At 39.4% G+C, this 230,612-nt stretch overlaps 4 protein-coding genes across 7 annotated transcripts in view; 3 read left to right on the forward strand and 1 right to left on the reverse strand.

Annotated features, from left to right (window-relative positions):
- Positions 1 to 18,115, forward strand: part of LOC114660789 (epidermal growth factor receptor kinase substrate 8-like protein 1) — a 60,515-nt gene extending 42,400 nt beyond the window's left edge. For both annotated transcript variants that reach the window (XM_051934142.1, XM_028813687.2), the window contains exons 13-21: position 1; positions 80 to 224; positions 2,226 to 2,266; positions 4,348 to 4,444; positions 12,268 to 12,417; positions 12,515 to 12,620; positions 13,240 to 13,420; positions 13,500 to 13,632; positions 16,058 to 18,115. The exon at position 1 is cut by the window's left edge and continues 148 nt beyond it. In XM_051934142.1, coding sequence (XP_051790102.1) covers position 1; positions 80 to 224; positions 2,226 to 2,266; positions 4,348 to 4,444; positions 12,268 to 12,417; positions 12,515 to 12,620; positions 13,240 to 13,420; positions 13,500 to 13,632; positions 16,058 to 16,144 — 941 coding nt within the window. In that variant the 3' untranslated portion in view covers positions 16,145 to 18,115. The remainder of the gene's footprint in view (positions 2 to 79; positions 225 to 2,225; positions 2,267 to 4,347; positions 4,445 to 12,267; positions 12,418 to 12,514; positions 12,621 to 13,239; positions 13,421 to 13,499; positions 13,633 to 16,057) is intronic.
- Positions 18,116 to 35,740: 17,625 nt separating this feature from the next.
- Positions 35,741 to 157,162, reverse strand: mis18a (MIS18 kinetochore protein A). The gene is made up of 5 exons (XM_028813689.2): positions 156,927 to 157,162; positions 102,034 to 102,100; positions 68,539 to 68,661; positions 58,620 to 58,719; positions 35,741 to 35,955 (listed from the first exon to the last, which is right to left on the reverse strand). The coding sequence occupies exons 1-5, from the start codon at positions 157,039 to 157,041 to the stop codon at positions 35,881 to 35,883; spliced, it is 480 nt and encodes a 159-aa protein (XP_028669522.1). The 5' UTR covers positions 157,042 to 157,162; the 3' UTR covers positions 35,741 to 35,880.
- LOC127529680 (E3 SUMO-protein ligase ZBED1-like) lies at positions 115,862 to 117,088 on the forward strand. Its single transcript, XM_051934189.1, has 2 exons — positions 115,862 to 116,265; positions 116,482 to 117,088. Exons 1-2 carry the CDS (start codon positions 115,875 to 115,877, stop codon positions 116,733 to 116,735), a joined length of 645 nt encoding a protein of 214 aa, XP_051790149.1. The 5' UTR covers positions 115,862 to 115,874; the 3' UTR covers positions 116,736 to 117,088.
- A 7,510-nt stretch (positions 157,163 to 164,672) lies between the features above and the next one.
- slc6a16a (solute carrier family 6 member 16a) lies at positions 164,673 to 205,155 on the forward strand. 3 transcript variants are annotated; one of them, XM_051934146.1, is made up of 13 exons: positions 164,673 to 164,752; positions 189,401 to 189,654; positions 189,780 to 189,937; positions 190,102 to 190,228; positions 190,767 to 190,942; positions 191,039 to 191,149; positions 192,810 to 193,051; positions 193,359 to 193,533; positions 195,905 to 196,106; positions 197,381 to 197,540; positions 197,658 to 197,820; positions 199,366 to 201,057; positions 204,195 to 205,155. In XM_051934146.1, the coding sequence occupies exons 2-12, from the start codon at positions 189,426 to 189,428 to the stop codon at positions 199,723 to 199,725; spliced, it is 2,103 nt and encodes a 700-aa protein (XP_051790106.1). In that variant the 5' UTR covers positions 164,673 to 164,752; positions 189,401 to 189,425; the 3' UTR covers positions 199,726 to 201,057; positions 204,195 to 205,155. The 3 variants fall into 3 exon arrangements, with proteins under 3 accessions (XP_051790106.1, XP_051790105.1, XP_051790104.1); XM_051934145.1 differs by lacking the exon at positions 164,673 to 164,752 and adding an exon at positions 170,988 to 171,343 and having other exon boundaries at positions 189,355 to 189,654; XM_051934144.1 differs by lacking the exon at positions 164,673 to 164,752 and adding an exon at positions 170,989 to 171,343.
- Positions 205,156 to 230,612: the final 25,457 nt, after the last annotated feature.

The raw sequence follows: 230,612 nt of genomic DNA on the forward strand, positions 1-230,612 counted from the left end.
GGTATGCTAGCAGAGCCACTGTGAAAATCCAGAGTTTAAAAATATTTCCCTGTTCATTGTGTCCATTGTGTTTCTGAAGGTCAGAATTCCCAAAGAATTCTAGTATTTCAGCCTATTTACCAAAATTCACAAGTGGCTGGGAGCCATTGCAGTTAGATCCAGATGGTCATCCCTGGGAAGACTCAGTAGAGCTGCAGCATAAACATGAAGAACTGCGTTTGCAGGTTTGGAGATATTCACTCTCTTGTACTGTGATTTTTCTCTTCTATACTTAAGCTTCTTTCCTTTTTGCATGCAATCTCTCTTCCTATCTCTATCATATATATACTTTCTAATGTTTCTCTTTGTTACATTTTCCATACAAAAAGTCTTGTTGATAGTACATTTTACAGTTTTTTTTTGTATTTAGGATACAAGTGTATGTTGTGTAAAAGTGCCCACTTGGGTAGTAAGAAACTTGGCACAAGTTAAAGTCCATTACACATCACAATGCTGGTTAACCCCATTAGACCTCATAGAAATTAGTCCAGTAATGTTTTACTTTTCAAACACCAAGGCTTTTGTTTAGAGCTTATCTGTGAGTAAAGTAAGTTAGTGGAAGTACATGGAGAAAAGGCTTAGCAATAATGCATCAACAGCATTCTCATTTTAAAATTTGGTATGAACATATTTATGTCTACTTTGTAAAATATGGTGGAGTAGCTCTGTGAAAAGTGCTTCAGTCAGTCATAAATTTATTTCACTGTTAATCCTGTTGTTATTGTGTGCTCATTCTCACAATTGCAATGACTTTGGTTTCTAACCAGTAATACTGTTTTCTTTTACTGTTTATAAAATTGCAAATGTAAACTTTTTATTGGATGTGAATGCATGATATTCATTTGAAAGTTTTTGATATTTCAAAATAACTCCTCTCCATTATGGAAGAGATATAAACTACAACCTTGTACAATTTAAATTTTACTCCTTTTCAAAATACATTTCCATAACTCTCTTGAAACTGAAACCACAGTAAAGAACAACTAGTATAAAGATATAATTCTGCCTGTAGACAATTATAAAATGTATTCCCACCAGAACAGCTGCTATACATTTTTTTGACCTAGGCATATACACACAACTTTCTAAGAATTTTTATAGTACATTCCAAATTACAAAACTTAAAAAGATTCAGGACAAATTAGTTTAAAAATTTGGTTATTAGTTTAAGGAAAACGTATACTGTATATATTGCACTCAAACACAATTGCATCTTTTTCTCTTAAGTACATAATGATATAAATAAACATTAAACATTTGTATGCTTTAAGTTACTGGTAGAAGAAATGTTATATACTGCAGTGATAATGCCGTCTGTGTACTGAATTGAGAGACGTAAAATAAAAGCCTCATGAACCAGTAATGCTATGTGTATGACTTAATGATAATAAACTTTCTGTGTGATAAATATCAAACCAGCTACTCCCAATACCATGCTGTTAGAAATGCGTAGCCCATGTTCTAAAGCGATTTTAAGTAATTGCATATCAATCTGATAATTGTGCATCACAATATTTATGAATCTGACTGTTCATTTTTCTGCACCTCCTTTTTTACTAGTCCTAAGGAGCGGGAGCTTACCTAGGTAGGTACACAGCAAGCAAGACCCAGTTTTTCATGATTTGCCAGTCTGTCTCTGAATAAAGACTTAAAACTGGCTCTATATGAGTGTGACAGCATGTCTTTACACTGTGGAAAGAAACCCACCAAAACATTGACAGAACTTATAAAATTCCACATCAGTGGTGTCATTTGATGGAATCAGGGGGCTTCAGGGGCTTTAGCCTCTGATCTCCAGCGTCCAGCGATGATCTTCGAGAGGGGACTAAGCCCCTAATAAGTGCTAAAGCTGTTAACGATCCTGCTCCATACAGAAGGCACTGCTGCCAAAATTTTAAATGAAGTCCAAATTACATGAGACATTTAAACTCCATGCTGTGCCACATTCTACTCTGTAAAATACTTTGATATCCCAGTTAAAAGTACAAATCAGTAGCACATTATTAGAACTATCTGTAACCATATTACTGTGAAAGTGTCAATTATGGTGTACGGGAACATTCTCACAATTCCTGCCCTCTTTGCATAGAGATCTCACCATTTGCAGTATAGTGGATGTGAGAATTGTACCATTTACTTTATGGTTAATTTATACTATACCCCCTTTTTTATTTTTTTAAACTCAGCAATCTATGGACCAGGCTGCACAGCCACCAATCACAAATGGGTAAGTCTGACTTTGCTGTGATCAGCAAATCTTCTCTTTAGAAACAAATTTTAAAGATATTAGTCTTCCCATATAGCTTTTATGTTTACAGTGTTTTTGTTTCCTGTAACACTGTTTGATGTGCTTTTTTTGTACATTTTGCTTTTTTCAACATTTGGGTCTATGTTTTATCACATATTTAAAGCATTAAAATAATTTAGCTTATATGTTAAGGTACAGCTGTAGATGTTAATGTGAGGAGGTTTTCACCCAGGGAGAGTCCTTGAGTGGAGAATTGCTGCTTTGAAACTAATGTAATAATGACAACTATTTTTATTTCACATCTTTTGAACCCTTGTTTTTCAAAGGATATTTAGGGAATAATGTTATATACAGTTACAATTTTTTTTGTACTTCACATTGTAGACTTTTTTTTAAAGTGGGATGGGATGGATGTGCACTCCATTCAGAAGTATTGAAACTGCTTCAATTTTTTCACATTTTGTTTTGTTGCAGCCTTATGCTAAAATCGTTGAAAATATTTTTTTCTTCTCCCCACATCAACCAACACTTTATACCCAAGAATTGCAAAGCAAAAACAGGATTTTTAGAAATTTTTGCAAATTTATAAACAACAAAAAGCTGAAATATCCTTTGGCATCGATTACAGCCTAGAGACTTCTTGGATGTGATGCAACAAGCTTTGCACACCAGGATTTGGGGATTTTCTTCCATAAGTCTCTGCAGATGCCCTCAAGCTCAGTCAGATTTAATAGAGACCATCAATGGACAGCTATTTACAGATCTCTACAGTTTATTTCAAATTCAGGCCCAGGCTTGGCCTTTCACAAATGTCATTCCTAAGCCACTCCTGTGTTGTCTTCGCTCTGTGATTAGGATCATTGTTCTGTTAGAAGGTGAACCTTTGGCCCAGTCTGATGTCCAGAAAATTTTGGAGTAGGTTTTCATTAAGGATATCTCAATACTTTACTCAGTTCAGCTTTTAATCAACCTTTGTCTAGTTTCCTAAATCTTGTGGCTGATAAACAACTCGATGGCAGGTTGCTGCCACCACCATACTTCAACATTGGAATAGTATAGTGCAGGTATTGAGTGATGCCTGGTTTACTCGAGACGTGATGCTTAGAACTGAGGCCAAATAGTTCAATTTTGGTTTCATTAGAGCAGAGAATTTTGTTTCTCACAGTTTGAAAGCCCTTTGGGTGCCTTTTTGCAAACTTGAACCAGTCTTTCATGTGGCTTTTACTGAGGACGGGCTTCTTTATGGCCAGCATGGTATAAAGCCCAGGTCAGTGGAGTATTACAGTGATGGGAGAAACTTGCAGAAGGACAGCATCTCATCACGTGTTTTTTTTTTTTGTTTTTTTTTTTTTTCAGCTAGAGTAACTATCAAGTTCTTGGTCACCACACTTACCAGGGCCTTTCTCCCTTGATTGCTAAGTGTGGCCAGGCAGCTAACTCTAAGAAGAGACTTGGTAGTTTAAAAATTATGAAGACCACTGTTCTCTTTAGAACCTTCAATGCAGCTGAAATTGTTTGTAGCCTTCCACAGATCTGTGCTTCGATACAATCCTGTCGCTAAACTGAGCAGGCAATTCCACTGACTTTATAGTTTGTTTTTTGTTCAACTGTGGGACCTTCTACAGACAGATGTGAGCCTTTCTTAATCATGTCCAACCAATTGAACTCTCCACAATTGGACTCCAAAAAAAGTATAGAATCATGTCTGTTTGTAGAATGGGATGTGCCTGAGCCAGATTTCAATTGTCATATCAGAGGGTCTGAATACTTTGTATCAATGTGATATTTCAGTTTTTTATTTTTAAGAAATTGGCAAAAAGTTTAACATCCTGTTTTTACTTTGTAACTCTGGGTTATTGAGTGTTGCTTGATATGAGATAAAATAAATTTACAAAATTTTAGCATAAGGCTGCAGCTTAGCAAAATATGAAAAAGAGAAGGGGTCTAAATGTTTAACAAAGGCACAGTATTTCATTTTTCCACATGTCCTGCCTGATATTGTCTATAACCTTAATTATTCATGGAAGGTTTAGAACTCATTCTGTTGCTTACTTTTGTAGACTTCAGGAGATACCCGAAAAGCAAGTGTTCTGCACCTATGACTTTGTGGCCCGGAATAGCAATGAACTGTCTGTGTTACAGGGTGAGCATCTTCAGGTGAGTCTGTGACTGTAGGATCAATTTTTAAAGTTACCTACAGTACTGTCAAGTGGAACTTACTTGTCAGCACTGCTAAAGCTGATGCAGTCAAATGGCTTGTTACATACATACAAGGGACAAATCAGTTTTGAGTCTGATCTATTAAAAGCAACACTGGTGAAATCAAACAATTTATATTTTTCAACATAATCTCTGTCAACACTAATACACTTGTATTGAAGAATATTGTAAAGCAAAACAGTGTAACACTGACTAGTTATGTGGGCCTTATGAGGCATGTGACCAGTATAGACTAAATCCTCAACATTATAAAATTTTATGCACATAATCATACATGGCAATGATTTGGACCTTGAGTTTCTTTGGTGTTGGAGGAAAATCTCTATGCTTAAATTGTCATTTGAAGTAATAGTTATATGAAACCTCATCTCTAGTCATGAAATGCTTCATAATTTTTTTTTTTAAACTTTCTCAGAAGCCAGTATGTTGCTTATGTTTTACTTTTCATGAGGAACTGACCTATAACTGATCTTAACAGCATCTATTATCCCATACACCATCACTCTTTGATTCTGTTCGTGGTAGCAACATTTTTTTGTTTTGCCAAAGTGAACAGCTGGTGAGACCTTGGGTTATGTTTGTAAGACATCCTGCTATAATGGAATTCTGCAGCCTTCTTATTGGTATTGACTGTGCCATATGAAGTAGACTGGACCTGGTACACATTGGTTAAGGGAGAATGTATCTTCAAAAGTTTATTGTTCTGTATTGTGTTACTCAATTTTGCATTTTTTTGGCATCCATGTAGACTTGAATCTAAAGCAAGAAACATACATTATAAGACACAAATGCTTAAAACTTGTAGATAACATATATTAGTACACCACAAGGGGGCTTCGCCCCCTGCTCGCTTCGCTCGCCTACCCCCAGCGTTTTGAACCCATGCCCATTGGGCAGGCACGTGTGAGGATGACGCACGTTTAATACTCCACTGGTAATACGGAGCCCCGTCCGTACCATTATGTGGTGCATAGTGGAGTACTGCAAACCCCGTAGTGTTTCCCGTTTCAGTTTGTGTTTGTGTTTGGCCCACTCGTTTAACCTGTTTATGACGTTTTACTTTGCTTTCCACTCTGTCTTTCATTTGAGACCTCGCTTTATTCTGTTTTTGTTATAATGACACCTGGTCCGTGGCGATTATATTTCCCCTTTTTCGAGTAATAATTTTCATTTGTTTGCGATACTGTGATGTTTATCATACTGTTAATAATGCATCACTGTAATGTGATTCACCTATGCCGTATAGTTTGGACGTGTGAGGATGACGTATGTTTAATACGGAGCGTTCGCCCGTGTCACTATGGGTCTCTCCACTGTTAATACGAAGCTCTTTCGGAACTATTATGCAGTGCATTGTGGAGCACTGCGGACTCTGTAGTGTTTCCAGTTTCACTTTGTATATCATTTAGTCAAGCTCTTTTCTTTTTGGAGGAGTCTCTGCCTGGTTTGCGTCATTTCAGACGCACGTTGTAGGCACTTGCGTTCATTAATTATACCCAGGCAGGCGCGTGTTTGTATCTCGGTCACTCGAGCTGTGTCGTGTTGAACCCGTGCCTGTTTTGCTTATGCAGTTTGAGACGCACGTGCGTAGTCTCTCCCGTTTCACTATGGGGGGGGGGTTTGTGTGGCGCCTGCGCACTACGTCTTTTGCGTCCACAGCCCATGTCCCTGCGTCCATATCCGGTTTACCATTCTCGTTTAGTAATATGGATAGCTAATCATTGGATAATTACAAACTCGGCTTCAACAATACCCTCTTCAGGTTCAGAATCAAATCCTTCTGATCATAACTATTTGCTAATACTTCAGCAAAGTGCATTACAAACTATTAAACAGTAAAATTAAATAAATAAGGACATGTACTTGAGTAAAGACTACAAAGCATCACCATATATCCAGAAATCTTACAATAAAACATAAAAATAATATGTCACAAAGGTGAAGAATATTGGGTTTATACTGTATTGGAATAGATAAGAAAGCACTTTATCTAAATGGATTTGATAACTTACTTTCAATGAGCCTAACAGACAGCAGAGATTAACAATTCTTTGTCAAGAAAAATGCAGCAATGTAAAAATAAAATTTGTTTAACATCTGTCAGGGTGGCATTGTGTTAGTCGTTCAAGGGACTGGGTTTGACTCATAGTCTTGTCAGAATGATTAAATCCCATCCTTGCACCCAGTGCTATTCAGATAGGCCCTGGCTCCCTGATTTGAAATATGCAGTTTCTGAAAATGAACAGATTTGGCACCCTTAAGTACCCTAGGTTCTTGTCTATAAGCCGGACTCGTGTATAAGCCGGAGACCAAAAATCATACGAATTTTTAAAATAAAATCTTATCATAGATAAGCTGGACTCATGGATAAGCCGAACGTACTTTAACCTATAACTAATAGAAGGGAGGGAGGTCAGTGGTCTCACTCGCTCGCACCCATTTAATTTCTTTAAGGGGGGAGAGAGTGTGAGATATTGGCGTCTCTCTCACTCCCCGCATGGTGCGGCCGGAGCGCGTTCTTTCTGCTCTGGGCGTCGCCGAGTCAACACGCGCACGTAGCGGTCATTTAAATTGTGATTTTATATGTAAGCATATTTAAATGTATATCGCGGATTTTTTGCTGGTTCGCGGATTTCTGCGGACAACAGGTCTTTTAATTTCTGGTACATGCTTCCTCAGTTGGTTTGCCCAGTTGATTTCATACAAGGGACGCTATTGGCAGATGGCTGAGAAGCTAGATTGCTTACTTTTCTCTCTCTCTTGCGCTGACTATCTGTGATCCTAACGTATGGGGATTGAGCAGGGGGGCTGTTCGCACACCTAGACGATACGGACGCTCGTCTAAAAATGCTGAAAGATTATCTTCACGTTGCTATCTTTTGTAAAGCTGATTCCTGAAACGACATGCTGCACAGTGCTTCGCATACTTAAAAGCTCGAAGGGCACGTATTGATTTTTGACTGAAAAACAAACTCTGTCTCTCTCTCTCTCTCTCTCTCTCTGTCTCTCTCTCTCTCTCCCTGCTCCTGACGGAGGGGGTGTGAGCTGCCGCCTTCAACAGCTTTGTGCTGCGGTGCTTCGCATACCTAAAAGCCAAGCAGCACCATTGATTTGTTTGCTAGAGATTGTTTTCTCTATCTACTAGGGGGCTCCGCCCCCTGCTCGCTTCGCTCACCAACCCCTGGTGTTGGGAATGACAAAGAGCGCGATGTATGAATGAGATATAGAATAGTGTGACGGTGTAGATGATGCAAATAGAAAGCAAACAATAAAGTGTGTGGCACAGTGTAAAGGTTTATTTGAAAATTTCTTTGTACACGCCGTTTAAGTGTAAAAGGTAATTTCAGGTCAGAACTTGTAAGGTCAATGAAGATGGTTATTGTTGTGATCAGAGTCAAGTTTGTCAGAGCTTAGAAAGAGTTGTGTCTCTCCAGGAAGTAATGGAATGACTTGGGTATTTATGTTTTGCACATTAATATTTTTTGGACCTAATATAGTGCGTTGTGTTAAAAGAGGCATTTGGTCTAATGAGATTGCTGTTCCAAATCTCTCTGTAACTAAGTTGTCGCAGATAAAGGCTTGAGGAATTGTAATAATATGTGGCTGAAGTCCATCTGTATTGGTGAGTGTACCATCTCTCAGTTGTAATAAGCAATTGTTATGATTTGGTTCTGGACATCGTATCTTTTTTACTAACTGTATCTTTTGAAAGCAATGCCAATTGTCTGCGTATTTTAAGGTGCACTGAACAATAGCTGAGTGCAAGGCATCTGGAAGAATAGCTAAGCACTGTCTAAAATCTCCTCCTCATAAAAGTACCTTTCATCCAAATCGAATATTATTATTCATAAACGTTTGTAGAAGTTTATGAATGGTGTTGAGTAAGTGACTTCATGCCATTGTACATTCATCAATAATTAACATTTTTTTCAAGACGGATGTCACGTGCAGTGCCACCGTTAATGTTCATAGTGGATACCGATTTGTAGGATCTAATGCAGTTGATAAAGATTTCACTTTCAGGTACATCGTTAGTTAGAAGCTTCTGTAGATATTCAGGATATGAATGTAAAGGAGGCAGTCTAATTTGACCCTTTTGACAACAACGTGTAAATGTCTTACTTGTATTGCCAGTTGTTTCTTCAGGGAAGTGAACTGAATGACAATGATTGCAAATGACATTCATTAATCCGAATGAATTTTCCTGGTGTATATTTTGCTTGTGCCGTTTGAGAGGCGCATTGTTGCATGTGTAGTATTTGGGACGTGTTGTTTTGGAGCTGTAATCGATTTGCCTGTGCTGTGTGAAAAGCCTGTTGTAGCCTTCCTTGCCGTTAACGTATGTCTGAGATGGGAGGTGTTTCGTTTTGAATCCGTGACTGTTGCGATGCAGCACTTTGATTGATAGATTGCGTCATGTGGATCTAGGATGTAGATTTGTGCATATTTGCGTTGTTGATTTGTTTCAGGGTGCACTGTTCCAATGCGATTCAGTATTTGTGCACATATGCGAAAGCAGTATGGGCCATTGCCTTTTGGTGGCCTGATTTTTACTCCGTTAGATGCAAAAGCAAATGAACTATTGTAGGATCTAATGCAGTTCATAAAGTTTTTACTTTTAGGTACATCGTTAGTTAGAAGCTGTAGTTGAGCTTTGCGTTTTTGGAGTCGAGACATTTTTTCTTTTAGAAATATGGATAAGTAATAAGGAGTATTGCACTCACTGTTAATATGGAGCCTTTTCTGCGGTTGAACGGTTAATAGTGCCTTATTGTAATGAGATCCACCTATGCTGCATAGCCGTCTATTTTGTTGTTTCTTTCGTGTTCGTGTGTTTGTTCCTGTTATCCTTTCCTTTTCGTTTTGTACCCGTGACCGTGTATTCAAGACTTGTTTCTTTCTCAGCATGCGAAATATGGATAAGTAATAAGGAGGATCGCAGTCACTGTTAATATGTTTCCTTTTCTGCAGTTGAACGGTTAATAGTGCTTTATTGTAAGGAGATCCACCTATGCTGACACCTATGCTGTCTAGTGTGAAGGTGTTGACGTTCACTTTAGAATATGTGGCTTTTGGTGTCACTTCTTATGGATGTATGTGTGTGTGTTGGGGGGGGGGGGGGGTGAGGATTGTTGTTGCGCGGGGGGTGAGGATTGTTGTTGCGCGAGCGTCTTCTTTCTTTTTGTGTTCCTGTGTCTTGTTGAATCCCCCTCTTTGTGTGTGTCCCGTCCGTTGCTTGTAGGGTCTGTGGGGTGGTTTTGTTGTGTTCTTTTTTTTGTGTTCCATGGGCTTGTTGAATCCCCCTCTTGGTGTGTGTCCTGTCCGGTGCCTGTAGGGAGGGGGGGGGGGGGGGGTTTGCCTTGCTGTTGTGCGCGAGCCTCTTTTTTTTTTTTGGGTCTAGTTTCGTGTGCAATGTGTTTCGTGCTTTGCCTGCATTTGACTACTTTTTTATGTGCCTTTTCCTTTTTTCGGTGCTCCTTGCGCGTCATTTCTCCTTTTTTGTCTTTTTTCTGTGCTCACTCCTTTTTTCTGTGGTCTTGTCCGTCTGTCGCGGCCCCTCATCCGCCTCTCGCGGCCTCTTTTGTCCCCCTCTTGCGGCTCCTCATCCGCCTCTCGCGGACTCTTTTTGCGCCTGCGCAGTACGTCCTTTTGCAGCTACGGCCCATGGCCGGATGTGCCTGCGTCCATCATCCGGTTTAGCATTCTCGGTTAGTAATATGGATGTGACATTCTGTGCTCCTGACACACACTCCTTTGAAGAGGAAGATATGTTTGCATTCTTTTAATTGTGAGACAGAACTGTCATCTCTGTCTTGTCATGGAGCACAGTTTAAACTTTTGAAAAGGAGACAAATGTTTGTTTGCAGTGTTTGAATAACGTTCCTGTCTCTCTACAACCTCCTGTGTTTCTGCGCAAATCTGTGACCCAAGCATGACAATATAAAAATAACCATATAAACATGGTTTCTACTTCGGATTTTCTTATTTCGCGGGTGCTCTGGAACGCAACCCCCGCGAAGGAGGAGGGATTACTGTATAAGCCGGACTTATGTATAAGCCGATATTCTATTTTTTCATTTTCACAACTTTTTTCCTTAGATAAGCCATAGACAAGAACGTAGGGTATTTCCAAATATAATTTCAATGCCCATGGTCTCAACACTCCTTAGAGTACTTGCCATCACTGCTTGGCCTGCAGCAGCAGCATCTTTAAAATTTTTTAAGAGCACATTTCCCAGTTCTATGTTTAGAGTGTAACTTACTGCATACACAAGCATGATATGAGTTGAAAACATAGGTAAAATACAAAATAGCATTCTGTTAAGCACATAATGTATATAAAATTGAATTGGTCACTATACAAAAAAACATACACATTTAGTGCTGCTGATGTTCTACTTTGGGACTGATGACCATCATATTTTCTTACAAAGATGACAGATAATGGTGAAATCAAGACACCAATGTCCAATAGCATACAACTTGAAACGTAGTTGTGCTGGGCTTCATTGCCTATCACAAAGTTACCTCAATTGCTGTTTGTTAGCAGCTGTTGATTTATGCAGATATACTTTAAGAAGATCCTTATACCCTTCATATATACTTTTACAGCATATCTGCCTGGTACAATTTTCCAGCAGGGCAATGCCTGATCAAGCATGGCTACCCTCTTCAGAAAATACCAAAGTGACACTGGCACTGTTAGGGCATACTGTATATGGGACATTCTGAAGCACAAAGTACAGTCTGTTCCATACAGTTTTCATTGACCATTGTTTCCTCGGAGAATCAGTTGTGCAGTGCTTTGTTGAATGTGTCACAGGACTGTATGTCACAATGTATGGTTGTTTGCATGACTGGCCATTCGGTTTCATAAAGTATACCCCAAATTTAACCAAATTCTGGAGCAATATATTATTTACCTGCTATGGTTTAGGGCCCATTTCTAACTCAGATTTCACAAGTTTTGGCTGTCATATAAACTGATTCACAGCTTCCAAATGTAAGTATACTTTTTTGTTACTATGTACAGAATATTATATGGCTGCCACATTGATGAAGTATAGCGTTCTACCACATGAAGCTCAAATGTCTTTCCTGTTTTCAAGTACGCTTCATCTTGATGTATTTCTTGTAACAAAGTTGAGATGCTTATTGGTGGCACAATATGTGTCAGTCTATATAACCTGCATCACATTCAATGCTGTTTTCAGCCTTTATTTGTTTGTTTTTTCTAATCATGTTAATTTATGTTTAAATATGTTTTAAAGGTAGTGCATACTGTGAGGCAACACTGCAGTGCAGCAAGTAACAGCACTGCCTCATAGTTCATGAGATCAATGCTCAGTTTCTGGCCAAGACACTCTCTATGTGGAGATAGCATGTTCTTCTTATGTTGATGTATTTGTATTTCCTCCCACATCCCAAAGATGAAAATATTAGGTTAACTGGCCCAACAAAGGCATTATATTTGACTGTGCCCTGCAAAGGCATTCTGTGTGGAAGTTGCTTTCTACTTTGCATATAGTGCTGCCAGTCCCCACACGACATTGGATTAAAATGATTCAGAAAATGAATTATAAGATGGAATTTGTCCATGGAATGGTGATCTCCCACGAGGAGAAATTTTCCAAAGGTATTTTTTAAATTTGAAAAGTTGACGTTTTTCCGATTTAAACCAATGTCTTAATAGGATCATCTTAAAGTTTCCAAGGATCATGTACAGTATGTCTTTAATTTTTAAATGCTTTCTCTCATAGGTGCTCGATGATTCCAAACGATGGTGGAAGTGCCAGAACCGCTATGGCCAAATCGGTTATGTTCCTTTCAACATTCTTGAAGTTGTGCCTCCTGGGCAACTTAAAAATCGCACAAATGTGGAGAGGGATGACCCAGTAGCAGGTCTGAAGGTAAGTAAGCCTTTCTATCAGTATGCACTTAAGGAAACAGTGAGAAACACATACTAAATCATCGCTGATGTATTTTTTTTGTTTCGTTTTAATGTAGAAAACGCCACCACCAACTCCACCAAAAAAGTCACATCGTCCCCACAGTAGCTCACAGGGTAGCTGGGACTCCACAGATGGCCTACCACTTGATCAAAAGGACAAAGGTAAGCTATTGTAGACCATTACCACACTGTATCTAAAGTATTTCCTGTAAGGAAACTCTAAATATCTGTTGTCATCTTGTCCATCTTATTTTTAAGTTGTTATCTAAACTTGCCTCCAATGCTGAGGGTTACTGGTAAATTATCTCATCATATACCAAACGGCTTTAACAAGCAGAAGAAAACCCATGATGTTCATATTGGAAAAGACTGGAGAGGCGATAATCCTGAAAAGCAGGGACACCAAGAATTGGATGTTTTGCTTTCCAACATATGGTCATTATAGAAACATATCATTGAATCAGATTAAAGCTAAAGATCAAATGTGTAACAGAAATGTAAAGAAATTAATACTTGATTCTGAATAATACAGCCTTAATTTTAAGCAGAAGGGAGTTTCGATAAACATTGTTTATTCAGTGAGTTCAACAATTTTCACAAGCAGTATTTATTATATTCTGATGATTCATTTTCAAATCTGCAGATTTGAATTAGGCATGTTTTAAAAACACCTAGCCCCTCATATTCTTTATAGGCATGACAGTTTTTGTGGTTAGTCATTGTCACTTTGCCACACTGGGTTTCCAGACTCTTTGTATATCAAGGTTTGTTTATGTTGTAGACCGACAGTCCCAGATCGCAGTAATGAATGATGAGCTGCTGCAACAATTTTCTAAGCGAAACACTGTTCACACAAAACAACTTCATATCCCCAAGTCGTTGGACACGAATGTGCCGCTAAACTACGAGTCAAACCCATCTGATGTCAAGAACTGGCTGCATGCCAAGGGCTTTAGTGAAATGTGAGTAGAGCCTTTCAGTCTCTGGGCAAAACTGATTGAAGGGCACATAAAGCAGCTGATGTGTGTTCTGGCTTTTTAGAACGGTCAACTCGCTGGGAATTCTGACAGGAGCACAGATATTTTCTCTCAACAAAAATGAACTACGCACTGTTTGTCCAGAGGAGGGCGCCAGAGTTTATAGCCAGATCATGGTGCAGAAGAGACTGCTTGAGGTAAGAATCTTCCAGCAGAAACAGTGGATTCCAAAATTAAAGCAAGGCAGGTTGGCATTGTTAGTGATAATTAGATAGATAGATAGTAGTGACTGCAAAACTGTCAATAGAAATAGTCACTCAAAATGATGTTTTTAGTTTTAGGTAATTTCACTTTATTTCTAATTGCTGGTTTTTTCCCTTTGGGGCCTCTGCTTTCCTGCCTGTCCATCCATCCATTCATGTTCTGACTCATTTAATTGAGTTGTGAGTCATGAGGGGCCAAAGCTTATCTTGGCCACAGTTGATTAAGGGGAACAACTGAATGGAGTACCAAAATACTCACTCACATACAGTAACCACCCTCGTACTGGGAAACTTTACACTTTCCAGTTAATCTTGCAAATTCAATACCAATTGAAAAACCCACATAGATAATGCAGAAAACATGCAGACTCCACATAGATAGTTTATCAGCGAGGAAGTTGAGCCCAGTCTCCAGTTGTGATGCAGTAGCACTAAGCACAGTATCCTATCACTTTTGCTGCCCCATCCTGCCTCTTACTGTGATAAAATCTACAGAGTTTTGCAGTTTGATGCAGAGTGCTGACTGTGGTCATTTATGTCTGTCTTTAGTAATTCCCATTGTTTCTACTTAAAAATGACTTCAGTGTAACGGACAAGCAATTCAAGGTAAATATTCCCATCCCAGCACAGAAATAAACATGTCAACATGAACCAATATTATACAAAAGAAATGCTCATATATTCACCTTATTAGGAAAGAGCAAAAAGGTAAGAAATAATATAACACGATTCATAATAGTATCTAAAAAGGCACATGTTTTCAGTATAACCTTCAGCTGGCCTATCCAACTGCACTTGAAAAATTTTATATAATAAAATCAACAAGCATGTTCCAAGTAACAAAACATGTAACAAATTACCAGGAGCAGATAACATTTATCCTGAAGTGTTTAAGGAGGTTAGGGAGCACATGTTTAAATACTTGACACAGATTTTTAAAGGTCACTGCATACTGAGAAATTCCAAAGGACTGGAAAAAAGCAAATATTTTCCCCTTATATAAAGAGAATGATCAGGCAGGTCCATGTAACTATAGGAAAGTAAACTTAACATGCATTACAGGTTAATTAGTAGAAGGAGAGGATGGAGCAACAAATGCCACGAACAAGAGTCAGCATGGGTTTAGATGAGGGAGGTCCTGTTTCACTAATATGCTGGAATTCTATGATGATGTAAAAGAAGGATATGATTGGAGTGGTGCATATGATATCAGTTTGATTTTCAGAGAGCTTTTGATAACGTTCAACCTGAGAGTTTAGGCATAAAACATAAGTGGGAGTTTAAGGTATAGTGTAGTGCCTAAAATACAAGTGGTATCCTTCAAGGACCATTGATGTACCTGCTGCTATTTTGTAATATCCAATAATTATCTAGACAGAAATATAAACAACAAGCTGGTTAAGTTTGCAGATGGTACCACTTTAGGTGGATTGGATCATTTTTATTGTTAGATCATTACAGAGAGTCTTGGACAGCATATAGGTTTTGGTCAGTTTTGTTGCAGATGAAATTTAATTCAAGTGTAAAGTGCTACATGTAAGAAGTTAAAATGTGTCTATCGAATAAGCAAGGGAAGGTCAGAAACTTGAAAGAAGTCTTTCTGAGAAGGACATGGAAGTGATCATGGACTCATCACTATCAACTTGCAGACAGTGTTCAGAAGCCATTAAGGCGGCTACCAGAATGTTAGGTTATATAGCACGATGTGTGGAGTACACGTCCCAGGAGGTTCTGCTCAAAAGCTTTGTAATTCACTGGTGAGGTTTCATCTGGAGTACTGTGTGCAGTTTCAGTAAAAGACATAGCAGTGCTAGAAAAAGTGGAGTGAAGAGCATCTAGGTTGATTCTGTGACTGCAGGGGATGAGTAATGAGGAAAGAATGAAAAAGTGAACTTTTTCAGTTTAAACAGAGATTAAGAGGTGACATGATTAAAATGTTTAAAATTATGAAAGGAATTAGTACTTTAAAATGTGTTCAACAAGAGTACTGGGACACAGGTGGAAATGTGTTAAAGGTAAATTTTACCCAAATTGTAGACTCATGGAATAAGTTACCAAGTAGTATGGTGGAGAGTAGGACTGAACTCTAGGGACATTGAGAATCCAACTTGATGTTGTTTTGGAGGTATTAGGTGGATAGACCTGGCAGGCCTGTTGGGTTGAATAGTCTGTTCTCATCAAAAGTCCTTCTAATATTCTGTTCAGCTGGCCTCTGATTTATGCTCAGTCAGAGCAGGACAAAGCAAACCGCACAAATGCTGACATTTCAAAGGAGATGTGTTCAAAGTTTCATTTGTTGCAGCCGTACATTTGGAATGTAAGTAAGGAAATAATGATGTTCTTGTTTTCTTTTACACAGGATCAAAAGCTGGCAACAGAACTTGAAACTGTAATGAATAAACAGAAGAAAAAAGTAGATGAGATGACACAAAGCGGAATTCTCTAAAGTCTAAGTAAAGGGGACTCTGCTGTTTGTATATTTATCTCTATTTATATATATATATATCTGGAGAAAGAACCAACAAAAAAGCAACGCTATAGGATATCTCATCTGAAATCATTATTTTGATATAATCCCTGCATGATGCTTTGGGATGTTTAATCAGATCTTTTAGTAAATGCATTTGAATCCTGTTGCTGGGAAACTTTAGCTGACTTTAAAATCCATTCTTGTTGGGACTTTTAAAGTTTTAAGATACTTAGATTTCTTGACGGATATCTTTTTATTAGTTCTTTTCTCCAGGTTTTGCACAAGTATTTTCCTCCACTGTTTATATAAACCCAGCTGTTGCTGATATTGCCCAACTATTCCAGTTGAATTGACCAGTAAAGTGCATTATGGGAGACAGCAAGGAGCTTGTTCCCAGTATATTAATAAATGTATATAAACCCAAGTGAAACAACATTCTCATTTCAAATTGTATGGTTCCCTCCTTCATGTGTTGCAACATTTTATTTAAATTTCTGCGTTTCAGTTTCATGGTTCAGGTAATAGATGGCCGAGTTCACTGATCAACTTGCATACTGGTGGAATTCAGTACCTTTTATAAAAGTGCTAATAAATCTTAGAGTTTTGTAAACTGTCATTAAATTACCTCCTAACCTTCCAGAGAGGACCTATCCTGTTTGGCACAGTTGTGGTCCTAGAAAGCTTCCTTAGGCTGTTGTTTAATTTCATCCAACCTTGTCAGGCTTACACTTGTGTCCGTAAGGTACAGTTGTAACGCCTTCCTAATTGAGCTGCTGCTTTTACAGTATATGACGGTTGGGTCTGCCGCAGGCTGGCTGGAGCATTTAACTCGCCTGTCACTCTGTCTCATTGCTCCATCACTTGTTTTCTCCTTCTTTCCTTGTGGCTCACAATTTCATCTGAAGGAAATCTGAAGAAAAACAAATTTCACGAGCCAGAATTATGAAGGTTTCTGCTATGCAGGTCTTTTGGGAAGACTGAGCAGAAAATGTGTATAGGACTTCAAGTGCGTTGTCTTTGTGCAGCTTGTGCAGTGGCCAGCCTTAAATATCTGAACTCGGCCTGAAAGTGTCTGAGTAGACAGCTTCTTGCATGTATCTGTATGTCTGAATTGTATCGCAGTATGTATTGCTAACTGACTGGCACAGACAGTAAGTAGTATGTATGTTCATCCATCATATACACAATGGTGGCATCAGACAGTACAACCATTAAACCAATGCTGGAGTGTTCATAATCATTTACATATCCTAGTAGCCGACAAAATGCCGAAGACTAAACTGGAAGAACCAACACTGATTAGCAGAGGCAGTTCACTAGAACTGGAACAATGAAGTACTGGTGCAAGTGTTACCTACAGGACGCTGTGGTCAAATAGCCAGGGAGGGCAGAAAAAGTAAAGAAAAAAACCCCAGCTGGTGAGATGATGGAGGACCACAGGGGTTCTAAGGGGAAAAAAAACAAGTATACTGTATGTGCACAAGTAGTTCCTGCTGTTTTTACACCAGAAGGTGCAATACAGTGGGTCTCCTCCACAATTGGAGTGTCCATATTAATTCCAACATCATAGGCTGCTGCAGAGAACTTTGATCAGATGGTGGTGACGCAAAAAAATGGCACCACAGAAAACTGAAAAAGAATTAACAAGAAAAGTAGAGATTCATAATGTTTAGATTTCAGGAGTGCCCTGCCTCTGCCCACTGCACCTTTTCGTAGTGCCTCTGCTTGGTTTCCAGCAGCCCAGCCATCTGCACTCACTGTAATAATGTTCAGAGATCACCCACCTTTAGGAGCTGGCATGCAGCTTGGCACAGAGACTAAAGCAATAAATGTGAAAATAGTTCAGTTCCTATCTGTGACTTTGACATTACTTGTGTTCCATTTGTTAAAAAGTATGAACATTTGTACTGATCTTGTAAGTTATCTTAAATAAAGGTGTCAGCCATCTACAGCCATACTTCAATATTTTTGAACCCTTCCAAGGTGGTCATTATTTTAGGTGATATATGCCATGTGAGATTTATATGTAAGTACAGTCTCCTAAATAAATACTTTCTACACATAAAAAATGGATTTTAGGGCATGGTTTATTAGACAAATCAAGAGATTTTCTTTAATGCAGACGTACAGTAAATGAACCCTTTTAAGTCAATAAGTTTCCCTTCAGCAGCAGTAACACAATCACCTCCTTTAACATTTTACATGCCTTCTATGGATATTGGCCTGCTGGTCACAAAAATCAACTTTAAATACTCCTAGCATGTACTGCTTTATTGTGATCACCTATTTTTCTGATTTCCTCTCATATTTTAAGTGTATCAATATGTTGCCGAAGAAGTAAGCTGTATTGTTCAAAAAGTAAGCTGTATTGTTTAGTCCAGACATGGCTTTGGGTTGTGAGCATGACCCACAATAATGGGGTCTTTTTATTGATTGGTCACTCTTAGGCCTGAAAGCCGTCTTGTTCCACAGTGGCAATGCCCACCCTTCAATACTCAGTGGCTATCAGAGGTGGGTAGAGTAGCCAAAAATTGTACTCAAGTAAGAGTAGCGTTACTTCAAAATAATATTACTCAAGTAGAAGTAAAAAGTAGTCATCCAAAAATTACTCGAGTAAAAAAGTATTTGGTGAAAAGACTACTCAAGTACTGAGTAACTGTTTGAACATAAATGATTTATTTTTTAGAAATGTTGTAATAAGACAGACGAAAATGTAAAATGTGCAAATTCTGCTATTTCCAAGTAATAAAATAAAAAATGAGTACAAATAAGTAACATCTTTACAAAATAAAGATGCACAAATAACACAAAGTTCCAAATCTCAGTTTTTCACAACAAAGCTTTTGAAGTCAATACCTACAGTAGGTCACATGTGTGTTTGAACCGTGCAGACTACTTACAGTGACAAGATATACTGACAGTAGAATACTGTATATTCACTTTGGGGTGTAATGGGTCCGCAGCTTCAAAAAAAAAAAAAAGGCCAGTTTCAAATCCATCGAGCTGTGTCACTCTCTGTAGGCGCAATTGCACAACCGCGGGGGGTTAATGAGGTAGCTGGAGCGAGTCACACCTGCACGTGTGGGTGCCATCATTCTCACTTGCTTCATTGGCTTTCTGCGGTGTGTGATTAAGGCCCACAGAGACGGGAGTGTATATATACGGGTCGGCACAAAAAAGGAAGGGGGAATCAAAGAAAAGAGTGTAGGGACTGGCATCGTCACACACTTGCCTTCCAAATAGCACAGCTGATAGAAAATAACATTAGAACAAGGCAGCTTGTGCACGTACAAGAAGTCTCATTTTACCATGACTGCCTGTGTCTGTGCATGTTTGGTTAAAACCTGCTTGTTCTTCACTCAGTGAAGTGATGGTTAAGCTTCAGCCACAGTTGGCTGTCAAAGTTCTTGCAGTGAGGCTGTGACCGTGCTCCGCATGACTAAAAGTCTCTCACAGGCTGCAGACACAGGAAGTTTGTGGGTGATCATGTGACTGCATGGCTACGTCTGATTGGTGAAACAGAGTCATGCAATTATTGTTGCTATGTCTGATTGGTGAAACAGTCATGCAGTAGAACCACTGGCAACTTCTATTGGCAAAAATATAGCGTATATAATGGAAAAAAAACGATTCGAGTTTTGCCCAATGTAGCAGAGTAAGAGTAGCGTTTCTTCTTCACAAATGTACTCAAGTAAAAGTAAAAAGTATGGTGCAGTAAAACTACACTTAGAAGTATATTTTTTTAAAAATGTTACTCAAGTAAATGTAACGGAGTAAATGTAACTCGTTACTACCCACCTCTGCATTGGCTATGCAGTACAAATAAAAGAAACGTATGGAAACATGAAACAACTCCATCTGGAACATCAGTGGTGAGCTAAAAGTGGTGGCACTGCTACTAGGAATGCAGCTCAGATATACCAAGTCCTGCTTCTACATTTGTGAATGGGCTGAAGAATCCCCATCACGTGGAAAGGAACTGGCCACTCCAGACTTCAGGCCAGAAAACCACTTGTCCACCTCACAGTGATTTTTTGCCTTCTCTTCATATAAAACTTAGACTGCTAAAAACTTCCTTAAAGAGAAAAAGTATGTGAAGAATTTCAATATTTGGAAAAAAGCTTTCCACATATAACTGATGCCAAGACTGTGAAAGGCATGGTTCGAAGATCTACTAGTGGGACTGGCGGAGGCTGCATGGAAGGCAACTCAACTTCTTCCAGTTGGTTGACACCATACTTCACGCATCCAAAACCACGAAGTGCAACATGTCATGCAAGAGGAGTTTTCTGCGATTGTAATGCACTGAGCCTGATTGATGAAAATGAGTCAATTGCGACCTCTCACCATCCTGATCTCTAAGGCAACAAATATAAGGTAAGACCAATATTACCACATAAAGCACCTCGATGTATGTTCCCCCTGTAAAAAGTTAGCAATTCTTCAGTATGTAGAAAACAAAGTTACAAGAGAAATTGGAAAACCCAAGTGAATATGTTATATGATCAACAAGAAACAAAGATAACAGTAATTACCTTTCTTAAGACCCAAAACAACCCCCAGTGCAAAAGAGCATATGGACACACCACCCCTCCAGACTTTCAAGGGTCTTCTTTAACAGAATGAAACTTTTGTAGGCCAGTGAATGACTCTGAGATTCAATGTAAAATATTTGAACAGTAATTGCTACCCCATAATGATGAGACTACAATGAGCTAACCCAGGATTCACTAGATGAGGCCAGCAGGCAGAAGAAGTTAAGAGAATATCATCCCTGGTGACGACTGCTCTCCTTCACCTACCCAGATAGTCCGTTGATAGTTCCTAGTTATTTTAAACAGCTAAAATAGTTGTCAATCCGTGTCAATCGGACAGATCCCCGAGAAATGGATGTACAAATGAGATATCCTGCCACTCTCAAGCGCCAGGCTTCTTCACTATTGAAAGGCATGTAAAGGTTATCCTCGTCACACCCAGTGCAAATCTTAGCATCTTTATCTCTGCTACCTCCAGCTCTGTCTCCTGCTTTCTGGTCAGTTGCCACCGTCTCCAACCCATATAACAAAGCTGGTCTCACTACCGTCCTGTAGACCTGCCCTTTCACTCTTGCTGATACCCGTCTGTCACAAATTACTCCTGACACTCTTCTCCACCCATTCCACCTTGCCTACACTCTCTTTTCACCTCTCTTCCACAATCCCCATTACTCTGTACTGTTGATTCCAAGTATTTAAACTCCTCCACCTTCGCCAACTCTACTCCTTGCATCCTCACCATTCCACTGACCTCCCTCTCATTTACACACATATATTCTGTCTTGTTCCTACTGACTTTGATTCCTCTCCTCTCTAGAGCATATCTCCACCTCAACCTGCTCCCTACTATCGCTACAGATCACAATGTCATCAGCAAACATCATAGTCCTCCGAGACTCCTGTCTAATCTCGTCTGTCAACCTGTCCATCACCATTGCAAATAAGAAAGGGCTCAGAGCCAATCCCTGATGTAATCCCACCTCCAACTTGAATGCATTTGTCACTCCTACCGCAGACCTCACCACAGTCACACTTCCCTCGTACATATCCTGTACAACTCTTACGTACTTCTCTGCCACTCCAGACTTCCTCATACAATACAACAGCTCCTTTCACGGCACCCTGTCATATGCTTTCTTGAGGTCCACAAAGATGCAATGCAACTCCTTCTGGCCTTCTCTATACTTCTCCATCAACATCCTCAGAGCAAACATTGTATCTGTGGTGCTCTTTCTTGGCATGAAACCATACTGCTGCTCACTAATCATCACCTCACTTCTTAACCTAGCTTCCACTACTCTTTCCCATAACTTCATGCTGTGGCTCATCAATTTTATCCCCCTGTAGTTACTGCAGTCCTGCACATCCCCCTTATTCTTAAATATCGGCACCAGTACACTTCTTCTCCACTCCTCAGGCATCCTCTCACTTTCCAAGATTCCATTAAACAGTCTGGTTAAAAACTCCACTGCCATCTCTCCTAAACACCTCCATGCTTCCATAGGTACAGTATGTCATCTGGACCGACGGCCTTTCCATTCTTCATCCTCTTCCTAGCTGTCCTTACTTCCCCCTTGCTAATCCGTTGCACTTCCTGATTCACTATCTCCACATTGTCCAACCTTTTCTCTCTCATTACTCTTTCCATCTGCTCAACACACTCTCCTCGCTTGTGAGTATGTTTCCATCTTTATCCTCTATCACCCTAACCTGCTGCACTTCTTTCCCAGTTCGGTCCCTCTGTCTAGCCAGTCGGTACAGGTCCTTTTCTCCCTCTTTAGTGTCCAACCTTTCATACAACTCATCATACACCTTTTCTTTAGCCTTCACCACGTCTCTCTTCACCTTGCACCTTATCTCCTTGTACTTTGTCTACTTTCTACATTTCTCTGACTATCCCACTTCTGCTTCACCATCCTCTTCCTCTGTATACTCTCCTGTACTTCCCCATTCCATCCTCTGACCTTCTTCATTCCTCTCCTTGACACCATACCTACCCATCACCTCCTCGTCTCCACTGTTCCCTTCACCAACATGTCCATTGAAATCCGCTCCAATCACCACTTTCTGTCCCTTGGGTACACTGTTCATCACTTCATCCAACTCACTCCAAAAATCTTCTTTCTCACCCATTGCACACCCAACTTGCAGTGCATATGCACTAACAACATTCATCATCACACCTCCAACTTCCAGCTTCATAATCATTACTCTGTCTGACACTATTGACATACTGTTCCTTCAGAATAACTCCTACCCCATTTCTCCTCCCATCCACACCATGATAGAACAATTTGAATCCACCTCCAATCCACCTGGCCTTACTTTCCTTCCTTTTAGTCTCTTGCACGCACAATATATCAAGCTTCCTTCTCTCCATCATATCTGCTAACTCTCTCCCCTTACCAGTCATACTGCTAACATTCAAAGTTCCTACCCTCAGTTCCACTTTCTTTACTTTCCTCCTCTCCTTCTGCCTCTGGACACATCTCCCCCCTGTTCTTCTCCTTCTCCTTCTCCTCCTTCGACCAACAGTAGCCCAATTTCCGCCAGCACCCTGTTGGCTAACAGTACTGGTGGCGGTCGTTGTTAACCTGGGGCTCAATCGATCTGGTATGGAAATTTGTATTGTTGTCCGCATATTGATTTGGCAAAATTTTACACCGGATGCCTTTCCTGACGTAACCCTCCCAATTTATCCAGGCATGGGACTGGCATGAAGAAACACACTGGTTTGTGCATCCTCTGTGGCTGGGTTGTGTAAGTGTGAAACTGAACCAAATAAAAGACTTTGTCTTTCACTATTCTGCATGCATGTACACATTTAATACAGATAAAATAAGAATGTTTGATAAAAAACACCATGAAATAGGTACATAGAAATAAATACTATATATATGTATCTATATCTATATATATATATATATATATAAATATATATAAATAGATTGCGGTGGGTTGGCACCCTGCCCGGGATTGGTTCCCTGCCTTGCACCCTGTGTTGGCTGGGATTGGCTCCAGCAGACCCCCGTGACCCTGTGTTTGGATTCAGCGGGTTGGAAAATGGATGGATGGATGGATATAGATATAGATAGATAGATAGAGAGAGAGAGAGAGAGAGAGAGTGTGGACGGTAGCGGAGACTCCAAATCCCCAACCACCACACACAACCCAGCCAGCACCTTTGTCTTCTTCCATTCTGAGGTAGCTGAGGTGCCCTCTTTGATGCTGGACCCTGGAGTACTACGGACGTTGCCCATAATTGGATATCCAGTCTTCACAGCGACCCCCTGTGTCACCCAAAGGCCTTGACCGGGTTGCCTTTCCACACGACTAGTCCCAGGCAGCTCTGCAGATGTCCAAACTGAGCCCCATACCAGGAGCACTGCCACTTCTTGCATCTTGCTGTAAGAGCCGACCCCTTACCCAAACCGGCCACTACACTACCAAGACTATTCCTTGGATATCCTGAGGCTTCTTTATACTAGTATCAAGCCATATGCCTTATGGATTGTCTTATTTTTCCTGACACAACGAAAGAAAGAAACAGTAGACAGATATGTAAAACCAAATACGGATATATTGACAGTGATAGATATAAATATACACGAGGATAGACAAATATTCAATAATATATGTGTGTGTGTGTGCACAAAACACCACTATCCCAATGACACCAGTGACTAATTATATAAAACACGAATATACAAATATTTATAACGAACCCTCCCTTGCCCCTAAACACTAACTGAACAAACACAAATACAGATGAAATGATAAACGGTGGTTGAAATGAAAATGATAGAGGAGTCCAAAAGCTAATAAATTCCGGCAAACGTTGGATATTGGCTGGTGTGAAATTTTACTTCCTCCCAACAATACAAAAAAAAAAAAAACAACCTCACCGTAAATGTCCTTGGCAGTGGTTGGCAAAAGTCCAAACCCCGGGGTTTCTTGGTGTTGGCAGTTGTGTTAATAATCCGCATCCTAAAGAAGCAAGTAATGGACTTGTATGATGTTCGGAATTGAGTTGAAATATGCATAAAATGATTCTTTTCCTTCCTTCCTCTCTCTCTCTCTCTCTCTCTCTCTCTCTTCACCTCTCTCTAGCCTTTCGCTCTTCTTGTTTAAATGCAAAATGTTCCGGATGTAATTGGTGGATCCAACAGGTGATTTCCTTCTCGGGGCTGTGGTCTCCCTCCATCATCCTGCCCCATTTCACTTACGGGGACACCATTTACTGATACACACACATAACACAGTAAATGGGACGATGAAACGAAACGCAACTCAGCACAAACACAGAATATACCTATCATTATGTAGCCCCGCTACATTTCCCATCCCCCCCTTGGACGAGAGATGGCCAGATGAATCGTATCTGTCTTGGAATGAGTGCCGATATCCCTTTGAACTTGGAAATTGGCCGGACCAGTTTTTGATATGATTGTTGCTGGACCTAACCATTTAGGCGCAAGCTTGGCGGAGAATCTCTTGCTGGCATCAGAGAGATGGTGAGCTCTAATCCCAACCAAATCACCCAGCTGAAAGTGCGCTTCCTTACACCGGGCATTATATAATTTGGCTTGTCTGGATGTCGAACCCACCAACCTCTGTTGGATTCTCCGCCGAAATTCCTCAAGCTTAGTTAAATTATTGTAAATGTTGGTTTCTGGACTCTCTGGGAAGGAGTCGGTCAAGCGGGCCCTTCAGCTGTCTGCCCAGCACAACCAAAGCAGGAATCTCACCTGTGGCTTCATACACCGCGGTGTTCAGGGCAAACCGGAGCTCGGGCAGCCATTTATCCCAGTCCTGATGGCGTTCAACCACATGCTCTTCAGGGTCCGGTTCACTCGCTCCGTCATATTGGCCTGGGGATGGTAAGCTGTTGTCAGGCTTTTCTTCACTCCTCAGGCTGTATAAAGTTCATCCAATACAGAGCTTGTGAACTGCGGACCCCGGTCCAAAACGATGTTCTTGGGCACCCCCCATCAGGTGAATATTTTGTTTTTCGGGGTGGAACATATTTTGTTGGTCCTAGCATCCGTTAATGCGAACAGCTCCACCCACTTTGAAAAGTAATCAACTACCACCATCAGGAGGTCTTCCTCGAGCTGGTAACAGGAAATGGCCTCATCAGGTCGACCCCCAAAGTCTCCCCCGATCCATCAGCGATCGTCGATTGCAGCCATCCTGCCGGTTTACTAGGTGGGTGTTTGATCTTTTGGCAAGAGGCATTTTTTCACGTGGTGGCACACGTCTTTCCGAACAGATGGCCACCACACAACCCCCAAGATCTTCAATAATGTCTTCGTCCTTACAAAGTGACTGCTCAAAGGGCTGTCATGGTTATAGTTTAAAAATTCAAGGAAGAGCACCTCCGGAACCACTGGTTGTTGCTGTAGACCCCCAATGGAGGATGGAATAGATCTGTACAGGATTCCCTGAAGGTCCACAAAGTGGATCCCATCAGTGCGTTGCTATTCCAGTCCCTTCCTGATGTCTTGACAAAAGGGACTGGTGGCTTGGGCTTGTGCCAGGTCTTGAAGGCTCTTTGGCAGAGAGAGGACCACCTTCTTTGCCTCTGCCAAACACACCATCCCCAGTGGTTCTGACGCCCTGGACAGAGCATCAGGCACGATATTTCCACAGTCCTTCCAATAGGTCACCTTGAAAGTAAAGTTTTGCAGGCAGAGTACCCACCTCACCTAGTCGGGAGGAGGTCTCTGGGGGGTTAAACACCCAGGTCAGAACGTGATGGTCTGTCAGTCATTTTCCAACCTGCTATATCCTAACACAGGGTCACGGGGGTCTGCTGGAGTCAATCCCAGCCAGCACAGGGCACAAGGCAGGAACAAATCCCTGGGCAGGGTGCCAGCCCACCGCAGGGCACACACACAGAACCCACACACCAAGCACACACTAGGGACAATTTAGGATCACCAATGCACCTAACCTGCATGTCTTTGGACTATGGGAGGAAGCCCATGCAGACACGGGGAGAACATGCAAACGCCACGCAGGGAGGACCCGGGAACCGAACCTAGGTGTCCTTACTGCGAGGCAGCAGCGTTACCAGTACGCAAAAAACTGTAAATACTCATATCAACAAAATAGTTTTTTTTTGTACATGTTGTCTCAAGGCATTACCATTCAGACCAATGGCACATAAATAGGTGGCGCAGGTGCATTAATGTGTGATTTTTCTGATTTCTTTGTGCTCACTCAACTTTGCAGAGAAGGTCTTTGGAGCAGCATGTGGAATGTGCCATTGCTGAATGTGGGCAGGTTAAACATTTAACTACCTGTAATTCATAGACAAAGTCAGACATACTTGGGTACTGCCGGGCTCCATGCTAGACAGAAAAAAACATGACCTGCATGCAAATGAAGAAACTGGCACATTTATATAACTTTGTTTACTTGACAGTCATCTTTATTCATGTCACATAAGCCCTCCTCAACCCTAACCTTAACAGTAGTGTAACCAGGTATAAGACCCTTACAGTCACTGCAGCCTGACAACTGTCACTAACACAATACGGAATGCTGCGTGACGTCTGTGGACTGTGGGTGAAGTTAAATGTTTAACTCGACCTCCACTTAGACATGCGCCATATTGCAAGCTGCAATGAGGGGTAATTGGGAGTTTGCCATTTCTTCTTTCGATTTCAGGCAGGCATGCTCTGTGCCAGATGGTCTGTTTCTAGCCGCTTATGTGCAGGTGCGGTGACACTCACTCCCCCACACTGCCCTCTTTAAGTCTACATTTTGAGATTAGGTGTATAGTTTTATAAGGTCATTAATGCCACGTGTACATGGAAATTCTTACTTGCATGAGCTAATCAACATACAACACGTCGCCACTGTCCAGCACCATGATTAAGGAGTATATACAGTGCATCCGGAAAGTATTCACAGCGCATCACTTTTTCCACATTTTGTTATGTTACAGCCTTATTCCAAACTGGATTAAATTCATTTTTTACCTCAGAATTCTACACACAACACCCCATAATGACAACATGAAAAAAGTTTACTTGAGATTTTTGCAAATTTATTAAAAATAAAAAAAAAATTGAGAAAGCACATGTACATAAGTATTCACAGCCTTTGCCATGAAGCTCAAAATTGAGCTCAGGTGCATCCTGTTTCCCCTGATCATCCTTGAGATGTTTCTGCAGCTTAATTGGAGTCCACCTGTGGTAAATTCAGTTGATTGGACATGATTTGGAAAGGCACACACCTGTCTATATAAGGTCCCACAGTTGACAGTTCATGTCAGAGCACAAACCAAGCATGAAGTCAAAGGAACTGTCTGTAGATCTCTGAGACAGGATTATCTCGAGGCACAAATCTGCGGAAGGTTACCTGCTTTGAAGGTCTCAATGAGCACAGTGGCCTCCATCATCCGTAAGTGGAAGAAGTTTGAAACCACCAGGACTCTTCCTAGAGCTGGCCGGCCATCTAATCTGAGCGATCGGGGGAGAAGGGCCTTAGTCAGGGAGGTGAACAAGAACCCGATGGTCACTCTGTCAGAGCTCCAGAGGTCCTCTGTGGAGAGAGGAGAACCTTCCAGAAGGACAACCATCTCTGCAGCAATCCACCAATCAGGCCTGTATGGTAGAGTGGCCAGACGGAAGCCACTCCTTAGTAAAAGGCACATGGCACCTGAAGGACTCTCAGACTATGAGAAAGAAAATTCTCTGGTCTGATGAGACAAAGATTGAACTCTTTCGTGTGAATGCCAGGCATCACGTTTGGAGGACACCTGGCACCATCTCTACAGTGAAGCATGGAGGTGGCAGCATCATGCTGTAGGGATGTTTTTCAGCGGCAGGGACTGGGAGACTAGTCAGGATAAAGGGAAAGATGACTGCAGCAATGTACAGAGACATCCTGGATGAAAACCTGCTCCAGAGCGCTCTTGACCTCAGACTGGGGCGACAGTTCATCTTTCAGCAGGACAACGACCCTAAGGACACAGCCAAGATATCAAAGGAGTGGCTTCAGGACAACTCTGTGAATGTCCTTGAGTGGCCCAGCCAGAGCCCAGACCTAAATCCAATTGAACATCTCTGGAGAGATCTTAAAATGGCTGTGCACCGACGCTTCCCAACCAACCTGATGGAGCTTGAGAGGTGCTGCAAAGAGGAATGGGCGAAACTGGCCAAGGATAGGTGTGCCAAGCTTGTGCCATCATATTCAAAAAGACTTGAGGCTGTAATTGCTGCCAAAGGTGCATCGACAAAGTATTGAGCAAAGGCTGTGAATACTTATGTACATGTGATTTCTCAGTTTTTTTATTTTAAATAAATTTGCAAAAATCTCAAGTAAACTTTTTTCACGTTGTCATTATGGGGTGTTGTGTGTAGAATTCTGAGGAAAAAAATGAATTTAATCCATTTTGGAATAAGGCTGTAACATAAAAAAATGTGGAAAAAGTGATGCGCTGTGAATACTTTCCAGATGCACTCTATAACCATGTCTTGAAAATTCTGTCTTCTTAAACATCTCAGAATACAGTTTCTCTGTTTTTTCCTGGTAATTAACTAAATTGTTTAATGTAATCTTTCTAATGGTGATTAAATTATATTATACAATCATGGCCGAAATAATCAGCACCCCTGGAATTTTCCCAGAAAATGCACCATTTCTCCCAGAAAAGTATTGCAATTACAAATGTTTTGGTATACACATGTTTATTTCCTTTATGTGCATTGGAACAACACAAAAAAACAGAAAAAAAGCCAAATCTGACATCATGTCACACAGAACTCCAAAATTCTGCCGGACAAAATTATTGGCACCTTTTCAAAATTGTGGGTAAATCGTTTTATTTCAACCATATGATGCTCATTTGAACTCACCTGTGGCAAGAAACAGGTGCTGGCAATATAGCAATCACACCTGAAGCCAGTTAAAATGGAGAAAAGTTGACTCAACCTTTCTGTTGTGTGTCTGAGTGTGCCACACTAAGCATGGAGAACAGAAAGAAGAACAGAGAATTGTCTGAGGACTTGAGAACAAAAATTGTGGAAAAATATCAACAATCTCAAGGCTACAAGTCCATCTCCAGAGATCTTCATGTTCCTTTGTCCACTGTGCGCAGCATAATCAAGAAGTTCACAACACATGGCACTGTAGCTAATCTCCCTGGACGTGGGCGGAAGAGAAAAATTGATAAAAGACTGCAACGAAAGATAGTCCGAATGGTGGATAAACAGCCCCAATCAACTTCAAAACATATTCAAGCTGTTCTGCAGACTCAGGGTGCAACAGTGTCAGCTCGAACTATCCGTCGACATCTGAACGAAATGAAACGCTATGGCAGGAGAGCCAGGAGGACCTCACTGCTGACACAGAAACATAAAAAAGCCAGACTGGAGTTTGCCAAAATGTACTTGAGGAAGCCAAAATCCTTCTGGGCGAATGTTTTGTGGACAGATGAGACCAAGGTAGAGCTTTTTGGTAAAGCTCATCATTCTACTGTTTACAGAAAACGGAATGAGGCCTACGAAGAAAAGAACACAGTACCTACAGTCAAACATGGTGGAGGTTCTAAGATGTTTTGGGGATGTTTTGCTGCCTCTGGCACTGGATGCCTTGACTGTGTGCAAGGCATCATGAAATCTGAAGACTACCAAAAGATATTTTGGGCGCAATGTAGGGCCAGTGTCAGAAATCTGGGTCTGCGTCAGAGGTCATGGGTGCTCCAGCAGGACAATGACCCCAAACATACCTCTAAAAGCACCCAGAAATGGTTGAAGACAAAGCGCTGGAGAGTTCTGATGTGGCCAGCAATGAGTCCGGATCTAAATCCGATTGAACACTTATGGAGAGATCTCAAAATTGCTGTTGGGAGAAGGTGCCCTTCAAATCTGAGAGACCTTGAGCAGTTTGCAAAAGAAGAGTGGTCGGAAATCCCAGTTGAGAGATGTAACGAGCTTGTTGATGGTTATAGGAAGCGCTTGATTTCAGTTATTTTTTCCAAAGGGCGTGCAACCAAATATTAAGTAGAGGGTGCCAGTAATTTTGTCCAGCCCGGTCTTTGAGTTTTGTGTGACAGGATGTCAGATTTGGCTTTTTTTCTGTTTTTTTGTGTTGTTCCAAAGCACATAAAGGAAATAAACGTGTAGACCAAAACATTTGTAATTGCAACAATTTTCTGGGAAAATTCCAGGGGTGCCGATAATTTCGGCCATGACTGTACCTTCTATATTATCAGGCTGCGGTGGGCTGGCGCCCTGCCCGGGGTTTGTTTCCTGCCTTGTGCCCTGTGTTGGCTGGGATTGGCTCCAGCAGACCCCCGTGACCCTGTAGTTAGGATATAGCGGGTTGGATAATGGATGGATGGATATTGTCAGGATAACTGCATTACTTAAATGTCTAAAATATCCCTTCATAAGAAAGGCAATGCAAATAAATACATGTATTGTGAAATGTAACAAGTAAGAAATGATAAAATTACATATAAGCAAAAATAAATATCACAAAATGTTTTGACAAAAATATTTTTTATATACTTAAATTACTTCATCTATTTTATTTCAGTGAAACCACTGAAATAAGCAAATAAATAAATGCTTTGTGAAGTGTGACAATAACTGCGGTAAATAAAAACAACGTTGTAACGGCCGACCCCTTACCCAGACTGGCAACTACACAACCAAGACGTGTGGGCCTGGCATAACTGAGGAATCTAAAGACAATAGCAAGCCGTACCCCTTACAAGCAGCCCTTTCCCCCCAGTCGACGAATAAACAGGCAATGCAAATCAGTGTGTAAAATTAGTGCAGATATATTGAAATGTGTAAACTATTATACACATACATACATATATACAGTATCTCACAAAAGTGAGTACACCCCTAAGTGAAAAATGTCCAGATTGTGCCCAAAGTGTCAATATTTTGTGTGACCACCATTATTTTCCAGCACGGCCTTAACTCTCTTGGGCATGGAGTTCACACGAGCTTCTCAGGTTGCCACTGGAATCCTCTTCCACTCTTCCATGATGACATCACAGAGCTGGTGGATGTTAGAGACCTTGAGCTCCTCCACCTTCCTTTTTGAGGATGCCCCACAGATGCTCAATAGGGTTTAGGTCTGGAGACATGCCTGGCTAGTCCAGCACCTTTACCCTCAGTTTCTTTAGCAAGGCAGTGGTCGTCTTGGAGGTGTGTTTGGGGTCGTTATCATGTTGGTATACTGCCCTGTGGCTTCAGTATGTCACGGTACATGTTGGCATTCATGGTTCCCTCAATGAACTGTAGCTCCCCAGTGCTGGCAGCACTCATGCAGCCCCAAACCACTGCACTCCCATAACCATGCTTGACTGTAGGTAAGACACACTTGTCTTTGTACTCCTCACCTGGTTGCCGCCACACACGCTTCACACCATCTGAACCAAATAAGTTTATCTTGGTCTCATCAGACCACAGGACATGGTTCCGGTAATCCATGTCCTTAGTTTGCTTGTTTTCAGCAAACTGTTTGTGGGCTTTCTTGTGTATCATCTTTAGAAGAGGCTTCCTTCTGGGACGACAGCCATGCAGACCAATTTGATGCGGTGTGCGGCGTATGGTCTGAGCACTGACAGGCTGACCCCCCACCCCTTCAACCTCTGCAGCAATGCTGGCAGCACTCATATGTCTATTTTCAAAAGACAACCTCTGGATATGACGCTGAGCACATGCACTCAACTTCGTTGGTTGACCACAGCAAGGCCTGTTCTGAGTGGAACCTGTCCTGTTAAACTGCTGCATGGTCTTGGCCACCGTGTTGCAGCTCAGTTTCAGGGTGTTGGCAATCTTATAGCTGAGGCCATCTTTATGTAGAGCAACAGTTCTTTTTTTCAGATCCTCAGAGAGTTCTTTGCCATGAGGTGCCATCTTGAACTTCCAGTGACCAGTATGAGAGTGTGAGAGCGATAACACCAAATTTAACACACCTGAGACCTTGTAACACTAACGAGTCACATGACACCGGGGAGGGAAAATGGCTAATTGGGCACAATTTAGACATTTTTCACTTAGCGGTGTACTCACTTTTGTTGCCAGCGGTTTAGACATTAATGGCTGTGTGTTGAGTTATTCTGAGGGGACAGCAAATGTCCAGTTATACAAGCTGTACACGGACTACTTTACATTGTGTCAAAGTGTCATATCTTCAGTGTTGTCCCATGAAAAGATATAATAAAATATTTACAAAAATGTGAGGGGTGTACTCAGTTTTGTGAGATACTGTATGTACACACACACACATGTAATTCCCCACTATCCCAAAGACACCAGTGAAAGACACACACACATATATTATATATACTGTATATATATATATATATATATATCAAAATATTACAAAGTCTTCCCTTGCCCCTAAAACAATAAATGAATATAAACACAGAACATAAACACGAAACAAAGATCAAAAACAAACTGCAATTGAAATGGATGAAATAAACCGAGTCCAAAGTTATTAAAGTCCTGAATTAAATGACATGCTGGTTGATATTTTTTTTTGCTCCTTCCTGAAATAATTCAAAAACAATCTCACCGTGCGAGTCCTCGGCAATGGTCGAACTATATCCAAACCCCGGGGTTTCTCCACACCGGCTAACTTAATGATGTTCTGGACAGTAAAAACGGCAAACGATAAAGTTGCGCAATGAACGTAAACGATGATTTGTAAAATGAATGCGAAAATGGCTCCTCTCAATGTCCTTTTCCTCCTCTCTGGCTCCTCTTTTGACACTTCCCTCCTCTCATTTAAATAAAAATATCCCGAATGCAATTGTTGCAGTAACAGAAAATGCCAGTATAGGGGTTGCTGCCTCCCTGCATCATCCTTCCCCGTTTGCTTCCTGGGGCCAACATTTACATAAACACACAACGGAGTAAACAGGACGATGTAAAAAAGACTCGGCACAAAACACACATTAAATATCCACAATTATGTAGCCCTGCTACAACGTGAATGTAGTTACTTATGTCATGAAATGGAGGGGAAGTTCACCATCTCAATTTGGCACCTGCCCAGCAACCACAGGACTAGCAAAGCGTATGGTCAAAGACCTCTGTGTTCACCTGTGGCCAGAATTACTTGCGTGGAGCAACTATTTTAAGTCAAGTAGCGCTGACATCATCATCCTAATGTGTGCCGTCTTCCTATAAATGTACCATTTGATAGCCAAAGATGTATGCCCATTCTTGGAATGACTCACCAATCAAAACACACTACATGCTAGACGGTTTTCATTTCAAGCCGTATTTCACATTGTGTGCTATGTCACTGAAACAAATCCACAAAGAAATAAGCAACAAAAACATATTTCACGACATATTTAATTACACTTACATCAATGCATTTTTATGTATTTATTGTCACATTTCACAATAAATATATTTGCATGTTTATTTATTGACTTAATTTTGTCCAACATATTCCTCCTTAGACTACAGTTACCAGCAGAGAGCAACTGTCAAAGCACAGGCCTGTGTTGTGGGGGAAGTTTTGGAGAGGACATTGAGGCCCTCTAAAAGTCCTTCTCTAAGAAATTCTGACAAACCATGAAGACAGCAGCTAAGTAGGCAGAAGGTTGCTCATACCTTTATCAGCAATGGTGAGAACTGAGGACCTTCATCTATACCTTGTGGCAAGTATTTCTTGGAGATGTTTGGCAATAGATCCAGTGTTGAAGTTGCTGCACTGGTTAAAAAGTTGGGTGGTAGCAAGACCACAATGATTGGTAACGCATGAAAAGAAATGCTGAAAGCACTGGAAATAGAGGGTTATTTTTTTACATGCCTCTTCAATACTATGTGGAATGCAAGGACAGTACTCCAAGACTGGGTATGGTACCTGGAGTGATGGGGACAACTGAGCAGGTTGCATATACCAAGAGGTCGGACTCCTCAATCCCATTGGAAAAGCTCATGCTGGGGTACTGAAAAGAATACTTGAACTGGTAGCAGAACCTCAGATCCAAGAAGAGCAACCCAGATTCCTGGCCATGGAACACTGCACCAACTCTTAGTTTATATTCAAATATTTGAGGAGTCATGGAAGTTTGCTAATCCTGTTGTCACATATTTTGTGGAGCCAGAAAAAACTTACGATTGTGCATGTTTGTGAAAGGTGTTGTAAGTGTATGGAGTTTTCAAGGCTTTTGCAGTGCACAATCCAGTCCCTGCAATTTTGCAGTTGCGTTTATATAGTTGGTGTCAAGTGAAGTTTATCTGAGGAGGCTGTCAAGGGTGTTAATTGTTTCCTCTCCTGTTTATGATTTCTACAGCCAAGACATAAAAGTTATGGCCAAGATTTAAAGGTTTTGGAAAGCTAAGCCTTGTGTCACCAATGTGTGTAGATGATGCATTCTCTTGACCTCATTCGACTGTGATTTTCAGCCTGCACTGGGATGATTTTCTGCTGGGCGCACTGTGCCCCAAAAAAGAATTGGCTCCTCCAAATGTGACTCTCCCTTCAGAAAAATGGAGCAGTATAAGCACCCAGAGTTTTGTTTGTTCACAAGAGATTACACCAACAAATCTATACCATGAAAGCAATTTTGGGACCATGGAGAATAAGCAGAATCCAAGACCTCAGATGAAGTTTTCAATTAACCAGTCAGTCTACACTTGCATCCTCACCTGCAAGTGGCCGAAGTTAAATTCCTGTGCAGGGCTGCTGGGCTCACTGAACCTGACAAAGTGAGGAGCTCAGCAATTTGAGGCGACCTTGGAGTAGAACTGCTACTTCTCCAGATCAACAGCAGCTGGCTGAGATGGTTTGAGTATGCAACTGGGATACCCGGGTGCTCACAAAACATGCTGTAACAGATTATGTTTCTCAACAGGGCTGAGAACAACTGGGAATTCCCCTGAAGAACCAGGGAAAAGCTGCGGAGTATATCAGTGGCCTGATCTGTACAACTCAGCATTTTGCCACTTCTACTGTCATCAGAAAAAGTAAATAGAAAGTGATGCAATGATGACATGCATTACAAAACGTTTTAAGTGCTATAATGCTGTAGAAATTAATTTCAAAACTGGTTTATTCAAAGCAGACATTTAAGTACATTTAAAGTAGACAAAACATTTTTGGGTGAAAATATAAAAGAACTTCAACAGTAGAAATTCAAGATTAATCAGAACAGTATCTTCAAATCAAAAACACTTAATTTTCACAGAAGTTGAATTCTGACTCCAAAGCAGACAGTCGGGATTCCATCACAAGAAGCACTTCTTTCATCTATAAAAGAACATAAATACAGCATTAATGTCAAGTCAAAACCTTCTGTCTTCCTTTAAATTATTTTGAACCTGTTTTTTCAGTAAAGTATCATTACATCACTCTGGATGTAAATGCAGTCTAGATCAAGGGTACACAGTGTACACAGGAACAACAGGCAAAGTTCACACAAAACCAAAACCATCATAAATGAAAACCACAACTTTTTTTCAAAATTTTATTTATTAATTTTATTGTAATCATTCCATGCAAATAGATCAATTTATACAAAAAAAGAATTGAAGACAAATCAAACCCCACCCTTGAGAAGGAGAGCATGGCCAAAGGCGAATTGCTTAGGGCTTTTTAATAGGGCAAAAATAAACAAAAGAAAGGAAAAAATATATATAGGTAAATAAAAAAAATGGAGAAGGGAAAGAAAGGCGGAAATAATTATTTCTTCTTATTCTAAAATATTACTGATTAGATCCTGCCAGGTTTTGAAAAAATTCTGTACAGATCCTCTAACTGAGAATTTGATTTTTTCCAATTTCAAATAATATAAAACATCGGTTTCCCACTGACTTATCAGAGGAGAGTTAGGATTCTTCCAATTTAACAAAATAAGTCTGCGTGCCAAAAGTGTAGTGAATGCAATCACAGTTTGCTTGTCCTTCTCCACTTCAAGTCCGTCTGGAAGAACACCAAACAAAGCTGTTAATGGGTTAGGAGGGATTGTGACACCAAGGCTGTCTGAAAGGCACTTAAAAATTTTGTTCCAAAAATGATGTTAATTTGGTGCAGGCCCAGAACATGTGATCCAGTGAGGCAGGAGCTTGGTTGCAGCGTTTGCAGGTTGGATCTTGCCCAGGAAACATTTTGGACAGTTTTAAGTGAGACAGATGAGCTCGATATATCATTTTTAGTTGAATAATTCTATGCTTTGCGCATATGGAGCTCGAGTGAATTCTCTGCAATGCTACCTTCCACTCCTTTTCTGATATATTGATTAACAGATCTTTTCCCAATGTCCTCTTGGATCTTTGAAAGGAACGGACTCTAATAAGATTTTATATAATGCAGAAATGGTGTTTAATTCCTCGAAATTGAGCAGTATTTTTTCCAGCATGGTGGAGGGTACGAGATGAGGAAAATCTGGCAGTTTCTGTTTAACAAAGTTTCTAATTTGAAGATAGTGAAAGAAATGTGTAGCTGGGAGGTTGAATTTGGAACATAATTGTTCAAAAGATGCAAATATGTTGTCTATATATAGATCTCTGAGCAATTTAATCCCAAAACTATTCCAGGTATTAAAAACTGGATATACTTGCGAAGGTTGAAAGAGGTGGTTCTCTTGCAGAGGTGCCAAAGATAAAAGATTTTCCATCTTAAAATGCTTTCTAAGTTGGTTCCATATTCTGAGTGAGTAAAGCACAATTGGGTTATTAGTGTATTTGCGATAACTTGCATTTATTGGAGCGCAGAGCAGGGAGTATAAAGACGTACTACAAGATTTTATTTCTATTGCTGGCCAAGCCTGTGTATGTTCATTTTTTTGTGTCCAGGTTTTTATGGCTTGTATGTTTGCTGCACAGTAAAAAACCTGAAAATTATGTAAAGCCATGCCGCCTTCTGCCTGAGGTCTTTGTAGGGTCACTCTTCAGATACGTGTTTTGAGTTCCAAATAAATGAGGTTATAGCTGAATCTAATTGCTTAAAAAATGATTTATTGATATATATTGGAATGTTTTGAAATAAAAAAAGAAGTTTAGGAAGGATATTCATCTTAACAACGTTAATTCTTCCGGCTACAGTGAGATGAAGGGTTGACCATCTATGCAAGTCTTGCTTCAAAATTTTGTTGATAAAGAGCTTTATGTTTACTTGTGATATTTACCCCTAGGTATTTAAACTGATCTGCTATGGTAAAAGTTAGGGTGTCCAGTCTAATATTATATGCTTGTGAATTCACTGGAAAGAGTATACTTTTATTCAGATTAATTCTGAGATCAGATATCTTTTGAAATTCTGTGAGTGCTGTTAAAACTGCCGGCACAGTGTTTTCTGGGTCTGATATATATAAAACCATATCATCTGCATATAGAGAAATTTTCTGTTCCAGTCTTTCTCTTATAATCCCCTTTATCTGATAAGAATTTCGACAGTGAGCCGCCAGTGGTTCAATGGCGATTGCAAACAGCAGTGGTGACAAGGGGCATCCTTGTCTGGTGCCACATTCTAGCTTGAAGTAGTCTGAACAAATGTTGTTAATACAAACTGAAGCTTCTGGATTGGTATACAGTAGTTTGATCCATGCACAAATATTCGGGCCAAACCCAAATTTCTCCAATGCAGTGAAAAGGTAGTTCCATTCAATCATATCAAATGCTTTTTCTGCGTCTAATGATAGTAATATCTCTGGGGTGTTTGACTTTGCTGGTGAATATATTACATTAAACAGGCGTCGGAGATTGGAAGATAAGTGTCGGCCTTTAATAAATCCAGTTTGATCCTGTGATATTACCGAGGGCAGCACTTTCAAAAATCATAGCTAGAAGGATGGAGAGAGTATCTTAACATCATTTTTCAGGAGTGAAATTGGTCTGTATGATGCACATTGTAACAAGTCCTTATTTTATTTAGGAAAGACAGTGATTAATGCTTGACGAAAAGTTTGAGGTAGAATTGGATTGTCTCTAGCTTCTTTAAGTGTTGCCAATAAGACAGGAGCTAGCTGAGTGGAGAATTTCTTATAGAATTCTATGGGGTAACCATCAGGGCCTACTGATTTCCCGCTTTGAAGTGACTTTATAGCTTCTAGTAATTCTGATAGGGTCAGAGGTTTATCTAGTTCCTCAGCACTTAAAGCATCTATTTGTGGTGTCTGTAATGTATCCAGAAATACATTAGATTGGGTGTTGTCTTCTTTGAACTCAGTGGAATATAAAGATTTATAATAATCTCTAAATGTGTGCATTATATCTTTATGGTCAATGAATTCTTCTCCATTCGTGTTGGTGATTACTGGGATTGCATTGCGAACTTCTTGTTTGTGAATTTGTTGAGCTAAAAGCTTATTAGCTTTTTCTCCGTGTTCATAGTAATGATGTCTAAATAAGTTGTTCAGTTTCTTTAGTTGTCAAGATGTTGAGTTCTGTATGCAGAGCCTGCCTTTTCCTATGAAGAGCTTCACTTGGACGCCTGGCTTGTTCTTCATCTATTCTAGTAATTTCACTTCTTAGCTCTGATGCTTCCTTGGTTTCTAATTTATTTCTGTGGGAAAGATATGAGATAATCTGTCCTCTTAAGAAGGCCTTTAGAGTTTCCCAGAGTGTTCCACACTTTTTAAATACATATGGGGACATGTTACAGAAAGCGTTACAGTATCTTCTGAAATTATTACAATTTTAGATATACTTACATGCTACATCCAGTTCATCACAGTTTTCTCTAGTGGACTTGAATACTGTATGTAATTCACCATATACAGTGCATCCGGAAAGTATTCACAGCGCATCACTTTTTCCACATTTTGTTATGTTACAACCTTATTCCAAAATGGATTAAATTCATTTTTTTCCTCAGAATTCTACACACAACACCCCATAATGACAGCATGAAAAAAGTATGAGGTTTTTGCAAATTTATTAAAAAATAAAAAAATTGAGAAAGCACATGTACATAAGTATTCACAGCCTTTGCCATGAAGCTCAAAATTGAGCTCAGGTGCATCCTGTTTCCCCTGATCATCCTTGAGATGTTTCTGCAGCTTAATTGGAGTCCACCTGTGATAAATTCAGTTGATTGGACATAATTTGGAAAGGCACACACCTGTCTATATAAGGTCTCACAGTTGACAGTTCATGTCAGAGCACAAACCAAGCATGAAGTCAAACGAATTGTCTGTAGACCTCAGAGACAGGATTGTCTCGAGGCACAAATCTGGGGAAGGTTACAGAAAAATTTCCGCTGCTTTGAAGGTCCCAATGAGCACAGTGGCCTCCATTATCCATAAGTGGAAGAAGTTCAAAACCCCCAGGACTCTTCCTACAGCTGGCCGGCCATCGAAACTGAGCAATCAAGGGAGAAGGGCCTTAGTCAGGGAGGTGACCAAGAACCCGATGATCACTCTGTCAGAGCTCCAGAGGTCCTCTGTGGAGAGAGGAGAACCTTCCAGAAGGACAACCATCTCTGCAGCAATCACCAATCAGGCCTGTATGGTAGAGTGGCTAGACGGAAGCCACTTCTTAGTAAAAGGCACATGGCAACCCGCCTGGAGTTTGCCAAAAGGCACCTGAAGGAATCTCAGACCACGAGAAAGAAAATTCTCTGGTCTGATGAAACAAAGATTGAACTCTTTGGTGTGAATGCCAGGCGTCACGTTTGGAGGAAACCAGGCACCGCTCATCACCAGGTCAATACCATCCCTACAGTGAAGCATGGTGGTGGCAGCAGCATCATGCTGTGGGGATGTTTTTCAGCGGCAGGGAGTGGGAGACTAGTCAGGATAAAGGGAAAGATGACTGCAGCAATGTACAGAGACATCCTGGATGAAAACCTGCTCCAGAGCGCTCTTGACCTCAGACTGGGGTGACGGTTCATCTTTCAGCAGGACAACGACCCTAAGCATACAGCCAAGATACCAAAGGAGTGGCTTCAGGACAACTCTGTGAATGTCCTTGAGTGGCCCAGCCAGAGCCCAGACTTGAATCCGATTGAACATCTCTGGAGAGATCTTAAAATGGCTGTGCACCGACACTTCCCATCCAACCTGATGGAGCTTGAGAGGTGCTGCAAAAAGGAATGGGCGAAACTGGCCAAGGATAGGTGTGCCAAACTTGTGGCATCATATTCAACAAGTCTTGAGGCTGTAATTGCTGCCAAAGGTGCATCGACAAAGTATTGAGCAAAGGCTGTGAATACTTATGTACATGTGATTTCTCAGTTTTTTTATTTTTAATAAATTTGCAAAAACCTTAAGTAAACTTTTTTCACGTTGGCATTATGGGGTGTTGTGTGTAGAATTCTGAGGAAAAAAATGAATTTACAGTGATCCCTCGCTATATCGCGCTTTGCGGCTTCACTCCATCACGGATTTTATATGTAAGCATATTTAAATATATATCGCGGATTTTTTGCTGGTTCGTGGATTTCTGCGGACAATGGGTCTTTTAATTTCTGGTACATGTTTCCTCAGTTGGTTTGCCCAGTTGATTTCATACAAGGGACGCTATTGGCAGATGGCTGAGAAGCTACCCAACTTACTTTTCTCTCTCTCGCGCCGACTTTCTCTGATCCTGACGTAGGGGGATTGAGCAGGGGGGCTGTTCGCACACCTAGATGATAGGGACGCTCGTCTAAAAATGCTGAAAGATTATCTTCACGTTGCTACCTTCTGTGCAGCTGCTTCCTGAAGCGACATGCTGCACGGTGCTTCACATACTTAAAAGCTCGAAGGGCACGTATTGATTTTTGATTGAAAAACAAACTCTGTCTCTCTCTATCTCTCTCTGCTCCTGATGGAGGGGGTGTGAGCTGCCGCCTTCAACAGCTTTGTGCCGCGGTGCTTCGCATACTTAAAAGCCAAACAGCCGTATTGATTTGTTTGCTTTTCTCTCTCTCTCTAACATTATCTGCTCCTGACACGCACTCCTTTGAAGAGGAAGATATGTTTGCATTCTTTTAATTGTGAGACGGAACTGTCATCTCTGTCTTGTCATGGAGCACAGTTTAAACTTTTGAAAAAGAGACAAATGTTTGTTAGCCGTGTTTGAATAACGTTCCTGTCTCTCTACAACCTCCTGTGTTTCTGCGCAAATCTGTGACCCAAGCATGACAATATAAAAATAACCATATAAACATATGGTTTCTACTTCGCGGATTTTCTTATTTCGCGGGAGGCTCTGTAACGCAACCCCCGCGATGGAGGAGGGATTACTGTAATCCATTTTGGAATAAGGCTGTAACATAATAAAATGTGGAAAAAGTGATGCGCTGTGAATACTTTCCGGATGCACTGTAACTGAAAGAACTCTGCTGGGTGAACTTTATCACTGACTTTGACGAGACTTGTTATAGGTTACGAAGTTGTATCCACTGAGACCAGAGGTATCAGTGACATTGAGCAGTATTACCATCCTCACATTATTCCACCATGACTTTTTTTTCCCAGCTAGGAAATATAAATGCAGTTTTCCAATTTACAAAAAAGTTAACTAATTTCAAGTAATACTAACATCAGCAAAATTAAACTCAAATGTTATTTCAATTGTTCTGTTACCAATCTATATTTAATAGTAAGGTTTCTTAATAACACATTAACTTCAGTTGTATGCTGTCTACCAGATAAGACCCCAATCCTACTCTGAATGCATAAACAACTCAAATTTCTTGCTCCCCTCCCCAGGGCTATCCAACAAATGTCTATCCAAAAGCATAACTGTGACTGAAATTATACAGTTTTACCAACCACTCTTATAGCAATGCTTTTATATCTGAATATTATTTCTAATAGACCAACACAATGAAACATGCCCATTAAAATACACACACATCTACAAACTTAATATTGGGCACCAGTAAGCTGGTGACCCAGACCTTCCCTATGCATTTTATACTGTGTGATGGACTGCGCTAAAAGTATGAAAGTGTTGTATCAAAAAGCAGTGTCAGTGTCGTTTAACATTTTATTTGCATTTGAATTCATTAAAACAAAAGTTTAAACCCTCAAGGGTTAATGGTATTCTTTTACTTTTTCAAAATTATGATTCACTTAAAGAAACATCAGATTCTTGACAAGGCTACTCATCCTCTGCACTACGCATTTTTTCAGCAGTTTGAAAAGTAGTACAATCCTACAATAACACAAATGATACAAGAGACCATTGGCACCTTTATTATTAATGCCATTTAATAATTATGGGTAAATCAGGAACGACTTAACACATTAACATTTTTCTTTTACCTTACCGTATATATCTTCTCTTTGTTTTGTTTGATTCTATTTGTTATATTCTAACACACATGACCAAATTAATTTCTCACCTTGACCTTAAGAGGCCACAGGAATCCTTGTAAATTGTTACTGTAATTTGAAAGATTTTCACAATTAAGTGTCTTCATTGGATTTAAATATCTGATTCCAAAATCCACAGGGCTTTTAAAATCATACCTACTAGAAATCCTGCAGTACAATATTTTAACTATGTCTATTTTGTGAGTCTAATTCAGTTCAATAACAGCAGCACTTCAGAGTTAAATCAAAGTTGTACTGACATCTCTCCAGAGGCCCCTCTGCCGACTTCTTGAGCCAGAAGATGTTATATAAACTCAAGGGAGTAGGAGAAGTACTCCTAGGTCCAACATAAAAGGTGCTGTTTCACCTCACTCAGGGGTTTCAGTCATGAGGTGGACAAAGCTTGCAAATGAGAATACATGCCTGGAGACAACTGTGATAGTGCGGGTCGGGCCTCACACTACCAGATTCTACCGTGAGCCTCCTGAACCTGCCACCGCCGATAACGTCTCCGAAGGATGAGCCGAGCAAATGAGAACACCACACAATAAAAGTGAACTGTGGCGGTTAAAATTCAAATAAATAAATCCATTAAAAAAGGGTTAAAAAACTGGCAGGGAACTGTCCTTTTCTAAAAGCCCAGTGCATGTTTCTTAAAACTGAAGTCTCCTCTGCTTATCCTATACGGGCCTCGCAGCAGAGGGTTCCTGCCGTTCCATGGCTACAGTAAGGCTCCCTCTCTGGACATAGGCTAGGGTCCCCAGAGGATATGGCACTCACTCTGGGGCTCTCAGTCCGAGCCTCATCATCCCCTTCCCGGTCTTCTGCAGCGAGACATTCCTTGTACATGTTCAGCCAGAATGACCCATTTCAACCACCCTGAGTGTTTGCACACATTTCCCTCCAGGGGCTCTCTTTCCAACTGCCTGCCTTCTCTCTTTGAAGCTTGTTCTCTCCAGCTCACTCACTCTTGCTTCGGCACTCTCTCTCCCTCACATCTTCCTGTCCTCTTCTCTTTCTTTAACTTCCATGTCCTGGTCTTCATTCTAGTTTCCGTCCGTTCTCTCCTTATCTATTTCCGTGGGGAGTAGTGCCTCCCTTGCACACCACAGAAAGCCAATGAGGCAGCTGTGAAAGACCGCACCCCAACGTTCAGGTGTGCCTGGCCTCAATTACCTAACTAATTTCACGCAGCTGTGCAAGTGTACATCCACGGAAAATGAGCCGGACATTTCATTATTTATCAAAAACTTGCTAGCCAGCCACAGACCACACTTTACCACAACAACCCATTAAAAAGTGAGTAGTGAATAGCAGCAAAATCCTGTGCTGCAAAGACTACATCGACAGGGCTTTTTCCTAAAACACCTACCTCCAGTTCATTCCAGTCCTTGCATTTTAAACAACCACCGGGGTATCGTAGAGTGAGAAAAAATGTACTGAACAAAAGACTGGACAGAGAGAAAATAAAAAGCTAAAATTGCTGTTATCAGTTCAGGAGCTCTGTAGCACAGTTAACTGAACCTTGATAATTATTGCTCACATTTAAATTAGCGCTGCAACAATGGAAAGAGAAAGACAGACACACACGTAGACTATCACAGATACTGGGATCCATAAGTTTGCTTAGTGCCTCTGTCTGGTACGATATCTTTCTTTAATTTTGACTACACAATCACTATATGACATCACAACAGCAATGTAATGGTGTGGGTCGGCTCCTGGCTCCCTCTTCTATTGCTTCTTGAACCCATCACCATAAGTACTATAACCAAGATGAGCTTGGTAGAGGAGGACAAACCACACTTAGAGTTAAGGGGATGGTATAAAAGTGATCAGTGCTTTTATTAAAAAACAAAAAACAAGTGTTCAAAAAGTGCAGTACTTCAAGATATTCTCAAAATAAATAATCCAATTAAAAACAAGGTGAAGTGGAGGTTAAAATCAAACTAAATAAATCTAATAAAAACGAGGTTAAAATCAGGCAGGAAATTGTCCTTACTAAAAAGCTTGGTGTCTTCTTCCTCACTGGTGGCTCCTCTGCTTATCCCATATGGGCCTTGCAGCAGAGGAGTCTCCCTACTGACAGTGGCAGCTAATCTTCCACAGGTCCGGGTCCCTGCCGTCCTATGGCTACGGTAAGGCTCCATGTCCAGACTTAGGCTTGGGTCCCCAGTGGCGCTCACTTTAAAGCGCTCCTCCCAAGCCTCTTTGACCCCTGCTGTCTTCTCGGTCTTCTACAGAGAGTCGTTCCTTTTAGACGCATATCACTCTGGCTCCCGATGTTGCTCAGCCAGAGTGATCACTCTTTCAGCCCCCAGGCGTCATCCACTTGGGGTTCTCCTTTCTAGCTGCTTGTCATCTCGCTCTAAAGCCTGCTCTCTTAGCTAATTTGCACCAGCTCCTTCCACCTCCTGCCTTCTCTCTTTCTCGCTTTTACCTCTGTTAAAATCTTGTTTACCTTACATGATTCTCCCTCTCTTACACTCATGCTTCCCCTTTTAAAATGGGGACATGGCACAGCTGTGGAAATCAGCAGCTTCCTGCATCAAGTATGGTCGTGGGTGATCCTACACCTGTGCAGTAAGTGCAGTGCCGTCTGCGCCCGCATCGCGCACAGGAACTGCTCTTACCACGGTCCCATGAACCCCCCCAAAGAAGACGTGAATGATTCGATTATTTATTCAAAATGCCAAACAGCCATGGACCTCACTTTACCACAAGTAAACAGAGTTTAGATAAGCAATGTGGTCTTTGGATATACAAGGTGTTAAAATGCAGTGGATATTTTGTCATGGCATTTTTGCATTGCAAATTATATAGTAATATTAAATTTCTTTATTCATTCATTTAGACGTTCAGTAAGAAGGTGAATGAAGTGCAGCCTTCTACCGGATTTTGTAGGTGTCATTAGGCAGATTTGTTGATATGGGTGTTCTGAATAAGAAATCTGCATCTTCTGGGGCTCTTCATTATCAGCTGTCTTAAAAGCAGCATTTTTGACAGAATGTTACATATTCATATTTTGTAGTTCATAATTTCACAAACATAGATGCCGATTCTTTAACCGTAAACTGACTCCTACACTATTGTTATAACCTCAAACAAACACACAGCACCAGCGAGAAAATATAGTTCACATTTACCATTTATCCACTGATGCCATCAAATGCCAATGTATAATCTGATGCTACAGAAAGGTTTTTCCCTAGCAACAGGTTGTGTGTCTTTTCAGACCAGGTATTGTTTATTTTTAAAATGTTTAATGTGCTCCTGCACACACACAATTTATACTGTATGTCTAATAGGGTTTTTTTAGGAGACTTTTCAACTGCAGATGGTTCATTGTAAACGGAAGCTTGTCGTCTGTAGGTTAACAAGAGCACCTCTGATGTTTGCAATTCAAAATCACTGCCCCTACTTTGAGAGCCACCTTCATGAGGATTGGTTTATAAATGTGACACTCACTGACACATCTAATTGTTTCCACCCAGTTTTAAACAAAATCCGCTCAGGGTTGTCTCCACAAGTATACATTATAATGGCCACAGATGCTATGTGTATTTTGAAAACTGGGAATTACAAATAGTAGATTCTACTTGCTGTCAGCTAAAAGGACAACTAAACAGACTCTGTTTATAAAAATAGAGAAAAGCCAAGCAAAATGACACCTTTTATTGGCTAACTAAAAAGATTATAATATGCAAGCTTTCGAGGCAACTCAGGCCAAATTAAATAGTGTTTTCACACGTTATTCAAAGTACTATAATGTAGTGGACAAATTACACAGTCAACAACGAGAAAGTAGCTTAATGTAAATAATCAATTTAATGTTCAATCTTCCTTGTTTTTTTCTTAACCTGCCTTCTATTTTTTTTTTCTTTTCTATTTTTTACCCTTTTTCATTATAACCCTGCTTGGAACTGCTGTTGCAGACATACTTCACCTAAGCATAAGCTCTTTTAATTTGTCTTATATCTCTCTATCTTATGTATGAAAAAAGTTGAAAAAACTGCAATTCAAACAAAGAAAAGATGTGCTGCCTCCAAGGTACGCTGGAGGACACAAGCTGATAGCGCACACAAAATGGCTTTTGCTTAAGATTCGAAATCAGTAATTTCTCTTTAAAATAAAACAGAAAAAGAGTTGCTGTGGATTTTATTCCATAATGGTGTTCAACAGAATTTAAATGGAGAAATCTCTGCCCAGGTCAAAACTAACAGGACAGTGAGGGCAGATGGTATATAAGGATAACGTTTAACATGCAAATGTTATAGAAACACCCTGCGGTGGGCTGGCGCCCTCTGCCTGGGGTTTGTTCCTGCCTTGCGCCTTGTGTTGGCTGGGATTGGATCCAGCAGACCCCGTGACCCTGTGTTAGGATATAGCGGGTTGGATAATGGATGGTCTATTGAAACAGTTAATCATAAACACAGATTTCTATGGTTTCCAGATTTAGAAGTTTAAGGGAAAAGGCCAGTAGCACTAACTTGCATTCCAGTGCTTAGAATTTAATGAAAGGTATCTACTAACAAAACAAGCAGTTTGCTAACTGCACAAACAGAAATGTTGAAGATGAAGTGTTGATTATCTTAATATCTGATTTCTTGATAAGGCCAGCATTTCAGAATACTAACACTGAAAATTTTATCCACTTTTAATACTATTTAACCTCAAATACTGATTCATAAATTGTGTAATATCTTTCAATCAATACATTAAACTCAGGAAACTGGAACCATTGTTATTCTGTAAAAATTATTCTGTAAAAATTAATAAATTCAGAATTTATTCTGTGAAATGCAGGACATCTCAAAGTCGTGTCCTGTCTTCTCTGTTGTTTAAACTGCATACTATTTTTCTGTTATGAATTATGAAGATGACACTATAATCCAAAGTTTGGTATAATGAATCAGAAATGGGAAAATTTTACACAGAACTGAACTGAATGTCAAATTACAGCAGCTCAAAATATTCATGTTTAATTTTTAGTGTGTTTTTGTATATTATACAGAGCAATGAAACACTCTGGTCATTATTTCAAGTTTTATGTTTATGCGGCTGGTTGATGCATATAACGTTGGGAGGTGGAGGTTCAAATGTGCAGTATACAGTCTCCTGTTTGCTATTTGGAAGACTTACCCTTTTTTCCATTCTGGTTCCCTTTGCTTGATCGTGCACTCATTCACTCAGTGCTGGAGTAAGACAAGCAAGAATGGGGCTAGCTTGTGATTCGTCTGTGGGATTCAGCTGTGTTCTGTTTGTTTAAAGATCTTCAGACTCATTTCAAATTATTAAAAAGGCAGTAATATAAAAAGGAATTTAAATAGTGGTTTGATATAAACTTCATTAAACTAGATTAAAATCTATTTATTCAGCATAGAGCAGACAAGAACGTGCCATTCAGCCCAACAAAGCTCATCAGTCCTATCCAAAAAAAAAAAAAAAAAATCATCAAGACTAGTTTTGAAAGTTCCTAAAGCTTTACTGTCTATGGTTCTCTGTGTAAAAAAAAAAAAAAAAAAATCCTAACACTTGTGTGAAATTTACCCTTAACAAGTTCCCACTGTGTCTCTGTGTTCTTGATGAACTCATTTTAGAATAAGTGTCTTGATCCACTGGACTAATTACCTTCATAATTTTAAACACTTCAATCATGTCACCGCTTAATCTTCTTTTGCTTAAACTGAAAAGGCTCAGCTCTTTTAATCTTTCTTCACAATTCATCCCCTTTAGCCCTGGAATCAGCCTAGTCGCACTTCTCTGGACCTTTTCTAGCGGTGTTATGTCCTTTTTATAGCCTGGAGACCAAAACTGATCACAGTACTCCAGATGAGGCCACACCAGTGCGTTATAAAGCTTGAGCATAACCTTCTTGGACTTTTACTCCACACATCGTGCTATATAACCTAACATTCTGTTAGCCTTCTTAATGGCTTCTGAACACTGTTGGGAAGTTGATAGCGTAGAGTCCACTATGACTCTCGATTTTCAGACCTCCAATTGTGCATTCAAACCTAACATTTTTACTTTAAATTTCATTTGCCACAAATTTGCCCAAGCCTGTATGCTGTCCAAGTTCTTCCGTAATGATTTAACGTAGTGCTGGGCGGTATACCGGTTCATACCAAAAACCGTTTTTTATTTTTTTTATGAAATGGATTTTTCTTATACCGCAACACCGGTTTAAATTGCCTAAATGACGTTCGGAACGTGGCGCAGCGGGAAACTGTTCAAGTGGGGACATTTTTCACTGCTACACCGCTAAACACAGATTTGTTTCACTAGGGCTCTTTTTCCCTGCTACACCACCAAATAGTGGGCGGTAGCATAGGAATGCTGCGTGGTGAAAATGGACAGAGAGCTGAAAAAAATGAGTCACATCTGTCGCCTGGAGATGCTTTAGTTTTAAAAGGTCAGATGTGTAAATACTGTTTCTATAGTACTGGATAATACTGCAAGCCAAGTTGTACTTTTATTTGTTTTCAATACAGTGTAATGTACCTGGGTACTGTGTAATATTGTGACGACATGTTGACTTTATTCTCGTACTTTGTCATTAAAGTAGAACATCGTAAACTAAACATCGTAAAATGAATATTTAATTTACTAGATTTTCTCAAACTCCGTCATAAGTTATATACCACATTAAATGCTTTGTGTTAAGTGTTCCCCGAGCTTCTTAAACTGACTTCCTCTGCACTAAGAGGAGGCACCGGCACCAGCAGCGATCGCCGCACAGAATCCATTCACATGATATTCATGCTCTCTGAACATTTAGAATGCCAAGATAAATACTTGATATAAATAAATACTTGATATAAATTCTAAATTTTCAGAGAGCAGGAATATCTGGGACAACGGGGTCGGGGAACACAACACAAAGCATTTAATGTGCTACATTAACTTATGACGGGGTTTGAGAAAATCTAGTAAATTAAACAATGATTTTAAGATGAAGTTTAGTTTACGACATTCTACTTTAATTATAAAGTAAACTATAAGAATAGAGTGGAAATGTCGACTTTATTCTCGACGTATAGTTTTTTTTTTCTTCCCTGTGTCTGTATTTTTTTTTCTTCACCATGGCCCTAATACGATTCCGTAGGGCTATACCACAAATACAATTATAAATGCAAGTTGCAGTTGTATTATTTATGTATATAACTTAGCTTGAAGCAAGGTCCATATTAATGCAGTTTGCCTAAATGATAGTTCAGTTGGTAAAGATGTCATAATAATAATAATAATAATACATTTTATTTATATAGTGTCTTTCCCATGCACAAGGCACTTACAGAATATAATAAAGAACTGCAGCGTATACAGTATATAGCATTGTACAAACCAGATAAATAAAGAAGATTAAGACAGTGAATTCTGTCATCACCAAGATTGCACTTGTTTTATTTTATTTTAATTTGGTGAATACTGTGTAATGCACCTGGGCTTTTGAAGCCTTGAAGTAATAGTGCAACTATCAGTAATAATACAGTTATTTATTTTATTGTTATTATTTATTAGTTTAAATATTATGCAGTTTAAATGATGGTAAAGTTGTTTAAAAAGTCACTAACGTGTCAGTGGACAGAGATTGTTAACATTAACAGAAAGTGTAGTTGTTTTACAAAAAATATTTATTTATTCCTTTTCTAAGACATGTTCAGTACAATACAACTTTTGACAAGCACGTCTGGATATTTTCCTAAGTCTAAATACCTCTTTGGATGGTTGAAAATATGTTGTCAAAATTATAATTTAAGTTTTTGCAAAATTTGTTAAATAAAAAGGTTCTATATTTTGACTGCATCTGTCATGCAATGTGATTTCCTTCTCTTCATTAGTGCCACCCCCTTGAAAAGTATCACTTTATGGGGCAAGGCAAACCTGTATTAATACTTGTGTGCACATTAAAATGTTTTTTTTGTACAATGTACAATGCTCTTGACAGTGGAATAGGTTATTCTTAGCCAGTAATTGCAGTGGAAAATGTGTTTAACATCCACTCATGCATGGGAAAAAAATACCGTCAAATACCGTGAAACCGGGATAATTTAGAAAAATACCGTGATATAGAATTTTGGTCATACCGCCCACCCCTAATTTAACGGCTTCAAAATTATCTGCCAATCCACCGATCTTGGTATCATCTGCAAACTTAACCAGCTTGTTACTTATATTCCTATCTAAATCATTTATATATAATACAAATACCAGTGGCCCTAGCATTGACCCCTGTAGAACACCACTCTTCACATCAGCCAATTCCGATAAGGTTCCTCACACCATCACCCTCTGCTTCCTGCGTCTGAGCCAATTCTTCACCCATCTGCAAACATCACCCTGAACTCCCATTTCTTTTAGTTTGATGCCCAACCTCTCATGTGCCACCTTATCAAATGCTTTCTAAAAGTCAAGATAAATAATGTAATTTGCTCCACTTTAATCGTATCCTTTTGTTGCTTCCTCTTAGAATTCTAGTATGTTAGTAAAACTTGACCTCCCTCTTCTGAACCCATGCTGATTATTCAGAAAAACTCTTGCACTTGTCATGTGTTGCTCAATCTTATCCTTAATAATTCCTTACATTAATTTTCCTGTGATGCATGTTAAGCTTATTGGCCTATAATTGTTTGGATCTGCCTGGTCACCCTTTTTATAGAACAGGATAATATTTGCCATTTTCCAGTCCCCCGGAATCTCCCCAGTATGTAGTGACTTCCTAAAAATGTGATTCAAGGGTTTATATATGAACTCGCTGTTGGAGAGAAACTTACAAATATTCATCAGTACAAGGCTAATCCACAGGAAAAAAGAATTCACAATCCCCAAATGTGACATTTGCATAATTAATATGGGAACAAAAATACATATTTGAATAAAAAGTGAATAATATTCAGAAAATGTTTAGAGCCAAGTATCATGCAATCTGTCATTACCTATAATAGAGCTGTCTGGCTGAGTAGCTTGACAAATCAAAATTTAAAGAAACTGCAGCAGGTTTCCAGATAGGCAGACAAATTTGTTAAAGCACAAGTGTGTGTATGAGGGCAATTCTGAAGAAACTACAAATTGTCTCTAGCGATAACAGCAACTTCATTATATTATCACTTGAAATTGAGCAGGTCAGTTGTTCAGAAACTATGTATGACTGTATAATTTTAAGTCTTAGGTGGTATATTTTACACAAAACCTCAGATTTACAGTGTACTGGGTGTTTTTTTTTTTAACCCAATCCTGCTGCAAGTTTATATCAATGCTTCATCTTAACAATTCTCCTGAGACACTCACTAAACAGTAGGGTACATATTTATTGTACATGATGCATCTTTCTTCATTGTCAGCTTTTCAAAGTGGCATTCTATCGAGAGACAATTCCTGTGCCCACACGATACAGGTAACTAAGTATTGGTTTCATTAAAATAACACTTTAAAAAATAAAAACTTGCAAAGAATACATGTCTTTTAAATATGCAGATACATTTAGCTCTGTTACTCAGCTTTGGTGCAACATCATAAGTACAAACAATGTGCTGACTGATAAAATTAACTCAGTCATGCAATATGCCTCTAAGCTGGTTAAATATCAGCAACAATATACTTTTTGTGCATAATAATTTGAAGTTGCAAGTTACTTTTTCAAGTGAAATAGAAAAATGTGTCAGTGCTATAAACTACAACAGTACTGATGTTAGTATGGCTAACAATGGAAATGAATTCAGATACTATTATATTTTTTAATCTGTCAGGGGCATATTTAAATACTTATTTCATTTTTATCCAGCTAAACCCTTTTTGCTGAAAATTCCTTTTTGTGTTTCATGTTTGTTATTATTTGTAAAAATGTTTATTTGATATGATTGTAGTTTATCATTCAGTTTTATTAAAAAGTAATTGTTCAATTTTCTGTTTTTTTTTTTTTTTTAATTCCCAGATTAGCACTATGCAAACCATGATGACTTTCACTTTGATGTCGGCATGCAAACTGCTGTACTGTGTCCAAATCATAAACATGTCTGAATGTCTATTAGTTTGCACCAAAGAAAAACAAGAGCATAGTAAATGTTAGTGGGCTGTAAAAGGAGCTCAGATTCATTGTATGGCAACAATGCTTAATCTTGCAGTACACCTCACTTAACCATTATTTTTTTTCTTTTCCTAATGGCATTTTTGACCACTAGCATTAGTGTACTAGGAAGCAGGGAGATTGCATTCACTAGAAATGAATTATAAATATCTCAAACAGAAATTTTTTTAATTCTGAAATTTAAAGTTTAGAAATGTTTTGAGGGGCCCTCATACAAAAAGAGCTCTTTGAAACAGGAATTTCTAAAAACAGAAAAACTATCAGCATTTACTGCAAGGACTCACAAGCAGGAGATGTGAAGTTCAGTGATTGGTGACTGAAACTTGTGCCTGTACGATCAAGTACAGATGTGTATGTCCTAAGACAGAAGGTATTCCTGTCAGGCCTTAGTTCTTGTCTTGCAATTTTTTAAAGTAGGAAGTGTCCATATTGGAAATAAACATCAAATCTATATGTAGTACTTCTGTCCTGCATAAAACATTTAGTCTTCTTACACCAACCCAACAGTCTTTTTCAGAAAGGTAAGACTGATGTTAAAATGAACATCATTGAGTGCTGGGTGCAAACTTCCATAGTATAAATGTCAGCAAAGTAAAAATATATTCTGTATTTTTTTTTTCCCTTTCAGACAGAACCACTAAATTTTGCCTCTACCACTGCTAGAGAATCATGGAACTCATCTGCTGACATGACCAATCCACTATTGCAGAATTGGGTTAATAAAATGTAAGACTCCTACATGAATTTCTCAATTTTTTATACTCATTGCTACACTACACACTCAATGCTAATAATTTAGGCCTCACTCGCCTGGTTATCTCCTATAGGAAGGAAATACAGGATATAAAGAGATAGATAGATATATATATATATATATATATATATATATATATATATATATATATATATACATACATACATACATACATACATACACACACACACTTATATATACAGTCATATGAAAAAGTTTGGGAACCCATCTTAATTCTTTGGATTTTTGTTTATCATTGGCTCAGCTTTCAAAGTAGCAAATTCCTTATAATATATGACATGCCTTATGGAAACAGTAGTATTTCAGCAGTGACATTAAGTTTACTGGATTAACGGAAAATATGCAATATGCATAATATAATTAGGTGCATAAATTTGGGCATCCCCACAGAGATATTACATCAATACTTAGTTGAGCCTCCTTTTTTCAAATATAACAGCCTCTAGACACCTCCTATAGCCTTTGATGAGTGTCTGGATTCTGGATGGAGGTATTTTTGACCATTCTTCCATATAAAATCTCTCCAGTTCAGTTAAATTTGATGGCTGCCGAGCATGGCATCCCATTGATTTTCGATGATATGCAAGTCAGGGGACTGTGACAGCCATTCCAGAACATTGTACTTCTCCCTCTGCATGAACGCCTTTGTAGATTTCGAACTGTGTTTTGGGTCATTGTCTTGTTGGATTATCCAACCCCTGCGTAACTTCAATTTTGTGACTGATGCTTGAACATTATCCTGAAGAATTGGTTGATACTGGGTTGAATTCATGCAACCCTCGACTTTAACAAGGGCCCTAGTCTCTGAACTAGCCACACAGCATGATGGAACCTCCACCAAATTTGACAGTAGGTAGCAGGTGTTTTTCTTGGAATGCGGTGTTCTTCTTCCGCCATGCAAAGCACTTTTTGTTATGACCAAATAACTCAATTTTTGTCTCATCAGTCCAAAGCACTTTGTTCCAAAATGAATCTGGCTTGTCGAAATGAGCATTTGCATACAACAAGCAAATGTATTTGTGGCGTGAGTGCAGAAAGGGCTTCTTTCTCATCACCCTGCCATACAAATGTTCTTTGTACAAATTGCGCTGAATTGTAGAACGATGTACAGATCCACCATCTGCAGCAAGATGTTCTTGCAGGTCTTTGGAGGTGATCTGTGGGTTGTCTGTAACCATTCTCACAATCCTGCGCATATGCCGCTCCTGTATTTTTCTTGGCCTGCCAGACCTGCTGTGTTTAACAGCAACTGTGCCTGAGGCCTCCCATTTCCCAATTACATTCCTTACAGTTGAAACTGACAGTTTAAACCTCTGAGACAGCTTTTTGTAGCCTTCCCCTAAACCATGATACTGAACAATCTTTGTTTTCAGATCTTTTGAGAGTTGCTTTGAGAATCCCATGCGGTTACTTTTCAAAGGAAGTCAAAGGGAAGCACAACTTGCAATTGACCACCTTAAACACCTTTTCTCATGATTGGACATATCTGTCTATGAAGTTCAAGGCTTAACGAGCTAATCCAACCAATTTGGTGTTGCAAGTAATCAGTATTGAGCAGTTACATACATTCAAATCAGCAAAATTACAAGGGTACACAAATTTTTGCACAGCCAGTTTTTCACATTTGATTCAATTTCATACAACTAAATACTGCTTCACTAAAAATCTTTGTTCGGAAAACACTCCAGTACTCAGATGTTCCTAGGAAATGAGACATACCACTGTTATCTTTTTTTGTTGAAAGTAGAGTAAATTATTACGCAGGCTGAGAGGGGTTCCCAAACTTTTTCATATGACTGTATATTATATATGCATATGTATATATATGGAAAATTCTGTTACAATGAAGTGCCAGGGCCATAAAAAATATTTTGTTGTAATGAAAATTTTGTAGTAATGAGATTCTGTATTTGTCAGTATAGTGCTTTCTTTAACTTGTGTCCAGGCGTTTACGATCATTTCAATAGCTTCTTTCACATTAACTTTAATCTCCTCCTGTCTACAATTTATGCTGATGAGAATTTTTGTCAGAATTTCCTTACGATAATACACTTTCAGGGTGCGAATGATGCCCAAATCCAATGGCTGAAGCACTGCCGTGCAATTGGTTGGGAGGAACTCAACACGAACATTATCTAAATGTGGCAGCATGTTGTGGGCAGAACAGTTATCAATCAGAAGCCGAATCATCATTTTCTTCTTCAAATTGTGAGGTTTCTGAACTCTTTTGGGATCCCCCCCACGGGATGACATGCTGAAGTGCGTCCCGAAGCATGATTGCCGCATCTGTGGAAGATTGCTTGTCTGTTGCCAGGGCCGGGCAACAGCAGGCTTACAGCATTGCAGTGAAGCATCACAGAAGCAAATCCTAAAAGATCGTGGTTGTGCTATAAGTCCCCGTCTTGCATCCCAAAACACTAGGCTAAGTCTCAGTACTTTAGCAAAACCAGCAATATTCAGCTTAAAACAGGAAAAGCATGGTTATTTATTGTAGTGGGATCTATCACTCTCCTATACACAGAAACAGCAGCCAGGCAGGGTCGTAGGCAAGTTAGAGGCCAAGTAATATTGTTACCTGCATTTACAATGTTCCTTGCATCACCAATCGAGATCTTTTCTGTTTGCTTCGGCAGCGACCTGCAGCAGCGCTGTGAGCCTGCTGTTGCCCTGGCAATGGATAAACAGTTTTCCACAGGCATGGTGATCTTTGGTATGTCGTCCCAAGAGAGTTTAGAAACCTCACAACAGTGACTTTGCTTTTCTTGAATGAGTGGCACACTAATAGGAATGTTTCTTAAACGAGCATCACTGAACCACATAAAAACTGCTTTGTCGACGTCTTTAAATGCAGCAGTTCGTATATGTTTGCAGCCCGAGATTTTTCTTCTTTTTTTTCTCTGTCTTTCAAGAAAGTTGATGGTGAAATTCCAGATTCACTGGCAACGTTTTTTTTTCTTTTTGCCGGAATCAAGAGCTGCAAAGGTTTTTTTATAATGTGAACTGTTGTCGTTTTTTTTTGTGTCTGCCATTTCTATTGGAGGGTGACAATAAGTTAAATTCCAATGGATGTATTTCAAATGTTGACTAGCAATAAACAAGATGTATCACCGAAAACCAGAGAAAACAAACACAGCAAGAAAACAGTACGAGGAAAGTCTGAAGAAAGAAAACATTTTTACAATGTTTCTGTTTGGGGATCATTGTGCACAACTGAGCTGCGACTAAAGAACTAACTGGTCTGTATATGATTCATTCAGGCATTTCAAGGTCTTTTGGGCACTTTGTTGTAATGAAAATCTGCTGAATGTATCATGCAGTAACAAGATTTCTATAGACTGCCATGACCATAAAAATATTTCGTTGTAACGGAATTTTGCCTGTATATACACACATATATACAGTGTGCCCTATACTATTATTGGCACCCCTTGTAAAAAAATTTGTAACAAGGGTTAGAAAAAAAATCACTGTTTGCTAAAGAACCGTAATCTTGAACTGAAAAAATGAGAAACACCTTGAATTGAAACAAGTTCATTCAAAACAAAAACAAACAAACCCACATCAAGAAATAAATATTTTTAACAAAAACACATGTGCCACAATTGTTGGCACCCCTGCATTTTATACTTTGTAAAACCTCCCTTTGCCAATAAAACGATACAGAGTCTTCTCTTGTAACCTTTTATAAGGTTGGAGAACACAGAGCATGGCAACTGAAACCATTCTTCTTTGCATAATCTCTCTAGATCATGCCCATTTCTATAGTTAGGGAAATAATAAAACAAGTAGTCATCAATTGGAACTGTGACAAACTTGCCTGGAAGAGGACTCAAGTTTACTTTACCCCCACGTACAGTGAGAAGGATGGTAAGAGAGACAATAATATCTCCAAAGATCACTGTTAGGGAATTGCAAGAAAAAGTAAAATCCTGGGGTTATCAAGTCTCTAGAACCACCATCAGATGACATCTCCATGCCAAAAGATTATTTGGAAGGTATGCCAGAAAGAAGCCTTTTCTGTCAGTTATCCACAAATGTAAGCGCCTGGAGTTTGTAAAACGTTAATACTACTTTGACTGAAACCGTGTTCTATGGTCTGATAAAACAAAACTTTTTGACAATAAACACACAATGTGGGTTTGGCATAAAAAGAAGAATGGATATAATGATAAAGAATATTGTCCCAATTGTGAAATATGGTGGAGGTACTGTGATGTTATGGGGCTGTTTTTCCTCCAAAGGCCCTGGAAACATTGTTGGGGTAAACGGCATCATGGATTTCAAGAAATATCAGGAGATTTTACATCAAAACCTGGCTGCCTCCGCCAGGAAACTAAAACTGGGTTGTCACTGGATCTTCCATCAAGATAATGATCTGAAACACATGTCCAAATCAACCCTGCATTGGTTAACTGACCACAAAATCAAAGTTCCGCCATGGTCATCTCATTCCCGACATGAACCCTATTGAAAACCTCTAGAGTGAGCTTAAGAGGAGAGTATACAGGAAAGGGACTAGGACCCTGGATGATCTAGAGAGATTATGCAAAGAAGAATGGTTTCAGTTGCCATGCTCTGTATTCTCCAACCTTATAAAAGGTTACAAGCGAAAACTCTGTGTTGTTATATTGGCAAAGGAAGATTTTATAAAGTATTAATGCAGGAGTGCCAATATTTAGGTTGAATTGACAACATATTTTAGCTCAGCACACTGAAAAATAAGGCTGCAAAGAAACTGTCAAAAATGCAATAATATGCTATATAACACTATTACTTCTAAAACACAGATCAAAAAAGTGAATGCTCACCTTTTTAATCTCCATCATTAAGTAGGACACATGTTCAAGAGTAACTGTATCTTCAATCTCAAATTCTGAAACATTCTCATTTGTAGACCCAAGTTTATAGCTAGAAATATAAAAGCAAAAATATTATACACATTAATTAACATTTTACCATTTCTCTCTATTATAATAAAAAAATCTTGGGACAAGACGTGACTTTTTGGAATGAAGTCCCGCGAGACGGAGAGTTTTAACATGAGATTCTTTCAAGTCACGTCATACTTACAACCTTTGGAAGCAAGTCCCGCGAGGCGGAGACTTTTGCCATTAGATTCTTTCAAGTCACTCCCTACTTGCAACCATTTTCAAACAAGATCATGGTCATCTAACTTCTCAGTCGTGTGAATGCTTTTGGCAGACATACTTCCTACGCTCTCAGCTATTATAAAATATTATCAGGACAATAATTTTATACATTCTAGATGACACGTCAATGACTAAGCAAAGAAGAAAGAGCAGTGCATCGAAAAGCGTTGGACAGAAAAGGATGCAAAAAAGAACAATAATAATCTATGTGCAATTTCTGAATATAAGGAAAGTAATAATCAGCCCAGACCAAGTGGGAATAAAAACATTGCAGGTCCAATTGGGGTCAGAAATAAAAAAACAGAGTAAAAGACAAAGTAGAACTTCATAAAGACGTTCAAAAATGTTAGCGTGATACACATGCAGAGCAGGATAAAGATTATGAAAGCAGTAAAATTCGAAAATATCAAAAAAAAAGATAGTAAAGATTATATTAGTGCTAACAAACGGAAATTATTACTCAGTGAAATAAGGGAAAGTAATAATCACCCCAGACCAGGTGGAATTGAAAACCTTGCAGGTCCAAGCAGGGTCAGAAATAAAAGACAATGAGTAGAAGACAAAGTAGAACGTAGTAAAGAGGTTCAAAAACATTGGGGCGAAACACATGCAGAGCAGGTTAGAGATTATGAAAGCAGTGGAATTTGAAAGGCTCAAAAAAACATTGCAATACACATGCAGAGCAAGTTACAGATTATGAAAGTAGTGAAATTCGAAAGTATCAAAAAAAAATGATAGTAAAGATCACATTAGTGCTAACAAACGGAAATTATTACTCTGTGAAATAACGGAACAGTGAACAGAGATCGAATATATGGACATAGATGATATGTCAGAAATATGTAGATATTGTAAGGCTTTAAAGTTTAAATCGGAGACTTGTAGATTGTCTAATTCATGTTGCCATCAGGGAAAAGTAGTGCTTCTTCCCAATGAAGAGGCATATCTGCCAGAATTAAAAGATTTGTTGTTTGGTGAAAGTGAAATCCACAAACACTACAGGCAAAATATCCGAGTCTACAATAATGGGTTTGTGTTCACATCATTCAATGCACAAAAAGTAGATTTACACAATAATGGATCATATGCTATGAGAAACTGTGATCCCGCAACAATTAAAGCTACGGCAAGTTTAATTTCAAAGAAACCACAATTCGGTCAGGTGTATGTTTATGATCATGGAGAAGCGATGCAACACAAAATCGAAAGAGTTACAACGATCGGATGTATTAGAAATTATACAGTCAATAATGGATACAAATCCATACGTCCAAAAGTATCGCACTTTACACAAATTTATCTGCAAAACACGGACAAAGAAATTTTCTTGGATTTGAAAGTCCAAAGATGGACTAAAACTTCAATGCGATCTTGAAAAGTTAATACCAAATATTATTTTTACTGAAGTTTTAAAGTAAAAGTGAAAATAATGAATTTGTAACAATTCCCATGAAAATAACAAATCTCTTTAAATTGTACAGTAATCCCTCCTCCATCGCGGGGGTTGCGTTCCAGAGCCACCCGCGAAATAAGAAAATCCGCGAAGTAGAAACCATATGTTTATATGGTTATTTTTATATTGTCATGCTTGGGTCACAGATTTGCGCAGAAACACAGGAGGTTGTAGAGAGACAGGAACGTTATTCAAACACTGCAAACAAACATTTGTCTCTTTTTCAAAAGTTTAAACTGTGCTCCATGACAAGACAGAGATGACAGTTCCGTCTCACAATTAAAAGAATGCAAACATATTTTCCTCTTCAAAGGAGTGCGCGTCAGGAGCAGAGTCTGTCAGAAAGACAGAGGAAAGCAAACAAATCAATAGGGCTGTTTGCTTTTAAGTATGCGAAGCACCGCGGCACAAAGCTGTTCAAAGCGGCAGCTCACACCCCCTCCATCAGGAGCAGGGAGAGAGAGAGAGAGAGAGAGAGAGACAGAGTTTGTTTTTCAATCAAAAATCAAAACGTGCCCTTCGAGCTTTTAAGTATGCGAAAAACCGTGCAGCATGTCATTTCAGGAAGCAGCTGCACAAAAGATAGCAACGTGAAGATAATCTTTCAGCATTTTTAGACGAGCGTCCGTATCATCTAGGTATACGAACAGCCCCCCTGCTCAATCCCCCTACGTCAGGATCAGAGAAAGTCGGCGCGAGAGAGAGAAAAGTAAGTTGGGTAGCTTATCAGCCATCTGCCAATAGCGTCCCTTGTATGAAATCAGCTGGGCAAACCAACTGAGGAAACATGTACCAGAAATTAAAAGACCCATTGTCCGCAGAAATCCACGAACCAGCAAAAAATCCGCGATATATATTTAAATATGCTTACATATAAAATCCGCGATGGAGTGAAGCCACGAAAGGCGAAGCGCGATATAGCAAGGGATTACTGTATATCCAGTTAAACAAACCCGGGAGTTGGTGAGTGAAGCGAGCGGGGGCGGAGCCCCCTATTAATTAAATAATACATTTAATTAATATTAACATTTTAAGATAGATATTTGTTAAGTATAAGATAGTAAAATAAGACAAGAGTACAACAATTTTTGTGTCAAGTTATGGTTTATATGTTTATTGAACACCGTATATACTCACATATAAGTTGGGTCATGAAACCCGAAAAATCAATCATAAAATAAGACCCCGACTTATACGTCGTCCACTCAAAAATGTGAGACTTAATTTTTTTTTTTTTTTTTTATCTTCTTGCCTCCTCCAATCTCACATCAGTTTCTCAGACACATCGAATTTTGTTGCAGCAGTGCAGTTACCAATTTCTTTCACTACTTCAACGACATTTAATTTAAAACCAGCTTCATATTTTCTTCTGATCGAACGCTCCATCAGAGATAAGGGATGCTCTTATGATAAAGGTGTATGAGGGTCTGAGATACAAAAAACACAAATTAGTGCAAATGTTAATTCAGAATAGTTTGGGTATTACTGTGTGGTCACATAGGCACAATAGAGAGAGAGAGAGAGAGAGAGGGGGGGGGGGGGTTAGGAGCACGTGCTGATGCAGAGCATTGCCACACCCACATAGGAACCACGGAGCACGCTGCCTTTTTTTTTTTTTTCTTTCTCAGGTGGGTGTTAGCATATTATAATCTCTTGGACCAATAGCATGAGTTTTCCACATTCGAATTATATGACCGACAGTATAAAATACCATTAATTATACAGTAATATCAAGTCCCGACTTATCCGTGGGAGAACTTATCTGTGAGTGAATACCAATAATAAAAAATTCACTTACAAATGATAAAATCATATGATGGCTCTACACATTTTCAAAAGCTACAGAAAAATTCTAAGATTTTTAAGGACATTACCAGGGGTAAATTGAAACTTTCAAGGATATTTATCAATATGGGTGCTGTAATTGACTGGTGCCACATCCTTTCTTGCCTTACGCCTTGTGACCCTGAACTGGAGTAAAGAGTTATATCCATGTGTAATTATTAAAAAAAACAAACAAACACAAGGTTATAAAAACACACCATACAAACACATTATTCATTTATTGCAATTATTACTACAAATCACATTTCAAAACAGGCCCCTAAATTGATATCAGATGAAGCCCCTCTGTCATCTCAAAAGTTTGTCTATTTCCTTCAGCTACTCAGACAACCATCCATTCTGCTATAATTACAGACATTCATTGCTCAACAACTCCTAATTTACTTAATGCCTTCCTCACTGCCCCTTCACCACCTTGTGAATGGAGTTCATCTACTGCACTGGGGGCCTCACATACAGGACCCTGAGATTCCATATTAAAATTGTACTTGCTAATGCTCTTAAGGCAAACTCTGAGTACACACAAAGAAAAAAATTGAATTTATAAAACAGTATACAGGTGCTGGTCATAAAATTAGAATATCATGACAAAGTTGATTTATTTCAGTAATTCCATTCAAAAAATGAAACTTGTATATTAGATTCATTCATTACACACAGACTGATGTATTTCAAATGTTTATTTCTTTTAAAGTTGATGATTATAACTGACAACTAATGAAAGTCCCAAATTCAGCATCTCGGAAAATTAGAATATTGTGAAAAGGTTGAAGACACCTGGTGCCACACTCTAATCAGCTAATTAACTCAAAACACCTGCAAAAGCCTTCAAATGGTCTCTCAGTCTAGTTCTGTAGGCTACACAATCATGGGGAAGACTGCTGACTTGACAGTTGTCCAAAAGACGACCATTGACACCTTGCACAAGGAGGGCAAGACACAAAAGGTCATTGCTAAAGAGGCTGGCTGTTCACAGAGCTCTGTGTCCAAGCACATTAATAGAGAGGCGAAGGGAAGGACAAGATGTGGAAGAAAAAAGTGTACAAGCAATAGGGATAACCGCACCCTGGAGAGGATTGTGAAACAAAACCCATTCAAAAATGTGGGGGAGATTCAGAAAGAGTGGACTGCAGCTGGAGTCAGTGCTTCAAGAACCACCACGCACAGACGTATGCAAGACATGGGTTTCAGCTGTCACATTCCTTGTGTCAAGCCACTCTTGAACAAGAGACAGCATCAGAAGCGTCTCGCCTTGGCTAAAGACAAAAAGGACTGGACTGCTGCTTTCTGATGAAAGTAAATTTTGCATTTCCTTTGGAAATCAAGGTCCCAGAGTCTGGAGAAAGAGAGGAGAGGCACAGAATCCATGTTGCGTAAGGTCCAGTGTAAAGTTTCCACAGTCAGTGATGGTTTGGGGTGACATGTCATCTGCTGGTGTTGGTTCATTGTGTTTTCTGAGGTCCAAGGTCAACGCAGCCGTCTACCAGGACGTTTTAGAGCACTTCATGCTTCCTGCTGCTGATGAACTTTATGGAGATGCAGATTTCATTTTCCAACAGGACCTGGCACCTGCACACAGTGCCAAAGCTACCAGTACCTGGTTTAAGGACCATGGTATCCCTGGTCTTGATTGGCCAGCAAACTCGCCTGACCTTAACCCCATAGAAAATCTATGGGGTATTGTGAAGAGGAAGATGCAATACGCTAGACCCAACAATTCAGAAGAGCTGAAGGCCACTATCAGAGCAACATGGGCTCTCATAACACCTGAGCAGTGCCACAGACTGATCGACTCCATGCCACGCCGCATTGCTGCAGTAATCCAGGCAAAGGAGCCCCAGCTAAATATTGAGTGCTGTACATGCTTATACTTTTCATGTTTGTACCTTTCAGTTGGCCAACATTTCTAAAAATCCTTTTTTTGCATTGATCTTAATTGATATTCTAATTTTCCGAGATACTGATTTTGGGACTTTCATTAGTTGTCAGTTATAATCATCAACATTAAAAGAAATAAACATTTGAAATACATCAGTCTGTGTGTAATGAATGATTCTAATGTACAAGTTTCACTTTTTGAATGGAATTACTGAAATAAATCAACTTTGTCATGATATTCTAATTTTATGACCAGCACCTGTATACAGCACACATTTTTACTCACATTGCTTTTTGGAAATCCACAATACATATCAGCTGCAGATCTGGGAGTCACTGAATAGTAAAAACATTTAATGAGGAGTGCCTTGCGCATATACTGGTGTAATGACCACGTCGGCTTTAGTGAAGCTTTTGTTAGCCTCTCTGATATGATCAACATGGGGTAGGGTAGATTCTGGATTGTTATAATACGTGCTGCATTACACAAAATATGCTTATCAATTTGTTACAGATTCTAGATGGACGCAATTCCACACAAACGAACGAGGTGCCCCATGTGAATCACTCATAATGTCTCCTAAACGTATTTGTAAACTAACAGACAAGTACTATGTAACTGTTTTTTTTTTTTTTTTTAAACTTTGGGCATGGACCATACGGGAGCCCCAATTACAATACAATACAATTCATTTTTCTATGGCCCAAAATCACACAAGAAGTGCCGCAATGGGCTTTAACAGGCCCTGCCTCTTGACAGCACCCCAGCCTTGATTCTCTAAGACGACAAGGAAAAACTCCCAAAAAAACCCTTGTAGGGAAACAATGGAAGAAACCTTGGGAAAGGCAGCTCAAAAAGAGACCCCTTTCCAGGTAGGTTGGGTGTGCAGTGGGTGTCAAAAAGAAGGGGGTCAATACAATACACAGAACAAAACAAATCCTCAATATGGTATAAAAAAAAACCAAAAAAAAAAACAGTAGATGATAACCCATAATATGACTTGGATTTGTTTAGAGTCCTGAAGACCTCAGCCATCAACCTGCCTTTGCCATTTGGACATTCCATAGCTGGGTCAGCTAATCCGATGAAAGGACCCCTCTACCCCACGATTCCTGCAATCCTCCATCAGGGATGACTTTACTTTAGGCAGGCAAAACAACTTGGCAGGTGAGGGTTAGTAACAAATTATAACTATCATGTTACACCCTGTGTTGGCTGGGATTGGCTCCAGTAGACCCCCGTGTCCCTATAGTTAGGATATAACGGGTTGGATAATGGATGGATGGATGTTACTTATGTAGTACTAATAGTACTAATGACTAACAACAGAGATGTAGTCTGTACAGTTAATCAGCAGCTCTAGTCAGGTTACGCTAAACTTAAGTAGATAGTCTTCATTTGGGATTTGAAAGCTGAGACCAAAGGGGCATCTGTTATAGTAGCAGGAAGACCATTCCATAGTTTAGGGGCCCTGTAACTATTAATTCTTGGAAACATTAGCAGATTCACATCTAGAGATCGTAATGTGCGCTCTGGTTTGTAAGTCATAATAAGTTCAGACAAGTAAGCCAGACCTTGGCCATTTAAAGCTTTATATGTTAAAAGGAGGATTTTGAAATCTGCCCTAAACTTAACTAGAAGGCAATGTAAGGATTTCAGAACTGGAGTTGTGTGTTTGTATTTTCTTGTTCTTGTAATAATTCTTGGAGCAGCATTTTGGATTAAATGGAGGCTGTATAAAGAACAGTTTGAACATCCAGTGAACACCACATTGCAGTAGTCATTTTTAAGAAGGAAGAAACCTGATTTGGACAACTTTGTAATGTGCGCTTTAAATGACATGCTAGAGTCAAAGATAACTCCTAGACTGCGGGCTGGTTCAGTAAAATTAATGGTGATTCCAACTGAGTTAAATGATGACAAAATATTGTTGTGATCAGCGTCATTCCCTCCAACAATTAACGTCTGTTTTATTGGTGCTTAAAGATAGGTAGTTCTAATCCATCCACTCCTTTTATTCACTAACACAGCTAATTAAAGACAACATCAGAGAAACTTCATTTGTTCTAAATGAAAGGTATAACTGGGTGTCATCTGCATAAGAGTGAAAATTAATATTATGTTTCCTAATGATAGATCCAAGTGGAAACATGTAAAGTGAAAACAGTAAAAGGTCCCAGTACTGAGCCCTGCAGGACACCATATCTCACTTCTGTGTATAATGATGGATTACTGTCAGCACATTTCTGTACATATTAGAATCGATTTGATAAATAAGAACTAAACCAAGCAAGCACAGTGCCAGTAAGGCCAACATCATTTTCTAGCCTGTGCAGTAAAATAGAATGGTCAATGGTGTCAAATGCTGTGCTTAAGTCTAACAACATAATTACAGTGGAGTTTCCTTCATCAGAGGATATCAGAATGTCGTTTACAACCCGCGTTAGTGCCGTTTCTGTTATATGACCAGTGCGGAAACCAGACTGGAATTTCTCAAATAAATTGTAATGCATAAGGTGTGACTGAAGCTGACTGGCGAATACCTTTTCTAGTATTTTAGAGAGAAAGGGTAAATTTGAAATAGGTCTATAATTATTAAGTATGTGTGGGTCTAGGTCTGACTTTTTAAGTAATAGTTTAATGACTGACACTTTTAGTGCAGCAGGTACTGTGCCATGCAATAATGAACTATTGATAATGTTTAGAATAGGTGCTGCAAGAACATTCATTGCACTTTTTACTAGTTTTGTTGGCACTGGATCTAGGGAACATGTAGTGGGTTTCATTTTAGAAATTAAAGTTAAGACTTCCTGCTCAGTTGCAGGATTAAAATTACTAAAGTGCTGAATGCAATGTGAGACAGGATCTGCTAAGCTAGTATGCGGTTGTACTGGGATCTTACATTTTTAATGTTCTCATTGAAGAAGTTTATAAAGTCTGTACTGCTAATATCTGTTGGTATTTTGCACCGTAGATCTGAATTCCCATTTGTTAATTTAGCCACTGTTCTAAAAAGTACCCGAGGATTTTTATTATTGCTATCTATTATTGCCCTCCCAGATAGCGAGGCTGCCCTGGTTTATTCAATGAGTATTATGAGTTCACTCATGTTTTTAAATGTTCCCCAGACAGGCTGGGTGACATTACTCAGGAGACTGGTGAGCAGTAGGTAGCAGGCCACCTGCTGCACTATTTGTAGGGCAGAATTATGGAATGGCTTCAGCCACTGCCCTACATCCTTCCACAGAGCCATAGCCAGTGACCAGGTCAGCCTCTCTGGGTGGAAATGCCATTTTCTTACATTAGCCACTTGCTGGTCTGGGGATGCCCCGTATTTCATTGTGGGAATTATGGATGGGACGGGGGACAGCGCTTCCTTCCGAGAGAGGATAGTAAGCTCCCATTTGCTTTCCCCATAGGGACCAGCCCAATCCTGTGTGCCCTTCCCAAACACTTCCTGTATTTTTTTTTCTGTGTCGTCCACGGTATTTTCCCACCTGGCTAAGCTTCAGGTCCTGTCCCCTTCTCTTCTGGGATCCCTGTATCCTGCCAGCTACACCACTGTCACAAACTTGACCAAGAACCATAGCAAGGTTTGGGGCAACCACCCATATATTATTTCCTGGCTGCAAAATTTGCAAAAATGATTGCACTGATATGCACGATTCAGAGTCCAAAATAGAACTGAGGGGACAGGGGAAATGTGGCGGCTTTTAAAGGCAAACATAGGAAATGACATCGGGGGTCGGAACTGGAAGGGTCTTCATCCATAGCCTTGGACCCGGAAGTGACGTCAAAGGGGTCGGAAGCAGGCTTGACATCATCAGGACCAGGCAGGATTTCCCGTCAACGGTCTGTAGAAAAGCGAGAAAAGGAGTCAGTTCACTCTGCTATGTCCCGGTCTGGCTCGGAATTACCCTCATTCAATCAAGCCTTTTAGCTGCCTCCCAAGCAATGCAGACTTTCGTTGATTTATAAACCTTGTTAATAAAATGTACAGATCCCTTTGTTTTTCTGATGTCCCAGTTAGAAAGTGAAACAGAGATGCCTCACTCAGTCTACTTTAATTTGACATCTCCGTTGCGGGCATCTTGTTGATTGATTTAATAAATACCACCATTGTGGAAGGCAAAACTGACCATTAACTGAGTGATTAACCTCCCTTTCCTCAACTTCTCTAATTGCATGTTTTTTTTTTTTTGTGGTACAACTTTGATCTAAAGATGTTGCATAGACTGTGCTTACCTGGAAAGAGCACTTACCTTAACAATACTATTGAAAGAGTCTAAAAGCAAAATGTAAACTTGGGCTCACTCGCTCTCTCTCAATTTTAGGATAAAAATAAAAAACAATCTGGGTAAACTATTTCTTTAAATAAAAATAAAACAAACATTTTATACCTTGTCACAGCGTTAGCGAATAAAAAGAACACATTTTTTTTGTAATCCAAATGTTTTGGCGTTGCTCTGTAAACCTTTCCCACAGTAGAAAAACAACCATCACACACCAATGGGAAAAATATGCTGAAAGACAGAAACAAAGAGTAGAACATGTGAGAATTAATTTGTGCTTCATATATTTTAATTACTTGCAAAACAAAAAAGAAAAAATACATTGTTTTACTTTTCTATTCAATGACACACACTTTAACTGCGTACCACTGGACACACTCAATACTGTACAGATCAACAAATACTGCAAATACACATATTGAAACAAAATCATATAGTGATGCTTAAAATTTGTACACCACCTAAATAAAACAATTATTACTTTTTCCTTATTTAGTGAACAATATTGCTTGCTTTTATTAAAGAAATCTCTGTTATGACAGGCTCAGGCATGGGGTCCCATGGTGGCTGCAGGATTTTGTTCCAACCATTTTTACCATAAGTGGATAATTTATCTGTAAATTAAGTCATTTAAGATAAGATAAAGCTGTTTTTTAATCTTACTTTTCTTATTCTTTAAGGACAAAACCACAGTAGTGTAAGATTTACTTTTAAAGGAAATTAGTAGTATTTTCCCTATAGTTTTACATTTTTAACCTTCCTTTAACATTTTCCTATTAATTTGCCTTTTTATATGGAGGTGTTCCCCTTTATTTGTATCCTAATAATAATTAATGGCAACTAAAGCTGAGTTCCAATTAAAAGCACAGGCTGGCTGGAACAAAAATTATGAGCACCAGTACTTAAGTTGAGTACCACTAGTTCAGATGAGCTGGTGCATGCAATAGAGAAATAAGTATATTATATATATATATATATATATATATATATATATATATATATATATATATGTATATATATATATAAAATAGCTTGTGTTACAAAGTTAAGTGAACTGTAAGGTTCTTTAGTAGCCAAGCATGGCTAAAATAATTAACCAATCATTGAGAAAGTGAGTGAGACATTAGTCTCAATAGTGTAGGAAGCTGTATACTATGCAAAATAAAATCATCAAATTGAATTTTGTCTGGTGCTGTTAATGCAGTACAGCCAGAAGCAGGCAGCATGTTGGAAGAAATTCTTCTTCCAATATGTTTTAGGAGAAAACCATTTTGCTGGCATGCTAAAAACGTTTTGCAAACATATTTAAACAATAAAACAAACAAAAAAACATATGAAAGTAAATGGAAACTGTGATTTCGTGTTTGTATAATGTGTACATACATAACACAATTAGTTTTTGCCAACATAAAAAGGCAATCTGCAGTAGTGTTTGGTTTTCCTAGCATAATCAGACCAATTTACTGCACTCATATTCAATAAAGGCAGCTGGTTTGAATGAAACTATTTTTGTAACTGTAACCAGTGACAATCCTTTAATGCACAGCAGGGTGTTGTCTTTTCACTCTCAAAACCATCGCAGAGCATATTGAAACTGCACTGTAGCACCTATCCAGTGTCACAGCATTTCACAGGGAAACCCCAACAGTGGTGCTAGATGCTTCATGGGGGAACCCATTTACCAGTTTATCAATCAGAACATAATGTGGAATCCTTCAAAAACTTTCCTCAGAAGACCAAGAACACATCCTAAAAGTTTCAGATCAATCTTGCTAGAGGTAATGGCCACACAATACATGTGAAATTGAATACCAGTGGCATTGCATAAAGCAAAAAGGAAAAAAAAAAAGATGTCGATGATGATATGTGACCAGCAGGGCAAGAAGGCTTTTTCAATTGAGCTTGAACTTCCCTTTTCTTCTAATCCCACAATATAACATTTCCCATCTCTTTCAAAGTTGTCCTTTGTATAATCATACTTTGTATATCAAAGTATAATTTATTTCTTTCTAATCATAGCATATATTAATTGGCCACATGAACTTGTGTTCTAAAGTGAAGGCTAACTTAGACATTTATAAAAATAACTAGTATACTCTTGCCTTTTATAATTGATGTGAAGGGTACGGGAATATTAATATGAAAAGCTTTACCAAATACATCAATTTTTCAAGCTAAAAATGTTAAAAAAAAAAAAAAAAAAAAAAAAAAAAAAAAGGAGTATTGATCTGTGTCATGAGATTACATAGCATATCAATTTTATTTTAATAAGGAAAAAAGCAAAACATTGTACTGACATTAAACAATTTTATATGAAGACTAACTGTGCATTTTACTCCGTCATTCATCCTCCTCCATGGTGATATTTCACTCTCAGGGCGTGGATTCACCTTGGAAAGTCATCACCAAGTACCTTTATGGACATTATTGACTGTTGATGCCCAGATGTGAATTACTGTCTCTGTTTTATTGTCTTATATATAAATGTCTACGTGTGGAAGTGTGTGTGTCTGTCCAGCCTGGAAGTGAGAGGTGGAGTCAGGGTAAGGGCTCCACCTCCGAGGAAACACAAAACTCGCTTAGCCGCTAATAACATAAGCGAGGTCAACACGTCATCAAAACGACAACTCAGAAGAAAGACAAAGTCGCTTAGCCGCTAACATCGGCAAAACGGTATCCCTTTTACTTTTTCTCCCGCCACTAATGCACAAGCAATGTGAGCACGTCGGCAAAACGAATCCTCGTAGGAGAGAGATGCCCAGAGTAGTTCCTTTCAATTACCTGACACCTCTACATTTCAGTTTTTTTTTTTCCCCTGAAGATTTCAATAGTTTCTAGGACCCCAGGCTTTTTACGGCACAGGCTTACACAGCTAGTAGACAATAACAACCGAAAACTTATGATTGCTTACATTCTTACACTATACAGAACCTTATTTCTTTATTTCCCTACTGTCACTGAATTGATAAATGCTTCTATGAGACAGAATACTGTAATGACAAAAGAAGTTTTTGGATTCTTCAGCAGCCACTTCAACCACGCTGCCGACATGTTCGACAGCAACACAAGCTCCCAGCTGCTTCTTTCTTTTGCCCAGTCATACACACCGCCCAGCTTTGTCTCACTAAGCTTACCCTGGGTGAGGGGCAACCCGTGTGCCACTCTTTCCCCCAGTTCCGTGAGTCATTTAAAGGCCAAGGTTCACTCAACAGCAGCCGTACATCAGAACCAATGAATTCTAGCAGGTGGAAGTGCTCCTTAAGTGTTGCATCTGCGCACACCCCATCCATCCAATCCCCCCCTTGGCGCCATCACTTGCAGAGCTTCTTTTATGCTGGCTTCTCCAGGTAGAACAGAGCTGTCATTCCTGCTTCACAGCACCAGAGTCTGCATGAGTTTTACATGTTCTCCCCATTTATTAGCAGATTGATTAGTTTTACTGAAATAATGTCAGTGAGTTTACTCACTGAGACACATTCTCTGATGCAATTTACCTTGCATTAAGTTCCTTGGCATTAATGCCAAATGCAACTCAGGCTCAGAATCTTAAATATATTTTTTTATTAATTTTATTTGACAAAAATAACATTCCATACGTTCAAGCCTAACTTAAACCAGAATTAATCGACCACACGAGAAAAAGAGAGAAGATCTAACAACAAGAACAAATCTTTAAAAACAAAAAGAAGGGGGTATGTCCTTTTCCTCAATATACAGTAAATGCTTATTCTAAAATTTTATTATCTTGCCATATTTTTAAAATGTTTTGAACAGATACTCGAAGTGCGAATTAGATTTTTTTTTCCCCACTTTCAGATAGTATAGAATATCAGTTACCCACTGGTACAAGAACAAAACATGTGGCCCAGTGAGGCTAAAGCTCAATTGCAACGTTCACAGTCTGAATCTGGCACTCTGTATACATTTTAGACAATTTCAAACAAGACAAATGTGATTGAGAAAAGATTTTAAGTTGAATAACTGAATGTATTGTACATATGGAGCTAGAGTATATTCTATGCATCCTTTCCCCACCAAACCCTTTGAAAGAAAGGGACTTTAAAATGTTTTTATATATTACTGAGATGCTGCCTAACTCTTCAAGACTGATCAGTGTTTCTTCTGGATTAGAAATGGGTGGAAGGCGAGGAAAATTGGGCAGGTTCCTTTTAGCAAAGTTTCTGATTTGTAAGTAGTAGAAAATTTGTGTTTATGGGAAGTTAAATTTGAAGCATAATTGTTCATAAGATGCAAAGACATTATCTATATACAATTCTCTAAGTGTTTTAATCATGGGCATTTTCCAGACATTAATTACTGTGTCCCCTCCTCGAACCGCTACCTTACCGTGGTGGAGGTTGTTTGCGTGTCCCAATGATCCTAGGAGCTCTGTTGTCTGGGGCTTTATGCCCCTGGTAGGGCCACCCAAGGCAAACTGGTCCTAGGTGAGGGATGAGACAAAGTGCGGTTCAACAGACCTCCTATGACGAATAAAAAATTTGGATGGCGTTTTCCCTTGCCCGGATGCGGGTCACCGGGGCCCCCCTCTGGAGCCAGGCCTGGAGGTGGGGCTCGATGGCAAGCGCCTGGTGGCAGGGCTTGCACCCATGGGGCTCGGCCGGGCACAGCCCGAAGAGGCAACATGGGTCCACTTCCCATGGGCTCACCACCTATGGGAGGGGCCAAGGAGGTCGGGTGCAGTGTGAGTTGGTTGGTGGCCGAAGGCGGGGACCTTGGCGGTCCAATCCTCGGCTACAGAAACTGGCTCTTGGGACGTGGAATGTCACCTCTCTGAAGGGGAAGGAGCCTGAGCTTGTGCGTGAGGTTGAGAGTTTCCGGCTAGATTTAGTCGGGCTCACCTCGACGCACAGCTTGGACTCTGGAACCAATCTCCTTGAGAAGGGCTGGACTCTGTACCACTCTGGAGTTGCCCCCGGGGAGAGGCGCCGTGCGGGTGTGGGCATACTTATTGCCCCCCGACTTGGAGCCTGTACATTGGGGTTTACCCCGGTAGACGAGAGGGTAGCATCCCTCCGCCTTCGGGTGGGGGGACAGGTCCTAACTGTTGTTTGTGCGTATGCACCGAACAGCAGTTCGGAGTACCCACACTTTTTGGAGTCCCTGGAGGGTGTGCTAGAGGGCATACCTTCTGGGGACTCCCTCGTACTGCTGGGAGACTTCAATGTTCACGTGGGCAATGACAGTGAGACCTGGAAGGGTGTGATTGGGAGGAATGGCCCACCCCGATCTGAACCCGAGTGGTGTTTTGTTATTGGACTTCTGTGCTCGTCACGGACTGTCCATAACGAACACCATGTTCAAGCATAGGGGTGTTCATATGTGCACCCTAGGCCTCAGTTCGATGATCGACTTTGTGGTCGTGTTGTCGGACTTGCGGCCACATGTCTTGGACACTTGGGTGAAGAGAGAGGCGGAACTATCAACTGATCACCACCTGGTGGTGAGTTGGCTTCGATGGTGGGGGAGGAGGCCGGTCAGGGCTGGTAGGCCCAAACGTGTTGTGAGGGTCTGCTGGGAACGTCTGGCAGAGCCCCGTCAGAAGTAGCTTCAACTCCCACCTCCGGCAGAACTTCGACCATGTCCCGAGGGAGGTGGGGGACATTGAGTCCGAATGGGCCATGTTCCGTGCCTCTATTGTTGAGGCGGCTGACCGGAGCTGTGGCCGTAAGGTGGTTGGTGCCTGTCATGGCGGCAATCCCCGAACCCGTTGGTGGACACCGGCGGTGGGGGATGCCATCAAGCTGAAGAAGGAGTCCTACAGGACCCTTTTGTCCTGTGGGACTCTGGAGGCAGCTGATAGGTACCGGCACAGGCCAAGCGGAATGCAGCTTCGGTGGTTGCTGAGGCAAAAACTCGGGCATGGGAGGAGTTTGGGGAGGCCATGGAGAATGACTTTCGGACGGCTTCGAGGAGATTCTGGTCCACCGTCCAACGTCTCAGGAGGGGGAAGCAGTGCAGTGTCAACACTGTATATGGTGGGGATGGTGTGCTGCTGACCTTGACTCGGGACGTTGTGGGTCGGTGGGGGGAGTACTTCGAAGACCTCCTCAATCCCAATAACATGCCTTCCAATGAGGAAGCAGAGCCTGGGGACTCGGAGGTGGGCTCCCTCATCTCTGGGACTGAGGTCACCGAGGTGGTCAAAAAACTCCTTGGTGGCAGGGCCTCGGGGGTGGATGAGATACGCCCGGAGTTCCTCAAGGCTCTGGATGTTGTAGGGCTGTCTTGGTTAACACGTCTCTACAACATCGCATGGACATCAGGGACAGTGCCTCTGGATTGGCAGACCGGGGTAGTGGTCCCCCTCTTTAAGAAGGGGGACAGGAGGGTGTGTTCCAACTACAGAGGGATCAAATTCCTCAGCCTCCCTGGAAAAGTCTATTCGGGGGTTCTGGAGAGGAGGGTCCGTCGGATAGTCGAACCTCAGATTCAGGAGGAACAGTGTGATTTTCGTCCTGGTCGCGGAACAGTGGACCAGCTCTACACCCTTAGCAGGGTCCTAGAGGGTGCATGGGAGTTCGGCCAACCAGTCTACATGTGTTTTGTGGACGTGGAAAAGGCGTTCGACCGTGTTCCTCGGGGAATCCTGTGGGGGGTGCTCCGGGAGTATGGAGTACCGGACCCCCTGATAAGGGCGGTTCGGTCCCTGTACAATCGATGTCAGAGCTTGGTCCGCATTGCCGGCAGTAAGTCAAACCCATTTCCAGTGAGAGTTGGACTCCGCCAGGGTTGCCCTTTGTCACCGATTCTGTTCATAACTTTTATGGACAGAATTTCTAGGCGCAGCCAGGGTGTTGAGGGGGTCAGGCTTGCGTCACTGCTTTTTGCAGATGATGTTGTCCTGTTTGCTTCATCAGGCCGTGATCTTCAGCTCTCTCTGGATCGGTTCGCAGCTGAGTGTGAAGCGGCTGGGATGGGAATCAGCACCTCCAAATCAGAGACCATGGTCCTCAACCGGAAAAGGGTGGAGTGCCCTCTCAGGGTTGGGAGCGAGATCCTGCCCCAAGTGGAGGAGTTCAAGTATCTCGGGGTCTTGTTCACGAGTGAGGGAAGAATGGAGCGTGAGATCGACAGGCGGATCGGTACGGCGTCCGTAGTGATGCGGGCTCTGCATCGGTCTGTCGTGGTGAAAAAGGAGCTGAGCCATAAGGCAAAGCTCTCAATTTACCAGTCGATCTATGTTCCTACCCTCACCTATGGTCATGATCTATGGGTAGTGACCGAAAGAACGAGATCGCGAATACAAGTGGCTGAAATGAGTTTTCTCCGCAGGGTGTCTGGGCTCTCCCTTAAAGATAGGGTGAGAAGCTCAATCATCCGGGACGGGCTCAGAGTAGAGCCGCTGCTCCTCTGCATCGAGAGGAGTCAGATGAGATGGCTCGGGCATCTTATCAGGATGCCTTCTGGACGCCTCCCTGGTGAGGTATTCCGGGCACATCCAACCGGGATTCCCGCCTTGGGATTCCCCCGGAAGAGCTAGAAGAAGTGGCCGGGGAGAGGGAAGTCTGGGCATCTCTGCTCAAGCTGTTGCCCCCGCGACCCGACCTTGGATAAGCGGAAGAGGATGGATGGATGGATAGATGGATAGAGAATTTGTTTATTTATTTATTTTTTTTTTTATATACATGCATGTGTCCAATACACCACAGAAACTACAATGTGAAAGTGGCTTTTCTCTTTCACAAATCTAAGGCTTTTATTAAAAACACAATGCAGTGTAATCAGTTCAGTTCAGATTTATTGTTACTTGTACAAAGTTTGAAACTTTGTATTTCATTATGATGACACTCAGCATGCATCTCGCTCCATAGGTTTTGTAAATTTTTTGCGATTTCAACTTTTGACTTTAATTTTTGGTGTGATGTTTAAACCAGTCCAGAATGGGTTGCTGATTTTGGTTTCATTTGATTGCTGGTACATTATTTTGTTCTCAATGAATTACACAGTACTACTCAGTAAAGATTTTCCACTTGAATATTTCATTCATCGAGATCTGATGTGTGATTTAAGTGCTCCTTTAATTTTTTGAGCAGTGTATTTACTGAAGAAAGAGCAAGTTAAAATTACAGAGGAGTTTACTTAAACAGAATATCAAATGTGATTTATGAAAAAATAAATGCTCTAAATAAGAAACTCAAGAATCTTCAGGTTAAAACTGAGGACAGTTTTAATCTTGAGAACAGATTAAATCGCTGAAACGTATATCTGAAAAACATAGGAAAATCTGTAGAGCATTCTAATATGATTGTTTTTCTGAAACATAATCTTCCAAAATGGATTCCATTGATTTGTCATGAACTTGAGATTAAAAGAGCACACAGAATTTATACAAAGATGACTAACTGGGCACAACCTTGTCCAACTATCTTTAACATGTTCTGCTCTTCAGATCAGGATCGTTTTTGGAGAGAAGCCAACAAGAAGGGAAAGATTATGTTTAATGGGTGGTAGATCTACTTCTTTCGTCACTACAGCCAAATCACATGAACTACTAGGCAGGCCATGAATTCAGTCATGTCTAAAGCCTGTCAGATGAGGGTTAACACTTTCCTCCTTTATCAGGTGATGATGAAGCTCTCCAAAGATAACACCCATAAATAGTTCAGACTCTCATAAAGCATTACCTATGCTGGATACACTTTCATCTATGGGAACGCAGCCTGTGGAGTCTTCAGTAACCTGTCCAAATTAATTTTGTTTTTTTCTTCCCTTTTAACCAACTTTTAAGCAATCTTTATATATAATACACTACCGTTGCTGTTCGTTTGTCTGTCCAGGATTTTAAATCACCTGTAGCTTGCAAACCATTTGAACTATTGACCTGAAATTTGGTACACATATACTACGTGACATCTACTATCTGCTTTCGGGGGGATGATTGACTTACAAGGTTATTCCTCTTTTTATTTTATTTTTTTTGTAGAATCAACTCTCGGCAGCGGCCAGCAGGGCGGCCATGCAGCGCTTGTGTACAGGCACCATTCTAATCCCTACCACTTTCGCTGTCACTTCCCCTACCTCTTCATATCTTACATCATTCTTGAGGCAGATTGAAGACTTAAGTGCCAGTTTAAGTGAAAAATTAAAGAAAATGGATTATACTTGTTAGTTATTTGTGTTTGGGTATGAAGATTCCACCATACTTTGTTGGTCCTCCTTATGGACTCTGTTTATGGCAATGAATGATAATATTTTAAAATGTTAACAGTGACTTTGACCGGTTTAAAAAAAAGATTATAGTAATTATGTAATTTGATTCACTGCAGTCTCTCTTGATAGTGATTTAGTAGTTATAGCTGCACACTTAAGTCCTTCAATGGGCTTTATTCTTTTATGTATATCCTTATGATTCAAGGGCAACTCTGTCCTTTTCTCATTCCCGTTTTCCTTGATATAGACCAGTAATTTCTTAATGCAGTTTTTGAGAACCTATTCTGAGGAGAGAACGATAATTGGGGGGGGGGTTAAGGGGGGTGGGGTTGAGTGAAAACAGCTGAAAATGCCCTTGTCAGAGAGAGTCAGGTGCTGTGTTGTATTATGTCTGCTCCATCTTTTTTCACAGTATGATTATTAATGCATTTGTGGGTAGATGGAGATTGAAGGTTGGCTAAGTGGGTCACTTGGTGCTTTCGGGTAAATATTACACTGGAAATTTATTATTATTTTTATTTTTATTTTTTTACTTCTGCCCGGAACTTTGTGTTCACACATCTGTCGTGCCATCTGCAGCATCTGCCTTGGACTATTGCTTTTTCCAGGATCACAACCTGTACAAATGTATGGACTGTCTTGTGTCTCTTCCTGTCGCGTGAGCAGTGTGTTGGATTTATCATCGCCATCATTAGAGGGAGAGCTCACCCACCCCCCGCCGCATCAGGAATACTGGTTGGACTGCTTATACATTTCTTTCAGCAAGCTGTTCACACCATCGCCAGTTTTTTCCTTCATTCCACAACATTTGTTTCCACTGCTTTTGGACTGTTTATGGACTTGTATTATTGTTAGGTGTTTATCGTTGTATTATTTATTGAGCTCTTTAAAAACAACATTAAGGCTGACCAAATTGCTGTACAATAAAACCCAACATATCAGACACACAATAACAAAGGGTAAAAGAAACAAAAACACAAACACATAAGAGCTGAAGAAATAGTCACCACATCATACTGGGTTAAAGGCCAGGAAGTAAAAGTGTGTTTTTAAATAGGATATAAAGACAGCAAGTGAAGGAGCCTGCCTAACGTGCAATGGCAAATTGTTCAAGAGTTTTGGAACTGCAACTGAAAAAGCCCAATCACCTCTGAGCATCGTGTCTTAGGAATACGTAAAAGCATCTGGTCTGCTGACCTGAGAGAGCGAGATGGTACATAAGGGTGCAGCAGTTCCGACAAATAAAATGAGGCACAACCATTAAAGGACTTAAAAACAAATACAAGGATCTTTAAATGGATTCAAAAATGAACTGGAAGCCAGTGAAACGAAGCCAAAATCGGGGTAACGTGCTCATGCTTGCTTATACCAGTTAAAAATTGAGCAGCAGCATTTTGCACCAGCTGTAGGCGAGAAATGGATGCCTGGCTAATTCCAAAAAGAAGTGCATTGCAGTAATCTTGATGAGAGGTTATAGAAGCATGTATCCCTGTTTAAAGGTTGCGTTTAGACAAAACAGGCTTGATTTTTGACAGCTGCCTCAACTGAAAAAAGCAAGATTTTACCACTGCGTTCACATGGCTATCAGGTTTTAAAGTAGAACCCATTTTCACATCTAAATTTATGATCATGGATTTCTCAAATTGAGCCACAGTGGAAAGGTCGATGCAGGGGGTCCCGCTGGTGCCATTGGGTCTAAACAGCATGACTTCTGTCTTGTTCTCATTAAAATTTAAAAATGTAATGCCATCCAACTCCTTATGTCAATAAGGCAATCAAGCAGGGGCTGGACAGAGCATGGACAAGGGCACTTCAGAGGGAAATAAACCTGACAGTTGTCCACATAAAGATGAGAGGAAATACAGTGTTTCCGGAAAATAGCGCAGAGTGGCAGCAGATACAAGTGGAACAGAAGAAGTCCCAGGATGGAGCCTTGTGGTACCCCACAGGGGAGGGCAACAGAGGTGGAAGTATAATCATCAATGCTGACACAAAAACTTCTATCTGAGAGACTGGACCTAAACCATTGGAGAGCTGAACCTGTGATGTCCACCCACTGCTCCAGCCTAGAGATGAGGATCTCAGTCAAAGGCAGCTGTTAAAACCAGAAGCATACAGTGCATCCGGAAAGTATTCACAGCGCGTCACTTTTTCCACATTTTATTATGTTATAGCCTCATTCCAAAATAGATTCAATTCATTTTTTTTCCTCAGAATTCTACACACAACACCGCATAATGACAACGTGAAAAAAGTTTACTTGAGGTTTTTGCAAATTTATTAAAAATAAAAAAAACTGAGAAATCACATGTACATAAGTATTCACAGCCTTTGCTCAATACTTTGTTGATGCACCTTTGGCAGCAATTACAGCCTCAAGTCTTTTTGAATATGATGCCACAAGCTTGGCACACCTATCCTTGGCCAGTTTCGCCCATTCCTCTTTGCAGCACCTCTCAAGCTCCATCAGGTTTGATAGGAAGGGTCGGTGCACAGCCATTTTAAAATCTCTCTCCAGAGATGTTCAATCAGATTCAAGTCTGGGCTCTGGCTGGGCCACTCAAGGACATTCACAGAGTTGTCCTGAAGCCACTCCTTTGATATCTTGGCTGTGTGCTTAGGGTCGTTGTCCTGCTGAAAGATGAACCGTCGCCCCAGACTGAGGTCAAGAGCGCTCTGGAGCAGATTTTCATCCAGGATGCCTCTGTACATTGCTGCAGTCATCTTTCCCTTTATCCTGACTAGTCTACCAGTTCCTGCTGCTGAAAAACATCCCCACAGCATGATGCTGCCACCACCATGCTTCACTGTAGGGATGGTATTGGCCTGGTGATGAGCGGTGCCTGGTTTCCTCCAAACGCAATGCATTCACACCAAAGAGTTCAATCTTTGTCTCATCAGACCAGATAATTTTCTTTCTCATGGTCTGAGAGTCCTTCAGGTGCCTTTTGGCAAACTCCAGGCGGGCTGCCATGTGCCTTTTACTAAGGAGTGGCTTCCGTCTGGCCATTCTACCATACAGACCTAATTGGTGGATTGCTGCAGAGATGGTTGTCCATCTGAAAGGTTCTCCTCTCTCCACAGAGGACCTCTGGAGCTCTGACAGAGTGACCATCGGGTTCTTGGTCACCTCCCTGACTAAGGCCCTTCTCCCCCGATCACTCAGTTTAGATGGCTGGCCAGCTCTAGGAAGAGGCCTGGTGGTTTTGAACTTCTTCCACTTACAGATGATGGAGGCCACTGTGCTCATTGGGACCTTCAAAGCAGCAGAAATTTTTCTGTAACCTTCCCCAGATTTGTGCCTCGAGACAATCCTATCTCGGAGGTCTACAGACAATTCCTTTGACTTCATGCTTGGTTTGTGCTCTGACATGAACTGTAAACTGTGGGACCTTATATAGGCAGGTGTGTGTCGTTCCAAATCATGTCCAATCAACGGAATTTACCACAGGTGGACTCCAATTAAGCTGCAGAAACATCTCAAGGATGATCAGGGGAAACAGGATGCACCTGAGCTCAATTTTGAGCTTCATGGCAAAGGCTGTGAATACTTATGTACATGTGCTTTCTCAATTTTTTTATTTTTAATAAATTTGCAAAAATCTCAAGTAAACTTTTTTCACATTGTCATTATGGGGTGTTGTGTGTAGAATTCTGAGGAAAAAAATGAATTTAATCCATTTTGGAATAAGGTTGTAACATAACAAAATGTGGAAACAGTGATGTGCTGTGAATACTTTCCGGATGCACTGTAAGTAGTACACAGTCACCAGAGTCCACTGTTAAAAGAATATCATTAAAAACCCTTAACAGAGAGGACCCAGTGCTGTGGTGAGTTTTAAACCCAGACTGGAACACTTCCAGAATTGCATGTTCGTCCAAGAAGAACTTCAGTTGGGTATAGATGACTTTTTCCCCCCAAGAGTTTGGACAAAAAAGGTAGCTTGGAAATAAGCCTAAAGTCTGACATAATCGTTTTTTTTCAGCAGATGTTGCACAATGGCATGTTTAAAATTTTTAGGCACCACACTAGAAGTTAAAACTACTATTAATAAGAAGGAACCAAGGTAGAAAAGACCTTCTTAAGAAGTCCAGGAGGGAAAACATCAAGGGGGAAGCCAGATGGCTTCATACTGGAAACCAGCTGCTTTAAAAAGGGGAGAGTGACAGGCTCAAAGTGGTCAAATACAGCCAAACAGGGTATTAAAATGGATGGATCATGAAAAGGTGGTGAAATATGGGTCCTAGTGCTTACAACCTTCTTCAAAAAAAAGTAAAGACATTTATCACAAGTTTCCCCAGAAGCTTCCAGATAAACAGGTTCATGAACATTAAGAACAGAACTCAGTGTGTTAAAAAGTACACGGGGGTAGTGAGAGTTAGAGTTAGAGCCAATAACTTCAGAAAAAAATGTTGATCTAGCAACTTTCAAAACTTTCTGATAACACCACCAACTTTCTCTCAAAATTTCAAAAGAAACCTGCAACCTGTCCTTTTTCCACCTCCATTCAGCTCTCCTGCACTCCCGTCTAAAGGTGCGGGTATTAGTATTTAACCATGACTCTAAACAGGGCTTTAGTTGCCTGCTTTTTAATGGTGCCATAGAGTCCAGAGCAGAATTAAACTGAAGTGTTAGCTCCTCAGTATTGGAGGACACCGAGGGCTGGGAGGTCACTTCATAATTAAAAAGAGCAAAAAACTGAACAGCAGTGGAAGATTTAAGGGCACGGCAGCACCAAACAGGTGCGTACGATTTAGCAGATTGACAGAGAGGAACAAAATCAAATAAAACAGGCATATGATCTGAAAACACTGCATCACCAATTTCCAGATTAAGAACAGATATACCGCGAGACAAGACAAGATCCAATGTTTTCCCATGTTCTGGAGTGGGACCATTTACAGACTGAATTAGATTAAAAGAGTCCATTAAATCTAAAAAGTCATTCACCAAATGGATTCTCAGTACAACAAACATGAATATTAAAATCCCCAACAACTAAAACTCAAAAAGACATTTTGGCATAAATTCGGCCAAGAAATCAGAAAAGTAACTTATAAAATCCTTATTAAACTTTGGTGGACAATAAACCACGGCACAGGGCAGCACAGGAGAACGACCCAACTCAAAAAGACTCCGTTCAAAGCTGGAGAAAGAAAGAGCTAGAAACCACTGTTTACAATCAAAGTTAGATTTGAAGACAGTAGCTAAACTTCCACCACAACCTAAGAACCGTGGGGAATTAAAATCCAAGCAGCCACACAGCAACAATTCACCTTATCACCACAGGGGAGCAGGGAGAGTGAAATGTTTATTTTCTGTTTTATATTTTTGTCTCATTCAATATATAGCTTTATTAGTTTCATTCTGTTATTTCGTGCCTCTGTGTGTGAGTTGTGAGAATCAAGCCAAGGTTCGGTATGTTTCTGAGGTGCCCACCAAACAAATCACCGTCCCTACGACGGTGTGAATCTGAGCGGCTCCAGACCGCTACAGAGTGACTATTATGCTGTTAATAGATGTTCTTTTTTTGACTATTTTACATTTTTCGGGATTACTAGGATTCTACTGAAAGGTATGTTGGAGTGGCAAAATAAGTGGGTTGGAGTATTGGGAGAAGGTTAACTTGCTTCAAAAAGTGCAATTCAGTGGTTTTTTTTGTTTTGGTTATTACTCATTTCTTCCCAGTTATTATCTGGTTGCACAGGCAGGGAAAAAAAGGACAAGCATCTCATATTTTATGAACTGGTACACTAGGGTGCCTAGTACCTCTCTGTATAAATTTTCGGAATGCCAAGGGGTGACAGAATGGTGCAATTTTTCTGTCAGTGCTCTGACCACCTCTCTTGATATTTAAAACACCAGTATCACCACAACTATTGATTTTGTTACATTTCTCAATTTGCCTTTCTTTAATATCTCAACTACACAAACAGGTTATTTCCATTGCCTCTATTGATTTAAAAATTGTGCTAATGTGTTGATGGAAATATCAGAATAATGTATCATTTTGGCACTCAACTGTTTCAATTTAATACATTTGGAAAGTTCAACTTTAAGAATTAACATGGTATCTGATAACATTAAAATGTGTGAGGCTATTACAAAGAATATTAAAAGGCTATGGGTACTCTTCATGGGTAAGTGGGGGATAGGGTTTGGTTTATGATCGCTCTCTTTCTCTCTAATGTCTAACATCTTGAATATTATGATTTTTCAGGTATATGTTTTTGTATTTTTTTCCATGTCTTACCTGTATGTTACTGTATACTTTCTTCATATTGTTATGTACTTTATCTTAATTTCAATAATAATTCATCAGCAAAAAAAAAAAAAAAAAATTTGTTCCCAAAGAAAATATTTAGTACTTTAGTGAAAAGAATATGAAAAGTCATGAATGGCAAAACATAACTTCATCTAAGGCTAAAATAAACATAGATCCACAAACTTCAGATACCTCTGTGGTGGATGGGTGAGCAGGCCGCCTGCTGCCAGTGCTGATTAACACATCTGCAAGACAAACAAGCCAATGAGGAGGTGCAAGGGAATTTAAGGTGGCCAGGCATTACGGATATTTTTGTAAGGTTCTAGTGTTAAAGAGCAGGCTCAGCTATAGGATGCACTCTGGACCCCATGGAGGTAGTAGATAATGGTAAGCAAAAGAAAAATTAAAACTCCCAGATCACCTGCTGGTAAAATTTGGTTATAAGGGTCTCGCTAATAATTGCAGCAGCTAGCTGTTCAAATGTTGTAAGCCCCAGAATTCTGCTTTCTCCTCCAGTACTGTTGACACTCAGACAATGAGCTGTGACTCGCCTTTTTACGTTGCTTTAATATCCAACCACTTCTTTTTTATTTCGAGCACTGTGCAACTTTTTGATATTCCTTTTTCCATGTGTCTTTGCCTTTGTCTTTTAACAAAACACTGAACAGAAGGGGCTATTTATACAGATTTGCACGTTCAAATTCTGGAAGGGGTCAGGGTGGGACTGTAGGCTCGTGTATATGCATTAAAATTCACGATGATTGGGATTTATAAAGGGAAAGTGCACAGAACTTTGTTTATGCATAGTTTTCTACATCAGAATTTTTCTGTGCATACGCACATTTCTAGTTTTGTCTGTATGCCATGATTTAGTGTGAATTCTACACAAGGCGTTATATATGAGGCCCCTGTTCTATAAACTATGCCCTACTATCTGTCTAATAGATACCATTCCCACTTGTTCATTCTTAAGTTAGTAAATTTATGAATATTTTTATGCTATGATTGTTGCTTGCTTTCAAGGATTTTCGTGCACCTGCTCCAAGACTTCACTGGATCAGGTTCGTTGAAAGTGCCTGTAATGGGAATAAAGCAATTGTGCTTTTTATAATTGGCTAAATATGACACATAATATTTAATTTGTGTGTTTATTTTATTGTATTTTTATTTTTTGATTATTTAACTAAAATGTAGCTTTAAGTGAACAAAACATCATTTCCCACTTAGTTAGCCAATGACAGAGGAATATATCGGGTAAAAAAGAAATTCAAGACTTAAGTTAAAGACTTGTTCTGTACCAACGAACACAAGCAACCAGGACTTTTTTACACTCCAGTTCTGAATAGCCAATGTAAAATGACAGTACATGAACCTGTAGGGTGCTGTAGAAGAGTCCTTGTGTAGGACACTCACACCCATGTGCAGAAGCTCTGTGTGTTGGCTTATCACTCTTTTTTGTTCCCTGCATGATCCTGCATAAATGATGGAGAACAGCGATTGTGAGCTTCTAAGCATCAATGAAGGACTGAAGGTTTTGGAGGAACAGACACTAAATCCTTGCACTTGTTACAGGTACCTGAAAATCCTTAAGCTACAGCATGATGTAGCAGGACGTCCAAATCCAGCTTCTTCTTCAACCAATTGCCAGCTGGCTTCAATTACACCCTAGCAGCACTTGAAGAAAGGATGTGTCTGTGCTACTCCTGTACCCACTCAGAACAGAGAACCAACAATAACTTAGGCCTTTACCTCAAGTGCCTAGAAAAGTTTTCTTATTTTGGGGACTCCATCTTATAAAACCTGTACTGTTTTCCTTCTGGCAAGAAGACCCAAGTGTCATGATTTCCTGGGGGGCACATTTAGGACATTGTAAAACATGCTGCCTGACCTCACGAAGCATAAAAATTTTGGCTATAAGTTTTAACGCACAGGAACAAACATTTGTAGTTGCAGTTGGAGCGCTGCAGGACACTGTTTGTGAGGGGTCCCGGAAGTCAAATGCACAGATCATAACCTATGGAGCACTTCCGATGCTCTGATGTTCAGATGAGGCCTTACTTCCTTATTTTTAGTAAATGACTGGTTGAAAGGCTTTTTGTGCTGATCACGTCCTTACCTTAGTCGACAATTTCAATTTGTTCTGGGAGCGACAGTGGCTTTTCAGAAGAGATGCCTAACAGGCACTTCCTCTCAGTTATTATAGCCAAGATAATTAAACCAGCTTTGACTGTTTGAAATCAATCTCAGTACTAATATAAATTATATTTCAAATCTAGCCAAGACGGTACTTGAATTGCTTAATATAAAACATATGTTTATTAGTGGTTACATGTTGTCTAAACACATTAAAATTGTATATATCAAGGGACTAACATCCACAAACTAATCATTATTCCTGTCATTAACTGTTAGGTAAAATTATGCCAGTGCATGACTAATAAAATGACCTTACGTAGCATCTGTGCACTAACTAGTAAATCATTCTATGTAAAGAATAATGATAATAGTGATGCCGAGTTGAACTATTTACATAGCACTACACTTGTTAACTATAAATCTGTGCTAAGATATGATCATTCTGCAGTGGTTTCACTTATAGATGTGCGCTATAGTAACAGACTTAAGCAAACAAAGAGGGATACAAGTATATAACTTAATTGCTATTTCAAAATCCCCCAACACTCAGGTACAGCTGTGCTCTTCCGAAACTTTAAATGTGGCATTACTAAATATAACAGCATTACGCAGTAAGACTCTTGACATTGACAATCTTATGGGTGATAAGAAAACAGACTTTCTTATATTGAGTGAAATATGTCTCAGTAGTGACACTGTGGCAGTGTTATTTGAGGCAGCACCTCCAAATTACAATTTTGTTCAGTTGGTTTGCCAATTTAAAAAAGTGGTGGTTTTACAGAGTATTTTCTCAAGCTGATTAAACTGTAAAGAGACCAGTTTTGACACTGACATGTCCTTAAAGTATCTTGTTGTAGTTACTCAAGGAGTGCCACAGTCTCTCATATTGACCATTTATAGACTCCCAAAACATAATACTTCCTTAATTGAGGAATTCTCAGATGTAATATCTATAATAATAACTGATTACAATAGGTTCCTAATTGTAGGGGATTTTAGTTTTCATGTGGATATTCAGGGTGATCCTAAGGCAAGACAATTTATTAACTTGTTGTACTCATTACATCTTAGCCAGCACATCAGCCAACTTACACAGAAGAAAGGACACACACTAGATTTAGCCATTTCAAAAGGATTAAAAGTTGAAGTGAGATAGGCCCTGATTATTGCTTTATCTGATCATCTCTGCATTCTATTAAAAGTAGCAGAAATTAACTAGAAAGAGCAGCATATTGTTAAAAAATGTTGTTTGATGATTCTTCAGTGTTAAAGTTTGGTAATATTCTCAATAACCAGTCCAAATTCAGTGCTTGTCCTAGCACAGCCAGCAATGTTATCATTATGGTGGAATATTATTTTTCTAAGGTGACAGCTGCAGCTGACATAGTGGCCCCTGAAAAAACCGTTAAGAAATCCTCCAGCACTGAAATACCTTTGAAAACTCAGTACAGTGGAACCTCGGGTCACAACCATAATTCGTTCCAAAACTCTGGTCGCAACCCGATTTGGTCGTGACCCAAAGTAATTTCCCCTATAGGATTGTATGTAAATACAATTAATCCGTTCCGGACCGTATGAACTGTATGTAAATATATATATATATATTTTTTTTAAAGATTTTTAAGCACAAAAATAGTTAATTATACCATAAAATGCACAGTGTAATAGTAAACTAAATGTAAAACATTGAATAACACTGAGAAAACCTTGAACAGAGAAAACTAACATTGCAAGAGTTCACGCTACAGCCTTACGAACCAATCGTTGTAAACACTTTTTTTTTTTCTTAATGAGTTTTAAGTACAGGGAAAAAAATGAACATTTGAAAAATCTTTAATTTATACAAAAACAAACCATAAAAACCAAGAAAACTAACCTTGCATGAGTCGAGTTCTGGCATGAAGGAAGTGAGGAGGAACTGGGTGGAGAGGAGATTACAGTTTCGTATAAGTCTGTGACGATGCGGGTTTGCTGCATACTCTGATCTCGCTTCCGGGAACCCTTAAACCCGTCATCGTCGGTAATGTTACTGATGAGCACAACAGTGAGGCACTACAATGGAGCAAGGGGATGGTGCAAAAACTGCCAAGTGCTTTTATGAAAATCAACAACAATCAAAAACAAAGTCCAAATTCAATAAAGTGCAGTGCTTTCAGAATCCTTCAATAAATAACCCCATAAAAACAGAAGTGAAATGGAGGTTAAAATCCAACAGAAAAAAGTCTTCATTAAATACAACGAGGTTAAAACAATGCTGGAAGCAGTCTCTTTAAAAACAAGCCCAGTGCATTCTCTAACTGGTGACCCCCCTGCTTCGCAACAGGGGAGCCACTCTACCTGCAGCTGTCCTTCCTTCTTCCTTCTGGTCTGGAGGCCTCCCAATCCCTGGCTTCGGTCGCGCACTCTCCAGACCAAGACTTGGCTTCCCTGGCGACCAGAATGCCCACGTCAGGGAATTCATCACCCAAGCCTCACGACTCCCACTGCCTTCTCGGCCTTACGTGGTCAGCCATCCCTCTTCTGGTCACTCCAGCTCCTTGATCGCTCAGCTGGAGTGACCGCTTCCTTCTGCCCCAGTGTCGGCCAAACACCCCTGCTTGGGCTCACTGTCCAGCTGCCTGCCTGTGAGCATGTGCTTGCTCGTTCACACCGGTTCTTTCCACACTGCTTCCTGCTTAATTCCTCACTCCGCAACCTCTGTCTTTCTTTTTCCTCCCTTTAGCTGCCTCACGTCTCGTACAAACCGGAAGGGAAACAAAATAGGCCATAAAGAGTTCACAGCGAATGCACAGTGAGAGACTGAACACGTGCGGAAATCATTGGCGCGTACGAACCGGAAGGGTAACTGGCTTGTTTGTGACCCGAGTGTGTGGTCGTGAACAGATGAAAAAGTTTGGCAAACTTTTTGGTCGTAACCCAGTTTGTACGTGTTCCGAGGTTCCACTGTATTGGATACCAAGAGGAAAATGCCATAGGGCTGAATGTAAATAGTAACTAAAGTTAAACTAAATTAACAGTCCACTATGAAATATTAAAAGGCATTAATAGTTGAATATAACAAAGCAATTCATCTTGAGAGACAGTACTATTTTTCTAAAATTATAAATGATTCTGCTGGAAATCAAAGACTTTTATTCTCAAAGATTGATCGTCTTCTAAACCCAGTTCATTCAACATAATGTCTCCTGAAAATCTCTAGGAAAACTTGCAAGATCTTTGTCACATTTTATAAACACAAAATAAATATTTGAAAGTAATTTAGTATATCCCTGCAAAATTAATCCTGTTGAACCTATGCATGCTCTTTATAGAGAATTAAATTCCTTCACTGAAGTAGGTTTTCCTCATCCCCATAGAATAATTTCTCAACTAAAACCTTCCACTTGTGTTAGTAAACAGTCCCCACAGGATTTTTTAAAGATGTTTCAGACGTGCAGACATAGTGAATTTCTAATTAGATACAGGGGTATTCCCAAATTATCTAAATACTGCAGTGGTTCAAGCCCAACTTATGAAAAATAATCATGACTCCTCTGTACTTGACAACTTTAGACTTATTTATATATTGCCTTGCTCAAGAAAAATTCAAGAAAAAGCAGGGTTTTTTTTGTTTTTAATAACATCACTAATAAAATAAACTTTCTGTTCTTGATAAGTTTCAGTCAGGTTCAGAACAAATAATGAAAAACTACACTGCTTATAATAGCAAATGTCTTGCTGGTTAATGTGGACAGAGATCACATATCTCTTCTTGTTCTGCTAGATCCGAGGGCAGAATTTGACATCATAGATCACAGTATTCTTATAAGTTGTCTTAGTCAATGGGTGGGCATCTTGCACAGTGTCTAAAACTGGTTTCAGTCTTATTTAACATGCAGAAAATTCTTTTGTAAGTTGTTTATATTGTAGTTCAGAGATTCATGTTATTATATAATTGCACAGCACAAGGATCTATTCTGGGCCTACTATTATTTTCAAGCTATATGCTCCCATTAAGCGAAATATCAATATCTCAAAACACAAGTCACCACAGCTATGCAGATGATACGCAGTTTTACCTATCTATAGCCTCTGATGAACCCCCATGAATAGTGATTTCTAGTGGTGCAACGGATCAAAAAACTCACGGTTCAGATCATGGTTTTAAGTCACGGATCGGATCAGTTTTCGGATCAGCAAAAAAAAAAAAAAAAAAGACAAGACAAATTTAACTCTCCATTTATTTAGTTAAGTATTTTTTGCCCATTAAAAAACATTCAACTCAAGACTCATTCCACTCAATTATATAAATACAAATTAAGGTGCAATATAGGGCATGATAACTATATCCTTTAATGTGGACACAATAAAAAACAACTTTAAATGCAATTTAAGGCATCATTGCTTCTTACTTTGAACATGGAGAGAGAAATAAAAACTAGCTTATGTCCACATCATCAAAAAAGAAAAAAGAAAGCAAAGCAGACCTGATCTTATAATTTCAATTTTTTTTTCAAAAACATGAGGATGTCTACATTTTCTGGGGAAAGTGTAGATCTCTTTGCTGTAACTATGTCCCCTGCTGTTGAGAACACCCTCTCGCTAGGCACTGAAGTGCCAGGCACAGCAAGATGGTGTCTTGCCATTGTGGCAAGGTGAGGGTATTTACATTCGTTGCTCTTCCACCAAGTCAGTGGATCACCATCGACTGGAATGCCACTTGCTGCCTCATAGGATACCACCTCCTCTTTGAAGGTGTCAGCAAAAGCCTTGTTGACCATGTACTTCTGTGCAAAAAGCTCCGCCATTGCCGACTTCTTTTGAGGAGATATGTCTGCTCCTGTTGGTGCTGCATATTGACAATGCAGGGAAAGTTACATTATTGATTAAAACTCTTTTTTTTCCCCCATAGACATTAAAATGTGGCAATAACTTAATAAACTTAACTAAAAACATTATCATAAAAAATAAAAAATATATAATTTCAAAATAGTTATTTTCTTTACCTCTTCACAGTCTTCAGTGCCAAGACTGCTCACAATCTCAGTAGTGAGATCACTGTATGTCCTCAGGCGTAGGGCAATGTCTAGGTGAGACAGCGACTTGAACCTTGGATCAAGTGCAGTAGATCTGTGAAGGTAGTCCTGTAGGGTTGGTGGTGAAGTGTATCTGGGCTTCAGGTCCTCTCTAATGGCAGTCTTGACATCTCTTGTGATGGTGCTGTCTTCCTCACTTGGGGCCATGGATTGTAGGATCCTTGTTTTCAGAGGCAGGATCATGGACACAGATGGTGCAGCTTCAATGCTCAACAGAGTTGTAACCATTTTGAGTGGTTTGAGCAGCTGGAGGACCTCCACTGCCACTTTAACATCATCATCATCAGACAAGGCGACGATGTCTCTGGCATTTTTCTTCAGGGTTTTGTCGGTTAGTGCAGATTATATAGCTGCCTGCTGCTCAAGATAACACTCCAACATATCATAAGTGGAGTTCCACCTTGTTGTGACATCATGTATGAGCTTATGAGTAGGCAGCTGTAGCATTTCTTGCTTGGTCTTAAGCACATGAGCAGCTGTTGAGCTTTGGTGGAAGTAGGAAACCACCTTCCTGATCCTCCCAAGGAGGCGGTCCATCTTACACATTTTCATTCCCTTTTGGGATGCTAAATTAATTGCATGTACAAAGCACCCTATCTGTGGACCCAGTCCTGCTTCATTCACTGCATTTATTTGGTTTTTGGCATTATCTGTTGTGACTGGGAAATTAGTATTGGGCCTCTCTATCCTCCACTCTGCCACTGCTTCCGTCAATACGTGTGCCAGGTTTGTGCCAGTGTGACTCTCATAGAGGGGGCGTGTCTGCAGTACAGGGCTTCGTATCTCCTACTCCGCTGTGATGTAATGAGCGGTCACGGTCACATAGCTTTCTGTTGCCCTGGAGGTCCACCTGTCTGTAGTTAGGGCCACAGAAGATGCCTGGGACAGTTCAGCCATAACTTTTGACTTTTCCTGCTCATACATACTTGGGACGATATTGTCACTGAAGTGAGTGCGCAATGGAATATCATAGCATGGCTCAAGCATGTGTATCATATGTGTAAACACCTTGTTTTGCACAACGGAATATGGCCTCATGTCTGCAGCAATAAACACCCCAATAGCTTTTGTAATAGCTTTAGCCCGGTCTGATTGGGCAGCAAAGGGCTGTTTAAATGCCGCGGATATCTTTGGTTGTTGCGCAGCCATCGTCTTGGGTCCTGTCACATCAGTGCCACACAGTCGACAAACTGTGGTGGTTTTATCCACCTCCTTTTTCCCATCAACATATTTAACAGAGAAGCTAAAATGCTCCCACACATGAGACTTAAATGATGCTGGAGGTTTGTTGAGCTCCTCTGCTTGAACTGCTACCGCTGGCCATGACCACGCGTATGAAGCGGCAAACCGGACAAAAGTCGAGCGAAAATGTGCAAGAGAGGTTGAGTTAGTGCGCGAGAGCTACTGAGATAGTGTGCAAGAGAAGTTTAATTGCAGTTCAGTGTGCGAGAGCTACCAAGTCAGCGAGAGAGAGAGAGAGAGACAGAGACAGAGTTAGTGCACGAGAGAGACAGTTAGTGCGCGAGAGAGACAGTTAGTGCGCGAGAGACACGTGCACAATACAGTGGAACTTTTTTTTTTTTTCCTTGGATCTTCAGATCATACGAGTACCGAACCGTGGACAGAAATTGGTTCGGATCACGAATCAACAGTGATCCGTTGCACCACTAGTGATTTCCTCAGTCTAAATAAGGAAAAAAATGAAATCTTAATCATTGGTAAAAATGGAAATAATGAACAGTATTAGAAATAAACTTGATCCCTTAGCATTAAAAATCAAGGCAGAAGTAAAGAATTTAGGTGTAATCATGGACTCTGATCTAAACTTTAAATCACGCATTAACCATATTACTAAGACTATTTTTCCATTTATGGAACATTAAAAAGCTTGACCTCTTATAACATTGTAAGATGCTGAGAAATTACATCATGTGTTTGTTTTTAGTCAGTTAGATTACTGTAAAGTACTCCTAACTGGTCTACCTAAGAAAGATGTCAATCGGTTGCAGTTAGTCCAGAATGCAGCAGCAAGAATCTCAGCCAGAAAAAGAAAATCTGATCACATCCCACCAGTTTTAGTGTCATTACATTGGTTACCACTGTCCTTTAGAATTGACTTTAACATACTACTAATGGTATATAAAGCCTTATATAATACTGCACCTTCCAATATGTTGGACTGCCTACCTCCCTAAATTCTAAGTCGTAACCTTAGATCTTCTAATAGTGATCTATTTATTATTCCAAGCGCCAAGCATAAAAGCGGTCAGACAGCCTTTTACAGTTATGCACCAGAAATCTGAAATACTTTACCAACAGAGATACGATATAAAAAAAGAAAAAAGTCCTGTTGGAAAGTCCACTGCAGTAAACTGTCAAGGAAAATCGGCCCTTTCACTATATACAGTAAATGCCCCATTGTCTGACACACTGGTTACCAGAGTCGGTGTCCTAACTGTGACCAACTGTTATGAGTTGCTACAGCCCTAGAAGTACACCATAAGGCCACATACATGGGAAGGCAAAGGGTCATAAAAGCACAAACCAAAGAATATATCTAAAAGTCAAACTCCTTTTCATTGCAAAAAGAAAACCCAAAAACGTACAAAATGGAGATAAATGCTCAAAACGGAAAAGTAGTAGTCGGATGGTGATGCCAAACAGCAAAATATAAGCAATCCAAACAATATGATTCATATCAAAACTATTTTAACTCATTTAAGTTGTATACATGGTAACTTACTACAATAAACAAACAGTCTTACCAAACACAGATTTCAACGCACATATCTAATCAAACATATTAAAATATACTTCAAATACTACTTAAGCAGTAATCGAGCTAGTGGCATTCCTTTTAACACTACACTCCCTGAAACCTATGAAAAAACTCTTAATCTCAGGCCACCTTAAAGTCCTTCACACCTCTCCATCAGCGTCTTTTCTTTTGTAAATGCGTTGATCAACACAAGCAGCCTGCTATCCCCCTCCCCCACCCCACTTTGATGGAGCTCAACTTGGGCAAAAAGTTCTCCCAGCTCAAGGCTCCTTATCTGCATGTGAGGTGCCTGGAGTTGTATAGGGTAAATAATACGGTATAACATTATTTCATGTGTGTTCTGTATCTACAAAGATCTGGGTAAGTGTAAGATGAAAGGAAATGTGAGGCAAGAAATGTTGAACACATACCTAATGCAGAAACTTTTTCCATGTTATACTAATAATGATGTGAAGTGTATAATGTGTGAAGACTTTAGTCCAAATATCAAATAAGCATGTGTGCTTTTATCTATACTAATAAAAGGCAAAGCCCTCACTCACTCATCACTAATTCTCCAACTTCCCGTGTAGGTGGAAGGCTGAAATTTGGCAGGCTCATTCCTTACAGCTTACTTACAAAAGTTAGGCAGGTTTCATTTCGAAATTCAAAGCGTAACGGTCATAACTGGAACCGCTTTTTTGTCCATATACTGTAATGGTCTGCAGCTCGCTGGCCGTGTATTGCGTCATCACGCCTCCCACATAATCACGTGAACTGACTGTGAACGCAGTACGTAGAAAACAAGGAAGAGCCCCAAAGAGTGCTGAGACAGGCTGTGTAAAGGCAGCTTCACAAAAAAACAGATCCTTAACAAATTGTTATTGGTATATTTTCCCTCAATTTAAAAAGGTTTTCTTTTCTTCTTAATTAAAATGTAAAAGCAATACTTCACCACTGCGAAGCCCGGGAATTTGGCTATATGCAGTGAGTGTGTACGCCTGATGAGGGCGAAACACGTGTCGCGTACTCTTTGCATTATTTGACAGTAAACTATTTTCAACCATTCTATGATCTGCTTCTCACAACTGAAGGCACCGTGGCTGATGTTAGCTGACTTGCTGGCCAACCATAAGCGTTACCTGGTAGGTAACCACCCATACAATCAGATTGTGATTCAGACTACGAATGCCGTGAATGTAATTATCCGATCTACATGCTGTCAAATAAACGAACCACACGCCGTGGCGCAATGTTAGGGGCTTCGCCTCTAGCGCTGACGTCCGTGGTTCGATTCCCGTAAGGGAGTGCAGTGAGTGTGTACGCCTGATGAGCCAAGAATTAGGGCAAAACACGTGTCGCGTACTCTTTGCATTATTTGACAGTAAACTATTTTCAACCATTCTATGATCTGCTTCTCACAACTGAAGGCACTGTGGCTGATGTTAGCTGACTTGCTGGCCAACCATAAGCGTTACCTGGTAGGTAACCACCCATACAATCAGATTGTGATTCAGACTAAGAATGCCGTGAATATATAAGTAGATATGTATGTATATATATATATATATATATATATATATATATATATATATATATATATAAAATAATATTACACACACACATATATATATATATATATATATATATATATACAGTGGAACCTCGGTTCACGACCATAATTCGTTCCAAAACTCTGGTCGTAAACCGAGTTGGTCGTGAACCGAAGCAATTTCTCCCATAGGATTGTATGTAAATACAATTAATCCGTTCCAGACCGTAGAAACTGTATGTAAATATATACATTTTTTTAGTTTTTAAGCACAAATATAGTTAATTATACCACAGAATGCACAGCGTAATGGTAAACTAAATGTAAAAACATTGAATAACACTGAGAAAACCTTTAACAACAGAGAAAACACTGCAATAGTTCGCGCTATAGTGTTAGGAACCGCTCTCGCTAAAAACACTTTTTTTAATGAGTTTTAAGCACAGGGGAAAAAAGGAACATTTGAAAAATCCGTAATTTAATAAACCACCAAGAAAAGTAACATTGCAACAATGCAGGCTATGAACCGATCACTGGAAACAGAACTGAAAACAAAAACAAGCCTTCTCTAACTTTTGCGTCCCTCAATCGCTCTGTGTGTGTGTGCGTGCGTCTCTCTTTTGCTAGCCTGGAGCGCCTGTGTGTATCTCTATAGCCCGCTCCTGTGTGTGTGTGTGCGCGCGCCTCTCTCTCCCCCCCCATACCCCCCCCCCCCCCACCCCGTGTGTGTGTGTGTGCGTCTCTCTTTTGCAGCCTGGAGCACCTGTGTGTGTCTCTCTAGCGCGCCTCTCTCTCCCCCGCCTGTGTGTGCGTGCGTCTCTCTTTTGCAAGCCTGGAGCGCCTGTGTGTGTTGTCACGCTTGGGTCACAGATTTGCACAGAGCCACAGGAGGTTGTAGAAAAAAAGGAACTTTATTCAAAGCACTGCAAACAAACATTTATCTCTTTTCAACAGTTTTAAACGTGCTCCATGACAAGTCAGAGATGACAGCTCCGCCAGGAGCACAGATTGTCTGAGAGAGAAAGAAGGAGAAGCAAGCAACCAATTTAACAAACTGAAAGAAGCCCGTGCAGGCTTTTTAAGAAGGTGGAGCACCGCACGAGAGGCATATTACGCGACAGAGCCAGCAAGAAGGGAAAGGAGGAATGTGAAGGTAGTCTGTCCATGTTTCTTAGGGGTTTTCCCAGGGGCGTCTGTATTCTCTGGGGGTGCGATCAGCTTTGCAGCTCACAGTGTGTCTGTCTAGAGTGCTCCTGTGTGTGTGCGCACACGCCTCTCTCGCGCGTGCTCCTCTGTGTGTGTGTGTGTGTGTGTGTGTGTGTGTGTGTATACAGCCCTCTGTCTCTTGCGCTGCCTCTCTGTGTGTGTGTGTGTGTGTGTGTGCGCGCGCGCTCTCTCTCGCTCGCTGCACAGGAAATGCACAGGGAGAGAATGAACATCAACAAACCGAAAGGGAACCTGGCTTGTTCGTATACCGAGTGTTTGGTCGTGAACCGAGGCAAAAGTTTGGCGAACTTTTTGGTCGTAAACCGAGTTGTACGTGTGCCGAGACGTTCGTGAACTGAGGTTCCACTGTATATATATATATATATATATATATATATAAAATAATATTACACACACACACACACACATATATATATAATGTAGATGTGTAAATTTGTATATGTATATATATGTATATGTGGATGTAGATATGTGTATACAGTAATCCCTCCTCCATCGCGGGGGTTGCGTTCCAGAGCCACCCGCGAAATAAGAAAATCCGCGAAGTAGAAACCATATGTTTATATGGTTATTTTTATATTGTCATGCTTGGGTCACAGATTTGCGCAGAAACACAGGAGGTTGTAGAGAGACAGGAACGTTATTCAAACACTGCAAACAAACATTTGTCTCTTTTTCAAAAGTTTAAACTGTGCTCCATGACAAGACAGAGATGACAGTTCCGTCTCACAACTAAAAGAATGCAAACATATCTTCCTCTTCAAAGGAGTGCGCGTCAGGAGCAGAGTCTGTCAGAAAGACAGAGGAAAGCAAACAAATCAATAGGGCTGTTTGCTTTTAAGTATGCGAAGCACCGCGGCACAAAGCTGTTGAAGGCGGCAGCTCACACCCCCTCCGTCAGGAGCAGGAAGAGAGAGAGAGAGAGAGAGACAGAGTTTGTTTTTCAATCAAAAATCAATACGTGCCCTTCGAGCTTTTAAGTATGCGAAGCACCGTGCAGCATGTCATTTCAGGAAGCAGCTGCACAAAAGATAGCAACGTGAAGATAATCTCAGCATTTTTAGACGAGCGTCCTTATCGTCTAGGTGTGCGAACAGCCCCCCTGCTCAATCCCCCTACGTCAGGATCAGAGAAAGTCAGCGCAAGAGAGAGAGAAAAGTAAGCCAGGAAGCTTCTCAGCCATCTGCCAATAGCGTCCCTTGTATGAAATCAACTGGGCAAACCAACTGAGGAAGCATGTACCAGAAATTAAAAGACCCATTGTCCGCAGAAATCCGCGAACCAGCAAAAAATCCACAATATATATTTAAATATGCTTACATATAAAATCCGCGATGGAGTGAAGCCACGAAAGGCGAAGCGCGATATAGCGAGGGATTACTGTATGTAGATATTATATGTATAAATGTATATATATGTTTACATAACCTCTTTAACACACTACTTCTCTCCTGCGAAGCGCGGGTATTTTGCTAGTCTATACTAATAAAAGGCAAAGCCCTCAATGACTCACTCACTCATCACTAATTCTCCAACTTCCCGTGTAGGTGGAAGGCTGAAATCTGGCAGGCTCATTCCTTACAGCTTACTTACAAAGGTTAGGCAGGTTTTATTTCGAAATTGTACACGTAATGGTCATAACTGGAACCTCTTTTTTGTCCATATACTGTAATGGAGTGCAGCTCGATGGCCGCCTCCTACGTAATCACGTGAACTGAAAACAAGGAACAGCCACAAAGAGCGCTGAAGAAAACATTCATTACACAATTGAGAAGGCAGCGAAACAATAAGAAGCGAGTGAGTGACTGACTGAACACAGCACGAGTGATCACTTCGATGAATCAAACCTGTTCAAAAAACACATTACACAATTGATAAGGTTCGAAAAGAATATGAAGCGACTGACGCATACAGGCATAAATTAAGTTCATAGACCTACAAAAGATTGCCATTTTTCTCCTGTACAACTATACGTTGCACTCTCAACAGTAAGCTTCCACGGCTTGATCATATTCCAACCGGAGTGCTCAACTGACAACGTGGTATACAAAGGCAACTATAACAATCGTAATAAACGAACAATGAAACAACGGAGAACCGTGCATTAAATAAAAAGGCTACTTCCTTGGCAAAGCAAGGAAAAAGGATGGCCTTATATGGCATTCGTTTATAAAAACAATCGTAATAGACGAACAATAAACCACTACAGAACCGCGAAGCAAGCAGAAAGGACGGACTTATATGGCGTTCGTTTATAAAACAGCGGAGAAGCTGTGTAAAGACAGCTTCACAAAAAAACAGATCCTTAACAAATTGTTATTGGTATATTTTTCCTCAGTTTAAAAAGGTTTTCTTTTCTTCTTAATAAAAATTTAAAAGCAGAACTCGCTGCTGCAAAGCGCGCCCGACTTTATTGAAAAGAAACTAAACTTGCAGTGCCGCTATTCAATGACACTTGCCTAATGCTTGACTTTATTGAAAAGAAACTAAACTTTCAGTGCCGCTATTCAATGACACTTGCCTAACGCCTGACTTTATTGAAAAGAAACTAAACTTGCAGTGCCACTATTCAATTACACTTGCCTAACGCCTGACTTTATGGAAAAGAAACTAAACTTGCAGTGCCGCTATTCAATGACATTTGCCTAACGCCTGACTTTATTGAAAAGAAACTAAACTTGCAGCACCGCTATTCAATGACGTGCCGCTATTCAATGACACTTGCCTAAAGGCTGACTTTATTGAAAAGAAACTAAACTTGCAGTGCCACTATTCAATTACACTTGCCTAACGCCTGACTTTATGGAAAAGAAACTAAACTTGCAGTGCCACTATTCAATGACATTTGCCTAACGCCTGACTTTATGGAAAAGAAACTAAACTTGCAGTGCCACTATTCAATGACACTTGCCTAACGCCTGACTATTGAAAAGAAACTAAACTTGCAGTGCCGCTATTCAATGACGTGCCGCTATTCAATGACACTTGCCTAACGCCTGACTTTACTGAAAACAAACTAAACTTGCAGCGTCGCTATTCAATGACGTGCCGCTATTCAATGACACTTGCCTAACGCCTGACTTTATTGAAAAGAAACTAAACTTGCAGTGCCGCTATTCAATGACGCGCCGCTATTCAATGACACTTGCCTAACGCCTGACTTTATTGAAAAGAAACTAAACTTGCAGCGCCGCTATTCAATTACACTTGCCTGACTTTATTGAAAAGAAACTAAACTTGCAGTGCCACTATTCAATGACACTTGCCTGACTTTATTGAAAAGAAACTAAACTTGCAGTGCCGCTATTCAATGACACTTGCCTAACGCCTGACTTTATTGAAAAGAAATTAAACTTGCAGTGCCGCTATTCAATGACACTTGCCTAACGCCTCTCCTACGGGGAGATGGTGTGGGATCTAGGCATCAGTCAAAGCACCAATCACAGGCCCGATTAGAAAGCGGGAAGCTGTGATTTGTCGTCTCCCTCCCATGTAACAATCACAGCCCGTGTTACAACGCACTTAGTCACCGAATATGTATATATGTATATATATGTATATGTAGATGTGTATATGTAGATATGTATATATATGTATATATATGTTTACATAACCTCTTTAACACACTACTTCTCTGCTGTGAAGCGCGGGTATTTTGCTAGTTCAAGAATAAAACAAAGTTAAAAAAAAAAAAAAAAAATCATTCAATTTACATGTTACTGTCAATGAGTTACAAACTCAAGCTCAAACGTCAATTGACAGACAGTTAATTTGTATTCTTGGATGCAGAGTTGCGTAGCAGTGCAGAGGTCTATTAGCCAGCAAAAGCACTGTGAAGAAGCTGTCTGTTGTTACGGTTCTGCTTTTGTCCAGTCTGAAAGCAGTCATGGGACATCTTATTTTTGACTGCTGATACAACAAATAATTCTGAGCAGGCATCAACCATAGTATAGACTGTGATCATCACTGCTCTTGTGAAAAGAATGGAGATAAACGGCATCAGCACACAGAGAGAGAGAGAGAGAGAGAGAGAGAGAGAGAGAGAGGAAAGATCATTGTACCATGTGAACATCACTGAGAGAATAAAACTGAATAATATAAAAAAAAAAAAAAAAAAAAAAGTGCAAACTTCTACAAGTAGCCGAAATTTACACAGGGTGTTACAGACTCAAATCAAATGTATGTTTTTATTATATTATAGTAATAATAATAGTAATAATAATAATAGCAGCTCACTACTCAAAACGCAGAGTGCCGGGAATGGAACCAGCAACCTCTTGGTTATAAGGCAGTAATTCTTCTCTCTGCACCATTCAAGAATATGCATTAACTTTTTGTCAATTGACATTTGAGCTTAGGTTTGTAACTCATTGACAGCAATATGTAAATTGAATATTTTTTTTTACGTTGGTTATGTACTTGAATAAAATATGCATGTGTTTGATATTTGGACTAAAGTCTTCACACATTAGACACTACATGTCATTATTAGTATAACATGGAAAAAAGTTTCTGCTTTAGGTATGTGTTTCTTGCCTCGCATTTCCTTTCATCCTGCACTTACCCAGATCTTTGTAGACACAGAACACACATGGAATGCATGTGTTCCAAATAATGATATACTCTTTTACTTACCCTATACAACTCCAGGCACCTCACACGCAGATAAACAGCCTTGAGCTAGGAGAACTTTTTGCCCGAGTTGAGCTCAATCGAGGGTGGGGGAATGGGACAGCAGACTGCTTGCTGCATGTGCTGATCGACACATTTACAAAAGAAAAGATGCTGATGCAGAGGAGTGAAGGAATTTAAAGTGCCCAGGGATTATGAGTTTTTTCGTAGGCTTCAGGGATTCTAGTGTTAAAGACAAATGAAGTCTTATAAAACAAATCAGCTCAACCCTCTCTTCTATCTCTTCACAGTGCACTGTACAATACAGCCTCACCAATATGGCTTTTCTAACTTAGTGGAACGTGGCATTTCTTTTCCACATGCTTCACTTACTTTACATGACTATTGTGGTACCATCCAGATGGCTCAATTTTTCCTCCACTTTGGTGTTACACAATTTAATGAAGAAAACTGCATATACTTGTGACAGAGTCTAGCTTTTGGTGTTACTTTAAGAATAACTGTATTTCAGGTACTAAATATTGCTATTTATGTCCCTCCTTTCTAAGTCCTATTTACTGGTCCCCGTTTACTATAATTTTTAGACAGAGCAACTTCTCTGCTCTAAAGGGTAGTGTTTATGCTTACACTCAACAATGTGTGCAAAATACAAAGCATTAATAGCTGACAGCTTGTAAGTGTTCTGGATATTAAGGTTACAAGTTTTCTTCATAAACTAGTTCCATCTTGGTGTTACACTTTTTCAAAGTATGCTGAAAATGGAAGAATGTAAATATTAATATTTACCAGCCATTTGTTTCAGCTATTCCAGATATCAATTTCTTTCCTTTTACGTGGACATTATGGCTGACACCTTGAAAAAAAAATATAAATGGTTATAAATCTACAAGAGTTACATAAATACTAGAAAACACAAAACATTAAACTGACACAAACTTTTTTTTAGCCTTTCTAAATTAATTGTTATTGGCAAAACCTGCGTTCTAAAAAATTAAATACTGCAATTACTGATTTACTATAATACAGCCTTACTACCATTAACCACTTTAGTGACAACCTTTACAGGGTCTACAACTCTGTGATGGCTAGTACAATTTTCTATGCCGTGGAGTGCTGAGCCAGTAACATCACTTTGAAAGAGGCCCACTGAATCAAAAAGCTAATTAAAAAAGGCAGGCTTAGTTGTGTGGGGAACAGCCCGGACACAGACAGGTAGACAAGTTGGTTTCACCACACACACGTTTATTGTACATTATATACAAAGGTCAAGTGCACAATCCCAGTGCCTCAGCACCAAACACCCCTTTAAGTCCTTGGCCACACTCACAATGCCTTCTTAGTCTCTGGTCCGCCTCCACTCCTCTCCACCAAGCTTTGTCTTCTTCCTCCCGACTCTTGACCCTGACTGGAGGGAGGCGGCCCCTTTAATACACCCTGGAAGGACTCCACGTGTATCCTAAGGGCTTCCGTAGCTACATCCCTGTGTGGCGGAAGCTCTGTCGGTGTATCCGGAAGTCCTCCGGGTGTCCCCAATACTCTTGCCCCCAACACTTCCGGGTGTGGCGGAAGTACTGAGGTCAAGGGCTCCCAAGGCATCGGGGCGCCCCCTGGCTGCGACCACGGGCGCCTACAGGGTTGAGCTTCCAAGCTCTGTACCCATGGTCCCCAAAACAACCAGGGAGGCCGCCCCCTCGTGTCCTGGAGGAGGCACAAGCCCTCCTCCGCTCCTCCTGGGCATCCCGGCCGGGCATGAACCCCCCCTGGTACCACAGTTGTTGGGATGTACTCTTGACCCTTTGGAAGTAGTAGCGAAAGACAGAATGAAAACAAAACTGAGTGCTGTTTTGAAAAATGTTGCACATCCTTTGTCTGACACACTATTATTAAGTATTCAAGCTAACAAACTATTCAGCTGAAGTGTTCCAAAAAAATACTACTCGGGCTCCTTTATACCAATGGCAATACATCTTTTTAAAACCTCACTGTGACTCATCAAATAAAAGGTGCCGAAGTGGTTCTTCAGATTAATGCCATAGAATTAGGGATATTTATTCACAGTGCCAGAAAGTCACAGTGGCTGCAGGTCATCATTCCAACCAGTTTCCTAATTAAAAGACATCCATCCATCCATCCATCGTCTCCCGCTTATCCGAGGTTAATTAAAAGACAGCCTATGATAATAATGAAACGTGGTTTTTAACTGACCGTTGCACATGTTAGATGTTTATTCCTGCTTTGGCATTTCAGCCTGCTGCACATCCACAGGTCCCCTTTGGGGTCAGCTGCTGGGATGTCAGCTGGAGGCCCCCGTCCACTGATGTTTTTCTCCCTACTCAAGTATATTTCCTGGTGGAGAGACAATGGTGCATTAGGGATGTCTCCCCACCACCCCATGCATCTGCCTTTGCAGTGTTTTTTACCCCCAAATGTTGTACTTCCTCTATTGAATCAGTCAATATTCTAGCTTTCTATGCGTCTTCTCCCAGCTACTCTACAATTTTCAGTAGGTTTGACCCAGTCACGCCAGCACGGTGGAGCAGTTCAACTACTGCAATGCTAACAAAGCTCGAACATCCAAACTCTGGAGTACACCTTGGCCTTCCTGCCAGCATCTTGGTATTCCAATGACTGCCATGTGTACTTGAGACATTTTCTTACATGGGTTGCCATCATGCCCTCTTCCCAGGGGATGTTAAGTTTTATAATTAGGACTAGGGATGTCGTAATACCAATATCATTGAAATTTTACAATATTCAATACCACAGCAAAAACAGAAATCCCATTTGAAGGCTTTTTAATAAAGTACCTCCATTATTAAAGTGAACAATATTGTGCCCTTTTCTGTAATATAAAATAAACACGAACAGTAACAACAGTTTTAAAACACTAATATGTCCATCAAGTAGTTATCACTGAAGTAAACTGGTATTGGCATTCAAAAAACATCAAAATACAATGCAAGGCTTGAACTTTAATGTGCAACAGAAGTAAGAATACCCCTAGTGTAACATCAAATGGGAATTATGATTTCTGGGTTATTTTAGCATAGGGTTTTTAAAAAGAGTGATAACATCATAATCTACTCGATTTACATTAGCATGTGTACATTCTAAATTTATTCTGACATTTTCTGTCTAGTAACTGAAAAATACTTCTCTGAATCAATACTAAACAAAGTGTCCAATGTTATTATGTATGTACTGCTGAAATCCAAGATAATTGGGGACATTGGCATTTAACAGCTGCTTTTGTAACAACATACTTTTAAAGTCTGGTTTGTCAGTATGCTTTTAACATTTCCTACTGGAATCAGATAGTAAAACTATTAATGAGTTATTTTTAAAAGAGGATTCAAATTAATTCAAATTTCAAATGTCAGAAACTCACAGTGCTTTTATTTTCCAGAAATGCCCCTCCTTTTCACATTTGTCCCTACTTTAAAGTTTGTCAATTTTACATAAATCCCTTATTTCAGAACTACTGTTAAAAAGCCTTTGTTTTGATTTTTTCAAGTTTTCTTATGTACGTGATCACATTTTGTTATTGATAATACCTGAGTACATTGCTATCAGTACTTGTACTCAAAACAAACTGCAACTGAGGCAGCTATTATGCAAAATTAAACATTGCTAAAATGTACTTTATAGGTTTAATAATTATAATCTTTAATTGCACTACAGCATTTTTGTTGCTGTTAAAATATAAACTTAATATATTTATGCAAGTGTTTTTTCTCATCAGTATACAAGCTAGACATTCATAAATCTTGGTGTAATTATAAATATGGATTGCCATTTTAATTATACAGTACTTCTTTCTTAAAAAAACTCATATTGTACGTCATGCACAAACAACATAGAACAAGAGTATGTGAATTTTCCCTTGGGGATTAATAAAGTACAGTAATCCCTCGCTACTTCGCGGTTCACTTTTCGCGGATTCACCACTTCGCGGGTTTTTAAATACAAGTGATTGCCCGCCTATCGCGGAAGTTATGTTCCAGACCCATCAGCAACAGGAGAAAATCCGCGATATAGAAAGACCATATAAATAAACATTTTTATAGTTTAAGCCTTAATATACCCATCCTACATGCTTTAAACACATGTAAACTTATAAAACACACTTTGTTAACACATATGATATGTGGATGTCGGGCTAAGGATATGAGTAACATCTCACTATTATAAAACATTTTAACTTCACGCAAGACAAGACAGTGAGACAGGAAAATTGGTGATGTACAGGCTTTTAAATTATTGACACGCAGAGCGACAAGCAGCACAAAGCCAGCACAAAGTCCACTTCTCCTTAGCGTTCATTCAGCTCCCCACCCCCTTGACAATGCGAAGTGGCAGGAGCGTACTGCGCTTCCGGGGAGGGGGGGGGTTTGAGCGAAGGTGCGTTCAGCTCTCACACACCCACCCACCCACACACACACACACACACTCCTCGCGCAGAGCGACAAGCAGGCATTTTGGCAGAAGCAGCACAAAGTCCATTTCTGCTCAGCATGAGTTCAGCTGCCCCCCTTCACAAAGCGAGTGCAGACACATTGACGTCTGATCGCTGCGTGCAGTGTGCAGTGTTGGTCTGAGGTGTTTAAGAATGTAGAAAGTGTTTAAGAGCATAGGAAGTGTTTATAAGAGCGTGGGAAAGGTTAACAAGAGAGTGAGAAAGGTTTATAAGAGTGTGGGAAGGGTTTATAAAGCCTTAAAATATGTATAAATAATAAAATAAATATAGGTCGCTACTTCGCGGATTTTCACCTATCGCGGGGGGCTCTGGAATGTAACCCCCGCGATAGGTGAGGGATTACTGTATCGATCTAGCTATCTTTTAATAAGCCGCAAATCTTTCAACTGTTCATAAGTTATTAGTCAAGAAGATACAAAGCTAAACATGCTTAACAAGTTTACAAGTAAAACAGACACATATTGCTTTTTAGCTAACAAGCCTATTGTTTACTAAGCAGCAATTTCAAATTCTTGTTTTTTACTAAGCAGCAATTTCAAATTCTTGTTTTATTTTTCAAGTTGAATATGTAAACTGCTGTAATTAACACAATCTCACTGTCCAAACTCAGACAAACACTGTCAGTTTTAAAGGACAAAATAAAATGGTCTAAATTAAAAGTAGCTTTCCTTGCCATTTGTCTAACTGGGCAGGGCGACTTCTATAAATCCTTTTCTCCATTTATTTTTACACTTTCTTTAAATTTAAAGGCCAATATTCCCATCTTCTACTGGAGTACCTGCAGCTAAATTATCAGGAGCAGAAACGATTGTTTTCTGTGATCTGCCAATTTACCGATCACTGATCGAGCCTTTGTAGTGAAAAATTGCCTGATCGATCGGAGCATCACTATGCCATTCTTTCCACTGCAGAGCACATAATATCTGGTCATAGAGTAGTAGTTATGATTTTTTTTTTTTGGAAAGACCAATTGCCTTCCAAGGTTCACCAGCATTTGTCACACTTTACCTAGTTTGAGCATGATGTCTCTCTTAGTGACATACTAATGCACCTAAAATCTGGAATAGCCTGCCAATAGGAAATCGCCAGGCTAATACAGTGGAGCACTTTAAAAAACTGCTGAAAACACATTATTTTAACATGGCCTTCTCATAACGTCACTGTAATTTAATCCTGATACTCTGTATATCCAATTCATTATAATAACTATCCAGGGTAGCTCTAAAATCTGTACTAACCCCTATTCTCTCTTCTGTTTCTTTTTCCGGTGTCCTTTTGGTGGCACCATCTACTCAAGGCACCATGATGTTCCAACAGTGATGGATTAAAAGCCAGAAGTCTGCATGACCATCATCATCAAGTTCTTCCGTGAGAACCCTAGACACAAGAGGACTATTTCATTTATGTTAGGTAGAATGCCCAGAGGGGACTGGGCGGTCTCGTGGCCTGGAACCCCTGCAGATTTTATTTTTTTCTCCAGCCTTCTTAAGTTTTTTTTTTTTTGTTTTTTCTGTCCACCCTGGCCATCGGACCTTACTCTTTTTTTTATGTTAACTAATATTGCCTTATTTTAATTTATGTTGTTATATTTTTTTTTTATTTACTTGCTACCATTCCAATGGAATTTGTTGCCTCTTTCACACGGTTTTCTCAAGCCCCCATAGTACCTTCAACACTCAGAAACAGTTCTTATAAAAGTTTAAAGGAGAGCTCATTAGGTCAAGAGGATGACACTGACCTTGCCTTCTGTATAATTTCCTCCACCTCCTACAGTATAGTTGGGGAGGTATCAAAAGGTAAGGATGGCAGAGCTGGGTGTGGCACGTGTTCTGGTGAGCCGATAGGTATAGCTTAGTTGTTGTCACTGTACTGATTCTTGATATATTGCTCCAGCTCTTTCTTTGTAGTATCCAGTTTCTCACTTCTCATCCAACATTTGGCAGGGCTACTTAAAGAGATCTATGAAGAAATTAGTTCTTTGCTTCTCCATTTTGTTCCTCTACCTTCTAATTGTCTTCGTAGCTTGGCAAGCCACTGCTTGAACTCATCCACAACACCTTCAGGCCTACTCTCTCCTTGAGTGTAAGCTTTCTTTCAGCTCTGATGGAAATGAAGCATAGTTCTAACAAGCTGCTTAATGTCTTTCTTTCTCCTTTTGTTTGGGGCTGTCGACTTCTACCTACAAGTTTTCCAAATCTCTCTCTGTACTCCTCAAAGATGATCTCCTGAAGGAATGGTAAGCTTATTCTCTACTCTTCCTCAAAATGACAACTTCAAACTTGGCTCAAGTCAGAGTAGACTTTCAGCAACTCTATCTAATGAGTTGCATTTGGCCACTTGATCTTGTTGTGACCTCCTGGCTGCTCCACCATTGGCTTTATGGGGTGTACCTCTAGGGAACTGGTGTCCTTGTCTTCACCAAGTGCCATCTCCATCAAGAGCCTTTCTTCTACTGCTTCAGATGTCCGAGCACCTTTATGTCTTGCAGCACTGTGGTTACAATCCCAGCTTTGTTAGTGCTTTCATTCATCAAAAAATTTTAATTACATTATAGAGTTTATTTTTCTAAGAACATTAACTTTTTTTTTTTGTTCTTTATTTCGCCTTACAGTAATCCCTCCTCCATCGCGGGGGTTGCGTTCCAGAGCCACCCGCGAAATAAGAAAATCCGCGAAGTAGAAACCATATGTTTATATGGTTATTTTTATATTGTCATGCTTGGGTCACAGATTTGCGCAGAAACACAGGAGGTTGTAGAGAGACAGGAACGTTATTCAAACACTACAAACAAACATTTGTCTCTTTTTCAAAAGTTTAAACTGTGCTCCATGACAAGACAGAGATGACAGTTCCGTCTCACAATTAAAAGAATGCAAACATATCTTCCTCTTCAAAGGAGTGCGTGTCAGGAGCAGATAATGTTAGAGAGAGAGAGAAAAGCAAACAAATCAATACGGCTGTTTGGCTTTTAAGTATGCGAAGCACCGCGGCACAAAGCTGTTGAAGGCGGCAGCTCACACCCCCTCCATCAGGAGCAGAGAGAGATAGAGAGAGACAGAGTTTGTTTTTCAATCAAAAATCAATACGTGCCCTTTGAGCTTTTAAGTATGCGAAGCACCGTGCAGCATGTCGCTTCAGGAAGCAGCTGCACACAGAAGGTAGCAACGTGAAGATAATCTTTCAGCATTTTTAGACGAGCGACCCTATCGTCTAGGTGTGCGAACAGCCCCCCTGCTCACACCCCCCTACGTCACCGCAAGAGAGAGAGAGAGAGAAAGTAAGTTGGGTAGCTTCTCAGCCATCTGCCAATAGCGTCCCTTGGATGAAATCAACTGGGCAAACCAACTGAGGAAGCATGTACCAGAAATTAAAAGACCCATTGTCCTCAGAAATCCGTGAACCAGCAAAAAATCCGCGATATATATTTAAATATGCTTACATATAAAATCCGCGATAGAGTGAAGCCGCGAAAGGCGAATCGCGATATAGCGAGGGATCACTGTATACAATTTCTCGCATTAGGAATTTGTTTAGGTTCAGCCATTGTACAGCGCCCCTGAAGCACTTATAGATTAAGGGTCTTGCTCAAGGGCCAAGCAGAGTAGGATCTCTTTTGGCAGTGACAGGGATTCGAACCGGCAACCTTCTGGATACCAGCACAGATCCTTAGCCTCAAGAGCCACTTCGTTTGCAGACAAGAACAGATTTGCACATCACAATGTTCTCCCTTTTTTCTTTATTTCTAAGCATTTTATTAACACTGATACTTCAAGATACACATTCACAATTGTTAATGGAACCAAGTTAGCGGGACAACTGGTGGTTTCTTTTTAATTGGCATTTCATTGCATAGCCGATTAAGAAACGGGAAACAGTTGAAACCTGAACACAGCTGCTTAAACTAAAACAGCAATTGAGCGTTCTGAATCGTAACAAGTGAGTTAACTAAATGTAAGCCCTAAAACAAATTTCTTTAGTAGAAAATAAATGTGTTCTAATGAATATATTGGTTGAAAACCTGTAGCCACTGTGGCCTTCCAAGACAGTGAGTGAGGATCCCTGCTCTACAATGTAGTTATAATTTGTCTTAGGTCAATGAAAGCACTAACGAGACATATAGTTAACTACCAAATCTCATGATCAGCAAGAATGGTCTTCTAATTAGGAAACTGGTCCGAAAGAAAACCTGCAGCCACTGTCCTGATTTGGAACCCTTTTCAACAACAAGTTTCCAGAAAGAAATTTTCTGAAGATCCATAGCAGGTTCTATAAATAACCATGAATACAGTAGATAAGCTATTAGTATTTCAAAAATCTGTTCATGGACCACACAACACAGTAAAGTGCCATTTTTTAGACCCTTTATTTTTTAGGAGTGCAGTAGAAAGCACGCATCTCATCTCTGATGTTACATCCAGTCTATTCATTTTGACTTAATGAACACAAGGGAACCAAATCCTGCTTCACACAAATAAATTCATGGAAAAGGAACAAACAGTTACATGTCAATTACGGATATTCATGTATCGCACCAAACTAAAATTCCTCCAGTGACCTCTCAAATTGCAGTCCTAGTAGTGTCCTGCCATATGACAGAACAACACTTGCAAGCAGATCTGCACTGCCCACTTCATAATTAAAAGGATCCCTAATCCTGTTAAACTTCAATATATCTAAATCGAGAAAATATGAGGTAAAGAAAAGCACAAAGCACTAGACTAACATCTATTTCATTGGAGATGCATCTAAAAGATGACAAAAAACAAAATTAGCAGTTACATGTTCATGCAGTTTCACTTCAAATATGTACTTTGGTAAAGCACAAGAGGTTTACACAGGTTTAGTCTTGTATGTAAAACTATTTTATGAAACATTTGTGAACTTAATACTTTAAGTATATGGAAAATATGATAATTAAGGTTGAAAGTTTCAGCACTAATTGTTGTGCACATTATCAACAAAATAATACTGATAATGAAGAATTCAAAACAGTTAATAGATTTGTGCTAATGAGATAACTTTAGCAACTAATGAATTATTAATGCCGGTGGGTTAGGTTAGTGCATACAGGAGTACTGTTTGTATATGGCTTAATTCAAGGTGACAAATAGCCGCTATTCAGGGCTAACACTGACTCGCATATTGGTTGACCTGCGTGTAATATGGCAATCAAAACTTGAAACTGACATCCAACAGTATTTGAAGAACTTATGTGAAAATCATTGTTTTTCTTCATAGATTACACACACGCTGTGCAGTTAGAGGGTGAACACTTTAGTGGCGGCAATGTGTTCTCTGCCTATGTTACCATATCAGGAGGATTTTAACACAAGGAGGCCAATGTTCAGGTCTAATAAAGCCAAATGATCCATATTTCACAAATCTAATATGAGTGAACCTCAAACCCCACAGGTTAAAAAAACTCTGGATTGCCTGATAACACACAAAAATACAATCTGGGCTGCAAGTTGTCATTTACCAGAGGCAAACAAACGCGAATGTAACATCATATTGAAGTCAATTAAGCTCCAGTACAAAACATGACTTAAACGCCTAGGTTGCTCAGGGCACATTCATTTAACCATGATTTGAACGGCCGTTTGGACAGGGCCTTAAGGATCAAGCCACACCTGAAACTGGCGTTGCTGACAGATAAAGCTGGTGCGTCCTTCACAATCTCCAACGCCATCTGTACAGGACAGACCTTGGTAGTATGTGGTCTTCTGCTCTTTTTATATATAAAAAAAAAAAAGATGACAGAATTGTAGTGAATGATTAACAAGGGAAAAAAATCCTTTTTTTGCATGTTAAAATTGATTTTTTCTGTACTGCATTTTATGGGTTATGTGATGGTTACTGTGTTAAGAAAATTGCATATTGTCAAAAACAGTGCTTTGTTTTGAAGAGTTTCATGAAGAAAATAATTATTGAGCAATCTCTGGCAAAAGATTATTTATTGTATTTATTGGTCACTGGAACCTAAACCCCTATTTCCCATAGGTTCAATGTATTAACAGTTGCGTCTTCAACTTTCACGTTGTTTTCTAAGAACATAATCCCTGCAAAAGTTGAAGATTGATTATTTACAAAATATACAACTTATCCTACATTTAAATGGAATAATTTCTTGATTTACATGTTTTATAGTGTTAACTGTGAACTAAGAAATGAGTTTTGCAACATATAATGTGAGCACATCCAGCTGTAGCTAAAGCAGGGTCAGCGGGTCCGCGATGTTTGAATCAAGGTTTTGGTGTCGAATTCAGAACCGTTACATGCCTAATGCTTTCTTGGTTTTCTTTATACCTCTGACTAAAAGATCTCCTATAACCAATTGATGTCATAATCCATACTCCTCCCCAGGGATCACCTTATTATTTTTCACTATGCCCAAATCACTTCTTGCAGACACAACTCTAATATATTTTGTTGTTGGCATTCTTCACACTGAAGCCAAAGCCCCTGTGGACTACTCATGACCATATGTACTGACTTAAACATATTTTATATCTAGACCTTCCACTGAGTCGCTGAAGATGTGACAATATGTCAAAAAACTAATTTCTCCCAAGCTGTTAAGCATACGCCTGTACACATTCATCAGTTATATAGTAACAATCTTAACTACAAACATATTCACTTAACTAATTCACCTCCACCATTGTGTCTGCACATTCTAACACAAGTACAACCACATCAACACTGCCATCACTGCTTCCCTGTCAGAATAACCTTCACTACTCCCCCTAAGCATTCTCCTACCTTTACAGTTCCATGCTATCTTCTATACACATCACCTATATACTCTTTCTGTTTACCACTTCTCCAAATTTTCCAAGTCACAATTATATACTATATCCTTCAAAGCCCTTACTCATTGCCTCTTCTAGCATAGGCATATAGGAACCCAAAGGGTACTGTAAGCGATAACCACTTTGTACCTCTCATTAAAAGGGGCACTAGAGCAGCAATGTTTGAAGCTAAATCACCTTCCCGATGCCGATTTCCTTTAGTCTTTTAAGACACACAAGAAGGGCAATGGCTGAACTGCAGATGTGAATAGTGATATTTTTTTTTCTTCAGTTTCACAATAATAAGTATTATATTGCTACCCAGGTATTGTAATAACAGAATTTTGACACTGAACCAGTTTGTATATTTTAAGATGTCAAGCAGCTATTCTGTTATGTTGTAACAAAGATAATAATTCATTGTTAAACTGAATTTTTGTGCAATAGCCACATTACTCTAAGGTAGCACCATATGTGCATTATTCTACTTCAGAAAAAAGTTATCAACAAAAGTTAAATTCAGTGAGTGATTCTGACAGGGATTCAGACAGAAAATCAGACATGTGTATAAAGCAGGGTGAACACACATTAGTTTTACAATTAAGTTCAAGTAACCTATAAGTGGCATGATGCATTGTTATTCTTTGCTTAGTATGTCCTTTGAGTAGTCTGTAAAATGTTTATGCATTAGCTGAAGTGCTCATGGCTTTTAATTTAACATGGAAGCATCATTTAAATATATTCTTCCAAGCCACAGCATTAACTCAGACAACACTTGTCTTTCCATTTCTTTATGTATAAAACACTTTTCTTTCATGTGTACATATAACTAATTGTTATGCAATTTTCAGCCATGTTTAATCATGAAAAGCCCTGTGCTTCAAAAAGGCAATAATCATTTATTGCACATGTCACATTTGTGACATTTTGGATTAAAGACACTATCTGGTAGATATCAACAAGTGCAAACTGGCAACATCACCTCTTCCACATTGAAACTCAGCACAGGCAGCCTTATGGGTAGTGTACTGGGTTCCCAGCTGCATTTCTGCATCTATTATCTAGGACTATCCTCTGCTGTCTTAATATAAATCTGGGACAAACAACTTTAGACTGGGCTCTCTTGTCATTATAGCTTGCGGGGAAGGGAACAGAAATGAATGTTCACTTTGATGGATTTTTTTTTTTTAGATGTAATGTTTGTAATACTGTACTTATTAAATTCTGATTCAACTGTGCTTTACTTATATTTTACTTCTTATGTCAATAAAAAAGGAGCTGTCCTTTTTTACGTTCAATGATTTTTTTCCTGTTCTCTGTCAATTTTTTTTTTTTTTAAAAAGTAAAACTTCCACCCACACATTGTTTCTTCAGTATCATTGCCCTTCTTTCAATACAATGGTCAAAATTTACTGATCCCATAATACTCCTTGGTCTTTATGTAATCCCCATCACACTTGGATAACAAAAGCAGTGGATTCCTTTATAGAGTATCTAAATTTTGGACTTAGTGCTACCCTTTTCATTTGGGATTGTGGATTTCTTAACTTATAGACCCTTGGATGCAAGGACTAGAAGTGCTTCCTTCCACACCAGTGGTTCTCAATATATTACCTGTGGACCACCAGTGGTCCCCATGCACAATTCAAGTGGTCCACAAGCTGTCTTTCATCAGGACAAAATGACTTTTAATCATTTAGATTTTAGTCTGTTATATACTTACTTAAGCATTCATCTGTAACAATAAAGGCTGCTAGCCAACATTAGTGTTAAATAAATATACTTATACCAGTAACGGCGCACTGCAGAATACACTTGACTTGTGCATTCATAGTTTTCATACTCTTTCTCTGTACGTTTAGCATTCATTTGCTCAGAGGTTAATGCACTTTGCTGCTTCCTGAGCAGCTCTTCCTTTCTCCAGCCTAGCGGCCTACTTCTTCTCTTCCTTCATTGGCATCTTTTTGCATTAAAACTGATTAAGTCAGTGTTTGTGTTATAATTACTTAGTACGTTTTCTTTTAATTTTTCACTTAAGCTGGCACTTAAGTTTCCAATCTGATTTGAATGATTTAGATATGAAGAGGTAGGGGAAGCGATGGCGAAACTGGTAGGGAATGAGAACGGGGCTCATACGCATGCACTGCACAGCCACCCTGCTGGCCACTGCAAAGAGTTGATTCTACAATAAAATAAAATTTTTGCGAGCTACAGGTAATTTAAAATCCTGGACAGACAAACGAACAGCCACATATTATATACTAGCAAAATACCCGTGCTTCGCAGCGGCGAAATACTGCCTGAATATTTTTAAGAAAAAAGTAAAAAATTTTAAACTGAGGGAAAATATACAAAAAAATATTTGTTAAGGATCTCTTTGTATACCACGTTGTCAGTTTGTCCCTCCGGTTGTAATATGACCAAGCTGTGCGCTGAGCTTACTCTTGAGCTTGCAACATACAGTTGGCCATGTGAAAAGCAATCCTGCCTCAAATCAATGCCAACCTTTTGTAGTGTTTGTCCTTGAGACTTATTAATTGTCATTGCGAAGCAGAGCCTTACTGGAAATTGAAAGCGTTTGAATTGAAATGGGAGATTAGATGGTATAACGGGGATGCGAGGAATAAAAACTGTCACCTGAGGCACTGCCAGTAAAAATAGTTGCTTGAATTAGGTTGTTTTGTAGAAACTCTATCGGATAATGTACCGCGTCTTCTACTTCTACAACTGAATCAACAGATTGATATGTTTTTGGTTGTGAAGGTAGTTCTTCAAGTAAAATGTAGTTTATAGTAGGGCTGGGCGATTAATCGAAAAGTAATCTAAATCGACATTCAGAACCTATAATCGATCAAATTTTTCCAGGTCGATTATTTCGATTACTTTCCCTTTAAAAACACTACCGCGTGTGGAGTCACGTGACCCCGCTCCGTTACGTTAAGTTAAGTTATTCCGCCGACATGTCGAGCATGGAGAGCTTAAACACTGACACAACTGAGCAACAAGAGCAGCTTGTACCAAAGAAAAACGCAGTCTCCGTCATTTGGACACATTTTGGCTTCAGTAAGGATGACATTGAACAAAATGAAGTCAGATGTAGACACTGTAGAAAAACAGTTTCGACGCCCAAAGGTAACACCACCAATTTGTTTCAACACTTGAAGCACAATCACGTTACTGAATATGAACAGTGCATGGCTCAAAAAAAACAAAAAGAGACTGACAAGCGCCCAGCAACAAGTGCCTCCGCAAAGCAGATGTCGATAACACAAGCGTTCACAAATGCCACGCAGTATGTAAAGAGTTCAAGAAGATGGAAAGAAATAACTGACGCTATTTATTATTACATCGCAAAGGATATGACTCCCTTGGCTACAGTGGAGCGAAGCGGGTTTAAACACCTCGTTAAAACTCTCGACAGAAGATACACTGTGCCATCGCGATCACATTTTTCTAAAACTGCGCTGCCAGACATGTACAAGACATGTTGTAAAAATGTAGCTGCTGAACTGAAAAATGTTCAACACTTTGCAGCCACATCTGATCTCTGGTCAAGTAGGACGATGGACCCATTCTTGAGCCTTACTTTGCACTACATTGACGACGATTGGAAGCTGCGCCAGAGATGCCTTGAGACGGCATATTTTCCAGCCGATCACACGGCAGATATGATTGCGCAAGGTCTGAAAGATATGCTTTCTGAATGGGACCTCGCGGAAGAAAAACTTTCAGCCATTACGACAGACAACGGTGCTAATATTGTCAAAGCTGCTGCGCTTAATGGATGGTTACGGCAGCAGTGTTTTGGACACCGCCTGCACCTTGCAATTGGTAAGTACACGTCAGCTTAATTAAATATAATAGCATAAAAGCAAAAGAGGTCATTAGGAAGCTTTTTTAAAGAGAGTGAGGCAACACCTTCAGCAAGTTCAGCTACACCCACTCTGTCACTTCAGCAATCGCTAGAAGCAGAGATGAGCAGCTATTTGGTGTCCCCCATGCTGGATAGTGAGGCAAATCCACTGGACTTGTGGAGGAAGCATCATGTACACTTTCCCACTCTAAGTAAGGGGGCAAAAAAGTATCTCTGCATACCAGCTACTAGCTCCCCATCAGAGCGGGTTTTCAGTTCGGGCGGAAACATTGTTACATGCCTCAGGTCCTGCCTGAAACCTGAAAAGGTTAACATGCTCGTGTTTCTTAGTAAGAACTTAGAGTAAATTCATGTTCATATAGTGACATGACAAGATCGCTAAGATCACCTCATGCAACAGTGTTTAGAGAGTTCTATTTTCATTACAACATTAAAATATTTGTTTACAGAAGATGCAAGAAATGCACTGTTTAAAATATTATTTACAGGATATATAAGAGTTATTTTATTTAGAAGAGATACTGCTTATTTTCTACTTTTAATAAGAAAAACATTGAAAATAATTTATTTTGTTTCCAAAAGTGCAAGTTATTTATTTTGACTTTTTTTATAAGAACAAAGTGACTGTTCGTTTTAGGCAATGTGTGCTTTAATTTCAGTTGTTCAACATTGATGTTCAATAAATAATCACAGATAGTAGATAGTGTGTTTCCTTCAATTATTTTAAAATCAAGTAATGCACCCTTCATTCAAAAATCTCTCACTTGTAATATGTGAGCATATTTACTGTACAAAACTTGTCAGTGAACTATGAGGGCAAAAAAAATAAAATAATCGTCCATTAATCGTAATCGAGTTAAAATGTTCAATTAATCGAGATTTTGATTTTAGCCCAAATCGCCCAGCCCTAGTTTATAGTCGTAGTCATGTCATTTTTTGGTGTCAGGATAGCTCTCTCTCTTAACCATGACACGTCATTTTGGTGGACATTTCGTAGATCGGGTAAACATTTTGAAGAAGGCTTTGTAAGGTATTCACGATGAGACACAGATTTGTAGGAATATTTATTTTACGATTTTCTTGTATGAAGGTGCCATCACCTATACTCATCAGAAGAGCAGAGAACTCCTCAGCTTTTTTGTCACATTTTAAATGAACTCTCATGTTTATTTTTAAAGTAACAACATTGATTTGTGGCCATAGGTATGAAGATTTCAGAGATGCTTTAACTTCATCAGCACGTGTTCCTCTGGGCACGACTGGTAGGGTTTGGCGGAAGTCTCCAGCCAGTAACACTGTCAAGCCTTCCGTAAGTTTGTTGGTGTTTCAGAGGGTCCTGTCTAAAGCCTCAATACACTGCTCTGTGTGCCATAGTACATTCATCCCAGACAATAAGCTGACAATGTCACAGAACTTCAGCCATGTTGCTCTGCTTTGATATGTTACACATGGGGGATTCAGTATGGTTGAGGTTCAGAGGCAGCTTGAAAGCTGAATGAGCAGTTCCTGCCACCCTCTAGAAGAGATGCAGCAATGCCAGAAGAAGCCACAGCTATGGCAATGTTACGTTTTGCTTGGATTTTTGCAAGGAGAAGGTTTATTAGGAATGTCTTACCAGTTCCTCCTGGAGCATCAAGGAAAAACACCGTGCCAGTGGCTGACGCAACGCTGCTCATGATTTGCTCATAAACTGACTTTTGTTCACTATTTAGCAAGCGCTCGTTATTTGTAACTATATTGGCCAATTGCAAGGTGTTGTAAAATGTCTCTTTCAAGTACTCGGGATTTGACGTAAGTTGTGCCAGTTCTGTTAAAGGTGAAGGCAAACCGTAATGATGAAGAGATTGACCTCCAATACCAATTACGTAGTTTTCAAGCAACTGTAGACAGTTGTTATAGATCAAATTTAACCACTGGTGGACTTCTGTTCATATATGATCTCTTTCAGTTGTCTCCTAATATCTTCTGCTATGCTGTCTTTATGTTTTTCCCATAGGTTTAAGGGGTTTTCCATTTGGCATAAAAAACAAAATGACAGCAAACAGTTCACGGATCTTTTGAGGTGAGCGAGACAGAGCAGCTTCGTGTAGAGTCTTGTCCCAGTTGATATCGTCATGTAATAAATCGAGTGCCCTGCAGGCTGACTTATAGGTCGGATGTAGGACACCATCAACTGTTCTGAGAGATTTGAAAGATGTGGGACCTGTGATTTTGTTGAGCAGCAATCGAAGATGGTAGCATTCTGAGTTATTCGGGTGTACAGTGTAGACCCGTCCCAGTACATTATCCTTTTTCACTCCCGAACGTCCTGGTACAGGGTTGCCCTGTTTCCTTCGACGAAACATGTTGTTTGCCCACACATAATATGATGGAATTTCATTATAATGAAGTTGTTTTGCAAAATCATCGTGTTTGCAAAGGTCAAAGAACGCTAAAAGGGTGGTTTGTGGTGGATTGTGTACTTATCGGCAACGTTGCCTTCTGTGAAATAAATTCTTTGTCCGTTCTCAAGATGCACAGCAAGATGAACGACCGGAGGGAAACGTTCGTGAATGGGAAAACAGAAAATGCGCCAGGCTGCTTCAGAGCTACTAATGTAACGACCAGCTTCGTATCGAGATACTTCGTCATTTTGATTTTGTATTGTAAATACTGCCTGGTCACTTCCCTTGTTAACATACTTGCAGATGTATTTGATTGATTTTACTGAAATGCAAAATTCGACATTGATGTGAGCATTGAAGAAGCGGGACAGCACAGGACTATAAGGGACCACCCATCTGTTGTTGATATCTACTCCTTTGATGTTAATTGTATGACCTCCATCAGCAGGTGTGCGCCGGCGGTACTGAGGGAAACCATCTTCTCCAGTCTGAGTTTCTGAGATGAACAGACGTGGGTACTTCTTAGTACATATTCTGTTGATCATGCAGGGTGAGTTGATATTATGAGGTCCACATGGGCCGTGAATCAAGGTGGATTTTACTATTTTGTGTAGGGCAGGGTCAGTCTGTGGATCAGGAATTTCCACACGGATGACTTGATCGATGAGAGCTGGTTTAATCCTATCCTTTAGTCACAATAGAATGTGTGCATGGGGAATATCTCGCTTTTGCCACTCTATGGTGTACATGTAGCAATTTGTACAGCCGAAAATGTTACTCTTCGTGAACAAGGCTATCATTTTGCGAATCTTGAGATGAAATACACGACTGATAAGGTCGTGGCGATCGTGAGGTTTTTGACGTGGAAGGAGAATTTCAGTGATGTCAGGCCATTTAGGATTGCAAGTAAATGTGATGAATAAGTCAGGGCGGCCACAATTACGTACGTGTGTCATTGCATCTTTTGTACGCTCGTGCATATAGCGAGGTCCTCCAGTGAAGGAAGATGGTAATATTACAGCTTGGCCAAGTTCTATTAAATCAGTGTCGTTTTTGTCAATAGCATCTTTTAAGTGAACGTAATTTTCAGCTCGTAGTTTTTTCTGATTTAGTCTGATATAATTTAGTCTTTCGAATTCAATTTTTGCGTACATATCAACTAAAAACTGATTTAATAAAGTTTGGAAGAAAAGGATAGTATTATCATGATGTTGTCTGATCATAAGCCGGTATGAATAGACGTTTGCTGCAGGGACAGTTTTGTTCATAGGTAACTTACTGGTAGCATGAACTTGAGGTATAGACACAGAATAGCCGTCTTCACCACAGCAGAACATGAGAGGATATTGAAGTGCATCATAGTATCTGTGGGTTTCCTTAATGCGTTGTAGTTTATTGTCTCTGGTTTTCAAGACAATATCTCTATTGTTGAACGTTTGCCCAACGATGACAACACCAACTTGATGAACTGTGGGTTTATTAAATCTGCCTTTGCGTGCATGTAATGTTTTTTTGTCTGCGTGAATGACAACTTTGAAGTCTTTGTCATCATATGAAATACTGTCCATTGTGGAGTGGAAGTCCTGGATGTAAGTGTTACAGTCATGGAGCATTTTTTGTAATTGCTTGACCAGGGGTATGTTAAGTCCAGAAAAATTAGCGCAGCGGATTTGTGCTTCCTTTTCATCGTCTCCGACGAAATAAATTTGCTAAAATTTGTGTTCCTCACTTGGCATAGGTAAGAGACTGCCAATCAAGTGATACACTTGTCCCTGAACTTTAAATGAAGGCATAAAATTTCCCTCAACGATTTGGTTAGCACCAAATGACGTCATTTGAAATGCGCTGTTGTACTTTTGAATATTGTTCAAGAAATGCTCAGTTTGAGGATGTTCGCCATTTAACAGGCCTTCAAGAAGGTCAGGAAGCTTACGTAAAGGAGTGAGTGAGACTTTACCACTGTTATAGCACACACCAGGAGACTCACATTTCCACTTCTGAGCTTGACAATAGTCACAGTGAACATCCATGGATCCAATGTGTACGGTTTTGTCAGACTCATAATGTATGTTTGGGTCGTACGCAAATCCACAATTGGTTTTTCTGAGCCAAACCTGTTGTTTTCGTATGAGCCGCTTTTCATTATTGGGATCGTATCTAGAAACAGAGGCTCTGTTAACTTGGGATTTGCCTCCGTGTATTTAGCGACAGCGTCTCTATGAACTTGTGGATTCGCTTGCGAGTATTTAGCGACAGCGTCCCTATGAACTTGTGGATGTGCTTCTGAGTATTTAGCCACAGCGTGTTTATGAACTTGTGGATTTTTCTGCGAGTATTTGGCGGCAGCTGCACGAAGTTGCTTCCGTCTAGCTGCATCAGAAAATCTACCATGACGTCTGATATGCCTCCTTTTTACTGTGTTCTCACAGCTTGGATTGCTGCTGTCATAATCGGCTCGAGCTGGATTTGTGTTGAACTGACATTCGGTATGTGTCAATAGATATAAGCATACAGCTGGCTTCATCAATAATTTCGCATCGATCTTTTGAGAGTTGAAATATTCATAAACATCAAAGTGTCCACCTGTGAATCTAAGATGTTTAAGGAGGCATTGACGGTTCTCCAAAGGTGTAAAATATTTGGCCATTTCGGTACACTTGAAAGCGACAACCAAACAATTCAGTGGCAGCCATCAACTCACATGCAGAACCATAGGTGAAGGGCTTAAGCATTTCAGTCTTATAGTGCTCCTGTGTACTATAATTATCTCCTGTACCATCATCAGTCCACACTTTGAACCTGTCCCAGTCATTTAATACATAAGACACAATGTCCCTGCAGATATCAAAAGTGAGCCCGATATATCCGTGCAATATGTAACACAGAGAATGGAAAAGGCAGGCGCCATCTCTGGGCATGGACACCACTCAGTAAGTGATAGTTGTTTGATTGATGGTGATCACCTCGACAGACATGTTAATAGGGGTACAGTTGGAAGAATAAAGGGAATGGGTACTTGATCAGTAAACAAAGTATAAAATACCTACACAATAACTATAACAATCGTAATAAACGAACAATAAAACAGTAGAGAACCGCGAAGCAAGGAGAAAGGACGGCCTTATATGGCGTCAGTAAACTAAGTGTAAAATACCTACACAATAACTATAACAATCTTAACAAATCAACAATAAAACAGCGGAGAACCCGTGGATTAAATAAAAAGGCTGGTTCCTTGGCGAAGCAAGGAAAAAGGATGGCCTTATATGTCGTTCGTTTATAAAACAGTGGAGAAGCTGTGTAAATTCTGCTTCCTTGGCGAAGCAAGGAAAGGAATGAACACACCGCAGCGAAGAGTGCTGATTTCCGCAGCAGCCGCACTTATGAATATGCTAAGCACAGTCCTTCACCCGTGAATATTTACCTTATATGGGCAGGCACTCAATCACGTGGGAGGCGTCATGATGCAAGACGCAACTGCCTGACACGGCGACCAAGCTGCCCGCTATGGCTGTATACAATATACGAAACTAGGTTCCAGTTATGACCATTACGCGTAGAATTTCGAAATGAAACCTGCCTAACTTTTGTAAGTAAGCTGTAAGGAATGAGCCTGCCAAATATCAGCCTTCCATCTACACGGGAAGTTGGAGAATTAGTGATGAGTCAGTCAGTCAGTGAGGGCTTTGCCTTTTATTAGTATAGAAGAAGATTAATAAGAAGTGGATCTGAAACCACCACCACTGATCATACCGTTCAACTTTCCTGTGGATGTAAACAATGTATGTTTCAATTACAAGCCTTCCTACTTGGTCCTGTTTGGTTGTTGCAGCTAACCCAACAAACCAATAACACCCCCCGCGCCCCCCACCCCATTAACACTAGTATCCCTGAAGCCTTCAAAAAATGTTGTAATGCCGGGCCACCTTAAATTCCTTCACACCTCTTAAGCAGCTTTTTTGTTTTGCAAATGTGTCTATCAGCACAAGCAGCCTGCTATTTTTACCTCCCACCACTGACGCAGCTGAAGTTCTCCCACCTCAGGTCAGTTTATCTGGGTGTGAGGTGCCTTGAGTTGTATAGGGTAAATAATATATCGTTACTTGGAATACATACATTTCAAGTGTGTTCTGTTTCTACAACGATCCCGGTAAATGTTGGATGACAGGAAATGCGAGGCAAGAAATGCTGAACACATACTTAAAACAGAAACGTTTTCCATGTTACAGTAATAATGACGTGAAGTGTATAATGTGAGAAGACTTTAGTCCAAATATCAAATAAACACTTTCACAAAAGGTATAACAAAACAAGTGCACTTTTATTCAAGAACATAACCAAAGAAAAAGAAATCATTCAATTTATATGTTGCTGTCAAGGAGTAAAAACCCAAGTCCAAACATAAATTGACAGAAAGTCGAAGTGTGACTGCTGGCAAGAACTGCTGCCTCATAATCAAGAAACTGTGGATTCAAGTCCAAGCTCTTTCTATTCTGAGTAATGAGCTGCTATTATTATTATTACAGTATAATAAAAATATACATTTCATTTGAGTCTGTAACACCTGGTGTAAATTTTGGCTACTTGTAAAAGTTAATTTTTTTTTTCCAGTTTTAATCTGTCAGTGACGTTCATGTGGTACCACAAACTTGCTTCTCACTCTCCGAGTTGATGGCATTTACAGTGATCCCTCGCTATATTGCGCTTCGCCTTTCGCGGCTTCACTCTATCGCGGATTTTATATGTAAGCATATTTAAATATATATCGCGGATTTTTTGCTGGTTCGCGGATTTCTGCGGACAATGGGTCTTTTAATTTCTGGTACATGCTTCCTCAGTTGGTTTGCCCAGTTGATTTCATACAAGGGACGCTATTGGCAGATGGCTGAGAAGCTACCCAACTTACTTTCTCTCGCTCTCTCTTGCGCTGACGTAGGGGGGCTGTTCGCATACCTAGACGATAGGGACGTTGCTACCTTCTGTGTGCAGCTGCTTCCTGAAGCGACATGCTGCACTGTGCTTCGCATACTTAAAAGCTCAAAGGGCGCGTATTGATTTTTGACTTTGTTTTTCTCTGTCTTTCTCTCTCTCTCTCTCCCTGCTCCTGACGGAGGGGGTGTGAGCTGCCGCCTTCAACAGCTTTGTACCGGCGGTGCTTCGCATAATTAAAACAGCCCTATTGATTTGTTTGCTTTTCTCTCTCTGACGCGCACTCCGTTGAAGAGGAAGATATGTTTGCATTCTTTTAATTGTGAGACAGAACTGTCATCTCTGTCTTGTCATGGAGCACAGTTTAAACTTTTGAAAAAGAGACAAATGTTTGTTTGTAGTGTTTGAATAACGTTCCTGTCTCTCTACAACCTCCTGTGTTTCTGCGCAAATCTGTGACCCAAGCATGACAATATAAAAATGACCATATAAACATATGGTTTCTACTTTGCAGATTTTCTTATTTCACGGGTGGCTCTGGAACGCAACCCTCGCGATGGAGGAGGGATTACTGTATCTTCATTCTTTTCTTAAGGCCAGTTATGATCACAGCTGGTGCTGTGGTTGATGTCTACTCAGAACTATTTGTTGTACTGTCAATCAAAGATACCGCTATCAGAGCATCATGCTGCATTTACTCTTTGACAACAAAGATACCAGTGTAGAATGTGTGAAAAACGACAGATTTGCTGCGATCTTGGATATACAGTGGTGTGAAAAACTATTTGCCCCCTTCCTGATTTCTTATTCTTTTGCATGTTTGTCACACAAAATGTTTCTGATCATCAAACACATTTAACCATTAGTCAAATATAACACAAGTAAACACAAAATGCAGTTTGTAAATGGTGGTTTTTATTATTTAGGGAGAAAAAAAAATCCAAACCTACATGGCTTTGTGTGAAAAAGTAATTGCCCCCTGAACCTAATAACTGGTTGGGCCACCCTTAGCAGCAATAACTGCAATCAAGCGTTTGCGATAACTTGCAATGAGTCTTTTACAGCGCTCTGGAGGAATTTTGGCCCACTCATCTTTGCAAAATTGTTGTAATTCAGCTTTATTTGAGGGTTTTCTAGCATGAACCGCCTTTTTAAGGTCATGCCATAGCATCTCAATTGGATTCAGGTCAGGACTTTGACTAGGCCACTCCAAAGTCTTCATTTTGTTTTCTTCAGCCATTCAGAGGTGGATTTGCTGGTGTGTTTTGGGTCATTGTCCTGTTGCAGCACCCAAGATCGCTTCAGCTTGAGTTGACGAACAGATGGCCGGACATTCTCCTTCAGGATTTTTTGGTAGACAGTAGAATTCATGGTTCCATCTATCACAGCAAGCCTTCCAGGTCCTGAAGCAGCAAAACAACCCCAGACCATCACACTACCACCACCATATTTTACTGTTGGTATGATGTTCTTTTTCTGAAATGCTGTGTTCCTTTTACGCCAGATGTAACGGGACATTTGCCTTCCAAAAAGTTCAACTTTTGACTCATCAGTCCACAAGGTATTTTCCCAAAAGTCTTGGCAATCATTGAGATGTTTCTTAGCAAAATTGAGACGAGCCCTAATGTTCTTTTTGCTTAACAGTGGTTTGCGTCTTGGAAATCTGCCATGCAGGCTGTTTTTGCCTGTTTTTGCCCAGTCTCTTTCTTATGGTGGAGTCGTGAACACTGACCTTAATTGAGGCAAGTGAGGCCTGCAGTTCTTTAGACGTTGTCCTGGGGTCTTTTGTGACCTCTCGGATGAGTCGTCTCTGCGCTCTTGGGGTAATTTTGGTCGGCCGGCCACTCCTGGGAAGGTTCACCACTGTTCCATGTTTTTGCCATTTGTGGATAATGGCTCTCACTGTGGTTCGCTGGAGTCCCAAAGCTTTAGAAATGGCTTTATAACCTTTACCAGACTGATAGATCTCAATTACTTCTGTTCTCATTTGTTCCTGAATTTCTTTGGATCTTGGCATGATGTCTAGCTTTTGAGGTGCTTTTTGGTCTACTTCTCTGTGTCAGGCAGCTCCTATTTAAGTGATGTCTTGATTGAAACAGGTGTGGCAGTAATCAGGCCTGGGGGTGGCTACGGAAATTGAACTCAGGTGTGATACACCACAGTTAGGTTATTTTTTAACAAGGGGGGCAATTACTTTTTCACATAGGGCCATGTAGGTTTGGATTTTTTTCCTCCCTAAATAATAAACACCATCATTTACAAACTGCATTTTGTGTTTACTTGTGTTATATTTGACTAATGGTTAAATGTGTTTGATGATCAGAAACATTTTGTGTGACAAACATGCAAAAGAATAAGAAATCAGGAAGGGGGCAAATAGTTTTTCACACCACTGTATGTTTTGTTGAGAACTGTTGTTTTGAGTTACAACCCAGGTCAACATATTACTGTTGATATGTTTATTTGATATTTGGACTTCAGTCTTCACACATTATACACTTCATGTCAACATTTTGTCAATCATTAGTAGAACATGAAAAAAGTTTGTTTTAGTTGTTTCCGGTCATTCTACATTTTCATAGATCGGGGTGGGCAGATTCAGTCCTGGAGGGCCGCAGTGGCTGCAGGTTTTTGCTCCAACCCAATTGCTTAATAAGAAGCCCTTATTGCTCAAGTAACACTTCAGCTTCACTTTAGTTGTCTTGCTCGTTAAGATTTTGAACCCTTATTGCTTATGTTAGTCTTAAACAGCTGTATTCTTGGTTTTTAATTGCTTCTAATTAGCAATACCATGCAAATGACAAAAGAGACCAGCATTTCTCCATTTAGCTTGTTTTCATTTACACCTGTGTGTATTTATCACGCACTATTTGGTTTAATTAAATACTTGGAAGAAAAGTGAAGAGAGAAAAGTGAAGCACTGAGAATTACTTATCTGTTTTAGACTTCAAATCACTTGGATGATATCCTTAGAAAGGAAAATAAATCTAGGATATGAGAATGACCTGACATGGCAGAGTTAAAGCACTAGCAAGCCATGCAATTAAATAATTAACAAGGATTGTTTTTTAATTAAGCAACTGGGTTGGAACAAAAACCTGCAACCACTGCGGCCCTCCAGGACTGAATCTGCCCACCCCTGACATAGATCATTGAAGACACGGAACACACATGAAATGTAATGTATTTCAAATAACAATATAGTATGGTAATCCATAATTAGTATTCCTGTTGCCTCATTGAGAAATGCAGGTTTCATTTCAGGTTCTGTCCTTACTGCCCTCAAAATTGCTGCAGCTACCCCAATCTTTAAAAAACCTGACTTAGGCCTGTAACTGGAGAGAGAAGAAGGTTTCATCTCTTATCTTCCTTTTCTCGCTAAGATGATGGAATGCATGGTTGCTACACAACTCCATGCCTTTCCTCTAGACAATACACTCTATGAGCCTTTTCTGCCTGGTTTTTGTACACAGCACAGCACTGAGACAGCTCTTCTCCGTGTAGTTAATTATCTCCGTTCTGCAGATTGCGGTTCACTTTATATTCTTCTCCTTCTCGAATTAAGTGCAGCATTTGACACTGTTAATCATGAAATCCTCCACTCACATCTCTCCGCTGTAGGGATTTCTGTGTTAGCCCTTCAATGGTTCACATCATATTTGTCTAATAGGCAAAAGTTTGTCACACTTGACTGATATAAATCCTTCACCTCACCTGTGTCGTGTGGTGTCCCTCAGGGTTCAGTCCTTGGGCCATTACTCTTTCAACTTTATATCCTTCCTTTGGGTCAAATTATTCACAGACATGGCCTTAACTTCCACTGCTATGCAGACGATATATGATTATATCTTAGTGCACACTACCCTACAGACTCGCATCCCAGGACACTCGCTGACTGCATCACTGATCTTAAGCTATTGATGGAAAACAACTCTCTCAAATGTAATGCCAAAAAAATGAAGTGTTACTGGTAGGCCCAAACTCCCTACTTTCTAAGGCATCTAACTTTTGTTTCTATTGATGGTACACTTGTCAAACCTGCTCCTGTTGTCAGAAACCTTGGTGTTTTGTTTGATTCATCACTTCATTTTGAGCTACCCATTAGGTCTCTGTCCAAAATTTCATTCTATCATCTCGGTGACATTGCTCGACTCCGTCCATTTTTGTCCTTTAATGATGTTCAAACTCTGGTTCATTGTTTCATAATGTCTTGTATTGATTACTGTAATTCTCTCTTCATTGGCCTCCCTGCAAAATCCACATTACTAACCGAGAATGCTAAACTGGATGGACGCAGGGACATCCGGCAATGGGCCGTGGACGCAAAAGACGTACTGCGCAGGCGCCCCACAAATCTCCCCCCCCCACCCCCCGCAAGCAACGGGAACCGGATGGAATGCAACGTAAAATAAGAAATGAGGCATCGCGCACACAAAAAAGGAGTCAGACCACAGAAAAAAGGAGTCAGACGCCGTTGCACATGAAACAGGACACACAAAGAGGAGGATTCAACAAGCCCCTAGCACACAAAAAAAAAGAAGCCGCGAGCACCACACAAAGCCCATTGGACACGAAACGGGACAGACTACGGCCATAGCACACGAAACGTACACAAAAACGACGATTCAGACCCTCGACCACAGTAACATAAATAACAAATGACACACAAACCCCATTTCTAAATGAACCGTCCGTATTAAACATACGTCATCTCAACACGTTCACACTATGCAGCATAGGTGGATCTCATTACAATAAGGCACTATTAACCGTTCAACCGCAGAAAAGGCTCCATATTAACAGTGAGTGCGATCCTCCTTATTACTTATCCATATTTCTAACGCTGAAGAACAAACAATTCATGAATTCACGATCACGGGTACAAAACGATACGGCTCAAGTAACGGGACCAAACACACGAACCCGCATGAAAAAAAACAATACACGTCGGCTCCAACGCACTTCTGAAACTCTGGAAGAAAAAATGTCTCGGCTCCAAAAACGCAAAGCTCAACTAACACAGTTACAGAAACGAACCCAAATGGACAAGACACACTGAACGTGGACGCATGCAGCGCGCGTCTCACAGTACTGCATCGAAACAGGCACGGGTTCAAAACGAACAAAACGGGACAGACTACGGACATAGCACACGAAACATACACAAAAAGGAGGATTCGGACCCACGACCACACTAACATAAATAAGAAATGAGACACAAAGCCCCACTAGGGTTACCACTTTTAATACAAAAAAATAAGGGACGCATACTGCAGCGAGGGCCACATCCCAGTGCCAACACTTTGCAGACTCTACTTAAAAGACCTGCCCTCCTCACTGGACAGTTAAAATGACCAATCAAACTAACGATGACATCAAGTATTACCCAATCAAAAGTAGGAAAGGAGGCATCTTCATAAAATGCGTGTGGGATGATTTGCATGAGATGCTGCTTTAAAAAAAATGATAAAAAAAAATACGGGACAAAACCCGTCCCGTATTGATTCAAAACGGGATGCGCAATTTCATTCTCCAATACGGGACGATTCCGTATTTTACAAGACGGGTGGCAACCCTGCCCATTACTGAACGAACTGTCCGTATTAAACATACGTCATCTCAACACATTCAAATTAGACAGCATAGGTCGATCTCATTATACTGATCCACTATTAACCAGTTAACCACAGAAAAGGCTCCATATTAACAGTGAGTGCGATCCTTCTTATTACTTATCCATATCTCTAACGCTGAAGAACAAACAAGTAATGAATTCACGATCACAGGTACAAAACGATACGACTCGAGTGACGGGACCAAACACACGAACCCGCATGAAATCGAAACAGGCACGGATTCAAAACGAAAAACCTCCCGTCTCAGACATACAGAAACGGCAGCGAAGGGACAAAATAAATAAACGCAGACGTCTACACCGCGCATCTGGAATGCCGGAAAACAAGCAGGCAAGGTTCCAAAAAGAGAAAGCTCAACTGACCGACATACAAAAACGAGCAAGGCTCAATACAAACAATGCACGCAGTAGACTACAACGGGCTTCTCACACAGCACAGGCAAATCGATTACAGCTCCAAAACAACACGTCCCAAATACTGCACATACAACAATGCGCCTCTCAAACGGCACAAGCAAAAGATACACGTCACGGACATCAACGACAGACACCTGCTAAACACTTGCGCCAGTTAGCTGACAACGCGTTCAATAATGAGTCCACTATTCAGGGAAATTCATTGGGATTAATGAATGTCATTTGCAATCATTGTCATTCACTTAACTTCCCTAAAGAAACAACTGACAATACAAGTAATGAATTTACACGTTGTTGTCAAAAGGGTCAAATTAGACTGCCTCCTTTACATTCATATCCTGAATATCTACAGAACCTTCTAACTGACGATGTACCTGAAAGTGAAAACTTTATGAACTACATTACATCCTACAAATCGGTATCCACTATGAACATTAACAGTGGCACTGCACATGACATCCGTCTTGCAAAACTGTTAATTATTGATGAATGTACAATGGCATCCAGTCACTTGCTCAACACCATTCATAAACTTCTACAAACGTTAATGAATAATAATATTCCCTTTGGAGGAAAGGTACTTTTATTAGGAGGAGATTTTAGACGGTGCTTAGCTATTGTTCCACATTCCATGCACTCAGCTATTGTTCAGTGCACCTTAAAATACGCAGACAATTGGCATTGCTTTCAGAAGATACAGTTAGTACAAAACATGCGATGTCCACATCCAGATCATAACAATTGGTTATTACAACTGGGAGATGGTACACTCACCAATACAGATAGACTTCAGCCAGATATTAGTACAATTCCTCAAGCCTTTATCTGCGACAACTTAGTTACAGACAGATTTGGAACAGCAATCTCATTAGACCAAATGCCCTTTTTAACACAACGCACTATATTATGTCCAAAAAATATTAATATGGAAAACATAAATACCCAAGTCATTGCATTACTTCCTGGAGAGACACAACTCTTTCTAAGCTCTGACAAACTTGACTCTGATCACGACAATAACCATCTTCATTGACCTTACAAGTTCTGACCTGGAATTACCTTTTACACTTAAACGGCGTGTACAAAGACATTTTCCAATAAACCTTTACACTGTGCCACACACTTTATTGTTTGCTTTCTATTTGCATCATCTACACCTTCACACTATTCTATATCTCATTCATACATTACGCTCTTCGTCATTCCCAACACCAGGGGTTGGCGAGCGAAGCGAGCAGGGGGCGGAGCCCCCTAGTCTATACAGAAGCTATAGTACATTCAGAACTCAGCAGCCAGAGTCCTCACCCACGCAAAGTGTTCTGCTCACATCTCCCCTGTTCTCTCTCTCAACTTCACTGACCAGTTCCATCAAGGATTAAATTCAAGATTCTGCTTCTCACCTTCAAAGCCCTACATAACTTGGCCCTCTCTACTTCATTCAAATCCTAACTCCATACACTCCTTGTCGCTCTCTCAGGTCCTTGCACAGTAATTTCCTAAATGTCCCACACACCAGACTCTCCACCCTGGGAGGCAGGTCCTTCAGTGTTATGGCCCCTCAACTCTGGAACTCTCTTCCTCAGTTTCTCCAAATTGCTCCTCTTTCTCTACCTTTAAATGAACTTTTCCTCCTCAATGAACTTTTGTCTTCTGTGTGACTTTTTTTATGTTTTTCCCCATCAATATGTAAAGCGACCTTGGGTTTGTGAAAGGCACTCTATAAATGTAACTTTTTATTATTATCATTTACCCTATACAATTCAAGGCACCTCACACCCAGATAAACAGACTTGAGCTGGGAGAACTTTGCGACTGACTTCAGCCAAGTCAGTGGGGGATAGGATAGCAGGCTGCATGTGCTGATTGACACCTTGGCAAAACAAAGACACAGATGAAGAGGTGCAAAGGAAGTTAAGGTTGCTCAGCATTATGACTTTTTCCGTAGGCTTCGGGGAGTCTAGGGTTAATCCAAACATACGCCACAACTTCACGAGTTATATGTAAAATCAACAAAGAAAATATATGATGTAGTATTTGTGAGTAACAGGATATTTTATTAATATAACCATGCAACAATTATTCAATCCCTATATAATATTGCTGTTTTTAAAACCTTCTGATAGTTTTTATGGCCTAAAAGGGGAACTGAGACACAACTTTCTTTTCTTTTCTCGTTTTTTATCATCCCGAGGTATCCTATATTTACTCAACCTGAGGGGGTTCAATTACAGTATATGGAACCATATATAAACATGAGTGGCAGGAAAGGGGCTCAAAAAGAAACGGAAAAGAAAGCTAAAGCTTCATCGAAGCCTAGACAGGCATCAAGTCCAAGCTCAAGGTTCAGCCTTTTAGAGACTGACCTAGAACAGGCAGGTGAAAGCACAAATTTCCTGGGACCTGGTACTGCTGCATCGTCTCTAGCCAAGAGCGAAAGTGGGAGTGAATGTGCAAGTGAATCAGGTCACTATAACTTGTTGATTCCAGAAGATTCATTGAAACTGAAAATGACCTTACCTTCCGCGTTGTCATCTACTCCTCGCGAGCCAGGAACAGCGACTTTAACTGGGCTTGCCAATTCGCCTGTGTAGTGCGGAGAAGACCAAAATAATCTGTTCAAACTGAAGGTAATGATCATTGCAATGGCCACCGCTGAAGACATAAAGAAGCTCAAGAATGATTTAAAGAAAGATATAAAGAAAGAAATAAATAATATAAGAAAGGAAGTAAATGACATACACAAGACAAACGAGAAGCTGCTTCAGGATATTAAAGATGTTTAAATAATTGCTTTGAGGCAACCTTTACAAGGTATGCTACAAAAAATTGAGGAACAAATACAGGAAAATGCATCCAAGTTTGAGAATAAACAGAGCACTTGGCGCTCATTTGGAAGAAGTTAAACAAATGTTCACGACTCAAATTGAAATAGCTGAACAACTGGCATCTACCGCTGACGGAAAAGTGACGGCTGCAAATTCCTAATGCAAAATACTCTGAGACAGACTTGCTGCACTGGAAAATGGATGCAGAAGGAATAATATTAGAATTGAAGGTCTCCCTGAGAATCGTGAAAGTCCAACCCCAGTGAAATTCATACCTGAACTATTGTCTAAAATAATTGGAGAGGACTTCAAATCCGACACCGAGACAACAGCAGCAGCTTACCGCATAAGGGGATCAAATACCTCTAAACCTAGGACTATTGTCGTGCGTTTTGAAAAATCACAATCTAAATTTAATGTAATGTCACTTCTCAGACAGAAACAAAAGATTATATTTGAAAATAACCACATTTGTATTTTCCCTGATTTCTCACCCTCAACAGCTGCTAAACATGCCACTTTTTACAACATTAAACAGCGCTTACGGAAAGCTGAGATCAGGTACAGCCTCTTGTATCCTGCCAAACTGAAAGTGGACATTCAAGGCAAGCTCTACAGTTTTACTTCTACAGAGGAAGCAGAAAAAGAGCTAAGAAAACTGATCCCGTTACTTTTTTTGAAATATGATCATGAGTCACATCCTGTCCTGGCATGGAAAGATGATCTTACTGGCTGCTTGAATCACTTGCAATGATACTGGTACCATAATTATACATCCTTTTCCCTTCTCGGACATTTTTTGTTTATGGTTTAATTAAATTAAAAATATATGAAAAAAAATGATTAAATTAGGTATTAAAAATTAAATTAAAAATTGTGAATTTCCCCTTGGGGATTAATAAAGTATCTATCTATCTAATTTCAATTATATGCGTATATGTATGTGTAATTGTTTTTTTTTTTTGGAGACTGTTTAACATCATACCCTTGGTTTATTGAATTAGAGCTTACCATGCTTATCCAGGGCTATTGTTTGACATCATTACCTCAGTTTACTCTCTCAAGACTGTTTAAGATTACAGTGATCCCTTGCTATATCACGCTTCGCCTTTCGCGGCTTCACTCTATCGCGGATTTTATATGTAAGCATATTTAAATATATATCGCGCATTTTTTGCTGGTTCGCGGATTTCTGAGGACAATGGATCTTTTAATTTCTGGTACATGCTTCCTCAATTGGTTTGCCCAGTTGATTTCATACAAGGGACGCTATTGGCAGATGGCTGAGAAGCTACCCAACTTACTTTTTTCTCTCTCTCTCCCTTGCGCTGACTCTCTCTGATCCTGACGTAGTGGGATTGAGCAGGGGGGCTGTTCGCACACCTAGACGATACGGACGCTCGTCTAAAAATGCTGAAAGATTATATTCACGTTGCTACCTTCTGTGCAGCTGCTTCATGAAGCGACATGCTGCACGGTGCTTCGCATACTTAAAAGCTCGAAGGGCACGTATTGATTTTTGGCTGTTTGTTTTTCTCTGTCTCTCTGTCTCTCTCTCTCTCTCTATCCCTGCTCCTGACGGAGGGGGTGTGAGCTGCCGCCTTCAACAGCTTTGTACCGGCGGTGCTTCGCATACTTAAAAGCCAAACAGCCCTATTGATTTGTTTGCTTTCCTGTCTCTTTCTGACAGGCTCTGCTCCTGACGCGCACTCCTTTGAAGAGGAAAATATGTTTGCATTCTTTTAATTGTGAGACGGAACTGTCATCTCTGTCTTGTCATGGAGCACAGTTTAAACTTTTGAAAGAGACAAATGTTTGTTTGCAGTGTTTGAATAACGCTCCTGTCTCTCTACAACCTCCTGTGTTTCTGCGCAAATCTGTGACCCAAGCATGACAATATAAAAATAACCATATAAACATATGGTTTCTACTTCGCGGGTGGCTCTGGAACGCAACCCCCGCGATGGAGGAGGGATTACTGTATATTTTATCCTTATAATATTTGGACTATATTGTCAATAGATATCTCTATTTTAATCCTTATACGCAGCTGCTGGGGGGCTTGTTTTGTTTTGGACGTGCTCTGTCTCTAGGTATGTCAGAGGACTGGGACTTTGTGAAGTGTGGTGCAGCCTCACGTGGGGAGGCAAAATGGGTGTGTGGGAGGACTAGGGGGGAGTGAAACAGAGCATGCTCTCTCATCTGTCCTTTTAATCCTTATAAGTGCCAATGTATCAATAGGCTTCATGGCAGGAACTCCTGGGAAAATTGGAAATTAAGGTTAAAGCTGTCTTATATTAAGTTGAGACTACAAAATGACAACAAAAGTTCAGAAGCAATGTCTCCATGACCAAACAGTTAACTCTGTGAGCTGTAATGTTAAAGATCTGAATCACGAATTAAAGAGAAAAAGTATTCTCTAACCTAACAGGTGTAAACGCTAAAATAGTATTTTTACAGGAGACCCACTTATTAAGCAAGGATCAGTTTCGGCTGCACAGAGACTGGACTGACCAAATATTCCACTCCAGCTTCACAAAGAAACTAGAGGTGTAGGAATTTTTATACATAGATCAATCTCATTTGTAGTATCAGACGTAGTATCTGATCTTGAAAAGAGAGATGTGATCGTTATGGGTAATTTATTTAACTGTAAAATGATTTTGATCAATATCTACACACCCAATGTGGATGACAGGGACTTCATCCAAAATGTATTTGCATACATTCCCAATGTGAACAACCATAAAATAATAATAGCTGGGGACTTTGTGTTTTAAATCCAGACCTAGATAGGTCTACTGCCAAAAGGGCAATGACATCTAAGACTGCAAAGGCAATTACACAGTTTGTAACTGATCACAACTTATCAGACCCCTGGAGATTTCGAAACCCAAACTCAAGAGCATATTCTTTCTACTCACCAGTGCATCACTGCTACTCAAGAACAGATTACTTCTTTGTAGATAAATAACAATTTCTTGCCTACGATTAAATCTTGTAAGTACAATGCTATTGTTACCTACGACCACACCCCTTTGATCATGGAGCTAAAATCATTATGCCCCACATACTCATCTCAAAGTTGGCATCTTAACCCACTTTTATTAGCAGATGAGAACTGTACAGAATTTATATCCAAGCAAATTGATTTCTTTTTTTAGAGACAAATACATCCTCAGAGGTTTCTGCAGGAATACTCTGGGAATCCCTGAAGGCATGGTTAAGAGGCCAGATTATCTCCTGTCTTTCCCACAGAAGTAAATTTGAAACCAAGAAGGTATCAGAGCTAATCAGTGAAATTACTAGAATAGATCAAGAACATTCCAGGTGTCCAAATGAGACACGTGATAGGAAAAGACAGATTCTGCATTGAGAACTCAACTTCTTGACAACTAAAGAAACAGAACAACTAATTTTTAAATCAAGACATCACTACTATGAGCATGGAGAGAAAGCTAATAAGATTTTAGCTCAACAAATCTACAAGCAGGAAATTCGCGATGCAATCCCAGCAATTACCAAAACAGATGGAGACAAAAATCACAGACCATAAAAATATAATGCACAAATTTAGAGACTACTATGAGTACTTAAATTCTGCTGAGTTTAAATAAGACATTTCTGGATGAATTACAGATACCACAAATAGATACTCTCAATGCAGAGGAATTGGATAAACCACTGGCACTATCAGAATTTCTAGATGCTATAAACTCACTTCAGAGTGGAAAAGCAGCAGGCTCTGATGGCTACCCAGCTGAATTTTATAAAAAAAATAAATTCTTAATTAAGCTAGCCCCCCTTATATTACATTTACATTAGCTAGAGACAATAAAATTCTACCTCAAACTTTTCACCAAGCATTAATTACTGTCTTTCCTAATCAAAATAAGGATTTATTACAATGTGCATCATTCAGACCTATGGAAGCTCTGAACTGCACAGTGAAAAAAAATTATGGGATAACCCTTATCTCGTACATACGGGATACTTTCGCATACGTACCAGATGTTTTTGCGTATGTATGAGATAAAATTATATTAAAAAAATTACAAAAGTGCACTTCCGGGGTGCTTAATTACGCCTTTACCAAGGCTATGGCGCTTCACTTTAATGTCACTTCCAGCTCTCGTAGCGCGGCAATATAAAAAGTCAGATGAGTGGGCTTTAATTTATTAAAGGAGTGTGGGATGGTTGGAGATGGTTTAAGTGCAGCCTGCAATACCTATGACGTACGTCAGGTAATGCCCATTGCATACCCCGTTACACTATGGTTAAGATTAGGCTTGTGGGTAAATCACGTTTTTGACAAGATGGATCCCTAAGTTAAATTGCAGGTAATACTTCCTTAGCCCAAACAAAGGGAAAATTCATTGACTAACTTGCCCTATTATCAGTGATGCGAAGAAGACACCTTCTTTCAGTTGACTGTGATATGTAATACAGTAATCCCTCCTCCATCGCGGGGGTTGCGTTCCAGAGGCACCCGTGAAATAAGAAAATCCGCGAAGTAGAAACCATATGTTTATATGGTTATTTTTATATTGTCATGCTTGGGTCACAGATTTGCGCAGAAACACGGGAGGTTGTAGAGAGATAGGAGCTTTATTCAAACACTGCAAACAAACATTTGTCTCTTTTTCAAAAGTTTAAACTGTGCTCCATGACAAAACAGAGATGACAGTTCCGTCTCACAATTAAAAGAATGCAAACATATCTTCCTCTTCAAAGGAGTGCGCGTCAGAGAGAGAGAGAGAGAGAGGAAAGCAAACAAATCAATAGGGCTGTTTGGCTTTTAAGTATGCGAAGCACCGCGGCACAAAGCTGTTGAAGGCGGCAGCTCACACCCCCTCCGTCAGGAGCAGAGAGAGAGAGAGAAAGAGAGACAGAGAAACACAAGCAGTCAAAAATCAATACGTGCCCTTCGAGCTTTTAAGTATGCGAAGCACCGTGCAGCATGTCGCTTCACGAAGCAGCTGCACAGAAGGTAGCAACGTGAAGATAATCTTTCAGCATTTTTAGACAAGCGTCCGTATCATCTAGGTGTGCGAACAGCCCCCCTGCTCACACCCCCTACGTCAGGATCAGAGAAAGTCAGCGCAAGAGAGAGAGAGAGAGAAATAAGTAAGTTGGGTAGCTTCTCAGCCATCTGCCAATAGCGTCCCTTGTATGAAATCAACTGGGCAAACCAACTGAGGAAGCATGTACCAGAAATTAAAAGACCCATTGTCCACAGAAATCCGCGAACCAGCAAAAAATCTGCGATGTATATTTAAATATGCTTACATATAAAACCCGCGATAGAGTGAAGCCGCGAAAGGCGAAGCGCGATATAGCGAGGGATTACTGTATGCACTCTAAAGAGTTAAATTGATTTGGATCTCTTTAATTTTCAAAGTTTTTTGACAAGGAGATATATTTTTTTTTGTTAAACGCAGTTGAATTTTTTCCTAGACCAACCCAGGTAGAATAGTCAAACTGAATAGTAAATTTGGCATACATCTCTCCTCATATAAACGACACTAGACTGATTGTAATATTGAAGTCACATTCTAAATTGTTAAATCAGTTTGGCTCACTTTTATTTCATAGTTCCGTGGCAAGAGAGACTGCTGTTTTGAACAGCAGTTAGATTTTGACTGCCAAATGCAGATACAAGTCCTTTTTTTCTAGTAAGGTTTACAAATTCCCATATGAGCACAAGTTGGACTCTGATGTTTAAGGGGCAATCAATGGTTGAATAACTGTCTGTGCCGCTGATATGTAATAAAACTGAAAAAAGGAGTCTTTTCTTTTCCCTATTACCGTAAATACGATGACGTGGTAAGTTAGCCAATTAATACACCCTGCAATTTAACTTGGGGATCCATCTTGTCAAAAACGTGACAATAAAAACAGCCGTAACACAATTTAGCTCTCTGCTGTGCCTTTAAATATCGCAGTTTGTTTTGCGCAGTGCAACAGATGACCAATGTGCCAGTGGATTTGATTAGGATATTCGAGTTTACCTTTTTAACAATGGTACATTTCTTCTTTGAAAATGGTGAAAATTAAAGTGCCCCGATTTGGATTTAACTTTTTACATGCACGTTAAATCCCCACAGTTCATTGGTGCAGATAAGCCATCGAGTGTGCCAGGTTTACCAGAGAATTAAATTAGTGAACTCACATTGGACTGGGTAAACTCACATGCACTCAAAACGTGAAACATGAATTCCTTTCGTAACTTGTGGGGAATAAGAAGCTGTGGGCTTGTAAGTAGATGGCAAACTAATGTAATTTCCTTTTACTATACATTAGTGCAGTGGTTAACGCTGCTCCTTCGCGGAGCCAATGAACTGGGCTTAAATACATAGCCTGCTTTTAAAAAATTGCCAATATCCATTTCTGTGGAATGTTAGTGTGTGAGGAAAACATCAAACTGTTCAGTGATGTGTCCTGTTTCCAGAAAATGATGTACAGTAGCACACAATGGTATTTGATGTTCATCTGAATGTATGCGGCGCACACACAGTATTGGCCGGTGCGACCTTAAAGTACCTGGTGCCCGTGCTATGGTAAGTGGTGGGCACGAGATATACTGATGGTGGGTACGAGGCAGTAAGTTCTATGCACCAAATTGTTTCCCAGGAAGAAAAAAAAAAATAACACCGTATCTCCTCAGGGGCTTCGTATGAGTATGCAGACGAAAACCTGTAAACATAAAGCACGTACCTAAACCCTTACCCTCCCACAAGGCTCATCTTAACCATACTATAACGAGGTATGCAATGGGTATTTCGTGACTGACGTTGTGGGCATTACCTGACGTATGTCATAGTAATTGCAGGCTGTAGTTAGACCAATCTCCAACCATCCCACACTCCTTTAATACATAAAAGCCTACCCATCTGCTTTTTCATATCACCGCGCTACAAGAGCTGGAAGCAACGTTAAACTGAATAAAGGCCTTGATAAAGGCTTAATTTGGTAGCCCTGAAGCACACTTTTGTAATTTTTTAATCCAACTTTATCTTGTACGTACGTGAAAGTATCCCATACGTACGAGATATTTTCATGTACGTAGGAGATAAGGGTTATCCCATTTTGTTTTCACTGTGCAGTTCAGAGCTTCTGTACTGATCAATTTCACTTCTGAATAATGATGTTTAGATACTCTCCAAAGTCCTAGCTAGAAGAATTGAGAAAGTGCTTTCTTTGGTAATATCACAAGACCAAACTGGATTTATTAAAGGCAGACACTTCGCTTCCAATCTTTATATTACATTAAACAGACATCATTCACATAAAAAGTCTAACACCCAAGAGATTATTGTTGGATGCAGAAAAAGCATATGATATGGTTGAATGAAACTATCTTTTTACTATACTGGAGAAATCTGGGTTTGGCCCGAACATCTGTGCATGGATCAAACTACCGTATACCAGTCCTGAAGCTTCAGATTGTATTAACAATAATAATTCAGGGTACTTCAAACTAGAACAGGGGTGGGCAGATTCAGTCCTGGAGGGCCGCAGTGGCTGCAGGTTTTTGTTCCAACCCAGTTGCTTAATAAGAAGTGCTCATTGCTCAAGTAACACTTCTGCTTCACTTTAGTTGTCTCGCTCGTTAAGATTTTGAACCCTTATTGCTTATGTTAGTCTTAAACAGCTGTAGTCTTGGTTTTTAATTGTTCCTTATTAGCAATAACATGCAAATGACAAAAGAAACCAGCAGTTCTCCATTTAGCTTGTTACCATTTACACCTGTGTGTATTCATCATGCACTACTGGGTTTAATGAAATACTTGGAAGGAAAGTGAAGAGAAAAAAGTGAAGCACTGAGAATTACTCGTCTGTTTTAGACTTCAAATCATTTGGATGATATCCTTAGAAAGGAAAACAAATCTAGGATATGAGAATGGCCTTACATAGCAGAGTTAAAGCGCTAGCAAGCCATGAAATTAAATAATTGACAAGGATTGGTTTTTAATTAAGCAACTGGGTTGGAGAAAAAACCTGCAACCACTGCGGCCCTCCAGGACTGAATCTGCCCACCCCTGAACTAGAATATGGTACGAGACAAGGATGCCCCTTGTCACCACTGCTTTTTGCAATCGCCACTGGCAGTTCACTGTCAAAATGCTTATGGGATAAAGGGGATCATCAGAGAAGGACTTGAACAGAAAATTTCTCTATATGCAGATGATATGGTACTGTATATATCGGATCCACAAAATGTGCAGTCCTAACAGAATTCCAAAAGATTTCTGGTCTCAGAATTAATTTGAATGAAAGTGTGCTCTTTCCAGTGAATTGTCAAGCACACAATATTAGATTGGACACCTTCCCTTATATCATCGCAGATCAGTTTAAATACCTAGGGGTAAACATCACAAGTAAACATAAAACTCTTTATAAACAAAATTTTGCCATCTGCATGGAAAAAATTAAGCAAGACTTGCATAGATGGTCTACCCTTTATCTCACTTTAGCTGGAAGAATTAACATTGTCAAGATGAATATCCTTCCTAAGCTTCTTTTTCTATTTCAAAACATTCCAATATACATCAATAAACATTTTTTTAAGAAATGAGATTCAACCATAACCTCATTTATTTGGAATTCAAAACACCCACATATCCAAAGGGCGACCCTACAAAGGCCTAAGGCGGAAGGTGGCATGGCACTACCTAACTTTCAATTTTATTACTGGGCAGCAAATATACAAGCTATAAAAACCTGGACATTGACACAAATAGATGAACATATACAGGCTTGGTCCGCAATAGAAATAAAATCCTGCAGTAATTCTTCATATTTCTTGCTTTGTACCCCAATAAGTACAAGTCATCACCAAAATACTAACAACCCAATTGTGCTTCACTCACTCAGAATATGGAACCAATGTAGGACGTGTTTTCAGATAGAGAAGCTTTTATCTGTGGCACCTCTGCATGAGAACCACTTTTTTCCACCTTCTCAAACATACAAGTTTTTAATAACTAGAAAGCATTTGGGATTAAATCACTTAGAGATCTGTACATAGAGAATGTATTTGCATCCAACGAACAATTACACTCCAAATTTAACTTTGCAGCAACACATTTCTTTCACTTCCTTCAAATTAGAAACTTTGCTAAACAAAACCTGCCCATTTTTCCTCACTTCCCACCTTCCTCTATGCTGGAAAAAATATTGATCAGTTTTGAGGACTCAGACAGCATTTCTGTAATATAAAACATTTTAAAGTTCCTCCCTTTCAAAGATCCCAGAGAACAGTGGGAAAAGGATCTCTCACTCAACATTTCAGAAAAGGAGTGGAAGGTAGCAATGCACACACTTCACTCGAGCTCCATATGCGCAAAGCATACAATTATTCAACTTAAAATTATATAACCGAGCACATCTGTCTCATTTAAAATTGTGCAAAATATTTCCAGGGCAAGATCCAACCTGCGAAAATTGCAATCAAGTTCCAGTAACATCAGGCCAAATGTTTTGGGCATGCATTAAATTGGCTCTGAGGCTAAGGATCTGCGCTGGTATCCAGAAGGTTGCCACAATGCTCCACCTTCAATGCTCCAGAGGCACTGGACAATGGCTGACCCTTCACTCTGATCCCAAGGGGTATGCGAAATCTAATAAATTCCTAATCCAAGAAATTGCATAAGGCAAAATAAAGAACCAACCCAAAAAAAAAAAATTCTGGACCAAAATCTTTAAATGCCTTTCAGACAGGCTTGGTGTCACAATCCATCCATCCATCCATTTTCCAACCCGCTGAATCCGAACACAGGGTCACAGGGGTCTGCTGGAGCCAATCCCAGCCAACACAGGGCACAAGGCAGGAACCAATCCCAGGCAGGGTGCCAACCCACCGCAGGACACACACAAACACACCCACACACCAAGCACACACTAGGGCCAATTTAGAATCGCCAATCCACCTAACTTGCATGTCTTTGGACTGTGGGAGGAAACCGGAGCGCCAGGAGGAAACCCACGCAGACACGGGGAGAACATGCAAACTCCACACAGGGAGGACCCGGGAAGTGAACCCAGGTCCCCAGGTCTCCCAAATGCGAGGCAGCAGCGCTACCCACTACATCACCCGGTGTCACAATCCCTCCCAATCAATTAACAGCTGTGTTTGGTGTACTTCCAGATTGGCTTAAAGTGGAGAAGGACTACCAAACTGTGATTGCCTTTACTACACTGTTGGCACATAGGATACATCCAATTGAGCAAGACAAGTCTAACTCACCCATTTTAAGTCAGTGGGTAATTGATGTTATATACTACAGTATTTGAAATTGGAAAAAATCTAATTTTTACTGAGAGGATCTGTAAAAACTTTTTCAAAACCTGGCAGGATCTAATCAATAATATTTTAGAAAAAAGCATTTAAATTAAGGAAGCGGATTCTCTCCCCTTTTCTATTTATTTTTATTCATTTATTAATTTATTCACTTATTTTTACTAGTTTAAAGTTTTACTCTGCTGGCCTAGCTCTCCTTCTCATGGGTGAGGGTTCATTTGTTTTGAACCTAGTTTTGTTAAACTTGACTTGCTTGTATAGAATGTCATTTGATTTTAATTAAATCAATAGAATGCAAAAGACGAAGGTGGGTTGCAATCATGGGTTAACACTAAGGAGCTTGCACAAAAGCTGAGAGAGGAAATTATTTCATTGAACCTGAAGACATTGGGTATAAGATCTCTGAAAAATGTAACATTCCAAGAAGCAACATTGGGAGCATTATAAGGAAGTTGCATCACATTTGCAAACCTGCCTGGCTGAGGGAGAAAGCCCAAAATTTAATCAAGAGCCCTTAATAAGTCAGTCAGGACAATTAAAAAAACTCCACATGTTACTGCAAAATACCTACAGGATGATCCGATGAAAACTGGGACAACTGCATCAGTGGCAACTATTAGACGAGCACTGAATTAACAACAACTTTACGATGGCACTCCACTCTTGACCACAAAAACATCAAAAATCAACTAGAATATGCCAGGGGAAATTTGGATAGGCATGCAGAGTTTTGGGGAACAGTTTTACGGACCGATGAAAGTAAATTGGAGGTGTGTGGACACATGGACCAGGATTATGTCTGATATGAGAAAGGCCAGGTTTTTGACCAAAAAGAATGCCATCCCCACAGTCAAGCACAGAGGTGGGTCACTGCTGATGTGAGGAAGTTTTTCTTCTGCAGCAATTGGCAATCTTGACCTTGTAACTGGCATCATGGATTCCCAGAAACACCTGGCCATTTTAAAGAGGAATGTAGTGCCTTCAGTTCAGAATTTGAATCTTGATGATCACTGGAATTTCCAGCAAGACAATGATCTCGAGCACACCTGCAAGTTAACCAAAGTTTGGTTTGAGAACTAGATCATGGAATGTCCTGGAGTGGCCTTCTCAGTCTCCAGATTTCAATTCCATTGAAAGTCTTTGGTGGGATTTAAAGAAGGCAGTTACAGCACAGAAGAATGGGCAAAGATTCCAAAGGAGAGGTATAAGATGCCTGTCAGCGCTTACCGAAAGCAGTTATTAGAAGTTATAAAGCTAAAGAAGCGTGCAGAAGGAACTCCAAGTCCAGCTCAGGGCGGCAAAGGAACAGTACAGGAGAAAGCTGGAGCAGAAGTTGCAGAATAACAGCATGAAGGAAGTGTGGGATGGGATGAAGATCATCACTGGCTGCAGCTCAAAGTGGGGTGCCACCATCAAGAGAGATGTGGAGAGAGCAAACCAGATGAACAAATTTTTTTTTTTTAAAAAAAAACAGGTTTGACCACCCTAACCCACTCTCACCTCGGATTACTGCACCCTCCACCTATCCTTCTGCTGATACCAGCATATGAGAGAGTTTAGCCCAACCCACAATTTCAGCAGCCCAGGTAAGCAGAGAGCTGAGGAGACTTTGTGCCAGTAAAGCAGCGGGTCCAGATGGAGTATCGCCACGACTGCTGAAGGCCTGTGCACTGGAGCTGGGGAGTCTTCTACAGCACATCTTCAACCTGTGCCTGGAACAGGGGAGAGTCCGGAGGCTTTGGAAAACATCTTGCATCACCCCAGTCCCAAAGGTATCACAACCAGGTGAGCTGAATGACTTCCGGCCTGTCGCTCTGACGTTGCATGGGATGAAAACCATGGAGCGGCTGCTGCTTCACCACCTGAGACCACAGGTCCACCACACCCTCGACCCTCTGCAGTTCGCATACCAGGAGAAGGTGGGAGCGGAGGATGCCATCATTTATATGCTACACCATTCCCTCTCCCACTTGGACAGAGGCAGTGGTGCTGTAAGAATTATGTTTCTGAACTTCTCTAGCACCTTCAACACCATCCAACCTCTGCTCCTCAGGGACAAGCTGACAGAGATGGGAGTAGATTCATACCTGGTAGCATGGATCGTGGACTATCTTAAAGACAGACCTCAGTATGTGCGTCTCAGGAACTGCAGGTCTGACATTGTGGTCAGCAACACACGAGCGCCGCAGGGGACTGTACTTTCTCCGGTCCTGTTCAGCCTATATATATCGAACTTCCAATACAACTCAGAGTCCTGCCACATGCAAAAGTTCGCTGACGACACTGCTATCGTGGGCTGCATCAGGAGTGGGCAGGAGGAGGAGTATAGGGACCTAATCAAGGACTTTGTTAAATGGTGCGACTCAAACCACCTACACCTGAACACCAGCAAAACCAAGGAGCTGGTGGTGGATTTTAGGAGGCCCAGGCCCCTCATGGACCCTGTGATCATCAGAGGTGACTGTGTGCAGAGGGTGCAGACCTATAAATACCTGGGAGTGCAGCTGAATAATAAATTGGACTGGACTGCCAATACTGATGCTCTGTGTAAGAAAGGACAGAGCCGACTACTTCCTTAAAAGGCTGGCGTCCTTAAACATCTGCAATAAGATGCTGCAGATGTTCTATCAGACGGTTGTGGCGAATGCCCTCTTCTACGCGGTGGTGTGCTGGGGAGGCAGCATAAAGAAGGAGGACATCTCACGCCTGGACAAACTGGTGAGGAAGGCAGGCTCTATTGTAGGCATGGAGCTGGACAGTTTGACATTCGTGGCAGAGCAACGGGTGCTGAGCAGGCTCCTGTCAATAATGGAGAATCCACTGCATCCACTAAACAATATCATCTCCAGACAGAGGAGCAGCTTCAGCAACAGACTGCTGTCACTTTCCTGCTCCACTGACAGACTGAGGAGATCGTTCCTCCCCCACACTATGCGATTCTTCAATTTCACCCAGGGGGGTAAACGTTAACATTATACAAAGTTATTGTCTGTCTGTATACCTGCATTGTTATCACTCTTTAATTTAATATTGTTCTTTATCAGTATGCTGCTGGAGTATGTGAATTTCCCCTTGGGATTAATAAAGTATCTATCTATCCATCAGACCATTAAAAAATGTTATGCATGTAGTATGTGTTGTTAAAGCTAGACTATATTCACTTGGATTACAATGCGTAACCAAACCAAATGGCATGATACAAATATGTGTATTGTTATACTCCTACGGCATATATTAGATTTGCAACTTGAAACTGCATTCTAAAGTTAAGCGTATTTTATAAATTAAAAAAATAAAAATAAAATAAAACAAACAACAACTAGTCCATTGTTGTGTTTTATAATAGAGCTGAATGGTATGCGGATCCCCATATGAAAAAAAAAAAAAATCCTTAAAAAAAAAAAAAAAAAAAACTTTCCAGATAAGTCAATTTTTCAAGCTGAAAATGTTAAAGTATTGATCATATCATGAGATTAGCTACATATTGCAAAAAAGTGTATCCATTATGTTTTAAGGTTTTTAATTCAGCCATGTTAAAAGGATTCTAGCTGTGCACTTCACTTCGAAGCTTGCCTTCCTCTGTGGCAACTTTCCAGGATCTGAAGCATTGATTTACCTAGTAAAGTCGCCACCAAGCGCAGTTACTGACATTGAAAGTTGATGCCCAGATGTGAATTGTTGTCTGCAGATCACAGACAACTAAATGATAACTGAAAAAAAATCACATGAAAACTACCGTGTCTTGTGAAGGTATTCATCTCCCTCAGAGTTTGTCCTGTTGTGTCGCATTACAACATGGAATTAGAATTTTCATTTGGATTTTATGTAATGGACTTAACAATATAGTCCAAATTGTTGAAGTGGAATGAAAATAAAATACCTTGTATGTGTGTATATATTAAAAACATCCCCTTTGCTATGGGCAGAGTGGTGGCTCTGAGGCTAAGGATCTGCGCTGGTATCCCGAAGGTTGCTGGTTCGAATCCCCGTCACTGCCAAAAAGGCCACTGCTCTGCTGGGCCCTTGAGCAAGGCCCTTAACCTGTAATTGCTCCAGGGGCGCTGTACAATGGCTGACCCTGCGCTCTGACCCCAAGGGGTATGCGAAAACTACCAAATTCCTAATACAAGAAATCGTATAAGGCGAAATAAAGAACAAAAAAAAAACAAAAAAAAAAAAACCTTTAAATAACATCTACAACCAATTAACTTCAAAAGTCACATAATTAGTTGATCAAGGTGCATCCGTGTGCAATCAAGGCGTCACATAATGTCTGTATAAATTGACCTATCCAGAAAGGCCCCTGATTCTGTAACACCACTAAACAAGAGCAACATGAAGGCCAAGGAGCACTCCAGACAGATCAGAAACAATGTTGTGGAGGAGTATACTGTAGGTCAGACTTGGGTTATAAAACACTAGCCGATGCCCGCCGTAGCATACGGCGGTGTAAGAATAGGAACAGAAAACGGTGAGAAAGGAATTCAGAATTCAAGAAGAAATAAATACTTCTTGAAAGACACAGTGTGCAGGAAGAATTTCCGGCCAAGCAGGATTACATGTGAAAGTCTTGCGCTACAAGGAGAGCTAAGTGGGCATACACGCAGATGATCAACAAACAATTCAGCAGCACCAGAGACACACGTCGTATGTGGCAGGGCGTTCAGACAATTACAAACCCAACCCACACAGCGATGGTGATGCCTCCCTTCCGGATGAGCTGAACAACTTCTTCGCACGGTTTGAGGCGCAGAACAAAGAGCCTCCACTGACCAGGTACTCTGTCTCTCCATAACTGACATGAAGAGGACTCTGTCCAGAGTCTATCCACGCAAGGCTGCAGGACCTGACAACATACCTGGTCGTGTGCTCAAAGAATGTGCCAGTCAACTGGCTGGTGTCCTCACAGACATCTTCAACACATCTCTGAGACAGTCTTGAAGCATGCTGGGATTGACGTCGACCACCATCATACCAGTGCCAAAGAAGTCATTAGTGACATGCCTGAATGACTACCGACCAGTTGCACTCACGCCAATCATAATGAAGTGCTTCGAATGGTTAGTCATGTCACACATAAAGACTAATCTCCCTGACTCCCTTGACCCTCTTCAGTTTGCATACCGCTCAAACAGGTGAACTGAGGATGCCACATGCTCTACCCTTCACCTATCCCTGACACATCTGGATAAAAAAAAGACACATATGTCAGGAAGCTATTCCTAGACTTTAGCTCTGCCTTCAACACAATCATCCCTCCAAAGCTGGTCGTAAAACTGAGCAGGTTGAGCCTGAACACCACCCTTTGTAATTGGATCCTGGACTTCTTGACAGAGAGGCCCCAGTCAGTTCGGATGGGCTACAACACTTCCAACATCATCACACTGAGCACTGGAGCACTGCAGGGCTGTGTGCTTATTCCACTGCTGTTCACCCTGCTGACTCACGACTGCACAGTCACGCACAACACCAACCACATCATCAAGTTTGCGGATGATAAGACGATGCTGGGACTGATAAGCAGGGATGATGAAACAGTATACAGAAATGAAGTGGAACGGCTGTCTGCATGGTGTGAAGACAACAATCTATCTCTCAATGTCGACAAGACAAAAGAGATAATCGTGGACTTCAGAAAATCACGTCCTGCCCACATCCCACTCAACATTAACGGTTTAGATATGGAGATTGTTAGGAGTACCAAGTTCCTCGGTGTGCACATAACTGAGGAACTTACGTGGACACATAACACCTCATCACTAATCAAGAAAGCCCAGCAGAGACTACACTTCCTGAGGCGAATGAAGCAAGCAAGTCTTCCCCCTTCCATCCTCACCATGTTCTACAGAGGCACCATTGAGCGAGTTCTGACCAGCTGCATCACTGTCTGGTATGGCAACTGCAACATATCCGACCACAAGCGCCTGCAAAGGATAGTGAAGACAGCAGAGAACATTATTGGGGTGCCTCTCCCTTCACTACAGGACATATTTTACAAACGCAGTGTCCGCAAGGCCTGCAGCATTGTGCAGGACCCCTTACACCCCTCACATGGACTTTTCACACTTCTGCCATCCAAGAGAAGATACTGCAGCAACAAAGCTAGATCTGCCGGGCTGCAGGAGAGTTTTTACCCCCAAGCTGTTAGACTCCTTAACACCAGGCTGCCCCCTGAGACTTTCCACACTGCTTCAACCACCTCTAAAAACAGAACTTTTATACATGTAAGCCACTTTCCTGCAAAGATTAGTGGGCATGTAGAGAAGAACTGAAAATCTCATACTGACCTTTAAGTATTTTGACACTCTTGTTATCCCTCTGCTGTGAAACATTCTGACCTGTCATTGTTTACACAGGTCTTAAACAACTATTATCATACACTGGTAATTTCTGTATTATCTTTATCTATATTATTTATTATATTACATATCTTACACATCAATACTGCTGCTACTTCTTTGTCTTGTCTTTGCACAATGTCTTGTCTTGTTTGTGTTTTAATTTTAAATTTTAATTCTATTTTTCATTTATTATTTGCACGTCATGTTACACTGTGGACCCTGAGCTTCGCAATTTCGTCAATCTGTATACTTGTATATGGTTGAGATGACAATAAAGTTCACTTTGACTTTTGATTTTGTTTAACAAAGTTGAAAAGAAATCGGCATTTTAAAATGAGAAACAATCAAATCAACCATTATCATACGTTACAGAAGGAAAAAAAAAATTGGTTTGTGGCATTTTAAAGTGCTTCCTCATAGTTATGTTCAATCGCCCACTCTGCCTTTTTAATTTTCTGACTAATTTTTTTTTTTTGCACACAATACACCACAAAAAAGTGGCTTGTCTTTTTCAAAAATCTAAGGGTTGTAATAAAATACATAGCAATAAATCTGAACTGATCACAGTGCTATTTGTATAAAGTACATTGAAACTTTTGTGCTCTTTTCACTGCACTGCCACTCAGCATGAATCTACCTCAACAGGCTGTGTAAAATAATGCACACAATGTAACAGGCAAAAAATAGGTGCTGTTTAGAAAAAAAAAACATGTGATTTGAAAGTGTATCTGTTAATTACATGCTATCACAAAACATAACCTCCAAAGAAATGCAATTGCAGAAGCAAAATTTGAACAAGCCAAAAAAGCTTTGCAAAAGATAGAGATAGATGGATGGATAGATAGAGATACTTTATTAATCCCAAGGGGAAAGAGAGAGTTGTTGTCATAACACCACCCGCGACATATGCTGCTAGCAAGAAAAGTTTCCTTACCTGTCGAAAATAGTACCATGAATTTGTAATAAAATGTACTACTTCCAGAGTCCCTTTGTTGTCATGAGCATGCCTCAGAAACACAGAAATCTAAATTTTTGCTACTTCAAAAGGCGAAGTATTTGAGAAGTATTAAGGCTTTTTTCACATTGGGACCCAAATATCCATTAGCTCCATTATAATACACGAGTGTTAGAATGTATTTCACAACTAAAGTTGTTTCAAAACTCTGCTGCAAGAGTTCTTACAAGGACCCACAACAGACAGCACAAAGCATCATTCAGCTCGGTCTTCACTGTCTTCAGCTCGGTCTTCACTGTCTCCACTTGCCTTACAGGATTGAATATAATTATATTACTAACTTATAAAGCTTTAAACAGCCTTGCATGCGCCAATACATCTGCAACCTCCTGCATCACTGTGCTCTTGTTCGCCCATAAGGTCCACCGATTCTGGTAGTCTTGTTGCACCCCAAACTAACCTGTGCACTATGAGTGACAGAGCTTCCAGCTCTACTGCACACAGACTAATACCCAATCATATTCATAATCATTCCAAGCGCACCTTGCTGCAGCCTGCGGAACAGAAGGCACTGAATGGTTGAAGCAGGGGTGGATGGTAGTGATGCACAAATTGCAGGCTTAATCACTCTTAGATGCAATACTATGTTTATAAGCTATGGCTCAATCAACTTATACAATGTGTGTTCCTCATATGTCTTCTCTCCTCTTGAAAAAAATTGCTTGTGAAAAGATTGCAGAAGTGCTGAAAAAAGTCAAAAAAATTGAAGGCCCCATTCCTTTAAATAGTCTAATTTAACAGTATTTAAGGAACAGAAATGGTCTTATTTGGATTTATGTGGATGAACAATGTTATTATTAAACAAATTCTGTCAATTCCCATGTACTATGGTGTTATTGGAGTACAAATAGGTGTTATTTTTGGGGCAAAGGTACATTTAAAATTTTCTTCATTCAAATTCATGGTAATTACGTGTTCACATTGTGAAAAATGTTATAGCACAAATGTCATTACATAACAAGATATTCCACGTTGTAGTTTCACCTTCCTAACTAATAAACACATTTTTCAGTGATGACCCATCACTCTCCCAAATACATATTTACTTAAAATATGATAGACAGTACAACATCTGTTAATTGGAACTGGTTTGGAATTTAAAAATGGCTTTACTTTACATTAAAGGAATTGCAACATAATGAAATCAGTGTAATGGGCATTGCTTACATATGAGGGCACCAATTCTCAAACAGATTACATTAAAAGCAAATAAAAAATGCAGTAACAATATTTATGTTAGCAACGTTCGATAAAATTACAACAGGGTAAGCAATGTAATGTATCGCAGGCTAATTACAACAGAAACGTTATTTCAAATGAACAATTTCAAAGCAGTTTGCTTCGTCACATAAGTACTCAAACAAGTGTTGGAGTTTGGAGGAACTGGTGTCCATGATTTCCCTACACAAACATAAATCCTATGTATTTTTAATAGATCATTAAGAAATTGCTATTAATGTGTTTTACTTCTGTGCTTAGCTAATTGTATATGGTTAACATTAGCAGTATCATTATATGTCTGCCATTAATAGACACTATTGTTTTAACTCAGTTTAATTTTAGTAAAACAAAGTAAACCTTTAATATTCAGTGTATTCAATTAAAAATGCTTAGGCAAAACAATGTGCAAAATCATCTGAAGATGCTACATCGGAGTATGGTTTTAGTGTACACTGACTGAGCATCAGTCTCCCAATAGTACTACTGAAGATGCAGACTGCGCCAACTGACCCACTGGAGCTCATCAGACTGATCATTTCTCTCTACAGAAGTTGTAAAACCCACCATTTACTCAACAGTAACAGTAAATAAGGTGTAGCAATCAGTTTATTTTCTTTGACACACTTCTAATAAAAACAAGGAGAGAAAAAGTATTATTCAAATAAACAAAAACGGGAAACATATTAAATAGGATAAACAAACATACAGTTCCATGCAAATGTTTGAATACCCCAGGACAAATTATATATTTTGCTGAAATTTTAAGTATAAAACAAAAGTAAATGCAACTTCAATAGCAAACATACTAAATCAGTATCACTTTTATGAAACTGTTAATACAGTTATGATTTATTTGATGACCCCATGAGTATTTCTTAGCAGGAAGAAATCTGCAAGAAAAAAATTCATAAACTCATAGCTGGCTACAAAAAAATGTTTGTAAACTGTGATTTTTGAAAAAGAGGGTGTTACTAAGTACGGACTTAGTAGGGTGCTCACATTTATTTTTAAATTTTTTATTTCAAATAAATGACTACAGTAGTGCCAAAAATTTTTAAAGTGACACAAATGTTGCAATTTCCATTGTTATTAAAGTGAGCAGATGCTATTAATTCACTGCAAAGAGCTTTATTAGCATAAAAAGTTAACTTTATAACAAAAATTCATTTTCACTTATTTTGGCCATAGCACAAAATGCTCAGCTAAAGGTGTTCAGCAAGTGCCAGGACAGTCTCTTCCTGAAGAGTCAGCTACAGAATTGTGCTGCTACCGGTGCACATCTTGCTCAGTACTGGCAGCAGGTGGGTCCGAGTGCATCTGCATGCACAGTGAGGTGAAGACTTTTGGACAATGGCCTTGTGTCAAGAATGGCCACAAAGAAGCAACTTCTTTCGAAGAAAAACATCAAGGACAGACTGAAATTCTTCAGGATGTACAAGGATAGAATATTTTTTCAGATGAATCCTCCTTCTGACTGTTTGGGACATTTGGAAAATCGATTATCCAGAGAAGGAAAAGATGAACACTACCATAAGTCCTGTGTCGTGCCAACAGTGAAGCATCCTGAGACAATCCATGTGTGGGGTTGCTTCTCATCCAAGGGAGTGGGCCCACTCACAATTCTGCCCAGGAACACTGATATAAAAAAAGAATGGTATCAAAATCTCCTCCAAGAGCAACTTCTCCCAATAATCCAGGTGCAATTTGGTGATGATCTGTGTATTTTCCAGGATGACTGAGCACCACGTCACAAGGCAAAAGTGTTAGCGAAGTGGCTCGGAGATCAAAACAATGAAATTTTGGACTCATGGCCAGGAAACTCCCCAGATGTTAATTCCACTGAGAACCTGTGATCAATTCTCAAAAGGCAGGTGAACAAGAGGAAGCCCACAAATTTGGATCAACTCCAAGCATTAAAAAGGCAAGAATGGATTACCAGTCAGTCAGGATTTGGCCCAGAAGCTGAAATCCAACATGCCAGAGCAAATTGCAGAAGTTATGAAGAACAAAAAGGGTCAACGCTCTAAATATTGACTCTTTACATAAATTTGATGTAATTGCCAAAAAAAGTCTTTGAAACTTATTAAATGTTTATAATTGATCTTCAATATATTATAGAAACATGTAAAAAAATATTCTGAAAATGCTGAAACTGCAAAGTTTGCAAAACACAACATTTGAGTCACTGCCATAACTTTTTGGCCAATGCTGTACATTAAAATTTACAGAAATGTGCCGTTGTTTTACTTTGTTTGTTGTTGAAGTTTTATTTAGTTTTTTTTTTTTTTTTTACTTCAAATATCAACATATGTAATTTGGCTAGGTGGCAGTTTCCAAATTTTTTCATGGAACTACATGCTTACGTATATACCGTATACAGATTGACGAAATTGCGAAGCTCAGGGTCCACAGTGTAACATGACAAGCAAAAAGATATTTAGTGCAAAGTTAGCAACATACAATTAAGTGGTAAATGTACTAGTTGCTCTTTATTTTGAATCTGTTACAGTTTGCGGCCCAGAACTTGGTTGGGTTTTATTTTCACAAATCATGATGAACCTGCTAAAAATTGGAAGGCTTGCACATCCGTGTCCTGAATACCTGTAAATTTACTAAACATACAGCTTACTAAAGTGGTTGCACTGACACAGTTTAACAACAGATTACGAGGATTTTATACAGGGAGGTGGGGGATTTAAGTAATAAGTAAGGTTTATAAGTTATCATCATGGACTACCCAATTAATCAGATCATACTAAATGTATTCACTAACACTGCACAGTAATTGAAAAAAATACTACTTAAATTCAATGTTAAAAAAAAAAAAAAAAATTGAAGAATACAACAACACTGCCATATGGATTAAAGATAACCAGTAAATTTTCATCAGCACAATTTTTAATGTTTTTTGTAACAATGACACTTTTGTGAACAAGTGACTGTCAGTTTAGTGACATATGGTATTCTATAGAGGAGACATTGGTTAATAATACTGGCATTACTTTGGCTTCAAACACCCAACTTGCTTAACATTATTTTGGCTTCAAAAACTCAGTTAATAAAACTAAGTTAGCATTTACGCATATGTGTTCAGAAACTAAGTATACAGTTCAGTTATGCTAACTGCGCTTTTCTGGAATAATTTGTTTCCAATAGTTCATTACAATACCTCGTCCTTCAAACATCAGCTGCACCACATACAGTAACTGTCTGGGTAATATGAAGATTTTGAAACATTACCTAAAAACATTTTATTTTGGAATTAACCTGTACACTAGTCAAAGGTACAGAAACAGCCTAATGGCTTGAAATTTGCCTTGATTTTTAGTATGTTTAAGCAGTGTTTATTAGTTGTATTGTTCATAGGATGGCAAGTTAAGAATTATGTAAAACAGAAACGTGGTAATAAGCCCCACCTGTATTAAGAACATGGACTTATTTTAGCAAGTCTATTTAAACTGATCTTAATTTGTCTAATTAAACTTATCTCCAAAAGTTAACTACAGCAAGTGTGTCCTCATCTTGTGGAAACCACAACTTGATTGATCTATTAGAAGAGACACGGATGGCCAAGTGAATTGCATAAATTAACATTGTTTTATACTGTACTGTTAGTTACTCCCTGCTTCTTTCACCACAAAATCAGCCTGCCAAAACTAGCACAGTAATTAACTACATAGCTGTCAGCCAGCTCTTATAAAACTCAATGAAAAGAGGACAATAAGGTCTTCACCAATAATGCACTGCACATTCTGATTTTTCAAAGCACTGTTGTGCAAAACGTTTCAGGCCAATTTCTTACCACATTCTACGAATAAAAGTTATGTACTGTATGTTGAAAATTGAGACTGCAATAACAACCATTTCAGCATCACGCAATAAGAACAGCAAATTTAAAAACAGCAGATGCTCAAATAGAAAATGCAATTACTGGTTTACAACACCGTGGCAGAAATAGCTCTAAATTAATGGGTCTGTGTTCACTCAGGAAAGAAAAATGTCTGAAGCAAGTGGGATACTGCCTATTGACTTGTTCTCATATCAAACTGTGAGATATCCCATAAATAGGCCCTCAATGGCAAAGTGATCCAAGTTAACCCTAATTGCAAGTTAAAGGACACATTTAGTACTTTTCATGATAAAGTTATTATTCTCTCACAATCATGGTATATATTTGCCACATGAAACTGCACTTTGAAGTGAAGCATTTGTTTTAATTACAAAAAAGTTTTAAAAAGTCTAGCCGGAACTTGCATTAATGAAATTCACCCAAGATGATAAAATCCTTAAAAATCTCCATTAATGATTTAGTATAGCTACCAGTTATACGCAAATCTGTTTAGAATTACTTTTGCACCTCTGTCACCAGCTAGTCACTGTTCAATATATACATCACCTTTACCGTACATACTTTTTTTTTTACCCAATTATGTTCTTAAAAGTAATAGTATCCATATGCTCAACAATACACGAAGTTGTTCTTCTTTATTCCGTTTTTTATGAATGTTAATTCGGTATATAATGTACTATAATATATAAATAAGAAACATGCTCTATACAATGAGACATGTGTATTAGTTCCTAGATCTGCTGGCAAATCTCAACTAGAATATAAGAAGGCGGTTTTCTCTTGTTTAAGACCTGTCGAGACAGGGACGGCCATATCAAACTTGATTTAACCCTACCACTAACTAGACGTGCCGGAACACGAAATTAACCCACATGTGGTCTCTTACACCTGACACGTACAAAACTAACCTGATGATAATACGAGAGTTTATAGTATTAACAACATGTGCACACAAAAATCTCAACGCGATCAGCTAATTTTAAATCTTGCAAATGGCCACACGTTGCAGGAATTAATTCATCCGACTATTATACATTGTAACTTAAAGCTGGATGCGACAAAGTCTTTTGGAATACAAACAAAACTTTCTCTTTTTTACTTGCTTTCTTTTTCCTCAGTTACATCGTGCAAGTAAACATTAACTAAACAAATTACGAAAATAATCACATTCGGCCTCATTCAAAAAAACACTTTGAAGGTCCATGAATTGAAAAACTCGTATGCGCGCGCAGCCAAGGCCAACTGCAGCAACAGGGTGGGACTTCGCCAAGGCGCCATCATACAAAATTAAATTCGCAGCTGACTTGCTGGGGACTTGTGTTCATTTTTTTAAGAAGCGAAACACCGCGTATAATGTTGTAATGCGCTGCACTGGCTATTGGTTTATGTTAGCGATGTGTACACAAATGCGTAGTTTTCCGTTTTCGTTTTGTCTTATTGTTAAACTCGCAGCAGATCACACGATTTGGTACTTCTACTACTAATTCAACAGTAACAACATATTTGAATTAAAGCATAAAATTACTGAAGGTAGAAACGTTTCTTATTTTCATCGTACATTAAAAGCGTGCTATTACCAACTTTCCTCAGATAGTTTTAAAAGTCAATATTGCTTACCACTAAATACAAAAGCTATCTCCTCCTGGTCATTACCAATCCAAGCAATTGAATCTCCCAGTACAACACGGCATCTTCCACAGCAAAACAGACTGGGGAATTCGTTTTCAGACATTATTTTTTAATGACTCGAGCTGCATGCGTATCTCCTGATAGCGGCTGACGAATTGTGTTTTTAAATATTTTAAGAGTTTTTGGTGTTTGGTGCCGCCTACTGTACGGAGGGGGAAGTATCGTGACAGAACCTCCACAGATTCTATTCGAAAATGGGAGGCATCTATTGGGCCCTAGGAGCGAACACGCGCTCTCAAGCTCCTACTGCAGTCGGTTACTCGTGAAAATTTCGTCTCTTTGACCCCTTACCTTTTAAACGAAACACAAGTAAAATTAAACAAGTTTTATTTCTTTAACGGCCGCCGTGAACACTTTTCTGTAACTGATATGACGTTTTTTTTATTGACATAGTGCGATGCAAAGACGTAGACCGTCAAATTCAATTGGATATCTTATTTTTCTGTTTTATGGCGGTTTGGCTACTCTCGGTATATTACCGCCACCTACTGTACGGAGGGAAAAGTCCTCATTCCATTTAGTATGTTACATTTTCCCACTTACGTGTTTCCAATGAATTTCGTTAGTTCATTTAACAGCACTGTTGCCATTTTCCCCCAGAAAATCCTTTAATGACAAAGTGCTATATCGAGTGCCAAAATATTACGTATTACTCTGTCAAGTTGTATTATCGCATCTATACCACGGTTTTACCACCCTCATTTATTAAAAAATGATACAAAAACGTATAAATACAGATTCGTGTCTGCCTAATTTCAGAGACTTCACTTCGACTTAAGTGCAAACTATACTTAACTATGTCAGTCAAATTAATCAACATATTTTCCTGTTTGCTTTAAAGTCCAAATAGAATAGTAGCCTACATTTAACAAGACATACTAAAGACGGACTATAAAGCTATTCCAGTTTAAAAATTTTTATAAACAACCAAAATAAAGCTTTCAGTTCTAGAATAAATAAGTCTTAGAAATCAGCATTAGTAGTTTGAAAGAGAAACATTCTATAATACTTCTAATATTCCATTGCACCACTTTCTACCTGCAGAACAACATCTGCTTCTTGTTTGCTATGGTGTATAAAATATTCTACAGAGATGCATGTCTGTTCTTAATATAGCACCAGTTGTGCTGTGTTTGTTGGTTGTGCAGTTCTACTCCAGATTTCCATCTTATTAGGATTACATTTACATTTTTTTGCTTGTCAGACACCTTTATCCAAAGCAACTTACAAAAGAGGTAAACATAGTCGAGTAACATTAGGCTAGGATCTGTTTGTTCAGCAAGTGTAGTAGGACAGGTAAAAGTTGCCACAAGTGAAAAGATGTAATAACTAATAAATTTACAATCACAGATTAACAACGGATAAAACAATTAAACTTAATGTTAACAAAAAATCAATCAACAATATAAAAGATCACAGTGCAAAGTTTTAATTTATTTTTACAAATTACAGATGAGATACTTGACACACTCAAACCCATGTACCATGAAATGGACAAAATAAAGAAAGCTGGCAAAAAAACTGATGGAATTAGGCATTTTATGGCTGTCTAGACACATTAACAACACAGGATGTGAGAAACATGTTACCATCTTCTTTTTGGCCAAGAATATATTTGTAAATGTTCAATTCCAGAATAATGGGTAGAAGAAGGAACATTCAAGACCAAACAGAGTATATTGGCTCATGAAAAAGAACAAAATGCATCATACAGTGGGTGCATAGAGAGAGGGGAGGACAATGTGACACAATACAACTTCAGTAGTGATCTTTGTTGAAGATAAAATCATAAAGAAATAAGGGGAACAGCTCTCAAACCCCAAGGATTGCAATGGTCAGGAGCCCAGTAGTGACAAACATGTAACCAAGATCCCTACACCTAGATGAACCCAAGAAGGGTAAAATGTGGAAACCATCAATTTTGAGGGCTGACTGAAAAAGATGGGGGTCTGAGAATGCCAGGTTGGTCAGAAATTTATAGAAATATCTCACACTATAGCAAATCTTCAGGGTTTATGAGATCAGTGGATTGAATTTATTAAGACAAGGTTTACTTTTCAGGGAGGAATTGGGAAAGATGGATGGAAAACTAGGTGAAATTTGATTGGTCTCAATAGAGAACTACAACAGAGGACTAGAGGGCATAATAAACCAGTTACATAGAGGTTGAAGAGTAAATGCCCAGTGATAAAGCTCCAGGATGGGCAGAGACGCTGTGGCCAAGAAAATTTAATGGACAGTCTTTTGGAGTTCCAAAGAAAGAAAGGAGGGTTGCAACCTTTGTTTAAAATGTTGGGGTGGGGGGTGACTGGCTTAAAGTGCAACTGTCGTGATAACAAAATTAAAAGGGGCTCAATATTTATTTTAATAATTGCTAAACAACAGTGAAAGGATAAAGAAGAGTACTCCGGTGATTAAGGGAGTCCCTAATGCCATTTAAACCCCAAATGAACTATTTTGAAGGGATCTTAATACCAAAAAATTTGTTCTAGGATGTCAAATTTCCCCCTGGGGACAAATAAAGTTTGTCAGTTTAGGCCAGTGTCAATAATTACCCTTAAATTCTTTACCTTCATCTTGACTTTTAGGCCTAATGTATCAAGTTTATTTCTAATACCCTCAATATATCAATTTTCTCCAAAAACTCAGATTTCTGTTTTCTCCTTATTTAGTTTTAGAAAAATCCTACTTATCCATTCAGAAACACAAGTAAGACATTAGGTCAATGAACTAAGACAGTCGGTGTTATCATTGATAAATACAGTGGTGTGTCATCAGCATAGCTGTGGTAACTCACATTATCTCTAAAATAACCTGAACTAATGGAAGCATGTAAATCGAAAAGAACTTTGGACCCAGGATGGATCCTTGTGGAACGCTATATGGAATATCATGTGTTTTGAAGTATAATTACCAGAAGTAACAAAAATTATTCTACCTGTTATTAGACTCAAACTAATTTAAGACATTGCCAGAGAAGCCTACCCACTGACTGTGGCTGTTTATAAGAATATTGTGATCAATGGTATCAAATGCTGCACTCAGATCTAGGATGAGAACAGATGAACATCCTCTGTCCACATTTACCTGCAAGTCATTTACTACTTTAACCAGTGCAGTTTCTGTACTGTGATTTGTTCTTAAACATCTGAGTTTGTTAACAAAAATGCAGAAGAACAGATGTACTGTAAAGTATTTTGACCAGTTTTGGATAAAATCTTGTATCAACAGATTTATATATAAGTAAATAAAAAAGTCCAAATGTATTTAGCCAGGTAAAGTTATTTAAACTAATTTCAGATAAAAATCTAAACCCACAAACATTAATGTAAAGTTTACTTTTGGCAAGATTCAGAAATGACTAAATTAAAAACAGTGGCAGGACCAAAGGCAGGTACATTTTAGCAAGGGAAGAGTAGGGACTTTCACCACAAGGCACAAATCCAGGTATTTTAAATAGACATAATGGCTTCCTCATTATGAGATTTGCTCAGACATAATTACTCCTAATTGATGGCCATGATCTTTGAAACAAAAAATATAAAACACTCTTGCCCCATTTCTAGCTGGAACATTTTTGCCAAACCATTTCACTTGTCAGTGGCCTTGTCTCTTATTGCTCTCTGTTCTAATTTCTAACAATATTTTCCTCTCTGCCTCTCCTTCTCTGTTGTTGTTCTTCATTAACCATGCCCCCTTCTGAATGTCATTTTCTTCATACGGTACTGTATTTAATTCTAGGTCTTTTTTTCTTGGTAGTGCAAGCTAAGTACTTTAACATTATATGTGCAAATATAAAATAGCCATTGAAAAAACATACTGTAGCTCAAATCAATGTATCATTACTGAATCTAACCACTTTATACATTAAGTGAAGAATGTCTTTATTATAAAAGAAATTTCAGTGAGTTTGCATGTTCTCCCCATGTCTGCGTGAGTTTCCTCCGGGCACTCCGGTTTCCTCCCACAGTCGAAAGACATGCAAGTTAGGTGGATTGGCGATTCTAAATTGGCCGTAGTGTGTGCTTGGTGTGTGGGTGTGTTTGTGTGTGTCCTGCGGTGGGTTGGCACCCTGCCCGGGATTGGTTCCTGCCTTGTGCCCTGTATTGGCTGGGTTTGGCTCCAGCAGACCCCCGTGACCCTGTATTCAGATTCAGCGGGTTGGAAAATGGATGAATGGATGGAAATTTCAGTGAACATGAAATCTAAAAATCAGTCATGCATTGTAACCTGGCATGTCTACTGAAAGCATAGCATAACGAATTTGGTGCTTTAGTATCAGATGAAGTGTGACAAAGTGTGTTTTCTAAGTTGGATGGACTCCTTTTAAGGAACAAGAAGAACTGGATGGAGGCAAATTTCTGTTTCAAAAAACTGTATTCTCTGCAGCTGCTAGCACACAGGGCCAAATCAAAACAATAACAATCTTGCATCTTCTCACATATCCTCACAGATCTTGAATGCTTAACTTGAGAAACACTACTTTCTAACAAATTAAGACTTAACAGGGTAATGAACATTGCAAGTCTAAATGTAAATATATATGTATACCCCCATTCTAATATGATAAACACTTACCCCCTCTAATTTAACCCTTAAGGGAAACATACCTTTACAATAGTTAGGCCTACAATCAGACAACTAACAAATCGCGTTTAAAAAAATCACTTGTATCATGTGTCACAGGCGATTGCTGTTGGTCAGCTATGTGTGTCCTGCATCAATCTGGTATAAATATGAGTCGTCACGCTCTCTGCATTACATTATCGTTTTCTAAAAGTCAGTACAGGACTGACAAACTTCTGTGCGTAATACTTTAAAAGAATGGCCAGACTAAAACATGAAGACAGACATGAAACACTTTGGGATTTAATAAAAAAATGTCATACACTAAAATGTCTGGCTCTTTTCATACTCACTTACATGCTCCCAAACTCTTTCTAAACATTGTGCTATCAAATACTGAAAGTTTACCATAGAGCCAAGTGCCTGAATCACATTTAAAATGGGACCGAAACGATCAGAAGTGCTGTTGCAACAAAATGACACGGGATGGGAGACTCCACAATGTGAAATAGTTTTCTATTTCATCCAAGAATAATTCATAGAAATGACAGTACTATAACTCCCCTGGGTCCGAATATGAGAGGGACACGCTCGTCGAGTGTATGCGCAAGGATCGAAAAAGCCATCTATAAAAGCGTGAGTAGCGGGTTCAAGGATGCGCAGATACAGCACTTCCGACCGCGCGTCCCCTGGTAGCTAAAGCTCATTGGTTCTGATGATTGCCCTCCGGTAAGCATCATCTATGGACCCTGACCTTGGGCACACGGAACTGAGGGAAACTATGGCATATGGGTTGCCTCTAACCTTGGGTGTGTGAAGTGAGACGAAGCGGGGTGGCGTGTATGAGCTGTAAAAGCTAACTGTAGGCTACTTTTTACGGTGACATCCAAACAGACTGGCTTAAAGCGGCTGAATCCATTTCTCCTTCTCTCTCACCTCCGTGTCGTTAAAATACATTTTAGGTCCACAATGCTGCAAAGGTGTTATCGTTAATAATAACAGCTGTACAACTTGCCATACAAACAGTACATTGCGCATGTTAATGTCAGTACTAATAAAAATAATGCTAACATTAAACGTTTTTCAACGCGAAGTGCATTAAGTTATAGGTTCACTACCAATTAAAAATACTGAAATATGTTTGTAATATTCCTACTTTAAACAACATTCTATCAGGGAGTGCTCAAAGTTATGCAAACGTAATCTTTTCTGTCAAAGTATATAAAAATACTTAAAAAAAAGTAAGACATGTATTTTAACGTTCTGTGTGCTCCCTTCCACTCGTTGAAACGCCGAGATTGAATCGTGATGTACGTTTAGCTTTCACTGTTTTTAATTCTTCGGTTTGTGTTTTGCGCGGCCCTTTTTGTTTTCATGTTTCCCAATTTGTTTGCACATTTGTCGTTTTGATTGCGTGCTGCCTCTTACAAATGCATACTTTATTTTCCTTTGGATTACAGGTGTTGCCGTAAGTGTACTGGACCGTGTTCAGTCTTATATCTAGTATTTCTGAATTGTATTTTAGTTTGCAATTTGGGGAAACTCTTCTGTTCAAATACTGGATTTGTTTTGTCCTTTATACCTTTTTTGACTGTTATATTCTGATTCTGTGCATTAATTGTATGTGTGTGTGTTTGTGTATCTGGAGGGGAGAGGTAATATGGAAAGTCTAAAGTTGGCCTTATGATTAAATAATCATCAGTTTTAGAGTATTTTTTTATTCTGTAAAATATATAAAAATACTGATAATTCCCAATGTGTTATATTTCTTTAAGGTTACTATGTTGCATATGTGTCATTATCTCTACTGATTGAAATAAAAGCTGTGATGATGCTGTAGTGCCTGATAGTGACTGACCACCACAATGTACAAGGAGCAACAAACAAATTATTTCCTACTCACCTTGGGGTGAAATTCTTGTGATGTCATTATGCTAACATTTGTAGGAAACATTTTTTTTACCACTACTTATTAGGTGACTGTGTAGTTCTTTTGAGTTAGAATTGATTATATTTCTTTTTAAACAATACTGAAATTATGGGCAACCATTTAACCAGCTGAGATCTTAAATAAAATGCCTCATGGATTATTCAATCTTTCACTATTAAACCCTCTGTAATGTAAGCAATTTTGGCTGTTATATTAAGCAATTAGGTTATTTAGAGTAGCTAAAAAACTGTATATATTTTCTAATCAACTCAGCTTCGTATGCATACTGTATATGTGTAAATTTTAATGTGACAATCATAACGCTATAAACCACTAATGATAACAATTTAGGCAATAACATAATTCTCATTCAAAAGTAAAATCGTTCACTCTGACCTTGACCGTGACTTTACTTAATGCCTTTTCTTTTCATTTTTTAACTAAACTGAAATGTAAAAGAGAAATGAGCTTCCTGCCTCGAGTCCAGATTTGCCAGAATAAGCTGAACCCTTGCTTGCTTTGAAAACGAAGGGAATGAAAGTTTACTAATTTACACAAATATGTAGGCTATCTTTATCTAGAAAACAGTGGTTTACTTGTAAATCAGTAATATTTTCTAAAGGTTCATGGCTCTATAATAGTTTGAAGTTTTTTTTTCTCTATTTCTAAAACTTACTATTGTACTTATAGATCTGCTACTTATATTTTGTTTCTCGCTCCCTTTAGGCATGGACTATATGTTGCTACTAATATACCATTCCCTCTTACCCACTCCCTGCTACATGAAGTCTACTATGTCTATTACCCTTTTCACTTTTTCACGTCCTGCTATATGTAGGTTACTGCCCATTACTATCGGGATAGTCTCTGTCAATGCATAGAGTTTTTATTATTGACAAAAGTCATCATTATCTGTCTTGTAAATTTATGTGGGAATGAAACATTAAATGTCAGTGAAAATTTGTCTGGAGAAGCAAACCATAAGAGATTGTCATTAGCCCATCCCACCAGTCAACCAATTACAGAAGAGAGGAGGCGTGGTAAGGAGTGATTGATATACGTTCTGATGACTGAGCCACGTGGCGCTGAGACTTAGAAAAAGTGCCCTGGTTTGTAAACAGCAGAAGAGACGCAGAGTACAATAACCGTGGCTGAGAGAAGGTGGGGAAAGCTATAGGAACGAAGGTACAGTGAACATGTCCGTGATTATTGTTATTTACTACTATATACAATGATTTTAATGGCGACTCATACTAAGGTAAATGACGTTATCGACAAACGTTGCAGTTATTTCTGGTGTTTTTGTGATCCAGTTGTAAAAGTAATATGGGTTTTGCTCAGGCACTTAAACACTGATCCGTGTTTCTAAGACCAAACAGACTGTTTAACTGATATTTCATGGTGGCAAGTAATATATCTCATTTACTCAGTAGATATAACACTCGACCAATTCTAACAGCAAATTTACTGACTAGTAAAAAAATATATCGATTTTTTATATATTAATATTTACCATATAAGATATGCTTATGACTATTTAATATTAGAATATGTCTTCTGATTTTATTGTAAAGAAGGCATTTGCTTTTAAAATGAGGATCGGTGTGTGTCTCCTAGCTGTGCTCTCCTAAACTTACTCATGCTTCAAAAGGCAGGTCCGTTCTAGTGAAGTATTGGCAACCTATTTGTTTCCTAATTTATGTTTATATACCAAGTCACAAGAGAAGCGGAAATCACGGGTGGCTGTTGGCAAAGGGTGGTGCCTACACAAGAGGCACTGTTTACAGACAGAATGTCACTTGAAGGGCGCCTCTCTGTTCAGCCCATCACGTCCATGCATTTGATTGGTGATGAGCCCGTTTTTTAAGGAGCCAGGTGCGCACACCATTGCGAGTTCAACTTGAGGAGCTTGGCAGCCCGACAAACACTTTCACTGCCTGTGTAACTAAACATGGTACTGGGGATTTTCCAGTAGATCGCTGTCTATGCTGCCGCGGGATCTGAAAGGGTTTCTTCTCACCTAGTAACTAAACTAACAGGTAACAGAGTAAAGATCTTTACATTCAGAATGCTCTCTAGTCTGGTGATAATATGGGCCTGAAACCAGAGGACTACAGGCTCATAAATTCCCATGACATTCTTCTGATTGATCCTGAGTGAGTCATTTAATATATATGTGTACAGTCTGAACTTGTATGCCTATCTCAGTAAGTTGTGGTAGATATAATGGTATGTGGTTTGGTGTGATAATTTTAAAAAATTGACCTGTGCAATTTGAAGTTTGGCTTATTTTATTATTCTGTCTCCCTACTGTCTGTAGCACCACGCATTTTAAATGTGTTTACTTTGTTTCAGTTAGTAATGTTTACTTTTTACATTTTGTTTAATAAACATTTTATTTATTATTACTCTAGGTGGCAGCACTCCACAGGCTGATGCAACTTGTCAGTGCCATTAGAATAGCATAGAGTAATAGGAGAGTCACCCAAAAGAGGTTTTTATGATTTACATAGGTTAATATGCATTACAGTTTTGTTTAATTGTATTGATGGAATATAACTAAATGTCTTCTTTGCTACACATCATTTTCTATATTATATTTGTCAACTTTATCAGGTTTGTGTGAATGAGAAACAAATGCATGTGTCCCCTTCTTCAACCATTCTAATCTGGCACATGCGTCCAGTTCAGTTCTTTCGAGAAGTTTAATGATGCCATTCCATTGACTGGCTTTTAGTCTCCAGTTCAAAGTGATGGATGCATGTTTTACTTTGGGCTAAGATTCGTGACACAAAGCTTTTATTCACAGTCTATTAACAAAAGTAGAAATCTTAATACACTTATTTCAGCAGTTTTATGATCTATGAGTAGGTTTCATGAAAGTGAACATGCACACTCTTTTTCCAAAGTGTGAATTGCAAACATTTTCTGCAAAATTTAGGTTAGGTGCATAAACTTCTATCTAATAAAGTATCTATCTATCTATCTATCTATCTATCTATCTATCTATCTATCTATCTATCTATCTATCTATCTATCTATCTATCTATCTATCTATCTATCTATAAACTATTGTGAATTTCTTTGGGCAACTCTTGTGCAGTGATACGGTGATCCTTGTTTACACTCTGGGCTGTCGCTTTATAATACATGGAAAGGCATGATGCCAGCTGTTTTTTCCAACTGTACATGTGTGTGATTTACTTATGAAACTAACCCAAAATTCAAGAGAAATAATATTTTGTATGGATATTAATTTTACCACATCATGTTTACTGAATGCTATTTACTCCTATAAAGATATTAGAAAAAATATATATATTTGTCACTGTGCCTCAGTGGTTGGTGCTACCACTTCATGAACCTGGGACCTTGGCTGGTTTTACTCTTGCGTGTGACTGCAGAGTTTGTACGTTGTTGCTTTGTTTCCGTGGCTTTTCCAAATACATCCTCCAAAGATGTGCTTCATGGTTTAATTGGCAATGGTGACACTAATGTTACTATGTGAGAGTATATGAGTATTTGTGTGCTCCCTGTTAGGTCGTGCATTTTGTCTAATGGTTCCACAATTCTGAATTGAATTAAGAAGAGTTGAGGATGTTATATTGAGATTTTGTTTAACAGATGTCCCAAGTATAGTGTCCTGACCTTTTGTACATTTGTGCTTTCTTGAAAATTGATGTTCAGTCCTTTATATTTAAATGTAAGAATGCTAACATGATTTGTTTCAGACTCTATATTGAGCATTACCACCAAGATGATCCAGCTCAGGCTAGTGTGAACTACTGCTTTGAGTACGGACAAATTAACTGTGGTAAATGGGTAGAGGAAAAAGAATAGATTGACAGGAAAGCCCTGGAGATTCAGTTGAATAACATAGCACGTACCTCTGTATTGGCCATTACAATTTAATTTTATTGTCACCTTATGTTTTCAGGTCACCTGTTGACATGAGTACACAATGGGATAGTTCCCTCCTGATTGTTACCACTAGAGGGTGTACATTCCCACTTAATGCAATTGTTTACATTTATCCTCTGGCACCATCACTTTATTTATTTATTAATTAACAACTGGAAAATTTTAAAGGGTCACTCTGATTCAAGTATTGAGCTGGCAGCATTTTGTTGACATAAACCCCAAATATTTGCAGACAGAGACTGAAATGATGACCGACAATGGGAAGTCCATCTAGCCATGTCCTGAAGTGGGCTGAAACCTGTCCTGCATAGGGCACAAGTCCAGAATAATCCCTGGTCACAGTCAGCCATGCGCAAAAACCCACAATCACTCACTTGGGTCTAGTTTACACTCACCAATTACACTGAAATCATATCTTCATGATGTGGGGGAAAAACACAAACATATGAAAAACATGTAAAGACTACAGAGGCAGTGGCCACTTTATTATCAATTCAAGGAAAATAACATAGATGATATAGCCATTGTTTTGTATTTTTCTTCTGAGGTTGTTGCAGCACAGTGGCACAGATGTTAATGTAACTGCCTCTCATCTTCATCCTCATTTCAATGTATTTTGCATACAGTACATATCCCTGTAGCCTGCATGTTTTACTCTGTGTACTCAAACTTTATAACACATTGCAGAAATGGAAGTTTTAAGTTTAGTGGTGACTTTACATTGGCCCTGTAAGAGTGAGTTTAGGTGTGTGCATGAGAGTGTCCTTCAATGGACTGGTTTTCCATGCTTGTTTGGTTTCTTCCATGAGTTTGTTGCTATCAGAATGTGCAGCAGTCCTCATAAACCTTAACTGGATTAAGCAGGTTTTAGAATGGATGGTGAAGTGCAAACTGTTTGCTGGGGGTCTCTTGTAATCTATACAAGATAGAAGGGACATTCAGATGTCAATCTACTGTATGTGGCCTGCTTGGTATTCTTTAAGTGTGGGCAGGTGTTGACATTGCAGATGTATGTACATTAAAGCAATGGTTTCTTTTTTCTGGTAACTACAGTATTGAGTGGTGAGAGAAAAGAATATAGACACAAACTGAAATTTAGTTTAGCTTAAAATGCTCTAGGCTGACTAGTGGGCTGGCTTTTTGGTTGCTTCACAGCCTGTTTAGATGAGTTTTCATTTGCTGTAGGCAGGGTCATTCCACCATAACAAAGAGAGCATATATGCTGCCAGGATAGATGAGATTGGCCAGTTTTAGCAAGCCAAGTGTTTGCAGATGACATTTTCAGCATTTGATAGCCAAAAAATGTGTGGCTGGAAGCAGTTATAAGTAGCTTCAATTCTAGTGGGTTCACCTCCCAGCTCTTGAGGGGGCGAAAAAGGAACATTTTCCTATTTCTTTCCTCTTTTGCTACTGTCTTGGTAGTGAGCTGTCCTTTTTTGCTCATTTGAATGAGTTACTTTTCACTGAAAAGAAGATTACTAAATGACGGTTGACCCAAATTGTGGACTATTGGAGTATCCCTTGAATCTAAGTGCAGAAGTGACATCTAATTAAAATGAAAAACATCACTTTAGGGTCAGAGAATAGGTAAATAATAAAGTCAACATCCTAACCCGTTGAAGATCCAGTGCTCTTGTGTGACTTGACCAGGAATCACATTTGTGAATAAAGGCGGAACTGCACGTTTTGTCTATCCCACGAGGTTCCCCAAGTAGATAAACAGACTATTTATATGCATCAACTGAAAGATGTTCTAAAGTCCACTTTATGTGTTTATCACAACTGCATGCTCTTTTCTGCTTTTATTTCATAATCCTGCATTTACATTCAAGATAACAAGAAACACAACAGCATCCTTCTTTCATTAGGTCTAGCAGATAAAACACAGGCATGCAAAGTATATGGCATCCAGCTGCTATTCCCCAGCTGTGTCTCAATGTCATGCTTTGTCTTTTTCTGGTGTGCTGGCAGTGGATTACGTTTTGCTAAAGAGGTCACGTACCACACCTGGTCATGTGCCACATTCTGGTTGGATGACTGCTAGGGAGTCTAGTTTGGTTATGTGACATTTGAGGATAAACAAAAGGTCATTTTTGAAATATGTAAGATGAACATTTCATTTTTTTTAATTGGGCTTACTATGGTGCTTACTGTACTGAACAGGAGTTAAAACGTAATGAGAGTCTTGAAAGCTATGATGTATATCTCTAAAAACGGCTTGGCTTTCTGAGAATAACAGGCTTTATAAAGCAGGTGTACAGACCATGTGTCTATACATTTAAGAAGGTGGAGGTCACATACAAACACAGCAGAGTCTACAGATCTCTTTGATCTAAACAAACATGATTTAAACTGGATGGAATAAATGGCAGAGAAGTGAGTTAATGGTGGCATAGTGGTTTGCCTCACTGCCTCTTTTTCACAGCTCCAGGAGAGTGGGTCTGAATCCTGACCCAGGTGAGTCTGTGAATTTTACATATCTGAGTCAGTGAGCAAGTTTCTCGAGGATTTCCAGTTTTCTCTTACATATTATTGCATACCAGTGTGTATGTGACTGTAGATTGATGCCCCAACCCAGGATTCATTCCAGGTCTTGCTGGGCTAGGCTATGGTCTACCCACAGGAGTAAATTGCTTGAAATGAATTTAAATGAATTGGAAAAATCAAATAGATAAGTGAATGTGTGGATGGAATAAGGGAGTGTAAATAAAAAAGATAATAAAACTGATCTCCCCAAAAGCTAAATATGATTTAATTCATCTGTTGTCATTTGCTAATTTGTTGACATGAACTAAAGACGTTTTTTGTTTAATCTATTTTCTAGCAAAGTGTTTAATATTTTGGTTGTGTTACGATGCGTAATATGGATTGGTTATCAAATTAAATTGGAAGGAAGAAGGGAAGGAAGAAGAGTAGTACGAATACAGTTTTACAAACATTCTGCACAGTGACTGTTTACTCCAATTCACCTTTGCCAGAATAATATGATACTAATACCCTCTAGAGATGGGGTGCCACTTTGTCTCTGGGAACATTTTTGTGATATTCACAGAGCATCATTAGGCAGTAATTTTAGTGAGAAGATGCCTAGATTTTCTAGCGTGCAAACAGTTTTTGAATGGTGGTTTTAAAATAGTATACATAGGTTTAGATTTTAACTTTTAATTTATACAAGTATGTCCACATTTCCTTGGCTCTTTCTATATACAGTATACTGTTCTATACTTTGCTGTCCCATTGAAGCATACGTGTCACCGTGCACCAGGACTACAAAATTAATCGTCTGTCATGTGGTTTTCATGGCAGCATCCCTATAGTGCCTAGCTGACACACATTTTCCTGATATACTGAGGAAGAAGGGTCGATTGCGATTTGCGCATGCGCCTTATTAGACGCCGCTGTCATCGCAACTCCAAAAATGCAAACAATGATCTATTTAATTTTAAATATAGGTTCTGTCAGTTTTTACCAGTGGTTCCACATTCATATATGATGAAAGCTAGCAATTTAGAATTTTCTTTAAAGTATGAGGTAGAAAGTTTTAATGAGCCTCGTAAAAAATCAATGTATGTTCTATATAGGCAGTGTATATCTTCAGGAGTGACACTCAACTCACTATTAGCTACTAGCACAATAGTTCATTTTTTGTTCTTCATATGTCCCTTATAGTGCCAAGAGAAACCGATTTCATGTTGACAAGCTCGGACCCCGACTCTTCGAAGTTTATGCTGTTAATATATCCTTAGACGGGCGATTTGCATGAAGACACGCGTTACATGACAGACTTCCAGCTTGGTAGCTAACGCGCGATCAACCCGCGAGCAGGAGGGGCGCCTTGTTACTGGCGCGAAGCGCTCCGCCTCGGCTGATGCAATCTGAAAGTAGGAACTCGAATGTGAAGCTCGCGACACATGGGGACAGAAGAAAGGTGAGTTTTACGCCCAAAATGTTATCGACAGCTCGGGTTAGCAGTTGTGATGGTGGGACAATCGCGTGCCTGAACCCCTCCTCCGCAAGAAGGGTAAAAGGGACGAGTAAACAAGGAAGGCGGAGAGGCGAATATTACTGTCGTAGAAGTGGTTACCGAAGTAGAGACGCGCCCACGTGTACATGGAGATGTACCTCACACGGAGAGGCGCACGAGGGACCTGTGAACCCACAGGTTTAGTCTGTCGTGTGTGGACGGTACTTCAACACCAAGGGGCGGATCTCGCAATTCACTCCCCATTTGTTATAGTAATATAATAGTATGTTCGGTGTTGATGTTTGAGCACATGGTGATGTGGCAGGTTTTTTTTTCTAACATAATGGCTGATATTTTTTTTTTCTTTGAAGTTTATTTTATTGTATGGTTTACTAGCAGTAGTGGAGACATTAGCATCTAGTAGTGTGTTTTTACTTTAACCGTAATGTTGACATTTACTGGATTATCCAAGTTCAGTAGTTGCTGTTTTGCTTTCATTTACATCAGCGTGAGCAGTATTTGATAATCCATCCATTATCCAACCCGCTATATCCTAACTACAGGGTGTCACGGGATCTGCTGGAGCCAATCCCAGCCAACACAGGGAGCAAGGCAGGAAACAAACCCCGGGCAGGGCGCCAGCCCAACCGCAGGGCACGCCCACACACCAAGGACAATTTAGAATCGCCAATACAGTACATCTAACTTGCATGTCTTTGGACTGTGGGAGAAAACCCACGCAGACACTGGAAGAGCATGCAAACTCCGGGAAGCGAACCTGGGTCTTATTTGATAATCCTATAATCATAATTGGAGTAATAACTTGACTTGATCAGGCAAATGTGTCATATGAACTCTGCCTGAGTGCAATAATGACCTCTTTCTTCAGGGTCATGCACTGAGTTGGGGGTAGGATTTCAGCTTATAGCCTTGTGCACCTCCAGAGCTGTTCAAAATCATTTTTTTTCTCTTAAGGCTGAGCCTTAAAGTGTTTCCAAATCAAAAATGTAATTACTAATAAATTGGACTTTATATAGTGCTTTTCATACTATTTAATTTCTTGGCATCCCTTATAGTGTAATCAAAGAATGTAAGATAGCAGTGTATTTATAAAGTCCTCTACACAGAAAATAAAGATTCATTACATTGTATATTGTTTTAATCACATTTTATAAGAAGTAATATTCAAATGTTCTTTGCAAAAGACAAATATCCATCCATCCATCCATTTTCCAACCCGCTGAATCCAAACACAGGGTCACGGGGGTCTGCTGGAGCCAATCTCAGCCAACACAGGGCACAAGGCAGGAACTAATCCTGGGTAGGGTGCCAACCATATGTCTGTTTAATTTACTGTAATACTGACCCAGAGACCCTTTGACGGATGTGAGGCCTTAATAAAACACACATCTGAACCTGTAAGCGCAGGTTACTTTGAATACTTACTTATAATTACTCTGACTACTCCAAGTGTATCCAGTAAGTCGTAGCATTCTGACATTAAAATAAATAAAGCCATTTAGTTAGTTTATCATTACAATTAATTATTTCTTTACATTAGCTGTAAATTTAATGTAAAAAGCTCAACTGCTTCACTTTCATAAGGTTTTGCTGTGCTGTGACCATGACATCTTTTCTGGTGTGGTGCCAGCTGGACATTGCATTGCTGATAGGGATTATATTAAAGGGCAGCATGGTCTCATGGACAAGTGATAAGAATTTAAAGTTCAAAGCCCAAGACTGAAATTCCTTAGTTGGCTGATCACTGCAGGATGGGAAATTAGCGCACAATTTAACTTGACTATGCTTGTATTGCTAGAGGTTTTGAACTTGTGTGTAATGTTTATTAAATTAACATGTCAAATGAACATGTTTTTGGTTACAGTCCCATTTACAACAGCCCTTTTAAGATACAGGCATACACTGAGCACTCAGTTTATTATTTCATTGTGCCAAATGTGGTCATGGATCATCATAAGCAAAAATAGTGAAGGTTCAATCGTGTTACTTTCTGCATTGTTCAGTAACACACACTACGTATGTTCAGGCATTTATTTCCAAATTGTTAAAGGAGCATCATTTTAAGAACTGTGAAATGCTTATTGTAGGTCACCATGGTTCCATATCTAGGACTGAAGAACCCAGACGGAGTTCCACTTCCTTACATTTTGAGTGCAATAATCTGCAAAGATGTGCAGTTTAGATTTATTGGTGACTCCAATTTGGCCTACAGTGAGTGTGAGTGTGTATGAGTAGGCACTAAAATGAAATGACACCATGACCAGGGTTGTTTTCTGACTCACATCAAGTATTGTCTAAAAAGGCTTTGCCCCCAAATTTCAACTTGTGTTGACTCGGTTTGAGAATTGAATGGAATACCTCTGTACAGTTGATTCAATTGTTTCATTGTTTGGCCTTATTACTATGGTGGCCAGACATGCTGGTTAGGTGGATTGGCGATTCTAAATTGGCCGTAGTGTGTGCTTGGTGTGTGGGTGTGTTTGTGTGTGTCCTGCGGTGGGCTGGATTGGTTCCTGCCTTGTGCCCTGTGTTGGCTGGGATTGGCTCCAGCAGACCCCCGTGACCCTGTGTTCGGATTCAGCGGGTTGGAAAATGGATGGATGGACTATGGTGGCCCATGCCAGTAATAATTTTAAGGAAGTGTGTTTGGCATACATGTTTGGCCTTATTTTACATAGCACCCTTTACAGAACAAACAAGGTGTTTTGCAAAGCAACAACAATTCATAGTAACTAGGTAAGCAAAATCACTAAAAACATTACAAATGATAAAGAATCAACTATTATAGCGCTTATCAAACAATCCCAAGCCAATAGCATAAGTAAATTGGCATTATGAGTTAACAATACAGTATAGTGAAATCACAGTAGTCAGTCAGTCAGTCATTTTCCAACCCGCTATATCCTAACACAGGGTCACAAGGGTCTGCTGTAGCCAATCCCAGCCAACACAGGGCACAAGGCAGGAACAAATCCCGGGCAGGGCGCCAGCCCACCGCAGAATCACAGTAGTTAATACTGGTAACATGTAGATCAGTAAAATGCAAATGAGAAAAGCCTCCTCTGCATGCAAGCACATAGACCTTCCCAAAAAGACTCAGTTTCCTAAGGTGAGAGTGACAAAGTTAAATGACTCAGTTTCCTAAGGTGAGAGTGACAAAGTTAAATGAGCATTCATCAAGAGTTGCACAGAGAAGTTTGGAACAGTGAGATGGCCGTTATTTTGGGTATTGTGGCAGACTTGTTGGTGTGAAGAAAGGGTGTTTAGATTAATAGCATTGTAAATTAGCATCAGATACTTGAAAATAATACAAAATCATACCATAAGCATGTATAGTACTGCTTATTTGAGCTGGCTGAGGCATGAAATGTTCAATGTGCTGCACAAGTCTAGCAATGGCATTTTAAAACTGTTGTAATTTGTTGATACAGCACGAAGGATCATTGAATCATAAATTCCAATAGTCCAGTTGATAGGTGATAAAGACTAGTTGCATAATTTTTGCAATCATTTAATTGGTATCAATCAATCAATATAAGTTCTTAACATTTGGTAAACTGTTCTGGTTATGTATGCACATTAAGCAGAGAAAGATGGTGCTTCGTAGGAAGGCTGATTGGGGGGGGGGGTGAAGGTGAGTCACAGTGTGTGTTTTAGTTTGTCACTGTCTGTGCAAGCCCCTTGCTCTCTCTCAGTTGTATAAAATTTAATTATGAATGTTTTTCTGTCTTCAGGACCTCCATGGTGATGACTGGTAGTCAATTGCAATAGGCTTTTGTTGATTTGTGTCTTTTTTTTAGCTCATCAAGACTTTTCTGCTAAAATATTATCCAAAAAATTCCCAACACCTACATGGTAATTATTTAGATGGTCATCTAGATCAGGGGTCCCCAACCCCCGGTCCGCGGCCCACTACCGGTCTGCAGCCATCTGACAGCCGGGCCGCGAGAGAACTGCCGGCAACGGCGACTCACTCAGACTTTTCAGAACGCTTGGCGGGCGGGGCTTTGCAGCGGTGCAGAAAGGAGAGAGACCGAGGTGAGAGACTATTACAACAAAGTATTTTTATGGTCCCGACAGTTTCCCCATATGACATGAGTCTATAGAAATCACGTTACTACGAAGTACATTCAACAAATGCTTTCATTACAACGAAGTGACCTTGAAATGCTTGAACGAATCATCCACAGAGCAGTTAGATCTGTGGTCGCAGCTCAGTTGTGCACGTTTGCACAACGATCCCCAAAACAGAAACATTGTAAAAAATCTCTTTCTTCGAACTTTCCTCGTACTGTTTTTTTTTTTGCTGTTTTTGTTGTCTGTGGTTTTCATTGATTCCTTTTGCTTATTGCTTGTCAACATTTGAAAAACATCCATTGGAATTTAACTCATTGTCACCCTCCTATAGAAACGGCACACACGAAAAAAAAGATTGCAGTGTTAATGTTTGTGTTGTGCAATCTGTTGGATTGTCAAATGTAAAGCATATGTCTTTGTTATATGCAAAAAAAGAAGAAAAATCTCAGATTGCAAACATATGCGAACTGCTTAATAACTTTAATAATAATAGAAATGTTATGTAAATTGTGTATAAAACTGCCCCCACCCGACCGGTCCGTGGAAAAATTTGCATCTAATAAAGTGGTCCTTGCTGTCAAAAAGGTTGGGGACCACTGATCTAGATCACTATCTGTTATCTATTCAGCATTCTACCCATGAGAGAGTTTGCTGAAGACCAATTCTGTTACCATAATTTAGTCTATCTACTAAGCCAGTGCAGCAAGTGCTCATTAATTTTCAGTGCGTGCCATTCACTCTTAAGTCAACCATTGGGTGCTGCTGAAAACTATGGAATGTATTATGAACTAAGTTTCTATCCCCATTTTAATTGGTTGTAAAAATAATGGATAGAGCCTTTACTTTTTTTTTTTTTTCCATCACAATTGTATGATAGTTGCTGGCAGGAGGCAATAGAGCATGGTAAAATAAGCGAATAGCATGGCACTATGATGGCTTGCACAAAGAAAGATGTGCAGGAGTCACTAAGAAGGTTTTGAAAGCTATTGGGGGAAAATGACTAAACTGCTACCACAAAGAATCCATATTACTAACCGAGAATGGTAAACCGGATGGACGCAGGGACATCCGGCCATGGGCCGTAGCCGCAAAAGACGTACTGCGCAAGCGCCCCCACAAAACCCCCCTTCCAAGCAACAGAAACTGGATGCAAAGCAACTTAAAATAAGAAATGAGGCGCCCATAGCACACAGAAAAAAGGAGTCAGACGCGAAACAGAACACACACAAAGAAGAGAATTGAGACCCACGACACACAAATGAGGCAACGCCCCCTAGCACAAAAAAAAAAAAGAAGTCAGACGCGAGCGCCACACAAACCCATTGGACACAAAACGGGACAGACTACGGACATAGCACACGAAACATACACAAAAAGCAGGATTCGGACCCACGACCACACTAACATAAATAAGAAATGAGACACAAAGCACCATTACTAAACGAACCGTCCGTATTAAATATACGTCATCTGAACACATTCAAATTATGCAGCATAGGTCGATCTCATTACACTGATGCACTATTAACTGAACAGTGAGTGCGATCCTCCTTATTACTTATCCATATTTATAACGCTGAAGAACAAACAAGTCATGAATTCACGCTCACGGGTACAAAACGATACGGCTCGAGTGACGGGACCAAACACACGAACCCGCATGAAAAAAAAAATACATGTCGGTCGACTAACCGACATACAAAAACGGGCAAGGCTCAATACAAACAATGACCGCCGTAAACTGCAACGGGCTTCTCACACAGCACAGGCAAATCGATTACAGCTCCAGAATAGCACGTCCCAATTCCTGCACATACAACGAAGCGCCTCTCAAACGGCACAGACAAAACATTCACGTGAAGAACATCAACGACAGACACCTGCTAAACGCTTGCGCCAGTTAGCTGACAACGCGTTCAATAATGAGTCCACTATTCATGAAAATTCATTGGGATTAATGAATGTCATTTGCAATCATTGTCATTCACTTAACTTCCCTGAAGAAACAACTGGCAATACAAGTAATGAATTTACACATTATTGTCAAAAGGGTCACATTTGACTGCCTCCTTTACATTCATATCCTGCATATCTACAGAAGCTTCTAACTGACGAAGTACCTGAAAGTAAAAACTTTATGAACTGCATTACATCCTACAATAGTTCATTTGCTTTTGCATCTAATGGCATCCACTCACTTACTCAACACCATTGATAAACTTCTACAAACGTTGATGATTAATAATATTCCCTTTGGAGGAAAGGTACTTTTATTAGGAGGAGATTTTACACAGTGCTTAGCAATTGTTCCACATGCCATGCGCTCAGCTATTCTTCAATCCACCTTAAAATACGCAGACAATTGGCATTGCTTTCAAAAGAGTTACGGAGATATTTGGAACAACAATCTCATTACACCAAATACCCCTTTTAACACAACAAACTATATTATGTCCAGAAAATATTAATGTTGATCACATTAATAACCAGGTCATTTCATTACTTCCTGGAGTGGCACAGCTCTTTCTAAGCTCTGACAAAGTTGACTCTGATGACGACAATGACCATCTTAATTTCCCCTTAGAATATTTGAACACTATTAACCCAGCCGGATTACCACAACACAATCTTAGCCTTAAAAATGGAACAATAATCATGCTATTAAGAAACCTTAACACTAAACAGGGTTTATGCAATGGTACACGTTTAGTCGTCAACACCATGCCACACAATGTTATTAAAGCAAAACTTCTTACAGAATCACATGCTAACAATACTGTTCTAATTCCTACAATTACCTTACAACTTCTGACCTGGAATTACCTTTTACACTTAAACGGCGACAGTTCCCCACTAGACCTGCCTTGACCATGACCATCAACAAATCACAAGGACAAACCATAGACAAAGTTAGCATCTACCTCTCTGAGCCCCTTTTTGGACATGGACAACTTTATTTGCTTCCTATATGCGTCATCTACACCTTCACACTATGCTATATCTCATTCATACATCACGCTCTTTGTAAATTCACAACACCAGGGGTTGGTGAGCGAAGCGAGCAGGGGGCGGAGCCCCCTAGTACTTCATAAGACAACTTGTGGCAGAAGAATAAGTGATAAGTTGTTCACCAAGTAAAATGGCTACTGAAGGGCAAGGAGGACAGTAAAGAAACTTTACTTCAAGGTGATCTCTTCTGGCACTAGTGAAACCTGGCTACAGTGAGACATTCACAGTAAATACCACTACTATCTTTTTTACAACAGAGATACTAAAACACATTACAGTACTTAAATTTCTCATTCCAAAATAAATGACCTTCGGGAAGCTTTGACGACTAACTAGTGCAATAACAGTGCTTGATTTCATCACAACAGAAATTTATAACTGAAGATTTAAAAAGTGAGTGTGTGACCTGGATGACTGGATAACTACAAAGACACTATGTTACCACACAATTAATTTTAGAATGCTGTGACAATTATCATTTGTAAAGATAGGCGAAACATGTTTCATTAATTATTCTCCTGAAAAAATCCTTGTGGTGTTTCCTGCTCATTCATTACTTTATCACAACACTTTCCCTACTACTCTTCTTCCTCTCCTATAAATGAAACAAGGCATCTTGTCAACTCCACAGCTTTCTGGGATGTTTTCTGGTGTGCCAGCAGGAGTTGTGGCAGTTTAGAAGTAATTAGTGTATTTGTACAATTCCTGAAACTCATTAAAAATTAATTGAATACAGAGAACAGGTCTTCGCTTCACTTGTGCCCATTTTCTTCATGGAATGGGAAATGATAAAAGCAGCACTTGTACTAACTGAGCCTGATTCAAATAGACTCTGTCAGGTTCTTTTGTGACAGAGAAGACCTTTCTGTACAAGATTTTCAAGTGACCATTAACAGCAGCAAGCTAAAGCGACAAGAGGTGGTGTTCTTAGGCTAAATATATAACTTGGATTGTGTACGCTTCAGCTGTTTTATGGGAGGCCCTCTAGCATGGAAAAGATGATCATATTTCTGAACGTGATTCATTACCGAAACACCTTGCCACTTCTGAACTAGCCTGGGTCAGAAAAGCCAGAGGGGCATATGAGCAGGTCAGACCTGTTCCACAAAACATGCTGTTAACTCTCTCAATAAATACAATTTCAAGTAAATAGTGCAGTTTTTCTTTCCCTTTTTGGTCCACCTCCCTTTGAACACCTATCATTATAAATGGGGTTTGAGGCTGGACAAAAGTCACTTATGCAGCATGAATTAGCCCCTTCCTCCCAGTTCTTTGTACTGATATTATTAATTTTTTTTGTATAAAAATTAAGTTAATTGAAACATTTCTCTTGCATTTGTCTTAGTGCACAGGATGCAGAAGAGAGGCAACAAGCACAGGTTCAAAAACAAAGTCTATTTAGAGGGATTAAAGTGATGCAGGCCTGATATTTGAGTCTGTTTCAGCAAACTCTTTTTCTACCAATGGTGGATGACAGTATGACTTTTGGCAGTGCCTGTAGATTGAGCAAGTGCTGGAAATTAGTCTCCAAAGCCATGCCATCCCAGTGTTTTAGGACACATTTTCTGATAAAGGTAGTTCAGCCTAGTCTGGATTTATGACATTATGAAATTTGTTGCATACAAGGATAATTGGAATCATTTTTTATAATTTATTTCTTATTGCAGCGAGTCACATTATCTTCTTACTCTCATATTAGGGTTTGCAGAATCTGTGCCAGCAGCATGGGACATAAAACATGGACCAGCCTTACTTGGAACACTACTTTATCACAGGGTTTATTCAGAGCTCATCAGTTCTTACATTTTCATTTTGAAGTTGGTCGCAACCTTTACAGATCCAGTGAGTGACCTTCGTAATAATCTCTGAATTCCTGCGTCATTAACAATGGAGATGGGTCATTATGTTTGAAAATAGGTTTTTAGTGTAGTATTAGATGGGAATAAATCATGTCACATTTTATTCATCATGCAAAATTAGTTTGTGCTTCAGATTGCAAAGTCCTTGCCATGCAGCATCTATATAATGTATTCACCCCTTACTTGGATGGCGTCACAATTTATAGTGCTACGATTCAAGCCTATGCTTTTACAATGCCTCACTGTGATCGTGACTGTTCTTCTTATCTTTCAGAGTCTGAAATTTTTTTTCTTTCCCTTTTTAGTTTTATTTCTTCTTATAGTAGGGCTATACCAAATGCCTACACTAGGTTTTCACTATTCATCCAATTACAATATTCAATTTCCAGGGAGGCTAGAATACAAGTTAAGAGTATTATATTAATTAAAATGGGAGCACTTGCTGACAGTACTATGTATTTAATGAAATATAATTTTTCTGAAATTCTAGCTGGTATTAATAGTACAGTATATTGACACCAACTTAAACTCTGTATACACTATAAACAAAACTGAAAACTTGAAGATTTCAAAAATGTGTTTTTAATTCAAAGACATTAATCATAACTCAACAGTCATGCAGTTTAAATTTGGAGATACTAGAGTTTCTAGCTTCTACTGAGTAAAACAAGTCTATATTCCACTTCAGAAATATCAGCTATTCACCTTGGTCTGGAAGAAGACTAGCTCTTCTCGCTGAATAATCTTTCACTTGCTGCACTTGTAGCTGGTGTTCCCAACCATTCTTTGGCTGCTCCAGAGAGTAAAGGAAATCTGAATTGTCTTGCCTTTCCACCAAGAAAAGGGATTACTGCTATGCTTTAAACAGCTCTCTAAAAGTACAGGTTGAATAATGTAGCTCCAATGATGACAATGCTGATCTGTGGAGGTTTGTGTTTTTTAAATATCTAAACAATCCCAGCACAACCAAACTCCTACAGTTTGTTTTTTTTTGTAGGAGGTTCTGTTGTCACATTTTCATTTTCTTTATTGCTATTGATGACTGCACATGCCTAAGTCTCTTCCACAGCTGGTGAGACATGTTGCTTCACTTTAGCTAATGTAACTTTTGAAGTGAAACATTTTACTTTAAAAAGTGGGCCAAGTACAGTTCAATGTATAATGGATTTGCTTCAATATCCTGGAACCTTTTAATATACAGACTTGAAAAGTTCCTATACAATTTTTTTTTATTCAATCACTACTTGTAATGGACTGCTGATTTATCCCCCCACCCCCAATACTAAGTGAGGGATGTACATGCTGGAATAACAATACAAACTGAAGTTGTTTCACTAGAAATATCTAGTTAATTCTTCAAATGGTTGCAAGACAGTTGAAATGATTTGCATTAACTGCCACTGTGGCTGAGTAAATGAAGTTAAATTCTTACTTGAACTTTCCTCACTCATAAAGAATAATTCCATGTTTCAGTTCTAATCTTTCAAGCATGTATTTTCATGCATGAAATGTGAAGAATAATTTCTTGTGTCAACATCTTGCATCAGTTCATGCTCAGGTAATTTGAGTGCAATTTACTTTCTCGTATAGGGAAAGTACTGTAATTGTCCAAAGATTCGATGTCAAGATTTTAATGAATCTCGACATTTTAGACCACCCTGAGTCTGAAAATACCATTTTTGGAATTGTGTGTGTGCGTGTGTGTATATGTGTATGTAAACACAATAACTTGAGTACACTTTCACTTAGGTCAACCAAATTTTGCATACAAGTATTAGGTACACAACATTGATTTCTATCAACTTTTGGGCTATTTCCGTTAACCAGAAGTGGTAACTTTACCTTTTATTTTATTTCATGCAGTCTGACCATAGCACTTGTGGAATGTTTGAAATGACCAATGTTTTATCTTGCTATGGCAATGAGATTTTTCATAGAATTCAGAATGAAAGGATTCACAAATACAAAGCTGAAGAGTGTAAACAAAGCAGCCTGGAGTATCTTAATTTGCAACTCACGTTGTTTTTAGCATTGTCTCTGATAAACACAATAATTCAATCTTGTATTTGCCATTGTTCTGTCATTACAAAAACTATTTCTGCAAGTACTTTAGCAGTAATTGCAAGTTGTCTTTTGAAATCATAATTGATCTACTTGTAGTATGCAGCTCATAAAGGAATGTGTGCTGTATTGAGATGTCCACTTGTCTCTTGTGAATAAATCATGTAAATGCATTTTAACCTTTTCACAAACATTTTCATACATATCTGGAATAGTTTTTTTCAGCAGAATATTTGCAAAATGGTACCTTGAGGCCGGGCTCAAACAGCGATTAAATTTCTAAAACCCACATCCTCAACTATTGAAATAGGCTGTGCATCTATGTATATATTCTGAGCTATTGCTTCATGAACCTTTGAAGCTTCTGGGCTGCTGATCTCCCACACCTTGATTGCCTTTACTACGTCAAACAACATAAGTTGTTGCGTTTTATTTTATTTATTTATTTTTTAAGAAATGTGTACTACCAGGCTCACCGTTCCCATTGTTGTTCGAGATGAGACGTATTGACTTGCAGAGCCACAGCACCATAAGTCACCACAGGTCTACAGTATGCCAGCAGTTTCAGGGCAGAAGTAACATCACTTCATGTCTAAACCAGTATTTTTCTAGTAAATCTTTATAGGTCGTCACATATCAAATTGATTGACACATTAATCACACCAAACCCTAAACTTAACAAAAATAACCCCTAACATTAACAAACCCCTACCCCATAAGCTTTAAGAATTAATCTTCTTCTTCTTTCGGCTGCACCCGTTAGGGGTTGCCACAGCGGATCATCTTCTTCCATATCTTTCTGTCCTCTGCATCTTGCTCTGTTACACCCATCACTTGCATGTCCTCTCTCACCATATCCATAAACCTTCGCTTAGGCCTTCCTCTTTTCCTCTTCCCTGGCAGCTCTATCCTTAGCATCCTTCTCACAATATACCCAGCATCTCTCCTCTGCACATGTCCAAACCAACGCAATCTTGCCTCTCTGACTTTGTCTCCCAACCGTCCAACTTGAGCTGACCCTCTAATGTACTCATTTCTAATCCTATCCATCCTCGTCACACCAAGTGCAAATCTTAGCATCTTTAACTCTGCTACCTCCAGCTCTGTCTCCTGCTTTCTGGTCAGTTGCCACCGTCTCCAACCCATATAACAAAGCTGGTCTCACTACCGTCGTGTAGACCTTCCCTTTCACTCTTGCTGATACCTGTCTGTCACAAATCACTCCTGACACTCTTCTCCACCCATTCCACCCTGCCTACACCTCTCGTCCACAATCCCCATTACTCTGCACTGTTGATCCCAAGTATTTAAACTCATCCACCTTCGCCAACTCTACTCTCTGCATCCTCACCATTCCACTGACCTCCCTCTCATTTACACACATGTATTCTGTCTTGTTCCTACTGACCTTCATACCTCTCCTCTCTAGAACATATCTCCACCTCTCCAGTGTCTCCTCAACCTGATCGCTACTATCACTACAGATCACAATGTTATCAGCAAACATCATAGTCCACGGGGACTCCTGTCTAATCTCGTCTATCAACCTGTCCATCACCATTGCAAATAAGAAAGGGCTCAGAGCCGATCCCTGATGTAATCCCACCTCCAACTTGAAAGCATCCGTCACTTCTACCGCAGATCTCACCACTGTCACACTTCCCTCTTACATATCCTGTACAACTCTTATGTACTTCTGTGCCACTCCCGACTTCCTCATACAATACCACAATTCCTCACCCTGTCATATGCTTTCTCCAGGTCCACAAAGACGCAATGCAACTCCTTCTGGCCTTCTCTAAACTTCTCCATCAATATCCTCAGAGCAAACGTTGCATCTGTGGTGCTCTTTCTTGGCATGAAACCATACTGCTGCTCACTAGTCATCACCTCACTTCTTAACCTAGCTTCCACTACTCTTTCCCATAACTTCATGCTGTGGCTCATCAATTTTATTTCCCTGTAGTTACTGCAGTCCTGCACATCCCCCTTATTCTTAAATATCGGCACCAATACACTTCTTCTCCACTCCTCAGGCATCCTCTCACTTTCTTTATTTTCCTCCTCTCCTTCTGCCTCTGGACACGTCTTCCCCCCTGTTCTTATCCTTCTCCTTCTTCGGCCAACAGTAACCCAATTTCTGCCAGTACCCTGTTGGCTAACAGTACTGGTGGCGGTCATTGTTAACCCGGGGCTCGACCGATCCGGTATGGAAATTTGTATTGTTGTCTGCATATTGATTTGGCAAAATTTTACACCGGATGCCCTTCCTGACGTAACCCTCCCCATTTACCCGGGCATGGGACCGGCACGAAGGAACACACTGGTTTGTGCATCCTGTTAATATGGTTAGCATTTAGGATAAATGGTTAAGTTCCATCCTATCCCTGCAGGTCTAAAACCGTTAGCCTAGACCTGAGGTGACATATGATGCTGTGGCTCTGCAGTTGAATATACCGACTGTTCCTGTTTAATTATGTTCATTTCTACTGGATACTTGGATTTAAGATGGTTTAAAAGGACTGATGTTGCAAACGGATGCTGCGAGATATGTGAAAATATCTGCGAGATCTGTATGTACAGGCAAAAAAAAAACTAAAAGATTCTGAAACTTCGTAGCATCACGCACTAAATGGTTTTACCATAAACCAACCAGGGAGCGCAACTGTGTCTGCAGTTGGGTTGTCTGCACTTGAGTATGCGTGTGCTTTCAGAGAACACCCTGAACATGTCTCATGGCTGCTAATGATCATTGATGGTCAGAAGATCATTGATCGTGATGCATGGCTTCTGTGAGCGTTGGATTCGGACCTAGGCCTCGAGTCAGCTCAGGGAGTGGGGGCATAGAGTTGAGTGCGGGTAGCCTTAAACCCCAGGTGAGTAGACGGAGGAGGAGGAGGAGCCTAGCAGCAAATGTGAGCAGGCAAAGGTGCAAAACTGCTGGAACCATCTGTTGCTTCAGATCATCTGAGCAACATGTCAGAAGCAGTTTTGTCAATGGCAATGGTCCTTTAAATGACCATCCCCTAACAATTGGCATAAAGAGGCTAATTCCGTTTCTGTTTTTTCAGTCTCTGAAGGTTTACAGTATTTGGCTAAATATGAATTAAAATAGAATATTCAGTACAGATCTACTCTTTAGTCATCCTGGTGTGTATTTGAAGTAGGGTTTGTCATAATAAAATAGTACTACCAATGTTACCCGGATTCACCTAGGAAGTTTCGTAAGACAAGGGATACACGTGACATACTTGTTTGGTCTGTATTCCTGCTGGGCACGTGTTGTGTATGGTTGTGCAAGTTCATATTAAAAGAAGACATTTTACAAAAACGTTTTTCTGGTGACTCATTATTGTTGCCTAAACACACAACATATTACAGGCATTAGTTATAATGCAATCAGGTGTGTCAGAAGTACTATGTAAGTAGCTAAGTGCTTTTCAATATATAATTGTTGTGTTTTACAGCAAAGTCAGATATCATTGGCAGGCAGTGTGTTTGTTGTGGTTAAGGCTTTGGACTTCAAACCTTGAGGTAGAGGGTTCAAATTCTGCTACTAACACGTGTGACCATGAGCGAGTCACTTCACCTACCTTTGGTTCAATTGGAAAAACAAAAGAAATCTCACCGATTGTATTTCAAATATTGTAAGTCACCTTGGATAAAGGCTTCAGTCAAATAATATCATTAGGCCACTGGAGCTGATACTCTTGAACATGCTATATACAGTTGTCCATGAGTAAAATATCCCAGCATTATATAAATTCCTGCTTTTCTTAGTGACTTGACTTTTGTCGATGGTCATTACAAAACAGTTTTACAGGAAAGTGTATTATTCTGAATTGAAACAGGTTATCAGTTGGCATATTATGAAAGGTGAGTGTATATTATCATTATTTGATTATATATGCAAAGCAGTGCTTGAAGTGGATATATATTAGTGCAGTTACCCTATGTGTTGCTCTTCAAAGTAATACAATCAGTGTAAGGAAGGAGCATTGAGCAGTAGCTTCAAGTGTCATGACACAATTTCTGCAGCTTCCCCATTAAAAATTCAAGGGCCACTATTTAAAATTGTCACCGGAGTATTTAGGCAACACCATGATTGAAGATTTCGGGGAGGTTTCTCCCTTTATTTAAGTGACACATTTACAGAGTGGTTGGGGGGGAGGGGGCAGACCCCCCCAGTAGTTTTCAGTGGCACAACAGGACACTGGAGTTCGACAGAATGGAACCAAGATGGGAGCCAGTATGCATCTAAGAGTGCTGGTGGTCCACTGCAGAAAAAACAGTGCTTGCTAACCATTGAGCTTTGCACATTCTTAGAGCTTCATCCAACTTTCTCTCTTCACTTTACAGCATAATTACATCTTTTTTTTTTTTTCTGTCCTCGGGCCTCAGTTATAAATTTTTTCAGTGGATTGAGTGTGAAAATGTGCATACGCCAAAAAAGATTGAAACATTTATGCAAAAAAATCTAATTTATAAATTCTGCCATATGCATATTTATATGCAACTTCTGCAACTTACTCATTATAAATCAATCACCTTGTAAATGTGCATTCGTGAACACACCTCCTTGCCAATCAGCCTCCTACATAAACAATCACGATGCTGTAAAAGTTTATTGGCTGGTACAGCACTCTTCCTCCTGACTTGTTGGGACGCTGTTACCAGTGTTCAAGAGCATCCGGCAGCGCTCTACAAATGAGTGCACAAGATCACACGCAACATTATAGCACCTCTCGGGGAAGGTGTAAAGTGCCAGCATCATAGCAGGTAGACTGTGTTAACTGGAACATGTAATGCCACAAATACTGACGCAACTAATCGTATAGAACATTTGGAAAACTGAGGTCTGGCAAAGCTAGTTTGCCTCGGAATAAATTAATCCCACTTTACCCAGGTCACAGAGATATGTTTGTCAGCCTCATCTTGGCATCACAGATGACTTTTATATTAATGGAATGTAACTGTTTATAGTTAACAAAAGCTGATTTATTTTTCACTAGATGCCCTTATTGCAATAAGAGTGCAGTACTATGATCCGATTAAGTTAAGACAACTAGACATGACTGCAAAATACCTTTTTTATGTTGGCAAAAATATTTTGTGTTTAATGTATATATCCCCACACCATATGAAAACTGGATGTAGTGCCTCCTCCAGTCAGCTAATGACTTTCAGCACATCAGGCATGATGGAGTGAAGCTTGGCTGAGATATTCCTGACCTATCGGTCAGCTCCCTTATAAGTGACAACATGTAGTCAAAATAAACTAATAACCAAAATGTTTTTCAGTGAAAATAGGCAGCATTGGCTATTGTAAAAGGAAACTAAAATGCAGTCTGTACATAATAATCAACACTTTTCATGTGTTTTTTTTTGTCTTATTATAATTCATATCACCTAGTTATTATAACATTATAGTAATGAGAGTGAGTTGCCATTTAGCTGGTGTAGCTATATTTACCTAGTCAAGGTATCAAGGGTGTTGTCATTTTCCAGTTTTTCTGAAATGTGTACACATCGGTCAGAGTTGCCATAAATATGTGCATGTTCCCCTGTCAATTTAATCCCAATGTTTGTGTGAGAAGTTGTGTACGCACAATTCAAGCCTTTTTGTGTGTATATAAGCTTTATAAACAAGAATGCTTTATAAATGAGGATCCAGAACATTGCCCCGTCTTCAGTCATCTGTCCACCCGTTGGCTAGTGGTGCTGTTTGTGTGGCCTGTTGATCGCTTCAGCTCCATTCATCTTGTTCATAAAGCACACTGTCAGAACAGTGTAGGAAATTAATGTAATTAATAATAATAAATATTGACAAGTAAAACCTTATCAACAGTTTAAAAAAAAAAAAAAGTGTCGGATGGTTTTCTTTTTTCTATAATGGTCACAAAATTTCAATCAAATCATTTTTTTTTCTTTTGTAGGGAAGGTTTTACCTCTAAACATTAATATATGAAAATGTCCTTTCTTAGAGGACTTTGTTTGGGTTTTTCTGAGTGAGTGAGTGAGTGAGCCAACTTTGCATTTTCTTTATTGAGCTTCTGTGAAAAACAATGTCCCCCTATCTATGTAGTTCCTTACTTCCAGCATAGGCACTGCCTGTGTTGAGTTTGTCTACACTCCTTGTGTCTGCTTGACTCTGGTTTTCCACTTCACCATACCTGTGCCACCAGAACGGGGGAGGCGAGTGTTAACATCCTGGCTTTTTTGCTTGTGTGTGTGTGTGTGTGTGGCTTGGCCTGAAGTGCACTTTCTTTTGAGCAGAGGGTAGTATTCTCATCCTAACCTACTGGAAAAAAGACAATACCATGAACAAGAGTAGTTTAGGTCTTCTGCAGGGTTTTATTTATGAAAATGGGGAAATATTAGACTGGTTAAGGGTATACATTTTGCTCATTGTTTACAAATCTATCTAACATGTTTAAGTTATTTTAGTTACTGCAATAAATATTCATTTGTCGTAGCAAAATGAAGCACTTGACATGCTTAAAGGATATGTTCTTGGAAAGGTGTTCAGCACTTACATACAGTATGTTCATTGTTTACATAATTTTATAATATAGTTGCTTTGGACAAATTTATTTTCATGTTTCAGTTAATGTAGTTTTTAATAACCCCAGATCCAGTTTAAACTACTCCTGGTCAAAGGTTTCAGGCTCAGGAATTTTTAACTCCCGTATGAAACGTGTTTTCTTTTAATTAAAATCAATATATTGCTTATGTTCTAACAATTTCTTTTAATAAAAAAGAAAATCACTTTCTTTTATGATCAATACAGGGCTACTTTTTTCATTGTCATTTGGAAGGCAAAGAGCTGTGCATAGATTATATGAGGGCAGTGCTGAAAGACCTCGCGTTTTGGTCTTCAGATTTAATCAAACATATGTTTTGAAAAATTATTCATTAATGTGTATTCCTCTTTGATTTAACTAACAGATACCTTTAAGCCTAATATACCTGACATGATCCTTTTAACATTGAGGTGGCCCTGATTGATTTGAAGTCTGATGGAGAAGAGCCGGTGCCCAGTGGAGGAGGGGGATGGGCTGGGCTTGGCAGAATCCAGCACTGGCTTGATAGCTGACACATCAGATGGCACATTGCCTGTATATGATGCTCCAAGCACCCGGCCAACATGGGGAAACAAAATGCAGTACATCCTTGCACAGGTTGGCTTCTCGGTTGGACTTGGCAACGTTTGGCGTTTTCCGTACCTGTGCCATCAGAACGGGGGAGGTGAGTGTTAACATCCCGGCTTTTTTACTTATAAGACAATAGCCTACCTGGAGATGGATGCATGATACACTAGTAGCTGACTTGTGTTTGCTGTTTCACTCTCACTGGTGCCCCTCTTTCCCCAGGAGCTTTCTTGTTGCTGTACTTCTTGCTGTTGGTCATCATTGGAATCCCATTGTTTTTCCTTGAGCTGGCAGCGGGTCAGAGCATTCGTCAGGGCAGCATTGGTGTATGGAAACATATAAGCCCCCGCTTGGCAGGCATCGGATTTGCAAGCTGTGTGGTAAATTGAGCATATTTTGCCCCTTACTACAGTGTAGCCTATGAAGAATATTAGGCCACCTTCCTCTGAAGAGAAAATTTGATGCTTGTCCTGTTTTATTAAGAAACATTTCCTCTAATTATCAAGTGGCTGACAAGTAAACCCACTCATCTTTTCTGTTCCAGGTGTGCTCCTTCGTGGCACTCTACTATAATGTTATTATTGCCTGGAGCCTCTTCTACTTGGGAAACTCCTTCCAGTACTCTCTGCCTTGGGAGTCTTGCCCAAGTATGGCCAACAGCAGTAATCTGGGTAAGTGAAACTCAAAACACAGTTGTGCTCACTTACAACTCCATGTATACTGAGACACTTGCATACCTTTGAACTTATTTACACAAACAACTGTTACCACTCTTGCATATTTGTTCCCTTCATTGTTCATGCTTGCACTCCATCTCACACTTAGACATGTGAGTTGTCTTATTCATGCACAAACATCATTGCTTACTTACCTAAGAATATTTCTGAATAGAAGAGACTATTTAGCTCAACACATGTCTATCTCAAATTACCTAATTCACATTTTGGAGACCTTAGAATTCTATCTTCACTCATACTTGCACACAGGCAGGCTTACCATATTTACACATTAACTGTCCTGTGCACATTCATTTATGTAACACAAAAGGATGTACACATACTCGCTTAAACCTTCATATGTGCACACCTGTCATTCTTTACTGTGTACCTATGTTCTGCCAGCCAATAACTCCCACAGAGTGAACTTTCAGAGCATCTCACAGCACTGGAGTACAGTTTATTTTTTATTTTATTTATTTTTGCCTTTCAGTTCCTGAATGCACCCAGAGCTCACCAACCACATACTTCTGGTACCGCCAGGCCTTGGACATCACAGACTCCATTGAGGATACTGGTTCCTTTAATCCCATCATGATTGGGTGCCTCTTTGCTGCCTGGGTTATTGTCTGCTTGGCCATGATTAAAGGCATTAAGTCTTCTGGAAAGGTTGGCCTGCTGACTTGCCATTAGTGTGCCTGTTTACCTGTCTTGTCAGTACCATCTCTTTTCCTTCGCATTAAAAAAAATTAATTGTTGTTTCAGGTCATGTATTTCAGTTCAGTTTTCCCCTATGTGGTTCTTTTCTGCTTCCTAGTCAGAGGGCTCCTTTTGGAAGGTGCTGCTGATGGAATTCGCTATATGTTTTATCCACGGGTAAGTACCGCATGAAATTTGTGTTGCTAGAGGTTAACAATCAATCACTCTTTATTATACATGATTATTAGAGGGGATTATTTTTCTAAGAGGCATTAACAATGTTATGTTCCATTATCATGGCCAAGTGAAACTACATGTGACACATAGCTACACCACAACAATTCTCCAGAGTGGCTATATGATAAATTACCCCTGCTTTATTTTATACTTTCTGGTAGTCCTTTTTTTTTTTTTTTTTTTGTTTTTTTTTTTCCCCAACCTCTGTTCTGCTCGTTGTGTGTCTGGTATGACTCATTTGGCAGCTCATCTCTATGACCTTCATGATCACACAGACTTAAGTTTTGAAAGTCATATGTCAGACTAGTTTCTTGACCCCTTTGTCTTTCAAGACCTATGTGAAATAATATCCTGTCAAAGATCTATATGTACAGTAATCCCTCCTCCATCGCGGGGGTTGCGTTCCAGAACCCCCCGCGAAAGGTGAAAATCCGCGAAGTAGAAGCCATATGTTCATATGGTTATTTTTATATATTTTAAGCCCTTATAAACTCTCCCACACTATTATAAACATTTCCCGCACAATTATACAGCATAAACCCTTTGTATTCTCATAGATATTAGGTAAGATTCATTGAAATTATGTATGTAAACACAGTTTATATACAGTAAAACCTAAATATTATTTTAAAGATATCGAGCGTCTCCGATATCACATATGTTACAGCCATTACGACAGACAGGCCACCAGCAATAAATACGTACAATGCAAGAGAAATTGTATACAGTAAAATGTGTGTACAGTGACACTAAACTATGTACATGTAATAAGTACTGTACGTAGATAATTAATTATGGTTACTCACCAACAATGACACGACAACTTGTCTGATAACGATGAGTTTAATTTTACTGCACAACAAAGGATAGCGTTACAGCTCTTCTAAAGGAGCCTCTTCAGGCGACTGTGTAGCACCGCCGTTGTTCTTCTTCCAGCACTCTTCAATCCAAATCCCTAAAGCAGATTCCATCCAGACTACTGCCTTATCACATCCACTTACAACTCGTTTTGCGCCCTGGTTAAAGGACACTGCGGCCGTAGATCTTATATGCTTTTCCTCCTTTTTAAATAAAAAGAATCGTGGACTCATTGATGCCGTAATGGTGTCCTGCAGCGGTGTAGCTGTTCCCTTCCTTCACCATATCCAAAACTTTTACCTTTTCTGCAATCATTTGCATCTTCTGTTGGCGCTTGGACATGGCCCCTGAAGCAGTAGCAAGAGCACGTTAATGCTGAATGAGTGAGATGAGACTTCCTGGTTAATGCAGCACTCCGTCGCTGAGCCAATCAGCAGCACACAGGTACTTAACTGCATGCTCTGATTGGGTAGCTTCTCAGCCATCTGCCAATAGCATCTCTTGTATGAAATCAACTGGGCAAACCAACTGAGGAAGCAAGTACCAGAAGTAAAAAGACCCATTGTCCGCAGAAACCCGCGAAGCAGCGAAAAATCCACGTTATATATTTAGATATGCTTACATATAAAATCCGCTATAGAGTGAAGCCGCGAAAGTCGAAGCGCAATATAGCGAGGGATTACTGTACTATGCCTCCAAATTGGGTTTCTCAACCCTCTATTGAATATTTTTTCTTTCTTAGTTGCAGATCTGGGGTGATGTACAAGTGTGGCGACAGGCAGCAACACAGGTGTTCTTTGCCCTTGGCCTTGGTTTTGGCAGTGTGATTGCTTATTCCAGCTACAATAGCCACAACAATAATTGCCACTTTGATGCCATCCTTGTCTCCTTCATCAACTTCATGACTTCAGTTCTTGCATCATTGGTGGTATTTGCAGTCCTGGGCTTCCGGGCCAATGTTATTGTGAAGGACTGTGTGGAAAAGTGAGTATGCTAGTCAGTGAAGAAAATAGTTTGGGGGAACTGGCTACAAGACACTTTTTAAATTTATTTGTACTGTGAATATATAAAGTCCCTCATTTGGTGGATAACTCCTACATGAGTTAATTGGAAGAAAGAAGAGGGAAACACTATAGAATGTGCATGCATGAAGGAAGTTTAGTTGATTGGAGGCTAACCCTATTATAGTTTAAACACAGTTACTTTTCTCATTGTCCTTAATGTAAGCCTGACTTACAGAAAAAGTCCTGTCCTTCAGAGGGTGATATATGTGTGTGTCTCTCTGGTGCAGAAACCTTGAGCACTTTTCAATGCTGATGAAAATGGGCTCTATAAACATAAGCCAAGTCATCACTCCTAATGTAAGTGCCACTGTGCAGGAGTACCAGTTGTGGTATGAGCAACATCAGGATGTCCTAAAAGGTATCCCGCTTGAGCGCTGCAGCTTAGAGAAGGAGATGAACAAAGTAAGCACCTTTCTCTTTCTTGGTTTTATTTTTATTCATCACAGATTGTTGTAATATGTTTAACTTTCCTCTTCTCTCTTTCGATACACTTCTAACTTCACTTCTATAGTATATGTCTATCTCATTCATTCTGTTCATTTATTTATTAATTTATATAGGTGAGGGGTAGGCAAAGTCGGTCCTAGAGTGTCCTAGTGGCTTCAGGTTTTTGTTCCAACTTAATAGCTTAATTAGAAACCACTCCTTGCCAATTAAAAATCTTTTGTAAATTTATGACTTCTTAATGTCTTCATTCTGAAGCGGATTAATAATTTTTAGACCTTAACTTTTTTTTTTCCTCTTCAGTTTCTATATTATTATGTTATTCCCCTCTGGTTACTCTTATTTTCTTTCCTAGGGATTATGTGATCTTACCAGGTTCATTACAGGATTGCTCTACTCTCACACTTTGAAATTAATACACACATACATAGATATACAAATACGCACAGACACTAACCACACTTTAACTCACTCAAGTATTGTATGAATAACACAAACAGTCTGCTTTCCCTACTACTCTAAGAGGCTTACTTATCATATGCACGAACCATGTGCAACATCTTAGATATATCTCAGACCTTAAATATTACCTTTGGTCTCCAAGAATATATTCAAAACATAAAAAGGCTCAACATGTCTGGCTATAGGTCATTTATCAACCAGTGAATGTATTTCTTTAACTCACTGTTCATTAAGTGAAAGAGCTCTAATTCCTTAGTTCAATAAAATCTTGCAGTTTGGATCATATGGCACTTCCATACTGCTCCAGGTGCTCCAAAAAATAATTGTACTTCATTACTTCAATCACTCGGTATAGAAAGATGAAAAAAGTTGGTATTTATTAATGAATAATAATAAGTAATAGACAATAAGAGCAATAGTAAAGGCTGGATATGTATAGTTTTTTAAAAAGCTTACTGAAAGGAATTAAGAGATGTCAAGGATGAATGTCCCAGGGCAGCATTGATTTAGCAGTTGGTGTTCATGAAATGCCGTTAACCGACGATCGGATGAAACTGGTCACACACGTCTTTGTGTTCTTTTCTGATGTCTCTTTTCTGACATCTCAGAAGAGGCATATTTATTAAATTCTACATGGGTTTCATAACACGTGATTGTTAGATATTCAGATTGGCAGGCTGTCAATATGATGGAAGAATTCATCAAGATGAAGTAAATTTGGATTCAAGATGATAGGTGTTTTCAAGAGCTTGTCTGGCCAGAGGTGAAGTAAGAGAATTACAGGAGGTGTTGGAAAGGAATTTTGCATTAGCATTGTAGTAGAAGGTGGAACAGCCATCCCACGTGTTAGGAAGGTCCAGAAGGGATAGCAGTTTGTTTTTTCTCATCCTTTTATTACTTTGTGTTCTCCTACTACAGTATTATATAACCCTTCAATGTATTTATTATTGTTAGGTCAAACTTATTTTTGTATGTTTTGTCATCCTTGATCTCATTCTAGATGTGATGAGAGTAATTGATTTAATGTGATACTCATTCAGATATGTTATGTAATCAGTGGCCATTTTTGTAAATTATTATTTTTTTCTTCCTTCACTTGTATACAGTGGCATACAAAAGTTTGGGTACCCTTGCTTAAAATGTCTGTTACTGTGAAAGGTCTGGGACCTTGGTAAAAGTTATCTGAGATCTCCGATATCTTAGTGTGCCCAGTATGTCCTTTCCTTTTTTCATTGTACAATTGTACAAACCAAAACCAATACACTAGTCTTGCATAAAATGCTGAAAAGAAATTGCCATCTTTAGCTTTATGCTGATCAGTTCATCTTCTGCTCACTTAACTATTCACAGTAACAGACATTTTAAGCAAGAGTGCCCAAACCTTTGCATGCCACTGTATAGTAAGTCGATTATAATGGTTTAATATGAGATTGGACATTTTAGCTTGCATATAAAGGTATGTAACAAATATTGAGAGTTGGGGTCTGCCTCAAAACTGCCATGGTCCTGTCTTAGAAAGATAATATGATGGGGGGACCCATAAATTCCCAAAGCTGATAAGTAGCATGAGAGTAGGGTGTAGTTATTGACTATGCCATTAAGTATCAGACAATTACAGTCTTGTTAGTCAGTCAGCTGACTGATTAACATATTAACATCACACATGTTGTCAGTCAAAGGTTTTTTTTTTTTTTTTTTTTTTTTTTTTTTTTTTTTTTAAAGAGAAAACCCAATGTGGTTGTTACTTTCCTCCCCTCATATTTGACAGATGTTGCTCCCTGTGACTCGAGGAAAAAAAAATACATAAATATTAAGGCTGTCAGACCTGAAGTTTGCTTAGCCAACAGGACTTGCTTAATTTTTACAGGGTGTGGAAGGAACAGGTTTGGCTTTCATTGCGTTCACAGAAGCCATGAGCCTATTTCCAGCATCTCCTTTCTGGTCTGTACTCTTCTTCCTGATGCTGCTGAACTTGGGCCTGAGCACCATGTTTGGGAACATGCAGGGCATTCTAACTCCGCTTATTGACAACTTCTCAGCTCTGCGCAGGAGGAGGACACTTTTGACAGGTCAGTGGGGTGCTGGGAAAATTTGTATTGATAAATGTATTAGTTAAGTGATTGGTATATTTTTCTTAGTTTGAACTATGAGCTTTGCTTGGTCACGGTTAGGGTGATAAGATTTTCCAGGAATTTATACAAGATGAGGGAGTGGGTTCTGCTCAATTTGGGTTACTTCTAATATATGGATTTTTTTCTTTTTCATATTTTAGAACAGTAATAGTATTAGAAGATAAACTCATATTTTCCCCTCTTGTTTTAACACTGCTAGTACTTCTAAAAGCTTCAAAGAACTTAAAATAACCCCACCACACTTATACAAATGGTTGCTCATATTGATTGTGGTAAAGCCATGGGTATTTAACATTAGCATGAAAAGAGAATAAAAAAGAAACACACAGGCTTGTAGATGAAAAATCAGTATTAGCTTACATTTTATTATTCAGTTTTCCATTTTCCAATTCCCCCAGATCCACCCTGTTTTGTTTAGTGGCATCTTTCAGTATGTTGTGCAACCACCCACCATCCCTTTTCATTTTTCAATGAAACAACCTCTGTAACAAAACAGATATTTAAAAAATAACATTTTTAAAAATGAACAAGTTATGCTAACTTAGTGAACCGTAGTGCATCAATGGCAATGTGTCAGACAAGTAAAACAGTGATGCTAACAACAGGGTAGGGGGAAAAAGCCAGCTACCTCAATTACAAACTCAAAAAATGTAACTGATTCAGTCAGCAGTGTTTTTGACAGTGTCAGCAGCAGTTGTGCTACAATTTAACAAAGATGGTTTCAAAAACGTTATTTCATAGCTGAAGATGCTGGGCTTGTCATTCTGGGTTTGAAGGCTATATTTTATATTTCTTGCAAGGTCTTATCAAAGTCACTTTTTCATGGATTGCACATTGCTAAAGTAAACCGTCTTTACAAAGCGCACACCTATGCCATCCTGCACTGGCAATCATAAAACATCTGCTATGTCAGATTATGTTCCCATATTGAATACCACTGGAGAGATAGGTGGTTAAACTTGGTGCACCAATGTGTGAAGCAAGCAGCAGTATCCACAGAATGGTGCCTGCAGATATAACTGCAATGTGAAATTATACATTGTCTAAAATACAGAGCAAAGAAAGACTTTTAAGAACATGCTGTGATACCTAATTTTTGACTGATCCTGTTTATGAGATTGTTTGGGAAATGCAAGATGTCTGATCACACTGCTCAGAGAAAATGAAGTAAATTTCAAGTTCTGATAAGCTTCTTTTCTCTTTCTGTACAGTGTTAAGTTGCCTCCTGGGATTCCTTATTGGCCTGCTATTTGTCCAGCGCTGTGGTAGCTATTTTGTCACAATGTTTGATGACTACTCGGCCACTCTTCCACTCATTATCGTTGTAGTGTTTGAGACCATCAGTGTGTCCTGGGTCTATGGAGCTGAGCGGTGAGGATAAGAGTTTTGTCTTGTTTGATCCTGTGAATTATTTGGCACTTGCTTCTGAAAGCCACATATGGTAAAGAGCTAACCATTTATTTGATTATTTCTATTTTTGTCAATCAGATTTATAGATGATATTGAAGGGATGTTGGCATGGCGCCCACCAGTAGTGTATAAATACCTGTGGAAATATATCTGCCTTATTGGTATGGTAGGCCTGCTTCTTGCCAGTCTGATCCAAATGTGTATCCAGCACCCCACTTATAGGGCATGGAATGTCTCACAGGTAATAATTAATGTCACTTTTATATATCATGTTTTTTTGTCCTAGTTTGAGTCACTGTGAACCTCTTATTTCTTGCAAATTGTAAGTTAGAACATTTTTGTATGGCCAAACAATTAGATGTGTTCAAGAAGCTTTGAATGTTGTGGAATATAATATAAACTGTTCATAAAAATTAATGGAGCACTTAAATCACACATCAGATATCGAGGAACAATATTAAAGTGGAAAATATTTACTGTGTAATTCACTGAGAACAAAATGATGTAACAATGGTCAGTGGAAACCAAAATCACTAACTCATTGAATGCTGGATTCAACATCACACTGAAAATAAGAGTCAAAAATTGAAATCATAGGCTGAACCAATCTGCATGAATTTCATCATGGCAACTCGTAACATAACTTGGTAGTGTGTATGGTGTCCATGTTCCTGTATGCACTCCCGACAATGTCTAAACATGTTCCTGATGAGACGAGGGATCTCCTCCCAGTCCTGGATCAGAACGTTAGTGCCCTCCTGGACATTTTGTGGTGCTAATTGCTGGTGTTGAATGCACCGATACATAACATCCCAAATATTCTCAATTGGATTCAGGTCTGGGAAATGTGCGAGCCAGTCAATGGCATCAATGCCTTTATCATCCAGGAACTGCCTACACATTCTGGCCACATGAGGCCGGGCATTGTCCTTCACTAAGAGAAACCCAGGGCCCATTGCACCTATGTAAGTTCTGGCAAATGCTCTAAGCATTTTATTGTGGTGCCTAAAAAGTAGTCATGGTAGCGTTGCCTAGCATGTTTAGGTCTGTTCAACCCTCCAAGGATATGCCTCCCCAGACCATCACTGACTCGCTGTGAAACTGGCTATGCTGGATGATGTTGCAGGCTGCATAACATTCACCATGGTGTCTCCAGACTCTTTGATGTCTGTCACATCTGCTTAGAGTGAACCTGCTCTCATCTGTGAAAAGAATGGGGCACCAATGACAAAGCTACAAATTGTGGTATTCTCTGGAGAGTGCCAACCAAAGCTACACGGTGATGGGCTCGAACACATGTCCTACTAGAGGACGTCAGGCCCTCATGCCACCCTCATTGTTTCTTACCATACTATCAGAAACAAACTAACACCAGTAGCCAGCTGGAGGTCATTTTGTAGGGCTCTGGCAGTGCTCCTTCTGTTCCTCCACCCACAAAGGAGTAGATACTAGTCCTGCTGCTGGGTTGATGCCCTTCTACAGCTCTGTCCAGCTGTCCTCTTGTAATGGCCCATCTCCTTGTATCTGCTCCATGCTCTTGAGATTGTCTGTGATCCTGGGGGAGCTGGACTACCTGTGCCACCTCAATCAATTTTGAAAATTGGCCATTGGGAGAATGATTCTAAAAAGTGTATTACCCTATGCTCTGCTTCCCTGCACTGGTGGTTTTAAAGTAGACAATTTGGAAAACTAAAAATTCTAACATTGATGTTACCCCTATGTACAGAGCCAAACATTAACTGAGCTATTACATAATCACATCTCTGCTTACTATTTTGTTTGACAGGCAGAAGAAGTCACCCTTCAGTATCCACCTTGGGGGATGGTGGTCTTGATTGGACTCATTCTGTTGGCCTCTCTGCCTATCCCTGCCTTATTTATTCGCCAGCTGGTACGAGAGTATGTGGGCTGGCCAGATGCTGATCCCACTCAGACTTCACACAACTACTATGCTGAAGTATACACAAAGTGCTCTACTGATCCTGATACTGCTCAGATCGCTGAGCAGGCTGCAGAGGAGATGGATGAGGCCACCCGTGAAAATGGATTCTTTGTACGAGAGAATGAGGAGTACAAACTTCTACCACAAGAAGAGGGTACTGATGGACAAGCAGAATTTCCTTGGACAGCTACCACTGGGTTATAACTTCCAGATTTCCATCCACCCAGTGTTTTTTTTCCCAGGTCTTGAAAGAAATTTTCAGTTGGTGGTGATGGGGAAAGTTGGGGTCAAAAACCATGAATTAGAATACTGATTTAGTCAGCGTATCCCAACAGAGTGAAGCAGAATGAGCCTTAAGATGTCTTCCTCAAAATCAGCTATAGTGATGTTCCTCCAATATGCCACACCTTGGCTTATTTCATTTGAGCCTGTGAAAAATGGCTAGGACAAATGGACATCATAATGACTAATTCTATGTATATTTTCAGCCAAACCTGGAATTCGCACCAGTATTTTTTGTAAGAATTCTTATATCACATCAGAGCTCTTCCAGAATCCCTGACCTGTGCATTTTTAGAAAGACTGTGGCCTTCTGCTCATCGTTTTATTTAGCACCAGTTCGTCTACGCATTTTGTGAATGTAGTATTGTGACAAGCCGGAATGGTATATAGTATTGTTATTGCATGATGTCAGAGATTTTAGCAAATGTTACCCATTTCACAGCAAATTGGCACAAAGGACATTTTCTTTGTATCTCCGTCACTGAAGCTAAGTAATTACCTATGCATCAGGTTATCCCTCTTCAGACGTCTGTTTCTAAACTACAGCACTCCTTTCCCACCACTGACTCTCTACACTGATGTCCCCTTTATTGTGGCATTTTCCCCATTTTGAGTGAGGTAGAGTTGAGATTACTTCAGATCTGCTCTTTGGTGTTTTAATTCCTATTGTAGAAAATTTTACCTTACAGATTTTTGGCAGGAATTTTTTTAGCAACATTTTTTGGGCAGGCGTTTTTAATTTCTTCAAGTTGTAATTTCTGCCTCTACATTAACAGTCTTGTGCCCTTCCTTGTGAAAAATGACAGTTTCCATTACTATTTATTTTTGAACTGCACATTTAGTTTGAATTGATATGGTTCTCAGTTAATGCAACTTACTCTGCCTTTGTCTCTCCATAACCATTATAGGAGTTTGGTTCATAAGTCATTACCTCTGTTTACTTTGGTCGTTTTTTGTTTTTTTTTTATGTCTACCTCCAACCATTCTGGCCCTTTGTTTCCACTTGTCATTTTTAGCCTGATTATTTCTTCATCAAGGTCAACAAAACGTTTACCACATTATCCCATCTAATCCAATGTCTTCTCTTTTGTAACTTCCGCTGACTCCAGTATAGCTTGGTCTAGACATGTTGGGCTCTTGAGGGTGGTACAACTTCATTTTCTGTAATATTTGGTTCCGGCTTTCTTCTTTTGCTACTTCTAAAATATTACACTTTGACATGGAACCAATGTGTAGCACGCTGGCCATTTCCAGGTTTTAACCCTATAACGCCGAGCGCGACGTTTTCGTAACATTTAATTAAAACGTATCTGGTACAGAAATTCTAAAGCTTTTGGAGCCGACGACGATGTCAACGAAATCGGCGCACTTTACTATTACAAATGCATACCGCTAGTCAGGCATTTTAGCGGCCAAATGCTTGAATAGTGGCACATGTTTCGACCGATTGTGCGTGTGTGGTTAGGTGCTCGTTGCCGTTCAGTGCATTTCACGATAATTTTCAATCTAGTGAAGTTTTAGTGTTGATATTTTTTGTATATGTTCATAAAACTGTAGTTTTTATGTCAAAGGTGTAATACTCATAAAAAACATTATATTTATTATATATTTCCGCTTTTTCAAAACGTAACGAATTCGTTACGTTCGTCTTTTGATTCGACGGTGACAAAAATTACCACAGCATGGATTGTGGTTTGTTTTATGGAAAACGGCGAATATATGACCTAGATGGAAGCGGTACAGACTCAGACAAGGAACCAGATGCTAATACGGATGACACTGGTAAATAAAATGTGTATTATATTTAAAAATTTTCATTTTACAATATACAATTTGGGCAGCACGGTGGCACAGTGGGTAGCACTGCTGCCTTGCAGTTGGGAGACCTGGGGACCTGGGTTTGCTTCTCAGGTCCTCCCTGCGTGGAGTTTGCATGTTCTCCTCATGTCTGCTTGGGTTTCCTCCCACAGTCCAAAGACATGCAGGTTAGATGCATTGGCAATTCTAAATTGTCCCTAGTGTGTGCCCTGCGGTGGGCTGGCACCCTGCCCGGGGTTTGTTTCCTGCCTTGTGCCCTGTGTTGACTGGGATTGGCTCCAGCAGACCCCCGTGATCCTGTGTTCAGATTCAGCGGGTTGGAAAATGGATGGATGGATATAAAATTTTAATTATATTGCTATTCAAACTATTTTGATAACTATTTATTTTTTCCCATGATAGGAAGTGAATATGCGCCCGATTATTTTGATTTGGATGAATTAGAAGACCTCGTAGTTAGTAATGATAATACTAGTGAAGATGAGTTAGAAACTTCAGTTGTTGAAGTTGAAGAATCAATTCCAATAACTACAAGTTCAAAGCCATCTACATCAAGAAATTTCCAATCAAAAAGAATTCCTCTTTGGCGGCACATTTCTGGAGACGGTACAGCTAGACCTATGCCTGAATGGTTAGGACAAATAGATTCTTCTGGGGTAATAAAACGTCCTGTTGAATATTTTAGACATTTTTTCTCGAAGGATATCATTACTCATATTGTCGACCAATCAAATCTTTATGCAATCCAGCAAAATCCTAATAAACCTCTTGCACTGAGTAGGCAGGAACTTGAGCAATTTTTGGGTACACTGCTTGCTATGTCTATGGTGAAGCTCTCAAATTCACGTTTATATTGGAAGAGCAAACTAAACTGTCCTATTGTATCGGAAGTGATAAGTAGAGATAGATGGGAAGAACTGCGGTGGGTTGGCACCCTGCCCAGGATTGTTTCCTGCCTTGTGCCCTGTGTTGGCTGGGATTGGCTCCAGCAGACCCCCGTGACCCTGTGTTCGGATTCAGCGGGTTGGAAAATGGATGGATGGATGGATAGATGGGAAGAAATAAAGTCCAAGATTCACTTCAATGATAATTCACAAATTCCCTTACCTAATGAGAAAACAGATAAATTATTCAAGATCCGGCCTTTGATAGACCATTTACAAAAAAAGTTTCGGGAAATACCAATGCCCCAAATGCTATGCGTGGATGAACAGATAGTTCCATTCAAAGGAAGATCAAGCATGAAACAATATATACCCAGCAAACCACACAAGTGGGGATACAAATTGTTTGTTCTTTGCGATGACAAAGGCATCATGTATGATTTTTTCATATATTCAGAGAAAATTGAACCGGTATTAGGAGAACCCGACTTGGGAGCTAGTTCAAATGTAGTACTGAAATTGGCCCAATCAATTCCTGTTGGATTGAACCATTTATTATATTTTGATAACTGGTTTACGTCACTTCCTTTGATGACAACTTTAGCAAAGAAAAAATATTTAGCTTGGGAACTGTTAGAATCAATCGTTTGCCTGGCATCAAACTAATCAAGGACAAAGATTTGATGAAAAGAGGCAAAGGGTCCCATCAAGAAGTGACTGCTCTAGTTGAAGATACTGAAGTACGTGTAGTGAAATGGGCAGATAATAGAGTTGTAAACCTTATGTCAACTTTTGCCTCGGCAGAACCAAAGACCAACTGTAAGCGATATGACAAAAAGACAAAACAAACCATCACAATCGATTGCCCCGCTATTGTGAAAACCTACAATCAGTTTATGGGAGGTGTTGATTTGATGGACTCGCTAATTGCACTGTACAGAATTCACATCAGATCGAAAAAATATTATCACAAATTATTTTTTCATTTTATAGATGTGACTGTTGTGAACTCTTGGCTACTTTATCGTAGAGACTGTGAGAGCCTTCAGTTACCAAAAAAAAAGATCCAAAGTCTGCAAGAGTTCAAAATGAGCATCACCGAAGCTCTTCTTCTTGAAGAAAAAAGTAATAGACCAACAAAAAGAGGCAGACCTTCAACTAGTTCTACTGATGTTGAGTTTGCTAACAAAAAGAGAAGAGGTCCTGCCACCAAAAGTATCCCTGGAAGTGATATCCGTTTGGATGGTCTTCACCATTACCCTGAGGTCACAAACAGAGGAAGATGCAAAAATGTAAATTGCAAGAGCGCACCAGTATTTTTCTGCAGCAAATGCAAAGTTCATCTTTGTATCACAAAAGAAAAAAATTGTTTTGTTCAATTTCACACTAACTAAAATTATAAACAAATACATTTTGTATTATACTTTATAAATAAAATAAGCTTTCAGTTTGTTTTTTTTATTTAATAATAAAATAAGATGAAAAACAATATAGAAATGAAGGTGCATTTTTTATTCTTGTATTATAGATCCATGGACGAATGTGACAATTTGGTTACATTTAAAAAACATTGCAAATTTTATATTTTTTTAATATATTTTGGTTGTTTTATATATTGATAACTATGAAAGTAAAGAATAAAAACAAAAAAAATTTTTTTTCCTGAAATTAAAAATTCAGGCGTTATAGGGTTAACCTTCCCAATGCAAATCTGCTTTCATATTCTTCTTGTAGTATTCAGGTCTGCTACCCACACAGAAACTCTTTCACTCAAGTTCTTTATTCCTTAACTTCATTTAGAATCATTCTGACATTATATTTAAAGTTGTCCATAAATATTGCCGTTTTACGCATCTCTGTATTGCATGCATTCTTTCTATAGTCTAGAATCAATTAAGCCCTTTCTCATAAGGCTGTAAGTTACGGATTTTGCCAACTTGGTTAATCTTGTGTAAATCAACCACACTTATCGATTAAACGTGAGGTTGATTTTTTTTTAATTTTAACGCCAAAATGTAATGTGCATTTGCACATAACGGTATGAATAATGGCTTTCTGAACCACTTAAAGTTTTGTTTTCTCTTCAGGTAATTTCTAGATAATTTAAATGACATCTGCTTGCATTTTATTGGTTTTACTGTTGCAATTGTCATGCAACTTACCTGACAGAGCTTCAAATATTGGGAGAAGAGAGTTGGTGTGGCAGAAATTTGTTCAAACAGCTGACTGCATGCTGACGCTAATACATTCAGCTGTGCCTGAATTTTAGTAACTTGGATTTGGAAGTTGTTTAAGCATCAGGAGTGGCCGTCAGCGGAGAAAAAAAAATGTAGAAAATATACAAGTTGAATGAACCTCACTGAAGGTAAATTTAACTAATACGAAATTTACATTGTACAGAAGTTTTTCTATTTTATGACAATGATATAATTTTGCTAGTGCTTTTAAATTAGATTTGCTCAAACTTAAAACTTGTATAGTTCACTCTATTTAAAATATCTTGGTGAAAACTGAACCTTCCTAACAAATTTCCTTGAAGAATAAATATACCAAACTTCAAAAAGACTTTCCACTTGTTGTTATGAGGACAGTAAGACAGACATGCCAACAATAAACGGGCGTTTTTCACCTTTATGCAAAGTTTACCTAAAAATATTTTTAAAAATTGGTTAATAGTCTTTCACCATCATTAAGGTGTGTCACCACGGATACTCATTTCACTGACAATCTGAACAGGGCTACTTCATCATGTCCTTTGCAAATTATGGTACATTCCTCTTTAGATCTGGTTCATCTTTGTGTCATGCATATCTTGCTTTCCAATCACTTTGGTTCCTTTTTAGATGTCTCAAATCTTGAGACATTCCAAAAACTAAGTCGGGGCCTCTCTGGCTATGTTTTCTTGTCCACATTCTTCAAATATGACTATGCTACATGTTATTAAAGGTTTGTGATTGTATTTGGACTGTTTTCAGCACAATCATCATACCCACATAGGCTTTTAATACAGTGTACTGTAGGTTCAGGATCTTTTGGCAAATACAGGTTAACTTACTTTGCTTTGTACTGTGACCCAGTTAACTGGTCCAGTTGAGACAATTAAGACAGGTCTGCCATTTCCCTTCTTGGTTGATGGGAGAGCTTCTGAACTGTAAGATGACACCCCAGCTTTTCATGTAATGAAGTAAGTTTGCTGGTGGTGTCTTTTTATTTTGGTTTTACCTCTGTGTGAATGCCTAAATTGAGTGCTGTAACAAAAGCTGTGTAGTCATTGGAAAGTCCTTGCATTCAAATGTATGAACTGCAGAAATATGAACAAGGGGGGGAGAGAACTTGCTTAGAGCATGTATGTATCATCATTAGCTCTGAATCTGAACTTGAAAATTTTCATATGAAGAGAGTCCGTTTTGCAAACTTCAGGTTTTTTACAAATTTTTTTTACTTGTGTCCATCTGTTCTGCTCTAATACTGTTACCTCTGAATTAAGGATGTGGCATAAATCAAGGAGCAGCAGAGCTGGCAGCTGTTTGAGTGGCTGTCAATTTTTTGTATTTAAGTTACTTTATTTTTTTGCATCTTTGGGGAAGATAGTATTATTTTATTGTATTCTTGTAAATGCTGAGTGTTGAAATGGAACATATTTTGTTGAAATAATAAATAGCTTTTATTTCACTCGAGTCTGTGCCACTTGTATTCACTCCATTGCACTATGGTTGCCCATGATCGGCTTCAGAACTTTAGCAAAGCAACCCATTCCCTTTCAGTCTGCATACATACTACTCTAAACATGGACTTAATTGCAGCACCTCTCCAGAAAATTCCCACAAATACTGTATGGGTTGATCATACTGAATAGCAGAGTAAAGGAACCTTAGTGAAACTTAAAGCAACCAGTTGGCAGCTTCACAGCTATGGCCTGGAGTACAAACAACAAAAACAGTCATTTATTAAAATACCACCCTGCTAAAAACACCAAACCAAAACATCAAAAGGAAGCAGAGAAAGTTCAAGTAATTATACATACTTTATTAGATCCCTTTTGTTTTACTTAAACAGTGTATAACAGAATAAACAGAATATTGCTAAAACACAGAAAATACAAAAAAAAAATCAAAATTGTCTTCTTTTTTTTTGTTAAATCAGTAAAGATATACAAACTCAGTCCAAAACAGGCCATTCTCCATTTCACTACAGAGTACAGACTTCCATTAAAAGGGTTCTCTTAATACTAGGGGGCTCCGCCCCCTGCTCGCTTCGCTCACCAACCCCTGGTGTTGGGTAACGCGAAATTGTTTGATGTATGCATGAGATACATTAGAGTGTAAAGGTGTAGATGATGCATATAGGAAGTAAAGAACGTATTGTATGGTAAATCACAAAGATTTATTGGAATATCTCTTTATATGCAATATTTGTAGTAAAGATGGTTTGTTGTCCTTGAATGAGTTTTCCTTGGTTTGGAGTATTTATAACTTTAACTTTAATGTCAGATGAACGCCGAACTCATGAGAAGGCTACATAAAGTTGTCCATGTCCAAATACGCGCTCAGAGAGGTATATGTCAACTTTGTCCATGGTGTGCACTTGGGATTTGTTGATTGTCATGGCAAATGCAGGTTTAATGGGATATTGGCATCGCCCAAGTGTAAATGGTAATTCAAGGGCAGAACTTGTAAGCTCAATTCTAGGAATTACAACAGTATTGTTAGGATGTGATCCTGTAAGTATTTTTGCTTCAATAACATTGTCTGTCATGGTGTTGATGACTAAACGTGTACCGTTGCATAAACCTTATTCAGTATTAAGGTTTCTTAATAGCATGACAACTGTTACGATTTTAAGGTTAAGATTGTGTTGTGGTAATCCTGGCTGGGTTAATAGTGTTCAGATATTCTAAAGGGAAATTAAGATGTTCAATCTTGTCTTCAGAATCAACTTTGTCAGTACTTAGAAAGAGGCGGCTTTCTCCAGGAAGTAATGCAATGACTTGGTTATTTATGTGATCAACATCAATATTCTTTGGACATAATATAGCCCGTTGCATTAACAGTGGTATCTGGTCTATTGTTTTGGAGCCGTGAGCATAACTCCATTAGTTCTTCCTTGTTTAGCGTTAGTAATATGGATAATGGATTGCACTTACTGTTAATACGTAGCGTTTTGTGTGGTTGAATTGTTAATAATGTATGACTGTAATGTGATGATTCACTTATGCTGTATAGTTTTCACGTGTGAGGATGACGAACCTTTAATACGGAGTGTCCGTTTATTCTTATTACCCATCAGGTGTTGTGCCTGTGTTTTGTGTGGTTGCACTGTTAATATTGTATCACTGTAATGTGATTCAAATATGTTGTGGAGTCCGTATTTGTGGGGTTTCTGTACTATATCGTGTTTTTGCTTGCAGGTTATTAGAGGTGCGTGGATCATGCTGTGTAGTGTGTTTGCGTACTATCTTGCGCTTTCCGTACTCCAATTGATTTGTGACCCTTTCTGGACTCGGTAGTCTGTCCCATTTTACTCTGGGGTGGCGTATCATGTCGGGTTTGATTTGTGAACCTTTCTCGACTCCGTATTCTGTCCCATTTTACTCTGGGGTTGGCGCTGACTCCTGTTGTTTGGGTGGTTATGTCGTTCGTAGTCTCTATGGACTCCGTAGTCTGTGGGAGGGTTTGTGTGGCACACCAAGCAGCACATTATTCCTAACTTCACTCAGCAGTAGTGCCACGCACAATATGGCAGTGACGCCTGCGCCTTCACTACGCATTAGTGCCACTCACAATATGGCGGCAACGCATGCGCCTTCCGTATTATGTCGGGTTTCACCATGCTGTGTAGGCGCCTTTGCCTTTCGTACTTTCCCGCGCCTTCCGACGCGCGATGTAGGCGCCTGCACCTTCTGGGTCTGCCTCCGCTGTGTGGTGTGGACGTTTAACTGTCGTTGTTTCCGCCTTTATATTCTGTCCCTTGCTGTGCATGTGTTTCGTGCCTAGGTTTTTTTGAAGCTGTTGCATTCCAGTTTTCATCATCTGTAACGTGCTCTCCATGTGTTTGTCCCCGTTCTTTAACCTCTTTATGACGTTTTACTTTGTTTCCTACTCTGTCTTTTATTTCTGACCTCGCTTTATCCTGCTTGCGGCATGTCAGACGGTTCGTAGTCTCTCCCGTTTTGCTCTGGGGGGGGTCTTTGTGTGGCGCCTGCGCATGTTCGTAGTCTCTCCCGTTTCACTCTGGGGAGGGGGGGCTTTGTGTGGCGCCTGCGCACTATGTCTCCTGCGTCCACGGGCAGGTCCCTGCGTCCATATCCGGTTTACCATTCTCGTTTAGTAATATGGATTGCTTCTGCCTGGGTTATAACTCCAATTTCTTCAAACCACATACAAGTGTAGGTGGGTGTTTTATATTCATGCTATGTTTAAAGCAAGTAGGTTGATTGATTCTGGCAGTAAGGGACACAATCTGATACCAAGCTATATATAAACTGGAAGAATACATGCAAAGTATGCATCACAAATAAGGAACAGTGATATTTGACATGATCACTCACCAATTATGTTTACTAAATTTTCAAAAAGTATGAACTCTATTCTGCCAGTAATTGTTATTAGATTAAATGGAAATAGAAAATGTAGGGTTTTTTTTTTTATTTATTATTTATATACTTGTCTAAGTTTATATAGTAAATATGTTTCCACTCTGTGTAGCCAAAGAGAAGATCGCTTAAAATTCAGACTCCTTTCTTTATAATGAACCTGGATGAATTTACATTGTAAAATGGGTAGTCTCTAACCTGAGTTAACTCTCCACTAAACTGAACAGGATTTATTTTAGAGATGGAAAGCATGAGTCATAACATGGCATATTTTATAATATGAGAGATAATTTTCTATTAATCTCATTATCAGTTAACAAATGCACACTGACCATTATTATATCCCTCAACCTTTTTTATGGATAGAGATACATATTTAATATGTTTCCTTCATTTTCTTTTTGTGCGCTGCTGAAACAGAAGGATGGGACCTGAGCAATTACAAGCAAATGCTAACATCCTTTTGGGTGATAAAATGGGCTAGTCTACTGAACATAGGGTTCTTCAGTCTCAGGCTATCTGGAGGAGCAGGAGTTTTTAACAGGAATTGAACACAGACCAGAATTAAGTACCTTGAGATATAGAATGGTAGACCTGTTAGTGTTAACATGGGTTGGCAGAGCAGCACAAAAAAATAAATAAATAAATTTAGCTGTGTATCAGGAACTGAATTTTGTAATATTTAAAATGAAACTGACTAGTTTATCTAATTCTCACTGCAGAACATTTGAAGAAATGATTACACCAATGTTTGACATCCTAGGTCCAAAGCCTTAACTATGGACAGTATGACCAAATTCTATATCACGGTATTTTTCTAAATTATCCCGGTTTCACAGTATTCAATGGTATTTTTTTCCCCCATGCATGAGTGGATGTTAACCACATTTCCACTGCAATTACTGCAGTAGACTGGCTAAGAATAACCTATTCCACTGTCATGAGCATTGTACATTGTACAAAAAAAAACAAACATTTTAATGTGCACACAAGTATTAATACAGGTTTAATTAATAAAGCAAAATACTGCATGGACAAAGTTTTGCCTATTATCTCTGAACCGGACTATGACTTTCCGGACTCCGATTTTGATACAAGTGATCGAAAATGAATGTGAGGTTCCAGGTTCAGCTGACTGGTCCCCAGTTAATTGTGGTGATGCTGAACAGGTTCATGTAGTTGACACCTATGGCAATGTTTGCCAGGAAGACTGCCATTTAACAATGGTAAGAGGTAGAAACCAGGTTGCAATGTACTGTGACCATGACCCCTGCTGCTGCTGCTGCCCCGGCCACACAAAGATAGCCTGACAGCAAGCCTGCCTCTCATTCTTGGCAAACTGGCAGCCGCAGTATGTAGCAACAGACGTTTAATGTTGATTTCTATAACACCCCATTGATTTTCAGAAACTGTGTTTTTTTGGAAAATATATTCAGCCCTCAATGTGTTAATATGGACCTTGCTTCAAGCTAAGCTATATACATATAAAAAATAAGAAAACTGCAACTTGCATTTATAATGCTATTTGTTGTATAGCCCTACGGAATCGTATTAGGGCCACGGTGAAGAAGAAAAAAATATGGACACAGGGAAGAAAAAAACAAACTATATGTTGAGAATAAAGTCGACATGTTGACTTTATTCTCGACATTTCCACTTTAATTTTGACGCTTATGTCGAGATTAAAGTCGACATTTCCACTGTATTCTCAGTTTATTTTATAATTAAAGTAGAATGTCGGAAACAAAACTTCATCCTAAAATCAATGTTTAATTTACTAGATTTTCTCAAACCCCGTTATAAGTTAATGCTTTGCATTGTGTTCCCCGACCCAGTTGTTAATCACTACGCTTCTTAAGCTGACTTCCTCCACACTAAGAGGAGGCGTCGGCAGCAATCACCGCACATAATCCATTCACTTCATGATATTCCTGCTCTCTGAAAATTTAGAATGCTAAGATAAATACTTGATATCATTTTCATGATGAAATGCATTAAAGCAGATACAGTATTAAACATGCACAGTAGTGAGGCGGTAGTGCTGCTCTCTCGCAGTAAGTGGTCCCCAGGTGTACGTTCAGTGTAGAGAACTTTATGGCAGGTGTGAAGAGGATCCAAAAAACTGGATGTATGAATGGGTATTGCAAAGGTTTAACTTAAATATTGTGTAAATGTTGGGTTTGTGATCTGGTGGTCAGAGACACAAACACAAAATTCAATGGATGTTCTTCTGAGCGAGCTTTCTTTATTGCACGCGTGCTGTCTGACATAACAAAACCCTAGTTCCTATCCTTTTTCTTTCTCCATATAACCATTTCTCCATTTTATGTGGGTGTCCAGCTGCTCAGGTCCTCAGCAATGAAGATTCTGCAAATCAGATCACCCTCAGGGAATTGCACCACATCACCATAGTGCCATGACTGATGCTCTGTCACAATGCAGGTAATGTGCCTCATTTGGGACTCTGTGAGCAACCGCTCTTTTGACAACAAAGTCAAACTAGCAGCACTCAAGGATTCTCCAAAGAGACACAGTACTGAATGAGTCCAATCTCTGTCTCAGGGCACTGGATAGCGTTCATGTCTCACAACTATATCGCTCTATTATGAAAAAAAAAATCCTGGAGAGAAACAGTAGGGCATCGAGACGTGATCTTCATGTTAAGACCACGGAAGACAGTTAAAAGACCCGCGAGGACCTTAAACATGAGACATTGTGCCAAGAGATTGACCCTGGACCGTCTTGCGATGACGTAGAACATGAGATTCTTGCAAGACACGCCCTACTTACAATCAGTATCAAATAAGACAATGGGGCAGCAAAACATTCATTCTTGTGAAGGATTTGAGCACACATAGATCCAGGGTCTTAGGGCATATAAAGCGTAGAAGGACAATATGTTATAAATGAAACGTCGACGACTAAGCAAAGAAGAAAGCAGCGCGGAGAAAAGAGACTCAAATGCATTGGAGAGAAAAAAAAGAGCAAAAAAGAAAATAATCTAGGTGCAAATTCAGAAAATAAGGAAAGTAATTATCAGCGCGTAACAAGTGGAATTGAAACAAAGCACGTCCAATCGAGCTCAGAATTAAAAAAGACAGTAAAAGACAAAGTAGAACTTCATAAACACGTTCACAAACGTTGGCGCTATACACATGCAGAGCAGGTTAGAGATTATGAAAGCAGTGGAATTCGAAAGGCTCAAAAAAAAACACGGCACAATACAAATGTGGAGAAAGTTAAAGAATATGAAAGTAGGAAAATTAGAAAGTATAAAAAAAAAAAAAAAAGATCGCAATAGCGCAAACAAATGGAAATTATTACTCGAAAAAGGGAAAATAATTACCACGGACCAGGTGTCATTGAAGAAAAAAAAAAAAAGTAGGACAAAGCGAGGTCAGAAATAAAAGGGTAGAAAACAAGGTAAAACGTCATAAAGAGGTTACAAAACAAAGGGGCCAAACACATGCAGAGCAGGTTAGAGATAATGAAAACTGGAATTCAAAAGACTCAAAAAAAACGTAGGTGTGAAACACATGCAGAGCAAGTTACCGAATATGAAAGCAGAAAAAAATGACAGTGTCAAAAAAAGAAAGTACACATTGCATTGGCGCAAAAAAAAAAAATATTACTTGGATAAATAACTAAAAGGCAAATAGAGATCGAATATATGAACACAGGTGATATGTCAGAAGTATGTAAATATTGTAAGGCTTTGAAGTTAAAGTCAGAGAATTTCAAAAACGTGTTTTACCTCACATGCATTCATTGGTTATTTTGCAAAAAAAAAAAAAAAAATTACCTGCTGATGATGTACATCACTTTGTCTGTGCTGAAATTCCAAACAGAGAAACCTATCCTGAATTATGGTACAAAGTCATTAAAACACATGTCTCACTGACCTCATTTAAAAGATTCAGCATATTGGGACTCGAAAGATTCCAAATATTGTTTTTACATAAGTTCTGAAATAAAAGTGAAACTAATGAAATAGCAACAATTCAAAGAAAAAAAAAATCTTAAAAAAAAAGTGTGTATGCGGAAAACCAAACACGGGGGTTGGCGAGCAAAGCGAGCAAGGGGCAAAGCCCCTTAGTATAAAAAAAATCAGGATGAACCAGGGCTCTAAAGACTTGGACCTTCGTCCTTTTGCAAAAATATTGAGAGAGCCACACACCCCTTTTCAGCAACCTCATTGCTCCCCATGGTCTCCCAATCTGTCTACTAACTTCATAGGAAGATTCACCAGTAACATGAATGTCGCTGCCGAGATACGTAAACCTTTCAACTTGGTCGACACACTCTCCGCAGATGCACACTGCTGATGGCTATGCCCAAGAGGTCATTAAAGGCCTGGATCTTGGTTTTTATCCAGGACAATTGAAAGCCCAGACACTCAGACTCGTTCAATCTCTCAAGAGTCTCGATCAGAGCCTCCACTGACTCTGTGAAGATCACTGCATCGTCATCAAAGTCAAGATCAGTGAATCTTTTTTCACCAACAGATGCCCCACAGCCGCTGGAACCCACGACCCTACCCAAGACCCAGTCCATTCAACCATTGAACAAGGTAGGAGCAGGAACACACCCCTTACAAACACCAGAATCAACTGGGAAAAAACACAGAGGTTCCGCTTCCACCCTGCACAGCACTCACAGTACCAGTGTACAGGCTGGCCATGACATCTAGCAGCTTTGGGGGGATCCCGCCAAGTCTCAGGAGGTCCGACAGGGCAGATCGATCAACAGTCAAATAATTTATGAAAATCGGCTGCAAAGGAACTCTGCTGATATTCAAGTTTGAACTCGATGAGAACCCTCAATGACAGGATGCGGTTGATGGTAGACTTCTTATAGGCATAATATCAGACTGCTCCGATCACTGGTAGGTGAGCAAGTGATCACGGATCCTACCGAGGCAGACCCTAGCAAGAACCCTACCCAGCAACAAGAACAGCATTATCCCCCTGTAGTTGCCTCAATCCAGGCGATCACCTTTCCCTTTCCAGACAGGGATAACAAGTCCTGTTTTCCAGTCAGTTGGGATAATGCACATCTCCCAAATGGAAGCAAAGATTGCTTGCAATGCCAGGAGGTCAGCCTTACCACCAGCCAAAAATCATATTTATGTTACTTACCCCATGTAGGATACAGTGATGGCTGAGAAAAATTTCTAATCTCATGTTTTCAAACAGAACAGTGATAACAGTTTCGATATAATTGGGGTCTATGGTAACCAACACTGGACAACAGCAAGCAATATTAAAAAAAGTCCATGAAAAATCTCCCATTACTCCTGTCACATAATCCACATGTGAAGTCATCCAGTCATATGCTCACAATGTCCTAAACACATCTCTTAAAAATATTATATCATTTCTGTAAACACTTTTATGAATGAAAACTGAACACACTCAAACGTGCACAGGCTTTTGAACTGAAAACCTGCCTCCTGGCATCATTGATTGGGTAGGAATCAAGCCCAGTAACATCTAATTCATTGGCTAACTCTGGTGTCACTGCTTGAGCAGGTCAATATTGTGGCCGTTATGGGATTCGAGGGCAGGAAAAATGTCAATCAAATCCAACTTCAGCAAATCATGTTGTTGCTAGTGAATATCAAACAAAATTTCATGTGTCCTAGTTGCACAAATGTGTAACTAAAGAGTAACCCTAAAGAAAAGTGATTGAAAACATCAGAAAGAGTAAATGCCATAACACGGTCATATCCAAGATGCTTCAACAAGGAGCTAAGGTACTCCAGGTGTGGATGACGACTGTGAATATAAATATAATGGTGGCACACAGTCGACTATTGAATTGCTTTGGTTTATTTAACAATATTTTAGTAAAAACATCTGTTTGGGATGACTTCACATGTAGATTATGCAACATGTGTAACATTAGTTTTTCATGGATGTTTTATATTGTTTGCTGTCATCCAGCATTGGTCACTATAGACGATTATTATATCAGAAACTTTGTACTCTCCGTTTTGCATGAACACCTGAAAAAATATTGGTTTTCTCAACCATCAATACAAACACTGGGTAAAGTAACAAAGTTATATATATAAAAAAAAATTACTTTCCAGTAGAGTATTCCTTTAATGTCTTATAAGGCCTTAACCAGAAGAACTTAAATGGTCTCTTCACATTTTTAGGTGCGTTGGCATATAACGTGCAAAGCACCTCTTGCTAAAGTCCGTGTCTGCCTGCCTCCCCTCCCATTTGTCTTTTCTCATGAAACAACTATGCCCCACGTTGATGAATTCTGTTGATATGTTGCACACTTATTCTTAAAAGAAATTTGTTCAGTTTCCGTTCAGGTATTTTGAACAGCTTACGCTGTACGAAGATTTTACATTTTCAAAATCTCCTATTAAAAAGCCTTGGCGAATGTGGGAACTCGTCCATCTTAAAACGGATAAGTTTTATATTTGACTTCAACTACTAAAATTACCTAATGCAAGTAAGTCAGACCCCGGGCAGAGTGTGCGTAAACAGTGGATACAGCCAGGAGCTGAAAGTCGAGTAGCAGGGGCAGTGACTAGAAGAAGGGGTAAATAAGGTTTATGGTAGGTTAACATTTGATTGGCCAGGGCGTAAAGTGAATAGGAAATCTCGTCATTGTCCACGCTGCCTGATGCACAAGACCGAACTGCTGGCTTGAAAACCAGGCCCAACATTTCACCTGTACAAAGAGTATGCTAAAATAAACACGGTTACCGTGTGTTTTTTGCCTTTATTCTTGCATGGTCTATTGATTTACATGTAAAAAGTAGAATGACCCACCTAGATGTTTTGCCACTTGACAGCTCAGGCAGACGGTGCGAATCATTAAAGTAATTAAAACGATATTCCCCTTTAATGGGAAGCATGGTCTGCATTTCAACCATCTGCTTATGAATCTGAATAACTGTTTACCAAGTGTACTGCTTCAAGCCGAAATCCAAAGCAGTGCCTTACTGGGATGTTACGTGTGAGTAAGCATCAGGACTACTCGTTATTCAAATAACATGACAAATTGGAGACAAATGATAACTATTAATGGGTAGGTGAGGCAAACAAAAACAGTAAGCAATAAGAATAGGAAAGCGAACGCCACTGCATTCTTTTTAGGCAAGATCGGTGACGGCCTGAAATGAAGATTAAAAAATGCCCAGAGTGCAATGAAGAATAGAAAGTGAGAAGATGGGATGGAGAGAAAGTGAAGGCCTGAAATGAACACTAAAAGATGAGAGGGTGGCCCAAGGAAAATGTGGCAGCCTAAAAGGGGCATTAAAAATGCACAATGTGAAGAATTCACATTAAAAATCCAGAATGTTAAAAATGGAAAAGTGATGCACCTGGAAGCGAACCCAGTACTCTTGAACGTCAGGCAGCTGTGATCGCTATGCACTAGGCAGACGCTGTTGTGATTTTGACTGCATGAATTTAATAGTAAAGATCTGAGCACCTGAACTTGACACTACAGCGTACACTTGAAATCGTTAAAAGATGATTGCAGCCTGAAATGGAGATTTAAAACTCTCAGCATGAAGTTAATAAAAACAAACCTTGAAATCAGCATTCCTTTAGGCTGGCTGTTCTTGGTCTAGGTCACTATTTTGGGAACATGGCTTAACTCTTCTTGCAGTGTATCCTGTCAATTGTATTTAAATTTTATATTTTCCCTATTAGATGTAGCATAAACAGTGAAAGCTTCTGAGTATTCATGATAAACCTATTTTGAAAAGTTCGTCCTCCATAGTAGATTTTCTGCAGATAATTGTAAAGAACCAATGGTATCAGCTTGAGGCTGAACAGTGTTTGAACGAATTAATACGAGAAACATGCAGCTGCCTTGATATAAACATTGGATGGATTTAGAAATGGACAGTAACACCGGGATGGAGCTTCAGTGGCTGAAGCCCGCGCAGCCCCGATCTTTCAGTCCCAGATATACATGAATAATCGCTGCAGCTGTCTTGCCCCTCATGTAGTTTTCGTATTTCCATTACACAATAAATCAGTTCCTTACAAGTTCTTATGTACATATTATTAAGGAACTATTTGGTTTTAAACAACTTCAGTTCCTTTTCTCCTTTCAAAGTGTAATTGATACTGATTTTATAATATTATTGATCATTTAATTAATTTTCAATAGCTCATTCTATACTGCTGTATTGGATATACTGTACGATTAAAAATGTTCTTTATAAAAATTGAACATAAATTAGTTACAGACCCACCACAACTAACAAGAAACCACAAGCCATTTTCACATCACTTGAAATACAATCTGCTGTGCATGAAAGCTATTGAGCAATCACAAGCCAGTTTTTTTTAACTCCATTGAAGTATTGATAAAAGTAGCTATATAGTCTACTAACACAAGTAATTGCATTCTATTATTTGTTACTTTTGAATAGGACTGACTCATTGTTAAATATTCAACAATAGAACTGACTCCTGAAATTAAATAAAATGTGAAAAGCTCCATCTTTCATATACTTTGTCACCCAACGCACCTAAAATGTAATTCCATGTGTACATTGTCAAACTTATTTAATATAAATTCTACTTGAATTTAAATACACAAGAAAGCAACTTGTACATTCTCAATAGTGGGTTATTTTCAGATAGCATGCTTACATTTTTACTTCCGAAATGGTGTTATCATACAGTACTTTTCTACCCATTCATCATTTGACCTTTTTACCCTAAAATAAAATTCTTAAATTTATCATTTTAAAGCCTCAGTAAAACGCAAAGCTAAATGCTTTCAGTTTTGCCCCCCAAAAAATTATAATGGCTGTCACGATACACTGTATTAAGTTAGTGCGCGCTAGTAGTTCATAGCCGAACGGCGCTCAAGGTGCCCCAAAACACAAATAAAGCACAAAGTATTTAGAAAATCAAAGTCACCAATATTTATTGCAGGAAAAATCTTTTCAGTATTTGTTGGCTGAGAAAGAAACAATCCGCAAGAGAAAAAAAAGTGTCATAAGTGAAAACATAAAAATACGCATCAAGCAAAACAAAATAGTTGTATCCAACAAACTGGACAAAGTTGATACATTATTAAAAACATTCATGCAAGATAGTTACAGGCGAGGGCTTTAAAATGTACACAATCCAATCTATCTATCTATCTATCCAAAGCTGCCAAAAAAGATGGAAAGCTAAAGGTTGAATAATTGATCCAAGAGCGCTGAAGCTCTCCCAAAATCTAGGAGACACCCTGGCTTAAAAAGACTGATGGAAAAAAAATACCTACCTTTAACACAGCCAACGGCATATTGAGAGGGGTAATAGAGAAAAAAAAAAACTTTGCAATATGCACAATAGCATCACCTATCCTCCTCACTGACTTTCCTGAACATGCATGGAGGCATTTTAAACATTTTATACCTACTCACCTTAGGGCAATGGACTCACACCATTCTAATAGGGGGATTCACCCCCTTACCCTCACCTTGTTCATAACACAAATTATCTTCCCTACATTTCACACATGCCCAGGGATTACTTCCAAACTCTTATACAACACAAACTCCACAAGCAAGTAAGGTAAGACTACTACCATCCCCGCACTGCGACTGCTTTCCCCCCTTCCCGTTTTGTTAGTCATGGCGAAATGAGCTGCTTGCCGCCTTTAAGCCAATTGTAGAGAGTACGTAGCCACGCGCGCGCAGAATGAAAACTGCCCGTCAACTGACCACTAATGCGGCGGGTCCGCTAAAAAAGACTCCACCAAGCTAGTAAGTGAAGGCATTACATAAAATGTAATATTTAACCGATGCACTAATATTAAGTGTCATATGGGGATTTATTTAACATTACGAGCAACTGTATACTGTGTTCTATTTGGATAGATACCAACTGCTGCTGGTTCTTCCGGCTCCCCGCGCGGCAAGAGACCCGGTTACGGTTCTACTACCGTCACAGTGGCCACTGGTTTACCTACACGCTCTTGTAATATGACCTAACATCAGTGGCGTAGCTAGCGGAGCGGGGCTTCAATTTGCCACCCTCCAACGTGTCTGAATAGGTTACCCTATTTAAATAGAAAATTAAAATGACGTATAGAGAAAAATTAAGATAAATTTTGCATAGATTTATTCATATATAGAAAAACAGCAAAAAATTTTAACATCTAATTATTTATAAGCATCAACTAGACAAGAATATAGTATAGACACACTGATAAGCCGTGTTCTAATTACTGTATTAGTTTAATATAATTACGCTGCAAAAAACAGAATCAGTGTAGTGTACAAGTGATAGGTGGGCATGTTTTCTACGCAGAGCACGAACGCATTCGGATTGATAACGAAACGAAATTATAAATTGTAAAGTAGTTGTTTATCTTCCTAGAAATTATTATCGGTGTAATGTTTATATTTATTTTTGTTATTGCCTCATAAATTTCAACTGCTGTCTCTGATGCCGTCACAGAAGGACAGTCTGAAAATTATTTTTGAAGCATTTGTGGATAAAAATCAGATAATTTTACTTTTTTCATTCATGAGTGATATTTTTCCGAACCCTGCTGCTTAAACACGAATTGTACGGAGACTTTTGGCCAATAATGCCGCCCGGGGTGAACCGCCTCCTCCGCCCGCCCCTAGCGACTTAACTGCCTAACATCATTCTTCTATGAAGAAATGACGAAGTAGGCCAGTGCAAAAGTCAAAGATGGCTCTCAGACTTAACGACTGGGGAGATCCTGGCCAATAAAAGGATCACAGACTATTCAGCTAGGTGGCTGTGGAGAAGTGTTTCCTCTACCAATTCTTCCATAATCCATTTTTTACAAACACATTGTGGTGACCCAGTTTCCATTCCCAACTAGATGGGCAAGTACAAAAAACAGTCAATCACAGATTAGACAAACATTGTGATAGTGCAGGTCAGCTCCACGCCACCAGGTGCCACTGGGAGCTTCTTGAACCCACCACCGCTGATTGTCATGACCGGGATGAGCAGAGCAGATGAGGACAAACACAGCAAGCAAGGGGATGGTGAAAAGTGCTTGAATGCTTTTACTATAAACAAACCAGTGTTCAAAAAGTGCAGTGCTCCTTCTATAATAATCATAAAAAAGTACCACACATATTCACATTACGGCATATTAAAGTCATCAGTTAAAACTTTTTACCTTAATTTCACAATGTCCCCTGCCATGTGCACTAGATATATTGAGATAAAAACTATGTAAATAACTGCCTTCAAGTACTGACGCGGCACATATACTCAGATTTAACTCAAGGTCACCATTTTCATTTACAATAAGTTTCTGGAAGGAGACTGGTGTTCTTAGAGGTAATTAAAGTTCAAGTTGAAATTGATTATCACAAATGCAGATTACAGTAACATTCTTACTCGCATATCTGAGCAGCATGCAACTCACAATTCTTTGGCACAATGATCAGCAACAGCAGAACTCAGAAATTAATTTTAGTTATTAAATTTTGTCATATCAAGATATTTTTTGTTACGCTAGCACTTATCCAAATTTTAACTAACAAAGCCAGGTAAATCTTATATATTATGCCTCAAAGTATTTCAAAATAAACCATTAAATACTGACACTTCAGAGAAACAATAAGAGAATATTGAAAATAGCATTCATTTTATGGAAACAGAGGACTGGAGTCAGACTCAAAAGTACTGGCCACAAGCAACCCTGAATGTGTTTGTAGACAAGCACACGGCCCCCACACAAGGCAATTTAGAATTACAAATCAACTTGCTTATCTTTAGGTTACTGGAGGAATACTGGAGTACCTGGAGAGATGCAAGAAATATATAACATAAAATAATATATACAATATACAATTTTGAACTTTCCCATGGGATTAATAACGTTTATCTAATCCAATGTAATCATGTAAATTATACAGTTATTTACATTTTATTATTCACTAATAAGTATAGAATTTAATAAGGAAATAAACATTACATGTCAAAACTTTTTTCTTTGTTGTTTTTGTTTCTTGTTCTTCCAATGCTCTTTTGCATCCTATACTTTATCCCAGGAGGGCCTTCATTACTTGAAAACCTACTTACTGTAGAGGGTCTCTGCTGACACCTAGTGCTTTAAAATAGCTTAGAAACATATACAGTATAAGAACACTACAACTGCACATTAAGGCACGGGTGATGCACTTCTAATTGAAGCCCACATCGAAAATGTTTGCTATCTGCTGCATCTAATTTGGACTTGTGGAGGAGTCTGTACAGTACAATCTCTGTCTATTTAGTTATGATAAGAAACTAGGAGAATACATTTCATTTGAGAAGTTACTTGCGTTAAAAAAAAAACATGCCTTAGACACATCAACATCAAATTTTTGAGTTGATGGCATGACTGGTCACTGAAGTGGACTGGTGAAGTTGACAGAATGACACAAACAAAAAGTTATCAGAGTTACTTTTGCAGCACTAGCTGACAAAATGCTTTTAAAATCTCACTATTCCTACCATTTATGTGGGTAAAAAAAGCTGCTTCCAGGAGTGAGACTACATAGTCATTTTTAAATACATTTTCTAGTAGGTTAATTTAGATCAAGGTGTATGCAAAATAAAAAATATAGTGGTGGTGGTTAGCACATCTGTTTCACCGCTCTCATGTAATGGGTGTGAATTATTGCCTGTATATTGCCGGCTCTATCATATAGGTAAACTTGGTGGACACCTAGGGCTGCCAGGTTTTTGTGGGTTGTCATTTACTCAACTATAATTGATGTAGCCACTGCAATTGTGAGGGGTTGGCTTCGGGTGATCTTTGGCGCCTAGTATGTGATTTTCCATGGCTGCACGTCATATCCTGACCTAAAGCCTGCACTTTAATTTTTCATTCATTTATGGTTTGTGTGAAACTCCAAGTGCCTCCCTCAATCTTACATGTGACAAATTTGTACAACTCACTCGAAACTCTAAGGAGGACACCCCCAACTATTCTATCATCAGTAATATGTGTAGTAATAGCTTTTAAGAGTCCATAGTATGTGCAATATATTTTCACTTTTGCCTAGAGCAGCAAAAATGTGAGAGCCAGCATTAAGCCGACTTACTCTGTGTAGAGTTTATATGTTCTTCCTGTGCTAATTAGAAAATTGATTACGGGATAGTCAGTGTTATTACTTCTTAACTGATAAGTCATTGGTGCTTAAATGTTTTCAACATCTTGTGCCAGGAAGATATTCCCCTTTCTATCTCCTGTAAAAAGAGTGTGAGAAAGGGCAATAAAGTGCATGGGCAAAAGAATGATAAAATGATAGATAGGTGGAAAATGTATTAATTCTTAAGGAAACTGTAAAAAGCTGCACCAGGAATTGCAGTTAATGTGATGGTTCATGAGTTCCACATGGGTCATGTATAAGTATGTGACTATATGTGGTTGATGCAGATATTCAGTTCAGTCAGTGGTGGTTTCTGTTGTAGGAAGGGGCAGTGATCTCTGTACATTAATAGGCTGATTGCTTTGGGGTTAATGCTGTTCTTTAGCCTGGTAGTGTGGGTATGTAGGGCTCTGAAGTTCCTGCCAGAGGGCAGAGGATTGAAATAGCTATGGCCTGGGTGGGCTGTATCTTTACAAATGTTCTTTGCTTTTCTGCTGAAATGGGTAGTGAAGATATCTTCCAGTCATGGTAGCTGAGTGCCAGTAATTTTCTGAGCTGTTTTGAAGATACGCTGGAGGGTCTTCCTGTTCTCAGAGGGGCAGCCAGAGTACTGCGATGTAATGCTAAGTACATGATGACAGACTCTGTGGTGCACCTGTAGAAGTTAGCCAGCAGCTGTTGTGGGAGTTGTGCTTTCTTCAGGTTCTTCAGAAAGTGAAGCATCTGAAGACCTTTCTTGGCCATTGCTGTTGTGTTTGTTGTCCATGACAGGTCCTGGCTCATGTGCACTTCCAAGAATCTGAAACTCTGGACTGTCTCCACCTTCTCACCATTATGGGATGGTGACCACTGTAGTTCAGTCTCCTGAAATCCAGAATCAGCTATTTTTTCTCTTGGATTTGAGTGCAAGGTTGTTGTTCTGGCACCAACTCTCCAGATTCTTGACTTCTTCTCTATAGGCTGCTTCATCATTATTGGAGATCAGGCCTATCACTGTGGTGTCATCTATCCTAGCATTGTAAGCTTGAGACATTTTTTTGGGAAGAATGAGAGGGTAGTGAGAAGAGAGGCAAGACTCAGTGGTAAAAAAGCCAGTACTCATTCATTTACCAGTAAGGCCTTTGTGTTTATTTTCCCATTGTCTTCTTCCCTGTGATAATTTTCCTTTTTATATTTGTAAATAAATTTCATTGAATTGTATTAAGTGGATTTGAGAATACTACGTTATCTGCAAAAAAAAAAAATCTCTGTTCACGTTTGTGTTTTTTTACTCAGAAGAAAGGAAGACAATCAAATTAATATATAAAATAAAGCAAAGTACCTATCATTGTTTAGGATTGCTCATCACTACTTATTTTAAGTAATTATGTGCCATTAGTGTGATGCAAACCCACTTTCTTTACAATTTTGAATCTTTCTTTGTTGTATGTGTGTAATCACCCCCAGTCAAATGAACAATTAGAATGGTCTATGAATCCCTCCATTAGAGTGGAATCTACCATACCCTTATAGGATGAACATCGTACATAACTAAGGGGATTGGCTGAAATAGACTAAGCTTTAACTTGTGTAGATCTTTGTCACTGAAATAACTTTTACAAAACTAAAACTAGGAACACTATTCTACATATCTTGTAGAATTTGTGCAGTACCTCATAACTGGAATGAAGAAGATCCCATTACAAATTTGAAGGAGCCATTCATCAGCATTATTGAACATTTAAACAAGACATCTTGTATAGACTCAAGTATTAATTTTTAAGATAATGTGGATGACCAGTATATTTCCCTAGTTAAGTTAAAACCCTCATGATTGTGTGACAGCCATCACCATTTCTTCCTGTCATTTTTCATTGTCTCAGGTATGTTTTGTTACATACAACTTATAAACCTTTTACTAAAGCAAAAAAAATCTTAAAATATTACTAACATTGAATGGTTTTAAAGTTCACCACAATGTCTATGTTTACAAGTTTTATTGTAGGAAAATACTTTAAATTTTTTGTTGTTTAAATTTAATCCTGTAATATTTACTTCTTTATCTGAAAGTTTTATTGAGAACAACTTATCAAATCACAACTGTACCATTTCTAAAAAAGTGTCACAAGGTGTTCACATAGCCACACTGTTCACAGTTAAAACTTTAGCTGCTAGGCTGACATTTTAATGCAAAGAACTCTCAGGTAATTTATAGTCAGTCAGTCAGTCATTGTCCAACCCGCTATATCCTAACACAGGGTCACGGGGGTCTGCTGGACCCAGTTCCAGCCAGCACAGGCCACAAGGCAGGAACAAATCCCGAGCAGGGCGCCAGCCCACCGCAGAGCACACACACACACACACACACACACACACACACACACCCACACACTAAGCACACACACTAGGGACAATTTTAGGATTGCGAATGCACCTAACCTGCATGTCTTTGGACCATGGGAGGAAACCAGAGCACCCGGAGGAAACCCACACAGACACAGGCAGAACATGCAAACTCAGGTCTCCTTACTGCAAGGCAGCAGCGCTACCACTGCGCTGCCCAGGTAATTTATAATAATACCTTAATGAATGAATATAATTTACTAACATTTTCTACACCATATTATATGCAAGAATTCTCTAATAGGAGAATTCTAAAGACCGGTTGGCCAAGGAAAGATGGAATCCATACAGACCTCAATTGCCAACTAACATTAGCATAATGTATTCAGACTTTCCTATTTAGTTTTTAGTATTTTGTTCATTGAGAATCTAATTTAAAAAACCTATAGATACTGTACATGAATATCTAAATTTATTGATATATACATGTGTGATTTTTTCAAGAAATCAAATTATTATTTACATTTAACATAAGACACTGGACCAAACAAACAAGATTATATGCAGCATCAGGTACAAAACATAAACTAAGCAGTAGAGCAAATGCAGCAATGACATGTACCAGAAGGAGTGTAAAGGTATACTCAACAAACTACAAGCAGCAAGTATTAAAAGAACAAACAAAACAATGCTACATGACATTTCAAAGAAGGAAAACTTTGCTCAAACTAACAATACACAATACTTTCTGTCAAGGTCTTTTAAAACTGGCAGATCAAATATGGTAGGGAACTGAAATTAAAGCTGGATAGTTTAAGAGGATCTTCATTCTGAATTTGAACATCAAGGCAGACAGACAGCGCTTAGACTTTGGGAAGGGAGACAACTTCCAAGTGCCCAAAAGACATATATGGTGTGAGCAGAACATATTAGCATTCTGGATTGTTGCAACAAACAGCTTTGCAATTCTGCAGCGGACCTTTGAAGACGGTTGCATACCTGAGAGGAAGCCATTACAGATGAGCCAAGTAAAATGTGTTGCAGCTTGTTCTTTTGTCTAAATTAGCCTACATGTATAAATGTGCATGGTGACATGAGCATACATGTGAATTGAAATGAATCTTTCATGTTCTCACTATCATAAATTTGTTAGATTACATGTTTTTATCAATAAGAAACTGATTAGCTGCAGAAATGAACAAGCATAAAACAATGTTACACAGATACAAAAGCATGGACCCGGAATGACAAAGAGTTTTACAGGGAGGCACACACTGCTGATGTGTCTTGGGGCACAAGGGTAGTTTCTATAGGGGCAATAACCGCATTATGGCAGTGTCCATTATTGTGAGAACCTCTTAGTGATCCAACCATATTTTTACAATTAGAACATATATAGGATAAAAGATGTGGCATCTCTGCATCAAGAGCAAATGGTGTGCTGTAGCCTTATATCAAGCAGAAGATTCCGTTGTGCAGATATTCAATTAGTACTAAATTTACGTCAATAATTTGACATTGTTAAAATGTTGCAAAATCAACTTAATCATCAATAAAAATTTTCTAATTTTCAATGTGACTTCTTATATATAAAAAAATTTCTTTTTGGAGTATGTCAAATTTCCTTTGTGCTTGGTGCTGTGAGCCTCTTTTTGGGCTGCTGGGACATGCTCTACGACCAGCAGTGTTTTCAACAAATGTTTACTGAAGGAGTGCACATGTACAGCCTTAACTTTTCCATTCCACCTTGCTGCTTGAAGGGTATAATCCTTTGAAGTGACCTATTGGTTGATTTTTTGTGACACAGTTTAAAGTGTATGTGAACTTGTACATCTTTGTTGTTTTGGAGTTGTAATTATTATCATGAATCAATTAAATTACTTACTTACATTATGATTTAGCACTTTGCCCTCTGTACAAAAATGGATATGTATTTTCATTTCTACTTTCAGTGTTGAAGATTTGATGTTAATGTATTTTAATACTATCCTTTGGTGCTTGTACTTTATAAGAATATGTTGATAGATCTTTATTTTGTATCTTTTTAATGGCATTCTTTGGCTGGCCTCTTGTCTTCACTGGTGGAGGTAGTGTAATACATTGTGAAGCAGTCTCTCCTTTGCTCCCTTATGCAAAGTTTACTGGAAACTGTCTTCTTCCTTGGCTGCCATCCAATGCCTGTGCTGCCATTCTGATCTTCCATCACCCTTCCAGCCAGCTCCAGTGATCTTTTCTCTGCTCTTTAAGTGCTTGATCATCCCTCTCTGTCTCTCTGACCCACACATTAATACAAACACACCCTCTGCAAGGCTTCTCTGGATGGTTCCACCCCTTTTAACAACATCTGTCACCCAGATCTGATTTTTTTTCCCGATTTTTCATTCTAAAAATGTCACTGCATTTAAATATGTTGAATTCTAACAGGCGATTTAAAGCATTCTATCCATTTGTAAATCTGAATCTTCAGTCTGATGGCAACAATGAAATTGTGGAAACATAGTAAATTGCCTTAGTGTAGGAGGAGTATATATTTTCCTTGTTTAGTAAGATATTGTGCTGTGACACCCAACCAGGATATGCAGATTTGAAAATTGAGATATATATTACATTATCCTTGTCTTTGTATTGTAATATTCTTTTCATTTTAATAAATCTAAGTTGTAATATCTCAATCCTAGTCACTTTCTTTGTGGAATTTTCACATTCTCACATTATCTGTTTACATGAGTTTTGTTCCATGTACTCCAGTTTTTCCGCTTAGATCACAGATATGTGATTGTGAGGTTAATGTTTGCTTCTACGTCAGCTCTATGAGGATATGTGTGCCCTGTCCAGGGAACAGTTGCTGCCTTGAACTTGAGATTGCTCTGACAGGCTGCATCCTTCAATGTCCCTGAATTAGATTTTTTGGGTTTGACAATGCTATGTAGATAATCACATAATATCATATGATTTTTAGGCATTTTTAATTGTGCTTGCTATGAAAGGAGCTATCACAAATAATCCAGAAAAAGAGCATTGCCTTAGTACATGCAAAACATAACACTGTAGCTTTTAATTATTTATAAATAATTAATAGAATTATATTGTACAATGGTTCGTGCAGCTTCCTTTGCACCCAGTGTACTGGACTAAAATTTCACATGTGGACATTGCCTTTGAGGAGGCGCTCGTGTTTTCCAACTACATCCCAAACAATGTTTGTTTTAGGTTAGTTAGTTATTCTATATTATCTTACACATGAACATATAGTGCTTTGGGAATCAACAATAACTCATAGTAGACAGCTGCCAATTACTCTGATGTACACGCAAGTTTAAAATATGGAAGTGAAATACCTTGAGTAAAATATCAAAGAGGACAGTGAGAACATGCACAATCTTCACAGAGAGTAACCAGTTTGATTGTTGAACAAATGAACAAACAGATGCCAATATTCTATTTAACTCATCTTCCATGGATTTTATAAAAGAATAGTGAGAGTAATGCTACTCATTTAGTACTTGTATGTTTCACTACCTAGAAATTACAAAGCAGTAGCTGTACTTAAATAAATCATTTGTTGACTTAAGGGACCAGGGAACTAAAACTGGGAAAATTCTTAGGTTGTCAATATTCTGAAGCAGCTAACCTAAAACACATGAAAAATTCAGTGTAAATGATTGAGCAGGCAATTCAATGGATAATACAACTCTGATATTTATTTTTATCTGAATTTTATAGAGTGGAGATATTTTTTCGTTATAAATCCTCACATCAAATTATCACCTTTTTTCCTGAAATGATTACTATCTTGTTTTGTAAGGAACTGAATTATATCCTAGCTGCACTGAGTACCTAAATAAACACCATGCAGATACATGAAGAACTAGAACACTCTACAGTGTCCTGATTGCAGGAACTGTGAGATAGCAGCATTAATCACTGCACCACAGTGCTTCCCTTATTAAAAATTCCTTTTGACTTTTATCACTTTAGTTTTTGTCTGATCTCATCTTTTTAAAAGTGTTTTTCATAATGGGCAGAAGATGTTGTGAAAGGTAATGCACCAATTATTAGCACACCGTATGGTATCATTAATATTCAGTTTTGAATGCAGTTTAACAAACTGCAGACAGTAATGAGGCACTAAAATCAGGAGACCTCAGCACTAATATTTTGATAAAAGACAATAATCATCCTTTTTTGTAATATTTTTGTTTGTTTTAATGTATGAACTAGAATTCAAGAATTAAGCAGGAGATTCTATCAGCAACTCAAAGTACCCACTGGTTCTAAGATTGACTGTAGCAAATCTTTACAACCAGTGTTGCCTTCCAGTCATGAATGTTCCTAGCCCTGCTTTCTAAAATGAGTAAAATGGTGGTATAGCATTTCAGGTTGCTGCCTCACACCTCCACCAACTTGGATTTAATCTTTACCCTGTAATTGACTGGCACCACCTCCAGGTCTGGTTCCTTTCTTGTGCCTGGTTCTGCAGAGAAAGTCTCCAGCTCATGCATCATTGAATGGATGAGATAGGTTAGGTAAGGGATGTGTGGATGCTTCAAAAAATGTGTTTTTTACATAGTCTACATTATTATCATTATTATTGATTTCAAAGAGAAAATTTAACATAATAACAGAAGAGTGGTCTATATTAATTACCAATGTATTATTATTCATTTAAGTAATTAATTGTATGAATTACTGTAACATTTTCAAGTATTTTATTTATTCCATAAAAAAGACCAGAGAACATCATTAACAAACCAGTGATTTGTTGAAGTACTTGTATTGTGTGGTGTGAAATAAGTTCATCTCTCACAAACATGGCTTTACAAATCATTTTAATGACTTTATATCATTAAATAGAAAACTTGTCTTGTTACGTTTCCAGTGCCCATCCAGGTTTGCTTCTGGTCTTTATGTCCAGGACTGAAGGAATAAGCTAAGTCATCCCAACCTTATATTTAGAATTAACAGTTTGAAAATGATGCAGAGCAGCACAGAGGCACAGTGGTTAGCATTGCTCAAATATCTTGGCTTTGAATCCTACCCTCTGTGTGTAATTTGTTCATTCTCCCTGTGCCTGCATGGGCTGCCCTTCTACACATGAAAGACAAGTATGTTAAGTCATTAGTGATTTTTAATTAGCCATGTGTGATCATGGAATGACTTTCCCCTAAATTGGATTGCTGCCCCATTCAAGGCTGAGTGCTCTTTTTCTACTGATGCTGTCGGGATAGCTAAGCCCACCGTCCACCACAATGCTGAAATGGATTCAGTATTCAAGTTTAAGAATATTACCTCATGGGTAGGTTTTTCATACAAATCTGTACAGTTGCATGCAAAAGTCTGAGCACCTCTGGCCAAATTACATATTTTCTTGACATTTGACATAAAAATGTCTGAAGAAAAAAAAAGGAACAGCATTTAAAGAAAAGAACCCATTGCCAACTGTTTAGTATGGGGAATAGAGCCATGATACTTTGTGTTTGTGTGGCATGAGAGGCACAGAAAACACTGTGAGAGTACAGGGAAGAATGTATTCCAATAAATATACAGCATATCAATTAATACTCAATGTCAAACAGTCAGTCAGGAAATTGAAGATGAAAAGAGCATGCCTTCTATGATAGAAAACACATTTCCTAATCTACTATGAAGTATCACAAGAAACACAAGGTGAAGGCTTTCAAATGGCCCTCACAGTCCCTAGACCTGAACATTATTAAAAGCTGTGTGGATTGTAAACATGCTGTGCACACAAGACAGCCCAAGAATATCTCAAAGCTGGAAATGATAAGCAAGAAAGAATTGGGAAACATTTCTGAAATAAGAATTCAGTGACTCACAGCAGGTTACAAAACACATATGCAAGTTGTAATTTTTGCCAATGGGGTGTACTGACTTAGTCAGGTACCCAAATTTTTGCAAATGCCATATTTACTCATACTAATTTTTACTCTTTGTCATTTCATCATGTAAATTGTAATTGTACATTAATAATTCGTAAAAATGTAATAGTTTGAATTTGTTTACTATCAAAGTTCTGTTTTTTATATCAGTTATGAAAAAAAATGTAATTTGGTGAAGGGTG

This window comes from Erpetoichthys calabaricus, chromosome 11, assembly GCF_900747795.2.
Source record: "Erpetoichthys calabaricus chromosome 11, fErpCal1.3, whole genome shotgun sequence".
NCBI classification, from domain to species: Eukaryota; Metazoa; Chordata; class Cladistia; order Polypteriformes; family Polypteridae; genus Erpetoichthys; species Erpetoichthys calabaricus.

Excerpts from the sequence above, each read along its gene's own strand:
- mis18a (XM_028813689.2), bottom strand. The coding sequence starts at position 157,041 with ATGTCTGAAAACGAATTCCCCAGTCTGTTTTGCTGTGGAAGATGCCGT. Across the intron at positions 68,662-102,033 it reads ATAGCTGAAACAAATGGCTG|CATATTTTTCCCATTGGTGT; the intron begins GTAAATATTAAT and ends TCTGTCTTTCAG. Across the intron at positions 58,720-68,538 it reads TTCGCTAACGCTGTGACAAG|CTATAAACTTGGGTCTACAA; the intron begins GTATAAAATGTT and ends TTATATTTCTAG.
- slc6a16a (XM_051934146.1), top strand. The coding sequence starts at position 189,426 with ATGGAGAAGAGCCGGTGCCCAGTGGAGGAGGGGGATGGGCTGGGCTTG. Across the intron at positions 190,229-190,766 it reads GGCCAACAGCAGTAATCTGG|TTCCTGAATGCACCCAGAGC; the intron begins GTAAGTGAAACT and ends TTTGCCTTTCAG. Across the intron at positions 193,052-193,358 it reads GTGAAGGACTGTGTGGAAAA|AAACCTTGAGCACTTTTCAA; the intron begins GTGAGTATGCTA and ends TCTCTGGTGCAG.
- LOC127529680 (XM_051934189.1), top strand. The coding sequence starts at position 115,875 with ATGACTCCCTTGGCTACAGTGGAGCGAAGCGGGTTTAAACACCTCGTT. Across the intron at positions 116,266-116,481 it reads AGCCATTACGACAGACAACG|AAGCAGAGATGAGCAGCTAT; the intron begins GTGCTAATATTG and ends AGCAATCGCTAG.